The 259377-nt window shown below is 40.9% G+C and overlaps 8 protein-coding genes and 1 pseudogene across 9 annotated transcripts; 3 read left to right on the top strand and 6 right to left on the bottom strand.

The window, feature by feature from the left end:
- Window positions 1-1654: 1654 nt before the first annotated feature.
- syt11a (synaptotagmin XIa) lies at window positions 1655-31018 on the top strand. Its single transcript, XM_059509957.1, has 4 exons — window positions 1655-1888; window positions 18601-19490; window positions 29986-30106; window positions 30234-31018. The coding sequence occupies exons 1-4, from the start codon at window positions 1855-1857 to the stop codon at window positions 30542-30544; spliced, it is 1356 nt and encodes a 451-aa protein (XP_059365940.1). The 5' UTR covers window positions 1655-1854; the 3' UTR covers window positions 30545-31018.
- A 4355-nt stretch (window positions 31019-35373) lies between these two features.
- Window positions 35374-45502, top strand: rit1 (Ras-like without CAAX 1). The gene is made up of 6 exons (XM_059509956.1): window positions 35374-35551; window positions 37637-37726; window positions 39452-39508; window positions 40452-40525; window positions 43011-43202; window positions 44645-45502. Exons 2-6 carry the CDS (start codon window positions 37645-37647, stop codon window positions 44873-44875), a joined length of 636 nt encoding a protein of 211 aa, XP_059365939.1. The 5' UTR covers window positions 35374-35551; window positions 37637-37644; the 3' UTR covers window positions 44876-45502.
- A 1722-nt stretch (window positions 45503-47224) lies between these two features.
- pex11b (peroxisomal biogenesis factor 11 beta) lies at window positions 47225-49989 on the top strand. Its single transcript, XM_059509955.1, has 4 exons — window positions 47225-47504; window positions 48247-48362; window positions 48577-48778; window positions 48975-49989. The coding sequence occupies exons 1-4, from the start codon at window positions 47446-47448 to the stop codon at window positions 49393-49395; spliced, it is 798 nt and encodes a 265-aa protein (XP_059365938.1). The 5' UTR covers window positions 47225-47445; the 3' UTR covers window positions 49396-49989.
- Window positions 49990-85165: 35176 nt separating this feature from the next.
- Window positions 85166-87155, bottom strand: LOC132104772 (ras-related and estrogen-regulated growth inhibitor-like protein). The gene is made up of 4 exons (XM_059510318.1): window positions 86987-87155; window positions 86851-86904; window positions 86686-86762; window positions 85166-86381 (listed from the first exon to the last, which is right to left on the bottom strand). Exons 1-4 carry the CDS (start codon window positions 87153-87155, stop codon window positions 85965-85967), a joined length of 717 nt encoding a protein of 238 aa, XP_059366301.1. The 3' UTR covers window positions 85166-85964.
- Window positions 87156-89578: 2423 nt separating this feature from the next.
- thap7 (THAP domain containing 7) lies at window positions 89579-94459 on the bottom strand. The gene is made up of 5 exons (XM_059509953.1): window positions 94305-94459; window positions 93512-93591; window positions 92874-93029; window positions 92598-92726; window positions 89579-91283 (listed from the first exon to the last, which is right to left on the bottom strand). Exons 2-5 carry the CDS (start codon window positions 93589-93591, stop codon window positions 89762-89764), a joined length of 1887 nt encoding a protein of 628 aa, XP_059365936.1. The 5' UTR covers window positions 94305-94459; the 3' UTR covers window positions 89579-89761.
- A 26029-nt stretch (window positions 94460-120488) lies between these two features.
- On the bottom strand, window positions 120489-122215 carry LOC132104572 (perforin-1-like; annotated as a pseudogene).
- A 13420-nt stretch (window positions 122216-135635) lies between these two features.
- On the bottom strand, window positions 135636-137664 carry LOC132104466 (perforin-1-like). The gene is made up of 2 exons (XM_059509951.1): window positions 137111-137664; window positions 135636-136967 (listed from the first exon to the last, which is right to left on the bottom strand). Exons 1-2 carry the CDS (start codon window positions 137623-137625, stop codon window positions 135761-135763), a joined length of 1722 nt encoding a protein of 573 aa, XP_059365934.1. The 5' UTR covers window positions 137626-137664; the 3' UTR covers window positions 135636-135760.
- Window positions 135636-239252, bottom strand: LOC132104467 (perforin-1-like). 2 transcript variants are annotated; one of them, XR_009423539.1, is made up of 3 exons: window positions 238694-239252; window positions 237291-238555; window positions 135636-135681 (listed from the first exon to the last, which is right to left on the bottom strand). XR_009423539.1 is itself a non-coding variant. In XM_059509952.1 (2 exons), the coding sequence occupies exons 1-2, from the start codon at window positions 239206-239208 to the stop codon at window positions 237349-237351; spliced, it is 1722 nt and encodes a 573-aa protein (XP_059365935.1). In that variant the 5' UTR covers window positions 239209-239252; the 3' UTR covers window positions 237192-237348. The 2 variants fall into 2 exon arrangements, 1 of the variants encoding a protein (XP_059365935.1); XM_059509952.1 differs by lacking the exon at window positions 135636-135681 and having other exon boundaries at window positions 237192-238555.
- Window positions 239253-256573: 17321 nt separating this feature from the next.
- Window positions 256574-258566, bottom strand: LOC132104771 (perforin-1-like). The gene is made up of 2 exons (XM_059510317.1): window positions 258051-258566; window positions 256574-257912 (listed from the first exon to the last, which is right to left on the bottom strand). Exons 1-2 carry the CDS (start codon window positions 258563-258565, stop codon window positions 256715-256717), a joined length of 1713 nt encoding a protein of 570 aa, XP_059366300.1. The 5' UTR covers window position 258566; the 3' UTR covers window positions 256574-256714.
- Window positions 258567-259377: the final 811 nt, after the last annotated feature.

The raw sequence follows: 259377 nt of genomic DNA, 5'->3' as shown, positions 1-259377 counted from the left end.
TCTGTCAGAGAGGTAGGACTTCAACCACAGGAGTGCAGTTCCAGAGATGCCCATCTTTCTGAGGGTGGACAGGAGAATCTGGTGATTAACGGTGTCAAAAGCAGCAGACAAGTCCATTAAGATGAGTAGTGAGGATTTTGAATCTGCTCTTGCTAGTCGCAGGGCTTCAGTAACTGAGAGCAGAGCAGTCTCAGTTGAGTGGCCACTTTTGAAGCCAGATTGGTTGCTGTCCAGGAGGTTGTTCTGTACAAGGAACATAGAAAACTGGTTGAACACAGCTCGCTCAAGTGTCTTTGCAATGAATGGAAGAAGGGATACCGGTCTGTAGTTTTCAAGAAGCGCTGGATTTAGAGATGGTTTCTTGAGCAGTGGGCTTACCCGAGCCTGCTTAAATGCTGAGGGAAATGTTCCAGAGTGAAGAGAGGAGTTGATAACGTGAGTAAGCGAAGGTATGACTGAAGAAGAGATCGCTTGAAGGAGGTGAGTGGGGATCGGATCAAGTGGACCAGTAGTAGATGACTGGACAGGAGAAGTTTGGAGACGTCCATCTCTGAGAGTGGGGAGAAGGAGGAGAAAGAGTGTGCGTCGGTCATTGTGAAGTTGTCCTCAGTCTGCGGTGTGGAGAATTGGTCAGTGATGGTTCTTGTCTTATTTGTGAAGAAAACCGCAAAGGCGTCTGCTGTAAGAGTCGATGGAGGAGGTGGTGGTGGCAGATTAAGTAAAGAAGAGAAAGTTTTGAAGTGTCCGAGCATCACAACAGTTGTTAATTTTGTTGTGGTAGTAAGATGTTTTAGCCGTGAAGACATTTGCAGAGAAGGAAGAGAGGAGAGACTGATACACTGAGGTCGGTAGAGTTTCTTGATAATAATAATAATAATTCACTTCTAAATAAAAGTAATCAAACTGCTGGAGAAGACATGGAAATTAATAAGTTCATATTTATATATTTGTTTTCAATTTAATTATTATTAATAATTCACTTATAAATAAAAGTAATCAAAAATAGCTGGAAAAGATATGGAAATGCATTAATTAGTAAAAAAGTTCATATTTATATAAATAAAACATGATATATGAAAATAAAACAATTAGTATATAATTTATTTTTCAATTTAAATAATAATAATAATATTAATTCACTTATAAATAAAAGCAATCAAACAGCTGGAGAAGACATGTAAATTTATTAATTAAAAAAGTTATTTATATAAATAAAATGTGATATGTATAAAATTTTATTTTTCAATTTAATTACGAATCATTCACTTATAAATAAAAGCAATCAAAAGCAGCTGGAAAAGACCTGGAAATTTATTCATTAGTGAAAGTTCACATTTATATAAATTTATATTAGTGGAAAAAATTATAGCCTATAAATATCCAAGTAATATTTAGTTTTATACAGTGAAAAAATTAGTATGGTATATTCTAAACGTGCTTATTATTCTAAAATAAATAATTAAATTATTTACAAAAATATTATCAATTTTAAATAATGTACATTTAAATATGACATTAAGTTAGGCTATAATGTAAGAATAGAGTAGGACTGTAGGTGGAGCTGAAGGGTTTGTATATGATTTTAGGTTGAGTAGGCGCTGCATCCGCCCTGAGCATCTTCATCATCACACGCGCATCTGGAGCGGAAGAGGAGGAGGAGGAGGCGGGAGCGCGGGCGCGTCACCGAGCGCATCCTTAAGGAGCGCGCAGGCACAGAAGAAAACATCCACAGCTCGGCCACCCATTTCAGCTGGAGGATCGGTCTGGAGAAATTCATGGAAATAAAATAGAAATTCATTTCCTTGGCTTTTTATTTTTTGTTTTCTGATCACAGCCAAGCCACTGGACTTCAAAATGGCTGAGATGACTAATATTAAACCAAGCTATGGTGAGTGAACATCTTTGATCCTACATTAAGCGGGATCACTAGCCTAAATTATTCGATACTTGTTTATTTGGACTTTAATTCATATTGGAATCATATTTTAGATTAATGGGATTATTATTTATTTTTCACTTAACATTCCGAGCAATATTTTCTTCACATTATGTTTAACCATTTATATCAGTTTATTATATATTCTATTATAGTTAGAGCAGGACATGGCTTATTATAAAATAGATAAGCAGAACATCTTAATATTGACCAATGAAGTGTAAAAAGCGCAGATGAAGCCTACACGATTGACCTGACAGACCATGAAGTGTGTTCATCTACACACGAGCAGTGTCATCTGATGATTGGTCTCATTTAAAATAGATTCCCAAAGCAGGAATAAATGCATTTGTTATAGAAAAGGCATGTTTAGATCAACTAAACTCTAGCTTTGCTGTGGCACCGCGTGCATGACGTCATGTCTGTTGAGTGCACGAGCACCAGCTGCTGCTTTATTCAGTGTATTCCTCACCATTGGCACATAGATAACACTTTACATGAAACATCAATACATCATGCATTATAGCAAGCATTGCATTCTAATGCCATATAACATGCATTATTGTTATTAGTCCTATATCTTTCCAAAAATAAAGTCAAACTACAGTTAGGTCTATTCAATAGTAAACAGCATAATAAACAAATGCTCTGATCATATATTAGCTACTATATTCCGTATAATACTATATATGTAGCCTGTTACATGCTTATAATAAGTGTGGTGATAATTGGGTGTATTATAAGACATTATCTATGTATAATACACTTTATATGAATTTATGACCATCTGTCATATCACTGTTTTAGTATTGGTCCTATTTTTTTTACACCACAGAGAATAGATGATTTTTACAGGAATGAATGGGTATGATGTGATAGATCAAAAACACCACTCATTTTTCGATAGCAAAATTGTCAATGACTATTACTGAGTAGCCAACTCAATATAATATATGAATTATATATTTAAAAAAATACTGTAAATAGTGGAGTGGCTATCTGGGCTATCTCATTCATTTATAATCCAAGTTCCTAATTATAACCAATATAAATTGTTCATCAACGGTCGGATATATTCACTGTTTTCTGTTCGTCTTTATGGGGATTATGTCATGCGCAGGGGGAGGTGTGCGGTTTTGACGCGTTTCCTGGTGAATGCGTGTGATGTAGTTTGGGTCAGGTATTTTAGGAACACGTCTGAGGCATCTTGGATCACAATTCAGTGCGTAGGAGCAGAATCAGCAGCAAGATGTGCGCTCGAGAGGAAAATAACCAGGACCAGTCAGCCAGATAAATAGAGATTTGGGATTTCAGAAGCCATGAGGGAAGATAAAACCCTTTGCTTCTTCAGTAGCTATTACAAGTTTCCAGCGATTTGTTTGTCTACTCTTAAAGCGAAAATGCAGTTTGATGTGACAACAATAGAAAACCAGGACGATGTATGTGTATCATGTACAGTTATGTGAAGTGGGGTTTTGGCCAATGAGATTTGACTGTGGGTGGAGCTATCCAGCACAGAAATAGAATGGAAGCAACCAAAATGTCTTGTAGTGCACCTAATTGCATTAAATGTGCACTTGTAGTGTACTTCAAATGTCCTTTAAATATATATAAAACTGTAGTTGCAGATAATATAATATTAATCGATTAAAAGACAATTCAAGACTGTTTCTTGAGTACACACTTGAGTACACTTTAAAAAGTACAGTATGTCAAATGATCAAAATAATAGTTTCACATTAAAGTACATTTGAAACCATTATGTTTTAATGATCTCTTGTCATGCTTCAAAGAAGTGCCCTTATTTTGATGTGTTGACTGACTTACTACAGCACAAGTAAAGATTATAATTTTAACTGTAGTGTGTTTGTCAATATTACATTTAAATGTAATATATTTTAAATACACTGAATTGCAACTTTGTCATTACAAATGTCTAATTACAAATATATATATATATATATATATATATATATATAGACTGTAATAGACCTTATACTGTGGACGGGCAAAATAATCAAATGGACTATCAAAGCGTTTACTGTCTCTATCATCTTTCCTTTAATCCCCTCTCTCTCACTCTGCACATCAAGTTTCTCTGCAATGTGAAATAAGCACTTTCAATAATCTATATTAATTATGCAACCATCAATTGTGTGTCCCCATGACCACAGTCCTACTACTGATGATCTTATAAATCATAAAAGCACATATTTTCTTAGAGTATAGCCAGCATGTTTAGTTTTGCTTAGAGCTTAAACTTTACCTGAAGGTTCCTGCTCTGACTCAAAAGGTCTAGCATTAGTTTTTAATTACAGAAATTGAATAAAGTAATCAAAGGTAAACAGCGAAACAGCGAAATTGCTGTTCGATTAATATAAGACTGTCACTTTAAAAGAACGCACTGATCCAGTGTTCGTATTCGTATTGAACAAGAGTGAATGGTTTGTCCACAGATTGTTTTTTATTTATTTTTTCTCATCGCAGTTGTTGTAATGTCTGGGAACCCAAAATGCTAATCCATCAACAGAAACAAATATTAGCTGAACCCTGTTTGTTTTAGTGTTATTTATAGTAAACTATATTACAGATGCTTTGTCAGATTTAAGCTGAACAGCGGTCCCAGTGTGTTCCGAGCCGTGTGTGGAGAACCGAACGGTTCAGTAGTAAATATATTGTAATTGTAATTCTGACCGACCTGGGGTGCGTTCTCCGATAACGTTGTCTCTTAGCGCGCTACGAATACTCAAAAGGTACACCTTAACTACAGGTATACCTTTGCTACGTGTGTTCTCCGAACTATACCTTTGGATGTTGCTTAAGGTAAACCTTCTTAAGTTCGACCTTAGCAGTTGCTGTCCATGGTGGAGGCGCTGAATAGGTTGATATCGACGCCTCGATGATCGATTGTGCGCTCTTTCCTTCACAGTGGTATAGGTAAAGTATTGAGAAAACAATATTCTTTATAAAGAAGCATTTTAGAAATAGTACAAACTGCATTTATCGGGGCTTATTGAAATAAGTACATGCAGAAATAAATACGAGTATGTGTTTATAATTTAGCAAGTGTACAATCCCAAACCCTCACGGCCATAAGTGTGTTAATGTTCTCCACAACGTATGCTGATTATCCACCAGCCGTATCACATTATTGGCGTAAATCGCTCATTTGTGTAATTGGATGATTTCCTCAATAAAAGCGCAAGCATGAGAGACATACCGACATTCACTATGTGGGGGAAAAAAGTCCGCAAAAAGAGATCGCCCAGCCACACTGAGGTCTTACTCAGCCCATATCCATCCCCAACAACCTCCAGAAAACTCCACCACGGCATAAAAACGAAGAGCCGCCAGCAGCTGAATTTCGGGGCTGAGGGGGTAGCTCCGTCGAGCTCCGTGCTGCTTCTCTTATAAAGTAGTTGACAAACTCTAACTGGCTCCGCGGACGCCGCCGTCTTTGATTTAAAACAAGTAGCTACTCGCTGTCGCGCTGCCATAGCTATAAAGTTTGTGTAAACTCATCTTTCTTTATATAGACTCCTAAGCCTTTTCTGTCAAATGGTTCGCCAGCTGATGTGCCTTAGGATAGTAATTAAAAAAGCTAACAACCATTAGTGTATGGAAACTTTATTAATGAAAACACTTCCATACACTGGGTGTAGGCTATAACAACTTAAGTATTTTATGTGTATAATTTTAAAGTAAAGTAAAAATGTAATTTTAATACTAAATCAGATTTTATATTAAATGTTCATATAAAATTTTCTATGTGTAATTAAACTGCGATGTAAAAAATCTTTTTGCGTAGTGGTGGCCACTAGCGGTATGAACCGTCAGCAGCGATAAGGTATAGCTAAGAGCGCTCCAGACCAACCTTACGAACGCATGACTTACAGAAGGTATACTTAACTAAGAAGGTTTCGGAAACCACGTATTAACGATAAGGTACTTCTTAAGGTACAACTTAAGAACGACGTAGCGCTAAGGTAGTTTCGGAGAACGCACCCCTGCTCCCTTACTGGCGAGCATGGCTGGGATTTTGCAGCAATTTGCTGCGTACGTTTCGTCTCTGCTCCTCCTTTGCATTTAGGCTACGTTAAATTTTTTGTGCTTCGCTGATGTTTGGTCATGTGGTGGTGTCATTTTAAAAAAAAAAGACAGATATTAATGCCACACACTGCCTGATATGTTTCTCTTTACACGGTATAGCCACACCCACGCTGAAATATCACTTTATGATACTGTATGTTACACAGTTATTATGTTCTGATTTTGTAGCATTTTAGCTTTCAGTGTGCAAAGACCATTTACAGTTGGTTAAGGGTGTCAGTTATTGCAAATAGTGAACCTAGTAGCTGGTTTCTGAGTCTGTATCAATATTAATCCAATGTGAAGTCCTCTCAGATAACAGTGCCGTCATTGTTTGAGCAAAGAGTCGGCTGGGCTTACAGGACATCATTTTTATGAGCAAAATAGGACCAAGAAAATGCTTTCAGGAAGTGAGGTGACCAGGTCAAGTCTCAAATGTCAATAGCAGCTCTCTTGTGCTTGTTTAATGGAGATTCACCATCCGATTGGGATGACTAATGTTGGCAGCAGAAGAATATAGGGTTATGTCATGCTTCTTGAATGAGTCTGATTAAAAATGACCTTATTTTATTGGTAAAATTTGGTAATTATTATCTTAGAATTTCATTATACACTGTAAGGTACTGTAAAAAAAAATCTTTTTCTGAATTTGTAAATAAAACAACGAATATTGGAGCTTTTTTACACGAAAATAGCTTAGCATTTCTACTTAAAAATGTCATGTTTGATTCAATGTGTTTCACCAAAAACAGATTTGGTTAAAAAAGATTTGCACTCAGAAACTGCTAGTTCATTTCACAATTACAAATGAATGTTAAATGTGAAATTTTGAAGTAGAAACACTGAAATAGTATTTTCTGCATGTAGTGTTTTCTTTTACTGTACTCTGGTTTACTGCGGTTTTTATCTTAAAGGCATTATTGATATTGCTTTGTTTTATTTGTGTAAGTAAATTTTTTAGTTTGATTCTGTGTTGTTCTTCCCTTAAATATATAAATACTAATTTACACAAGAAGCACATTTTTATATTAACATTTTTAGATGGAGGTTTCATCGATTCACTGATCGCAACTGAATGTCTTGTGGACAGATTTAGTTGTGTGTGTGTGTGTAATGAAGAGCTTGTCCCTTTTATTATATCTTATTTTATTACATGAATGTTAGATAGTGATTAAAACTGATCCTTTTCCAACTCTTTTTACTGCAGAGTAAAAAATAATTAATAATTCAGTTCAAGAGATGGTTTTGAAGCCGAAGAGGCTTTGAAGTGAATTTCTAGCCTTGACTATATTATCACACATATCGGATACATGTATACATCTCGTTCTCTCTTTCTCTCTCTCTCGTGTGTGTGTGTGTGTGTGGGTGAAGCTGCAGTGACTGAACAATGGCCTGATTTATGCATGTGACTGGTGTCAGAGTGACACGTCTTCTCTGTCCCCCCTGAAATCCAGCACACACTGTCTCTCTACAACACGACTGCTGCTGATACTCATTCTCACTCAGCTGAAGCTGTCATATCACCACCGACAGCATGTCCTCACATGGCAGCTAACTAAACCTCTTTGTGATCCTGAACAGAGAACAAAACTGCGGGCGGCATATAAGCGAAATCAAAAGAACCAGTGAAAGCCGAGAGCATCGCAGTGCTGAGCGTCATTTTTCACACCTGTCCGCTCCGTGATCATCTTTTCTTAACTTCATGATTTTCCCATTCTGCTTTCTCTTCATTTGTAGTCACCACGAGCTCCACCCTGCTGTCCAGCTCAGCGGTGACTACAGACAATGGGATCGTTTCTCATTTGTGGGCCATTTAGTCCTGCTTATTGTTAATCATGTGTGCCCACATGCATACACACTCCTATTGGGCTCCCGGTTGTGTGTCTGGAGCACATTATGTGGTGTGTCATAATCAGAGGCGTGTGTTTGGCATAGATAATGTATTGGTATTTTGAGGAATGAGCTGTGCTGGCGTACATTAATATGTGTCGAGATGGCCGTTGCACATTCGTGAGCATTAAAAGACGGCTCATTTAAAATAGAAGAGATTTGCTCTCACTATGCTGTGCTGGTTGCTAAGAGTTATTTTAGTCTGTTGCTAAGTGGAATTTTTGACCAATCAGAGGCCATATATACTGGATTGTAGACCTTTGTGAAATACAGGTACACTTAAGTGTATTTTTTTAAAAAGAGTATTTAAAGAAATATACTTAAGTGCAAACTAAATGAAACATTCTGTGACACTTAAAGTTAATTGCAATTAAACGAAAATTTGTTGTTATTTTTTTTTCTTTTTTTATATATATAATTAGTGGAAATTAAGAGCAATTTTTGATGTACTTAAGTAACAATTACTTCTATTGTCTTTGAAAAATGGTTAAAGTGTAATGCTGAATGTACTGGCAAGAATTTATGATTTTAACTAAAATCTACTTTAATGGAATTTCTATTGAAACTTGTGTGTTATGTATTTGTAATTACACATTTATGAAGATGAAGTTACAACTTAGTTCATTTAAAATGTTAACTTGAAATGTAATAATAAATAACGCACTACAGTTAAAATTATAATCAATTAACTTTAAGCGCTTTAGTATATTAGCCAACACATCAATATAAATGCACTTCTTTAAAAACTACAAAAGATTCAAATATAATGATTTAAAATGGGCTTTAAAGTAATTTAAAGTAACATTTAATCTGACATTATGCACATTTTAAAAGTCCACTTAAGTGTGTTAAGAAACTGTCTCTATTCAAGTGTTCTTGATTAGCTTTTTATTGTATTAATATTATATATGGGGAATATATATAATATACTTTTATATACACTATATTTACATTTACATTTAATCATTTAGCAGACGCTTTTATCCAAAGCGACTTACAAATGAGAACAATAGAAGCAATCAGGTCAACAAGAGAACATCAACAGTATACAAGTGCCATGACAAGTCTCAGTTAGACTAGTATAGAACGCATAGGTAGGTTTTTTTTTTTTTTTTTTAATTAAAAAGACAAGAAAAGGAAAAGTGCTAGTGTTAGTTGGTTAAGTGCAGGCGAAAAAGATGAGTCTTTAGCTGTTTCTTGAAAATGAGTAAAGACTGCAGTAAAGCTGTACGAATTGAGATTGGGAGGTCATTCCACCAGCTGGGCACAGTCCAGGAAAAGGTCCGTGAGAGTGATTTTGAACTTCTTTGGGATGGCACCACAAGGCGTTGTTCACTTGCAGAGCGCAAACTTCTGGAGGGCACATAAGATTTAACCAATGAGTTTAGGTAAGTTGGTGCCGTGCCAGTGGTCGTCTTGTAGGCTAGCATCAGTACCTTGAATTTGATGCGAGCAGCTACTGGTAGCCAGTGTAACCTGATGAGGAGAGGAGTAACGTGAGCTTTTTTTGGCTCATTGAAGACAACCCTCGCTGCTGCATTCTGGATCAATTGCAGAGGCTTGACAGTACATGCAGGAAGGCCCGCCAGGAGAGCATTACAATAGTCCAGTCTGGAGAGAACAAGAGCTTGGACAAGAAGTTGGGTTGCTTGTTCTGACAGGAAGGGTCTAATCTTCCTAATGTTGTATAAGGCAAACTTGCAGGACCGGGTAGTTGTAGCAATGTGGTCTGTGAAGCTTAACTGATGATCCATCACAACTCCTAGGTTTCTAGCTGTCCTCGAAGGAGTAATGGTTGATGAGCCCAGCTGTATAGAGAAGTTGTGATGAAGCAATGGGTTAGCTGGAATCACCAGGAGTTCTGTCTTCGTAAGGTTAAGCTGAAGGTGATGGTCATTCATCCAGCTAGAGATGTCACTCAGACAGGCTGAAATGCGAGCAGCTACCATCGGGTCATCTGGCTGGAATGAGAGGTAGAGTTGGGTGTCATCAGCGTAGCAGTCATAAGAAAAGCCATGCTTCTGAATGACAGATCCTAATGATGTCATGTAGATTGAGAAGAGAAGTGGTCCAAGTACTGAGCCTTGAGGAACCCCAGTAGCAAGGTGTTGTGACTTTGAAACATCACCCCTCCAAGACACACTGAAGGATCTGTCAGAGAGGTAGGACTTAACCCACAGGAGTGCAGTTCCAGAGATGCCCATCTTTCTGAGGGTGGAGAGGAGAATCTGGTGATTAACGGTGTCAAAAGCAGCAGACAGGTCCATTAAGATGAGTACCGAGGATTTTGAAGCTGCTCTTGCTAGTCGCAGGGCTTCAGTAACCGAGAGCAGAGCAGTCTCAGTTGAGTGGCCACTTTTGAAGCCAGATTGGTTGCTGTCCAGGAGGTTGTTCTGTACAAGGAACATAGAAAACTGGTTGAACACAGCTCGCTCAAGTGTCTTTGCAATGAATGGAAGAAGGGATACCGGTCTGTAGTTTTCAAGAAGCGCTGGATTTAGAGATGGTTTCTTGAGCAGTGGGCTTACCCGAGCCTACTTGAATGCTGAGGGAAATGTTCCAGAGTGAAGAGAGGAGTTGATAACGTGAGTAAGCGAAGGTATGACTGAAGAAGAGATCGCTTGAAGGAGGTGAGTGGGGATCGGATCAAGTGGACAAGTAGTAGATGACTGGACAGGAGAAGTTTGGAGACGTCCATCTCTGAGAGTGGGGAGAAGGAGGAGAAAGAGTGTGCGTCGGTCATTGTGAAGTTGTCCTCAGTCTGCGGTGTGGAGAATTGGCTGCTGATGTATATACACTATTTACATGTAAAATGTACACTAAAAGTGCACGTTCAATGCAATTAAGTGCACTTATGTTTCACATAAGGTTATGGATTTTTATGTAAGTCTATAGGATTTTTGTACCAGTTTATTTTTTAATCCACACGACAAAAGTTAAATGACTTTAGTATTGCTGAAAAGTAACAGCACACTTGATTTGAGGCCTCATTCATGTTTGTAACAGAAACATGTATGAAAAATGTTTGTTCAATCCATAATAATCAATATAAGCAATAGTAAAAGCCCTAGCATCGACTGCTAATAGTTACAGTATTCAGAGTTGTTTCCTTGTAATTACCATGTCAGATTTCAGTTTGAATACTGACACTAATTTATCATTTTTTTAAACAATTACCAGAGCGAGAGCTGAGTGTATCGGCTGGACAAAATGATTTTTTCCCTGCTCTTTGTCTCTCAGAGGGATCGTTCCTAAGCAACCGAAGCAGCCGGCTTTTAAACATGTAGCCAAAAGAGACATCATGTGATTCTGAGTCCCTCGGGGGGTCGAGAGTGTCCAGTCGGGGACGGTCTGGCCTTTGTGTGGACTGAAGCAGGGTGGGGTCGTCCGAGGCTGGGGGGAAAAATAGATAAAAGAGGGAAAAACAGAAAGCCAGAATAATTTAGGTTAAATGACAGGAAATATAAAGCCAATGGGGTTGAACTTTCAAGTATAGTATTAAACAGCTGTGCTGGCAGATGTCAGAGTAATTCATTACTGAAAAATGATGGATTTATTTTGAGTTCTATATCAGAGATACTGCTTTCAATCCGGAGTTTCAAACGTCTTATGTCTCTCTGTTCTTTTTAATCTAGCATTCCTTCTTGCTCTTTTTTCTGTGTCATAAGCTATCTTTATATGATATATTTTTACACATTACTCCATTCCTTGTTTTTTCATCTTTTTGTCTCTTATTATCAAAGACTATTTGCTGATCATTCCACAAAATGTCTGTATATTTCTTACTACTCTCAGTGCAGAGCAGGTTTATGCTACCAGAAATGATAACGTTAATGTTAAATGCAAGCATAAATATTACTATTGCTCTTTCTTTAGGGATTTTAACTATACTGAAGATACAAAATTCTGTGACTTATTGAGAAGAGGTGTGAAATTGTTTTATGCCACTAATTTCCTATGCAATTTTTGATTAAATGCATTAAGAAACCAATAGACTTGCAGTCAAGTAGACACCCAAGTAATACACCTGTGAAAAATAAGTGCATCTAATTTTATTAAATGTGCACTTTAGTGTATTTATAATAAATAGTACTTGCAGATGATATATTAACGAAATAAAAGGCTATTTAAGTTCACTTCCATGACTATGTTTCTTAACACACTTAAATACACTTTTAAAAAGTGCATGTCATAATGTCAGATTAAAAGTGTTTCATGAACAACCCTCACTCATGAACTAACAACCTAGATTACATTATTTTAATTGAGGTCTCAGTAAACCTGTAGGGTCACTCTTGAGTGTTTGATGAGCTGCAGTAACAGACAGCAGAGCATTACTGATGTTTTACACTAAAGCAACTAAATTTGCTGTCAGAAATGTGGCTAATGCTGTGTGTCTCTGTGTGTGTACATGTTTTTCTATCTCAGTGGGGACTCATGGGAACTCGTGGGATCTAAATTGAGGTCACCAGGTGGAAACACGCTTATAAATCATACAGAATTAGTTTTTGAGAATGTAAAAATGTATACATTTTTGTGTCAGGGGTAGGTTTAGATGTAGGGTTGGTGTAGGGTCAATAGAATATATGGTTTTTACAATATAAAAACCATTAAACCTATAGAGTCCCCACAAGGATAGTAAACCAGATGTGTGTGTGTGTGACTGTACATGAGCCCTCCACTAATATTGGCACCCTTGGTAAATATGAGCAAAGGTGGCTGTGAAAAAATATCTGCATAATTTATCCTTTTGATCTTTCATTTGAAAAATTCACAAAATTCTAACGTTTCATTGAAGTAAAACAATTGAAAGTGGGGGAAACTCACGTTATGAAATAAATGTTTTTCTCCAATAAATGTTGGCCACAATTATTGGCACCCCTAGAAATTCTTATGAGTAAAATATCTTGAAATTATATTTTGAAAAAAATATTATCACACCAGGGTGACTAGGAGGATGAAATTGTCCAGCCTTGACTCCCTGTTCCACAGGATTATAAATATGAGGAACACAAAGTCTAAATTCCCTTAATCAGCCATCACAAAGAATAAAACCAAAGAATATAGTTCTGATGTACAGAACAAGATTGTTGATATTCACAAAAGAATAAGAAAAAAAATAATTCTACCATTGGAAAAGTCTGCTAAAGATGTTACAGATCTGCCAGGAAGAGCGTTATATCGTCCTAATGCATAGTGAGGAGGACAGTTTGAGTGGCCGAAGACTCTCCAAGGATCACAGCTGGAGAATTACAGAGATTCATTGAATCTTGAGGTCAGAAATCTTAAAAAAAAAATCGCATGTTGTTTGGGAAGGTTTCAACAAAAATCCTCCTCGTTCATCCAAACCTTCAAACAGGACTGGCTTCTAAGGTCAGATGAAACTAAAATAGAGCTTAGTGGAGGGCACTGTACATGACATACAAGTTCAATAGAAATGAAATGGAGTGTATTTTAGTTTACCATAAATGCTTGTCAGTATATTTGGCAGTTCCCTTTAATCATATTTCAAAGACAACAGACGTAATGAAGTAATTACATAAAATTATGTTCTGAAGTCCTGCTTAAGTGGGTCAAAAAAACTATTAACATGCATAAAACATGAATTTAAACTGAAATATATTTTCATTTTAAATAGAATATAACATTCAAATAAGTATCTGTAAACTTTACATTCAGTTATTTTGTAGTTTTATTTTAACATCATTCTAAATGACAAAGAACACATTTGGCTGTTATTTTGTGGCATACTGTTTCATTAAGGTTACACTTTCAGCTGGAAGTGTTTTTGGTGGCTTGTCTCCCAAGACGTTATTGTTGTATGTTGTTACTCGGGCATGTGGTTGGTTTCTGTGTTCTCATTGGCTGGCGTTTCCTTAAGGAGGCTGTTGTGCGGGGCAGGAGAGCACATCCTGTTCTCATCAGCTCACTGAAGCTGGGCCTGACTCATTATTCCAGTCAGCTCTGGCTGCCGTGAGCAAAGAGAGGGACCTGTTGTTGCCACCGCGACCCGAGGACTTCACCACCCCGGGCCCTGGAGTTTGGCGAGAGAAAAGAGGCGATGAGAGAAGTAGAGGGGAGGAGAGAGGGGCGAAGAAAGAAGGGTGTGAAATGAATTTAACAAAGAGAGAATAGGGAAGAGTGTCAAGTCAGTAAATGGAGAAATGAAAGGATGAGACAGAAAGGGAATGACAAAGAAAATGGAGCCAGTGGAAAGGACTTTTAAAACTGACTGTGCTCCACACAGAACCAATAAGAAGTTTCTTAAAGTCAACATGAAATGCTTCATCTTTAAAACAACTTCCATTTTCTGATGATGTCATCCAGGCTGTGCGAGCTAATTGGTTGATCGTTCCCACATAGCTGTTTGTTTTAGGCTGATGCCATATTTTCAATATTCTTTTCAATAGTTATTGCAGTCACTATTAGCTGCTACTATCACATTTACAGTATATTCTGTTATGTTCTGGTTTGGTTTTACTGATCTGTGTTCTGTTCCTGTCGTTCCTTAGTTTCCTTGGTTCCTAATTAGTTGACACTTGTTCTGTTTCAGTTAATAATTATCCGTTTATTTAAGCCCTGTGTTTCTTCCCGTTACTTGTATTGTAGTTGTGTTGTGTTTTATTACAGTTCCTGTCTCCTTGTACTGCTTTGGTGTTAAATAGTTATTTTGGATAATGTCGTGTCTTTCCTGAGAAGCGCATTACAGATACTTGGAATTGTTTAATTATCGTAGCAGCCGTTTACATTTGTATGAGTTTTTGTTTCGGAAGAGGGACTTTTATTTTGACAGACATCTTCTAGTGGGCATCTATATTACAGATTTGAATCAAATTCAAATATTTTTTAACATTGATTCACCTGCAGATTAAAAAAATATATATATATAAATATATAAAAAGAAAATATAGAAATAAATATGAATTTCATTGCAGACATTGACATGTATGTGTTAATTACAGAGTTTGTATGTATTTGCTTTTGGCCATCATAAAACTAATTAATGTAATAAATGCTAATTAATAAATACATGGCCAGGAAATATTTATAATTTTATAGTGTTTTCTGTATATAAGCTTACAGCTTGTTATTTAAAATAAAAACAACAACAACAACAACAACTGACCTACAAATACGATAAATACTGCAACAATCCTACAGTAATGGCTGAAGGTCATTTACTAGAATTTCCTCCTGGGAAGTTTATAATTATACATATATAATTATTATCGCAATTTACCTTTTCTACCTAAAATCTGACCATTTTTAAACTCTACAGTACATTTACAAAATTATTAATAAAGAATGTGCATTGGGTGAGATTTTGCTTGTTTTTATTCAAATGATGAAGATGTTGTAAATCAAATTGTTCTATATTCTACTGCACAAAAATTGAATTTACCATTAAAACACACACTGAATCTATTGAGTCTGACATGTTTTATCACTGACATGCCCCCAGCTCAGAAACTCTTGAGTTATGAGACTCCCACTCCCACCATGGGTTAATTGTGAATGTTTCAAGTTGTCCTAAAGCCATGTGTCATGTCCTCAAGACATTAGCTTGTTTCCATGTCTGTTATTAGAGGTTTTTGGGCAGAGGGCACCCACAGTGTGATGTTGCCTAATTGAATGCACTGCAGCTTTGGGCTAAAGCAGCACCTGCCAGCTCCGGTTACACTTGTTATGGTCTGTTGGTGACATTTGAACGTTTTGCGGGATTTGTTTTAATGAGCCAGTTATGACAGCAATATAAATGAGCAGATTCTGTCGGCACTGTCAGTTTTTAATGAAACAGAAGAGACGTCTGTGTGTTGAGATTGGGTCTGTGTGAATAGTAAATGCTTCAGTCAGGTGAATGTTGCTGGTGGATCTTCTCATGGACTGCAATGAAGAATCCATGATCATAAATATACCTGCTGTGCTCAGCAACTGCCCCATTAGCTAGCAAATGGCTGTGGAACAAGCAAGAAGAAAATAGTCATGAATTAAACAGGAAGGAGCAATACCCAATTGTTTTTCATTACCATAGATAATTTCAATACCTAGAAAGCCGTTTTTTTTGCTCTTTTTCTCACTCGCAAACACATTCTGTAATTATACTCCATAAATCTCTTTTTTTATATTCATGTTTTTGCCTTTGTCTGAACTGACCTGAAGTTTTTTTCTGCTCCTCTTATGTTTCTCTCTTTTCTGTTTCTAACTGGGTCAGTCTCTTACCTCAGTTTGATCCCATCGCTGGCCGTGTTTGTTCTGTTATATTCACTTTGAAACCAGATGTTTTTCTCTAGAAACATCATCCATCTCTTTATCACCCACAGCTCTGTGAATGTGGGTCGCCATCCAAATGAAACTATGAGTTATGAAGAAAATGACTTGTTCGCAGTATTTAGTATTTGTTCTGCAGCAGAATAGAATTTTTTTTAATGTAAAAATACTTTCTTTTTGATATGCAATGAATGTTGAAGATTTTCTGTTGTTCATAGTTTCTGTTGTTATTCATTCATGTTAAAATTGTTGATGTTCCCTGCATGTTTATTTTGTATATAAAAATGCATATATAGACAAAAAAGGCAAGACAACATGAAAATCCGTAATAAATTCAAATAATTTCTATAATTGCATGTCCAAAATACATTTTAAAAGTACAAACCACTCATTACTGTATGCAAACACAAAAATTAAAATGATGGCTTTAAACTGTTCCCAAGTTGAAGTATATTTACTTTGCAACTCAATCGCTTGCTGTGTGAATGATCCCTTTGCTCCATTTCTGTAATATTCTGGCAACTCAAACCTGCAGCCTGAGGGCAGAAACTGACGTTTTATATTGAGTGGGTGCCTGCAAACTGTAAAATGTTTCTGTGCTTTGCTGTGAGATCTAGTTTTATGTATTTGTTCAAGGTCAAACAAAGCAGTTTGCTGTGGTATGTTGCATATAGATGTTTCGTTACCTTAAATGAGGCTGTGTGCTTATTGTGTGCTATTTTTGTCTGGTCCTCTATGCTAAGGAATGTGGCATCAAGTGATCATGACAAAGAGTGTCGAGAGACTTTGTAATATTGGCAAAATCGTTTGTCATTCTTTTAAGCACACTTTCTAAAGCACATGTAAAGTACTTCATTATATTATTAACAGTTTTTTTTATTCAATATTATATACTATATAATATAATATTCAACGTACAGTATGGGATTTTATGGCCACCAGGGGTCACTCAATCAAAATAATAACAAAAGACGTACTTTGATGACGTCGGGAAAGAGCGTGGGCTCATGGGAGTTGTTGTCATTGTCCCGAACCCATAATACAGAGTAACCGAGCGAACCAGCAATACGATGTACATTGGAACACGCGCTCTGTCGCTCCCCACATTCCTCACTCATTCTAACTTAGTATTTTGACAATCACGTCTTTTCAAACGGAGAGATATATAAGAATTATCAGACCCCTATCAAATCAATATTCCATCTAGCTAGTAGTAATATATGTAAAAAAAAAAAACACGGTTGCCTTTGGTTAATATTTATAATTACGTTTATACTATGATATCGAACAAGATAGTGAACTGCATTTGAAGCTACTTTATCCAGCTAGATATAGAACACATGTAGATTTACATTATACTCTACATGAGAGCTAGTCCGTCTGCGTTTTACACAAGACATCATCGTTTCACAAAATATACGGATAGATACAGTTAGCTGAATGGATGCATACCTGTTTATTAGAATGCAAACATCTCTCTGTAGTTTCAGCTTGTCATGCAGCTCTTTCTATCTTGGAAATGCAACTCCAATATTTACCTGTGTCTTGTTTCTTCTCTTGTCCCAAAACCTTCTCAGGTCATTTATTTCACCTGTACGTTTGCGCTTCACAGAACGTGCAGGCAAAGCATAATCATGATCCATAACTAAGTTATTGATTGAAGTATAAATACTAATATAAACAATATAATATAATAGTCTCGATCAAGGCTAGCTACTACTTTTTCTTCTTCGTATCTTCTTTGCTTCTGTTCACCTTTGTATTTGGCGTTCCGCAGGAAGTTGTCAAGGTTACAGAGGGAGAGGACCCAGATGCAGAATGAACAAGGGACGTTTATTGACAAATTAGACAAAGCACGATAGGGGGGAGTGGCTTGAACAGTCCAGACAGTAGGATAGGGCATACAACAATGGAGCAGGCAGATGGGGGGGGGGGGGGGGGGTGACCGCTGAGGGGGGCCCTAGGTGACAACCGAGTGCAGGACCGTAGAGGAGGCTGTGCAAGGGACCAGACCACAGCACCAGGAATTTTTAACATGTTCAAACCTAAAATCAGAAAGCTTTCAATTTTGGCGTATTGCTGATATTGGTTATAGTAGAGCACATCATAAACAATATGTCTCGGTTTTGCATTTTGCTCTGAAACTGGCAGCGCATAGCCTAGATTTATGCTTTCGATTGGAATGGAAATCTTATACAGTATTACAGCTGGTTGATCTAAAACAGTGATTGTGCATTAAACCATGTCGGTACGCAAACTTGTTTACACTTATGTGCATCCCTGTATATACTTGACATACAAGTACCAGTATAATGACACTAATGTATATTTTAGTTGCTTGTCGGCATAAATGCTGATTGGTAAAGTGTACTTCTCCAATGGTAAGTGATCTAATGCTCTGCCTCTGTCTCTTTCAGATGTCTCCCCAGTACTTGCAGGTTTTCTGGGTGCAGGGGTCTTGGTTGTCTCTGTGACAGTGACTGTTTTTCTGTGGACGTGCTGTCAGCGGCGATATCGTCAAATGGCAGGTGCGTACAAACTGACCAGTGGCCCCTACGACCCACCCGTTGACCCTCCCTACAAGTTCATCCACATGCTCAAAGGCATCAACATCTACCCCGAGAGCCTCAGCAACAGCAAAAAGATTGTACAGGTGGGCCGGCGCACAGGATCGGGCTCCCTGTTGAGAGAATGGGGTCGTGGGTCCCGAAACGGCGATATGCTTCTTGTGGATGCAGATCTCGAAGGTGGTACCCCACACCTAGAGATGAACCACCTGGTACCGCCTGTGGGACCCCCCAGACTGGAGAGGGCGCTGCCCATCCGGGCTGACTACTGCTGTATGGAGAGCAGCTCAGGAAGCAGCAGCGAAGCTCCCAGTAAGACGGCGTCACCCCACAGTCTCGACTCCCCCTCTCTGGGAACGCTCAGTTTGGCCATCGACTACAACTTCCCCAAAAAGGCCCTCGTTGTGACCATCGTAGGAGCGCAGGGGCTCCCCGCAGTGGACGAGCAGGCGGGCAGCTCCGACCCCTACGTGAAGATGACCATCCTGCCCGAGAAGAAGCACCGGGTGAAGACGCGTGTCCTGAGGAAGACTCTGGAGCCCGTGTTCGACGAGACGTTCACCTTCTACGCCATCCCTTACAGCTCGCTGCCCGAGCTCTCTCTGCACTTCCTGGTGCTCAGCTTCGATCGCTTCGCGCGGGATGATGTCATCGGGGAGGCGGTGGTGCCATTGGTGGGTGTGGACCCCAGTACGGGACGGGCGCACATCACCCAGCAAATCAGCAAGAGGAACACGCAGGTGAGTGTTGTTTGACCTTACACAGGATCTTAGAGGTTTCTAATCATTAGTGATGCAGCGAAATGAAAATTCTTGACCGAAACCAGAAATTCAGTATGCACCTGGCTGAAATCCGAAATAAATTGCACATAAGGCAGTTTTTATGTCATTTGTTTTCTTTTTTGTCAATTATTTATAGTTATTATAATTAGCCGCTGCGTATGGAACTGTTTCTGCCACTAAATAAAAAATAAAACAAGGTAATTGCGACTTTTTATCTCACAATTCAGACTTTTTTTCTCAGAATTGCTAGTTAATATCTCGCAATTCGGACTTTCTTTTTTCTCACAATTGCGAGTCAGAATTGCGTGTTATAAACAGAATTGTGAGATAAAAAGTCGCAATTACCTTATCTTATTTTTTATTCAGTGGCGGAAATGGGCTTTCATAGCTACGACACATTACAGGGAGAGTCCAAAAATTGCTGCTCAAGGCAATCCAAGATGTAGGAGAAACAGTAAAGAAGATTTTTATCTAAAACCGTGGTCCTTGATTAATTAATAAAATGCACTTCAAAAGCTACCATCACTTTGAGAGTCAAAAAAGCATATCAGCAACACAAAATTAATATTTGTAGCTCCTGATGATATTAAGTCTCAAAAAAATAAATAAAACAATAAACACTTTTAATGTCACATCACCACAGCACATGTGCCTTGATGAGTAAAACTCTTGGGAGCTTGCTCCAGACAGTGCAGAAACAATTTGCGTACATATAGACATACAGTCATAAAGATGACAATGTGCAATATACACATACATATACTTTAATAAGACATACTTACAGTTAGCTATACACAATTATACACAGTATGTACACATTCTGCATTATGTAGACATAGATTCACATAATATATGCAAAGGTGCAAAGCCCTGTACGTGACATTATTGTGTGATTGTGTAAAAAAAAAAAAAAATTGTTAATCAGTTATTTGAACCTGTCTGAACCTTTAGAAGAATTAACTGAGGCTATGGAATACAGGTAATAATTTTGTAAATAATGTTCACTATATCTCACTATATCATCGGGAGCCACGGGTATTAATTTTGTTTTGCTTGTGTTGCTCTTTTTGACTCTTAAAGTGACGGTAGCCATTAACTTGCATTTTATGAACCACCAAGGACCTCGGTTTCAGCTTAAAACCTTCTTTACTGTTCAAATGAAGAAAAATAGTCACCTACATATTGGATGGCCTGAGGCACATATTTTTGGCTATCCCTAATTTTTTTATTGCCAGAATTTGAAAGGTGAGACTTCGCTACGAATGTTTTATGGATGTTTTAAGTTTTATTCATGCATCAGCTCAAAACAGATTGATCTTGAGATTTATCGAGATTAAGAATGAGAAATCAATATTGTTAATCAATATCGTTTATCCACATTGTGTGCACCAAGTAAACACTGACACAGTCAAAACGCGTCTTTGAAAAAAATGCTACTTACACGTCACAGTTTTGGTCAATGATTTCAGCCATCCAAAACTATTCCTACCAAATATTTCCAGTTGCCAAAATTTCGATGCATCACTACAATCTCTAGAAAACCAGCTTACATCATTAGTAAATGTTGAAAACATGGGCCTGTGAACAGCATCATATTCCTCAACTGTTATTCACCACAGTGATCGTTAAACATAATCATTCCCATGAGAGGCTGCTCGAACATTTATGGGTCTCCCAAGATGTTTTATGGTTAGCAGCAGCCGTTGTGGGTGAAAGGCTTCCTACGGCTTCTCTAGACACAAACCCGATCTAGGAAATGAGGTAAAAGAAATGATTTTGAGCTCTTTTGCCCCAGGTTAAGCGTTCCTGTGATTGATACAAGCCGTTTCAGAGCAGCGGCGCTGGCATCAGTTCCAGCTCAGTGAAGCTATTATCCCACAGCTTTTCTCCAGACCGAGGCACATTACTATTGACATTTTGAACCTTTTTTGGCATTTTACATGATATATGAGCTCTCGACTTGTGATTTTTAAGGCTTTAACTGCATATGTTTTTAGAGAAACATATAAAACTGTTTTATGTGTCATTCAAGTTCAGACAAGCAACACCCTAACCCTAAAACTCTAAGTTACTAAATAATGGCATGTTCTACAATGTTATAACATGATACCTCAAACTCTGTGGCTTCCCTTAATTGTTGAAAAGAAGCTTTAGCATACTTTTAAACAGTGAACTTATTGTGGAAATAATATGACTTAACCACATAGCATTGCTTGTGACCTGTAACTTCTAAGCACTGTGGCAGTGTGGATGTTTGCATAGACAAACATCAGTCATATTTTTTTCTGAAATCATTCTTTCTAATTATATAGATGTTATATTATGTGGCCGTGTACCATATTGTTCCACATTTATTTGCACGTCTGGGCTGTAAGAGCATCTATTGATCCACGAGCCATTAAAGCGGCATTATTGCAGACAGAGAGTGTAGCCATAAAGGCCACTGTCTGCAGACGGGACATCCATCAGTTCATCCATCTGAAAACTAGTGCTTATTCTCACATCATTAGCTGTGACACACACAAACCAAACGAGTAACATCTCTTCAGTTATTTAATCAATCAAAATGATTGATATTTGCTATGCTTCTGTAGTTTCTTACGCCTGTTTACACTTGATATTGATGAATCTTGTTGATGAGAAATGTGTCTCCTGTAACCACTTGAGGTTGTTTTTTAACAGGAGAATCTCTGGTTTTGTAACTATACTGCACTGTATCCGTTTTTTTTAAAGGGGTGGTTGATTGCGATTGAACTTTTTTGATGTAAGTGTGTAATGTTGCTGTTTGAGCATAAACAGTATCTGCAGAGTTACGAAGCTGAAAGTCCAAAGCAAACAGAGATATATTCTTTTAAAAATTCTGTCCGTTTAATGCCTACCAAAACGGTTGGTAGGGACTACAACAAGTTATTTCCCGGGTCATGACATAACGAACCCAGATAAACCCTGCTGCTGGGAAAAGGCATCAAAGAGGGTTAGGCCATGCTGAGCTGTTCATATGTGACCATGGACCATGAATTTAGATTTATACATCATCTGAAAGTTTTCCATAGATGTATGGTTTATTAGGATCAGACAATATTTGGCCGAGATACAACTATTTGAAAACCTGGAATCTGAGGGTGCAAAAAAATCTAAATACTGAGAAAATCACCTTTGAAGTTCTCCAAATGAAATACTTAGCAATGAATATTACTAATCAAAAATTAAGTTTTGATATATTTACATTAGGAAATTTACTAAATATCTTCATGGAACATGATCTTTACTTAATAATGGCTTCCCCCACCAGTTGAAAATAGAAAGTGCTGTGATAACAGAGCAGAGGGATATGCTAAATGCTTTTAATGAGCACTTTGGAAAGGCAGGTCATATATTTGAGAAAACATTGGGTGAAACCTCTATGGTTCAATATAATTCCCAGGTAGAAACAGATGAAATTCCCCATGGCGAAACCAACATGGAGGAATCTTGGAATAATATATCCCTGGCGGAACCTTTATTCCAGTCACTACCAGGGGAAGTGGTTGATGATATTGTTTCTTCTTCAATCCTTGAGTTTACGCCATTCTTGGAATCAAAAGTTTTACATGTTTTGCAGAACATTGATTCCAAGAAGGCAGCTGGGCCAGATGGACTTGATCCGGGTTTGTTAAAAATGGCAGCAGAAATTATAGTGAAACCACTCACTTATATCTTTAACCTGTCCATTTGCACAGATACAGTGCCTACTTCGTGGAAGCAGGCTTACGTCACACCATTATTAAAATCTGGGGATCCATCTGATGCAAATAATTACAGATCTATCTCAAATCTTTCGGGTTTAGCTAAGGTTTTGGAGATTTTAGTGTCTGATCAATTAAAAACTTTTTTGGTTTCACAAAATATTCTTAACAACATGCAATCTGGTTTTAGATCTGGCCACAGCGCAGTTTCTGCCTGCTTAAAAGTTATCGATGATATAAAAGTGGCAATTGATAAAAAGTTATTCTGTATGGCTTTGTTCATTGACCTTACTAAGGCATTTGACACAGTGGACCACTTCATGCTAATCAAAACCTTGTTGAATACTGGTGTTGGTCATAGAGCTGTAAATTGGTTTCACAGCTATCTCTCTAAACGGATGCAAATTGTAAGACATGGGAATGTAACATCTGACCCTGTTATTCTAAAAAAGGGTGTCCCACAAGGATCAGTTTTAGGTCCTTTGCTTTTTATTATCTATATAAATAATGTTTGTAGTGAATTTAAATTTTCACAGTATCATTTGTATGCCGATGACACAATTATGTATTCTTGTGCCTCTACACCTGAGGCTGCCTGTGCAAATTTGCAGTCAGATTTCACCTCATTACAATCCATTACAAAACTTTGATTTGAAGTTACTTTTAAATGCAAAAAAGACAAAGACAATGGTTTTTGCCCCCGTAGGTACTAAAGTCCCAGTTCTTGCTATTAAGACACTCCAAGATGAAGCTATTGAACTTGTTGAGCGCAGGATGCGACATTGGTACATTTTTATTTATAAAGCGATTTCAGGTATCTTGCCGTCTTATATTTGTTTAAAATTTGTTCGTATCCAAAGTACATATCGATTAAGATCTAGTGATGTACTACTTTTTAATCTATTTGGGTATCTGGCTTGATAAAGGTTTTACCTTTAAAAAACACATTGAAGCTCTAGCTATGAAACTTAAGTTCACTCTGGCATTCTTATATAGATTAAAATTTTGCTTTTTTAGGACTATAAGAAAAAGACTGGTTGCAGGATTATTCCTGTCTAAGATAGATTATGGGGACATCATCTATCAATTTGCTTGTCCATCTACTCTGTCAATACTAGACCCTCTTTATCATGCGGCTCTCAGGTTCATTAAAAATGCTGGCTATCAGACACATCATTGCATCTTATACAATATGGTAAATTGGCCGTCACTTAAATCGCGCAGGATGCGACATTGGTACATTTTTATTTATAAAGCGATTTCAGGTATCTTGCCGTCTTATATTTGTTTAAAATTTGTTCGTATCCAAAGTACATATCGATTAAGATCTAGTGATGTACTACTTTTTAATCTACCAAGAATGAGGACTGAAGCAGGAAAGAGGGGTCTGTCTTTCTATGGTCCTTCGTCCTGGAATGAACTACAGTCTAGACTAAAGATTGGTGCGCCAATTTCATTAGCTTTTAAAAAAAGAATATTGGATATGCGGACGGACATGTGTAATTGCTTTAATTAATGGTGGGTGGATATTGACTTCTAGCCACTATTTTGCTTGTTTATATATTTTAAACTCACTGCATCTTCACATGCAAATATTTTGTAAATTTTGTGCAAATCTGCATTGTATTTTATATTGTAATTTATTGTCTTGTAACCTATGATTGCACGTGCTATACAGGACTCACTTGTAAAAGAGACTGTGTCTCAGTGGGACTTTTCCTGTTAAAATAAAGGTTATATATAATATCCTAATTATTTTTGTCATAAAAAGAAAGATTTATAATTTTGACCCATACAATGTTTTTTTTTTTTTGGCTATTGCTAAAATATATCCCAGCAATTTAAAAAACCTTTAAAGCATTAACATGTTAGTCTGCACCCCATAAACACAATCAAGCCTAGAATAAAAATATACGGTGAACCACACATTTAACAACACTACTGTTCAAAATGTTTGGGGTTACTAAGATTTTTTTATGTTTTTAAAGTTTAAAATGTAAAATTTCTTAAAAAAACATTTTCCTTGAAATCACTCTAATATGCTGATTTTCTGCTCAATAAATATTTCTAATTATTATCAATGTTGAAAATGGTAGTTCTGCTTAATATTTTTTGTGGAAATGTAAATTTTTGTGGGGCCTTTTTTCAGGATTCTTGATAAATAGAAAGTTTAAAAATAACTTTTTTTTTCAAATAGAAACATTTGTTATATTTTTATAAAACTTTTAACCAGTTCAATGTATCCTTACAAAATAAAAAGTATTATAAACTTACTGACCCCAAACTTTTGGATGACAATGTACATTACTTAAAAAAAAGCTAAATACATACATTAATACATACATGCAAACATCAAAAATTTGGCAGACTACTGCTGTTATTTAAGTTATTAGTTATATTTTAGCTATATTAGCAGCCTGTGTTAATTGAAGTTCACTTAATGTAGCTCTGCCACTTTTTATTGCAGTGTTTGTTGTCTTCTGTATTCCGTTTGTGTAACCACAGCGTGAAGGTAAGGTTTCTCTGATCTCTATATCTCTATATTGTCCCGGAGACATCAGAACATCAGTATTTGCACTCTAATGTGATCATGTGCGTTTCCGACCACCTCAAAATTTACTAAAGTTTGTGATCACAAAATGTTTTTGACTTTTTGTTTTTTTTGTACCAGTATTTAGTGGATTGTACTGTTTACTTGTGATAGCACAAGAAAGGTATCAGGTGTAAAACAGCCCTCAGTAAACAACACCCAATGAAATAGAGAGTGTTATGAGGAAGGCATCCATTTGCTCTCAAACACAAGCTGAACACTGTTAAAAGTGGTTGCATAACAAGTAATCATAGCCTTATACGCTGCTATATTTCCATCGAAACAGGAACAATAGCATTATAAGCGATGTTCATGATCTTATTCTCTCTGGTGGCAGGAACTCTTTAGTGCTTGAAGGCAAATAAGTATTTGAGCTTGTTTTCCCTCTCGTGTATGGCTTTATAAATCAGTATACAAAATGTGCAGAGTAAGCTTGTTCAAATCAAAGAACTTCCTGTCTGCTTTATACTCTTCTACAGAGAGAGCATCTTAAATTGAATCAGTGTCTATGGCTCCACAAGACAGGAGCATTAGGGTGTTGGCTGGGAGTGGTGGACAATTGATTCAGCTAAGAGAAAGTCGGAGAGAGAGAGAGAGAGAGAGAGAGAGAGAGAGAGAGAGAGAATTATGGGAGAGAAGGAAACAGATGGGGTGCAGTCTGTGTGTCGAGAGAGATTGGGAGAGAGAGAGAAGGGTGATTATGAAGAGCGAGTGACATACTGCGGCAGCGCCATACTCGTTACGCTTGCTTATAGCTCTTCTTCAAGAACATTTTCATGGAAGATGAAGAAAATGAATGTATGTGGTATAAGAGTAGCCTTGTTAATGCAGAGGCGAATACAGAATGATCTCATTCATATAATGGTATCTGTATTAAAGTGTTCATGTACATTTTTTTACTTTTGAAAAGACACTTAAATGTAAAAGCTTGGCTGTATCTAAAGCATAATCCCTCGTGCATCTTTAGAGATGCACAACAAATCCTCAAATTTACTCAAGCAATACCTCCAAATCTCATAATTTATGGATAAATATTATTTAAAAAGATAATTTATTTACACATTTCATTCTGCCATGGGTAAATTGGATTATTACAAGTACGACATACAAGTGAAGCATGGTCGAACATTAACATGTGTATCTGTATAAATCTATATAAAGATGCACATGTGTTCAGTATTTGGTCACACTTTAGTTTGGGGAGGAAGTCCCACTATTAACTATGCCTAAATAACTCTTAAGTTGCTGCTTATTAATAGTTAGGAAGGTAGTTGTTAAGTGTAGGATTGGGGTAGCATTAAGGGATCACAAATATAATCACGCACAATAAGGCATTAATATGTGCTTTATTTGTACTAATAATCAGCCAATATTCTATTAATATCTAAAAGTAATATAAAATCTGTCCCTAAACTGAAGAGTTACCCAATATTTGATTAACTTGGTCCAATGTATCTATGGTAAAATTACACAAGTCAACAGGCATATGAGAAGCACAGTTACCTGCAGAGACTGTACCTCAATGTACAGCTAAAAAGAAAACCACAAACACTCAGACATTACGCATTAAGATGTGGGTTGTTTTAAGTCCATGTTTAGCTCCAGGATGCCTCCTAATGCAAGTTGTCATGGTGATAACCAGGAACAGGACTGGAATCTTTAGTCTCAAAGAAGAGGAAAACAACAGAGATGGCAAGAGAAAACAATTAAGAAGTAAAGTCTTTTCATGTGATGTGGAAGAAGCAGCAGAAAACCCCCCCACATTTATTCATTTAACTAGACACTTTTATAGAAAGTGACTGGAAGCCAGCAATATTAGCAGTCCCAAAAACATCTGCGTAAATCTGCATAGTTTTCCTTTTCAGTCTGTACTTTTGTCTTGTTGTACAGTTAAACATCTAAAAATTTACCTGAGAATCAAAACTGCATTAGACAATAAAAGTGTAAATAACATAACTTGAATTAAGTTTGTTTTCTTGTCCTATTTAAATTTAATGTTTTTTTACTTGTTTTGAGCTAACAGTAGAGAGGGTATAAGCTTACAATTTGCCAGCGGCGAGAAATACTCTGTATTAATAATAAAAACTTGCAATTTTGCAATGGTATTACAAAATTTTTACTGGAAAATGTTTTCCTTTTTTATTCTCATTTCAGTGTAAACCAGAAATGAAAGTGCAGAAACAGAAAAAGAAAATCTATTTTAAATGGTAATGAGTGCCTTTATTTATATATTAAGCTGTTTTTCTTTGGTCTAAGCAATCAGGTTGGGGCTGGATGCTTGTTCCACAGTTGAAGGACAGTAAAAGAACTAAAACTCAGAAACTGAATATTTAATGAGGACTGCATTAAGACAAGTCTATATTTGTTTGTTGCTAAACTTCTTGCCGTTACATTCTGGCACTATTTAACACTTGGCATTTGTTTACCATTGCAGTCCCAAATTAGCTGTTACTGCTTTTACTATTCTGGGGCTGGGCTTCATAACCCATGGTTAAAAACCTGTGAAGAGTCAGGTTAAATGTCACCTTATGTTGTATTAGGTAGTGGTTGTTGAAGGTTTCAGTGCTCATGTGTGTAAGGATACAAGAGACGGTTAGAAATAAATGTCCTTTGGGAGCTGAACCATAACTTGCAGAGATGCCAATGCTCCTTTTGTCCTCTTCTCTTGTGACAGTGGACAGGTGCCTTTGATTATTCCCCCCTGCTTACCCTCATGACCATATGATCACCATCGAACAGGGAGAACTGACAGGTGCACAGATGGCTCACCATTGCAGTTCTCCTTCATACTTGTCCATCTGGGGAATAAGTGGAGATTGAATGTCCCATGTGACCAGGACAGGCTGTGATGTAAATGGAGTGAATGCTCTCTCCTCCTCTATGGTCAATTTCACTGTCCATGACATAAAGTAGTTGTTCCTTTCAGTGCCTTGAGAAGATAATGACTTCATCCAGGTAGTCTGAGTTACATAAAATGGGACAAGGAAAGTTCTCCATGTGTACCGAAAGGAAAGGCCCTGCATTGCCAGTGCTTCTGGATTGTTGAAGGACCTTGACTTTGCTAATGCCAGAAGGTGCCTTGACAATATTTCGGAAGTCTTTACACCAGCAGTGTATCCTGCAGTCATTATGTTGTTCCTCTTGGCCAGTGGTGTTCAATCCAGGTCCTGGAGGGCCATCAGGTGTTGCAGAGTTTAGCTGCAATTTATCCCAACATACCTGCCAGGGCGTTTACCTTGGTTCAGGTGTGTTTAATTTATTGGAGCTAAACTCTGGAATTGGACCAGGGCATTGGCTCTCCACAAGAAGAATTGGACACCCCCGTTCTTGGCCAAAGGACATTCCAGAGATAATTTCCAAAAACAAGGTATACAACACACCACTATCTTACTTTTAGTCAGGCTTTGTCCCAGCAACCAGGAGCGCCAGGAGTTGTGTTGTAAGACTTGCTCAGCTCTTAATCTTATAATTTGCAAACCCTACCTTCCCAGAATCAGGGATACCATAAGGTCCCTCAATATTTTGAAACAGAGTTGGCTATAATGGCCATTGTAGACCCTTGGATAAGAGTGATAGCAGTACTCAGTAGTACTCACGACAAAATAATCTTGATCTTTAAATAACCTTGGGAGCATTTGGACAGTCCGGTCTTGAGTACTACAACAGTGTGGGTACTTTGTGGACTCATATTATCCCCTCTGTGCTATTTTGTCTTCAGACAGAAGCACGCTGTGTGTGTGCTGCAGAGGTTTGTGTGAAATTGAAGCAAAACCATACTTCATTCACCCTAAAAGGAAAGCTTATTTACACTTTGTGAATTGCTCACATGCTCTTCAGGTCTTTGACTTGACTCGGACCCTCTTGACCCTCTTCTGGTCTCAATTATTACCCTGACTCTACTCAGGTATCGACTCTAAATAGCTGGTCTCGACTAAGACACTAGGTGATGGGTATTGTTCCCCTTACCACCACTACTCTTGGAAGTGATGCATGGACTTCTTTATTTCTGAAGAGAGTCTGAAAGAAGATCACAGGGTGGCTCATCATCATGTCCTTAGTCATTTGCATAATAGACTTTTGTTAATGCATATAAACATCTGTGTGCCATTTCTTCAAATTCTGTTCTGTTTCTCCATAGTGTGAAAGTCGTGGGGAGTTGCTGGTCTCTCTGTCCTACCAGCCTGTTACTCACAGGCTTAATGCAGTAGTCCTTAAGGCCAAACACCTGCCAACCATGGACATCACAGGCCTGTCAGGCAGTAAGTACACAGCACACCTACAGTACACACAAATATATACATATATATTCAAATTATCCCGTTTATGATGCCAACAACTTGTCATTAACCAAATTCTCATGTCTTTATTTCCCTTCTCCACCTACAGACCCTTATGTTAAAGTAAACGTCTTCTACGGCCGCAAGCGCATTGCCAAGAAGAAGACGCACGTGAAGAAGTGCACACTCAATCCCGTTTTCAATGAATCATTTATCTATGATGTTCCCGCTGAGCTTATGGCAGACATTTCTGTGGAGTTTCTGGTCATCGATTTTGACCGCACCACGAAGAATGAGGTCGTGGGTCGCCTGGTTCTGGGTGGTCAGAGCCCAATTCCATCAGGGGTGACTCACTGGAGGGAAGTCTGTGACAACCCAAGGCGGCAGATTGCCAAGTGGCATAACCTTATAGAGTACTAGTGTCTGGCTAACACATGGGGAAAGCAAAATGTATTATACCACTTCCTTCCTGTCAGCCCCTCTATATAAAGAAGCCCATTTAACAGTCTCTCCTTTTCCCAGAACAGATTGAATGAATGAGTGGATGTGTCAGGACGTAGGTCCAGGAGCAGTCTAACAGAAAAGACACCTAGAAAGTTCTCTAACGAACTCATTGCAAAAAAGACTCGTACATCATAGCAAAGAGAAAAAAAAAATGAGAGTCAGTGTGGTTTTTGGCTCTGATTAGACATTGCAAAAGTCGATTATAAGCAAATTATACCTGGATGAGAGTTATACCACAGTATCCTCAAAGCCTTTCATCAGTATATCGCCATATTCACAATATACATACACTACATTAAATTAGCTGCATGCTAGAAATATTGAGACACTTTTATTTTTAGGATGAAGGAAGGTTATAAGAAAAAGTCAGTTTTAAGTCCACTTAAAAAAAAATAATGGAAATAATGGGGTGAATGTTTTGATAGTGGATGAAAGGGGACACCATCATGAGCATTTTTGCTAATATGCTAATACTTACCACAGAAGACAAGTTTGAAATAGGGCTATTATTCATATCCAGCTAAAATTGAGATTAGAATTCTGTTAAAAAGAATTCTGTTAAACAAACAGTTAAACAAAACCTGGTGTCAAGGCCAAGTTTTCAGCCAACCACCAACTGAAGATTACAGTCTGTCAGCTCAGGATTAAAAATGAATTTGATTTATGAAAATGCTCTGATGTTCCACATAATAAAGCCAGTCTACACTTTCCCCGTCTTTATGCTGTAGCTGTTTATTTATTTGTAGCTGTACTTATACATTATTGTTCATTTCTCCATGTTGTTGGCGCATCTCAACATATCTATTATTCATTGATTTAAATTCAATTTGGTTGTTCCTTTTTTTATGCATATCTATGCCCATTTCCATTTGTACCACAAAGAATGTTTTGACCCAGTTGCTGTGCTACCATAGCATATAGATCAGGGAAGGCTTGGTCAAAAAAGTTGGAGGGAAACATCAATTAAATAACAGTCAAAGCCAAATGTGACAGATATTAGCATATTTACGCATTGTCAAATTTGTAAATTTTACGTGTACTGTACCTAACATCACAGTTTCTTTTACCATCAAATGGGTTTTTAAAGGCCACACTTAATTCCTAAGGCCATTAAACTCAATCTTAACTTCTTTGGTCAAGATGTACTGTACATAATGTATCATTAGGTGTAACACTTGTACTTTTCAGTTTTTTTCGTAGTACAATTGAATATCGTCAGATATACATTTGAACTTTTGACACAAATGGTGTCATGGAAATAACTAAATTTAGCCACCCCGACTTAGAAATCATAATTACTTCAATAACCTCTTTGGCTTTAAGCATGTCTGTTCTTGGACTCATAGCTGAGACATATGCAGATTCAGACCAGTTTTTGCACTTTCTTAGAGTACTGTATTTATTTTTATGATTTGTGTTCAAAAGAAAATATATATATATATATATATATATATACATATGTATAAAAAACCTAATATCTATGATAGGACTAACAACTGACCAAATCAAAGTTAGGATTTTGGCATGAGCCAGTAGCCTTTAATCAGTGGCAGCTGTCGAAAACTAACCAAAGTAGATGGACCAACGTTTTCTTTTGTTGTGGATATCTCACCCCTGAGTGAAATGAGTTTTGGTGACCATGATGAAGCTGCTCACACTGCATCTTCAGACAGGCCTCTGAGTCCATGTTTGGAGGCATGCAAAATGCATGTGTTCCCATTGATGTCATTTGGTGCCCACAGCCCCTGAGACAGATTACATGCATTATTCACAGTGTGAATGGGCGCATATTTATTTGTTAAGGCAGAAAGTGGGAAGGGGAGAGGAGAAAAAGATACGACTCATTAGAGATATTTCATATTTAACATGTGAAAAATTAATATAGCAGCAAAATAAGCCCCTGCCTTCTCTCCACCATATCTGCAGTCAAGCTCATTGAGATTTACCATTGTTCATTAGGAAAAAATGAATCCCAATGATGTTTTGAAGAAAATTAAGAAACCATGTGCCCATCGTCTTGCTATTTCACTTACAAGCTATACATTTTCAACGGTGAACTCTTCCACCCTCTGTAATGTTTTTAACCCTGCATGCATTCACTATTCAAATTTCTGCGTCAAAACTGGTGTATATATTACAGATTTAGTGGTTTATATGACAGCAAAACCCACTTTTGTAAAAACGACAAACTACAAAATGCAACCTAAGTGAAATGATACATGCGTGTTTTTTTATTTTATTTTAACCCTCAGCTCCTTGTGTTACTTGGAACTTTTTTGATCTTTTGGGCATAAAAAGCTTGTCTTATATCGATAACAATAGAAATAAAGATGGATATAACCAATTGTAAATGAGTGTTTGTTCCACAATGCACTGGTGGGCAGTAGCACTTTCTGTTCTTCTTGTATCTAACTGTTTAACTTGGAATGGAAATGGTTTCTTTTTGTGTAAACCTCCTCTTTTGGAGCGCTATCTGCCCTGCCACTTGTCCCTAACAATCTCCCAGCTTTTTTGTGCTGTTGTATGTTGTACAGAAACATTGAAAGCTGAAAAAGACCAAAATGAGATGAGAAGAAAATCATTGTAATGAATATATTAATCCATTTGGATACCACAGTGTTGATATGGTTAAAGTGCAGTGATTCAGCTTTATTTTAGGTGTCCCTAAAACCGCTGTACCTAGATGACCTGGCCTTTTCAATATTTGTAAGTACAAGCAAGTTGTCTATGTATAATTTAAGTACAGTGAATAACATTTACTTTATATGCCCAGGTAAATACTGCTCATTTCACTACATGAACTTCAGGGACATCTAACATAAAGTGTGAGATGTAATCTTCTTGAGGGCAAGATATCTGCATACTGCTTTAAGATTATGCTAAATACAGTATGTTACACTAATGCTGACTTGTACTGTATGTTGAAGTTGTTAACACAATGGACGTGCAAATAAAATAATAACTGATACACTAGATCAGACCTTCCCCTCTTTCTCTGCTCAGAAGATGAATTAAAACCAAGTTATAACTTGAGCTTTAAGCTGTCGCCTACTCCCCCCTCATTTTGCTAAATTTTCCAACTGCAAATTTTCCATGATAATGTGACAGATCCAAAAATAGGAATAGTTTGTCAAGCAGAACTGTGGCTGGTTCCATAAACTGTTAAAACTAGTCTTGCAAGTTAGTCATTTATGGTCATAACTTTTTTTAGTTAGATACATAAAATGGTACCGCTTGGTACTGTTTACCCCTTAGTAGTTGGTAAGACAAATTCTTTTGACACAGTCTGAACACAGTAGCTGTCTGTGCAACTGGCAACTGTGGTTACATTACAAGAAAATTGCACAAACTAAAAAGTATTAGCATGTTTTTTTTTTTTGGATAAGCACTATGATAATGCATGGTATTTATTATGAAGTACATTTGAGCACCACTTAAAGCAACTACATTTTTACCTTGAATCATTCTGATGGTAATAAGGTAATAAGTAATAAGGCGAATGGCTTCTGTTTCTTTCCCACACTCCCCTCCAAACTTCTGCTTGTAAGCTTCACTTCTGAGATGCCTTCATCTGATTGATGTCTGAAGGCAGCATAGATGTATCCTTCACTGACTTTGATATCCCACAATATTTTGTGTTCAATTCCATGTGCTAAAAAATAAAAATGGCATCTGAAAGTTGTGGTTGCTGGTCAGTTTGTGTCCAAATGTAGGTTTTTGACCAACTTTTTCTGGCTAGAAATTCGTATTGTATTAACTAAATAGTCGCTTTACCACCAAAGCTCTCTCTATTTTCGGTCAATTTACACAAAAAATGTAAAAATAAAATAAAATCATGGACTTGATTTGAGAAAGCTAAAAGAAATAACCACATTTGTGTTGTTCGCTGTCAGAAATGGCACGTTCGGAAATGAATACGCAAATTTACAATATAAAAATACGCAAAAATACAGAGGATTTTTTTTGTTGTGTGTACAATCTGCAAAACGTTCGCGATGCAAAAAAATTGTACAGCAAAGACGGGGTGACACTAGAATATCAAGAGTGCAAAATAGACGTAAGTAGGTACGTGAAATCGTTAATTATATTAACCATGGTACCAACACAGTATTTTAGCCATTAAATCAGATTATACAACATAAAAAAGATTCATAAAGCTTCTTAATATGTATATTCTACAATATTCATGTATTTCTCAATATATTTCTTTTTTGCATTCTTACACATGCACTTTATTATAATTTTACAGTAATAACAATAACTGTGCTAACTATATAAGTGAACTATGTAAATTTATTTATTATATTTATATTTATATTTAATTCATATAAATAATATTTAAGTGTAATTGTTCGTCAATGGACCCTTTTCACAAGACTGTGATGACGTGTTTTACAGTCATCATCATCGTAAATCCTCGAAAGGATTTTTTAAAAATGTATGCACATTTAAACAGTATTCTTTGTATCATATCACTTTTGCATCAAATTACACACACACACACACACACACACACACACACACACAAAACAGTTACCGCTAATACAAGAGTGTTTCAAATGCAGTGTCTCTGTTTCAAATTTTTTTCCCCTTTTATTGAAAGTCATGAAACTATCGTGGAGTTTTTATTTTGCTATTGAAGCTAATTGGAATGCAAAAAAATATATATTCTACCATTCACTGCTCTTCAAGTTAACCCAACTGCAACTACGACGACTTCCGCTGCTGAAACCCGGAAAAGAGAGAAAGGTCCATGGGCTAAATGTAACCCCGCGGGCTTTAGGACCCGTGCTTCTCCAGTCCTCCATGGCTCTGTATGTTTACAGTGAGAATTGTATGGCAGGAATTTTCTAACATCAAATATTTAAACATCATTTGCATCGACACAAAAGTCCCAATGGAGATAGAGATCCTGTGACACAGGTAAGCCATCAGTCGGCTTCTAACCATAGCTTTATCACGTACAGAATCACACTCTTTGATATAATGACTGTAACGGCGGCGCTTAATATGTCTCTCCCGTTTATTTGATTTGATCGACTCGAGTGTTTGCTTTAATGCAACTCTGTCGCTTCACAAACAAGCCTAACAATACTCATTCACATCGATGAACGCTGTGCAGTTTCAAAAGAGTGTTAAAACTTTCGCAGGGTTTTTGGTGATCACTAAAAGTTTATAAAATATACTTTTATTATATAACTAATAAAGTTAGTCTTATACATCTTTTTTTTGTATGTATTCTCAGAAGTTAACTCAATGCATGGCGTCGACGCGTTCGGTATATTAAAAACATAAACTATAATTTAATTGCAGTTAATCTAGTTCTGTCAGTCTGTTCGTGTCAAACTCGCTCATGAAATAATAATGCACTTCTATTGCAATTTGGGTGATGTAAAATACTTTTTCTTGAGGTCATGCTAGTTTTCCTTCTCGACTTTTTTAAATCAGTGGTTTCTTGGTGCAGCTGCCACGCAATGACACAAGGCCTTAAGTTAATATTAAAAGAACTGGCTTTTAAACTTGTAACATAGTGACCTATTTATTACAGGTAATGTTGTTAAGTACATTAAGTGTGTGGTGACTTGGCCAAATAAAAGCCACCACTGTAATTTAATTATGTTTAAGCTAAACAATAAATTGTCACAAATATTATGAAAGCTTTAGACACTGTTTGAAAAAGATCCCTCATTAATTATAATTTTACAGTACTTTGAAATGCTTACTACAAATTGTTCGTCAAAGGGACACGCTGAGCGATAGGTAAAAGTTGATTTTATATTATCTGCTTTATTTTCTACAATTTTCTATGATATATATGGGCTATAACATTTTTGCAACCTTGTAGTTTTTGTGTTGGAAGATTTTGTGACGTCTAAATACTATTTAAAGCCCTTATTTTTCTAGCAATAAACATGAAGTAAATAAATACTGTGAATATTTATAATAAATAAATGATTGTGTCCGCTTGAATGATTTAAACCCTTTGCTATTTATTTGATAATAAATCCATTTATTGCAAACAAACAGTGATTTATTGCAAAAAAAAAAAACAATGGACTTTTTTTTTTTTTTTTTTTGTGTGTGTGAAGAACATTTTCTTCAAGTGTCCCATAAACAATAACAATGAATTATGAAAAAAAAATCAAAGGAAGTAAAATGATTTTACTATTATTTATAAAACACACACACACAAGATACATAATTAAAAAGAGCTGCTCATAACTGAAAACACCACTCAGCAGTGCTGTTTCATTGTCTGATATTGTTTCCATTGAAAATCCTGTAGATGTGCTGCTCTGAAGTAACTAATGCAGCATCACAGTCTGTGACAATGGAAAAATAAATCAGACAGGGGTGCACTGGCAGATAATCTAATATTGACCATGTTTAATGTAACCCACCCTGTGGATGCTTCGCTCGGTCACATGAATAGCTCGACAGAATGACTCACTTCCTCTTCTCCATCAAACTGAAGCTCTGGTGTCTAACACAGCCTCGACAAGTGCTGTGTTTCTGGGTGCAGTCAGTCTCTACTGCTGTGTTGAGCTGCAGTCCTGCGCTCATGCAGCGGTCAGCTGGAGTCAGACGCTCAGTGCTTCATTGTTTGTTATGATGGCTTGACAAAGAGTCCAACTCCTACTACAACTCTTATATATCTGTCTGTCTGTCTGTCGTTATGTTATCTATCTATTCCTTTAATGTCATTTTTTTTCAGTAGTTGCCCTGTAAGATATTTCAATGTTTTTTGAAAGAAGTGTCTAATGTTGACCAAGTAACATGATCCTTCAGAAATCAGTATAATATGATGATTTGCTGCCCAAGAAACATTTATTAATATTATCAATTTTGAAAAAAGTTGTGCTGCTTCATATTTTATCCATCCATCTGTCCACCCATCCATTCATCCATCAGTCTGTCAATCATTCTTGAAACTTAAACTAAAAACTTGAAGTTTTTAAAACTATTGTAAACAGGTTTTGCTTTTGTTTGTTGTGGTGTGTGTTTCAGTTCTTTGGATGGAGTCCTCGCGGAGCACAGGGGGTCACTCCCGCGAGTACAAATTGGTGATGTTAGGAGAGGGGGGTGTGGGCAAAAGTGGTGAGTGACGTACTTTACTCTCTCTCTTTCTCTCTCTCTCTGTCTGTCTCTCTCTCTCTCTCTCTCTCGGATGTTAATGTTACTTTATTGGTTTTATTGTTTTCCATTCCCAAGTCTGCATCTGTCATTGTCAACAGAAGATTGAATGATTTAATTTGGATTGATCATCCAAGGTTTTAACATAGACATGGATTAATCATTTATTAGATGTTATATTATGCATTTACTGAATGCATAGAGTAAATTTATATTTCATGCAACTATAAGAGCAGTTCTCAGAAAGTATTGAAGAAGATATTTTTGTTTCCCAAGTAAGTATAATCAGTTGGAAAGTCTTTATTTCGATTGGTTGGCAAATTTCAGAAATAATTACTATACATGATGTCCGTATTTATAAACCGGTTGAAAATGACTTATATTGTGGTAGAGTTTGATCATATTGTCCACCTCTAATCACTTCTGATCACCTTTGATTTGGCCTGCCATAACATATCGCATATAACATATTATATATCTTTTACTTTCAATAATGATTGTTTTTGTTTTGTGTTGAAATGCCCTAGTAAAAAAAACCTATGCCATAATTGATTTAAAATGCATTCATTTCATACTAAGTATGCTTCAAACATATCACGTAAGACTTACTGATATAAAATTTTAATTAAACTTTATTTGGAGTATTTCTTTATTGCACAGTGAATGTTTTTTAACATTATGCATAAAATGTGTTTTAATATCACTATTAATAAGGATTGTGTGATCTATCAGTCTTTAAGTGCAAGATATTGAAAGTGTACCTGAAGTATTCTTGCAGTAGTTCCACTTCAGCACAATCCGATATACTTCAGAATATCTTTCTGCACACAACTGAAGTGCAGCAAGTACAAAATAAGTTGTTCCAATTTGGCAGACTTTAAGTATAACAGTTTAGTATACTACAATTACAATTGCAGGGCATTTTTATTAAGCACATAAATATGTAAATATATTTGTAGTAAACTTAGCACAAAATTAATGCACAATTAAATAATAATTCACTAGGGTGTAGAAAATTAGAAAATACATTTGACAACATAGCTTTAAATAAGCAGATTAACAACAACTGACCTTATTTCAAACATATTTCAACGTTGAAGGTTGGTCATTTGCCGGCTGGGATGTCAAAAGCACTGCAAAACCACAGTTTTCACACTTTTTGAGGAATTCAACCTCTTATTGACTGATATTTATCCATGCATACTATAATGACAACATAACGTGAGTCATCTTTTAGAATAATGAAATAAAAAAGAAAATGCACTATCCATTTGCCCATGAAAATGTGGTGGTTATATACACCTTAATTTAAAACAATTTGAAAATAATGGCACCATGCAAAATGTCCTTAAAGGGATAGTTCACACAGAAATGCTCTTCGAGTGGTTTTCTTTCATCATAGCCCATTATTGTGGTCTGGTTTCACAGTTTTAGACGTACAGTCACAGGCAGGGCTGACAATAAAAGTGTGGGTGTTGGCTCAGTGCTCACTGCAGAAGGCTCTTTAAGGTGACTGATACTCTCTCTTTATATCGCTGTCTCCATGAGAACAGAGCACAGAGCACACACATGCTGACTGCAGGGTGTGTTTACTCCACATGAGGGAGAACGGGGAGATGTTTGCACTCTTCTCATTGAATTTCATGGTACCACAATTATGTAAGAACCCTTATTCTCTTTGTCTTGTAGCCATCATCATGCAGTTTATAAGTCACAGATTTCCAGAGGATCATGACCCCACTATCGGTAAGGAAATTATTAACATGCCCTCTTAACTCATCAGTCTAGTCTTTTACATTTCAGATTGATATTGCGTTACATTTATGTGATTTTGTGTCACAAGTATAGATGACCAAAGAATTTGTCAAAATGCGGCCCAGTTAATCTTTGTCTAATTTTTTTTCCTATCCAAGTTTAAAAGAACAGTTCATCCAAAAATGAAAATTTACTGAAATTTAGGCCATCTAAGATGTAGATGAGTTTATTTCTTCAGCTGAACAGATTTGTAGAAATGTAGAAATGTTCATCACTTGCTCACCACTGGATGCTCTGCAGTGAATGGGTGCCGTCAGAATGAGAGTCCAAACAGCTGATAAAAACATCAGAATAATCCACACCACTCCATTCTGACTCTCATTCTGACGGCACCCATTCACTCCAGAGCATCCTCTAGTGATGGAATGATACATTTCTCCAAATCTCCAAATCTGTTCAGATGAAGAAACAAACTCCTCTAAATCTTGGACGACCTGAGGGTGAGGACATTTACAGCTAATTTTAATGTGCAACCTGTTTGGAAACAAGTAATTTTTTCGGTAGTTGAACAGAAATTACACTTTAAGTTACTATACATATATATTTTACATGCCATGCTCTCTGTCTGTCTTTGTTTAACCTGTTTTCGTTGATTTTTCTTGAGACTGTCAGGTGTTTCGAGTCTATAAGACATTTCAACGTTTTTTGAAAGTTTTTGAAAGATCAGCATTTATTTGAAATAAAATTCATAAGAATATAAATGTCTTCACTTTTACTTTTGATTAATTTGTTTCCTTAAAAAGCCTTTGAATAGTACTGCATCTTCTGTGTCTTTACTAAATGTCCCTTCCCCATTTAAGGTTTTTTTATTGTCTGTTAAGCTTGTTGTTGCGATCTCTCATCAACCTCCATGCCTGTGTTTTTCTGTTCTTAGAGGATGCCTATAAAACACAGATCCGCATTGACGATGAGCCAGCAAACCTGGACATCTTGGACACAGCAGGACAGGTAGGCAGATTAACGAAGGACACATGGAAAACAAAACAAGAATCAGACAAACAGTAAAGTGCAAAAATCTGTCCGTGGTAAACTGTGGTGCACAACTTAACACTTTATTTTGCAGACTATAATAAGGTCCTTCTTCTTCAACCAAATGTGTCTCACTTCCCTTTTCCTGTCTCTGTCTTTGCGGTTGTCACTTCACAAGACACGCAACAGGCACAATGTTTCTCTCTCTTAATCAGCATCTTTTCCGTCACTGGATCACTCCGCAATGTTATAAAATGCATTAGTCATCTCATCACGAGTTTAATGAATAAATTTGCCTACAGTATAATAATGTAGTGTTTAAGGTTCATTTGGGAGCATTGCTGAACCATTCAAAGAGCGTTTCATAATTCATCTGTGGTATAATGTTGATTACGACATAAATAAAAATTGGACCAATCTAAACTGACCTCTTGTTTTTTTAGAACAAACAAAACCCTTGTTTACAGGAATGCATTGTGGTGCCAGAAATATAGCCACAAGACCTATATGTGAGATTGTATTTGAACAAGAGACTAAAGTGGTAAGATCGCTTATTAAAGGGATAGTTCACCCAAAAATGAAAATATGATGTTTATCTGCCTGCACTTTGTTTCTTCAGTGGAACACAAATCAAGATTTTTTTAGCTCAAACCTTTGCGGTTTATCAGTTTTATAATGTAAGTGGATAGGAATCACGGCTAAAACGTACAATAAATACAAATATACACAAACAAAACCATATTAAACCCTGTGGCTCGTGACGATACACTGATCTGTAAATATTAAATAATAAATTGATCTGCAATCCAGTGACAGGGACATATGTTTTAAAGGACAAGACAATAACCTATAGGTCTTATTAACGAAGACTCGTCATAAATTTCGTCATATTTTTTAATCATCATTAGTTTTAGCTTGTCATTTTAGATGACCTTTCGGATGTATTTAACCCTCATCCGTCCCTCCCGAACCTATAACAAAAGTGTCCCCTGTGGGTTAATACCAAAAGGCTAATTATGACACTAATATATGTTTTTTTTTTGGTCCAGAAATCTTATATTGATCCATTTTTATATATAATCTTTTTTCTAAATATTTATGTAGGTTTTTATATTATTCTATTCTATTTGTGTTATACTATGTGGGTGATTTTTATTATATTGACCTTTTATTCTGAATTTTGTTTAGAAAATATAAGCAAATGAGCAGTTTTTGTACATTTTCACCAAAAAAAAAAAACAAGACAAAAAAAGGAACTAAACAAATAAAGAGACAATTTCAGCAATTTTCATCAAAAACCAATAGACGGCAGTGAGTGTATCTGATGCCATCTGGTGGGAAAAAATGACATAAAATTGCGTTTTATGATTACAGCCACTAGAGGGGCCTATAGAACCCTATGGAGATTGAAACATGAGAAATTAGATCATTTTGAGGCTTCAGTTTGGTTGTTTATGGATTCAAATATATATTGAAACATTACAAAATCCATATTTTGTAAAAAAAAAAAAAAAAAAAAAAAAAGTAAAGAATTCAAACTGAATTATAACCTAAACATATGTATTTTCATACAATTTCATCGATATAAAAGAAAGATATAATATATTTTTTAAAAATATAGGTATGGTCTCCACCACATCACTCAAATTTAACTGTTGAGTCAGAAAAGAAGAAAAATGGCATGACCAGAACAAACATGAAACATATTATAATGTGTTCTATGGGAGTGTGTGTGTGTGTGCGTGTGCGTGTGTGTGTGAGTGAGTTTTTTCAGCATTGGGGATATTCTCTAGTCTCAGCCCTTTGTTGGGTGTAAATTTTTTACTGGATTGTCTAAGATTTCGTGTATATATATATATATATATATATATATATATATATATATATATATATATATATATATAAATATAAATAATCAAATGTAATAAAAATCCGTTTTCTCGTAAATTCCATTCATTCCTATGGGTGTCAAAATGACCTGCGAGGGACACATGTACGTGTATATGCATTGCTTTGATCGTTCTCTGTAGATCTCACCTTCTCACACGCCACGATTGGTTGATTATGTACCATACCTGCATGTTATTACTTTGGATGTTTTAGGCAATATAGAAATCCTGTCAAGGAAGCGTCCTGGGAAAATGGCTCATATGGTCACCCTACTTTTGTAGGCTATTTGAATGGATAATATAATGAAATCCCTTTCATTGCCCAAAAAACCCCTAAGCAGTTGGAAGTGGAAGGCAGACTTTGAAGCCTTTAAGCAACTCATGAGTTTGAGTTTGTGCATCAGACGAAACCAAGCCATTCATTCACACAGAAACACACACAACATGCAGACTTATTAGAGATATGCACTGACTGGCTGTTGTCACTAAATCTGATAAATCCTGTAATTTTGCATGATACACACAAGGATACAAGACAGCGAGTTAGTAAAGAAGATCTGTTTGTTTGACCCCAGGCGGAGTTCACAGCCATGCGTGATCAGTACATGCGAGCGGGTGAAGGCTTCATCATCTCATACTCCATCACGGACCGCCGCAGTTTCCAGGAGGCTCGCCACTTCAAGCAGCTGATCTACCGCGTGCGGCGCACCGTCGACACCCCCGTCGTGCTGGTGGGGAACAAGTCTGACCTGGTCCATCTCAGACAGGTGGGACGCTTTACCTCAAACCCCTGTAGCTCAGAAATATTCACACTGTATTGCATTATATTGCATAAACTTATTGAACCAAGATGAATCCCATTCAAAATACTACAGTCTATAATGTGACATTTAAGCAGTTATATAACACTATGATGATATATTTTTATAGGCCAACCTTTAGCATCAGCCTGATTCCCTCGACAAAAACCAAACTGGATTTTGGACTACTTGGGAAAATAAGCTCTGTGACCCACAAAAGTTTAAAGCCTGTTTTAAAGTCTAAACACAGTAAAAAGCTAAATGCAGGCTGTAAATGAACTACATCAAGAAACTCTATGCTCTACTCTAGCTTTATTCCAAAACCTTTTCCCTGAAGGTTTGAGTTAAAATAGTTAGCAATAGCAGGATTATAAACACAATGAGGCTGTGAAAGTGGCCACATTTAGACGCTTGTTATCGTCCGCCTTTTTCAAGACAAGTGAAAGCTATACTTCACTGATGTATTTTATGTTGTGGAATGAAACCTACATTTTACATTTCATGAAAGTCATTTTTCAAAGTCATTGCCCCTAAGGTCTTTTAAAGCTCCAATCATTTCCCCTCTCTCTCTCTTTCACATGCCTTTGGCTCATGCAAAGCTCCTCAATCTTAAGTAGCTGCCAGACAGTTTGTCTCATCTCTGTCATGGAGAGTCGCCGTAGGTGATCTTGCAAAGGTTATCATTGGCTGTACACATGATTTTGAAGGATGTCTCCCAATTTGTTCACATTCAAAGTTGTGCTTCATTTCTTTAGCCATAGGCTGCACTGTGTGTGCATTGGGAGATATAAAGTGTCTTGAAAATATTTTTTATGTACCTTGTTCTAGATCGCGGTTATGGAAATTAACATTAACGTAGATTGCATTAAAATCTGTTTTGGTTGTTAATTAACTCATAATAATTCATCTTAATGAATTAAACTTTACTGGAGTGTGTTACCGTGATGCGGTTTTATTTAGGTCCATCAAAAGGCTATAATTATTGTTATAATTTTACATATATTTCTTAATTGTATACATTTTGCTATAATTATTATGAATTAAATATGCATATATAATAAATTTGATATATAATGATAACCTATAAAAACATACATAAATTGAGAATTTCATTCTGTTTAAGAAATGTATTCAGCAACGATGCATTCGTCTGGTCAAAAGTTGATTATAAGGTTGCAGAATATTTCTTTCTACAATGGTTCTCTCGAAAACTATTGAGCGTTGCAGCTGTTTTCAGCATTATATATGATAATCTGAAAAAGATTATTATCAGAATATTAGAATGTGCAAATAAATGACCCACTATTTGTTCACGTCTAATCGTGATCTAATGTTGGAGGCTCACTAGGCACGAGCTAAATGAAGGCGTTTCGACTGAAGGGCTGTTTGTTTTGTCTTCACACGTCCAGGTGTCTGTAGAGGAGGGCAAACAGCTGGCGAGGGAGTTCCAGTGCCCCTTTTTCGAGACCTCAGCGGCGTTCCGCTATTACATCGACGAGGTGTTCGCTGCACTGGTGCGTCAGATCCGCCAGCGCGAGGCCGAGATGCTGAGAGGCAGCGAGAGGAAAACCAGACGCAGCCATTCCTTCTGGAGCCGCCTCAAAGCCCCCTTCCATAGGAAACAGCAGTCCGAGCACTGAGAGAGGGGCATGATGGGATACCACGCAGTTCTGTTAGGCCCATCTCCCTCAGATGGTGTGAGAACTGCATTTTTAGTTTCTGTCTGATTGTCTCCCAATCATTTGAGTTCGACTTAGCCCTCACTGTGCAGGACACGCTCGCTGTCGTCATTTGGGACGTGGGCTGATTTACTGATGTTAGGGATTAGGAAAGAACTAATAAACTTGACAGTAGTTATTGTTTCATTTTTGGACAGCGTTATACTCTGTGAATGTTGTACCGCGTGTTTTAAAGGAGGGGAATGTAAGAAACTGGTCGTGGAATGATTGGCTACATGTGTTTTTTGTGAAAAGGTCACGTCAGACTCTGGTTTAGAGATTTGCTTGTTGGAAAAAAATGAAGGTTGAATGAGTTTAAGAGAGCAGACAGCAAGAGAAAGAAAAGAAAGAAATGTGTCACAGGGTGGGGAAGTGGGCAAGGGTTTACAGTAGAAATATTGATCTGCTGGTATAATGACTACTGTAAACCAATTTGTTAGACAGGTTTTAAAAACCCTTGATGTAGATGCTTTAGCCTCTTCTCAAAAACTGAGTGAATAACATGTCCAGGTGACATTTCACCCCTCTTTTCATTATAAATAAATAAATGTTTTCATTATAACTGGAAGCACATTTCACCCTCAGATTCTCTTAAACATAATGGAATGTTTTACTTTTGAGTTTTCATCATTCACACATTTTCATTAGATAATCGTAACTGTAATACAGTAATATTTTTACTATTTAACTAACACATACTTTTTATTAAACAGTAATGGGAATTTTTTATGGTAATGCAGATTTAACAGTGGGGTTGATTTATTGTAATGAAAATGATGCAAAAAGAAAATGCTCCTAAAAAAAGGATTTATTATATTTTGAACTGAAATATGACTTGGAAAAGTGACATTAGGTGAACTAGGATGTGTTTGATGGACACTGAGCTGTATGAACTAGTTAAAATACACTGTATGAATGATTTTTATTTTTTTAAATCTTGCTGAGCAATATTCGGGTCCACCTTTAAGCACATTAACAGACTGACAAACTTGATTATGATGAAAACAAAAATAGTTTCCTTTTTTAAACAGGGCGATTTCTGTTCCAGTGCTTTCTGAAGTCAGTGTGTAGGAAGTGAAAGACCTTAATGTGTCCAATGATGTGGATTTCCTCTCTTACACATGCTGTGCACTCGCTATGAATCAACTTTGAATAGTATGTCTGTTCAGTTTGGCCTTTCATGCAACTTCATGGCATAGTTTTTCTTGTGATTATTATATATTTTTTTATTTTTAAGCAGAATGGGTTTACTATATTTTCCTTTATTTATTGTCATCAGAGATTCTCAAATAAAATTCACTTTACCAATCTATAACAGTCTGATTATTATTATTATGATTAGCCTGATAATTTATTGTAGCTGGAGTTATTATCAGTAATATTACATTTATAGTTTTTAGTTTATTGGCGACCCCTGGTGGTTGTTTTATTGCTAGTCTCGAGAAACCAACAGTTCACTGAATTTATGCAGGCGGCAAGGAAGTCAACCGGAAGTTGAAGTCGGCCGCGTGCCGCCATCTTGTAGCAGAACTTCACTTGCGTTAGCATCCCATTGACCTCCCATTCATTTTGGCGTCACTTTGACAGCGAATAACTTTACATCTGAGGCGTTTAAAGACTCCGTTTGTCCATTATTTATTTCTAAAGATACACGACAATGTATAAAGGGCTCCATTGCCTTCTATGTTACATTATGGCCCCGTAGAAACATTTTTTGTAAAAATAGTCTAACGATTGCGTCATAACCACTCGACTCTCTGTCGCATTACCGTACAGACAGGAGGAGAAGCTCGCAGGCAATTAACTTAATATGGCGTACTGGCGTTACATTTTAAAATACTATACAAAATAATTAATCAGAATACTTACTCCTGCTCACTCACGCCAAAGAACTCCCCGCTCAAGCTCGCCGTCTCTGCAAGATTAACGATGGCAGTTTGCACGCACAGCTACTAGAAGATTTACATCTGTCAGACAGGTTGCTGACGTCATCAAGCTTAGTTTGAGTCTGCGCGTCAGAAACGGAAGTGCTAAAAATAGCTAAAACTGGGCTTCACTTGTCTCAATTGAGTTTCAATGGGGTCGCTTTTTGATGAATTTATGATGTCGTCGTTACATATTAAAGTTATCTAGTCTCTTACCAAATAAACTGACAATATTCGCTTATTTTTATGTAATCTCATTACAAATGAAACACGTCAGTCAAACCGTGATTCGTTGGGAAAATTTTAAGACGCTATTCCAGTTTATTCAAACGCGAACACGCGGGCATGTCCCTCTTCGTCTGCCGTACGCGGATTCAAGCGTCATAGCGACAAAAACATCAATAAACAGAATACGTATGCCACATATTTCCAGCACCAGGCTACAGACAGAAGTGCGTTTTCTCTGAAAACATAAAGGACATTCACCGTGAGCTTGTTAAACGTGTGTCTGGCCGTGAATCTGAGGGAAGAAGCGCGTAAAGGAGGCGCAGGCCCAGCGAGTGTGTGATGATGGAGTCATGGGTGAGATTCAGCGCGCAGAGTCAAGCTAAAGAGCGCGTGTTCAGGTACACTACACACACACACTCGCTCACTGCACTCACACACTCGCTCACTGCACTCACACACTCGCTCACTGCACTCACACACTCGCTCACTAGTTAGTTTCCGTGACAACGTGAGTTCTGCATCCTGTGCTGTATTGGAAGTTGTGCTAATTGACACTGTTTTTGTTTTCAGCTACTTTACAATCAGTTAGTAATACAAAGTACAGTATCAGTCATGTTTCAGGTTTTATAGTATTTACTAAAGTGCCTCTTAGCAACTTACCATGTAAATATTGTTTATGGATATCAAACCCATTCAGTACCATGTCAAAATTAGCACCTTACATACTTTCAGTATGTGTAATCATATTTAAAGGGATTGTCTGGTTATTAAAGCAACATTTACTAGTATAGATCCAGCATTTGTTTCAGTAACCAGACCTTTGAGCGCTGATGTCTCTTGCTATGGTGTGTTTTCATGATTTGATGCGTCAATATCCATACATTTGTAAGGATTTCAAAGTTTAGAATCAGTGAGATTTGTAATGTTTTTAAAGAAGTCTCAGTTTTGCTCAAGTCTGCAATGATCAGAAATATAGAAAAAACAGTAATATTGTGAAATATTATTGCAATTTCAAGCGCAAGAGACTTCTTGTTAAAACGTTACAATTCAAACTGATCCCAAACCTTAGAATGTCAGTCTAAGTGTTCAGAGACGTGTGTAATGTGAATGTGTTTTCGTTGTCTGACTGTGTTTGGTCAGGGCGGCCCAGTACGCCTGCACACTGCTGGGCTACACGCTGCAGAGAGGAGGAGCGAGAGCAGAGCTGCTGAACACCATCAAACAGCTGGAAGCTCACATGAGCCTGACCAGAAAATGTACGTTTAAGATCTTCTGCTGAAGTCAGTGGTCAGAAGAATCAGTCTGAATTAACAGGATGATGAACTGAGAATGGCAGGAGAAGAATTTACTGAATTGTATTTTAAAGCAACACAATCGTACATTTTCATAAGAGAAAGTCCAGCGCAGGTTTTGCAGAGAGATATAGACCGTATAAACAGTAAGACAGTCTGACTGTGTGTTTTGTGTCAGTGATGCGGTTGGGGAACTCGGCTGAAGCTCTGGAAGCAGCCAAACGCAGCATGCATCTGTCAGACTGTGTGCTGCGGCTCTGCATCACAGTGGCCCATCTGAACAGAGCTATGTATTTTGCCTGTGATAACGTACTGTGGGCCGGCAAAACAGGACTGCTGCCCGAACTGGACCAGAACAAATGGAGCCAGAGGTCCTTTAGGTGAGAGCTAGATTGATTTGTTTTCCTCGCTGAAGTCAACAGGTTTTAGTAATACACTTACTAATCATTGTGTAAAAATATCATCATAATGCTGCCATCTTTCTGAAGTCATTTTTAGCCTCCTGTAATTAATATTTTGAGCACAGTATGAAATTCACAATTGAATAACCTGACTTCCCTCACTTCCTGTAAACAGATACTACTTGTTTGCACTCATCCTCAATCTGACCCGAGACGTGTATGAAATCCATCTGCTGATGGAGAGAGAGTCCCGCAGCAGTGCAGCTAAGAGCGTTAGCTCCAGTCCGTCTCCTCTCACGCCGAGCCCAGAGATGGGAGGAGAGTTCCCTCTGAACCCGTCGCCCTCCTCAGCGCTGTCTCCTCTCCCCATGATCTCAGCCGGACTCAACAAGCAGCTCCAGCTGCTGATCACGGTGCTGCGCAGCAACCCTCCGCTGCTCCTGGACCTGCTGAAGAACCTGTGTGACGTATTCATCCCGCTGGACCGGCTGGGCCTGTACCCCACCGGCTCGGGCTTTGTGGGGGCCTGCGGCCTCACCTCCTCCGTTCTGTCCATCCTCACTATAGTTCACCCCTGGCTCAAACTCAAGCCCTGAGTCCCAGGGTGAGAACCGCCTGTCCTGTGGCTGTATTTCTGAGGAGAATGTCTCCTGAGCTTGTGTAGAGAGTGGAACGGAGAATGTTTGCTCTTTATTCCAGTTTAATTGACCTGATCTGATTGAAAACAAACAAAAGCTCTGTTTAACAGTAATTTAAGTCTGTAAGCCAATCTCTTATTATTTTGCTTTCTAGGCTCATTTTGAGGTAAAAATATGTGCTTTCTGCAAATGTAATTGTCCAAGTCTGTTTGTTTAATTCATTGTTTTTTTAAAAGTCTGAAGTCTGAAAATGTCCTAGTCTGGCCACATTTTAAGATTGTCCTCTCATGTTACCCCATATAATGCTGTAGTTTTCAGAATGGGGGGAGTTCAAGTGCTTTTGCAGTTCAGCACAGGGCTACTGGTAAACTTACTTTATAATCATAGTTTTCTCCTGATGGTGAAAATGTCAGGGTTAAATTTCACCCTAAAAGCAATGGGAAAAACTACATAAATGAAATCTACAACAAATATGAGACATTTATAAATAATTGTATTTTAGTAATAATAATATAGCTTTACTAGATTCAAAATGTCAAAGCACACGCACATATATAATTTTTTTTCCATAAGCTGTATCTTAAACTATAGCATTTTATTGGACATAAAGCATTTTTGTGTGTGTGTCAGACTTGCTAATCAAACGTTATTGTACAGGGATACTGTTGAGTTCTGATTAATGTTCAATAGATATTTTTAAATCTAAAACTATGTTTGAAGCCGTTTCTTGTTTCTCAGTTACTTGAGATGTGAACTTCTGTAATTTGTTACCAAAATAATTTCAAAACTAGTACTTTACTTTTTATTTTTGCCGTGAATAATAAATGATCAACCAAAAAGGTTTTGAGAAACAATTAAGAAGTGATACCTTATCAACTGATATTTGCTTAATTGATCTCGTAACTGAATCAAAACTACATCATTAACAGTGCTAAAATGCAGTTTTTTAATAGATGTATACATGAGCTATAGAGTTTTATGTAACAACTTATTGAAATTTAATTTCATGCATCACTGGGGTTACTGAATGGTGACATGATGGGGCTGTGAATCTAACTTTTGAAATAAATAATGCCTTGGATTTGATTATCTATTCTGATTTTTCATCATATTCCATGTGCATTAATTAGGATCTCACTCATTTTATATAACGTTAGCAAATCAGAAACTTGTCAAACCCTCTGTGAAGAATCAAGACTGTTATTTGCAGTCTCTCAGTGATTCATCTGCTCTGTTCTGGTGTTGAATCACTCGTGCGCGCGCGGATGTTGTCTTGCTGTGCCGCATCTCACCACTAGAGGGAAACACTACTCTACATTTACTTGTCAGCATCTTTCTGACAAAAGAATATGTAAAGGTGACCAGATTTCTAAAATGAAATCCTAGCTGTGTGTGTGTGTGTATATATATATATATATATATATATATATTTATATATATATATATATAAAATAACATTTAAATCTCACTTGTGGTTATCTATGAATCAAAAAGGAGGGACAGTATGTTTGTGGATCGAATATAATATAATTAATAATTATAATGATATTTGCAATGATATTTGACCCTAGCTTTAGGCTAATACACTATAGGCTTTAGGCTAATACTAATATGTTATTGTGCATGTGTGATTGTTTAGTTTATTCTTTGTTTTCTTGTTATTATTAATCCATATCTGAGCTGTGACGGCATAACTTTCAGGAACATTTAAAACATTTTTTGCAAAACAATCACAAACACGTTCATGCCTTGTTAAATAGCACACACAAACAGTATTACTTTAATTTAACATGTAAAGTTAGTATGTGACCACCTTAAGATAATGATGGCTGCATTTGAATTTGCATACTTCTCCACTATATACAGGTGCTGGTCATATAATTAGAATATCATTAAAAATGTATTACACTAATTCCGTTCAAAAAGTGAAACTTGTATATTATATTCATTCATTACACACAGACCAATATATTTCAAATGTTTATTTCTTTTCATTTTTATGATTATAACAGAACTAAGGAAAATCCCAAATTCAGTATCTCAGAAAATTAGAATATAACTTAAGACCAATACATAGAAAGGATTTTTAGAAATCTTGGCCAACTGAAAAGTATGAACATTAAAAGTATGAGCATGTACAACACTCAATACTTAGTTGGGGCTCCTTTTGCCTGAATTACTGCAGCAATGCGGCGTGGCATGGAGTCGATCAGTCTGTGGCACTGCTCAGGTGTTATGAGAGCCCAGGTTGCTCTGATAGTGGCCTTCAGCTCTTCTGCATTGTTGGTTCTGGCATATCGCATCTTCCTCTTCCCAATACCCCATAGATTTTCTATGAGGTTAAGGTCAGGCGAGTTTGCTGGCCAATTAAGAACAGGGATACCATGGTCCTAAAACCAGGTACTGGTAGCTTTGGAACTTTGTGCAGGTGCCAAGTCCTGTTGGAAAATGAAATCTGCATCTCCATAAAGTTGGTCAGCAGCAGGAAGCATGAAGTGCTCTAAAACTTCCTGGTATACGGCTGTGTTGACCTTGGACCTCAGAAAACACAGTGGACCAACACCAGCAGATGACATTGCACCCCAAACCATCACTGACTGTGGAAACTTTACACTGGACCTCAATCAACGTGGATTGTGTGCCTCTCCTCTGTTCCTCCAGACTCTGGGACCCTGATATCCAAAGGAAATGCAAAATTTACTTTCTTCAGAGAACATAACTTTGGACCACTCAGCAGCAGTCCAGACCTTTTTAAAGCGAGACGCTTCTGACGCTGTCTGTTGTTCAAGAGTGGCTTGACACAAGGAATGCGACAGCTGAAACCCATGTCTTGTATACGTCTATGTGTAGTGGTTCTTGAAGCACTGACTCCAGCTGCAGTCCACTCTTTGTGAATCTCCCCAACATTTTTTAATGGGTTTTGTTTCACAATCCTCTCCAGAGTGCGGTTATCCCTTTTGCTTGTACACTTTTTTTCTACCACATCTTTTCCTTCCCTTCGCATCTCTATTAATGTGCTTGGACACAGAGCTGTGTGAACAGCCAGCCTCTTTTGCAATGACCTTTTGTGTCTTGCCCTCCTTATGCAAGGCATCAATGGTCGTCTTTTGGACAATTGTCAAGTCAGCAGTCTTCCCCATGATTGTGTAGCCTACAGAACTAGACCGAGAGACCATTTAAAGGCTTTGCAGGTGTTTTGAGTTAATTAGCTGATTAGATTGTGGCACCGGGTGTCTTCAGTATTGAACCTTTTCACAATATTCACATTTTCTGAGATACTGAATTTGGGATTTTCCTTAGTTGTCAGTTATAATAATCAAATTAAAAGAAATAAACTAATGAATGAATATAATATACAAGTTTCATTTTTTTGAATGGAATTAGTTAAATAAATCAACTTTTTGATGATATTCTAATTATATGACCAGCACCTGTTGAAGGTGAAAAACAGAACGTGACAAAAGAAGCATTTCCAGATTCACAGTACTCATAAAAGAGTAGGCAAAAAGTACTCGGATGACATGTGCATGCCATATAAAGCCACCGGAAGACAAGCCTGCATCCATAAATGGCAAACTAAATTATTTGTACTGTATGTGTTTAATGGCACAGATTGAGAGCACATAATCTCCTGCTGTGACTGAACAGTGCTGGGGGTCTGTGCTCCTCTTACTCTCTCATCACAGTTACATCACACTGATTCAGATGCTCGGTGTCACTCCCACACGGGAGCATTTGTTTGCATTACCCCCAACACTCTCTCTTCTTTCGGTCAGGATCAAAGTTACTTTTAATTATCCAGGACATGTTTGCTAGTAAAGTGTTTGCAATACTGGGCACCTGATTCTCAAGAGAGCTCATTGTTGGAGTTATAATAGGAAACGCTTTAGTTATACGTGCCTGTTGGGCTTTGTATTAATCTCAAGTGCATTCAGGAGGAAGTGAATTACATAAATGAAGAGCAGGATGGAAAAGTTTCACCCACAGCAGAGGCTTTATCAACTCCCTCTCGTTGTCTTTATATCATATTCGACATGCTTTCTTATCAAGCAACTCTCTTTTTACTGAAACAGAAACTTCTTCTTCTTTATAAGGCTCCCAAAATCTAGCAGTCATGGAGATACTGAATGGCTTTGTGACAGTGGGTCCAGGTCTGAGATACTTTTCAGTGTGGTCTCAGACGTTTGGACTCCACCAACAAAGATCTGGACACACACAGTGCTGCAGACAGTAACATTATACCAGGACCCACACTACTTCTGAAAGAGACACAGAGGATGAGTAATGTTTGGCGCGTCCCAACAGAGCATGTCTCTACATGAATCTGTGCCAAGCTGAGCTTAACACTGTGTTAACAGACAACTGATTGTCTCCGAACTCCTCTATCTATCTATCTATCTATCTATCTATCTATCTATCTATCTATCTATCTATCCATCCATCCATCCATCCATCCATCCATCCATCCATCCATCCATCCATCCATCCATCCATCCATCCATCGCTTTATTATTGATATCTTATTTTTATATTTAACTTTTTTATGGAAGTTATGGAAATTAATATTTCATCATCTATAAAATTGTGCTTTGTCAGTGCAAATTTTTATTTTTTTATTTAAAATAATTCGCCAGTAACCACAAATAACTAAAATCATATACAAGTCACAAAATTTCTTAATAAAAATGTTAATAATTTAATTTAATATATATGTGTGTGTGTGTGTGTATATATATATATATATATACATTTTTTACTCTTTGTGGTAAAAGGTGTGGGAACATTAAATATTGTTTAAATACTTTTTTTCCTATCCTTCCCATGAGTATAACATACTAGAGATCATTCTAGATGATGCACGTCCCCATCACACACTGTACATTGTACTATAAAGTCATATTATCTATCCCTTCTGAACAATAATCCACCCTGAGGTCTGTGGTTTATCTTTTGTGGACAGATGATTCATACAGAAAGTGTTACAGCGGATGGATCATGTCTCTTTATTATGCACACAATCCTATCAGATGTGTGCGGTGATTATTGGCCCTCATGTCCTGTGCTGCCATATGAACCGGATACGAGCTGCAGGGCTGATGGGATACGGGAGGAGCGGGGGCACAACTCACGGTTGACATTCTGTCATCTCAATGCAGAAGATAAAAAGGCTTTATCAGGACAGCATTGTACAAAACTCTGAATGACAAAGAGAGCGTGAGGTCAAGTGCATAGGCATGAATCCCTGCCACATTCAGCTCATCTAGATACAGATACAGTATCAACATCTTGGAAAGGTCAACATGTCATGTTTATGGTTTATATAATGTAGTTTGAGCAGTTAATATGTGACCCTGGACCACAAAACCATTCTTAAGTGTCAATTTTTCAAAACTGAGATTTATTCATAATCTGAAAGCTGAAAAAAATAAGCGCTCCATTGATGTATGGTTCATTAGGATCGGACAATATTGGAATATACTGGAATCTGGTTTTGTGCTCCAGCGTCACAAATGAGGTTGTGTATGAGATGCACTACCATTCAAAAGTTTGTTCAGCAAGATGTCTTTTTTTTTTTTTTTACAAAATTAAAATGTATATTCAGTGGCAATTTATTACAGTGACAGTAAATACATTTATAAAGTTTTAAAATAATTTCAAATAAATACTGTTCCCTGAACCATTTATTCATCACTTTTCCCACATAGTAAGCAGCACAACTGAATTCAACAATGATGGCAATAATAAATGTTTCTTAAGCAGCAAATCAGCATATTATACTGATTTCTGGAGGATCATGTGACCCTGAAGACTGGAGTAATGATGCTGGAAATTCAGCTTTGATACCAAAAATAAATTACTTAATAAAAAATATTACAATAGACAATTGTCATTTTAACATTTAAATAATATTTAACAATATTACTGTTTTTTGTTTGTTTGTTTATTTTTTGTTCAAATAAACGTAGCCTTGATGAGCATCTTTTGAACAGTAGCTTATATGAAAAAAGTAATATTATCCGAAACTATACATTGATGCACACAGCACAGTATTTTTATGATTATTATTATTATTATTTTTTTTTAAAGTAACTACTCCACATAGATTACAAGTGTTGTTCCAAAAGTGTTTCCACAATATGCAGTATGCATTTCACTGCATTACACTGGAAATAATAATAATAATTATAATAATAATAATAAAATTGCTGTGGAATTTACTTTGACTCAGAAATTGTTAGTAAATTACATAAATAATTACAAAGAAACAGCAAATAACACTTTAAAATAAAAGTGATATTTCGAAGTAGAAAGACTGAAACAGTAGTAAAACATAATCAGGCTTATTTACATCTGCAAACAAAACATGTTGAGTGGATTAACTGTGAACATCTTCTACAGACATTTTTGGGCCACTTTTGAATGGCATAACATGACATGTTTAGACTGAAACAAAAAAACCTTTCAAATTGTTTCCTATTGAATATATATATCACCATAACAAGCATTTCACTTCATTTCTTGGACTACATCAGAGTCACTATGCTGAATATTTTCAGGATATTATTTCCCACCCCGTGAAATGAGCTGCAACTGAAACATGAACAGCTCTGTTATGTGTGTTTTCGGTGTGTTACGAGTGCAGCAGTCTTCTGAAATGGCCTCGGGTGTCTGTGTGGGTCAGGGTCTGCAGTACAGATCCCTCTGGGACCGAAGAAAGGGAGTGAAGACCAAATATGCCCAGCCTTGTTTGTCCTCCTGTCAGTGAGGAGTAAAAATACTGCAGCTACGTGCTGCCCGCCAAGCCTCCTTCTCCAGTGCAGCATGTCCCACAATCCTCTGGGACACACTGTGTAGGGCTGGACATAGTGTCTGCACTTCATTTAATTTGTAAAAATAATTCTTAAAAATGTATTTATAATTTAATTCTTCTTTGTTTGACATGACAAGCATACCATAATATTATCTATAAATATCTTGTTTTTCATGTGCTTCACCGTCGATTTTAATATAGACTTTAAATACAGTCATATTTGCAGTGGATGCTTTGCTGTTCTGTGCATCCAGCCGGCCTTTGTCACTAATCTTGATAAACAGCGCAGGTCTGTGTGAGGGTGAAGAGTGATCCACTGCTCGATATGAAGCTCTGCTCTGCCTACGTGAGGTCTGAGGCTCAGCGCTGTCCAACAGAGACGCTGAGATAAAGCAGGAGAGGAGAGATGTGGAGATAACAGAGCACAGCCACTGACACGCTGAGCTGAACACAGACGCTAGATGCTCAATGACTGTTGATTTAACAAAACAGCAGCTTAGATCATTTGATAACCTTAATTTATAAAGACTGTGCAATAGAAAAGTGGCCAAATTAAATGCTAGGGGTCTGAAATATAATAAAACTAAATAACACTTTGCTTGATTTTGAGGCTACAAAACTGATTAACCCTTGTGAAAAAAAGAAGTACACTTTAGCATGCTTCTGAAAAAAAAGTGTACTTACTATGGAAGTAATATACTTTAAAAGAACATACTTAAAAGGTTACTCCACCCCGAAATGAAAAGTTTGTCGTTAATCACTCACCCCCATGTTGTTCCAAACCAGTAAAAGCTTTGACTTCGGAACACAATTTAAGATATTTTGGATGAAAACCGGGAGGCTTATGACTGTCCCATAGACTGACAAGTAAAATACACTGTCAAGGTCAAGAAAAGTATATGAAAAGCATCATCAGAATAGTCCGTCTGTTCAACAGTAACGTTATGAAGCGACGAGAATACTTTTTGTACACAAAGAAAACAAGATAATGACTTTATTCAACAATTCGTCTCCTCTGTGTCTCTCCACATCAGCTTGGCGCCATTTTGGAAAATATGAGCTGATTGCAAGCAGCTTACGCTCTTCTGTGTCACCTGCGCTGCACTGACGCGCTGGTTTCTTTCAAATCAAAGCGTAAATATACATAGAAAACATATCCTTGTGGCGCGGCTGACACAGAAGAGCATAATCTGCTTGCGTTCAGCTCATATTCTCCAAAATCCTTTAATTTTTATTATTTGGCATGTTTGCGTGCTACTGTGCGTCTCTTTGTGTAATATACGTGCACTGTGGACCCGCTTATACTAACTCTTTCTGTTAAAAAAACAACAATAAAAAAACTACTGTGCGAGTCCAGGTTTTAGTTGCTCAATGGCACAGTCTATTTCACTTGCCTCAAAATAGCAACACATCAACAATGTGCCTGAACACACCAAGTTATCAGGCCAGCACATCCATGGGCACACAAATGGGCGCAAATGCATTTGCTATACAATGTGGCACAGGACATGAAAATTATAACGACTTCAGGCTGAAATTAGCAAAAAACACTTGCATTGCGTCTGGCGCCGCATTGTGCCAGGTGTATGATAAGGCCCTATATGTCATTCTCTCTCATTTTCTCTTTCTCTCTTCCTTAGTTTCATAGCAGTTCAGCCTCACCACCACTGAATGCACAGATACTTTGGCAGAAAGCCCTAAAAGGACCAACAGCAAAGAGGTCTGGATCTCAGTAACACACACACACTCAGTATAGCACAAATCAAAAATCTCATGCAATATGAGAATGTGCTGTTGTCTGCTGTTCTCTGTGTTACACAGGGACACAGAAAAAGCCATTATTGTCTTGTTCTCCAGAGCTCAGTTTATAGAAAACAAGGCTGGCAGCCACTGGACACCTGGGAGCAGTAATGAAAATGATGAAAACCAGCCAAGAGATGCAGGTCAGGAGGCTGGTGGCTCTAATGAGTGTCAGTGATTACATTATACAGGACTGCTCAGATGAGGGTGGTCCAGCTAAGGAGGTCATTTAGACTCAGAACTCAAAATGTCTTACAGAAACAATTCATCCAACAATGAACATTTACTGAAAATGTACTCGCACTCAGGCCATCCAAGATGTAGATGAGTTATTATTGTCAATGCTTGATTATTCACACACAATCAATCTAACTCACTAATTTGTTTTTGTCTATACAATTAGACAACGAGTCTAAAACAACACTGGACCCCAATGAATTTTAAATGGACAAATATTTGTCCAGCGTTCTTTCTAACAAGTGCTCATTTCCGCTGGCAGCAGTGGCAGCACACATGTACTTCATAGTGCCCAAACATCACGCACGTCTCCATTATTTTTAGTTAGGATTTATTTCTGTTTCCTGGGAATTAAGTGCCTTTTTCCACTCTTCGAGACTCAGCGTCATTTACTTAGATCTAAACTGGTGTATATTTTAAGAGGCAGTGTAAACCTGTACTCTAATCACAACACAGGGTGACCTCACACAAACTGCTCCTTTCCCATGATCCAGGCTGCCCCCTCATTCAACCCAGATTCCCAGTGTTGCCCTACCAGACCCTGTTTCTATGTCATACAATGCCAGATTTTCCTGCAAGGTTTATTTGGGTGGTTCTACCCTGTGAGCGCTGTACCCTTTTTCTAGCTGTAGTGTGTATTTGAAGATATCCAACAATGGGATATACTGTATAAAATGGACTAAAGTGATTAGAATTCTTATACACATCTTTTTGATGTGTTTGTGAAACTATATCAAGAAGTTGGTGTTAATGGGGAGAGTTATGTCGCCCATTTGTGGAAATATTTTCTTTGTACTTATCACATAGCATTAGCATACCGGAGTAGAAATGACTCACTGTATGTTAAATTTCCATTTGTTTTTTAACTGAAACATTTTGTTTAAACAAAGCTGACATCTATTTAAATACAGGGACCATTTTCAAGAAACAGCAAGTGAACACTCATGTTTGAGGAATTTAATTTATTGAATTATAAAAAAAAGTCAACATTATGACATACTAGTAACAAACTGACAAAAAGTCTAAATTATCATTAGATATAAAGTTATAATTCTTAGATATAAAATCATAATATGACAAAAATATGACTGTCAAATTATGTCTTTTTGTCTCAGAATTTTAACTTATGTCATAATTTAGATTCCTAAGTTTGTCTTTTTATATCAAGAATTTGGGCTTTTTAAGTTTGACTTTTATCTAATAAATTTGATTTAACTTGTCTTATCTCATAATTATGAATAGATTCCTTATTGTTCATCAAGAGTCATGTACAATAGCTTTGCCTCAACTAAGCTTTAGCATAAAATGCAAGATACATCCTGTGTCAGTAAATGGAAGGTGGAGATTATGGTTTAAAGTCTTAAATATTGATATTTTTCTTACAAAAATAACATTGATTAGCTTCAGAATGTCTTTATTAAAGGGATCGTTCACTTTCAAATTAAATTTTGGTATGTTTTAGCTTACCTCAAGGACATCCAAGATGTAGGTTTCTTTGTTTCCGCAGTAGTTTCCATTTTGATATTTTTAGGTCCAACCGTTCTTGTATGTGACTCATATAATGGAGGTCTATGGTCACCACCTCAAAGAGCATGCACAGAGGAGTCCAAATTAAACAATTCCCCATTATAAGTTCACATTGATGACCTAAGACACGAAACGAGCGGTTTGTGTAAGAAAATGAACAGTATTTATATCGTTTTTACCTCTTGTACACAACCATGTCCAACTGATCTGAGATCGCGTGTTCTTCATGGTGTGTGACGTGTGCATGCGTTTTGTCTTGTTTACACAGATTTCGGAAGTGTACCTTTTACTGTGAAGATCTAAACATAGTTAGACGTACAGGAAATCGCAATGGAAGACAATTTCGATATATCAACAAACAACGTTGAATTTTTTTCTCAACAATATTTATTTGAATCTGAATACACAGATCAAGAACTCAGAGCGATGGAAGAAGCATCCGCTGCAGCAGCACGAGAAGAGATCTCAAGCCTCAGAGAGACAGAGATCTCTTCAAAATTGGTGGTGTTTTAGTAGCAAGTGTTGTGAGATGCCAACAGAAGTGGAGAGCATATGTTGTCACGAATGGAACATAGCAATGCCACATCTACAAGACGACTACGAGGACATTGACAGTATCGTACCACACACCTGCCTGACTGAAGATCCTGAGTTTTCTCCGCTGTTGAGACGCAGCGTTCTGCACGTTGTGTTTAGTTTGCCATGTATAAACTAGAGGCGACATCCAATGCCAGAGGGACCCAATTTAACCCCCAGAACCATACCTACATTTAGCAGACACTTTTGTCCAAAGCAACTTACAGTGCATTCAGGCTATATATTTATTTATTTATTTTTTAAGTGTGTATGTTCCCTGGGAATTGAACCCACAACCTTTTGTAATGCTAACGCACTGCTTTACCACTGAACCACAAAAACAACCACGTAGAGCCATGTGGAGCATTTTTTACAAGCGTTTAGCTTCACTTGTCTACCTCTCCAGAGAGCTGATATTGGCCTGTTGCTTATTAGTTACTACAGATTGAGCTGTTACAGGTCACTCTCTTTCAAATTAAAATCAGACAGCAGGAGGACATCTCGCACGTGAGTTTAATTTAGCCATCAGCGGCAGCAATCTGCAGCACAGGTGCATGGAGGAGTGTGCTGTCATGCTGAACAGGTGCAAGGGCCAGTGAGAGGCAGCTCTGTGCTGCTCTGCTTCTCCTTGTACTGCATTCGGACTAAAATGAGTGGAATTTAGGATTGGAGGGGGACGAGGTGCCCGGTGGAATGCCAGGAATGCCCTTCTCAAATACCATCTCAGCACACACCTGCCTACAGTGCCCCTGTGTGAGAACACCTACTGTAGGGTGTTTTAATCTGCAGTAAAATTACATCTCGGTCGGTGGACATTGAGGAGGTCACAGCCCAGAGGAGAATTTTTGTGTTCTTTCATTGCTCAAGAGACATAAAAGATTATTTCTCAATCCCAGCTATATATGAAATTTTTATTATGACACGCTAGCCCAAAACAGAACATAAGGGTTAATTAAAACATTTCAACTAGCCATCCATTTAGCCTTTGAGAACCAGTTATTGAACTTATTGCAGAAATAATTACTTTTAAAGAATATATTGGTGAACATATATGTAAATATACTGTATACATATATATATACAAGCCAGATTCCAAAAATGTTGGGACACTGTACAAATTGTGAATAAAAACAAAATGCAGTGATGTGGAAGTTTAACATTTCAATATTTTATTCAGAATACAACATAGATGACATATCAAATGTTTAAACTGAGAAAATGTATCATTTTAAGGGAAAAATAAGTTAATTTAAAATTTCATGGCATCTCAAAAAAGTTGGGACAAGGCCATGTTTACCACTGTGTGGCATCCCCTCTACTTTTTATAACAGTCTGCAAACGTCTGGAGACTGAGGAGACAAGTTGCTCAAGTTTAGAAATAGGAATGTTGTTCCATTCTTGTCTAATACAGGCTTCTAGTTGCTCAACTGTCTTAGGTCTTCTAATGCACAGACACTATAAATGCACAGACACTATTTAAACTGAACAGAGATGACATCACTGAATTCAATGATAAACTGCCTTTAACTATCATTTTGCATTATTGACACACTGTTTTCCTAATAAATGTTGTTCAGTTGCTTTGACGCAATGTATTTTGTTTAAAGCGCTATATAAATAAAGGTGACTTGACTTGACTTCTTTGTTGCATCTACCTATTTATGATGCACCAAATGTTTTCTATGGGTGAAAGATCTGGACTGCAGGCTGGCCATTTCAGTACCCGGATCCTTCTTCTACGCAGCCATGATGTTGTAATTGATGCAGTATGTGGTCTGGCATTGTCATGTTGGAAAATGCAAGGTCTTCCCTGATGAACAGCAGATGATGTTGTTCTAGAACTTGGATATACCTTTCAGCATTGATGGTGCCTTTCCAGATGTGTAAGCTGCCCATGCCAAACGCACTCATGAAACCCCATACAATCAGAGATGCAGGCTTCTGAACTGAGCGCTGATAACAACTTGGGTTGTCCTTGTCCTCTTTAGTTCGGATGACATGGCTTCCCAGTTTTCCAAAAAGAACTTCAAATTATGATTAGTCTGACCACAGAACAGTTTTCCACTTTGCCACAGTCCATTTTAAATGAGCCTTGCCCCAGACAAAATGCCTGCACTTCTAAATCATGTTTTTTGACCTATAGAGTTTTAGCCGACAACAGCCGTAAGAAATATTGCTTCTCCATGGCTAGATGCTGAACTTAAAGAATATATGAGGAAAAGAAATAAATTATGTTTGTTACAAAGTTAAACAAAAAAGAATAACTATTATGAACATAAATTTGAGGAACTAAAATCAAACAGGAATAAATTATGGAATACATGAAACCAATTAACAGGGCAGAGAGATAAATCTGTACCAACATTTTTAGACGTAGGTGATACTTTTTTGACTAAACCTGCTGATATAGCTAATTATTTAGGAGATTACAAAGAAAGTCCAGAATTTACAAAAAGATATGATTTCACAGGAATACCCTGTGTGGTAGGGGGGGCGTGGTTTAGCGAAGTCTGCAGCGGCAGAGAGAATCAGGAGACGAACGGTGAGTGAGTGGTTTGGACGGAAATGACCAACACTTGTCTCTTGTTTCAGTAATTGGTGTGGAGAGAGTATTTAACGCCAGGAGAAACAGGAGTAGTCGAGAGAGAGAAGTACTGTTGACGTATGTCTGACCCGGAAGAAGTAACCCGGAAGTGATTACGAGTGTGTTGATGTGTTTGGATAATATTATTATTTAACTAATAAAGTCATAAGCAGTCCAGCCGACCCCTTGTCCTCTTCTTTTCCACCCACGAACTTACTACACTGGTGTCAAAAGCCGGGAAAGGAAGAAGGAGTGCCGCCACCATGCAGTGCCCGTCCTCCACGCCATTTGCGGACGTCATTTCATCCCTCGCGGCCCTACATCAAGAACAACATCAGGCCCTGCTGGACTTAAGGTTCCAGAGGTGGATCGACCGGGAGGCTTGTACCAAGGCCACGGGACTGCGCGCGGTTCCCGCTCACTTGCCCCTACATAAGATGGGAAAGCAAGATGACCCTGAAGCATTCCTGGAGTTGTTTGAAAAATCGTCTGAAACTTGCGGCTGGCCCCACGACCAATAGCTAGTCCGTCTGATCCCCCTGCTCTCGGCGAGTCCCAAGTGGCTGCACAACAACTTCCGGTAGCAAACCTCCTGGTCTTCGACGACCTGAAGAGGGCCATCATTCAGCGGGACGGCCGGACCGCGGAGCAACACCGTCAGCGGTTCCGTTCCCTAGACCTGGGGGAACTCAGTCGGCCCTTCACGATGGCCCAACAGCTCCAGGACTCCTGCCGCAAATGGCTATTGGCCGAGGGAAGTGACGTGGAACACGTCATCAACCTTGTGGTGCAGGAGCCAGTGATGGAGTACTCGAGTCCTGGACTCGAGTCACTATTCTATTCTCTATTCTCCATTCTCTGGACTCGTGACTCGACTTGGACTCGCGGACTGATGACTCGTACTTGGACTCGGACTCGAGGAAATATAAAATCGGACTTGAGCATTCATCACGTTGTTTTTGACTAAATATGTAATTAAAAAAATTATATAAGGTATTACACTTTTCCTGTTTCGTGCCCAAGACTGGTTGGGATCTATTTTTTTCCCTCACAGACACTGCTACCGCTCGCTCTCTTTGCTTGACAACACATTCACTGACGTCACTCACTTTACGCTCGTGCATGATTCGCCAGCTAAATGTTCACATTTGGAAAATGCAGAAAGATGTGCCCCGGATCGTAAACTTCGCCTACACGAATTTTGCATCTAATGCTGGAAAGAGCAGCGCTAAATGTTGTGTGTGTAATCGCACAATCAAGGAAAAGACTGGGACAACTTCAATCTTTAACAGACACCTGTCACGGATGCACCCAGAAAAGTAAGTAAAATGCTTTCCATTGGCTAACGTTAGCTTTTTAAAAAAACTATTATTGACTAATGCATATATGATAATAAACATGTTGCTTTCTGACCAGTCACAGGCTGTCACACACACACACACATTCACTTGAACAAATAAAAACACACTCACGCTAAATCACTTGGTCAAGCACACACAAACGCGCTCTCTCTCTCTCTCTCTCTCTCACACACACACACACACTCACAGCGTCCTGTAAAATGCACATTTCTTTTTTTCGCTGAGTGTATTTCTGTAATACAGTGTTAAAGGATTAGTTCACACAAAAATTTAAATTTCCTAATCATTTACTCCTCCCAATGCCATCCAGGATATCCATGGCTTTTTTTCTTCAGTGGAAAATAAATTATGTTTTTTAAGGAAAACATTTCAGGATGTTTTCTTCATCCAATGGACTTCAATGCCTACCATCTAAGTTGGTTGCTATTGTTTCCTCAAAAAAGTAAAATCTTTTCCAATACGGGACTCGAGACTCGATTCGGACTCGAACTCTGATAAGGGTGACTCGACTTGGACTCGACTCGGACTCTTCTTTTGTGACTCGGACTGGGACTCGGACTCGAACACTGGGACTCGACTCGGACTCGACAGTTGGTGACTCGACTACAACACCGGCTGGAGCAATTCATCGCTTGGCTTGTGAAGAGGACCGCTGAGTGGGTCCATTGCCACCGTCCCACATTGCTGGACCCATCCATCTAGCAGAGGACCACATGGTGACGTGCCCAGGGTTCGGCGAACCCTTACCATCTGCCTCTCTCTCTTCCTTTATCCCCTCTCCTTCTTTCTCTCGACCTGTCCCTCTCCCTAGGTCCTGACCACCTGGCCCTCCTCGAGTGACCAAGGACACTACGTGAGTCCAAGAGCCCCACCCAGGGGGGCGAGACTGATGGCTGCCGGAGGAGACAGCGCTTCTGTTTCTCCGTTCTCTCCACGCCAATCGTCCAATCCACTTCCTGCCACTTGGGTGGCGGGGAGGTCTGGGCCGGCCTGTTGGTGTTGCGGGGACCCGGAACATTTTGTGGAAAGGTGTCCCGTGATGGAGGTGGGGACGATGATCCGGGTCCCGGATGTCCCACAGGCCGTCTCCAGTCAGGCAGGAGGATAACAAATACCTGTGAGTATAAAGGGGGGTACTTATCCGGCCATTGTGGATTCAAGATGTAACCAAACCTCAATCCATCAAAGCCTGATTCAACCGGGGGCATTGGATACAAGCCGCGTGGTTAAGGTGCGGTGCGTACACAGGGATGTGGTGGAGTATCCCGTTGTCCCGATCATTATCCAATTCTGGGGTCAAAAGCATAGTGTTGAGGTGGCGTTTAGTCCCCACCTCCGGCATCCGATAATACTGGGAAAGAATTGGCCCGCGTTTACTGTTTTATTGGGGTCTTTATGTGTGGATGCCTCTATGGGAAATAAGGCATGGAACAGGGTGAGTGCAAGTGGGAGAGATGGCGCCAGGAGAAACCAAATGAAATCGGGAGAAGCATGCTTTTCAACAGGTCCGTACCATCGATGGCCAGCCTCTCCATCCTGCCAACCCGCTCACCTATCCGTATTTTGCCATTTTAAAAGATCGGTTGTATCGGGTGACCCAAGACACTCGGACAAAAGTAAATACAACACAGTTGTTGATTCCGAAGAGCCGCAGGGAAATGCTTTTCCAAGCGGCTCATTCTAATCCAATGACAGGTCATTTGGGACAGGCAGCAACACTGAATCACCTTATGACCCGTTTCTTTTGGCCGGGCATTCACAACAATGTGCGCAGGTGGTGCGCGTCTTGTCCTGAATGTCAGTTGGTAAATCCACCGGCCGCCCCAAAAGCGCCATTGCACCCCCTTCCATTAATGCAGGTCCCCTTCGAGAGAATTGGTATGGACCTCATCGGGCCATTAGAGCAATCTGCACGGGGACATCACTTTGCTTTAGTCATAGTTGACTATGCAACATGATATCCTGAAGCAGTGGCCCTGCGCAACATTGATGCTAAGAGTGTTGCGGACGCACAGTTTTGTCTAATCTCCCGGGTGGGGGTTCCAAAAGAAATCCTCACCGATCAAGGCATGACGTTTATGTCACGTACGCTACGCGAACTGTAAGAATTATTGGGCATTAAATCGATTCTAACCAGCGTCTATCACCCACAGACTGACGGCCTGGTCGAACGATTTAATCGCACGCTTAAATCAATGATCCGTAAGTTGACAGGGATAAGTGGTTAGAGCCCTTGTTATTCACTGTGCAAGAGGTCCCACAAGCCTCCTCGAGGGTTTTCCCCCTTTGAGCTTCTCAACGGACGTCAGCCCCGGGGGTTCTGGATGTCCTGAGAGAAACTTGGGAGGAGGGGCCATCTCAAAGTAAAAACGAAATTCAGTATGTGCTGGACTTGAGAACAAAACTCCACTCTTTGGGGTGGCTATGAATGGAGAATTTGTTACAAGCCCGGGACTGACAGAGCCAGCTGTATAACAAGGGAACTAGATTACGCAAATTTGCAATGGGAGAGAAAGTACTTGTAATACTCCAAACGTCAAGCTCTAAGTTAATGGCTAAGTGGCAGGGAGCATTTGAGCTCGCACGACAAGTCGGAGAGCTCGATTATGAGGTAATATGGTCCGATAGGAACGGGGCATGTCAGATCTATCACCTCAATCTCCTAAAAAAGTGGAATGAGGCAGAATCAGTGATGTTGGTGAAGGTGATTAGTGGAGAGGACGATCTTGGACCGGAGGCGAACGTCAAACCACAATCCCTCGCCCTGGCCCCACGGGTGATCACCTCTCGCCGTACCAGCTCACTAATCTAATGAAGTTACAGGCAGTATTTGAGAATGTGTTTTGGCACATCCACTTGTCTCCATTATCCAAATAAAAGACAGCTTTCACAACGCCGTTTGGATTAAACCAATTTGTTACCCTTCCATTTGGGTATTTGGGGCACCGGCCACCTTTCAGCGGCACATGGATAAGATTCTGCCTAATTAGATGATATCATTATATTTAGTAATGATTGGCAGCGGCATATGCAGCATCTGAGGGCTGTCCTGAGATCGCTGAGGGGGGCTGGACTCACGGCCAAACGAAGAAGTGTGCGATTGGGTGTTTGGAAGTAAGATATCTGGGCTTCCACTTGGGGCATGGACAGGTGCGTCCCCAAATTGACAAGACAGCCACTGTTGCGACCTGCCCACGTCCCAAGACCAAAAAGGAGGTAAGACAGTTCTTGGGGCTGGTGGGATATTGTAGAAGGTTTGTTCCTAATTATTCGGACCTCACCAGCCCCTTGACTGATCTTACTAAAAAGGAAGCGCCAGATACAGTCCACTGGACAGGGGGGTGTGGTTTAGCGAAGTCTGCAGCGGGAGAGAGAATCAGGAGACGAACGGTGAGTGTGTGGTTTGGACGGAAATGATCAACACCTGTCTCTTGTTTCAGTAATTGGCGTGGAGAGAGTATATAATGCCAGGAGAAACAGGAGTAGTCGAGAGAGAGAAGGACTGCTGACGTATGCCTGACCCGGAAGAAGTAACCCGGTAGTAATTACGATAGTGTGTTGATGTCGGTGTAAGAGTCACCGTTGGTGTTTGGAAAATATTATTATTTAACTAATAAAGTCGTCAACAGTCCAGCCAACCCCTTGTCCTCTTGCTTTCCACCCAAAAACTTACTTCACCCTGATTTATCTTTTAAGATGATTAAAAATACAATCATGCTTAATAAATCATGTACATTTAAATTCGACAGAGTAAGTCTTACTAGTAGAAAACATATTAAAGTCAATGAAAGATAAACCTTTGATTTTATTGATTATGTCTATCTATTATTGAAAACATTATGTTGTCATGGATTTGAAAAGTGTGCAATCCAATGGATTTATAGTTATCTTACTAATAGGGAGTTTAATGTACTGTTTAACGGTAGTTATTCTGAGACAAAGTTTCTGCGTTGTGGGGTGCCTCAAGGGAGTTGCCTCGGACCACTGTTATTTTCTATTTTCATTAATGATTTGTCTTTTGTTTTGGGGTGTGCCACTATTGCCCTATATACAGATGACTTGACTATTTTTGTGTCTGATTATGACTCTACCAGACTTAATAATGTATTAAACAATGAACTAAAATTAATTGAAAATCGGAACATAGAAAATAAGTTAAATATTCATGTTGCGAAGAGAAAATGTATGATGTTGGGATTTAATCATCTTTTAAAAGATTCCGTTGCTTTGAACTTGTCAGTTGGTTGTTTGATCATTGAACAAGTGGTTGAGGCCAAATTGCTCAGCGTTATTATGGAAAGCAGGTTGACCTGGAACGCTCAGATAAAACTAATATTGAATAAAATGGTCAGGAGTATGGCTGTAGTTCGCCATTGCAGGAAATGCAAAACTTTGGTGGAATCAGTAGTTTTGTGTCATGTGTACTATTGTTCCATAATTTGGGCTGCAACTACAGAGAATAATTTAAACAGATTACACAAAATAAAGCTTCTAGGCTTGTGTGACGGTGGGGTGAATGAAGAACTGGAAACAATAGCGAGTTTAGACAATTTAATAAAGTAAATAAATAAACAAGAGTACAAGGACGATGCTGGGAAGACAACACTTCAAGATGGTGGTGAGGTGGTGAGGAATCCGGATGATGACGGTGAGAAGGCAGCAGGAGAGGATGGCACAGGAACTGCGGGGAATAGAGACGAAGGTAAGTCTTTGTGGCTGAGTGAAAGTGCGGAGAGTGGATGAGTTTTCCGGGGAAAACACGGACATCCAAGCGCAAACAACACTAAAGCCAACAAACAGGGGAAGCGACATTAAACAACGTTCTCACAAAAACAAGACGTGAGACAAACCAATATATATGGAATGAGTAATGAGTGACAGCTGCTGCTGATGACAATTAACGGAGATGCCCACAAACTAATCAGTGCAGACGCGAAACACACAGACTTCACCACAAAGTGCAAAACCCAGAGATCACGGTTTACCAACCATGACAGTACCCCCCCCTCTAAGAACTCCTCTTGGAGTTCCCAGAAGGGCCTACCTGTAGTCATCAACAAGGGAGTGATCCAGTATGTCCCTAGCAGGTACCCAACTCCTCTCCTCCGGACCGTAACCTTCCCAGTCCACCAGGTACTGGGATCCTCGTCCCCTCCATCTCGAGTCCAGAATACGATTTACCGAATAAGTCGGTTCCCCATCTACGAGACGCAGCGGCGGGGGAACCGGAGTAGGCGGATTAATATGTGCATAAAACACGGGTTTAATCTTGGACACATGAAAGGCAGGGTGTATCCTCCTGTACGCTGGAGGTAGTTTGAGGCAGACTGTCACCGGACTAATGATCTTGGTGATAGAAAACGGGCGAATAAATTTGGGAGCTAATTTATTAGAAACGGAACGCAGAGGAATGTTACTGGTAGACGGCCACACCCTTTGACCCACGACGTAAATGGGAGGCTTTGACCGGTGGCGATCCGCCTTAGCCTTAGTGCGCTCCCTCATCCGGAGCAGAGTCTCGCGGGCTCTGGTCCAGGTGCGGTGGAACCTCTGGACAAACGTGTGAGCGGAGGGGACCGCGACTTCAGATTCCAGACTGGGAAAGACTGGTAACCTAAACTACACTGAAACGGAGAAAGGCCTGTAGCTGACACCGGCAACGAATTGTGGGCGTACTCCACCATAGAGAGTTGGTTGACTCCAGGAAGAAGGATTCTTGGAGACCAAACATCGCAACGTCCTCTCTAAATCTTGGTTGGCTCGCTCAGATTGTCCATTACTTTGGGGATGATAACCCGAAGACAAGCTAACTGACGCTCCTAGCAATTTACAAAACTCTTTCCAAAATTTGGATATAAATTGAGATCCCCTGTCAGAAACCACGTCTACCGGGAGGCCATGAAGCCGAAAAACGTGATCTAGGACAGTGACCGCTGTCTCCTTGGCTGTTGGTAATTTGGGTAAGGGAATGAAATGTGCCGCCTTCGAGAATCGGTCCACTACGGTCCAAACGACCATCATGCCATTAGAGGGCGGGAGGGTGGTAACAAAATATAGAGCGATGTGGGACCAGGGTCTCGAAAGGACAGACAGCGGTTGAAGAAGCCCATCAGGAGGCCGGTTAGATGACTTACCACTGGCGCAAACTGAGCAAGCCAAAACAAAAATCGCGGACGTCACGAACCATACGTGGCCACCAGAATCGTTGTTGAACCAACCCATTAGTTCGACTTATACCTGGGTGACAAGCTACATTAGAACGACCCCACTGGACCTTAACTCCTTTGGCACAAATAAACGGTTCGGTGGACAACCGGACGGAGGCGTTACCCCTTGTAAGGCCGTCTTGACCTTAGACTCGACCTCCTATATGAGTGCTGAGACCACTAATTTCTCAGGTAAAATACACTCGGGAGTCACCGGGCGGGCGGAGGGATCAAAAAGACGTTATAAAGAATCGGGTTTGACATTTTTGGAACCCGGGCGGTACGATAAAGTAAACTCAAAGCGACAGAAAAAAAGTGCCCCTGAACCTTCCAGCCAGTGCCGCCACTCCTCTAACGCTAATTTGACGGCCAACAACTCTCTATTGCCAATGTCATAATTACGTTCAGCAGGAGATAATCAATGAGAAAAAAATGTGCAAGGATGTACCTTATCGTCCGAAACAGCACGTTGGGACAACACTGCTCCTACCCCCACCTCTGACGCATCGACCTCCACCACAAACTGCCGTGTGGGATCAGGGGCCACAAGGATGGGAGCCGAAACGAAGCGGCCTTTGACGTAAGTGAACGCAGCCTCAGCTACGTTCGACCACCTGAACGGAGTACTGGGAGAGGTCAAGGCTGTCAGAGGTGAGGCTAGTTGGCTGAAATTGCGAATGAAACGCCGATAGAAATTGGCGAACCCCAGAAACCGCTGTAGGGTCTTACGGGAATCTGGAGATTGCCAATCTATCACAGCCTTAATCTTGTCAGGGTCCATACGTATTCCCTCGGACGAGACGATATACCCAAGGAAGGGAACAGACTGTGCATGGAATACACATTTCTCCGCCTTGACAAAAAGCCCATTCTCAAGTAAACTCTGGAGCACTCGTCTGACGTGTTGAACGTGTTCCTGGAGAGATGAAGAAAAAATCAGTATGTCATCCAGGTAAACATATATAAACTGATCTACCATATCTCTCAACACGTCATTAACGAGTGCTTGGAAAACCCCGGGCAAGTTGGAGAGCCTGAACGGCATCACCAAGTATTCAAAGTGCCCTCTGGGGGTATTAAAGGTGGTTTTCCATTCATCCCCTTCCTGATGCGGACCAAATGATAGGCATTACGTAAATCCAAATTTGTGAATACAGATGCTCCCTGCAACCTCTCGAAAGCTGAAGACATGAGTGGTAATGGATAGGTGTTCTTTATCGTGATGTTGTTCAGGTCTCGGTAATCAATGCAAGGTCGCGGAGAACCATCCTTCTTACCCACAAAAAAGAATCCCGCCCCCGCTGGAGAAGAGGAAGGGCGGATGAACCCAGATGCTAAGGAATCAGAAATGTATTTCTCCATGGCCCCCCTTTTAGGAATAGAAACAGAGTATAACTTGCCTTTAGGCGGAGACTTACCTGGCACTAAATCTATGGCACAGTCGTAGGGACGATGCGGAGGAAGAGAAGCAGCACAGGACTTACTGAACACCTCCTTCAGGTCCAAATACTCTGCGGGCACGTTTGGCAATACCATGTTCTCCTTCTGAAAGACAGAAACAGGGACAACAGGACAAGCAGAAACCAGACAAGACTCATGACAACTTTCACTCCACAATGTGACTGTGTTGGAACCCCACTCCACTCTTGGATTATGTTTAGTTAACCAGGGGTGACCTAACACAATGGGAGCAACAGGGGAGTCCATGAGAAAAAAGGATATGGTTTCGCGATGATTGCCAGAAGTGAGTAGTGTGATGGGTTCTGTGTGGTGTGTGACGTGAGGCAGTTCCTGGCCGTTGAGTGCGGTGACATGGATGGGGAGAGACACAGGCAGGACAGGAATGTTCAGGTAATGTGCAAGGGAAGAATCGATGAAATTACCTTCGGTTCTGGAGTCCAGAAGGGTGTGACATTCGTGAGAGTGATTCTTCCACCGCAGTTTCACCGGAAGGAGGGTCGATGATGGTGTTGAGGACTTCCCAGCGGAGATCCCATCCAATAGTAGCCTCAAGTTTACTACCGGGCTGGCTCTTTTACCGGGCATGAGAAGATGTTGTGTTCCGAGCCTCCACAGTATAAACATACTCCTTGGGACCTCCTCCGTTCCCTCTCCTGCATGGGCTCGTGGTCGTCGATGGAACCAACCTCGTTCTCTCGACTCGAGCTCCCCCTAACAGGAGAGATGGTATGGCGCGTTGGACTGGGCTGGTAACCCAGGCGATTAATCCGTGCATCAACTCGTAGGGCCAATTCGATTAGTCAATTAAGTGTGGGGGGCAGCTCGAGGAGGTAGATCTCCTTCTGAACACGGTCGGATAACCCATGCAGGAATCGATCCCACTGCCAGGGTACGGAATTCGATGGAGTAGTCCGTGACTGAAGATGTGCCTTGATGCAGATCTGAGAGCTGGTGAGCGGTCTCCCTGCCGGCCGCGGCTCAATCAAATACCCTTCTCATCTCCTCCGAGAGGGTGTGGAACGAGGCGCAACACAGATGTTGATTTTCCCACACCGCCGTCCCCCATAGGGCGGCCTTGCCTGACAGTAGCGTGAGTGTAAATGCCACTTTGGTTTCTTCGGTGGCGAAGGTGCAGGGCTGCAAAGCGAAGTGCATAGAACATTTATTCAAAAAAGTTCTGCAAAAAGCTGGCTCACCGGAGTAGTTTTCTGGAGCCGGAAGTCCCGGCTCTGGCCGGAAGTGATCCTAGGGGGGTCTCCAGGGGGACGGGCGGTGCAGGCGGTGCGATGGGCGCAGTGGGAAAGGTGAGCTGATGGATCTGCTGGGTGAGCTCCGACACCTGTGCCACCAGCGCTTGGACAGCGCGTCCGGTGTTCGAGATACTCTCCTGCTGCTGATCCATACTTTTCACACTGTGGTGCATGAAGTCCGTGAGGGTGTTGGTGCTCGCTGCTTCCATGGTGGGTGAGAACGTTCTGTGACGGTGGGGTGAATGAAGGACTGGAAACAATAGCGAGTTTAGACAATTTAATAAAAGTAAATAAACAAACAAGAGTACAAGGATGATGCTGGGAAGACAACACTCCAAGATGGTGGTGAGGTGGTGAGGAATCCAGATGATGACGGTGAGAAGGCAGCAGGAGAGGATGGCACAGGAACTGCGGGGAATAGAGCCGAAGGTAAGTCTTTGTGGCTGAGTGAAAGTGCGGAGAGTGGATGAGGTTCTGGGGAAAACACGAACATCTAAACGCAAACAACACTAAAGCCAAAAAAACAGGGGAAGCGACATTAAACAACGCTCTCACAAACACAAGACGTGAGACAAACCAATATATATGGAATGAGTAATGAGTGACAGCTGTTGCTGATGACAATTAACGGAGACACCCACAAACTAATCAGTGCAGACGCGAAACACACAGACTTCACCACAAAGTGCAAAACCCAGAGATCACGGTTTACCAACCGTGACAGCTTGTCCTAAACTGTTCTTTTAGAACAAGTATTAGGGACATGCACAATAAGTTAGCATGGCTTCATGTAAGAAGCAGAATTAATTATGCACTTATTAAATTCTTAAAAAATATAATTATTACAAAAGCACCTGAAATTATTTATAATAGATTGACTTTCTTCAGTGATGTTCATACTCATTCCACTCGTCAATCAAGTGAAGGGCATTTCTTGTTATCTGTCTGTCGAACAAATCAACTACGAATAACATTGTGTTTTAGAGCAATGGTGGCATGGAACTCGCTCCCGTTGTTTTTGGTTTCAGAAAGTCACAATGTTAGTTTTTCCAAAAGACTGAGATTGTATTTATTTACTTTGGAGGCGGTGATGGGACCAGATGCTCCCCTACGTGGCTTTTCGGCATTCGGGAAATCCCTCAGGCCTCCACGGGCTTCACCCCCTTCGAACTACTCTTCGGCCGACAGCCCCGCGCTCTCGACGTGGCCCGAGAGGCCTGGGAACAACAACCGGCGGTACACCGAACCACCATCGAACATGTGCGTGAAATGAGGGAATGGATTGAACGGATTGCACAACAAGCACAGCAACGACATTACAACTGGGCGGCCCAACCACGGGAGCTCCAGCGGGGAAACCACGTCCTGGTCCTTGTGCCCACAGCTGCCTGCAAGTTCTTAGCTACCTGGCAAGGCCCTTATACAGTCACGGAAAAAGTTGGCCCCGTTACGTACCGTGTGCGGCAGCCCTGTAGGAGAAGAGAGGATCAGCTATATCACATTAATCTACTGAAGCACTGGGTTGGGACTGGGCCCCAGCTCTCCGCCTATGCCAGCTCCACTCCCGTGGTTGTCGATATGGATCCCCAACTTTCCGCCGCCCAGAAGTCGGAGCTGCAGCACCTGGTCAGTCAGTTTCCGGATGTGTTCTCCCCCCAGCCTGGGTGGACCCACGTACTGGAGCACGATGTCCGCACACCACCGGGAACCATCATCCGGCAGCGGCCCTAACGTGTCCCGGAGGCTCGGCGACACGCCATCGAGGAGGAGGTACAGGAGATGCTGAGGTTAGGGGTCATCGAACCATCGCGCAGCCCGTGGTCCAGCCGACGGCACCCTCCGCTTCTGTAACGACTTCTTCCGCCTGAACGAGGTCTCCGAGTTCGATTGCTATCCGATGCCCTGCGTCGACGAGCTGCTGGATCGGTTAGGAAGGGCCCGGGTCATATCCACTTTCAACCTCACCAAGGGCTACTGGCAAGTCCCCCTGACGGAACAGGCGAAACCTAAGATGGCCTTCTCCACCCCAAGCGGCCACTGGCAGTACCGGGTCCTTCCCTTCGGCCTACATGGGGCCCCAGCCACCTTCCAACGGCTCATGGACGTCCTCCTTCAGCCGCACCAGGCCTATGTGGCGGCCTACCTTGACGACGTCGTGATCCACTCTGAGACCTGGGAGGACCATGTGGAGTGGCTGCGGAGGGTGCTCACGGAGCTGCGCTGGGCCGGCCTGACCGCCAACCCCCGGAAGTGGCATCTGGCCCTAGCCGAAGCCAAGTATTTGGGATATCAGGTGGGTTGCGGCCTGATCCGACCTCAGGAGAAGAAGGTGGCAGCTATCCTCTCTGCGCCGCGGCCTACCTCTAAAACACAGGTACGGGCCTTTTTGGGGTTGGCGGGATATTATCGCTGCTTCATCCCTAACTTCTCCTCCTTAGCTTCTCCCCTGACAGACCAGACCAAGTCGTGTGGAACTCTGGAACAGAAGCGGCATTTCGCAAGATCAAGGCCGCCCTGACGGCGGAACCGGTCCTCCGTGCCCCCGACTTCAACCACCCCTTCCTGCTGCAAACCGGCGTGTCCGACACCGGGTTGGGAGCCGTCTTGTCACAGGGCCACGACGGTGAGGAACACCCGGTGATGTTCATCAGCCGAAAGCTGACCCCCGCAGAACAGCGGTACGCCACCGTAGAGAGGGCAGCGTTGGCCGTCAAGTGGGCAGTCCTGGAGCTACGTTATTACCTCCTCGGCCACCACTTATCCTTCCTCACGGACCACACTCCCCTGCAGTGGATGGCCCAGGCGAAGGAGACCAACGCCAGGGTGACGCGGTGGTTCCTGGTGCTCCAGGACTTTAAGTTCACCCTACAACATCGGGTGGGGACGGCCAACGCCAACGCCGATGGACTCTCCCGCCTGTGGTCAGCTTTCGCAGGTCTGTCAGGCTCCACTCCCCACCCTCCCCCAATCTCCCCACTGCTCCAGGGGTATAGGACGATGCTTGGGGGGGGGTGTGACATGTGTCCCGAGCGCTCACCAGCGTCACCCTGGCAACGGCGCAGAAACACCTGCGCCTACTCATCAGGGGCTGAGCGGCCACACCTGCGTGTCATCAGCCGAGGCACATATAAACCCCGCAAGCGGGCACAAAAGTGAGGAATGTCTCCACGAAAAAATGGCTAATATTGTCTTTTCCTTCTGCCCTAGACAGCAGCGTGTGACCGCCAGCCCCAACGCCACAAGAGAGCACGGACCAACACTGCACTAGAGCACCGAACACCCAAACCACCTCACAGCACCGCCAGTTCTCTCACCGATTCATTTAATAAATCCACCCTTCGGGGAATTTACCCTCCTTCTTGTGTCGTGTCCTACTTCACCTCGCCACAATATATATATATATATATATATATATTTATTTATTTGCAATTAATTGTATGTTAAATGCAATTAAAAGGAAATGTATAAAAATATACACAGGGTTGTCATTACTGTAAATAAAACTGAAATAAATTGAAATAAAAAACTTACATTAAATTTACTTGATTGCCGCTTGCAGCAAATTCAAGATACTGATGCTTGCCTACAAAACAACCACTGGCATGGCACCAACATACCTAAACTCACTAGTTCAATCTGTGTGCCCTCCAGAAGTTTGCGCTTTGCAAGTCAACGACGCCTTGTGGTGGTTCCATCCCAAAGAAGTCCAATTCGAACAACTGAGTCTTTACTCATGTTCAGAAAACATCTAAAGACTCATCTTTTTCGCCAGCACTTAACCAACTAATACTAGTACTTACTAGCACTTACGTTTTAATTTACTGTGTGTCTTACCCTGGTAAATACGTGCTGAAGTGGCATTTGGTTTTGTGTTTGCCTATCGTGGGACTACTTAAACTAATAACAAAAAATACTTACAATAACTTATTCAGAAGCGCCAGATAGTCATAGCAAAGTCCGAATTACCTACTTTCTTAGGTTCAAAATGCATTGCTGTTCTGTTGTCAGTGATCTTAATGATTCCTAAATGCATCTACTTTCTGAAGACCAAATAAAGTGCTAGATAGACACAGCATCTTCCTGACATGGCTGCTTCAACTGTGGTTATTGAAACCACACCTTCTTTCTTTGCGTGATCATTTGTGCGTCCACAAATGTCCACACAGCGACGTAGACATGTGGGACGTGTTTGTATGAGCCGTTTTAGGGGGCGTGGCAGAGTCTTAACTTTGATAAAGAATATCTCTTTGGATTTGAGAATTTAGTCTTTGCAACTTTACAGATCTTCTTCAAGCACCAAGACCTTGAAACACTCCAAAGAGAAAGGAAAATTTTAAATTACATCATATGACCCCTTTAAATACAATAAGCTGAAATGTAGATTGATTTTTTTGAACCACTCACGTAGGACTTAAGTTTATCATCATGTGTAATTTCATAATTACTTAAATTGTCTGTGGAATATGATTAAAGTGTACTGCTGAATGTACTGACAAGCATTTATGATAAACTAAATATATTTGTAATTGCACATTTAATGATTTGTAATGAGTTGTAGTTTATTACTTTTAAAATATATGAACTTTAGATGTAATATCGAATAACACACTTTAGTAAACTTATAATCAAGTATTTTACATGTTAATCAACACATCGAAGTTAGTGTAATTTAAAGCACCGCAAAAGATTTTAACATGTACCTTATTTATTACATCTGCAAATTTTAAGATTTTAAGTACAATACAGCCATCACAATGAGTCACAGTTTAGGACTTTAATATTTGTCATACTCTCATGATTTCAGAGTTTCTCAGCAAGGAAGTATAGTTGAGATTTGGTTTGCTGTGGACTTTGATTTCATTGTGCTGGTTTAAGCTAATAATATGGAGGGAACTGTAGTTTTAAGGGTGTTATTCCTTGTTAGGGAGCTGTTGAGTTAAACCTTGACTGAGAGTCTGTTTTCGGTTGGTTATTAATCTCTTGGTCAAACTGTAATCATTAAATGTTTGGATCCCCTGCGTAGTTTAAAGGGTGGCAAAATACAGCGGCCCTTAGCCAAAAGGAAGATGAAGGCTTTGACGTTTCATCAGAATTGCAGCAGAGAATGGAATGTTTTCTATTTTAAGTCAAATCATTATGACCTCTTTGAGGCCAAAAGAGTCACTCCTTTACACAACACTTAAACGGTTAGCTGGAGCTTATCTATATCATAGACAACAGGTTACATGTTTAGATTTTATAGGAAAGAAAATGGCACTGTTCAAACTAATAAGGGGACACCAAGGAATATGCTGAATTTAATTAAATGAACAACCCCTACTAAAATGAGTTCAACTCAAGTTGTCTTCTCATGCTGAGCCTTCGTTGAGAAGCCTCTCTTTCATGAAGTATGGAGGTTTTAATTGTGTTTATGTTACTACAGTATGCACGTCTTCTGTATGCATAGAAAACCTATATGACCTGCCTAATTTGACAAGTTGAACAAGAAAGGAAATTGCACACAATACTGTATGTCCGGATGCAATGCGCTTGATGCAATCTTCCTTTTACAGTGCAATAAATGACCAAGAAATAATATCAGCCATAGTAAATATCTCATGTTAAAAGAATAGTTCCCCCAAAAGTGAAAAATTTACCAGAACAGATTTATCAGCACAGATTTGTAGAAATGTAGCATTACATCACTTGCTCACCAGTGGATCCTCTGTAGTGAATGGGTGCCGTCAGAATGAGAGTCCAAACAGCTGATAAAAAACATCACAATAATCCTCAAGTAATTCATACCACTCCAGTCCATCAGTTAATGTCATGTGAGGAGAAAGAGAGTTTGTAAGAAACAAAATCAACATTAAGATGTTTTTAACTTAAAATTATCGCTTCTGGCTAAAATACAAGTTCATATCCAAAAACAACAACAATTTTCCTCTTGTAAAAAAAAAGTCCATCCTCGGTTGTCCTCTCACATCAAAATCGACCAATACATTTATTCAGAACTGATTTAGACTGTTTTGCTTGCAAACTGTGGGTTTTCTGTGTATATTTTTCTCCTGGTTCAGTTCAGATAAGACAACATTTTCACTGGAGAAATCAGTATTGTAGAGAAAGGACTCCTATTTTAGCAATAAGTAACAGTTTGAAGTTGTTTCTTACAAACATGCAGCTTGTAGATAACTGACATTACTTGAGGATTATTGTGATGTTTTTATCAGCTGTTTGGACTCTCATTCTGACGGCACCCATTCACTACAGAGGATCCAATGGTGAGCAAATAAATTTCAAAATTTGTTCAGATGCAGAAACAAACTCATCTTCATCTTGGATGGCATGACAAGCAGGTATATTTTCAAAAAATGTTTTTTTTTCTTTTTGGGTGAACTAATCCTTTAATATCTCATTCCTAACTGATAATTTGATCAGACTTCCAAAATAATACAACAATTTACACAAACTTAACTGAAAAAAAAAATGATGCAGTGCTACTCAGAATAAATTGCTGTGGCAGAGATCCCATTGTGAGGCTCCTGACAGTAGCTCACTGAGATGGTCACTGTTAATGCTGGTTACATTGTATGAGGGCAGATTTAGTATTAAAAGATAAAGAAACCAAATCCCTCTTTTCATTCAGACCTGTCTGATTTCCCAGTGGAATCCTGAAGAATGGACACCACATCGATGCAGAGGAAGGATAAAATAGAAAGCTTGAGACTTACGAGGACACTTGTATTTTCTTTTGTGACCCGTGACAAGGCCACTGTGGCTTTAGTAATTATGGTTTTTTTTCTTGCATACCCAGATTTGTTCAAATTTATATTTGCAAATAAATTTGTGTTTTAAAGTTTAATCAATTAAATTAATTAATTAATTAATTAATTCTGTAGAACTTAAAAGAATGTTCCAGTTTAAATACATCTTAAGTTGTGCCAACTGTACATGCAATTTTGTTTCTTATTATAAACAAAGGGATGAAAGGAATTTATGTAGCATTTAATAGTATGTTGATTGTTCTAAAACAGAATATTTCTTAATGCAAAATGTTCACTTAAAAATATATATTTTTTTTGACTGAATTGTTTCTTGCTATTGTGCCGTGTTTGCGTATTGACTGCTGCATTCCTCAGGATTTAGCATGGAGTTTAATCATTAGCTTACGCTCCTTGAGGTCCATCACACTCTCGGGAGGCCAAGATTTATAGCTGAATCATGCACAATGAACTTCAGTGATTTACCATGGCTTTGAGTAGATGACTTCCTATATTCAGAAACATTATTGTGGGACCTTAAATTTATTTTTATTTCCTGATTACCTCAGTCGTTTATGTTTTAATCGGGCTTCCAAAATCTTTGCAACAAAACTGGAATGAGGAAATGCAGCCATGATAACAGTTAATATTACTATAGAAAGACAGTCATAAAGCTGTGTATTCAAGTACCAATAATAAACTCAAATATAGCTTAACTTATAAATTAAAATAGTTTTTCTTTGCCTACAAAATCAGTTTAAGTTGTTTTCCCAAGCCACCCCAGTCCATTACACACCCCCCAGATGGATGTTAATGAGTTACACACAAGTTTTGAGTACTTTTTTCCACTACAAAGCAAAAACCCAAGCCCAAGTACATTTTACTAATGGCAATTCAATGATGTGACAACAATTGATTTGGTCAGCTTCTGTCAAAATTCCTGTCACATACCTGTGAGTCAACATGTATATGCCTCCCACTTGGGGTCAAAAGTCAGGGCTAAAGTCTTATAGCATCTTAGAGAACTAGGATCAGATTTCCACTCCACAAACAGTTATTTTGATCATATATAGGACTTCCAAATATCACTAATTCAGAAATGGTGAATTAGTATTTTAAATGTGATCTTCAGTTACCAGTTCTTTGAGTAAATATTAGGCTGCATTTACACTTGGCATTAACATTCGATCACTGTGATTCGATCAAGCAGACTGGCCCATCAGTCAATCAGGACATGGCACTGTCACACTTCCGACAGTTCGGGAGAGAGAGGGTTGGGGATTTGTGTGACGTCGACCTGCGAATGCAGACACACTGGATTGCGTTTACATTACACTGAGATCCGATCACAATGTGTCCTTGAGTACCTCTGGAGCAGGACACACTGATCGGATAACATTCTGATCAGAAGTGCGTAAAAACTTGTCTTTTCAATGTGTATGTGGACAACATCCAGATACAGGTCGCTTATTAATGCCAAGTGTAAACACAGTCTTGGTTGTGTCACAATTCAGAGACTGCATCCTTTGAAGTCTACTTCTGAAGCCTGAATACATCACAGCAGCACAACGAATACATCCCATTTCAAACTTACTTTACTTGTTACTGGTGCTTGTCAATGGCATCTGTCACAGTTGCTACCCACAAGAGCAATCCTCAGTAGACTAGACTGTCCCATTTAACAAAGCTCGGTACAATCTTTGTGGCTTTCTACGGATGCAACCCCTGAATCAGGACACAGCTATTGTTACATTGAATTTAGGTATGCCATCATTCATATATTGATGGCATTCATAAAGCCTAAAGCCTTGCAGCACAAGGTTAAACCCGGCATCACAAAGCCATTTGCCTGTCAAAGGTCATGGGTCTACCAGCAGGGCAATGACCCTAAACACTCTGGAGTGGTACAAAGCAAACACTTGACTATGATGAGCCAGCAATGAGCACAGGTCTAATTCACATTCAATACCAGGACATGGAGTTTGGGTATGGTTTACTACATTAGTTAAACCCTTCTTATAAAGAAAATTTTAGCATACTTTTAAAAAGATTACTTTTATGGAAATAATATACTATGGGTGCTTTTCAAATACATATTTAATTAAGCATTTACAATGTAGTTGCAATTAGTTTAACATTATTTCAAAGTGCACTTTTTAAAAGTGTATTTGAAAGTCATGAAAGTAAACTCTTTGAAGTGAAACTTTATTTTATAGTGTCCTTATTACAGTGTTATTGTATGTTTAAGTATTATTGATTAACAACATGTTCTAACTAATGGGTTAGGGTCAGATTAGGATTTGGTTTAGGGTCATTGCATGCAATTACGCATAATATACTGTAATTACTATATTAAGTACATGTAACTTAACAAGGACACTGTAAAATTAAATGTCCACTGAAGTGCCTTGAAACTCTCAGTGTTTTATGTGTTGATGTAATTTTAACAGAAACAGGAAGACAGGGACGGGACATATTGAGCAGCACCAACCATTTTTAAATAGCCAATAGCGTTTAATTTATATCACAACAAAGCTGCTTTTGACATTGTATGACAGCCACAATACCTGGACATGACACAACTGAACTGGACCTTGAGGACAGTGAGGTGTGTTTTGAGCATATTGATGCTTACATTTCTAGTCAAGAACTTGGCAGGAGAACATGTCATCTATGTCATGTCATTTCATCTAGTTCATGTGCATTTATTGGTACACAAAGCAGTGGAGAGTGAAACAGGTTATTTGTGAATCTATCTTTAGTCATTGGAACAATAGTTCTACCTGGAAAATAACAAGGAGCGATATGATTAAAGGTGCACTGAGAGATTTTTGAAAAAAAAAAAAAAAAAAAGAGTCCCAAAGCAAACTTGCAGCCATAAGGGTAAAGGGCGTGTCTAGTAATGAAAGGGAAAAGAGATCTCTAAGTGAGTGCAAAGGATGAATACTAGCTTATCGACTATAGATAGCGAGAGAAGGTAGATAAAAAAGTAGAACATTTTCACACATTTGCAAAAACCAGCTTACTTCCCCATTTAAAAATTAGGTGTATCTTCGAAATGTGAATTTTGTCATTGTTTTGGAGCACACTAGCTTAAAGATAACCATAAGGCTAACTAAAAGCCAAAAAAACAAAGAACTTCCATTTTGATTTCATGGGGACAAAAATCTTGCCTTCAGGCAAGCTGACATTTAAAACACATCCTAATTTTTTCTATTTATTAGCCTGTAAAGGAAATTATGCACACATAATTTCTTGATCTATTTAGACTGTTCTCTCTCTTTAGCATTAGGTAAGATATTTTATAGTGGAGCACAATATCCAGTAATCAGGCCTCATTGTAATCAGTGGCTGGTCAAGAGTGATCTCCCACTCTCTGATCTCATTAATCTTATTAAATCAAACAGTTCAAATCAAATATCTGCACTGCACACATCTTTTCTGCATCCTGTTGTGTTATATGAATATATAGTTATATATGATTATACAGTTATATGAACCCGTTTCTTCTGCCCCTCTTCCCCTAAAATCAGAGTTTTAATATTGGCTCATAGTATTCTTGGCCAGGTTTGTTGCAATTTACACAAACTATTGTACATTGTGCACTGCTTATTTATTTGGTTTTTGCTTGTTTATTGTTGATTTAGAATTTAAGATGTTCATGCAATCATGTTTCTTTCCGATAATTAATCTTGTGTGGTGAGATTATATTTTCGGGCTAATATCATAGTCTGCTATGATATTAGATTTTGCACTGACATTCAACCCTAAAACACTGAGATGATTGACACAAAATGTTACAAACCTTTTTTTCTCAGATAAAATGTGATTGAGTATAAAACTAATAGGCCAGCATTATTTTACATATTCACAATTCTAAGTATGCATATTCCAGACATTACAGGATGGGGAGTTAAAAGCTTTAAAATCACAACAAAGTGATTCTTTATCTATTTTCTTCCTGTTCTCTTGAGTATTGTGATATACAGCTAAGTGTTTATGCTGACCAAATGACTTACAAAGTCCTGCATATGCCACCAAGTCTTTGACATTTTGATTAAACATTACTTAAAATTTTAGGTCATTTTTAAAAAAAGAAACATATATATGGATAAACACATATGCACGGTTCACAATAAAATCTATAACACACATTTACAGGTGAATTTCCATTTTGTGCCTCCTGGGTTGAACTTCCAATGTCTATGGCATTTATAGCCCTGGTATTTTATGCTCGAGGAGTTGAAATATGATTTCCTGAAAACTCTGTTGTAACCTTTTCTGATGAGATCATTAAATATTAAAGATGGCATGGTTTCCTGAGAAAGACCCTTTTATTGTTGTCTCTGCTGTGAAATCATGATAATTATGCCAGAATATTCTGCCCCATGGCCCATCATGAATATTCATGCATGTGCTTGTGTGTAAACGTTAGCGTACACACGATTGTGGGAGGAATCCAGCCTGGTGTGTCACTGAGGCGATATGTGGACGGAGACACATCTGTGTGATTGATGTCATTACTCGCTGACGAGGGTCATTGTGGTGTGCATGGCAACCCCCGCAAAGCGCCCACTCGACTGGAGGACGAGCTGTCAGAAAGACCCATCTGCCCCTTTCACTTTCTCAGTCTGTTTCCTTTCTATTTCTTTTGTTTCCGTTTTAAAATACTGAGGAATGAGACTAGATAGATAGCCATAATCTCATTTATTCTTATGCAATTTAGTAAAAATTGCAAATAATCCAGCTAAATGGTCCTGTTTTGCCTCCTCAAATCACCTGAAATGAAGAAAATCTGCATAAGTACTTGCTTAAGGTTTCAGATATATGAGCCAATACACTGGCCACAGTCTGGTATATATGATACACATTTTCACTAGTTGCAGTCACAATGTACGTATGTGTAGATCAGTCATATTTCTTTTGGGAACAGTAAAGTAATTTACATAAATACCATAGTAAAAGATGCAATTGCCAATGGTCTGAACAGTGAACTATTAGTTGGGAGCAACGAGGCCAATACCAAAACTAAAACACAGGCAACCTGCAAATTCGAATGGCTGCATTTCTGCTATTAGTATTACTTTTTTTTAATGCATTTGACAAAATGTATTGTTTGTCACACACTAAAGTGGCTCACTGGACTTTTAGTACCTAAACAAGCAACAGAGAAAATAAAATCTCTCGTGTTTTATTATAAAACAATATAACCATATGATCTTACACTTACATTATATACAACAATCTGTGTTTGACAGTTTATATCACCAATGCATCAAATGAAACAGTAAGGACTTTAAAACCACATTGTCAGCAAAGTTAAGGATCAACCAAGGCAAAAGTGGGCATCATTATGAAATGCAACATTCTACCACATAAATTTATGACTGTCAAAAAAAGTCTTTAGCGAGGGCAAAACAAATTAAATATTAATATTTTCACAAGGAAATGCTACATTGTTACAATATTCATAAATCATCCGTGTTAGAGGCCATATTTTAAAATCAGTCTCATTTAATTGCATAGGGACTAAGAAGGATTGAGCCACCAACTGCACTTATTAGCTACAGTAAAACTGATGGTAGTACAAAGAGAGAACTGACAGTTTACAATATACTGAAAAACAGTGAGCAATGAGACACAATACTGTTTTATACTTAAATCTAATTTGAACATTCTTAGGACATTCAGGAATAATGGACTGTTCACAAAGAACACGTTGACTAGTGCCTTAGTAGCGTTACTCATGATGTCAGATGCCCCCCCCCCCCCCACAAAAAAAAAAACAGCGATGCCATGGCCAAAGATAAATACAATAAAATAAATACAGCACAGATGGTTGCTATGTGAACAGCCTGTAAGATTTTGAACTTGCAAAAATCCAGTTGAGATCAATAATCAGTCTTTGCTCCAATATGGATTTCATAAAGGGTTTATCCCTGATTCTTCCACCGCTTTGAGGGGAAATGTGAAACTATTCAGTCCGCTTCCTTCCAAATACTGCTGACATGCTCCTCACGATACCTTTGAATCCCACAGGGCCCTTCTTGAGCGCCCTCGCCTCTCTGATACGCTCAAACAGTTCGTGAAACACCATCAGCACACCGTGGTACGTCTCGGCAGCGGAGACCTCAAAAAACCCACAGTCTGCTGAGAGCGCCAGCAGCCGCCCCTCTTCACTGGACACTGTACGTCGGTGCTGGAGGTCTCTCTTATTCCCCACAATCATGATCTGAGCTGTGCTGACCAGTTTTTGCTTGGCTTGCCGTATGCACTGCACTTGTTGCCGCACCACATTGAAGCTGGCGCGGTCACAGATGCTGTAAACAAGGATAAAACCATCCGCCCACTGCAGCTGTCTGTCGCTGATGTATCTGGACTCCTCTTCATTCTGAAACAAGACATTTATTAGCCTACTTCTATTCACTTCTGACAAGCATGCATTTCATTTGTTGCTGGTGCTATACTAGCAATTATGCGTAAAGTACCAGTACTTACTAGTTGCTAGCAAAACCCCCCAAATGTTATTAGTATGAAGTTTTCATTTTTCTAAGTACTAATTACAATGGCTTTTTCTTTATAAAATGTATGTTCTCAATAGATAAAAGGTAATGTTAAAATAGCTTGCCATATTGTCATGCAAAACATGACTTTCAATCATTATTTTATCTCGAAACTTGCAAAAAGATGCTTACCTGCGGGCAAAGTGAGTCCCATATGTTGAAACAAATATCACGCCCGTCGATCTTGTCAGTATGGCTGTATATTGATTCTGTGAATGAAAATAAACCGTTAAGCAAAAAGAAGGCTATTTTACTGCAAATCAATGGAGATCAAGATCGGTAAGTGATGTCGTTTACCTATATCTCCATATTCTCCTATGAAGCGCCTGGTTAGAAAGCGCACGGTGAGAGCTGTGAAGAAGAACAGATTTTTAGTGCTCTAATTCAGACTAGATGCATAAAGACCACAAGCAACATTTGCTGAAGAACTTACCAGACTTTCCAACCTTGTCAGCTCCAAGTAACAAAATGTTAGCCTCTACTTTCTGCTGGTTGCCTTCCATGGTTTTGCTGCTGTAGCGAATGCGAGGTTTCAATTGAACAACCATTGGTGGGTAGTAAGCCGGCTGGTCAGAGTCCCACAGTGAGCAAGTGTTGGACATAGAGATGCGCAGACAGAGAGCTGTTTAAATAGGCTTGATATGTATGGGCGGGGCTTTCTTCAGTTGGACCAATCAGAGCGACGAGCGTCTGCTGGTAGAGCTTTAATTCACAGTGCATTTTTAAGGCACAGGAAAACATTTTTATAATTATTTATTTATTTAAGTTCAATATTTAAAATGATTAAATAGTAAAAAGAAAAAAAATAATAAAGTTTTTTCCCCCACTCTTCCACGGGGATATCAGTCTATGGGAAATATATGGAATTTGGATGAAGCGGTAGGCAAGTTCCTTAAAATGTCAAAAATTTAATGTAGGCTACATTATTTCACTAATAAAATTATTATTGTTGTTATTATTATTACTACTACAACTGCTCAGTGTTTATCACATTTTAGTAACGTTGTAACTCCCTGCTGTGGGTCTTGCCAAGGCATGACACCAATTAATTCAGCGAAGGGATATGCATTGCAAATTCCTCTAAATGACAGGATGTCTTTAGCAACTACTTACTACAACATTAAATTAGCAATTGAACACAGACACATATAGCCCTTCTTGAGCTGTCATGGCAAATGTTTTTTCATGACAATAGCCTACTGTAGTATTCCAGTAATTCTCGAGATGCAAAAGGCCATTGCCTTTCTGATTTAAATTTGCATTGATTTTTCCCTCTAAAATGTGCACCATGTTCTTCAGATCCTGCTGTAAACTTCACAGCTGTGTTCATATTATACATAATGATATCGTTCTGCTGTAATCCGAGTCCACTTCTGACATCAACATACTCTATTAATTAACAAAGAGCGACGCCTCGTGGCCGCGGGTAACATTTCTACCTCTTTTATTTATTTATTCTGGCCAAGACATTTGTCCCCTCTAAATTAAAAGATATCAACATTGCCTAATTGAAATGTGCTCAGGAAAATAATGGAAAATTAATCACGTACCATCAACCAAACCTTTTTTAATGGATTCCTGGATTTCTTTATAATGTCTTCTTTTTTTTTTAGGTTTTTAAAATGCATTTAAGTTTTACAATTTTTACAGACCAATCCAGCACAGTTTACAAATTACGTAAACAGAACATTTGCATAAATAAAAAAAAACTAGGCCAAATCTAGTCTAAAATACAGGGATGGTAAACACAGAAGGATAGTTTTTGAGATTTAAGTGGAGGAAATTCACATAATTGTAATACAGGTCGTTATGTCCATTGTAACATGTAAATCGGCTTCGGTCACTTCGCTGGGATCCATCACCCTGCTTTTTGCGCATTTTGACGCTTTAACAATCTATTTTCATCCAGCACAGGTGAACATTATAGAGATACGCATTCACAGAATCCTAAAGTAACAGAATCAAACTTCACATCCAGTTACTCAGCTAACCCCCCCCCCCCCCCCCAAAAAAAGTATCATGGTGTTGTTATTTGGAGCACTCAGTACTACATTTAATTGACATTTCCTGGAATGCCCATGGTTTCCCCCTGCATCAGCCTTCTTTAATTTAAAGAAGAACAAACTGAAGATCAATAAAGTCAACATATATCTTCAAAAGTCTTAAAACAGTCACCTGAAAATAAAGTCCCCTTAATCTATATTCACAAAACTGTCTTCGCCTTCAAAATTATTGCCCAAACACAATGTTTTAAATGTTTTGAAAGAAGTCTCTTATGTTCACCAAGCCAACTTTTATTTGATGATGTTACAATTTGAATGTATTTTATTCCTGATGCAAAGCTGAATTTTCAGCATCATTACTCAAGTCACATCATCCTTCAAGAATCATTCTAATATGCTGATTTGGTGAAACATTATATATCTCATTATTATTTTCAGTGCTGACAACAGCTGTACTGCCATTTTCTTTCGATCAATTTAATGCATCCTTGCTGAAAAAATAATTAATGCCTTAAAAAAATCTTTCTGATTCCAAACATCTGAAGGTAGTGTAGCTAGATGGTATAAAAAGGAATACATTTTTGGACATATTTTAAACTATGTCCATATGTAAAACATGAACTAGTTTTATAATATGTGCAAAAATAGTCATGTTTTTAATTTATAAACTTATGCAATGTTTGTTATTGCAATTCTTTTGGTAAGACAAAAAATTATAAAGATAATGATTAGAATCTTTGGAGTCCTTTCTAAAAAGACAAGGGAGATAATATTTGTCTGTTCTTTATAAAAGGAAAACTTAATCCTCATGGTTGAGGGAACAAACAGTTGCTTCAAAGCACTCCAGTAATTGTGGGTATATAGACAGGGAAGAATAATGGAGTAAGTTTCAAACTTATTAACATTAATAATTAAAAAATTATTAACAGTGTGCATTTGTGAACAGTCTAACTGTGATGTCAGATGATGCATTTATCTGTATTAGTGAATCCATTTAACTAAAAACTGCATATCCAAACACATTTTAGTAACTGAAGAGTTTTATTGAATTTCAATTTGCTTTTCAATTAAAATACCAACATAATACATTTTAACTATGATTGGCCTTAAAATGAAAATTATGCTGATGAAAAAATGCCAAGTGAAGTGTCTGTGCGTGAGTGGAGAATAAAAAAATCTAATTAAAATATGTAGTTTTGATCGGTTCAGTCAATAAACTCGCTGCTGAGCTGAAGCTGAAACCCCTCTAGATGTTCTTTCAGTCTCGCTCTGACGTCTGCCGTGGGCCTCAGGTCCGACTGGTGTGTGAGCGGACCGTTTTCCCACGCCATAGCCGTCAATACAGTGGAATCACACTTCACAGCCAGTCCATCCCTTTCTTCAGTGTCCTTTGACTGATATCTCTCCAGTATCACCTGAGGCTGCACGGTCTCAATCACAGTCTCAACATCGACCCCGTTGCTTTCCCTCGCTTCGGCAGGAACCGGCATCAGCAGGACATGATCATCAGTCCCTTCCTGAACCCAGAAGAACTGCTGTCCCTGCTCCATTTCCATGCCGCTCTTTTCCTTTGTGACGAGGTCAGAGAGCAGAAGTCCCTGTTGCGGCTCAAGCACTTGGAGTTGCTGCAGCTGGAATGGCGCAGACGTTTCCTGCAGTGTTGTGGAGTATTGAACAGGCCCGGGCCCGGGCGCAGTGTGCATGTCAGTCTGTGGATGCAGCAGAGCGAGTTGCTGGATTGCTTCAGCATTATTGTGGAGCATGAGAGATGTTTCCTGCTCGGTGCTCAGCTGGTGCGGTGGCAATTCCATGGTGACCACCTGCATCATGTCCTCGTTCTCTGCGCTCTCGCAGTAATATAAATAGTAGCTTTGTTGCTCCACAGGTGCCACATCAGTCATCGAGGTCTCTGACTTTTGTTCTTTGAGCACTTTGGCTTTCCTTTTGATTTCCTGGATTCTATTAGGCTTACGTCTTGTGTGGGATCCTAGAGCCTCATCAGGTCCTACAGTTGCTTCTTTGTATCCACTTACTTTGTTTCCTTCATTGTCTCTTCCGCAATAAAAGCAGCAGCCTTCTTCTTCTTCCCCAGTGACTTTTCCCTTTGTCTGCACCTGTCCGGTCCAGCCCTCAGCCAGAAGGTCTATTTCATCAGCTGCGCTCTCCTCCAAAGCCTCAAGATTGCGACCTCTCTCCACGGTCGCCCCCTGTCCCTTTTGAGCAGCCCAGCTTGAAAACCTGCCTCCTCGGGCCTCCTTCCCTTTGGCTCCTTCTCGTGTGCGAAACAGGGTACTTCTAAATCGGTTCTCTCTGAGGCGCAGTAACGCGTGACGTAGGCGGTTCTCTCGCCGTCGAGCGGCACTCAGAAGACGCAGAGCTTTTTCCAAGCTGTCGATGGCTTTGTCGTAGCGCCTGCGCCACACTAGAGGGCACAGCTGAGCGTAGTTGTGCTCTTTCGGCAAGTAAAAGCCAGGAGGTGGGGGGAGACGCCTCATGTAGCAGGATGGAGAAGGTGGACGAGGAGGAGGTTGAGGAGAAGAGGGGTCAGGCGGTTGGTCATCTACTGACGTCTCTTCAGAGGTCTGAGGAGCCTCAGATGAAGGCTGACCATGCTTGTCCTCCCCTTCGCCTTCTTTACACTCATTCTCTGCTACTTTTTGCACCACAGTCTCACTGTTGAAGATCTCCTGGTTTTCTGAGGCTTCATTATTGGTGGAGTTCTTGAGACTGGGGAGAATTGGTTTAAAATATAGACATTAATTATTTAAAACAAGTTAAAAACATACATACGCTAAAATAAAAACATAAAACACTATTTATCTAGAAATAAACTACTAAATAGAATACGGTTAGATGTTACGTTTAATTGCATGTTATTTGTAATGAAATGAAAATGTATCATAGTTTAAATACAATTAGATCACCTCAAGAATGCTTTTTTGACCCATTTAAGCAGGAGTTAAGTACATCTTTATAAGTCATTTTAATAACTTAGTCTTTGAAATATGGTTGAAGTGTACTGATGAATTTACTGACAAGTCCAACTTTTAACTATTAACTCCTTCCCTGCCAGCGTTTCTGAAAAATAAAATTGTCAGCCACCGTTGGCATTTTTGACAATTTCACAAAATTTTTATGACCCCCAGAATATTTAGTTGTATGAATATCTGAATATGCAATGCATAGAAATAAAAAAATCTGAGCTTTTACTTTAAATAATAATAATTCATGAATAAAAAAGTCAATTTTATTCTAGTTTCAAGCATTATTTTTTATAGTAAAAAAAAAAAAAAAACCTTGGGTCAAAAAGCTAATAAAAATCGTATTTTTATCAAAGACTACATCTGGATCATATTCAGTCATGTGATCAAAGCAAAGATGCTTATTAGTAGATCACGTCCATCAACACTCACAAAGCTTCACAATCCTTTACCACTTTCAGGATCAACATTTCACTCTGTAACATCAGGCAATTTTGATTTATATGCTGTTTGTTGTTGAAAATCGCATTATTTTTCATATGCATCTGCTTACATATGATATCGCTCATTTTTCGCCTGTGGATTTGATCAGGAGATTCTGGTCTCATTCAGAAGCACCCCGAACAGTGAAACACAGAAATCCTGTAAAATCTCGACTTTAGCGAGGAAAGAGTTCAAATATATTTGAATATATCTGTAATTACACATTGTAATGACAAAGTTCCAATTTAGTTCATTTAAAATATACTGAATGAACTTTAAATGTAATATCAAATAACATTACAGTCAAAATCCAGTACATGTGCTTTAGTATAATTGACAACACATAAAGATTAGTGTATGTCTTTAAAGTACAACAAAAGATTAACACACAATGATATAAAACGTACTTTAAAGTGAACTTTTTAATTTGACTTTGTTACAAAGTGCACTTTTTTGGAAGGTGTGCAAGTCATGTTTCAATTTGAAGTGCACACTGAATACAATAAAGCATACTTCTTTTATCACAAGAGAAAGCACACCAGAAAGAGGTGATTTTTTGCAGCTCTATGTGAAATACCTGATATCTTTGTCCACATTTCGAGGTCTGCCTCTCCGTTTTGTTGCACATTTCGCAGCAGTGCCTCTTTCGTGAGGCTGATTTTCAAATACAGTGGGAATCGCATCGTCCTTCAGTCTGCGATAGCCACTAAAAAAAGAAAAACACAAAAGATTGAATTTATATATTTATCTGCACCTTCTAATATACAGTACTGTGTTTCAAAAACACAACTGTTTTGGTCGTTGCTTTGGTGATTCTGAAGGAAATGTTAAGCGTGTGTAATAATCTGCAGACCTGACACCGGAGAGTTCAAAGCTATCAGGGGTGAAGTGTTTAGAGCAGAAATAGATGAAACCACTTTGGGGGTCCCACTGGCCTTTTCCCTCAGGGCCTCTGCGATGAGAGTTGATAATCCAAGCTGTGCGTCGAGGGTTTCCTTTCTTTGGCAATCTGGAAAACATAATACACAATATTAACAAGTTAAGATAATTTAATAACCCCCTCAGCAACTACTGCTGCGACACATTTTTAATTTACACTGCTTTTCATCACACAAAAAAGAATTATGTCAATGTGTTGAGACCAGCGCAAATTATTGTAAACAAGTAGTTCAGTGAATTGGTCACCAGGAGGCAGATATGAATCACCGCAGTCTTGAGCTGACCAAAATAATACATTTTGATTCAGAGGGCATGGTAGAATACAAACTACCAGACTACACTGAACGGTGAGTCATTAAATAAACTTTTATATTAGTATGAAAATGAGTTTCTTAATGCTTCATCTTAATGAAATGGTGGTTCATATCTGATGGGTCATGGGTCTATTCTGATACAGTCAGGAACAGCAGGAGAAATACAATTATAAATGCAAATAATAAAATGTTGGTAATTAGTAAATTTGACTGCTGATTTGGAAATATCTTTGTGCACCTGTGAAAAGTGATTCCAGATTTCCGAATGTCTTTTGTGTCACGTGACTTGCAACCTACAGCAGAGCAGTGTCTTGGCATCTAGGGAAAAACAAAAAACAATTTTTAATCCAATTTGTAAAAAATAACACCACATGCGCACTACAGGGGAGGCTGACTTTTATCACACCCCTCCATAGATGCTTTCTTTAATCACACAAATTCATCCCAGTACTTTTAATTAAATTTGTTTAAATAAAATCTTGTTATCACTCGTCAGTAAGATCCAGCTAAAAGAAAATAAAACAAACCAGAAAAATAAAATAACAAAATAAAAAATTATAGAAATTCTGTATAATATACTAACATTGTAATAATGTAAAAAAACAAAAAAAAACAAAACACCAACAGTAATACTAATAATTTAAATAAAGAACTTAAATAAAAAAATATATATGTTTATTTATTTATTTATTTTAGGTTTTGACGGACTGGTCCTCAAGACCGAACACGTTTTCGTGTGGATTTATTTAATATTGCATGCCAGTTATTTACTGACAGTTCATATGATGGTAAAAGGGCCATTTATGGTGATGTTAGTTTCCCAAACACCCGATCGCTCATATCGATATCATTTAACCTCAACTCAGCGTCGTTTTTAGGTGACTACACATCAGGCTACTAAAACAGACTATACCTAAGGCGGGAAATAACAAGCTGGGCATCTGAAACCAATATAAACCCAGGCTACTGAATACATTTCTGTAAAATAATATACAGCGATTTCTCTCTTCAAAATCACCCTTAAAACTCACCACAAAGGCCTGCGACCTCACGAAGATGGTCGTATGCTTCTTCCTAGGCGCTGTAGATTAGATCCGCCTTTCTGCAGCAGCCAATCACAACGGTGAATTAAAGTGACGTCGCGAGAGGACGCAAATTTATGTTTGGAAGGGTCAGACGACGCTGATATCTTCGTTTTATAACTTCTTTAGTCACTAACCTAACATAAACAAAACAAATAAATAAGTTAATTTTAAATGTTGTTTTAAAATGTGCACTTTTAGCAAGAGGATATAAGCATAGCCTATACCATCATAGCTTGCATTATGAATAAACCCGATTAAACAACAACAACAAAAACAATGACAAAACAAACAAACAATAAAATATTATATAGACGGTTTCATCGGGCGCACGTGCCTGGACTTAAGTTATCTTCCGGTCTGTGTTGTGTATATTGGTCTGGCTGCGGTGCCTTCTACAAACGCAGTTAAAGTCAAGTTGATGAGTAGACTGAAGTTGGGGTCAGGTGGTTGCGCTGCGGGATGTGTTTCCCATACATTTATTTATTTTTGGAGACTCGCCACAATTTTAAAACGGATCGATTTTCGAAAAGGCTTCGTTGAATAAACATGAGTAACGTTATGTACTGCACGTTTAATAATAATAATTCCTTACATTTATATGTTTAAATATCAAAACGAGGCACAGGTGTTTTTATATAACTGTATTTCTGAAGGAAGACTTGCATGTTGTATGCCTGATAAAGCAGCGTGTGAGCGTACCAGCTCTGCTTTGTTTACAGCTGTTACTGGGGAAACCTCTATTTCTTGCCCTTTATGTCTATGCTTTAAAACATCTCCTGCTGGCAAAGAATTAATTTGCATTTTCATTAAGTCCGCCTGATCCACACGGCAAACATATTTTGTTTGTTTATCAAAAAATATCTACTCTAGAGGGACTTGGCTGTTGTTATTGATTCTATTTGGAAGTCTACCGGAAGTTAAGTTAGGTCCACAAAAGCGCGCGTGCAAAGTAACGTTTGTTTATGTTGTTGCCGTTGAAACCGTCTATATAAAATAACAAATCCTAATAGCTAGGCTACTAATAGCAATATTAATGTCAAGTCAAGTCACCTTTATTTATATAGCGCTTTAAACAAAATACATTGCGTCAAAGCACCTGAACAACATTCATTAGGAAAACAGTGTGTCAATAATGCAAAATGACAGTTAAAGGCAGTTCATCATTGAATTCACACTGTTTTCATTCATTAGGAAAACAGTGTGCCAATAATGCAAAATGACAGTTCAGTGATGTCATCTCTGTTCAGTTTAAATAGTGTCTGTGCATTTATTTGCAATCAAAGTCAACGATATCGCTGTAGATGAAGTGACCCCAACTAAGCAAGCCAGAGGCGACAGTGGCAAGAAACCGAAACTCAATCGGTGACAAAATGGAGAAAAAAACTTTGGGAGAAACCAAGCTCAGTTGGGGGACAAGGTATCCTCTGACCAGATGAAACCAGCAGTTCAATTCCAGGCTGCAGCAAAGTCAGATTGTGCAGAGGAATCATCTGTTTCCTGTGGTCTTGTCCTGGTGCTCCTCTGAGACAAGGCCTTTACAGGGGATCTGTATCTGGGGCTCTAGTTGTCCTGGTCTCGCTGTCTTTCAGGGATGTAGAGGTCCTTTCTAGGTGCTGATCCACCATCTGGTCTGGATACATACTGGATCTGGTGGCTACGGTGACCTCGGAATAAGAGAGAAACAGACTAATATTAGCGTAGATGCCATTCTTCTAATGATGTAGCAAGTACATTGGGTGTTATGGGAAGTGTTCCCGGTTTCCGGTTTACCTAATTAATGCAGCCTAAAAATCCTTTAATGGATTTGGATATTAAAAGCATATTAGTATGTTATGTGTAAGCCAGGTTAAAGAGATGGGTCTTTAATCTAGATTTAAACTGCAGACATCCCAACCTGCAAAAGGTCATTTCAGGGAGGTACCCCCCCCCCCCAAAAAAAGGGAAGGAAATAGATCTCAGCTGTAGTCACCTTCTCAGTGAGACTTTGCCTATCTGAATGGGAGAACTGAGATATATTGGAGCAGCCTTCCCTGCGCTTAGCCGCCCTAACATGTTGTGGTCCCTAAAGGATATAAAAGCATAAAATATTATTTCTATAAGCTATAGGCCTATGTAATTATTCGTTAATTATGTTTAAATATGTAGATTACTTTTACTATTTATATAATCTGTTTATACAATTTATGTAAACTGCATTTATTTATTTTCCATTGCAACTTTAAACAGGTCTAAGGAGTTTGTTGTTTTCATGTAGCCTTGGCAACTAGCCTGAATAATATGCAGATGAAATGAAACTTGTCAACTCACCTCAACATGCCTTTTGCAATCATATAACGCCCCATGGGCAATGCTTGAGCAAAACTGTCATTATGTTTGACACCTATAAGACAGGGGTACACTTTCGTGTAGTCTGCCGTAAAATGTGTCTTATACTTTTTTTGTTTTGTGGCACTCTCCCTCTGCAATGGTGCTCCTGTTTCTAGATAAACATAACTAATTAATTTTGTTCGGGACTCGGGAGTAGAGATAAAAGCCCGCCCACACTGACAATTGATTGGTTGATTTGCAGAAACAGTCCAATCAGGATGCTCTCTGTCTTACATGCGCTTCGCACACACGCACATTAGCACACACACGCAAGGACTCTCGCTCCCTCTCCCTCTCTGCCGTGCGTGCGCTACACGGTTTGAAACACAGTATCTGTTTCGCATGCGCGCTTTTGCTCGCTCGGTCTAGATTCCGGGAGATTTTAACTAATTCGCGGGTCTCAGGGAGCCGCTTTCAATAAACGGGAGACTCCCGGAACCTCCGGGAGACTTGGGATGTCTGAAACTGCAAGAGTGTGTCTGCCTCCCGAACAATGTTACAGTGGTTATTCCAGATTGTAGGCGCCAATTAGGAAAAGATTCTGCCGCCTGAAGTTGATTTTGATATTCTTGGTATTATCAAATTGCCTGAGTTTTGAGAACGTAGCGGACGTAGAGGATTATAATGTAACAGGAGCTCATTCAAATACTGAGGTGCTAAACCATTCAGGGCTTTATATGTAATAAGCAATATTTTAAAATCTATATGATGTTTGATAGGGAGCCAGTGCACTGTTGACAGGACCGGGCTAATATGGTCATACTTCCTGTCTCTAGTAAGAACTCTTGCTGCTGCATTTTGGACTAGCTGTAGTTTGTTTACTAAGCGTGCAGAACAACCACCCAATATTGCATTTCATAACCTTGAGGTCATAAATGCATGGATTAACCTTTCTGCATTTGACATTGAGAGCATAGGCCGTAATTTAGATATATTTTTGAGATGGAAAAATGCATTTTTACAAATGCTAGAAACGTGGCTTTCTAAGGAAAGATTGCGATCAAATAGCACACCTAGGTTCCTAACCGATGATGAAGAATTGACAGAGCAGCCATCAAGTCTTATACAGTGTTCTAGTTTATTAAATGCAGAGTTTTTAGGTCCTATAATTAACACCTCTGTTTTTTCAGAATTTAGCAGTAAAAAATCATCAGCATTACAGTGAACGCTAACCCCATGTTTCCTGATGATATCTCCCAAGGGTAACATATAGAGCATGAAGAGTAGCGGCCCTAGTACTGAGCCTTGAGGTACTCCATTTTGCACTTGTGAACGATATGATACCTCTTCATTCACTGCTACGAATTGATGGCGGTCATATAAGTATGATTTAAACCATGCTAATGCACTTCCATTAATGCCAACAAAGTGTTCAAGTCTATGCAAAAGAATGTTGTGGTCAATTGTGTCAAACGCAGCACTAAGATCCAATAGAACTAATAGAGAGATACAACCACGATCAGATGATAAGAGCAGGTCATTTGTAACTCTAAGGAGAGCAGTCTCAGTACTATGATACGGTCTAAACCCTGACTGGAAATCCTCACATATACCATTTTTCTCTAAGAAAGAATATAAATGTGAGGATACCACCTTTTCTATTATCTTGGACAGAAAAGGGAGATTCGAGATTGGTCTATAATTAACTAGTTCTTTGGGGTCAAGTTGTGTTTTTTTGATGAGAGGCTTAATAACAGCCAGTTTGAAGGTTTTGGGGACATATCCTAATGACAATGAGGAATTAATAATAGTCAGAAGAGGATCTATGACTTCTGGAAGCACCTCTTTTAGGAGCTTAGATGGTATAGGGTCTAACATACATGTTGTTGGTTGTAATGTGTGCACACGGGTGTGGTTATTGCTAAAAAATGTTTGATTTTCTCATATGATAAGTCCCAAAATGGTGTGCATGGTAGATAAAAGTGCTAAATGCACTTCACTTCATCTTAACTGATGTGTGAAATGCTGAAGCTCAGAAACATACTTACAAACCACAGACACTTTTATTTATAACAACAATAGGCTAACTAAGAAATGCACATGAAATGTAGGCTATACTGTAGTTTCCTGGAGCTTTAATATAAGCAAACAGTAGCCTATCAATTGCATGACAGTTCAATTTTTCTTGCACTGATGATAAAACAAATTTAAAGTCATATGCTATGTATATTTAGTCTGAAGCCTTAAGCGTAATTATCAAACATAATTTACTAAATATATTAATGTGACTATTGATAAACAAATTAAAGATCATAAAGCAAACACATTTATTTGCTGGAATGGAATAAATAAAGCCCTTCTTGATAGCAAACCATGCTCATCCATTCAAATTCAGAAGCTTCAAAGAGAATGGTTCTTTAAGAACTGAATGGTGCTTCAGTTTCTATAAAGTCACATTACTGTCCTTGATTGATTTAAATACAATAATCTATATATTTGTGAAGATTATAATCATTTTTATACCACAGGGGCTGGTTTTGATTGGTTGAAGAACATTATAAGGTATGCAGTTTATAGTACAGGTATGAAGTAGTTCCAGGTCTGCCAGCCACACCAGAGCTCCAGATTACTGTACCAAAATATTTCAGTTATTTCAAAGGTCCTTACAGCCTACAGCAGCAAAATAACCAAAACCAACAAAGACAATGATTAACAATACAATAAAAAAACCCAACAAAATTACCTTTCCATATCTATGCAAAAGCTCTCTCTGTCTCTCTGTCTCTCTCACTTGGCTGTAATATTTGCAACGCCTCCGGGCAGTTATTTAGGGCCTACAAGACCAAGTCCTATCTGCTTGAATAGGCAAATACTGACATCTCAAAAACTGCTTGCCACACTCATGTTTAAATTACATATTTCAAATGAGAAACACAATCTGACATAAACTTTCCCACGAATGTTTTTTCTTATGCTCAAAGAGTGTTAAAAAAAAAGCTTAAGACAATGGCTGTGAAATGAAAGTGGATGTTAACGAGTGCACTCATTCAATCCCATAATGCAATAACGATTGTACTACCACATGTGCACTCAACAGTTAGAGAATAACCGTAACTACAGGGTTATTGATGTTCCATTATTCCAAATGAATAGATAATGATCCACAAATAAATGTAAAGAGATTCACAAAAATTAAACAAATTTACAAATATATAGAATGAGATCCACAAATATATGTTACACAAACATGAATGAAAGGGTTTATGAACTGAAAAAAATCAAATTTCCCTTGATCCTTTGACATTTAATAGGTCAATGTATAAACAGACTGTTCTGCAGAGAGGCCCAAATACAGGATATAAAAATAGCCTATGACTTCTAAATCATGATGTTGTTTATTTAAAATAACACTAACATTATAAGTAAACCTCAGAGAACATTATATAATAATAATAAAAAATGCAGTTTATGGCCCCTTTAGATTCACAAAGAAATACAATTAAATTGCAAATACAAAGAATGTCCTTCATGTCAAAGGTTTAACTGGCTTACTTACTTACTGGCTTACTTTATGTAAATCACTTCTTGCACATTTGTAGATGGCTTCCTGTCTATTAATGCAACACACATTTAGTAGTAGTAGTAGTAGTAGTAGCCCTTTATTGTCACTAGTCACAAGTACCAGCAAAATTAGCAATCAACCTGTCCATACATACACAACATACATACAATGGGGTAGACAGAACAGGAAGACAGGGAATTGAGGAAGAAATACAGCATAACATTAGGAAAGTGAGGAGAAAAAAAACAACACCCAGACTATGCTACTTTTGGGAGTACAGTATGGGAACCGATAAAACACCTCAGCAACAAAAGCACATACTGTACACAATAAACACAAGACTTTGCAACTGGGGATGGAAATTGGGGGGTTGAGGTAATCCAGAGCAGGCAGCAGCCATCCTACCCTGCAGCTATTAAAGCGCTGGTCACAGACCCGCTTGACAGACTGGCGGTACAAAACGGCAAAGGCGAGGGATGGGGGGAGGTTGGGGGTGAATGCATATCTGTATCTGTGTGTTAGAGTTCGTGTATTTGTAGGCCTGGAGAGTTGCGATTCAATCTAGGTGCCTCAGTCCGCAGATTGTGATAGCATCAGAGCAAGTTGCCATGGAGACAGCCTTGTTCAGGTCCCAGACAGAGTCAACATCAGCAGGTGGAAGACGGGGGTGGGGGGGGGGGGGGGGGGGGGACGCGAGAGCGTCTCACTGCAGAGCTCTTCCAGGGTTGTTGTTGTTCCAGCAGCGACCTTGGCCGAGACCAGTGCTGGTAGAGGGAAGCCGAAACAAGATAAGATTGCATTGCTTTATTTTGACAAGTTGCCATGAAGTTTTTGCATTTACAGTATGATGCTAGTTTTTTCAAATTAAACTGTAAAATTCTCACGAAGGTGCTTTCACAGCAGCTCAGTGCCCGGTTGCATGGAACTCCTTAAGCTAAGAAATCCCTTAGATATAAGGTTAAGGGTACCCTTAGTGAAAATTGGGTTGCAAGAAAAAACCCTAAGGGTTTCCTTAAGGAACTTAAGGCTGTTATTAATTTTTTCCCCGTAATTAACTAAGTGTTCCCTTAAGCGTTGCTACAAAGTCCTTAGTGACCATTTCACCTTAATAAATTTAAGGGACCAAAACAGCTCCCTTAAGTCAACTTAAACTCAAAATACGATGGCTGATTCAGTGTTAATTGAAGAGGAGGAAATACCAAGGCGTGTTTTTAATGATCGTAATAATCCCTTGGAGACGATGAATGGTTGATGAAAGGCTGAAAAGTATTATTATTATTATTATAACCACTTTCGAAAACAATAATTGCCTTTTCGTCCTCTGTCCAGTTTGGTTTACGTTTTTTTGTTTTCTGTTATGTTTGTACTCTCCATAGCAAAAATATAGTAATACAAATGTGTTTTTAGCAAGGGTTTGGCTTTGTGGTTTGTTATGTTCTGTTTACTGTTAGAGGTAGCAACTATAGCGATCTTTGCCATATGTTGTCAGAAACTACTGTGAAACGCTTAGTATAAACACTTAGGTAAGGGTGACAGTTAAGAGGTTTCTTGCAACGCTCTTAATGAAGTTGTTGTGTTCATGCCAATACATAGTGCCTAGATCTCGTCTGCGTTTTTGCAGAAACCATATGGCCCTAGAAATGTAACCACACTTTCGGCTCGTCCTGTGTGTTGTTAGACAGAGTTGCGGGGGTGACATCATGTCTCAGGGTCTCTCTTTCTCTCTCTGTAGCGTATGAGGCCAGATGCATTCTCAGATACAGAAATTGTCATAAAGTATGCAAATCGTTTGCATATAGTGATGAGCGCGATAGGCAGTATAAAAGCTGCTTGGTTGCTGGACGCACAGGCTAGTATTGGTTGGCAGCTCTGCACTGCTCTGAGGCAGGGCGAGTGGAGCCATATTGATTGAGTGAGGAGGTAAGACTTCATTTTGTGAGGATGTAAGAATTTCTATTGACTCGGTCACACATAAAAAACATTTTGAACACTGCACAGTTGAACTTGGGGCAGCATTCTGTGGTACATGGGAGCCTCTTCTCAACAGGAAAAGGAAGAGGAAGATGACTTGGGAGGCCAAGGGTGGCCTGGTGTCACTCAGAGTCAGACAGAGTCAGAGAGGCTTTATCATCATTTCAGCTCTATACAGCTTGTACACAGTGAAACCAAACAGCGTTTCTCCCGGACCATGGTGCTACACAAGACTACATTAACTACAAAAACTCACATTGTATTGAGCCAAAGAATATACATAATTAAATTATCTTAAATATAACATAATACTAAAACTGAAAAGAAAGAAAAAGTAAAAAATTAAAAAAAGTAAAAAGTTGAACATAAAACAATGGGGCATGATGTGGCTCATGGCTTTGGTGCGCTTTTGAGCCTCAAAGCATCTCTCAAAGACAGACTCCACAGCATCACCAAAGAGGCCGGAGGGAGTGATAAGTGCATTAAGGAGCACCTTACGGTCTGCGTCCTTCAGGTTAGCTAGGTTTAACCACAGGTGCCTCTGAAGGAATACCATAAAAGCCCATGGATCGCCTGAGCAGGGCACATCGTTGCCATCAATGCAAAGTTTGTCACCGCATGCAGTTTTTTGATAGTGTCCAGAGTGATGGCCGCGCCCTCCAGGGACTGCAGGAGTTTGGCCTGGAAAACCGGTAGCACCGCCTTGGCATGGAAGGCAAGGCAAGGCAAGTATTTTACATAACACATTTTGTACACAATGGTAATTCGAATTGCTTTACATAAAGTAAAATAATCATTAAAAAAATAAAACAAGGAATTTTAAAACTTTGAAAATTATTTAAAATCGATTTAAAATGAATATAAGGCCATGTGCAATAATTTCGGGTTGCATAAAATACAGTGCAATTAATCAAATACAGTGCAATCAGTTCAGATATTGCACAGTGCTCATTCAATAAATGCACACCTAAACAGATAAAAGTGGCTAATGTTTTGATTTGTTGATTCCAACTGCAGGCGGCATAATAACTAAAAGCAGATTCCCCTTGTTTTGTGTGACTCAATCCTAATGATCTGATCTGTTAGATTTAAATACTTTCAAATCAATCCTAAATGTTTGCTGGAAGCCATTGTAAAGACCTGAGGACTGGCTCAGATTTTCTGGTTCTAGCCAGAATTCTGGCAGCAGCGGTCTTGATAAGCTGCAGCTTTTTAATTGTATTCTTGGAAAGGTCAGTGAGAACACCATTAAAATAGTCCACCCTGCTGGTGATAAAGGCATGGACAGGAAACAAAACATCTAATTCTTGCAATGTTTTTTAGATGATAGTATGTTGATTTAGTTACTGCTTTGACATGACTACTGAAACTAAGGTCTGTCTTCAGAACATACCTGTCAACATTGAGATTTGAAAATAAGGGAAATTTTCAGGGCCGCCCCAAAGTCGATTCTAAAGATTTTATTGGTCATGTGAATCACAGTACTGATTGCCTACAACAAACACTGATCCCTAAACCTACCCGTCATTGTAAGCCTAACCAATGAAATTAGCTGCAGGGCGGGATTTCTGCTTAATTGTTTTGCACCCAGTTTTTTATTATTATTATTTATTATTATTTATTTATTTTTATTTGTAAATTATTTTTATTTTATAGAAATATAAAAAATATGGGAGAAATACAGGAAAATATTTAAACGGGATGATAGCGGGATAGCAAGCTAAAATACGGGAGAATCCCGGGAAAAACGAGAGGGTTGACAGGTATGCTTCAGAATCACAACAAGATTCCTGAATTGATTTTTAGTTATTAGACCCCTAGAGTCAAGGTATGCATTCACCTTGAGAAACTTTGTTTCCAAATGCAATGCAGTTTTTTCCTTGTTTAACTGAAGAAAGTTCTGGCTCATCCAACTGTTAATTTTATCAGTGCATTGGCAGAGGGAGTCAATGGGGCTGTAGTCATTTGGCGATAAGGCTGGGTAAATCTGGATATCATCAGCATAGCTGTGATAGGCAATTTTGGTTCTTTCTCATTATTTTAATTAGTGGGAGCATATACAGGCTAAACAAGAGCGGTGCAAGAATTGAGCCTTGTGGGACTCCACATGTCATGGACGTCCACTTAGACTCTCCTATACTCACATAATAGCCTCTCCCTTCTAAGTACTATATGACCTGAACCATTTTAGTACCATCCCAGAAAGCCTGACCCCAGTTTTCCAGTCTCTGTAGAAGTGCAGTATGTTATGATCGACAGTGTCGAATGCAGAGCTGAGATCTAGTGGTACCAGCACTGATATTTTGCCAGAATCAGAATTTAAGCAAATTTGTCCGGGATATTATATCCGGGATTACATCTTTTCTATAAGTTTGCCCAAAAAAGAAATATTTAATATTATTTGTCTATAATTGTTCAAAAAGGTGTTATCAAGAATGCTCTTTTTCAGAAGGGGTTTAACAACTGCAGTTTTCAGCGAGTTTGGAAAAGTCCCAGAAAGAAGTAAGATGTTTACCACTTCTGAGAGATGTGCTTCTATGCAGTTTAGCACATTTTTGAAAAAAAGATGTGGGAAGTGTGTTTAGGTGCTGCACTATTTCTTCAAATTTTTTTGCTATCAATTACTTCAAAAATAGACATAGTATCTTCTTTTTGATATTGCGGCCCAATCTGTCTGACCTTTGCATAATTTGAGGATATGCTAATCGCCTTCCTAATATCTTCTCAGAAAAGAAGGAAGCAAACTCATCGCATTTGCTGTCAGAGAGCATTTCACTGGGAATCTGACTTGGGGGGTTTGTTAGTCTCTCAACAGCAGCAGAAAGAGTGTGAGTGTTGTTTAAGTTACTTTTTAGTAAAGGTTTGAGAAGAAACTCTGTCTAACCATTGATAGTTCCACACTGAAGGCATGAAGGCTATATAGATGCTAAAGTGAATTTCAAGTTTCATCTTCCGCCACATCTGCTCAGCTTCTCTGCACTTTCTTATTTCATACTCTGAACTACTGTTGATTTTCTCCAATCTGATGTCTGTCTGCCAGTGTTAATACTATTACAGGAGTAATATCTTCAATAACATTTTTTACTTTTGAGTTAAAGGAATCAAGGAGAAGATCAACAGAGTCTGCAGAAATGCTTGGTGTTAAAGATATAGCGGTAACACTTTTTTATGAAGCCCGTATTTATAATACATTATAAGGGTATTCTTAAGGCATTATCATGAATGCATAATGCATTATAAAAAAAGAAACATTATAACATGTTGTATAATCTCATGAATATTCATAAGAACACTTTTAATATATTATAATATTGACTTATTTGTGGTTATAGCTTTTAAGAGTATGGTGATTTATAACGCACACGTTGCATCAACTTTTACAATAGATTATATTTCGCATAGTTATAAAGTATTATAAGTCTCATATCTTGCCATTTTTCTGAGGCTAAGACCACTTATAAGTATTAGTAATAATAATAATAACATTTTTTTTTTTAACTCAAACAGCCATAAGATCAGATATCAGATCAGATGAATGTGTAATATGACACACTTGCTTTAAACTATTTTTAATTGTAATATCAATTTGATTATTTTGATGGTACCCTTTAGACAGCTGTTAAGTAACTCTGCAAGTGCATATCAACTAGCGGTCATAAGAATATTAGTATGTCTACAATATGCTACTGTTTGCTACAATATGTTTTTTTTTACTATCATACTAGATTCTACCACTCTTGACCATACTAATAATCTAATGAGAGTTAGTTGGCATGTAGTTGGAAAGTTGCTTATTATTATGAATTATGATGTATTATAATTGTTGTTATGATGATTCATGAGTTGATATAACATATTCTAAGTTTTTTTTAAAAATGCATTATGCATTCATTATAATGCCTTAAGAATACCCTTATAATATATTATAAATACGGGCTTCATAGAAAGTGTTACCGATATAGCCTCTATAAATAGCACAGTAGTGTTCTCGTTAACGCATCTCCTTCTGACAGAGACAGTTCTAGATTCAGTCGCAGCAGAGATCAATATATCAAAGAAAATACAGAAGTGATCAGATAGTGCTACGTCCTTAATAACAATGGATGAAATGTTTAGACCCCTACTGATGATTAAATCTAGAGTATGTCCACGTTTGTGTGTGGGTCCATTCACATGCTAAATCAGGTCAAAAGTGTTTAAAACAGTTATATTTTCTTTTGTAGATTTGTTTTCTGCATTATCTATGTGAATATTAAAATCCCCTGCAATACAGTCAAACTCTGATTAAATCATTGATAATATTTCTGTGTGATCTTCAACAAAGGCCGGGGAGTATTTGGAGGCCTGTAAATAATAATAAACAGAATGTGTGGAGCACCTTTCAACACAATCCCTATATATTCAAAAGACAAGTACTGACCATATGACGCTTGCATTGATATTGCTAAACCTCCACCTCTCATAACAGTCATGCAGACACTAATAAAATTAGGAAGGGTTGCTTCATTAATGAGTGTTGCACTGCTTCTTGCCATGTTTCATTCAGAAACATAAAATCCAGATTGTTTGTGGTTATTAATTCATTGATTAAAAATAATTTATTCTTTAGTGAATAAATGTTTAAAAATGCTAACTTGATGGCAGTACTTTGTGTCTTTAGCAATCTTAGTTTGATGCATAATAGTAAATGAGTTATCCCTTCAACTTGAGAAGGCCTTAGACTTTCTATCACGTGATAAAACAAAAACAGAGAAAGCTACAGACACACTGGGTTCCAGCTGGGTTTCCGCTTGTTCTGTAAACATTTGTTAACACAAATGTTCTGTAAATATTTGTGCTGGACGCTCCTTCCCCAGAATTTGAAGTAGGCATTGCTGGCCAGATGGCCAGATGGCTTTAAAAAAAAAACAGAGAGGTGAACCATCCGAGAAGGTGACTGGGGATCAAGGTTTATATTAATCTTCACTATCCAAGATATAGAGAACAAGATGGGGGATTAGGTGAACACTGCTGAAGCACCTGCTCATCTGCAAACAAAACTGCGCTTTGAATGGTATTTATTGGCATTTACATGGGCAAGTTGAAATATAGCCTAAAGTAACAGTACAGCGTATGGACACTCCTAACATTACAAGAGGAGAGAAGAAAAAGTTGAAAGGAAAAGTTTCCGCGTCGCTTCAGGAACAAGTAGGCATGGGTAGCCGAGGGCTGACAACGCTGCCTTGATTGCTGAATTAACTGAAGTTATTTCTACACTAATGGACGATAAGCTAAAAAAAAATCACTGTTAAACTCACAATTGTAGTGGCACAAAATGAGCAGAGACTTCAATCGGCAGAAGAGCGGATATCAACTGTGGAAGATTCCGTTAAGATACTTCAAACTAAAGTGGCGGTAATGGAAACACAGCTGAAAACAGCTAACGACAAAGTGATCGATCTGGAAAGTCGAAGTCGTCGGGACAATCTCAAAATTCTGAATCTGAAAGAAGGAATTGAAGGGACTGACCCAAAAATATTCCTTGAATCTATGTTCCCGAAACTATTGGGCCTCAAGACTGGCAAGAGCAGGGTGAAGATTGATCGGACTCACCGCGTTGGACCCAAGCAGGATGACAGACCGTGAGCGATGATCATAAAATTACACAATCCCAGCGACAAAGACAGGATTATGCATGCTGTGAAAGCCAAGGGGTCATTGATGCTAGAGAATAAGAAGCTGTCCATCTATCAAGATTTATCCCCAGCTGTCCGTAAACAACGACAGGGTTTCAATGAGGTGTGCGAGGCGCTGATCAAAAAGAACATCAGATTCAACATGAAATTTCCCGCAATTCTGTGCCTGTCACACGAAGAAAATCGCCGCTCATTTAGAAGCCCATCTGATGCACGTGAATATTTGACCACACTCAAGGACTAGTTTATTTATTTATTTTTTTCTCTCCGCCGATGGGGCTGACTTTTACACTTCTTGGATTAGACCTACATCTCTTATTTATGGATCCAGCCGAATTGAAGGGGGGTGTCTTTGCTGGAGAGGTAGGACACCCTGTTTGGGTTATATAATTTTCTATGCGTGAACTTTGAAATAGGAGGACCATTTTATTTTAACATCATGGAATAACAGTATTGCTTCTTCCTCCTGCAAAGGATAATGCGAGTGGACTCATGAAAATACTCTTAGGCCTATTTCTTGCTAATCAAAGTAGCCTATTATGTAGTAATGTGACTGGAAAGCCTCTGATTGTTACTTGTTTTGTTTGGACATTGATTGAAATGTAGACGTTGATTTATTTCATCCAGCCAATTAATTATTTTAAGGATGTAATGACGGGCGGGTGCTTGGAACGCTCTTTTTTTCTTTTTTCTTTATTCTCTTTTTTTTTCGTTATTCTAATGCCTCTCGTAAAGAGGTCTTCTCCTTTTGTTCGTCTTGTATGCTTGTTTTGTTTGTGGCTGCGTTTGTGTGTGTGTGTGTGCGTGTGCGTGCTTGTCTTCTTTCATGTGATCCTGGGAAAATGTTTTTGTTTTATCTTTAATGGGATTTAAAGACTTGACATATGATGGAGATGATATACATCACTGTATTGATGTTGAAAACAACCTAACTTGTAAATATTATGATCCTGAGCATGTAAAATGTCTGAATATAGTAAATAACTTGTCATTTCTGCACTTAAACATAAGAAGTTTGAATAAACATCATGATGAGCTTGTCTCCCTACTCTCAAACACTAAATGCTGCTTTAACATAATTGTTTGTAGTGAGACGTGGCTAAATGACAAATCGTACATAGATGCCTTAAACCTCGAAGGCTATAAATTATATCATAAGGACAGATTTGGCAGATCTGGTGGTGGGGTATGCCTCTATGTACGTTCGAACATGCATGCCGATGTTTTCGATCTAGCTGTTAATGATAATCACACAGACTCTCTTTTTATTGAGATAAAAAATGACAAAGGTAAAAGCATTATTGTGGGCTTAATTTACCACCCCCCCAGATTCTGATTTAAACATTTTTAATAACAAATTTGAAGAAATTTTATTACACATAAATAAATTAAATAAAGACTGCGTCCTCCTTGGAGACTTTAATATTGATGTCTCCAAGGATGATACAGTCAAAAACGACTTCATTAACATACTACACTTCTCCTCTTTATTTCCAACTTTAAATATATTTACTAGAGTCACAAATACTTCTACAATTGTTATAGAGAATATTGTCACAAATATACGAAATGTTAAGCTTGAATCAGGAGTTTTACTTTCTTATGTAACTGATCATTATCCAACAATATTGTACTTTAATCTTGATTATAAATGTTTACCTTCATGTCAACCGGTAAAAATTAAAGTAGTAAACGGCAGAACAATGCATCAACTTAAGGCAAGTCTGCAAGCTAAAGCATGGAACACTGTTTATTGCTGCTGCGATCCTGACACTGCATATGATTCCCTGGTAAATGAAATAACAGATTCCATTCGCTGCTCCATTCCTATAAAAACTGTCACACGCAGTAGGGCAGAACACAAACCCTGGCTAAAAAGGGCAATCTCTAACTCCATCAAACAAAAAAATAAACTTTTCCAAATATATGTTAAAAAGCAAAATATAGAGAATAAAACTAAATACAATGTTTACAAGAATAAACTGGTATATATAATCAGGTAAAGCAAATATAGTCACTATTCTAAACTTATAAAAACCTCGCAGGGAGACTCCAAGAAATCATGGAAAGTGCTGAATAATGTTTTGAATAGGGGCCATAAAGACACTGTGCTCCCAGACACAATTAATAATACTGATCTTGCAAATGAATTTAATAATTACTTTGTATCAATAGGGGCTAATCTCTCAAAAAACATAACTCAACCACACAGTGTCTCTTACAAACAATATATGTCAAGCAACTATCCAAACTCCTTCTTCCTAAAGCCTACAGACGCCACTGAACTGCATAATATCATCATGGCTCTGAAGAGCTCAAATTCTGCTGGAGAAGATGAAATTAGCAGTAAAATATTAAAAAGTATTGCCAAAGAAATTATTGAACCACTTACACACTGTATTAATCTTTCACTGCTCACAGGAACTGTTCCCAAAATAACAAAAATATACTGAAAATACACTGAACATACTCAACCCATCCCAGTATGACTTTAGAAAAAAACACGCCACCTGTATGGCGATCCTTGATCTTACTGAAAAGATCAATGATGCCATTAAAAACGGGGAATATGGTATCGGTGTATTCTTAGACCTTTCAAAGGCCTTTGATACCATCGACTTCACCATACTACTGTACAAATTGCACCATTATGGAATTAGAGGCCAACCACTGAATTGGTTCAAGAGCTACTTACACCTGAGGCAACAATATGTAACTATTCACAAACAGACATCAGAAAACAAACACATTAAATATGGTGTTCCACAAGGATCCATATTAGGTCCTCTCCTCTTTATTATTTACATTAATGACTTGGAAAATTCCTCAAAGACCCTCCATAAAGTAATCTTTGCAGATGACACTAACTTGTTCCTATCACACAAAAATACATTTTAACTTCAACAACTACTCAACAAAGAGCATCAGAATGTGGATAACTGGTTAAAAGTAAATAAACTATCCATAAACACCAGTAAAACCAACTACATAATATTCTGTCCAAACAAAAAACAACCTAATTTTGAGGATTCAAATTTCCAGATCAAAATAAAGGGAGAGGAACTAAAGAGAGTGAAGACGACTAAATTCTTGGGTGTCTTTAGAGATGATCACCTAAACTTTAAACACCATATTGAATACCTTGTCAAAAAGCTATCAAAATATGTTGGTCTGTTCTTTAAGCTTAGACACCTGCTTCCCCACGCAATACTACTTACTCTTTACAAAACCCTCTTTGAACCCCATTTAAATTACAGCAATATTATATATGGTGCAATACTTATCCCACTCACCTAAAAAAAATTGAAATTCTACAAAAAAAAAAATCATTCGTGCAATATCATGGTCTGATTTCAATGCTCCAACTCGTTCTATTTTCTTTAGGTACGGTCTTTTAAGACTTACTGAATATAATATATTTCGCAATGCATGTACTATGTATCAGGTGGTCTTTGGTTTGAATAACAGTCTATGTGAGCTTGTTCCCATCCGCTATCCCCGGCACACTTACCTCACTAGAAACACGCACATTATTACTGGTAAAAAATGGAGATTAAAAAGCACTGATATGAGTGTAGTGTGCCGGGGACCGCGGATCTGGAACGAGCTGGATGAAAATTTTAAAAACTCAAGCTCTATTTTTTCTTTTAAACAAAACCTCAAGAAACAATTACTAAGCTTGTATACATCTTCCTGATGTACGTACTATTTCTCACTCTGTATGTCCGTATAAATTTTTCAACCTCAAGGTAAACTGTTAAACAAAATTGTATCTGTTAAATGGGATCTCCTACTTTTTGTTGTATGAATGTGATGTATGAAATGTATTATATGTAAGCCACACATTTTTAAATTTTTTCATTTTTCTTTTTTCCTGGTTTGTCATGGCCCCCTAGTATAAGCTTTAGATAGCTTCTTTGTGGACCAGTTCACATGCATGATTATTTCTTTGTTTTTTGTTTTATCTCAAGTGCATATGAATATATGTATGTGTATGTGAATAAAAAAAACTTTCTTCTTAAAAAAAAAAAAAAAAAAAAAAAGAAAAGTGATCATGGAGGATGGTGGCCTCACGCCAGGCCATTCCCTCTCACCTCTGGGAAAGGGGCGTAAATGCAATTTGTTTGCAATTTTTACCAGGGGGGCCCCCTCTAAACGTGGTCAATTTGGGCTAGTGTGAACACCTGACAACCCTGTCAAGCAGGTAACGCTATTATTACTAACATTGTGGACTCCGAAAAGGCCATTAGTCACATAATGATGAGTCCTAAGCATGGGCACTGGCAGGTTTGCGCAGTTGGACTTGATGCAGGCAATGCGGTGCTCATTTTTGTCAGAGACAATTTATAAGAGACATGCCACTTCCTCAATCCTCAATATAACTATATAAGGAAAACCCGTAACGGTAAAGATGGCGGTTGTGGGCACATGTCCCGCCCCTCCCGCTGGAAAGCCAATCATCTGCTTTTAAACAGTCAAGCCGGGAAACATTTAAGCCTATCGTCTGGTTCCACTGACGTATGCGCACAGTTAAGGGATGCTGTGGGGAAAAAGGCGTTTTAAACCTTATTTTGGGGCAAAGTCATCAAATTTTTTCAGCGATTTTTATCATATTTCACAGCTGTTTCTATACATGCTGTTTTATGTCCCGGTGACCAGTGAAAGTGCAGCTCTGACTCTCTGCCCATTCATTTAGATAGGAGCTGGTCTTGTTATTCTGAAATAGCTGCCCGGAGGCGTTGCCAAGATGGCGGCCGAGTGGCACGACTTGCCTGAAAGGACTTTGTTTTTGTCTGGCGGACTAGGGGGTCCCACGCAAATACTGCAGCAGGACGTAATCTTCATTCTCTATTGCAGAAGCCAACGTGAATTAAGATATTCTGGCGTAATCGTCACATGCATCGCATTTTATACTGCCTCTTGAGCTCATCAGTATTTGCATGCGATTTGCATAATTTGCAATAATTGGCTACTCAATTGAACGTGAGCCAATGGGACTTCAGGAAATGTGAAAAGGTAAGATTTCCCACAGCGGATGCTCCACAATGTCAAAAACAAAATCTAGAGAGGGAAAAGTGCTGTACATTTCTGTTATGGGTAAAATGCTATACATATTGATAAGTCAATATCCAGTGTATAGCACATCAGCCAACCATTTCCTAGAGAGTGGATATAAGGAGTGGATATCGGCAGATCTGTGGGTCTAACGATCTATAAAGCATTAAAATTAACATATTTTCATAACATTAATTAAATGTATTACAAAATGGGAGAGCGTGATTTCACCAAGTACAGCATGTTCCTGGATCAACATTCTCGTTGATCCTGGAACAAAATTCCAACCAACCAATCAGAATTCAGATATAACTTTTCAGGAAATATCTGTTTTAAATTTAAAATCAAGGTTAGGTGCTCAGCTATCATCACGCACTGATTTTAAGAATTAATTATAGGTAAGGTTTGGTTTAGGGGTAGGGATTGGGTTAAGTCTATATTTTTGGACAATAATGTTGATTAAGGATCATCAAAATATGTTGATCCAAGAATATGTCTTACTTGGAAAAATCATAGCGATGTTACAAAATGTTTCTAATTGTGTGTAGTGGAAAATTTACATTTATATAATGCAAATGAAAGTTAAATGTCCGTAAAACAAGAGATAAGTATATTATTGGTTAAAACACTTAATCAAAATGTTTCATATGAATCAGACTTAATAGTTTTTGATTGTAAAAGTTACTTAAAGGGTTAGTTCACCCAGATAGCAAAATTATGTAATTAATAACTTACCCTCATGTTGTTCCAAACCCGTAAGACCTCCGTTTATCTTTAGAACACAGTTTAAGATATTTTAGATTTAGTCCGAGAGCTCTTAGCCCCTCCAATGAAGCTATGTGTACGGTATACTGTCCATGTCCAGAAAGGTAAGAAAAACATCATCAAAGTAGTCCATGTAACATCAGAGGGTCAGTTAGAATTTTTTGAAGCATTGAAAATACATTTTGGTCCAAAAATAGCAAAAACTATGACTTTATTCAGCATTGTCTTCTCTTCCGTGTCTGTTGTGAGAGAGAGTTCAAAACAAAGCAGTCTGGATATCTGGTTCGCGAACGAATCATTCAGTTCACCAAATCGAACTGAATCGTTTTAAACGGTTCGGATCTCTAATACGCATTAATCCACAAATTACTTAAGCTGTTAACTTTTTTAATGTGGCTGACACTCCCTCTGAGTTCAAACAAACCAATATCCCGGAGTAATGCATGCACTCAAACAGTACACTGACTGAACTGCTGTGAAGAGAGAACTGAAGATGAACACCGAGCCGAGCCAGATAACGAACAAAAGACTGACTCGTTCACGAGTTGCATTGGTTTTCGGATCACCAGTAGTTCTTTCGGACAGTTCGATTCAATAAACCGGTTGAAGAAAACGGTTCACCGGTTCTTTTGCGCTCGACGTAATGGCATCATTTGCGATGATTGCCCTTGATTCAAGCCTTCGGTTTACCCGCCCTCATAACACTAGCAAAGAATCAGTTCAGAATCAATCACCAAAAGAATCAGTTCATTCATGGGCTCTGTGTGTCAGTCTGCTTCACGCTGAATCACACATGCGCAGTATCATCAGCTCCTCGATTCTTCTTATCTGGCTCGGCTCTGTGTTCATCTTCAGTTCTCTCTTCACAGCAGTTCAGTCAGTGTACTGTTTGAGTGCATGCAATACTCCGGGATATTGGTTTGTTTGAACTCAGATGGAGTGTCAGCCACATTAAAAAAGTTAACAGCTTAAGTCATTTGTGAATTAATGCGTATTAGAGATGCAAACTGTTTAAAACGATTCAGTTCGATTTGGTGAACTGAATGATTCGTTCGCGAACCGGATATCCAGACTGCTTTGTTTTGAACTCTCTCTCACAACAGACACGGAAGAGAAGACAATGCTGAATAAAGTTGTCGTTTTTGCTATTTTTGGACCAAAATGTATTTTCGATGCTTCAAAAAATTCTAACTGACCCTCTGATGTCACATGGACTACTTTGATGATGTTTTTCTTACCTTTCTGGACATGGACAGTATACCGTGCACACAGTTTCAATGGAGGGACTGAGAGCTCTCGGACTAAATCTAAAATATCTTAAAATGTGTTCCAAAGATAAACGGAGGTCTTACGGGTTTGAAACAACATGAAGGTCTTATTACATCTTGTCTCCTCTGTGCACTACTGTTGTGTTGCGCTGCCCCACGCCAGACAGCAACAGCAACTGGACACATCAAAGCAAATGTATGAATCAGCAGTCCTTCATTGTTTCCTGTTTTAACAGTATCACTAATTATAATGGGTCCTGTTTGCTTTGTGCCACTTGCAGCCAGTGTAGAGAGAATAATCATGAAGCTTGAGATCTGTGAATGATCATAATCTGTGAATGATTTGAGTTGATCCTGATTTACTTATTCTGGTAGAAATAAAAAAGAAACCTTACACTCCAAAAATCTTTTAGAAACAAGGTGTTTAACCACATAAACAGCACTTCAGCTCAATTTGAACAAAGTGTCCACTGAATGCCAATCCCAATGGTGATAAATTAATATGAAACACACTTGACTGCTTTATTGGAATGACATTTGATATTATTATTATCAGAGGCGGACAGAGTATACCGCTTCATTACTTGAGTAAAAGTACAGATACCCCTTGCTAAATTTTACTCAAGTACAAGTAAAAGTACTACAGTCAGACGTGTACTTAAGTAAAAGGTGCTAGCGCAGTGGATAAGACACATGTCTTTGGTGTGAGAGACCCGGGTTCGAATCCACTGTGAGACACCAATGTGTCCCTGAGCAAGACACTTAACCCCTAGTTGCTCCAGAGGTGTGCGACCTCTGACATATGTGGCAATTGTAAGTCGCTTTGGATAAAAGCGTCAGCTAAGTGAATAAATGTAATGTAAAAGTACTGAAGTACTTGTTTTTAAAACTACTTGAGTACAAGAGTACATTTTCTAAATATTGCATTACTACTGCCACAGTGCTTACATTTATGTACAGAATCGTCTTACATGGAGTTATGAAAAATGTTAATACCTTGGAGAATGTAAAAGGAATTGAAAGTAAAATCAAGTCATTTTCATCTTTTTACCACGTTGCTTTATTTAACATATCTCACTTGCCCACAAGGCAATAGCACAATGGCAACGCTCTGACAAACCTCTGCTAGAGCTTTAATGGATTTTTTGAACCCACATTTGAACCTGACTGTGTTAAACACACTGCATGCTCAAGAATATCAAAGCAAATGCTCAGCTTACATTAATGTGTAATATGAGAAAAGACAATTCAGCTAACAATTGTGTGTACATGTGAGTTTCTATGTTTTTTTCATCAATCAAATCAATAAACCTAAACCAGCAAAGAAGGCAATATAGCAATGTTCTGACACACCTCTGAAACCGACCGTGTTATACACGCAGCATAGAAGAGAAAATAATAATGTTTAAAGAAAATCAGCTAATCAGCTGTGTTTAGGTCAGCGTACAAAGAAGGAAAAATTAAATTTAGCTCATTTGAGTGACAGAATTAAGCCCCTTCCTCTCACACTGACATACAGGCAAAGGCAGGAGAAAATACATTCAGCTGAATAACATCATTCTCACACACACACAATCTATGTGTGACAACTCTGTGTGTGTGTGTGTGTGTACTGTACTTCAATTCAATCAAATGTCCTTTAGTCATCTTTTCTTTTTTCCTTTTTTTTTCCATCCACACAGAGACGCGTTTCTGTGAATACGCACACATTTTTTATCGGATAGGCGTTTCTTCCACACGGAATCCGGTGTTTTGGAAGAGTGAAACGGATGTTTTTTGAAACCGGGTCCCAGAGTGGATACATTTTAAAACGCCGCCTTTGCGTTTTTGTTTGAACGGCGAATATATTTTCGAATATATTTTCTGAAACGATGACATCATCAGCCCACATCCCACCCCTAGTCAGACACCGCTACGTCACGTAACAGTAACAAAAACATTAACAAACACTGAACGACTGGCTTTTTATTAACTAACATTAACACAGATTAATAAATGTATTGTTCCATGTTCGTTTGTGTATCACGCGCAAGGTTTATGAACAAGTCCATGTCTTCTCCGTTTTAAGTGCATCTGTGTGGCAGAATTACAGCGCCACATGCTGGTCTGGCATGTATACTTTGATACTAAGTTGTTTTGTGGTTTCATCTGGACACGGATATTCCTTGAGACGAGGAAAAAAAAGATTGGATTGGGGTAAACTCCGTGTGGACGGGGCCGAAGAAGTAACGATACTTATGGTTATGGATAGAAATGTAGCGGAGTAAAAAGTACAATACTTGCCTCTCAAATGTACTTGAGTAAAGTCATGAGTACTCCCCAAAAATGATACTCGAGTAAAGTACAGATCCCTCAAAATTGTACTTAAGTTCTGTACTCAAGTAAATGTACTCCGTTACTGTCCGGCTCTAATTATTATATATTATAATAATATTATATTATTATAATTAATATTAATAATAATCTTAAAATAATAATATTTCTTAACACATCTCTGTGTCTACTTAAGGACAAAACATTTTTGTGTTACTTTTAACTCAACCAGTGTGTTAATCCTGGTAACACAGAAAGTGTTTTGAAATTTTCCACACACTAATGTGTTACAATTTGTGTCAAGTATGTGATATTTTTCGTTATTTTTGAACAGGCCTTGTATGCAATAAAAACACTCAGTTTAATCATAGTTTATACCAGATTTATTAGACCTGCTACATTTACATAAAAAGTCAAAATTTAAAATCAATTCCATCATTAGTGGAGACTGCAAGACCTGAAGTGGGTGTGTCATATATAGAGAGACATACAAAATGTGCTTTGATTTAGGTAAACCCCTGATTTAGGAAAATTATTATATTCAGTAGCTTCTAGTGATGTATAGTGCCGGTTTATCAGGAAGTGACAATTTTGTTCTCTTTGAATCGTTAGATGAAAATGTTTTGTGCGATATTCCAATTTTGTGCATAAATTAAATTTGCAACTTTGGATGGAAACCCAGCTAATAACTGTCACAAGCTCTTTAGGGTCATCTTCCATTCAAAGTTTATTTTTACACAGAAGGAATATAGCAAGCTTATGTTGATGTAATGGGATGTGTGACAACGGAGTTGGGACTCCATGTGCAGGCTTTATTTACAAGAGTGGTCAAAACAGACAGGGTCAATCAACAGCAAACCGGTATAATCCAAGTTCAGACAAAAGAGTAATCCAAAAAACAGGTGAAGGTCAGAGACGGCAGCAAACAATCAGATCAAAGAAAACAGTCCAAGGTTGTGGCAAGGCAAAAGGGAACTAAGAAACTATGAAACACCACAGACAAACAATACCAAGGAATGGGTGTGTATGCTGAACCAGGATTAGATAGGGTGAGACTGATGAGGTAATGAGAATCAGGTGAAGGCAATCAGTGAGGATGATTCTGGCAAAGGATTATGGGAAATGTAGTCTGGGGTAGATTGGCAAGAGTCAGAGGTGGAGTACCTATGGTGTTGTTCATAGGCACCCCAGCTAGAGATCATTACAGTTGGTTAGAAAGCCAAATAAAATGTAAACGTCAGAGATAATGTTAATCTCTTAGGGCATTTTAGAAAATATGAGGCACTCAAATGAGAGAAAGGTTAATAGCATGAATTTCCTTATGTGAAACACTACAATGTGTCAATGATTAATTAAAAGCGATTCCACTCAATAATGTAACAAAATTAACCATAAAGCTTGCTAAAATAAATTCCCACTGCCAAAATTGTGTTGTTAACATGGGAGCAGCTCACACTGCAATTCATCAAGCAGTTTTCTGGCTACCTCGTATATGTGTAAAATGCCCCATGACCTCTACAAATGATCACAAAAGACAATTGTAATGTTTATAATGCCAAATACGAAGATTTTTCTTACCTCCACATATTGAAGATATTAACCAATGATGAAAAGTTGAAGAACGACGAAACTTGCTCTTGAGAAGAATAATTGCTCATGAAGTGACACAAGAAGCAATGTGATTGACTGATAATTAACACATTTTGTGTCGGACACACTGTGTTGCATTTTTTCTTTTTCGTTTTTAACACTCATTTATCACAAAATGTGTTAAGATAGTCAAAACTCAAAAAAAAAAAGGATGAATGTTAAAAATGACCATCCTTTTTGAAAGCAATTTAAAATTGTTGTCATGGTTATTTGGTTGATTAGTTATTTTGTTTAGGTGTGTACACTCGTCATCATTAGTACTGAAGTTCCTACTGTATATTAGCTCCTTCACTTTGTCAGGTATTGTTTGTGTCTATGCTTTGGTTGTCTCTCTCTATTTGGATTTACTTGTGGATTTATTTAAGATAGTTTTGGATTACCTTTATCTTCCTAGTCGTATGTGTGCTTTACAATCTGAGTTCTTACAGTATTATAGTATTGCCAAAACATTTTCAGTATATGTAAATTCAGAAAATAAATCTCTTTCTTTAATAACTGCATATGAATTGCTCAAGCCTGTTACTAGCTTTTAAATTATTTTTTGGAATGAGGCGTGAAATGAGATTTGTAAGAAATTAGTCCTACATGCAAGAGCATTTTGAGGACAAAACCTGACAAATGCCTTGAAATAAAATGTCAACAATGTCTTGAGTGTTTGTAACAATGGTATTGGCAGAATAATTGATTTCAGTCCAAATTATTATTGCTGTTGATATACGTCTGTTTTTGCATTATTTTTCGATAATTCAACAGCCGGTTGTCAATTATTCCTTACATTAACTTCTTGTATTTCACTTTGAAATTAAACATATTTGAATAGAGCCATATTTTAGCATTCCAATTGCATCTAAATAATAATTTCTTGTGTGATGAGGAGATGGCCAGTTCATCAGTTGGGGGAAGTCGTGGCCTAATGGTTAGAGAGTCGGACTCCCAATCGAAAGGTTGTGAGTTCGAGTCCCGGGCCGGCAGGAATTGTGGGTGGGGGGAGTGCATGTACAGTTCTCTCTCCACCTTCAATACCACGACTTAGGTGCCCTTGAGCAAGGCATCGAACCCCCAACTGCTCCCCGGGCGCCGCAGCATAAATGGCTGCCCACTGCTCCGGGTGTGTGCTCACAGTGTGTGTGTGTGTTCACTGCTCTGTCTGTGTGCATTTCGGATGGGTTAAATGCAGAGCACAAATTCTGAGTATGGGTCACCATACTTGGCTGAATGTCACTTCACTTCACATCAGTTAAACTTTGACTTACTGGTTAACTACTGCAAAGGACACAAATGAAGTTGTCGGTGGCAAATGTGGGTACAAAATGAAATCATTTGGGGCACTGCCTGTAGCATTTGCAATTTTGTAAGTTTTGCATTTAAAAACAAAAAACAAAAAACAAAAAAAAAACACACATATCTGTCTTTGTGAATGCTTTATTAATGCAAGAATGCAGAGAGGAAATAGGATTATAAGTAAGCAAAGGTTACAGATATACTTTTTTTCTAGCAGATGAAAGTGCTGTTGGGCTATATTAGGCCTATTTTTCAAGCATAAAGGATGAATTCAAGATGCAGGTCACAGCTTTCCATAAGTGCTCTTGAAACTGAACTTATCTGAGTTATTGAGAGCTAATTCAAGCCTCGGCAGGTCTTTAACCAGAACACCTTTTCTTGAGCTGAAAATATCAGCCATATGGGCAGCCATTGGAGAAGGTTTGTGATCTTTACACTGTATGAGGGCATTTTCAATGATGTATTCTTCAATAGCTTTCTTCAGTCCTTTTCTTGCAGGGTGTTTATTACTCAGTAAGAAATGAAGGGGTTTAAGAGAGTAATGCACAATGTCAGGGACACTCTTTAAAGACTCAAGCCATTTTTTTATGGAATCTGGGTGTGATGAACCAGAAAAAAGTAGATCTTCTCCATTGATGTTTCCTCCGATAATCTATGTGTGACGCTCACTGAACATGGAGCTGAACTTTTCATTTGTGTGCATCTTTTTTTTCTGTTCTCGACAAAAAATTTTCTTTTCGCTCACGGTCGATGTGCTCTGTGAACCAGAAGCTTCCACATCCAAACAATCTTTTATCGCAGTGTCTGTAAGTCTACTCACTGCAGCCTGACAGGATTTGATGGCGGTTATGGCTTTCATTTGCCCTCCTAACTTAACACTTGTGGTATAGTGAGTGCCATATGTGGTGATCAGGTTGCGGTAGGCGTCTGGATCGTAGGATGCGGGGAGTGATTTGATTGCTTGAAGAAACTCTTCATGAAGAGGAGGCTTTTCAGCTATACGATATCTTTAAAGAAACAATACATACATTTAAACTTAGTGGAATCAAAGAAGAAACAATTTGCAATTAAAGTTTTAATTTCATAGTCATTGTACTTTTTAACAGTATGAGTGAGGAAAAACAACCTGTAAATGTTTGGTGAAACTCTATTGATCTTCTTTTGATTTTTTCATTGCAAATTTTGCTTCCCTGGAATGAGTGCTTCCAACTACAGATCCACCTACATTGATATCTAAACCAACTTTCCAGCCATCCAAGAGAGCTAATGATGAATCATTGATCAGTGCTTCACATGATTCAAAGATCTGACTGGAGACTTTCATTGAATCCTTTGGCAAGGTTCCCCAATCTACAACTGCTACTGGTAGCTTCTGTTTCATTCCATTCATGTACTTGTTTTTGCAAATTTTACAAGTGCCTTTTCCTAAATCCCATATTTCTGTGTTGATCACATAAGAACCTTTTCGCTCCATGGTCACAACATCAAATCCTTCTCCAGCAAGATTGTATCCTGGAACAAAGGGAGCATCCTTACATTCTTTTGAGGCACTTAAGTCGTCCTCTCCAGAAATGGTCATGAGAAGTAAAGTCCAGAAAAAAGCAAGGTAAACCTGCATGATCTGTAGTGAAAGAAGAAAATGCAATATTTATGTTAAGTCATTAATGGTGTCAGATTTTACTTAACAATAAACATCTTCATACAATTTATCAAATCAAAAAAATTGTTTTTAAACACTAAAGGTTTCAATGAAATAATATGATTAATTTGATTCTTTTTTTAATAGTTCCTTACCATTTGAATTTACAGGTGAACAGATCAAAATAAAATATGTTTTCTCTCTAACTGCTCATTTCATATGATGGTTGTGTAGCTGTGGGTGTTAAAGACTTGTAGAAGCTACAAATGATATGCATTGTTATGAGTGTTAGGGTTCCACTCTAATCGGTTTTTCTAGATGTGTTCGCCCTTGTCTCAGCCTTAGACATCATGCCCATGGACCATTGGCAGAATGTCTGATGCATACGGCACACAAAATTCAGTATTCAGTAATAGTATTCACTCATTAAGCATTATTAAAGTGTTCAAATGGAAGAAATGTGTTGTTTAGTTCAGTTCTTAGCATGATAGCAGATGATGGTTGCTAAAAACTACAAGTTCCCACCACAGCTTGATGAAACCACATGCATAAAAGTCAAGTTAATGATGATTATGTATATTTTACTGTAGTTAGAAAGAGAACAAGTCATCCTTGACAAACAAACAAAGACTTGGCCAGGAATAAGATAAGGCAGACGATACAAATGTGTGTACTGGCAAAGCACGTCACTGGGTGAAGATTTCCGACTGAAGTAGTTGAATGTGAAGTGAATGTGAATGTGAAGTGACATTCAGCCAAGTATGGTGACCCATACTCAGAATTTTAGCTCTGCATTTAACCCATCCAAAGTGCACACACACAGAGCAGTGAATACACACACTGTGAACACACACCCAGAGCAGTGGGCAGCCATTTATGCTGCGGCGCCCGGGGAGCAGTTGGGGGATCGATGCCTTGCTCAAGGGCACCTAAGTTGTGGTATTGTAGGTGGAGAGAGCACTGTACATGCACTCCCCCCACATACAATCCCTGCCGGCCCAAGACTCGAACTCACAACCCTTCAATTGCGAGTCCGACTCTCTAACCATTAGGCCACGACTTCCCAAGTTCAAGCAGATATTCCATTGATTTTGAGTAAGACTTAAGAATGACAAAGCAACAATGTTCAAGCCCCCTGTCACCCTTGAGCTTACCGCATCAGGGCATTATTGTGTGAATCTAAGCTCTAAAGATCTGTCATGTGATGCTGAAGAAGTTCTTACTGTGACAGAGAACATAATGACATAAGTCCTGTTGACTTAGTAGATGTGACTGGAAAACTGCCCTAGATTGGGCTCGGGTCATGTCGGCTTGCTCGAGCCAGCAGCTCTGGAAGGTTATGGACGTAATGTTAACACGTGGGTAGAACAGCACCTTTCTTCCAGGCAGGCATAGAAGGCTTCTTTTTCTTCCATGTCGGAGTCTAGGGTAGGGGCATAGGCGCTCACTACTGTCGCTGTCTGGTTGTTGGCCAATATCAGACGGATTGTCATGAGCAGAGCAGAGCGTATCCTAAATAGGACTGCTTAGTCATGGGTGTAGCTGTCGAAGAGCTCTTCTGCCTCGTCCCAAGAGCCCAGCGACTGATTCTGACACCCATCGCCTGATGTGCCAGCTCATGACTAGGTACTTCCAGACTACACAAACCTGCCCCCGTCGCCACTTGCAGGTCTCCATAGGACTTTATCCGGGATGGTAGGGTGGATTCCCTTTGTGGAGGACGCCTGTGCGTGGCATTGTTTAACATGTAGAGGCTGTGATGTGTACATCACAAGGGCCATGATAGACTCTGATAACTGCTTGACAGACCACCGCCTTATCCGATCCACAATGTCTATCAAACTTAAGAAAAGGAGGTGGATTTAGAAGAAGGAGACACGGCGAAGACTGAACCTTGACAGCCTGAATGAAACTGCCATCCAGCAGCTACTTCAGGACTCTCTCAAGAAAAGTCTTCAGCAAGAATATCCTGATAACATTGAAGAGCACTGGGGCCTTCTCAAATCCACCATCCATGACTCATGCAAATCCACCCTTGGGTATCAGTCCAGAAAACATCAGGACTGGTTTGATGAAAATGACACAGAGATAGAACAACTTATCTATAGAAAACGAAAAGCCTTCCGAGAGTGCCAAAATGACATAACATGTGAGGCCAAAAGGGCAGCACACTCCAGAGCCAAGTCTGATGTTCAGAGATTGACGAGGGAGCTCAAGAACAAATGGTGGACAGAAAAGTCTCTAGAACTCCAGAGACTGGCAGATTTAGGTAACAGCAGAGGCTTTTTAAGTGCCACTAAGGCTGTCTATGGCCCTAGCCACCGCGGCTTAAATCCCCTGCGCCCAAAAGATGGACAAACTCTTTTAAAAGACAATGACTCCATCAATGCACGTTGGAAGGAGCACTTTCAAGAACTTCTAAACCGTGACAGCTCAGCCAAACCAGACATCGCCGACCATATCCCACAGAGTCCCATCAGAGAAGACATGGGGGAACCTCCTACCCTAACTGAGGTTCACAATGCCATCAGGAATCTCAGGAACAACAAGGCCACTGGCCCTGATGGGATCCCCGCGGAGATCTTAAAGGAAGGAGGATCAAGGCTCTGGCACCACATCCACCATCTACTTCTCAACTACCCTATTTGCCATCTTCATTGCAGCCATACTCCACCTTACTGGCCAAGAGTTGCCACAGGGGATCCCAATCCTTTACAGGACTGACGGCAGGCTCTTCAACCTTAACAGGTTCAAAGCCAAGAGCAAAGTCAGAAATGCCACCATCATAGAGCTGCAATACGCCGATTATAACGCCATTGCAGCATACTCTCCTGAAGACCTCCAGGGCATCCTAAATGCCTTTGCCAAGGCATACAGAGCCCTGGGTTTGGTCTTGAACATCAAGAAAACTCAGGTTCTGTATCAACCACCACCCAACCAGCCATAACTCCAGCCTATCATCAAAGTGGATAACACCACTCTGGAAAGCGTGGACCACTTCCCCTACCTTGGCAGCATTCTCTCTTCCAAAGCTGATATAGACTGTGAAGTTAACCATCGCCTAAGCTGTGCCAGCGGAGCCTATACCAAACTCAGGACAAGAGTCTTTGATGACCGAGACCTGAGGACTCAAACCAAGGTCCTGGTTTACAGAGCTGCGATTCTCCCAACTCTGCTGTACAGAGCGGAATCCTGGACCACCTACAGCAGACACCTGAGAGCACTGGAACGATTCCATCAAAGAGCCTTAAGAAAAATCCTGAGGATCAACTGGGAAGACAGATGTACAAACTCCAGTATTCTGGAGGAAACGAATATGCCCAGCGACTGGGAGAATCTCGTGTTTAACAGGGACTACTGGAGAAAAGCAGTGCAGGAAGGTGCAGCACACCACGAAACAGAACTCCGCTGTGCCGCAGATGCAAAGCGGCAACACCGCAAGGACAAACAGAGAAAGGCTACACCACCACACATCACCTCAACCGTCCAATGCCCACATTGCACCAGAATCTGTGGATCACAGATCGGCCTCTACAGCCACCTGAGGATCCACAAATAAGGCGACCCGCCTGAGAGGACAGTCATACTCATTTCGAGTGACTGCCGAAGAAGGAGTCCAAAATGCAGCAGCAAGAGTTCTTACTACAACCAGGAAGTATGACCATATTAGCCCGGTCCTGTCAACACTGCACTGGCTCCCTATCAAACATAGTGTAGATTTTAAAATATTGCTTATTACTTATAAAGCCCTGAATGGTTTAGCACCTCAGTATTTGAATGAGCTCCTTTTACATTATAATCCTCTACGTCCGCTACGTTCTCAAAACTCAGGCAATTTGATAATACCTAGAATATCAAAATCAACTGCAGGCGGCAGATCCTTTTCCTATTTGGTGCCTAAACTCTGGAATAACCTACCTAACATTGTTCGGGGAAAAAGACACAATCTTGCAGTTTAAATCTAGATTAAAGACCCATCTCTTTAACCTGGCTTACACATAACATACTAATATGCTTTTAATATCCAAATCCATTAAAGGATTTTTAGGCTGCATTAATTAGGTAAACCGGAACTGGGAACACTTCACATACCACCCAATGTACTTGCTACATCATTAGAAGAATGGCATCTACGCTAATATTAGTCTGTTTCTCTCTTATTCCGAGGTCACCGTAGCCACCAGATCCAGTCTGTATCCAGATCAGAGGGTCACTGCAGTCACCCGAAACCAGTACGTATCCAGACCAGATGGTGGATCAGCACCTAGAATGGACGTCTACATCCCTGAAAGACAGCGGAGACCAGGACAACTAGAGCTCCAGATACAGATCCCCTGTAAAGACCTTGTCTCAGACGACCACCAGGACAAGACCACAAGAAACAGATGATTCTTCTGCACAATCTGACTTTGCTGCAGCCTGGAAATGAACTGCTGGTCTTTTGTCTGGTCAGAGGAGAACTGGGCCCCCAACTGAGCCGGGTTTCTCCCAAGGTTTTTTTCTCCATTCTGTCACCGATGGAGTTTCGGTTGCTTGCCGCTGTCGCCTCTGGCTTGCTTAGTTGGGGTCAATTCATCTACAGCGATATCATTGACTTGATTGCAAATAAATGCACAGACACTATTTAAACTGAACAGAGATGACATCACTGAATTCAATGATGAACTGCCTTTAACTGTCATTTTGCATTATTGACACACTATTTTCCTAATGAATGTTGTTCAGTTGCTGTGACGCAATGTATTTTGTTTAAAGCGTTATATAAATAAAGGTGACTTGACTTGACTGGGCCCATCCCTTTACTCCCTTTACACCCACGACTGCAAGCCTGTGCATGGATCCAACTCCATCATTAAGTTTGCAGACGACACCACAGTGATTGGCCCCATCTGTGACAATGATGAGACTGCCTACAGGGAAGAGGTACAGCACCTGGCCACATGATGCGCTGACAATAACCTGATTCTTAACACCAGTAAGACAAAGGACTTTGTGACATTGTGACATTGTGGACTTCAGGAAGAAGAAAGGGAGCATGCATGAACCCATCCACATTAACGGGATGGTTGTTGAACGTGTCTCCAGCTTCAAGTTCCTGGGAACCACCATCTCGGAGGACCTGTCCTGGACCACAAACATCTCCAGCCTGGTCAAGAAGGCTCACCAGCGCATCTTCTTCCTCAGGACACTGAAGAACAACCAACTGTCTTCAGCCATAGTGGCGAACTTTTACCGGTGTGCGATCGAAAGCATCCTGACCAGTTGCATCACAGTCTGGTATGGGAACTGCTCAGTGGCTGACCGCAAAGCACTGCAGAGGGTGGTGAAAACTGCCCAACGCATCACAGGGACACCACTTCGTGCTATTGCGGACATCCAGAGGAAACGCTGTCTACGTCGAGCTCGCAGCATACTCAAGGTCTCCTCTCACCCTGACCACGAACTGGTTAACCTCCTGCCCTCCAGGAGGCACTTAAGGAGACTCTGGACAAGGACCACAAGATTCAGGAACAGCTTTTCCCCTGCAGCTGTCTGCTAGCTGAACTCTGCCCTCTGACCACCCCCCACACCACCCTACACACAGACTCCTCACCCATCTTCATGACTGCATCTGACTGAATTATTTATTTATTTACAACAAGCAAAAAACAGTAAACTTGTTATTACATGCACTACTGTCTGTTCATCCAGAAACACTGAATAATCAATTTGCACACTGAAATATTTTCTATGCACTTTACTGTCCATTGTAAATTATGTTCATATGTTTAAAGTTCTGCCCATAGTGTACATACACTTTTGCATAATCCATCTCTATAGTATGTTCATAGTACACCTATCTGTATATCATGCTGATAGTATTTAAAATCTGTAAAGTATGTCCATAATACTTATCTGTATAGTTATTGTACATATTGTAGACCTTGTATATTCTGTACTTACTGCTTATTGCACTTCTGGTTAGATGCTAACTGCACTTCGTTGCCTTGTACCTTACATGTGCAGTGACAAAGTTGAATCTAATCTAATCTAATCTAATCTAATCTAATCTAATCGTGCTCATTGGCAAAATGCTGGCCCTGCATGGGCAGCCCTCACTTAGCCCACACTATTAGAGGGCTTTTACACTGGGCTTGTTTGCTGCGGTCCGAGCCCGATTGTTTCTGGTGCCGCCCGCAGTGTTGGTCTGCTTTCACACTCAATAGTTGTATCAAAACCAGGTGCGTTTGCAGTGACCTCACGTCATCGCAAACATACACGAAAAACGCATTGGAGAACACAACATGACTGAGCATAGTTGTAATTTTTTTGTTATTTTGGTGGTATTATGCACAGCATAATAATTTTAATTATTTAATTCGAATTAATTTAAAGTTTACTTTTAGGAGTGTGTGGAATCAACCTTGGCTCTCTCGTGTGTTGAGGAGACAATGATATCGACAGTGTTACGCATGTGCAGGATACTTTACTTCCTGAACAAGTGTGCACCTGAATCCGTGTTGCTTGCACATTCACGCGAACCGCGTCACAGTTCGGGAGCAACCAGTGTCCAATGACAGCGTTCACATTAGTGATTTTTCATGTGAACCGTGCCCTGTTCCGCACTAAACTGCCAGTGTGAAAGCCCCCTCAATCTACAACAAGAGTGCCCAAGCTGGTCCTTATCAAACACAATTGAACTAACTAATTAGGATCTGAAGGAGCACTTGATAATTAGGGTGTACTCACACTAGCCAGTTTGAACCGTGCCCGAGTGCGTTTGACCACCAAAGCGCGGTTCGTTTGACTAGTGTGAGTGCTCCGAACCGTGCCCGGGCGTGGCTCGATTAGCCGGCCCTGGCCCGCTTGGAAGAGGTGGGCCAGAGCACGGTTCAGTTGGACTCGGGCGCGGTTCGCATGCAGTGTGAAGGCTAACCGTGCTGGAGCACGGAACAGGATGCATGGCGTCACGGTTTTGCCAAAAGTGCAGCTGCAAAGTCCTTGCTGCACTTCAGCTGGTACCTTGCAAACCTCCTCATACGAGCAGCACGATTACGTGAAAATTTTCGCGCCACTAAGGCGACACATCTGTTTAACAACAGGCTGTGAGAGGGCTGTGGACCAAACGACACAAAATTATCCACAAAGAAAACAGAGCGATGGACTCCATTGTGTTCAGAGAGCGCCGCTCTTCCTGTTTATCCCGAAACCGTCGCGCACCATAATGACGTAAGCGTGCTCCGGCACGAATGCTGAAACCCTCCTATGTGAGTGCAGGCCAGAGGGGGAGTGGGGAGGGGGGACAATCGTACTCGGGCCCGGTTCATGGCAACCGTGCCTAGTGTGAGTACACCCTTACAAACAAGTTTGTTTAATCAGGATTGGAACTGAATTCTGTAGAAAGGCAGATCTCTAGGAACAGGATGCACCCCTGATCTATAACAATTTCAATCTGCTTCACTTTGAATACTTTTCAGATACTTTAACTTAAGTCTTTGGGTAAAACAATTATTATACATCTGAAATGGATGCAGTCATCACATAACTAATGTCTATATTGTCAAAAGTATAGCAGTCAAAGGGATTTCAAATCAGTGTATTAATTAGATACAACATACAAAACATCCAGTTCAGGTTAATACAGCTACATATAGCCAAAAATGTAAATACAAAAGTAAAACAAAAAAAGCTAACAAAGTTATGTAAGACTGCAAGATATCGTCATGTGAAAGTTGATGTGTGAAAGTCTGTAGTGCATAAATTCCCAAACACTGTCCATAGCTGAAGTTGGCTGATAGCAAATTAATAATCCAACCTCTTCTAATGAAAACAAGCTCACAAACACCAGACTCTTCCTCACCAGTAACAATCCAAAATAGTCCAGACTATGTACACTTTTGAATAGAAAAAAAAGCCCTGTAAGACAGGGCTTGAAATTACATTTCCCAACCAAGAAACAGCACAATGCGTTCAGCAGGTGAGCCATGCTGGGTGCAGCTACTTGCTATTGCAAACTCTCTCTACCACATGGCTTTGCTTAAAGAAACCCAAAACACTCTAGCATCAATAGTAGTAAGGAAGTAAACTGCCATGATGCAGGCTGCTCACAAAGAGCTTGTGGTTAGCACAAAGCTGTGGGCCTCCCCTGGGCGAGCCCACACTAGGCCTGTTTAGGTTTGGTGTGGGCTGACCCTAGCCCACTGTGCCCACAAAAATCTAGCATTGACCCCACAAGGATATGTTTGCAGGGGAAGCATAGAAAGTTCACACACAACCACCTTAGTGGTTCACAAACTGCCTCCTTGGTCATGGCAGGACAAACAGAGTTCACAGACGGTCTTCTTGGCCATAACAGGAGAGGCAGAGATTTCATAATTGATAGCCACCAACATGAGAGGAGCTGGAGCAGACATTGTCACCTCGGGAGGTTCTGCAGCACAAGCCACCACCTCGGGAACTGAAGCGGGTTCTGGAGTGTATTTGATGATTGGTACAATCTTTGGAGTGGATTTACAGACTGAAGCAGGCTCTGGAATGGATTCATGGACAGGAGTGGACTCCTGGCTGAACTCTGAAGTGAAAGTGGGATCATGACTGAGCTCTGGAGTGAGGGTAGAGAGGGACTGTGCTTAGTGGCTGGAGCCTGCACTGGACTATGGTCAGCAGCTTTGAACCTGCCCTTGACTCTGGTCAGCGGCTGAGCCTGCACTGTATTATGATAGAGCAGATTGAATGAGTAAGAATGTAAATAGGCACATTGCTCCAATGAGCAGTTGTTAGTATTCCATGGTAACATGGAATATAATGGTCATCCAAACATATCCAAAAAGCCATTTTGTGTCCACAGGACGAAGGGGAAAGTTCACAGTGCTACTGTTATGATCCGGTCTTGTGTCACAATATGTAGACTCAGAGACAGTGAAATACAGAAATTGGTGTTTATTGACAGCACTGAGCAAATAAGCAGGAAGCTCATTAACATTATTATAGACTTAGAGAGCTGAATAATGTATAATACTTTCCTTACAGATGCAGAGAATTGTGGATGGCTTGAACGGAGCAGATAGATGGAGCACACACACCTCGCAAACAAGTAAGTATAGGGTACACACACAGGAAACTTGGAGGTATGAGAGAAACAGGAAGTGGTGATGATTGGTGGAGGATGTCCCAGGAGAATAGCATAGGGAAAGGTAAGTTGTCAAAAACTTTACACAAACAAGACCAAACAGAGGACTGATGTGAGGCTTTTGCCTGATTATGATAGTGATGATGTGCAGGTGTGTGTGATCAGTAAAGCATGGTGAGTTAAGGCAGAAGGTTATGGGTAATGGAGTTCAGGAAGTAGAAGTCAGTAAGATGATAAAGTTCTCTGGTGGTGATTGGGAAGAACAGCCTGAACTGGATTTTACAGCAATACCTTGGGCTAAAGGGTTTATTTATTTATTTTTGCTGTCTTTGGGCTGCATTGCAAGGCCAAATGTGACCAGTGTGAATCTGTGTGTTATAGAATAGTGTCTGAATTCTTAGCAATAGACACCAGATGGCGTGCCTCATATTCACTTGATTTGGTAAGTCACAGAAACACAGTGCATGTACTTTCAGCATTTGAAGGATTGGTAAAAACTCTGGAGTGGATTTATAGACTGGAGTAGGCTCTGGAATGGACTCTCGCCTGAACTCTGGGGTGAAAGTGGGATCCTGGCTGAGCTCTGGAATGAGAGTAGAGATGAACCTGGACTGTGCTCAGTGGCTGGAGCCTCAAATGGACTCTGGTCAGCAGCTGGAGCCTGAACTGTATTACGATAGAGCAGATTGACAGAGTAAGAATGTAAATAGGAAATGTTGCTCCAATAAGCAGTTGTTAGTATTCCATGGCAACATGGAATATAATGGTCATCCAAACATATCCAAAACTATAATTATGCGAAGAATTATCCAAAAGAAGTTTCTCCTCGAAATAGACCGCGGAAGCCAGCTCCAATAATTATTTTGCATAATAGGCAAGTGGACGGCCATTTTGTGATATAGATGTTCCACAGGACGAAGGGGAATGTTCACAGTGCTGTCTACTGTTATGGTCCGGTCTTGTGTCATAATATGTTGACTCAGACACAGTGAAATACAGAAATGGGTGTTTATTGACAGCACTGAGCAAACAAGCAGGTGGCTTGCGAGGCCAAATGTAAACTGTGAATTTGTGTGTTACAGAATGGTGTCTGAATTCTTGGCAATAGACACCCAATGGCGTGCCTTATATTCCCCTATTTTGGAAAGTCACAGAAACAAAGTGCATGTACTTTTTAGCATTTGAAGGGAAAAATTGTAGTGAAGTAAAATAAAATTGTTAACCTAGTTTTGAGGAATGTACAGTGATAAATTTGAGCTTTTGAGTGCCAATGCCAAGTAATTTATGAGCTTTGTGAACAGGGGCAGATTAAGGCATATACTTAGTTAGTGGCCTACATGATTAGGGGGCCTCTGTTTCGCAATTTCATAATCCCTGTGAATTAATGTTGACTAAAAGAAAGAGCACAACACACATGAGGATTATGTGCTTGAATATAATGCCATATAAAAAGCCCTTCCTGATAGCAACTATGCTCATCTATTCAAATAAACATAAGCCTAAAACTGAAGTCCACACGAATGTACATTACTAGAAATAAATATTATCTTCATATATTTGCAGAATATTAGAAGTTAAATGGGAAGTCATGAAGGGGAATACTTGGATTGAAACTGGACAGGAAACATTGGAGAATGCTAGGCGATATCACTTTGAAGATACCAGGAGATAAACTGGGATGCACACAGGAACCAAAGTTCAGGTGAGAATTACAGACACGAGTCCATGTTGTTGTTCGAGGCCAGACAACTAGTGAACTAAGATGTGTGCTTATATATGGTTGGTGATGAGTGGAGTAAAAGAGTGAGTTTGCAAGTGCTGGAAGTTGCTTGTGGCGGGAGGAGCAAACAACGGGGTGGCATCAGGCCTCAGAGAGGTTTTTAAAAAAATAGAACAACCAAAAAATAACCAAAACAGGGGATAAAAGTGTCCAAAGGGGAAAAGTGTCCAAAATAAATAGGGAATCTGGTGTCCTCATCATGTTGCAAAGGTTCATGTAGGTAGGGCAGTGTTCAGGAAGGAAGGGTCCAGGTAAGGAGAAAAGTCTGGCGGCTACACGCGCTCCCCTCTTCGGTCCAGGACGCGAGGAGTGGCGGCTTCTTTCAGCGGCTACATCCTTCTCGCTGCCGCGCCGCTTGCAAGGACTTGACGGCCCAGCATCCTGATAAATACAAGGATTCAATAGCAAATACAGTATATGGTGTCTTTATTGAGAGAAGATCAGAAGCAGGAAGCATAAACTCTGGCATCAGCCGTTGGTAGCACAGGATTGCTGAAGACAACACAACCCATCTGGAGGTGAGGAGAGGAAGATGATGCAGGAAGCAGAGATCCGGAAGACGGAGATGTGATAAATCAAGCATGCTGGAAAGGTGAAGATCACAGGAGACTGGAGACGAACACACGAGTGGGAACATCCACAACGATCTGACAAAGACAAGCAACAACAGAGAGACTAAAATAGGGACGCTGATCTGTAGCAGCTGGTATGTTGATTGAATCAGCTGATGCGCATATGAGAGTCAGCTGGCGAGTGGATCAGCAGCCGCGAACAGTGACCATGCCCACCAGACAGTGTCAACATGAAACGAGAAAAGAGATCTATGAACAGTGACAGTCACATGCCAAATTTGCTTCATATGTAGTTCCATCACCTGAGAAGTGTTATTTACATTTACATTTAGTCATTTAGCAGAAGCTTTTATCCAAAGCGACTTACAAATGAGGACAACTAAAGCAAGCAAAATCAACAAAAGAGCAATGATACACAAGTACTAAAAAAGTCTCAGTTAGCTTAACACAGTACACATAGCAAGGGCTTTTAAATAATATAATGAATAAAAAGATAACAGATAGAAAAAGAATAGAGCAAGGTAGTGTTTGAGGTAAAGGTCTTCACAGTGCACCCGAGACCCGTAGACCCCGGACCCGACCCGGGACCCGTACGGGTTCGGGTCTATATTTTAAATCATCAGCCGGGTCCGGGTCGGGTCCGAATCTATTACCTCGGGTCCCTGGTCTGTTTAAAATTGTGTGTATTACCCGTGCGATCGGAGTCATTGGACTCGGAGAACACCCGGCCATGATCAAAGACTGCTTGTGTTTTTTGTAACTTGCAACTTGTAAAATTATCTCTCTCTCTCTCTCTGCTTTTAGAAGCAGAGCGCGCAGACTCAGAGTTAATACAAGTGCACGCACGGTATTAATGCTTGCAGACTTGACACACTCATATTTAATATATTTCAAATCAGCAACACAGTCTGAGGTGAACTGTCACATGAATGTTTTCTATGACGCTCAAATTGCGTTAAAGCATTTTAGGTTGATACAGCTAGCACGCATGTGCAGTCTCGAGCGCATTTCATGTTTCTATGGCAACCAGTGAGGGACACTTCGACAGCCAAACCGCGTTTTACATTTTCTCCCATTTTTATAATATTATAAATGAAACATTTAATCTTAAAGTTTTAGTGGTTCAGATTCAGACTCGATGCAGAGCAGAGAGCACCAAGATCAGATGATAGCAAATAAATAACGTCAGCGGCCATGGCATTGCATGAGCGATCGTTATTATAGTTCAAAAGGGCAGACAGTTGAGGTTATTATGCGAGTTAACTCGAGTCAGAATGTACATGTGCACAGTAGCATTTGTCATCCGTCACCGTGACATCAAGTGGACTTTTGCAGCTGAAATAATGAGTGGATTTAGCTTGGACTTGGAATAACGAGAGGAATAACATGAATAACTTTCTTGTTGGAGGATTGTAATGCATCACAGGCAGTCAGGTACAAGGAAGAGAGACTACGGCTCTTTAAATTAGGTAAGACAAAAAGCAGTATTTTTCGCAACAGGTTTATTGACTTGTAATAGCAATTTAAGGTGGAATATGTGAACGTCGGGTCCAGTCGGGTCTGTGTCTTCCCGGCGGGTTCGGGTCCAGATTTCAAATAATATACGGGTCTGTGTCTGGTCCGGGTAGGCATTTCTCGGATCTACACGGGTTCGGGTCCAGCTTTTGAAATATTAGACAGGTCCGGGTCGGTTCGGTGTAGTACATTACGGGTCTCTTTCGGGTTCGGGCACGATTTTTTGGACCCGTGAAGACCTCTAGTTTTATGTGACTAAACACACTGTATTAGAATTAGAATAGTATTGTGAGTCTGGCCATGTTCACCCAGCAGCAGAATACAGTTGTCAGTCCTGCAACTGAATCATTAATAAAGATGCATTCACACACATTTCAGTTATTTATGGGTGAGACAACCACAATTTATATCCAAACTCACAAATGTAAATTTTCAGGACTCATAACTGTATTTTTGATGAAGCTCTGCTGTTTGAATGGAACCGTACTAAACAACTATGTCTGTGCTACTCATATGTGACTAACATATTCCAGTTTTCATTTAGGTAACTTACAGAGATGCAGATATGAGCTGTAAATTTTACCTTAAATGAAATATGACTGTTAAAAAAAAAAGAAAGAAAAAAAATTCCAATTAAAAGTGTGACAATTTGCTCAAGTGGTGATGATGGTGCCAAAACGGGACAGAAGCAGCACTGCCTGTAGTTAGAGCACTGTTAGTTGATTTAGAATTTTGTAAGTAAAAAGCAAAACGTAAACACATAGATGTCTTTAAAATGCTTTATTGATGCAATAACACAGAAAACTAATACAACATTCTTTTTTAAATATCAGTAATGGGAAAATAAGTAAGCAAAGGTTACAGATGTATTTTTTTCTAGCAGATGAAAGTAAAGTTTATGGCTACTTCTCAGGCATAAAGGATGAATTCAAGATGCAGGTCACAACATCATCAGCTTTCCATAAGTGCTCTTGAAATTGAACTTATCTGAGTTATTGAGAGCTAATTCAAGCCTCGGCAGGTCTTTAACCAGAACACCATTTCTTGAGCTGAAAATATCAGCCAGATGTGCAGCCATTGGAGAAGGTTTGTGAGCATTACACTGTGGGCCCTGCAGACTGGGTGCACATTTCACTTCATAGGTAAAAAAAAAGGTGCCATATGTAAAAACACAAGCATCAGTCACAACTCCTCTTCTAAGATCAAAAGAGCATGAACCAAGGAGATCGCTGTTCCAGTAGTTGTCTGCATCATATACTTCAAAAGTTAGTTTATTGGCCATTCTTATCTTAATAGGTCCATACTCAAATGTTTCTGACCAACGTGGATTATCATTATCATTAATGGTCTCAGTGCGCTTGGTTTGTTGGTCATATGTAACACTTACAGTGCCATCTGTTTCTGTAAATTTATCTCCATACAGACCTTTGGCACTGAGATTGTAGACTTTCAGGGTGGCAAGTCCTTTTGCAGGTGGACAACAGTTAGACGTTATAATTTGACTACTTTCACAAACACAAGCACATCGGTCTCTTGCACTGCACTTCCTGCCAATCTTGCAAGGCTCAGAGCAAACCTTCATGAGGGCATTTTGAACTATGTATTCTTCCACAGCTTTCTTCAGTCCTTTCCTTGCAGGATGTTTGTTACTCAGTAAGAAATGAAGGGGTTTAAGAGAGTAATGCACAATGTCAGGGACACTCTTCAAAGACTCAAGCCATTTTTTAAGGGAATCTGGATGTGATGAACCAGAAAAAAGCAAATCTTCTCCATTGATGTTTCCTCCAATAATATCTGTCTGACGCTCACTGAACATGGAGCTGAACTTTTCATTTGTGCCCATCTTCTTCTTCTTTTCCTTACAAAAATGTGATTCTACCTTCACAGTTACTACACTGTAGGACCCAGAGGCTTCCACATCCAAACAATCTTTTATCGCAGTGTCTGTAAGTCCACTCACTGCAGCCTGACAGGATTTGATGGCGGTTATGGCTTTCATTTGCCCTCCTAACTTAACACTTGTGGTATAGTGAGTGCCATATGTGGTGATCAGGTTGCGGTAGGCGTCTGGATCGTAGGATGCGGGGAGTGATTTGATTGCTTCAAGAAACTCTTCGTGAAGAGGAGGCTTTGCAGCTACACGATATCTTTAAAGAAACAGTAAACACATTTCAATTTAGTGTAATAAAATAAATAGTTTGCTAAAAATTCATAGTTTTATTTCTTTGCATAGTAATTATCTTTTTAACACCATGAGTGAAGGAATAAAAAAAGTCCCAAACGCTCTCACCTGTAAAAATTGCACCCAACTTCATGTTTGGTGAAACTGTATTTGTCTTCTTTTGATTTTGTCATTGCAAATTTTGCTTCCCTGGAATGAGTGCTTCCAACTGCAGCTCCAACAGCCTTGACGTCTATACCAACTTTCCAGCTGACTGAGAGTGCTGACGATGAATCATTGACCAGTGCTTCACTTGATTCAAAGATCTGACTGGAGACTTTCATTGAACACTTTGGCAAGGTCCTCCAGTGTACAACTGCTGCTGGTAGCTTCTGTTTAATTCCATTCATGTACCTGTTTTTGCGTAATTTACAAGTGCCATTCCCCAAATCCCATATTTCTGTGTTGATCACATAAGAACCTTTTCGCTCCATGGTCACAACATCAAATCCTTCTCCAGCAAGATTGTATCCGGGAACAAAGGGAGCGTCCTTACACTCTTTTGATGCACCTAAGTCATCCTCTCCAGAAATGGTCATAAGAAGCAATGCCCACAAAATTAGGTAAATCTGGAACTGCCCCATGATCTGTAGTGAGATAAAAAAGGTCAATATTTCTGTCAGTTCATTATTGGTGTAAAATTTAACATCATTCAGAAACTTCAGTTTTCTATAATTGAAACAATAATGTCTTTACAAATTACATAATTGTTATTTTAAACATTTAACAAATATTTTTAAAGCAAAAAATAGTATAAATATGTATAAATATGTAATAGTAGTAAATATGTTGTTTCTCTAACCTGTCTTTTTGTATGATGACTGTGGTGGTGGGTGTCAAAGGTTTGAAGTGCAAATTATATGCCATCACGTGACTATGATAAATCTTTTGGTGTTTAACACATTGAGTGGGCCAAAGATGAGCAATTCTATAAATAATGTTCTGTGAACAGCAAAGCATATGTCTTGAATGTTTCAATAAGCTCTCCAAAAGCATGGCACGGTTACAAAGCAGCAGAAAAGTTATAATAAGGAGTTGAAGACTCTAACATTTATAAAAAGATACTTTGGTTTCGGTTTGAAAGGTACACGTGAATGGGGGTAGATACAAAGTATGTGTATTTAATATTCCTTGACATAAGCAATAAATGAGTGATTAACATTTTCATCTTTGAAAGTACCAGGTATGACACTGGCTGTTGAAAACAGTAAATTAAACTACTGGCAGTAACCAAGAGTCTTGTACCTTGTCCACAATATTTCTTTCTTGGACAAAATTCTGCTGACCACCAGTCCACCAGTGAAAACTGGTGTCCTGAAGGTTTGACAGTACTGCACAAGCAGCTGGGTATCTGTGACGAGTGTGGCGGGGCCGAGGGATGTGGGAACACGAGCAAGGTCGGTGGAGTGATTGGGAAATCAGCGACACCTGCGACCCACCACCGGTCTCGAGTCCCACAGAGGAGATGGAAGGATATAAAACTGGAGCGACGACAGTGAAGGACGAGAGAGGACCAGGCCTCGGCTTTATTTTATGTTTTGCTTTTATTTTGTGCGCATCAGTCGTCCGTGAGGGGCTGATGCGCTGTTTTGTGTTTATTTTATTATTAAAGTTTCATTTGATTGTCTGCCGGTTCCCGCCTCCTTCTTCCCGATGATTACAAAGGTTTTAATTATCACAGTATCATACTAGTACAATCCTGAAAAGGTTGCCGCAGGCAGGGATGAAACTTCAAACACTGTCCAGTTTGTTACTTCAGTATAAAGAGCAGCATTCCTGACATTGCTTGATTTCTCCAGTGATGAGGAAGTTACCTGGAGCCATGGGGTTGTTATTTTCAGCCTCAGCTTGCTTACTGACTGCCTGATATATATATATATATATATACTAAAAGATATTCTATTTAAAAATTGAGAGATTGATTTCAGAAACAGCAGGACATGCTTGAACAGTTTCAGTATTAATTCTGTCACAAAGAAAATAATATATTTAAACACAAAAGCACACACACACACACACACACACACACACAAACACACACACACACACACACACACACACACATGTATATATATAATGGCAAGAGCATCTTGAAATGCTGGGTTCCAATAAACTGGTGTTTTCTTAATTTAAAAATATAGTGATTGATTTCAGAAACAGCAGGGCATGCTTGAACAGTTTCAGTATTAATTCTGTCACAAAGAAAATAATATATATAAACACACAAGCACACACTCACACACACACACACACACACACACACACACACACTTCAAACAAATTGTCAAGAGCATCTTGAAATGCTGGGTTCCAATAAACTGGTGCTTTCTTAATTTAAAAATAGAGTGATTGATTTCAGAAACAGCAGGGCATGCTTGAACAGTTTCAGTATTAATTCTGTCACAAATAATATTATATATATATAAAACACACACACACACACACACACACTTTAGTTATGTTTTATTTAAGAATAAAACTATACAACTAAACAATACAATTTACAGCATAGGTTTTTTATGTATGTCAATGGGGGATTGTTACACAGGACTAAAGAAGGCTCAAGACTGGATACAAAAATAAGAATTAAATTTATTAAACCAAAGGCAAACAGGCACAGCAGTGTGTGACAGACAAAAAAAACGAATAGTGAATTACAGCAATTTAAATACAGAGCAAGTGAGGAAACTAATGATTAATACCTGTGACAATCAAAAGAATAACCATGACGACTAAACAGTGGCTGGAAAACTTATGAAAACAAAAAACTAAACTAAAAGAACATAATGGTTACACGGATAGGTTTCAGTACACTGAATAAACTGCTTTTGTGGAAAATAAAATCATTCAATTTAATTAATTGGCAGCATAATGGCTAATCTTCAACATGTTTGCCATCAAACTTTTATTTTGGTTTACAAAATAATTTACAAAAAAAATTTTTTTTTTTAATGAAAGATAGGATTTAGTTTATGGTACTTCTCATTTATTTCAAAGGTATCCACAGACGGCACAATTCTGACAGAAACTTATGACGTCAAGGCTGTGATGTTATATGTTATAAAGGCACACTTGATCCAAGTTGACCAGACAACAAGATGGCGGTGCGTCCACATGCATCGGCTCCTCACTCTCCCGTCAGAATGGTGTTTTTGTGTTTTTTGTCTTGTGAGTCGCAGTGTTTTTGAACATCTTCATCGCGTCTACCTGTCTTTAAAGTCATGAGGTTTTGCTCGATGTCGGCAGAACCACTTTTTTAGAGTTAAAATCCGCGCACGCCAAAAAAGCTGAGGGATCTCGTTCTGCTACGGAGGCCTTCACTATCACCGACCCCCCACTGCTGCATCTCGCCCACTGTAGAGGCGCCACAAGCAGCATGAGAGGAAGAAGAAGAAAGGTAAGCGCGGAGGTATTTGGGCTAGGCTAATGGCTAACCCACACAACCCAGCTATACCCACCATCGTACAGGCTAACGTACTCTCTTTGGACAATAAACTGAACTACATCCGATTACTATGTTCAATTCAAAGGACTGTAAGAGACTGTTGTGTTTTTTTGTTCACGGAAACATGGCTCAGCAACAGCGTTCCAGAATGTGCCATTCAGCTCGATCAGCTGACATGCGATCTCGAAGACCGGAGGGGGAGAAGTCATCACCCGGGGCCTGGCTCGCGTCCTCCGCTTTGGATCAGTGATGCGCGGGTCAATATATAAACAACCTGCACCCGACCGATGTTTTCAACTAACCCGCCCGCAACTCGGACCGCAAAAAAAGAAAAAGATAATATTTTACCCGACTCCGCTTCCTGGCCCGCATTTTTTTAAAGTAGTAAATGCGTCGCCCCTTTATATTAATTTAATTACTTAAATAGGCTATAGCCTTCAGCGTTATGACCGCACACATAAGGCTTGCCACAAAGAACCGGTAAAGTAATGATTATGCATGTGTCTAAATTACCAAGGAGACATTTAGTTGTTTAGTAATAAGCTGGTTTTTTCTGTGTCGCAGCTAAGATGAAGTTGACGATGCGGACTCGGAATGGACGCCAGAGAGAAATGCACATTTCATATGGATTACATAATCACAGAGTAGCCTATTTATTTTGGTTTGAATATAGAAAGAATATAGCTTTCTGTAATATATTGTCTATATTTTAAACCCACCAACTAAAAGATTAAGACACTACCTCACCCAAAATATCTACCTTACCCTAAAGTTTCTACAGCTTTTTCCTAAGCTATTTCAGAATCTGGAAAAATGACTGGGGCTAACTTGTTACTGCAGTCGAGCGATATGAATGTATATAATGTACGGCATGATACATGCTCATCACTTCTGCTGCCGAAACTTTGTCAGCCTGTGGGTCATTTGGTTTATTGAAAAACGACTGCACTGATTTGAATGTTTCTTGATGATGTGCTTTTTTTCTGTGGTACTCACATGCACCATGTTGCTTCACGTCGTATTCTCAACCATGTCCCACAGAAAAACTGCTTTTGCATAAAATGCAAATCTGTTTTGCCATCTACAGGTCTTAACCAAGAGTATGTTGTGGTCCATTCGCTATTAAAAGTGCATCTTCTCGTTTCGTGGCCATGGCTGCTTAACCTGACCGAACAGCGCGCACACTCTCCAATTTGAGATTGTTGACAGTTGTTGAGGAGGCATTCTTGCACCAGTCAACGGTTTGATTGACGTACTACTTAGCCTATCGACTAACGCTTTTATTGCACTCCTCCGAACTATTGGACATGAGTTAACAGTACGCCTATGGACGTATCAGTGTATTTATAAGGCAGGGTCGAATGAAAAAGTGGGACAGATGCTCAGTTTGCGTGAGGCGGACACAGGGTAAAATTGCTGTACAGTACAACGTAAAGCGGGACAGGTGGTCACTCTATTCGCGCCTATTATTCAGCCAATAAAGTGTAGGCCTATGTATTTCAAAATTGTGTCTAGTACTATATAAATTACAAAGGTTTAATTGGCATCTTTATTTCAAACGACCTGACCGACTGCGACCCGAATATCATAAAAAATATTTTTGGATGACTCGGATGACCGCAGGCACCCGCTCATTTCGGATCAACTTCCCCACTAAACTACGCGCATCACTGCTGTGGATGCACCCAAGGTCAGTGGTGTCCTGGGTGCACCGGGCCTGTGCAGAGAAACACACGGAGTAGAGGTGGTGGGACTGTTAGCAGCGCACTGTATATTTACCCTGGAGTTAGGAGCATCAGCCTGGGAGGTTTCCAGTGCTGCTCTCCACTCTCTCAGCTGTAACAGTAACAGTGATTAAAGCAATGGTAATGTGTTAATAGAGTATTAGCAATGCAAGCAGGTTTAGTGGCTACCACGATGGCGATGCTAATGGGCTGTACACTAATACACATGGCAGCCCCGCAATAGCTTAGTGGGGAAGTTGTGACCTTAGTGGGGAAGTCATGGCCTTGTGGTTAGAAGGGACATCGTTAGGCCTATTTTAGGCGGCCTGAAGCCGACCCAAAATGATCCTAAGCCCCCCTTAATGATAATAAGATCAACAGTCAATAACAATTAGATTTATCAATAACCGTATCCTCATTCATATTTAGACACAACAAATGATATATATTCAGCTACAAAAAAATGTCAGAAAAGTCGGAAGTTGGACAGAAGTTCAAAGAGTGGTTGTGCTATCAAGATTATACATCGCACAGTCTCGTTGCATTGGTGTGAAATGGTAGCTTTCAGGAGATAGGTATAAACGGAGGTCGAAGCCAGCTCCAAATGGGTGGGACTTCAGCTCCAAGTGGGCTGTACAAACCTCCAGAGTCTTTTGATTGGCTTATTTAATGTCATGGGGTTAATGCACGCTGCGAAAAAAAAGACGACGTCAATTTCCCTAGGCTTTTCAGCATCAAGAAAGATGAGTTTGAAGGAGTAAGTTTGTTAAACAGTTTTTAGACTTGTACAACACATTACAAGTTGTGAAAAAAGTACAGTACCTTGGCGGTTGATGTTTTAGTCTTGACATAGTTAAATCATGATTACAAGCTCATTGCATTCAAGTTTGAAAATGGGAGGACATTCATGTGCAATTTTTACCTTCAAAACTCATATTTACGATTATTCCGAGAGCACGTGAAGACAGCATTAGCAGCACAGATAAATTACATCTTTATTAATTGTGTCTTTCCCCCTTGTGCTAAATATTTCTGCAATACATATCTAGGATCTACGCTGCAGATTATGGACACTGAAGACCATAAGCAGGTATTGTGACTAACGTTACGTAAAATATGTATGTATTATAACTGCACTTATATTTTAACGATAATTTCGAACTTTTAATATAATTGGTACCATGTTCCATAAGAATGAGTCTTAGTTAAAACTCTTAACTGATATGCTTGACTGTAACAAAGCTGGTCATTGTTTCAAAACCTGCTGTTATATTTTTAAAATGTTATCTATTTTTACGTGTAACGTTAATCCAAATAATGTAATGGAATTGAAACATTTGGTTTAATTACCAAATTCATTTTTCAATTTAATAATCATAACAGTGGATATATGAGGATAACTGCAGTGTCCACTACCATGCATTACATATCAACAGTATAAGGTGTAGAATTAATTTTGTCATTGTAGGAAACACCAACTAACAAAAACATTATGTGTAAACTTTGTGTTACAGAAAGTTCAAGTCTGGGTGGCCAGAAGTTAAATTTCAATGACCTGGTTACCGCCTCTCTCTGCAAACCCAAAGGATCACTTTCCTGTAAGCTTTTTTTTGTTTTTTATGCATCAAGATTTTTGACTAATGTGTGTGTGTGGGTGGGTCTTTGTGTGGATAAATTATGTTCATACTTTAAGGTGGATATTTGCAACAGCGCTTGTCCCTAAAATTGCTCCAGGAGTTCCCTTTCGAGAGTACTCTCGTACTGCGTAAGCTAGCTTACGCTATGGGAAAAGGTCCCCTTTTCTCGAGAATATGAAGCCAAAAATTATCCTTAATTTTTAAATAATGTAAAACGCAGTGCTGCAGCACAGCAGACCCAAGCGAAGTGGCTCGCGCGCTTATTGGCTGTGCTGCGGCAACTGCAGCAACCTATGGTGAGGCGGCGGAGAGGAACGAACCAATGGGGGCGCTTCGCGTCCATTGGACGTCAGAGCGCGCCAAAATAGGCGTGGCTGGAACTATATAAGCCACCGCTTCACCATAGGGATCAGATTTCATCTCCTTCAGCGATCTCACCTGCACTTCGCTGTCTTCTCTGGAGAAGCCTCTACACGCCGTCGAAAAGCCTCTCAGCGGGATAGCACTGCAACGCAGATCTGAGGACGCCGGCTCGTGCTTCATCTCGACGCCGCCTTCAGCACTCGCTTCCTGCTGCGCCATCCGGCGTGACTATATCCTTTACAAAGCTAGTGTTTGCCGCTGAATCACACTTTTTTCCTCCAGAATTCGAGGCGTTGTTTCAAATGCCTCGGGCCTGCGCTTCCTGCCGAGGCCCTCTGCCCAGCGAGGACCGCCACATCATCTGTGTCTCCTGCCTGGGCCGCGAGCATGCTGAGAGCGCACTCTCCAAGGGCGGCTGCCCTGAGTGCGACGACATGGCTATAATGACCCTGCGGGCTCGATTAGCTCGAACCAGCCACGATGCTCCACCCGCTCTGCCTCTTCTCTCTCAAGTGCCGCGTAAGAAACGCCGCGATCAGAGAATGCCTGAGCATACTGCTACACGCGAGCTCACGCCGGAACACTCCCCGCGTGCCTCGCCCGCTCTCTCTCCTTCGCCTGTCCTCTTCGTGGGCGAGCAGCGCCAGTCCCTGCTCACCAGCGCCCCCTTCTCCTTTGGAGCGCCTGAGGCGGAAGAGGACAGACACGACAGCCTTTCTCTCGCCGTGTCCAGTAGTGAGGAATGGTCGGGCTCCATTGCGGACCCCCCCCCCCCTCTACAGCACCCAGCTGCACCGGACAACGCGCTGATATCGACGCGGAGCTTACTCGCGTGCTTACAAGGGCTGTCAGCGACCTTCAGCTCGACTGGTCTCCTCCAGACGAGCCCGCTAAAAGCAGGCTGGATGAATGGTTCCTGCAGGGGCGCCCTTCGGCCCCTCCGCAAAGAAACGCCCCCTTCTTCCCGGAAGTTCACAATGAACTCACGAAGTCGTGGAAAGCCCCATTCTCCGCACGCTTGAAGACTTCTGTCTCGTCAGCGCTCTCCTCTGTCGACGGCGCCCGAGACCACGGTTACGAGAGCCTCCCCCCTCTCGAGGAGGCTATTGCTGCACACCTCTGCCCGCCCTCAGCCGCAGGATGGCGGTCGAAGCCTGTGCATCCATCCAAGCCGTGCCGCACCACCTCAGCTCTCGCTGGCCGAGCTTACACCTCCGCTGGTCAAGCTGCTTCGGCTCTACACACCATGGCTGTGCTGCAGGTTTTTCAGGCCAGACTTCTCCGTAACCTGGACGAGTCTGCCCCAGATACCTATGACTTTAAAGATCTCCGCAGCGCTACTGATCTAGCCCTGCGTGCGACAAAGACCACAGCACAAGCGATCGGCCGAAGCATGGCAAGCCTCGCTGTTTTAGAGCGACACCTCTGGCTCACGCTCACGGAGATGAAAGACGCCGACAAATCCGCCTTTCTTGACTCTCCTATCTCGCCTTCCGGCCTCTTTGGCCAGTCGGTTAAGGGTTTCGCTGAACGCTTCACTGAGGCTCAGAAAACGTCACAGGCAATGAGACACTTCCTGCCGAAACGCTCTAGCTCTGCTGCGGGACGCCGTAGAAATGCGCCGCCCCCTCAGACCTCGAAGCCATCGCAGCCAGACTTACAGTCTCGCCCAGCGACCAAAACCCAGCACCGCTCTTGCTCTACGAGCCGCAAACCGCCAGAGAGACGGGGACCTCGGCCCAGGATTGTGCTGAACCCCGAGCCTCCGAAGCCCTCCTGACCTTCGGGCTGAAAAGACCGTGGTTAAGTCCCGCTGCGGCCGGACCACCACACAAGAAACCTCACATGCTTCCTCCAATCCCCTCACTAAAGGCGGTTGGAGATGTCTATACTGCAGTAAACAAGCCTGTTACAATGCACGCACGCCTGCACACAAACGCCGTTTTCACGGCGACCTCAATAAAGCACAAAAAGAGCTTTTTCTATGTAGGCAGTGTGCCCACTACACAGTACGCACCCCTACATGTATACACACTCCCCCAAGTGTCACAAAGACACACTCGGGTCTCCTTTCATGCCCACCTTCCCGCTCGCGCCGGAGGTGCTCTAAATGTAGCGCGCGTGCCCACTTCTCAGTGCGCAACCCTACAAATAAGCGCTGTCACCACAGTGTCACAAGCACAGCATACTCGAGCTACTGGTCCCCTCATAACAGGCGGCCAGTGCCCGAAGCACATTCAACCCATAGACGCACGAGCCGCTGCATGGCAGGCCATCCCCGGCATATCAAATTGGGTTTTGAATATAATAAAACGAGGTTACTCGCTCCAGTTCGCTCGCAGACCGCCGCGCTTTCGCGCCGTGGTCGAAACGAAAGTGAAAAGCGAAATGACACACGTCCTTCGCGCCGAACTGATAAACCTTCTTGCAAAAGGGGCGATAGAAACTGTTCCCCCTGCGCAGCGCGAGTCAGGCTTTTACAGCCGCTACTTCCTCGTACCAAAAAAGGATGGCGGTCTCAGACCCATCCTAGATCTCAGACGTTTGAACAAAGCGCTTATGACGCGATCGTTCAAAATGTTAACTACCAAACAAATACTCGCGCAAATTCGCCCGAGGGATTGGTTTTTCTCAGTGGATCTGAAAGACGCTTACTTTCACATTCAAATAGCACCCCATCACAGGCCATTCTTGAGATTCGCCTTCGAGGGGCAGACTTATCAGTACATGGTTCTTCCATTCGGCCTCTCCGTAGCGCCCCGTACGTTTACACGGTGCATGGATGCCGCTCTCGCACACCTGAGAAAGCGGGGAGTGCGAGTATTGAACTACCTCGACGACTGGCTAGTTTTAGCCCATTCCGAGGAGCTACTGACGACACACAGATCCTGGATCCTCAGCCATTTAGAATGCCTGGGTCTCACGATCAACACTGTCAAGAGCGCTCTGTCTCCCAGCCAGAGGATTTCCTTTTTGGGGATAGACATAGACTCTGTGACATGTACAGCGCGTCTGACGTCACAGCGCGCTCTCACTATTCAGCATCTAGCCGTGTCGTTCAAAGCCGGGTCTCTTTACCCGCTCAAACGATTTCAGGAAATGCTAGGTCTGATGGCATCAGCCTCTGCGGTTCTCAAACTGGGCCTGCTGCGCATGCGCCCACTACAGCGCTGGCTGAGAGACCGTGTTCCAGCGCGCGCCTGGATTTCCGGCCGCGCGCGCATCAGGGTGACCCACGGCTGCATCACAGCTCTGGCCCCTTGGAAAATAGCCAACTGGTATCAGTTAGGCGTAAGCACGGGTGCTGTCTCGAAATGGAAAGTAGTCTCGACAGATGCATCCAACCTCGGTTGGGGCGCCCTGTACGAGGGCAGGTCTGCCTCCGGCCTCTGGTCGAGCCCGGAGCGACTGTTACACATAAACTGTCTGGAGATGATAGCGGTCGAACTATCCCTGAAAGCTTTCCTCCCATTTTTAAAGGGCCACCACGTTCTGGTCAGATCAGACAGCATGTCAGTGGTGGCCTACATAAATCGCCAGGGTGGTGTCAGGTCAGAAACCTTGCACACCCTGACCGAACGTCTTCTGACATGGGCACATTACAATCTGCGCTCGCTAAAGGCAGCGCATGTACCTGGCATCCTGAACCGGGGCCCGGACATGCTTTCCAGGGCGAATGTTCCCCCTGGGGAGTGGTCTCTTCACCCACAAACGGTTCAGTTGATGTGGAGCATCTTCGGCAGGGCAGAGGTCGACCTCTTCGCCTCAGAGGACAACGCTCATTGCCCAATATATTTTTCAAAGAGCAGGGACGAGCTGGCCCTCGATTGGCCCAGACGCCCGCTTTATGCCTTCCCACCGGTCGCGATGCTACCGCAGGTCATCGATCGGGTCAGGAAGAGCAGATGTGCTATGCTGCTAGTAGCCCCACTCTGGACGACCCAACCTTGGTTCTCCGAACTGATGCAGCTGTCCAGTACAGCCCCATGGCCAATACCGCTGCGGAAAGATCTCCTCACGCAGCTGAAGGGCGCGCTCTGGCATCCCCACCCCGAACTTTGGGCCCTTCATGTATGGCCCCTCAACGGGTACCCAGGAACCTCCCTGAGGGAGTGTTAAAGACCATTACGGAAGCCAGAGCGCCCTCAACCAGGCGCCTGTACGCGCAGAAATGGTCAGTGTTCTCCACCTGGTGCGGGACACGGAACCTAGACCCTCACTTATGTGACGTGACGGAGATACTCTCCTTCCTACAGGAGCGTTTAGATGCGGGCAGATCCCCGTCTACGCTCAAAGTGTATGTGGCAGCCATTGCAGCTTCTCATGCTCCGGTGGCCGGCCTATCACTGGGAAAAAACGAACTGGTCATTCGTTTCCTTAAGGGAGCTCGTCGGATGAACCCTCCCGACCCCCTTCAATCCCTTCCTGGGACCTGTCTACGGTCCTAGAGGCCTTAAAGGGCCCCCCTTTTGAGGGCTCAAACGATTTCAGGAAATGCTAGGTCTGATGGCATCAGCCTCTGCGGTTCTCAAACTGGGCCTGCTGCGCATTCGCCCACTACAGCGCTGGCTGAGAGACCGTGTTCCAGCGCGCGCCTGGATTTCCGGCCGCGCGCGCATCAGGGTGACCCACGGCTGCATCACAGCTCTGGCCCCTTGGAAAATAGCCAACTGGTATCAGTTAGGCGTAAGCACGGGTGCTGTCTCGAAATGGAAAGTAGTCTCGACAGATGCATCCAACCTCGGTTGGGGCGCCCTGTACGAGGGCAGGTCTGCCTCCGGCCTCTGGTCGAGCCCGGAGCGACTGTTACACATAAACTGTCTGGAGATGATAGCGGTCGAACTATCCCTGAAAGCTTTCCTCCCATTTTTAAAGGGCCACCACGTTCTGGTCAGATCAGACAGCATGTCAGTGGTGGCCTACATAAATCGCCAGGGTGGTGTCAGGTCAGAAACCTTGCACACCCTGACCGAACGTCTTCTGACATGGGCACATTACAATCTGCGCTCGCTAAAGGCAGCGCATGTACCTGGCATCCTGAACCGGGGCCCGGACATGCTTTCCAGGGCGAATGTTCCCCCTGGGGAGTGGTCTCTTCACCCACAAACGGTTCAGTTGATGTGGAGCATCTTCGGCAGGGCAGAGGTCGACCTCTTCGCCTCAGAGGACAACGCTCATTGCCCAATATATTTTTCAAAGAGCAGGGACGAGCTGGCCCTCGATTGGCCCAGACGCCCGCTTTATGCCTTCCCACCGGTCGCGATGCTACCGCAGGTCATCGATCGGGTCAGGAAGAGCAGATGTGCTATGCTGCTAGTAGCCCCACTCTGGACGACCCAACCTTGGTTCTCCGAACTGATGCAGCTGTCCAGTACAGCCCCATGGCCAATACCGCTGCGGAAAGATCTCCTCACGCAGCTGAAGGGCGCGCTCTGGCATCCCCACCCCGAACTTTGGGCCCTTCATGTATGGCCCCTCAACGGGTACCCAGGAACCTCCCTGAGGGAGTGTTAAAGACCATTACGGAAGCCAGAGCGCCCTCAACCAGGCGCCTGTACGCGCAGAAATGGTCAGTGTTCTCCACCTGGTGCGGGACACGGAACCTAGACCCTCACTTATGTGACGTGACGGAGATACTCTCCTTCCTACAGGAGCGTTTAGATGCGGGCAGATCCCCGTCTACGCTCAAAGTGTATGTGGCAGCCATTGCAGCTTCTCATGCTCCGGTGGCCGGCCTATCACTGGGAAAAAACGAACTGGTCATTCGTTTCCTTAAGGGAGCTCGTCGGATGAACCCTCCCCGACCCCCTTCAATCCCTTCCTGGGACCTGTCTACGGTCCTAGAGGCCTTAAAGGGCCCCCCTTTTGAGGGCTCAAACGATTTCAGGAAATGCTAGGTCTGATGGCATCAGCCTCTGCGGTTCTCAAACTGGGCCTGCTGCGCATGCGCCCACTACAGCGCTGGCTGAGAGACCGTGTTCCAGCGCGCGCCTGGATTTCCGGCCGCGCGCGCATCAGGGTGACCCACGGCTGCATCACAGCTCTGGCCCCTTGGAAAATAGCCAACTGGTATCAGTTAGGCGTAAGCACGGGTGCTGTCTCGAAATGGAAAGTAGTCTCGACAGATGCATCCAACCTCGGTTGGGGCGCCCTGTACGAGGGCAGGTCTGCCTCCGGCCTCTGGTCGAGCCCGGAGCGACTGTTACACATAAACTGTCTGGAGATGATAGCGGTCGAACTATCCCTGAAAGCTTTCCTCCCATTTTTAAAGGGCCACCACGTTCTGGTCAGATCAGACAGCATGTCAGTGGTGGCCTACATAAATCGCCAGGGTGGTGTCAGGTCAGAAACCTTGCACACCCTGACCGAACGTCTTCTGACATGGGCACATTACAATCTGCGCTCGCTAAAGGCAGCGCATGTACCTGGGATCCTGAACCGGGGCCCGGACATGCTTTCCAGGGCGAATGTTCCCCCTGGGGAGTGGTCTCTTCACCCACAAACGGTTCAGTTGATGTGGAGCATCTTCGGCAGGGCAGAGGTCGACCTCTTCGCCTCAGAGGACAACGCTCATTGCCCAATATATTTTTCAAAGAGCAGGGACGAGCTGGCCCTCGATTGGCCCAGACGCCCGCTTTATGCCTTCCCACCGGTCGCGATGCTACCGCAGGTCATCGATCGGGTCAGGAAGAGCAGATGTGCTATGCTGCTAGTAGCCCCACTCTGGACGACCCAACCTTGGTTCTCCGAACTGATGCAGCTGTCCAGTACAGCCCCATGGCCAATACCGCTGCGGAAAGATCTCCTCACGCAGCTGAAGGGCGCGCTCTGGCATCCCCACCCCGAACTTTGGGCCCTTCATGTATGGCCCCTCAACGGGTACCCAGGAACCTCCCTGAGGGAGTGTTAAAGACCATTACGGAAGCCAGAGCGCCCTCAACCAGGCGCCTGTACGCGCAGAAATGGTCAGTGTTCTCCACCTGGTGCGGGACACGGAACCTAGACCCTCACTTATGTGACGTGACGGAGATACTCTCCTTCCTACAGGAGCGTTTAGATGCGGGCAGATCCCCGTCTACGCTCAAAGTGTATGTGGCAGCCATTGCAGCTTCTCATGCTCCGGTGGCCGGCCTATCACTGGGAAAAAACGAACTGGTCATTCGTTTCCTTAAGGGAGCTCGTCGGATGAACCCTCCCCGACCCCCTTCAATCCCTTCCTGGGACCTGTCTACGGTCCTAGAGGCCTTAAAGGGCCCCCCTTTTGAACCGCTTCAGTCTGTCGATATGAAGCTTCTTTCGTTCAAAACCGCTTTTCTACTGGCTCTGGCCTCAGTCAAGCGAGTGGGGGATTTACATGCGCTATCTGTAAGCGCTGACTGTCTCGAGTTTAGGCCTAATGACTCCAGAGTCATTCTCAGACCAAGACACGGCTATGTCCCCAAGGTGCTCTCAACACCGTTCAGAGCGCAGGTCATCTCGCTGTCAGCCCTTTCCTCGCAAAGCGACGAAAGCAACGCGAGCTTCATCTGCCCCGTCAGGGCTCTCAAAACCTATATTGCGCGCTCCGCCTTATTCAGGAGGTCGGACCAGCTCTTCATATGCTTTGGTGGGCGCACCCGAGGTCTCGCCACCACGAAGCAAAGCCTATCGCGATGGATAGTAGACACTATCTCGCTGGCTTACAAATCTAAAGGCCTTCACTGCCCGTTCGGCATCAGAGCCCATTCCACCCGAGGTATGGCCTCGTCATGGGCGTGGTCCTGCGGGATACCACTGGATGATATCTGTGCGGCGGCAGGCTGGGCCTCTCCGTCCACATTTATTAGATTCTATAATCTGCAAGTCCCTGCCCTGCAGGCCAGGGTACTTTCTATATAGACGTGCTAAGCCTTATCACGTCCCCCTTTTTTCGTTCCCTATATAAAGCTCACTAAGGTTGGCTGTTGGGACTGGGATTTCTCCTGCTATAAAGCCCCGGGCTCTCGCCTCGGGCTGTGACAGGTCGAAGTTCCCGAGCACGCACGGCGTTTTACATTGTGTTCCCATAGCGTAAGCTAGCTTACGCAGTACGAGAGTACTCTCGAAAGGGAACGTACTCGGTTACTAACGTAACCTCGGTTCCCTGAGATGAGGGAACGAGTACGGCGTAACCTGCCGTGCTATGTGCTCGGACCGGGTGATCGCTTCAGTCGATTTAAAACCTGATCCCTATGGTGAAGCGGTGGCTTATATAGTTCCAGCCACGCCTATTTTGGCGCGCTCTGACGTCCAATGGGCGCGAAGCGCCCCCATTGGTTCGTTCCTCTCCGCCGCCTCACCATAGGTTGCTGCAGTTGCCGCAGCACAGCCAATAAGCGCGCGAGCCGCTTCGCTTAGGGTCTGCTGTGCTGCAGCACTGCGTTTTACATTATTTAAAAATTAAGGATAATTTTTGGCTTCATATTCTCGAGAAAAGGGGACCTTTTCCCATAGCGTAAGCTAGCTTACGCAGTACTCGTTCCCTCATCTCAGGGAACCGAGGTTACGTTAGTAACCGAGTACGTATTGTCAGAGACTGTCCTAAAGGACAAATGTTGGAATTGTACTTTAGTTAATGTTAACTTGTCAACAGTGAATTATTTTAGGATGTCACTGGACTAAATGTTTAGTGACTAATGACAAATCATTGCAGTTAAATTATAATCCATAGCCTTGGAGTGAAAGCAGCAGCAAAGTTTTTCCAATGCTGATAAAAATCAAGCAGGTTAAAACCTCAGGTACCTTAAATATCTGTTCGACCGGACAGTTTGGGGTTGGCCAGATTTTGTAATGGATTTGAAGTCTGATGCTCACCAAGCCTTCAATATTTGTTCAGAAATGCAGTAGAAACAGTCATATTGTAAATTGTAATAATATTTTACAATAACTCTTTTCTATTTGTATATTGGTAGATAAACTCTAGCTTATAGTCTAGTTGTGACATTTAAAAAGAACAAATCATTAAAAAAATATGGACCTACAGAGCTGAGAAATTGTTCTTGAAACTGGTATCTGTTTAACATGAGAAATAAAGTCATGTACATCTAGGATAGCATGAGGGAAGTAAATGAAAAGACATTTTAACCTTTGGGTCATCTATTACTTTAATGGCAGAAGTACAAATATACTTAATGTGCTTTTTGTTTATCTACCAGGTTATGCTGGGAAAGGCAGACAAGATGAGCTATGTGGATCTATTTAGAAGCCTTCCATCCATGATTTTGCAGTGTCTCATGCATGCAAACCAAAAATATTAATTAGTGGTTAAAATATACAATGAGAACACATTGTACCATTCATCAGTATGGACTACAGAAATGTTTAATTATTCTCTGAGTGACTTGTAAATGATTTAATTTGCAAGACAATTATTGTCGATAGTGGTGATGGGCCTCTTCTTCAACAACAATGAGGTTGCCTACTTTGATGAGGTAGAGAGTCTGACTTCATGGGTCCAAACAAACTGTCTCTTTCTGAATGTCAGGAAAACCAAGGAGCTGGTTGTGGACTTCAGGATGAGGCAGCAGCGGATCTACACCCCACTCATCATTAATGGTACCCCAGTGGAGAGAGAAAGCTGCTTCAAATACCTTCAAATGCCCTGCAAAGAGTAGCTGAGCGCATCTGCAGAACATCTCTCACCTCTCTGCAAGACATCCACACCAGGAGATGTAAATCTAAGGCTGTTTAGATTCTTAAAGACCCCACACACCCTGGAAATCAACTGTTTCATCTGCTACAGTCAGGCAGACGCTTCTGCAGTCTGATGGCAAAAACAGAGAGGCTCAGGAGGAATTTCTTCCCTCATGTTATCAGACTAATAAACATGGACATTAAACACACTGAACTTTATAGACTGGTTGTTTAGGGCTACCCAATAACTCTCTGCACACTGCGCTTTTTTGACAACCTAACTATGGAGCTCATCCTCACTGCACATTGTTTGCATTTCTGCACATCATCTGTGTAGCAGTTTCTGTTTAGTTTAATATATTGTGTATATTTCATTATTTGTATTTAATTATCTCCACAAAAATTTCCTTTTAATTTTTTTCTGTTGTTTCATTATTTGTATTTAATTTTCTCTTATTTTTTTGCACAGTCTAAAAAGAGTATGCCAGACCTACAGTTCACTGCTTTTTGTATGTCATATAACAAATAAAACTTGAATCTTGAATGGTGTGGAGTGTTACCTGTGACTGAGTTGGTGATAAAAAGGAGATGGAGAAAGGACTGTCTTAAATTGGACTTTGGTACCATTAATATTTTCCTCTTAAGTCTTGGAATGTTTTTTTTTTAATTAATTCTTGTATTACTATTTAGATTTTTTTTCTTTCTTTTTTATTAAATGTTTATTTGTAAAATTTACTTCCATGTGTGGCCTTTTGTAATGTTGCTTCACCTAGAGCCAGGTGGTTGTAACAATCTAAACAATATTATTCACCCTCATTTTTCAAACTTGCATTAAAGAAAAACATTAAAGACAAACAACATACAGTAAACATTTTATTGCTGTAAATTACTCATTCATTTTCTTGATACTGATATAATTATAAAATAATATCATTTAATATACTTGAATCTTTGCAGTTGTCACAAAATTATATAACAACCTCTTGGTAATAAAATTTGAACTACAATAAAAAAAACAATAAATCTGTTTTTCATTAGTATCGCTACCATCCTCATTCGCTTGCACCCCGGCAATGGCGCAATGTGAGATTTCCACTTAAACCCCGCCCAGTTGTAAAGTCCCGCCCACTAGCGGCAAAAGTTCCACCCACTTCGAGGTCTCCGTGAAGTCCAGCCCACTTGCGGCAAAAGCTCCTCCCACTTGGAGGTCTCCAAGATACCTACTTGGCTTTCAGAGCGTTGCAGACCGCAGCACTGCAAGTAACTGGAGGATTAATTTCGTCTCATCGTTACTTTAGTTTGGTCTGAACTCGCTATGCACTAGTAATGCGTAGGATGTCTCATAACCTGCGGACCCCGGGTTAGGGCGAGTAAATAAATTGTCACTTTATTTGCGGGGTGGGTTGGGGCGAGTCATTAAAAACAAAACAAAAGAAATCCATATATGTTGTAGTGTTGGGCAATATGCTCATTTTTCAAATCAGATCAGATCGACGATACACAATATTATCATGCATATGGTAAGAGAGAGACTCTTTGTTCTTGTCATAGCATAACTATTTGGTGTTTTAAATCGCGCAGGTGCCTCAGACAGAACCTATGAAATCACCAATAATCGAAAAAAATACTCAACTGTCATATCATGCATCCCGTGACAAATCTGCCTCATCTGCGCACGGTGTCACCGTCTTCAGCTGGTGTGCCCATCTTTTGTGAGTGTTGTGTTTATTTGGTGCCATCTGCTTTGTCCTGTCTCTTTTCTTACCTCCCCTATCTTGTTACCTCATCATTGTTTTAGTTGCTACACCTGTGTTTCTCCCTTGCTCCCGGACTCATTTACCTTCACTCTGTACACCTGGTCACTCAATCACACACACAGCTGTTGCTCATTGTCATGGACTATATATTCTCGTCTCACACACCACTCTGTCTGGCTGTATTACTTGTCATTTGTATGTCCTGGTTATTCATGTGTGCATTTCAGCTTGTTTCCTGTGATTCGTTTCTGTTTGTTATTGCCATGTTGGCATTTTGGTTTTGTTCTAATTAAAAGATTCTTCCCTGCTTTTGGACACAGACCCTGTTCTTTCCACAGCGCCATTCCTACCGCAACATGACGCACGGAAGTTATCGGTCTAAATGTTCAGCAAAATCAGTAAATGGAAAATCAATAGTAAAGCTCATTTGAAGAGTTTAACACTAATAATGGACATATACAAACACAATAAATATAAAGTAGGCTATTAAAAACAAGTAAATTCATATATGTGTAGTAAAGTTGAATTGAACTGATGCTTCAGTCATAGAGTGCTCCGGACCACGCACCTCATGACGACACTGACGCACCGCCACAGAAAAAAGAATGAGACGCATTCTAATATAACTGTGGAATTAAACTCAGCTAGTGAGGGCTTGTTTAAAATATTGCACATATATATGCCCTTCAGATTACTTATTAAAGTGCAATTAGACCTTATATCTGTAGACGATGTATGTCTGTTTGTGGATGGAGACATCACTGGCTACACGCACTAATCCTCATTTGCGTGTGTGTGAAATGCGGTACTGAAGTGCAATGGCTGGGCAGTTTGATAGCTGAATTATTATAGGACGCCACATAACCCGCTGGTCGGGTAAGGAAATTTTACTTTTTTGTGAGGAGGGCTGAGGTACCAAAAAATATCAAATAATTTCATAAAAGTGGGACCCGCGGGTTGGAAAAAACCCAGCAGGAACAGCCGCAGGAGATTGGCAGGTCAGTTGATTCTGAGGGAGCCGGTGTGATTGAGGTCAGTAATGGTCTATGTGTAAGGATTGTTTTGTTTTCGTCTAACAATAAGCAGTTGTTGGCAGGTCTAGGCACTGTGCATAGCCTAAACTTAATTATTTCAATATATTTATTATATATGTTAGCTATATTCTAACTAGAGCTGAGACGATTATCATGATTAATCGCATCCAAAATAAAAGTTTGTATTTACATAATAAATGTGTGTACTCTCATTGTGTATAATTATTTTATGTATATAAATACACACACATGCTTGTATATGAGTGCAAAGATTTTGCAAACGCAAGTTACAAATACCCTGGGGGCTAAGCCCCCACTGTCTTCCAATCCTAGTGACGTCCCTGGTGGTTAGAGACTCATAACCCTAAAGTTGTGGGTTTGAGTCTCAGGCTTGCAATACCATGACTGAGGTGCACCAAACCCCCAACTGCTCCTCGGGTGCCACAACATAAATGGCTGCCCACTGCTCCGGGTTTGTGTTCACAGTTTGTTCATGGGTTAAATGCAGAGCACGAATTCACCATATTTGGCTGTATGTCACTTTCATTTTATTTCACTGGTTTGCACTTTATATGCCATGTGCCTTGTGCTGCTTTACTTATCTTTCTTTTTACACAACCTATTTATATATTTGTATAGTTGTACTTTATATTTTCTGAATTTATCTGTTTTCTACAGTTAATGTTATCTAAATGAACCAAGGGTCTGAGAGTAACACAATTTTAATTCTCTGTATGTATGTACTGTACATGTGGAAGAATTGACAATAAAGCAGACTTGACTTGACCGTTACTCTTTCTCCAATTTTAGATTCAGAGACATTGTGCCCATTCCCCACATATTTCCATGGGGATTCTTTATCATGTCCTGTTTTAACAGGTATAACTGTGAAAATAACACATTAAAATGATTGAGTGAACAAACAACCGGCTAGATGCACATTATCCCTTATTTAAGGCCCCAGTTACTGTTATATGATGAGACATTAACCATGATACATGCATAATTCTGTCCAGCTGTTTTTTTCACTCTATTTTTATTACTATATAGTTATTGATTTTATTTATTGTATATTCTCCTTATTATGAGTGTCATATTTCATTTTATTACCTTAAATGACATGTTTGGCTGCATTATGTTTGTATTCTGTGTTATATTGTATTTTATTACCTTATATATTTTGTATGACTGCACTGGAAGCTCCTGTCACCAAGACACAGGGTTCGTACAGAAATGCTAAATGAAATTCCTGGACTTTCAAGGACTTTTTATGCACAACTTATTTGGCTTTCTACTACTAAAATAAGAGATCTTATCAAAATATTTTTGTCGTGGGAACGGAGCGAGGCCAGTGGAGTGATTGGAAATGAGCGACACCTGCTGTGCCACCATGGACACCTGAGTGTGCTACCATGGAAGCTCAAGGCGGTGGGCTGGAGTGAGTTGCCGGGTATGGACGATCTTGCTGGCGGCTGCCCGCAATGTGGAGGGCCGGCTGCCGTCTGTGAGGGCGCGGAGGAGTCAGCATCGTTAGCCAGGGAGCCAGAGCCTGCTGCCGTCCGTCTGAATGGGGAGGAGTAGGGAACAGGGGACTCCTGCTGGCTGCCCACAACCGGAGGAGCTGTCGGCGTCCAGTGCTACCACCAGGCACCGCGGAGGAGATCACCCAACTGGTGGAGGGCCGAGTGGCAGCATGTCTGGGAACCAGAAAATATTTTTTTTTCAGGTTACCGTAAGCGGTCCCCCCCTGCAGGGTGGGGGGTGGGGGGAGTAGAGCGCAGTCTCGTGAGTACCCCCCAGCCTGCAAGGGGAGATGGGGGTATGTGACGAGTGGGGCGGGGCTGAGAGCCGTGGGAATGGAGCGACGTCCCACGGAGGAGATCAGAAGGATACAAAAGAGGAGTGATGACAGTGAAGGATGAGAGAGGACCAGGCGTGGATTTTATTTTGTGTTTGGTTTTTGTTTGTGCACGGCAGTCGTACGCGAGGGGCTGTCGCGCTGTTTTGTGTTTATTTTTATTATTAAAGCCTTGTTTGATTGTCCACCGGTTCCCGCCTCCTTCTTCCCGAATATTATGAAGTTTGTTCCTTATTACAGGTGGAAACGTCATTAAACTTCCGGAAGTCATTGCAGAACTGGGTCGAACCATCAGGCTTTGGCACCATGACAATGGGGCTGGCCCAGGGGCTATGAGATGGCTTGATGATCCTAAATTTCAGCATCTTTTGGACTTCTTCCTCTATAGCCGGCCAGCGAGCCTCAGGGATCTGCCTTTTTAAGTATGTTGATTTTAAATTGGTTCCACCCTCCTCAGTCTCGGCTGTTTGACACCATGTGACCGGCCCCATCCATTCAACGACGGTGTAAGGTCCCTGCCAAGTGGATAGGAACTTGGAGTCAGCAGATGGGACCAGGACCATGACTGGGTTCTCTGGCTGGAATTCTCTTGCTTGAGCGGGCCGGTCATATAACCTCTTCTGGGCACGCTGTGCAGCCACTAGATGCTCTTGAAAAAAGTGGCATGACCTGGTAGATCCTCTCTAATCTTTCTAATGTTGTATAAAGCAAATCTGCAGAACCAGGTCATTGTAGCAGGATGGTCTGTGAAGCTTAACAGATGATCCATCACAACTCCTAGGTTTCTGGCTGTCCTTGAAGGAGTTATGGTTGATGAACCCAGCTGTATAGAGAAGTTGTGATGAAACGATGGGTAAGCTGGAACCACCAGCAGTTCTGTCTTAAGGTTGAGGTGAAAGTGATGGTCAGTCATCCAGCTAGAAATGTCACCCAGGCTGAAATGCGAGCAACTACCGTTGGGTCATCTGGTTGGAATGAGAAGTAGAGTTGAGTGTCATCAGTGTTGCAGTGATAAGAAAAGCCATGCTTCTGAATGACAGATCGTAATGACGTCTTGTAGATGGAGAAGTGGTCCAAGTACTGAGCCTTGAGGAAATCCAGTAGCAAGTTGTTATGACTTAGAAACATCACCCCTCCAAGACACCCTGAAGGAGCTATCGAAGAGGTAGGACTTAAACCACAGGAATACGGTTCCAGAGATGTCCATCTTTCTGAGGATGGACAGGAGGATCTGGTTATTAACAGTGTCAAAAGCAGTCTTGACAGTTAATTACATATTTTGTTCTGGCTACTGTGTATAGAACATAAGGGCCATATACAGAATTCCTAAAATAATTTGCAGATTTCCTCTCAGACCTTTTGGTTATAGTCTGAGATTTTAACATTCACATTGATAATACAAATGATCTATTAGGATTTGTATTTACTGACCTAATAAACTCTTTTGGAGTCAAGCAAAATATCTATGGGCCCACTCATCGTTCTAATCGTACACTTGATTTAATAATATCGCATGGAATCGATCTTACTGATATAGATATCGTACTTTGAAGTGATAATGTTATTGTACATTTTCTTGTATCGTGCATGCTGCGTATCACTGATATTAACTATGTGGCTCAGCGTTACCTTCTGGGCAGACCTATTGTTCCAGCCACCAAAGAAAGAACCTTAAATAACCTGCCTGATTTATCTCAACTGCTCTGTGTACCCAAAGATACACATAAACTAGATGAAATGACTTGCAACATGGGAACTATCTTCTCTAATACATTAGAAGATGTTGCCCCTATCAAATTGAAAAAGGTTAGAGAAAAACGTATTGTGTCATGGTATAATAGTAATACACACTCTCTCAAAAAAGAAACTCATAGTCTTGAATGCAAATGGAGAAAAACAAACTTGGAAGTTTTTTGAATTGCGTGGTAAAAGATTGGCCAGCTATAGACAGGCTCTATAAATGGCCAGGGCCTATCATATTCACAAACTCATAGAAAATAACCAAAATAATCCAAGGTTTTTATTTAGCACAGTGGTTAGATTAACAAATAACCAGACGCCACCCGGTTTAAATATTTCCTTAATGTTTAATAGTAATGACTTTATGAATTTTTTCACTGATAAATAGATAACATCAGAAATATAATAACAAATGTAGATTCTACAGTGTCTAATACTTCAGTTTCATCCATCGCACCCAAAGATAAACTTAAGTGCTTTACAACTATAGGACAGGAAGAGCTAAATAAACTTATCACTGCATCTAAACCAACAACATGTTTACTAAATCCTGTACCTACTAAATTAATGAAAGAGTTGTTATCTGCAGTAGAAGAACCGCTTCTCAGTATTATTAATTTTATCTTTAGTTATCTTTATCTTTAATTTTCCTGTGGCTCAAGTGGAAGAGCATTGCGATAACAGTTCAAGGTTATGGGTTCAATTCCCAGTGAATACGTTAGGTAAAAAATATTAGCCTGAATGCACTGTATGTCGCTTTGGATGAAAAGCATTTGCTAAATGCAAGTTAATATTATCTTTAGGTCACGTCCCAAAATGATTCAAGCTGGCAGTTATTAAGCCTCTTATTAAGAAACCACAACTAGATCCTAGTAAACTGGCAAATTATAGGCCATTTCAGATCTTCAATTTATGTATAAAATTTTAGAATTTTTTTTGCCTGCTAAATCGTGCTCCTTTCTGCAAAAAAAACAAAAACACATTTTGTATGAAGGATTTCAGTCAAGTTTCAGGCCCTACAATAGCACAGAATCTGCACTTGTTAAAATTGCAAATGACTTGCTTCTTGCATCAAATCAAGGCTGCATCTCATTGCTAGTTTTACTTGATCCTAGTGCTGTGTTTGACACCATAGATCATAACATACTCATAGATCGATTACGAAACTACACAGGTACTCAAGGACAGGCTTTAAGATGGTTAATTGCTACAAGACTATAAGACTGTCCAATTGCTACAACTTTGTTTATTCAGTCATTTTACTAATCACCAGTAAAATATGAAGTGCCACAAGAATATGTCCTAGGTCCTCTGCTATTTTCAATAATACATGTTGTCTCTTGATAATATTATTCGAAAATACGGTATTAGTTTCCATTGTTATGCTGATGAAACTCAATTATATATTTCAACGAGACTAGATGAAACTTCACAATTATGTAAGCTAACAGGGTGTTTGAAAAATTTAAAAGATTGGATGACCAATAATTTTCTCCTATTAAATTTGGATAAGACAAAGATATTACTTATTGAGCCAAAAAATCAGTACACAGAATCTTGTAGATTACAATTTGCAACTAGATGGATGTACTGTTACTTCCTCTACAGTCAAAAATCTGGGTGCTATATTAGACAGCAACTTGTCTTTTAAAAACCATATTTCCCATATTACAGAACAGCATTCTTCCATCTTAGAAAAATTGCCAATCTACGAAACATGTTACCTGTTTCTGATGCAGAAAAGCTAGTTCATGCATTCATGACCTGGGGTCTCATTTATAAAACTATGCGTAGGATCTTTACTAAAAGTTTACGTGCGCCCAAAAGCCAAAAATGGCGTACGCCAAAAAATATTCCGATTTATAAAACCGTGCGTACGCACACCTGTAAGCAATGTTCCCTTTATAAATCACAGATCACCCGCAGATGTGCGTACGTGAACCAGCCTCATATCCCGCCCTGTACACGCCCATTTTTAACCATAAATAGTCAATGCAAATCACCTCATGATTGCTGATCAGCATGTAAATGAGAGTGGAATCCCATATATACCTGGAAAACTGGCATGCGACCCGCCAATTAATTAATCCAAGAAAGTGAAAACGTGCATTTCTGTTAGCCTAATTTTAATAATGGCGACAGGTGAGAAAAGAGGAAAAAAACGTAATTTCTCAGATACTGAGATTGAAACACTTGTAGGGGAGGTGGAGGCTCGGAAAACTGTGTTATTTGATGGCCACAGCAGTGGGGTCACTAATAAAAAGAAGCAGTGCGAGTGGCAAAGTATTGCTTCTGCCGTCAATTGTGTCAGTGGGACAGAACGGACAGTTGCAGAATTAAAGAAAAAATGGTCCGACCTGAAGGTATACAAATTTTTTTTTTACCAACATATTACATTTGTGTTTTATTAGGCTATATACCTATATAAATAGCAATATTGATTTTCAAAAAGTTTTATTTACATGTGCTTACAGTATGCAAAATATGTGAAATAAAGATTCTCATTCATTCAAGGTGGAGGCAAAGAGAAAACTGTCCTCCCACCGCCAGAGCGTGGCTGCAACTGGTGGGGGCCCATGTACAGCTGATCTCACATCAGTGGACAGCAAAATCGCGGCTATAATTGGGGAGGTCAGCGTGTGTGGTATTGTGTCGGAAAAGGAGGGAGACACTGACGTGACTGAAACCACAGAGGAGCAAGGTTAAACCGATTTTTAATCATTAACGCTGTACATTTGAGTGTGTGGGGTGATAAATGGATAAATGTTGCCAATTGTTTGTCCTCCAGTCCTTCCGGAGTCTGAAGCTGTAAATGAACAGGAGGTTCAGGGTGAGGGGTTCTCAGATGCAGATGCACAGCGTCCGGCTCAAAGCACTGCCCCTTCTGCGTCTGGCACGTCCAAAAGTGGTCGGGTACTCACTGACGCAGTCCTGCAGTTACAGCGAGAGACAATAAACGCTGTCAACAGGGTTGCAGATGAGCTACGGCAGATGAGAGAAGTGATGCAAGAAATTGCACAATCATTAAAAGATGCAGTTAAAACATGAACCTTGAGTTTTGTCTTTCTTTACAAACGCCGCATGACATCCTCACGGATTCTTGCACCTCGTTGATATCCCTCTTGTCGGCCAGGGGGCTGTGGCTCGGGGTCGTAATGCTGGGGTAGAGGGAGATCAGGAGGGAGAGGAATACCGTTTCTCAGTGCTATATTGTGCAAAACACCACACGCCCTGACAATCTTGCACACTTTTGCTGGATGGTATAAAAGTCTGCCACCCGAGGCATCCAGAGCACGCCATCTGCATTTCAGGATGCCGATGGCACGCTCCACAACTGCGCGGGCACGAGAGTGGACCTCGTTATAATGAGTTTCCTCTGCGCTCTGCGGGTTTAAAAATGGGGTGAGGAGCCAGCGTCTCAGGGGGTAGCCACTGTCGCCTGCAGGTTATAATTATATTAAAAACAAAATTGTTACAGTTTCTACTTTTTAATATTGTTAAACTCACCAAGAAGCCAGCCATCACGTACTGCGCCTGCATTTAGTCTGTTCCCTACACTGCTATGTGTCAAGATAAAGGAATCATGTGTTGAACCAGGCCAGCGTGCCACAATGTTTGTGAGGGTCATGTTGGAGTCACATATGATTTGCACATTAATAGAATGCACATGCTTTCTATTAACATAAGCAAATTCATTTTCAGATGGTGCCCTTATAGCAACATGAGTGCAGTCAATTGCGCCGATTACATTTGGGAAACCAGACATTGCTGCAAATTGCGTTTTAATTTCGGCCTGTTCTCGCACAGTGTAGGGGAACCTGATGTATCGACTAACCATATTAAGTATACCATTTAAAACGACAGATATTATGGCACTCAGGGACGGCTGTGATATACCAGACCTATAGGGTGAGATGATAGATTCCAATAGAATTATTTCATATACAAAAAGGTCTTAGAGACAAATTTGAGGATTACTTATTGTTTTTTTATATTATTAATTTACCTGTCTGCCAATTCCCGCTGGAAACAGCCGGTTGCCAAGAACCCCAGAGTGGTGAGGACTTGTATTTGGACTGGGATGGCATGGTTCCGGCGTGTTGCCCTCTCTAATACTGGACCCAATTCAGCACATAGATCCAAGAGCACAGCTCTAGGGAATCTAAATCGGCTTATTAGCCAGTCATCATCATGGGCCAGGAAATCATCATGGTCCCTGAAAACTCGTTCTCTCCTTATTCTGCCATTAGCGTAATCCTCCAACAGTGCCAGGAGTGCCATCATGAAGCATTACATACCCGGGTCACCGGAGAATTTATATGTTTCTAGCAAATAGACTGATCGTTAACACCTTGACAAAATCACTTAATTAATTTGTGGGCGAAAATTTAAGACGAAAATGTTATAGTGAACACATGCTTCTTGACGGTTTTGTAATGAACACCGTAATAGTTAGGACCGATGATGAGTAGCGATTGTGCTTCATGACTGTATTTGCAGACTTTGACATTTTATGATATAGGCTATGTACATTAAGGAAAATATTTCCTTTTTACACTGTGTTCTGCAGTTCTCTAATAAAAGGGTATTTCATGCTATTCTGTAGGCTATCACATGTATCGCGCCATGTCCTCCTGTGCTCCCGTTGTGGACAATGTGACTGTAAGGCAGCGCTGATTATTATTTTATTTTACTTTTAATACATTTTGAATTACGTTTGGATTTTACTAGATGTATATAGCCTAAAACAATCGGCACAAATAACACTGTTGGATTTAATCTTCATGATAATGTGGATATAACGTATGAAATGGAGTGAAAATTAAATGTCATTCATTCTTATAATCGTTCTTCTCACATTTATTTTCTACAATCTAACTTCAGTTCACGACCTCACCATCGGTGTCGCCAATTCCCTTTGTCTCCAGAATGTGCGTACGCACGGCTCAAAGTTTGCTTAAAGGTGCGCACATTCTCCCGTCAAGTTTGTTTTTTATAGATCACAACCTTTGCGTGGGAACTGGCGTACGTACGTTTCCAGCCCCGTTTTGTGCGTACGCACGCTTTATAAATGAGGCCCCTGGTGGTTGTCCTGCATCTTCAATAAACAAGCTACAGACAGTCTAAAATACAGTGGCTAGAGTCCTTACCAGGTAAAGAACATATGATCATATTACCCCAATTCTACAGTCTCTGCACTGGCTACCTATTAAGTTCCGTATCCATAGTCCATAGTTTGATGTAGGACCAGGGCCATCGGTGGTGGGGTGAAAGGTGATGATGATTATAGGAGCCCATGGGTGAGGGGGGCCCCCAGTGATCTCAACCAACTGGCTGAAGCCAGCCTAAAAAGACAATCAGGACAGTTGATGGGCCACTGCTGCGCGTCGTCACGAAAGCTTATAATTTTTTCACGTGTTTTGAGCCTTAACAATTAAAGAATTCAAACACAAGACAGAGTAATCGCGCGCTGTGTTCGGTGCACAATCAGAGAGCCGCGTCTCACAGACAGCAACACAGAACTCGAGCTCTCCTTCATATCCTGCTGCACCTGAATGAACAAACACAAATCGAAGATTCACAAGTTCACGCTTACATATAATTAGCTGAGGTATGGTATGCATATTTGGCATGTTGTCCGGGGGAAGGGCTCCGAGCTCGGGAATGGCCCGAACCTAGAGTACCCCCCCTTCCACGTCTATTTATAAAGTGAACTCAAAGTGAGGAGATGGGGTGGAGGAGGGATGCTGATAAACCGTCAATGGATAGAGGTAAATCAGTGATATTTATACTATGGGATTGATTACTTGATTATGGTCCACCTGTGTTGATTAGGCTAAGTATCTGACGCGCTCCGAGCTCGGGATGGCCCGAACCTAGAGTACCCCCCAAAAAGCAAATGAACAAGAGGACAGCCGCCAGTTTAAAGAACGCCCCCCCAAAATAGCATAGAGTACTGGCGGGGGCTGATTTTGATTTTCTGAGAAGTCGTTTCGTTGGCAGGCCGGAAGGGCCTACATACTCCGGTGGGAGTGACATAGGCGTTGGAAGGGTAGGCCCTACCAGCTGCAGGTACTGAACTACGTGGTTGTGGGCGCCCGGTCGGTAGGGCTCAAGCCGATGCTCAACGGGAGCTTGTGGCGTTGGAACGGTGAGCCCTACTGGCCGATGAGGAGGAGTAGCGTGGTAGTGGTGCCCGACCGGGAGGACCCGAGTTGCCTCGACCATAATAGGTCACGGTGTCGGCGTACGGGCCCTACTGGCTGATAGCCCCTGCTATTCAGTGGGCGAAGGGCCTAAGGCTGACCGAGAGGGCCCATGAAGCCTCCGACTGGAAATTTGAGACTCAAGACGATGGACCTCTGGGTCCTCTCGGTTTGGCAGATAAAGAGCTTTGTCCTGGCCGACAAGGAGGACTCTGGCGACATCCGAAGGGAGATCCCGACTCACAACATCGGATGGATGAGACTCGCTTGTGGCCGGCAAGTATAGAAACTGACCGGGAGAACTCTCGCCAGACGTCTGAAGGGAGCGCACGCATCAGACGGGTAAGCCTCGCCGGACGGGGAGAGTGGAAAGAAAACCCGACTGGGAGGGCTCTCGCGGCATCCGATGGGGCATCATACTCAGAACATCGAACGGGTAAGCCTCACCAGGCAGGGTTAAAAGATGTGAGGATACCAGAGAGGGTTTATTTTTAATTTTTTGCAGGATTTGGCGAGAGGTCGAGACTCGTAGCGTCGGACGGTTAAGCCTCGCCTACCGTCAAATGGAAAGGTAAGTTGTGTGGCCGGGAGACTCTTACCGACGTCCGAAGGGAGCACACGCATCGAACTGGTTTAGTCTCGCCGACCGTGGAATGGAAAGGTAAGGTTGTCTAACCGGGAGGCTCTTGCCGGCGTCCGAAGGGAGCACACGCATCGAACGGGTAAGCCTCTCCGGATGTGAGATGGAAGAGGTAACATTAAGTGGTCAGGGGTCTCTTGCCAACATCCAATGGGGACTTCCTGTTCCCGGAATTGACTTGGTAAGCCTCGCAGGCCATAGAATGGAAAAGGTAAGTTTGTGTGGCCGTGAGGCTCTCGTCGATGTCTTATGGGAGTTCGCTACTCACGGCATGAGACGGGTGAGCCTCGACGACCGTAGGATGGAAGGAGGGTTTGTTTGTGTGTTTGATACTTGCGGCATCAGACGGCTTGCATATTGGTAGACAGTGTTAGGAGTAACGGCGTTTAAGTATAACGGCGTTACTAACGGAGTTTAATTTTCAGTAACGGAGTAATCTAATTAATTACTTTTCCCATCGTTGCAACGCCGTTAACTTTACTCACAATGTCAAGTGTCGCGTTACTACAATTTGGTTGAATAAAGTGCGAGGTGTCATGCTTTGGCTAGTGGCTACACATGAGCTTCCTGACACCGTTGGAAATCCGATGATGATTGGCTGGGTGGGCGGTGCCCTGCTCACGCTGTCTCACTCCACGCTCTGACAACCACTAAACACAAGATGGCGTCAGCGATAATGGCGTTCTCGAACTGGAAGTACCGGGAATTAAAGACGAGAATGTTTCTGTAACATGCATGGTATGCCCAGAAAAAAATACTTTATCCACGTCTGCCTCAAGCAACTCAAATCTTATGAACCACCTTACATCAACACATGCTAACATGTTACTGTACTGAATATTGCTGTGTTCAAACCAGATGCGACTTGCGCGAATAACTCGCGCTATTCGCGCATAGTTGGACGCTTGAACATTTTGAACTCATACGCTTCATTCGTGCGTGAAATTAACTTCACAACAGACGCGAATTTGCGGCATGTGGGGCTTCTGCCAGTTGAGTTCACGCAGCATTTTCAACCACCATTTTTATTCAGATAGTTTTTTTTAAATATTACTGTTATCGTGTCATGAAATGTAGTTTTAAAAGTATTTAATGCGAGAATGTAGTTGTTTTAAACTCAAATATGCGGTTTATTTAAAAATGTGTTTCGCCGATTTTCGGAGGTTGTCTATTCACGTCTTTGCATTGACTTAACATTGAAATCACAAGCGCCAGATGCTCTATTTGCTCAATCTATTGAGTTCAAATAAATACAACATTTTCTAAAATACTTATACTGTTTTTATTCTTCAATCAGTTAATATAAACATCTTATATTAAAGATGTTATAGGACGTAATAGCATTATAGAACATAAAAAAATAACGTCACAGTTACTTTGCTGAGTAACTAATTACTTTTACAATGTGGTAACTGAGTTACTAACTCAATTACATTTTGGGAGAAGTAATTTGTAAATGTAACTAATTACTTTTTCCAAGTAAGATGACCAACACTGTTGGTAGATCGGTTTTGTGACCTAAACCACATGGAATGGTAATGGTTGTCTGGCAAGGAGGCTCTCACCTACATCCATTGGGAACCCTGACTCCATACATTGAACAGGTAAACCTCTCCGTACGTAAGATGGAACGGCAAGAAAGGTAGCCGGGGGCTTTCACCTACGTCCGAAGGGAGTGTGGGCTCCTGGCGATGAACGGGTAAGCCTTGCTGGCCGCAGAATAGAAAAGGTCAGGTTGTCTGGCCGGGAGGCTCTCGTCCGCATCTAATGGGAGCTCGAGCTCCTGGCATCGAAAAGAGAAGCCTCGCCGACCATAGGATAGAAAAGGTAAGGTTATCTAGCCGGGAGGCTATGGCCGGCATCCGGTGGGAATGTTTTTTATTTTATTTATTTATTTATTTATTTTTTATTTGCGACACCGGATGGGTAGTCTCTCTGACCATCAGAGGGAAAATTAAGATCGTTTTATCTGCAAAGCACCCGTTGGTGTTCGGCGAAAGCTTAATTTGCAGTATTGGATGGGTACGTCTTGCCATCGAAGGCAAAATTTGTTTTAGCTGCGATGTACTCGTTGGTGTTCAATAGGTACATGTCGCTGACTGAAAGAATTTTTTTTTTAATTAATTTATTTAAAAAAAATATTTATTTATTTATTTTGGTGTCCGATGAGGGTTTGGTGGGCTTTCTTTATGTGAAACTGATTTGTTCTGATATAGCTTTGGTATGCTTCTGAAGACTATCTTCCAAGAGTTTGGATCTGCTACTTGGAGAGGCCTTTTTGGGCTTCTGAAGTTGCTGCCCCGATGCAAAAGGAATGGGTGGAGAAATTGTTTGCTGGGATACCCAATAATTGCAGGACGCATCTGAGGTGTTTTTGGAACCAGAAACGAGTGACTGTTTTTTTAGAGCCAATGAACAGTTGTTCGTGCGAGGATTTTCCCTGGGAATTCCTAAGGTGTAGAAATGCCAGGATGGATTAGTATGGCTGGATTGGGTGGGGGAGATTGAAAATATATATAAAATGACCTTTCTTGGCTTAGTCTGTTTTGCTTTGTTTGATTAAAAAAGCGATCGTGTCGTCATCGAGTACAGTTAGATCTGATACAGTAGGGTTGATTTTCGGATTGAAATTAGACGAGATCGTAAACTCAGAACACCTAAGAAAACCGAAAAAAGCTAGGATGAACATGGCGTCGAGCGTGTGGGCAATGCTGAGGGGTTGGTAATTTGTGCGGAGGGTGTGGATACATTTTGTGAAGATATCTAGCTTTATGGGTTTTCTAGTGTCTGGATGGGTGGGCTGGGATCACTGAATCCCTTTAATTAAGAGGGATGTTTGCAAATTGTTTATTTCGGGTGAGGGAGCGCCGGTCATCAGTTTGTGAAAAAACTGGACTCCGCTCAGGTAGCTTTCGATGGATCCGACGTGGAGACCCTTGACGCCGCTGAGAAACGAAATGAAAGAGGTGATGGAGAGTAGGGCAAAATCCGGAAAAGGGATGTTATAAGTGAGGTGAAATGTCTTAAAGCATCTCCAGTTACGTATGACTGGAGGGTTCTGGGAGAAACTGCCTGGAGAATAGAGTCGAGCGATGCTTCGAGAAGTGGTTTTAGAGGGTGAGTTATGGGAATATTAATTCCGAATAGTGAGGAACCGGAGTAGGGAATTGGTCCGCCTCTGGAGCCAGCGTCCTGAATTTCTGAAACAGAAAATGAGACAAGGAGTCAGAAATTTGGTTTTCTGTACCTGGAACGTACTTCGCGATAATTATAAATTGGTCGCATGCTGCGATCCATATTAGAGGTCTAAGGAGAGGCATGAGGGCTGGGGGAGTGAGAACGGCCTTTGTTTATGCACTGAACTACGGCTTCGTTGTCGCAGTGCACTAAAATGCTTTTAAATGCCCATTAATTTCCCCACAGGAAGGCTGCTACTACGATGGGGTAGAGCTCGAAAAGAGCTGAGGACTGGGTCGAGTCCTGCATCTGGGGGGGGCATGTGGATGCAAACCAACGACCTTGGTAGAAACCTCCGAAACCAATTGAGGGAGCTGCGTCTGTAAATAGCTGTAAGTCGATGGGAGACGAAACTAGATTATAATAAAAAAAAGAAAGCCTGTTCCACTGTCTAAGGAACAGGATCCATAAATTAAGTTTGTCGCAGCATGCGTGGGATAGGGGGATGAGGTCCTCGAGCGCGTGAACTGAAGATGCGAGTGTTAGGTGCGCGATGAAGGGGCGTCCTTGGGGAATAATGCGCATTGCAAAATTTAAGTGCCCGAGCAGAGAAAGAAGGCAGAAGTGATGTCTATTTTTGCAAGCCAGGCTCCTCGGCCCGCGATTTTAATTAGTTCGACTGCCTGATCTATGTCTTGGTATTTGAGCGAAAATTTGTAGAGAGGTATCAAACTATTGATGCTCGGGACTATGGATTTATGTGGGGATGACAGATCTACTATTAAGCATTTCTTACCTGAAACTTTTCTAGTAGCCACTCCGATTGGGCTGACTCTGAACGTTTTTAATGGGGGTTTATTGAAGGGCCCGATCATGAAGCCTGACTCGACTTCTTTTTTGATAAGGTTAACTACTATGTCTGGCTCTGCGAGGGCGGATTGGAGATTATGGCAGACCGTTTTTGGGAAAGCTCGCATACAACGCCGGGGTTAAAACCGTGTCTGAGGCCACACAGGAGATAATTTGTAAATTCTTTGTCGGGATGGTGTGCATGCGAAAGATATTCGTCGATAGGTAATTTTTAGATTTTTTGTTCACGGCTTTAGACACGGGGCAAACTAAGCGTGCGTATACGCCGCCACAAAATTTGCAGGTGTGTAGGTAGCGGCAGTGCTGTCTGGTGCATCTCCCGCTGTTGAAAGCGATGCATAGCTGCCTGTTTTCTGCTTCTGTTTGGGCTGGACGCGAGTTTGCGGAAGTCGCTGATCTTGGGATGTAGCTGGTGGATTTTGCTGGGGGAGTATCGGAGTATTGGGGTGCATCAGGATTTATTTGTGGGCAGGTTATGGTGGAGTGAGCCACTGACCCGCAGACTGCGCAAGAAATGCTCCTACAGCCTAGAAATACGCGGCTGTGCAAGTCTAAGTCGAGGACTCCCCAATAAGGGCACTGGTTCCACTGAGCGATTCGGATTGCACACTTAGCAGAAAAAAGTTTGTGGTATGTATAAAAGTGGCACCCTCCATAGGACAACGCGAGCTCGGCTATTATAGACAAATAGTCGTTGAGTTCGCGTCGCCTGTGGGGGAAGGCTGAACAGATTATCTCGGTGAAACGGTTAAATGCGATGGTGAATTCGGACAAGGAAAGTAATCGAGATGAAAGGGGATTTGGATTTTTTTACGTGACTGAGAAATCCCCGCAGTCTATTTGGTGGTTTGAATCGGGAGTGGGCAGGAGGGAAAGAAGAGACGAGAGATCTATGTCCGCACCTGCTAATATCTGTGCTCGGATGCTGTGAGTCACTTGGGGAGGTTCAGAGGCGACAGCGTTTGATGGGGCGGGCATTGGTGTAGCCGTGAAGAGTGAATAGGGGGATTTCGCTTGGAGGAGGGTGGTGATGGCGACTGTGTATGGGGCTGTGTTTGGCAGCGATTGTGCCCGAATTTGAAAGGAGCGAGCGACGGGGCTGTGTTTGGTGGCCAGTATGGCCAGGCGTTTGCTTGGGCCGTGGGCCCGAAGCTGGGATGAGCGAGAGGCGGGGCTGTGTTAGGCGGCCAGTTCGGCCAAATGTTAGCGTGAGCCACGGGCTCGGAGCTGGAAGGAGCGGGAGGCGGGGCAGTATGCGACAACCAGTTCTACCAAGCGCTAGCTTGAGCCTCGGGCCCGAAGCTGGAAGGAGCGGGAGGCGGCGTTGTATTTGCCGACCAGTTCGGCCAAGCGCTTGCCTGGGCTGCGTGGTCTGGATTAAAAGTTCCATGCGATGGGGCTGAGATGGGTGGAGGAGGCGGCCAGGAGCCTCCTTCAACTACAGCCCCCTGTGCTGTTGGGATGGAAGCCGCGGTGGGAGGCTGGGCTCCAGCCGACATCGCTGGCATCCCGGCGGTAGGATTCAGGGTATGGCCCAGGCTTGCTGATGGCCTGTTGCTGCGGCTTGATAGCCGCTGGGAGCTAGGCCTTGTGGTGGAGGATGGTGGAGTGCTGTGAGGCATATTTCGAGGTTCTTTCTTTTTCCTTTCTTTGGGATTGGGGTTGACTGGGGAGAAATGTTATTATTTTGAAAGTTTGAGTACAAGTCGTAAAGTTCGGACTTATTCAATTTGCTAGAATGTATGACATCGGTTTTGGACAGGGCCTGCCTCAGACTCGACAGCGTCGATTTTTCGATTGGCGGAATCGTAGGCCTGACCGAGCGGTAGGAGAACCCGAGGGAGTCGGCCGCAGTTCTCGCCGGAGGCGGCGAGGGTAGGCCTAGGCGTCTTGGGAGGTGAGTGGCTGCTTGCATCGTACCGCGTCCGCGGGTTGGAGCCTGGGGCTCGATTTGGTTGCCATGCTGGGTAGGGGTGGCCTTAGAGCCGGCTGGCTGCGGTGATGGGGCCGGAGAAGAACTGGATGGGTCTTTGGACGAGGAATCTCTGTTTTGGGACATGGTGCTATTCATGCGGACCAAAATGCTGATAATGCGTCAATGGATAGAGGTAAGTCAGCGATATTTATACTATGGGATTGATTACTTGATTATGGTCCAGCTGTGTTGATTAGGCTAAGTGTCTGAGGCGCTCCTCCCAAATCTTGTTAACATCATTTAAACATGCAAACAGAAAAAGATGTGAAAGAGCTCAATTCAGCACCGGCTCACGGTATTCTGTGTGCACAGGGCACATGCAGAGAGACATGTCTCAAAGCCACTGAACACTTAATTTGCCACTTCTTGCTCTTGTACCGAAAAATACACACAAAATGATACCTGTCTTGGAAAGTATGTTAGAAAAAACTGTCGGTTATGTCGTAAGTGAAAGTAAACATTGGAGAAAGAAATCTGATCTGTATCATTATAATGGATGCATTGTCTCTTAAAGTGACCCGGCCTAACTTTTAATTTAATGTTAATCCAATAAAATGAAAGACTGAAAATCACTTACTGCTCTTGACTGAATTACTTTGTAGTTTTAACAAGAATTAATCCACAACCAAACCAAAAATTATTCAGACCCCAGATATATATATAGCAAAATAAAGAGAACTGTGAAATATTATTCCCAAAAATTCTTCGTACTATGGACTACAAGTGAAATTGATAAAAACAATTTGGGAACAAAAATTATTCAGACATTTTGACCTGACCATGTTTTGCTTAAGTGTTTTTCTTTAATTGCTAATTAACCACAGACTGAACAAGATTAAACATTGCTTGGTAATTGGTCAACAAAGTATTGATAATTGTGTTAATATAGGCATACTAACAGTTGTCTGAAGTTTTGGTTGATTGTATCCATTACACACCTTTTAATCAAAGTTTTCTGACATTATTAAGATGAATTTGTCCTGATACAGTTTAACTCTGAGTTCTTGTTTTATTTTATTACCATGTTCTAAACTATAGCAAATAAACTATGATAATTTAAGAAATGTTGAAGGCAACTGAATACATTTTGGTTTGACTGTATATTTTATTTTACACTGAAGACTATGCAATGCTATTTTACATTTTATTATTCGGTTTCTGTACAAATAAATAAACAGAACAAACATATAAATTAAACAATTTCAAACAGGGCCCACTGGTACAACCTGCACCGGAGTCCCGCTAACCCCAGCTATGGCCCTGTGTAAGACTACTATCCACTTAAACAATATGTGATACAGTTTCAGAAACCTGCACCCTGAGGGAGAGCCCCAATTCGGAAATTTTTTTGAATAAACACCCATCTACTCCTATTAATATTCCCAACCTTTCAAACAACCTCTCTTCTCACCCCGATCCGGTATTTGTTTTAATCACTGGTTTGTCCAAAGGGTTTCGGGTGGGTATCCTTTCTCATCTTTCTGCCTCTTTTGTTGCAAAAATTTGCAATCTGCCAGACACGAACCTGATGTGGTTTCAGTTTTTCTAGACAAAGAGGTTAATAAAGGATATGTTATCAGGCCCTTCACTTCTCTTTCTTTTTTCTCCTTTTCGGATTAATTCCATCGGCATCACAACTCGCAAATATTCCGGTAAAAAACGTCTAATCTTTTGACATGTCTTCTCCACTTTCGCATTTACTAGACGATTTTTTGCTAGTCGACTTTCCATCTTCACAATCTCACATCCTTAGCATTCTTAAACAAATTTTTAGCGATGTCGCCATTCCCCTCTCTGCCGAAAAAGAGAGGGGAATTGGGCCCTTCTACTTCATTAGAATTCCAAGGCATTTCTCTTGACACAGTCAAAATGCAAGCTTCCCTTCCACAAGAGAAACTCCTAAGGATCAGGTAGTTTCTGGAATCTTTTTCCTCTCTACGCTGCATCACGAAACGAGATATGCTCTCTCTGCTCAGTCACCTCAATTTCGCTATGAGCATCATACCACAAAGCAGAGCATTTATTTCTCGGCTGTTAACTATGGCTCATTCCGTCCAAAAATTAAGCGATCCGATCCAGTTAGATGATGATGTTTCTCCGATATAAATTTTGGAATCAGTTGCTTAATGATTGGAACGGTATTTCTTTCTTTTACAATGACGCTTTGGAATCCTCCACAGACCTACATCTATTTGCTGATGCCGCCCCATCTATCGGCTTCAGTGGGTTTTTTCAAGGGCAATGGTTCGCAGAGAAATGGGCAAACGAATTTCCTAAGAAAAAATCAGGTTCCGTGTCTTCTGCGCTCTATGAGATTTATCCTTTAGTTGTAGTCAGCGTAATCTGGGGTTCAGTGTGGTCAAGGAAATGCATTTTGCTGTTTTGCGATAACGAAGCCACTGTTGCCATAATCAATAAAAGCAGGTCATCGTGCCAAATGATCATGCCTTTTTTGAGACGCTTAATCAGGCAATCAGTCACTTTCAATTTTATTATTAAAGCTGCTCATATACCCAGGCACTGCAACGTTATTGCTGATGCGCTTTCCTGCTTTCGTTTTCAGACGTTCAGACGGCTTTGCCCTTCAGCCAATATGGAACCAACACCCTGCCCTCGCCTATCAGCAACTATGTTAAATTAGACGATTTGCAAAGATCAGCTAGACATTACATGTCTAAAGCAGTTGCTCCTTCAACTTTCAAAGCTTACACTTCCGCTTGGTCTTCTTTACTAATGTTTTGCTTTTCCTTTCAGATTCCTTTATTTCATATTCTGGTTACCACTGTTTGCTCGTTTCTTGTTTTTAATTTAGAAAATCGCAATTTAAAAATCTCCTCAATTCGCAGATTGCTCGTTGGAATTCAATTTGATGCAAAATATTTTATTCCCGATTTTCCAAGTCTCTTCACTGATTCCTCTGTTCGATTACTGCTCAAAGGCTTCACTAAATCCTCTATGAATTCCCCCGACAAAAGGTTGCCTTTCTCTCTGCCTCTATTGCAAAGATTAATCCTTTCCCTACGCAATGGCCTTTTTTCCACATACTCTAATATTCTGCTAGAAGCAGCGTTCTTAGCTGGTTTCTATGGATTTATGCGCCCAGGCGAATTCACTTCAGCATCTAAACGTTTTGATCCTGTCCGCGGTCTTTCTATCTCCGACTCACACTTCTCTTCTAACTTCTTTACACTTTTTCTTAAACACTCTAAAAATGACTCTTCTGGTTCTGGTGCTTCCATAACAATATCCAAAATTAGCAATTCTGCCCCTTCTCATCTATGATTAGATTTCCTTAAAATTCGCCCCAGATCCTCAGATCACTCACCCCTATTCTCACTCTTTAATGGAGCTCCTCTTTCTAAAACCTGGTTCAGATCTCATCTAGTTTCTGTCCTAAAAAACTGTAGCCTATCCCCTTCCCTGTATACCGGACAATCATTTAGGATTGGAGCATCTACTACAGCAGCTGAACGCGGCATTCCTACAGCAGCTATCAATATCCTGGGAAGATGGTCTTCCTCTGCATTCGAGTCTTACATAAGACCTGACCTAAAGACCATCCTTGAAGCTCACCAAGCTCTACAGTAATAATTCAGGTAAATTCCTATGCAACTACTGGTGGTGGTGCCATGCTCTATCTATCTGTCGATAGTTCAGTTTACATAACTCGTGCTATGAATTAGTTACGTTGTTCTGTGTCACCTCATCTTCGCGTGGCTTTATCGGCCTCGTGTATATCGCTGCCTAGCTTTTCGCGCGTAGCAGCATGGCCCTTTGGGGCCAGGTTCATGTGGTCTCAACGGCTCATAGCATACTCTCGCATTGCCCTCACGTCTATCGAGGTGGTTTAATCCTTCGGTTTTTTTTTGTACAACCTAGTATTCTTGCTATGCGTGTTTTGTTACTTGTGGCAATAGCAGCCTCGTGGCTCAATGAGCCTCGTCCATGTGCGACTCAGCCAGCCTCGTCTATGTGTGGTTTAGCTTGGCCTACTCACGTGGCCTTGTCATGTGTTCTACCAAAAAAAAAATAAATAAATAAATTTGACGAGATAAATGAAACCCAATTATAAGCTGTCAAGCTACGAGTATTGAAGAGTTTTCACGTCTATCATGCTGTTTGTTAACTCTTCTATTTCTTCTTTCTATTTTAGGTACAACAAGATAGACGGCCGGCAAGTATATTCATTTTCCATTTCTGGGGGTGGGCTCCATTCCAATGGATTCATTCTTCCACTAATTTTGGGGGGTTCGGCTGTGTCCCTGCCTTAATCTTCAGGCAGGAAATGCTGAATCCGTACCCTCGGACTGCTAGTTATGGATGGGGCCTACGCCAAATACTATCATATATATAGCTTGCTGGGTCATCAATAAATGGATGATTTGTTACAATACCTTCTCCGAGTCTTTCTGGTAGAAATGAAAGCTTTAGCATAAGTTCTGCCGGGAAGACTCAATTGTTAGAGTCACTTCCCTTATGGAACAAAAATATATTGCAGTATATTGGAAAATATCATGTTATATATTAGGCATATATTCATATATATTTTAATTTTTTCCAATATATTGCAATATACTGAAAGCGGCAATCATTTGTATATTTTGCAATATATAATATAATATATGTATCATCAATATATTATTCAATGTATTCAAATATATAATATATTAGAAAATAATAATGGAAAATAATATATTACAATATATCACAATATATTTTAAGAAATATATTGGTAAATATATTTTCCTTTCGTAAGGGTTATTACCTTCTCAATTGTCCAATCACGCTCTAAGAATAGAAGTATAAAGGATCTGTGCTTACACTTGAGTTTGCAGATGATGAATGCTTCACTCAACACCATCCACCCCTCCACCACCAAGATGGTTTCCCCCTCACCAACAACAAAGCTTCTTCTCTCCATCTTCCTTACCACCGCAGGATGTTTCTTCCCCTCCAACCACCACACCACCATCACCACCAGGATGGTCCCTTCTAAAACCTCACAGGGGTTGGCTGCGTCCTGCCTTCATCTTCAGGCAAGAAATGCTGAATCCGTACCCTCGGACTGCTAGTTACGGATGGGGTCTACGCCAAATACTATCATATAGCTTGCTGGGTCATTAATACATGGATGATTTCTTACAATATCTTCTCCGAATCTTTCTGGTAGAACTGAGGCTTTTTACTCCCATACAGTGGACAATACCAGATCGTTTGAAAAGGGGCGTCCCGCAGAAGAACTGAAGCATGTAGCTGTTCTTTATTGGTTTCATAACCCACTCTGATACCGCTGGCCAGGGGCGTTGCTAGGCCCTTCTTAGGGGGGCTTCTGCCAAGGTGCTATGGACCATATTACTAGTAAGTAGTAACATTCAAAAGTTTATCTAATATTAAAAAAATAAATCAAATAATTATCAAATATTTACTGTATGTCCTACAAGGTCATCCTGTTTAACTCCTTATACACAACAACCTACAGGGGTCCAACATAATTTGAAATAAGACACAGATGAAAAAAATCCTTGAAATTGAAAATTAATAACAGTAAGAAAGAACCAGAGTACTGTGAACATGCCTCACTTCAAACTGTAATGTTTTTTTTTTGTATTTGTATTTTGTAATCCCAGTGTTTAATTTTATAATTCCCTGTAGTTAATTAGCACATGAATCAGTCTGGGTTAATGTAATGAACCAGAACTCGACATGGGATCCATAATGCAGGCTTTATTGTAAAGGCTCGTAGTCGTACAGGCAATGGTCAGAACCAGCAATATCAACAGCGTGGGAAGAACAGAAAATCAAAATCCAGTAACAAGCAAGGGGTCGGTAGGTAGGCAGCAAAAGGTACGTAGAGGATATCAAGCAGGATCAGTAACAGAAAATCAAACACGGGTAATAACGTTCAGAAATGACAGACACAGCAAATCAAGACTTCGTGTTTGAACTCTTGTGGAAGACCAGCTTATATGCACAGTCCTGATGAGTGGCACCTGTGCAGGTGATCAGAGTCCAAGGACGGGGCTTATGGGAAATGTAGTGTCGTCAGTGTAAGTGAATGAATGGATGCGTGTGTGTCAATATTCAGGTGAGGGGAATCACGGTGTTCGTCTCTGTGACAGAGCCCCCCCCCCCCCCCCCCCCCTGCGATCGACTCCTGGCGTGAGGAGGCACACGACGTCGGGGTCTACCACGGGGTCGAGGGGCCGGTCTTTCAGGGTGTGAGTGATGAAACTCATCGATAAGATTGGGGTCTAGAATGTCCTCAGAGTTTACCCAAGAGCGTTCCTCTGGACCGTACCCCTCCCAGTCGACCAGATATTGTAGAATTCTTCCCCGACGTCTGGAATCGCGTAATTACTGGACTTGGTAAGCCTCTTCGCCCTCTATGATGATGGGTTGAGGGGCCTGTGCACTGGGACCAGCAGCGGGCTTGAGCAGGGATACATGAAAGGTAGGAGAAATACGATATGTGTTAGGAAGTGCCAACCGGAAGGAAACTGGAGTTATTTGTCTAGTGATTTGGAATGGACCCACGTACCTTGGACTCAGTTTGCGGCAAGGAAGCCGGAGATGGAGATCCCGTGTTGATAGCCACACCCATTTACCTGGCTGGTAGTTGTGACCTGGGCGCATTCTGCAGTCCGCTTGCTCCTTCTGTCTCCTAACAGCGTGTTGCAGGTGAACATGGGCCCTATTCCACACCTCCACACTGCGTGCCATCCATTCGTTTACAGCTGGTATGTCCGTTGGATCCCCTGACCATGGGAACATTGGTGGTTGGAACCCCAGTACACATTTAAAGGGAGTCAGACCGGTAGATGGTTTAATAAGCGAGTTCTGTGCATATTCCGCCCAGAGTAAGTATCAAGCCCAATCATCCTGATTCTGGTTGCAATAAGCTCTGAGGAAGCGGTTCAGCTCTTGATTGAGTCTCTCTACCTGTCCGTTTGCTTGGGGATGATACCCAGAGGTGAGGCTGACATTAACATTCAGGGCTTTGAAGAAGGCTGACCATAATTGAGAGGTGAATTGAGGTCCTCGGTCTGACACAATGTCCTCGGGTAGGCCATACAATTGGAAGACCCAGTTGCATAGGTGTTCTGCCGTCTGGAGAGTGGTAGGTAGTTTGGGTAATGGAATGAGTCTACAAGCCTTGGAGAATCGGTCTATGATGGTGAGTATGGTAGTATAATCCTGTGAACTGGGAAGATCCGTAATAAAGTCAATAGCAATGTGAGACCAGGGACGTTGAGGAATGGGTAGTGGTTTCAGGAGACCGGCGGGAGATTGCTTGGATGCCTTGATCATACTACAGTTAATGCATTGTTGTACGTAATTAGCTGTGTCCTTGTGCAGTGATTCCCACCAGAAGCGGTTCTCCAGTTGATTGATGGTGGCGGTGATACCTGGGTGACCGGATGATGAATGGCAGTGAACTTGACTGATGACCTGGTTACGAAGAGGTTCAGGGACGAAGATTCTGTCGGCTGGGCAAGCCACTGGGTTCTCGTTTTGCTCCCTGTGTTGTTGGAGCAGGGTCATGATATCCCATTGAATGGGAGCAACCACTACATGAAACGGTAGGATGGGTTCTGTATCAGGTGGAATGTTCTCCTCCTCGAACTGACGTGAAAGAGCATCCGCCTTAGTGTTCTTGGAGCCGGGTCGGTAAGTTACGGAGAAGTCGAATCTAGTGAAGAATAGGGACCATCTAGCTTGACGGGGATTAAGGCGTTTGGTGGTGCGTAAGTACTCCAGGTTCTTGTGATCCCGAGGAGTTCCCGATCCCCGACACTGTAGTTACGCTCTGCCGAGTTGAGTTTCCTGGAATAGAAGGCACAGGGATGGAGTTTAGCGGCAGGATCTGGGCGTTGTGACAGGATAGCGCCGATACCTGTGTTAGATGCGTCCACCTCGACAATGAAAGGTAATGAGGGGTCAGGGTGACAGAGGATGGGCGCGTTACTGAATCGTTGTTTCAGGGTTAGGAAAGCTTTGTTGGTGGATTCTGACCATTGTAATCGGTGAGTTCCTTTTTTGAACAGTGAGGTAAGCGGAGCGAACACAGTACTGAAGTTCCTAATGAATCTCCTATAGAAATTAGCGAATCCCAGAAATCGTTGCAATTCCTTGAGGGTTGTGGGTTCAGGCCAGTTAAGCACGGCGTTGACCTTCCTCTCGTCCATGGCTACCCCTCCGGGACTGATTATGTATCCTAGGAATGTGGTGGAGGTGGTATGGAATTCGCACTTCTCAGCCTTGGCGTATAACTGGTATTGGATCAGGCGTTGAAGAACTGCTCGGACATGTCGTATATGTTCAGGAAGTGTGTTGGAGTAGATCAGGATATCATCAATGTATACGATCACAGATATGTTCAGCATGTCTCTGAAGACCTCGTTAATGAATGACTGAAACACAGATGGACTATTGACCAGTCCGAACGGCATCACAAGATACTCATAGTGACCAGTGCTGGTGGAGAAGGCGGTCTTCCATTCATCCCCCTCTCTAATGCGGATGAGATTGTAGGCGCACCTCAGGTCCAGTTTGGTGTAGTATTGGGCGGTGCGGAGTTGTTCGAGGGCTGACAGAACCAACGGAAGTGGGTATCTGAATTTCACCGTCATCTCGTTTAGTCCACGATAATCGATGCAGGGGCGGAGACCACCATCCTTCTTTTTCACGAAGAAGAACCCGGATGAAGCAGGAGATGTGGATGGTCTGATGAACCCCTTCTGGAGCTCCTCCTTGATATAATCTTTCATAGCGTCGGACTCAGGTTGAGACAATGGGAAGATGCGACCCTTTGGAGGAGAATGCAGAGGCAGAAGATCGATGGCACAGTCATATTTAAGGTAAGGTGCTAGCTTGTTCCTTACTGAAGGCCTCCATAAGATCAGCATATTCCTCTGGCAGATCGGGAATGGATTCTTGAGCGGGGGTAAGTGACACGGAACAGACAGGACTAGGTTTGACCAGAGAAAGACAGTTCTGTTGACAATACTTGCTCCACTTCACCACTTGACCCTCTCTCCAGGAAATCTGGGGGTTATGCAGACGTAGCCAGGGTAATCCCAGAATCACGGGTGTGTGAGATGTGGGGAGAATGTAGAATTGAATCCTCTCCTTGTGAAGTAAGCCAGCCGCCATAAGGATTTTGCGGGTGAGGTGAGTAATTGATCCAGACCCCAGTGGTCGACCATCTATTGTCTCCACTGAGAGAGAAGTAGAGCATGGAATCAGTTGAACGTTACACCTCTTAGCGAATTCCTCAGAAATGAAATTGCCAGCAGCCCCGGAATCTAGTAAAGCTGAGGTGCTAACTTGTCTGTCGTTTATCCAAAACTCAACAGGAATGCTTACACACTGGGTATGACACATGGAAGTGAGAGGAGTACTCACCGAGCGTTGTGAGAAGGTAGAGGTACGTGTGGGGCAGTTGCTGCGTTGATGGCCAGGTAATCCACAATACATGCATAATCTGTTGGAAATACGTCGATCTCTCTCCTCCGTAGACAGGTGGTACGTGTTAACTTGCATGGGTTCAATAGGTTCATGAAATGGCATGAATGCTGGGTGATCAGTGCGGCGAGAGTTGGATCGCCGGGCACGTTGCAGATTATCAATGGAAATGGTCAATTCGATGAAGCTGTTGAGATCTCTGCCCTCATCTCTGCATGCTAGTTCAGTTTGCAGATCATAATTCAGTCCCTTGCGGAAAAGTACTTTTAATGTGTCGCTCACCCAGTTAGTTTGTGCTGCCAGAGTGCGAAATCGTAGCGCGTAATCCGCCACCGTCATTCTGCCTTGTGATAACTCCAATAAGCGATCTCCAGCTCCCTTTCCCTCCTTAGGATGATCAAATACAGCCCGGAGCTGTTGTAGGAAATCCTGAAAGGAGGTAAATGCAGATCCATCGGAACCCCATACGGCAGTAATCCATTCTAGTGCTTTCTCAGTCACTAATGAGCAGACAAAGGCGATCCTCCCAGTATCCGTACTATACAGCGTGGGCTGTTGTTCCACAAACAGGGAGCATTGCAATAGAAATCCCTTACACTTGCTGGCGTCACCGTTGTATTTATCCGGAAAAGCAAAACGGGGATTAGCCTGAGATGGCGTCCCTGCCGCGTGGACAATGGCGGATGCCTCCGGCGTTAGTGTGGCCGCAGGAGTGGTATGGAGATTCTGGACGGCCTTGACGAGTTATTCCGTGACAGATGTTAGTCGATTCAGCTGGAACTGATTGGCCGCAATCTGACTGGCCTGAGCCGCCATGGTGTTATGAAGACCTTCAAAAGCCGCTGCATCTCGTGTAGGCGAAGTCTTCTGTAATAAACCAGAACTCGACATGGGATCCATAATGCAGGCTTTATTGTAAAGGCTTGTAGTCGTACAAGCAATGGTCAGAACCAGCAATATCAACAGCGTGGGAAGAACAGAGAATCAAAATCCAGTAACAAGCAAGGGGTCGGTAGGTAGGCAGCAAAAGGTACATAGAGGATATCAAGCAGGATCGGTAACAGGAAATCAAACACGGGTAATAACGCTCAGAAATGATAGACACAGCAAATCAAGACTTCGCATTTGAACTCTTGTGGAAGACCAGCTTATATGCACAGTCCTGATGAGTGGCACCTGTGCAGGTAATCAGAGTCCAAGGACGGGGCTTTTGGGAAATGTAGTGTCGTCAGTGTAAGTGAATGAATGGATGCGTGTGTGTCAATATTCAGGTGAGGGTGCTCTCTGCTGGCCAGCAGAGGGAATCACGGGGTTCGCCTCCGTGACAGTTACAGTCTGACTTAAAATTATATATCCATTTAGTTGTTTAAATATTATTTTCCAAATTTTAAACACAGTGAAATGTTTGTTTGTGTAGACTTTGTTGCATATAGAAACCTCACGTGAGTCTGATAGGTGCTTAAAACTTAAGAGTTTTATTTGCACTCTTCATGACGGTTTAGATTACATTTCAGTCTGGCAGAATTTTCTGCACACTTCCCTACCAAAATGTATAGTGCTTTAAACAAAAAGGATTGCGTCAAAGCAACTGAACAACATTAATTAGGAAAACAGTATGTCAATAATGGAAAAATTATGTTTATAGGCAGTTCATCATCATCTCAGTTCAGTTTAAGTAGTATCTGTGCAATCATTTGCAATCAAGTCAATGATATTGCTGTAAATGAAGTGACCCCAACTAAGCAAGCCAGAGGCGACAGCAGCAAGGAACTAAAACTCCATCGGTGACAGAATGGAGGAAAAACCTTGGGAGAAACCAGGCTCAGTTGGGGGGGCAGTTCCAAAGTCAGATTGAGCAGAATAATCATCTGTTTCTTGTGGTCTTGTCCTGGTGGTCGTTTGAGACAAGGTCTTTACAGGGGATCTGTATCTAGGGCTCTAGTTGTCCTGGTCTTCGCTGTCTTTCAGGGCTGTAGAGTTACTTTCTAGGTGCCGATCCACCATCTGCTCTGGATACGTAGTGTAAAACACTAATCCAGGAAACGTAATCCAGCACAGGCAAGCAGCCGTCCGGTCCATCAGCCCTACAGCGCTGATCACAGACCCGCTTGTCAGACTGGCGGTACAAAGCGGCTAAGGCGAGGGATGAAGGATAGGGGGGTGAATGCATATCTGTATATATGTACATTTGTGTGTGTGTGTGTGTGTGTTTGTGTATAAGTATGTAAGAGTTTGTGTATTTGTATGCCTGGAGAGCTGGCATTCAAATCTAGTGCCTCAGTCAGCAGATTGTGATAGCCTCACAGCAAGTTGCCTTGGAGACAGCCTTGGTCAGGTCCTAGACAGAGTCTACAATCAGCAGGTGTCTGTGGAATAGGGGGAAAGAATGCAAAAGCATCTCGCTGCAGTGCTCCTCTGAGGGAGTTGATGTTTTTGTTCCAGCAGCGGCCTTGGCTGAGGCCAGTGCTGGTAGAGGGGAGCCGAAAGAAGATAAGATTGCGATTGTTTGGTCTTGGGGAGAGTAGCCGCATTCCAAATTACATGGTTACTCTTTTTGTCCATTCTGATCTCCAAATCCATCCATTTTCCTTTCCAAAGCCGTGAGCTTCTTCGTGATGTTATCCATATTGCGGTTAATAGTCTCAGTCTCAGTGACATCTCTGCCCACTGCTTCAATCATGATGGGCAGCCTTGTGAGGCTTTGAACTGCTGTTCCCGTTTTCAGAATTTTTCGATAACCCAGGGCAAAGCCTAATCCAATCAACAGAAGACCTGTTATCATGGTTTCGAATAGGTAAATATCTTCAATGTCCTCCACGGAAAGAGCCCCCCGATTCACGACCCGCCATCTCTCCCACGCGTCCATCGTGTAGCCAGCTGCGAACGTTGCAGCGGGGCAGTCAGGTTCCCCTGAAACCAAGCTTCTCGTTAAGAAGATGGTGTCAACTGCGTTAAGAGACCAGTTGATCAAATCCATGATTTCAGTTTGGATAGCAGTGCAGAGAGAGTCTCTCAGAAGTATTAGAAAATAGACGAGATGAGAGAGCAAGCAGGAAAGGCAAGAGGAGGAGAGGGAGAGGGAGGATGCGTCCGCCTTCGTTGAGAGCCAAGAAGAGAAATATGAGAGATTATCTCAACGTTGACAGACGGGATTAAAGTGAATAAACTATAAGGTATCACTTACTCACAAACAATGCAGAGTAAAGTAAAAACAAACTATTTATACATATTAATCTTTAACATTTTCAAAACTTCACAGAAGACCGATTAACAACACACGATCCGAAAATAAATCAAAAACACATGCAGAAATAAGTTCTATACATTATATTACACAACAAATTGAAGTTACAAATAAAGATAACTGTAGCTGCAGTTCTGTAACTGCTGCTGGTTCTCGGGGGCTGCAGCTGGATATATCTCACCACAGACTCTGTATATTTTTTTCTGATTTGTTATTCTTGGGACACTGTACAAATTGATTTTAAATTTCATGGCATCAACACATCTCAAAAAAGTTGGGACAAGGCCATGTTTACCACTGTGTGGCATCCCCTCTTCTTTTTATAACAGACTGCAAACGTCTGGGGACTGAGGAGACAAGTTGCTCAAGTTTAGGACTACAGTAGGAATGCTGTCCCATTCTTGTCTAATACAGGCTTCTAGTTGCTCAACTGTCTTAGGTCTTCTTTGTCACAACTTCCTCTTTATGATGCGCCAAATGTTTTCTATGGGTGAAAGATCTGGACTGCAGGCTGGCCATTTCAGTACCCAGATCCTTCTTCTACGCAGCCATGGTGTTGTAATTGATGCAGTATGTGGTCTGGTATTGTTAAGTTGTAAAATGCAACGTCTTCCCTGAAAGAGACGACATCTGGATGGGAGCATATGTTGTTCTAGAAATTGGATATAACTTTCAGCATTGATGGTGCCTTTCCAGATGTGTAAGCTGCCCATGCCAGACGCACTCATGCAACCCCATACCATCAGAGATGCAGGCTTCTGAACTGAGCGCTGATAACAACTTAGGTTGTCCTTGTCTTTTTTAGTCTGGATGACATGGCATCCCAGTCAACTTCAAATTTTGATTCGTCTGACCACAGAACAGTTTTCCACTTTGCCACAGTCCATTTTAAATGAGCCTTGGCCCAGAGAAAACGCCTGGGCTTCTTTTTATACTTATAGATTTTTAGTCGGCAACGGCGAATGGCACAGTGGATTGTGTTCACCAACAATGTTTTCCTGAGCCTATGTTGTGATTTCCATTTCCGCACAAAGATCACAGCATCCAGTATGGTTTTCCGGCCTTGACCTTTACTCACAGAGATTGTTCCAGATTCTCTGAATCTTTGGATGATATTATGCACTGTAGATTATGATAACTTCAAACTCTTTGTAATTTTTCTCTGAGAAATTCCTTTCTGACATTGCTCCCCTATTTTTGCTGGAGCATTGGGGGAATTGGTGATCCTCTGCCCATCTTGACTTCTGAGAGATACTCTCAGAAGTCAAGAGAAGCTCTTTTTATACCCAATCATGTTGCCAATTGACCTAATAAGTTGTAAATTGGTCCTCCAACAGTTCCCTATGAGTGCATTTAACTTTTCTGGCCTCTTATTTCTACCTGTCCCAACTTTTTTGAAATGTGTAGCTCAAAATGAGACAATATTTGGCATGACATATCAAAATGTCTCACTTTCAACATTTGATATGTTATCTATATTATATTGTAAATGACATATAAGTTTATGAGATTTGTAAATTATTCCATTCCTTTTTAACTTACAATTTGTACAGTGTCCCAACTTTTTTGGAATTGGGCTTGTATATATATGTCATTGGAACGCACGTCGGTGAGTATTTGTTTATTTTTCTCTGTTTGTTTACAGCTATTTATTTTGGTTCTCAGATCAGCTGTTGGCAGCAGACAAAAGTTTTCTTTTCCATTTACTGCGGGTGCGCACGTAGAACGATGGATATATAATTTTCTAATATGGTTTTCAAGGAGTTCTGTTCGCAGACTTATTCTGAATGAGTATGAAGAGTGATTCGTCACAATCTTTATATTAAATTGTACCTGGTTAATTGTGTTTAACTAATACCAGGCAGATATTTTTTTGTGGATTAAGGAAGTGTTCAATTTGATTAAAGATCTAGTGATACGTCACAATCTATTTGTTAATGGCATTCTTTGCTTGTTTTTTCAACTAAATGCTGAGTTATTTTGGAATCTTGCAGTTGAACATCCAGAATTAATTAAAATACTGTGATTTATTTTCCTTTTCATAGACTATAATTATATGAGTGACCTGACCTCTGGCTTATTGTCATGAGTCACTCAAAATGTCGTTTTTTCCAAACTGGCATATACCCAAGAGATGGGCATCGCGAATGTCCCTCCTGTTTGGGTATGCAACATGTACTAGATGATATCGAAAATCCCTGTGCAGTTGCATTGTATCTATCTTTACAGGAAAGAGTGCAAAGAGCTAAACTTTTAACTGGTGGTATTAAAAAAATTATTCCCAGTAGTTCCTCTCATAAACGCAAGAGGCCTGATGGTTTCATCAGGTCTTCAGGTTCTGACATGCCTCCAGATAAATGGAAGAAAGCTACAGTAGTCCAAGAGCCCAAGGATGACACTCAGTTGCAAATCTTGGCAGCATTGCGTGACTTAGCTAGTAAGCTTGAAACACGTAATTCTTCAGTAAGCACACAGCCATCTGCACGCCGGGCTGCACCCTCTCTTGGAGATGAGTTAACATATCGTCAGGAAGAGAGGGATGATTATACGGATGCCGTGTCACTGCATGCAAATAACTCCGTTTTTGGTAGTGAGGAGAATGCAGACGAAAATGAGGGAGATGAATCCAGGTCTGAGGTTTCAGAAGGAAGCCTACATTCTGATGTTCTTTCACGCATTTTAAGTGCGGCAAGGATCCTGGGCCTTAATGCTCCGGAAGAAGCTACAGCTCCAGCCCCCACACAAGGTGTATGGGTGAGTATTTCCCCTGCAAAGCCTACAGTGTCAATTGGCTATGTGCACAAGCGTTGTGACGAACTTCCGCTATTGTCAGAAGTTGGCATATCGGTTTCCGGTTTACTTCACCCGCATCCGCTATAAACAAACGAGATGAGTGCTGCTGCTGTTGTACGAAAAAACAGATATAATGTGCGTGACACATCTAAGTTTATAAAAACTGTAGGTGGATCTAAGGAGCACTGCTGTGTGCAACTTGGCTCTGCTTCAAGTCGATATAACACCCATTTAAGCTTCCAGTGCTTCCCGAAGGACACCAACCTTCGTGCGCAGTGGCTGCACAAAATAAGGAGGGCACGATTTTCGGTGACCACCCATACTAAGGTATGCAGCCAACATTTCCACGAGAATGAAATTCACACTACTGCTAAGGGTAGACGGGTTTTAGCAGTAGGTTCAGTTCCATCGTTATTCGAGTGGAATAACTACACTACGGTGTCACGGGCCGGTGTTTGGGAGCGCCGATCTCAATCACCAAGTCCAGAACCTGACCCGCCGGGGCCTGATGAAGACATCGAGCAACCAGTCATGGTCCCAATGGTCGTGGACCACGACTACGGGGCCAGTCGTACTGTATGTGTGGACCAGGAGTGGTATGAAGATGCGTTGATGGAAATCGAGGCGCTGAGAGAGCAGCTCCAAACATTTCATCTTCATCACTCCGTTGGACGTAAATGGTTTGCCTCGTCGCCTGAAGACATCAGATTTTACACCAGGTGAGATAGTTCAACATCTAATCATAATTATTTACTGAATGACTGACCAAGTAATTATTTTTTCTCTGTCTTAATCATTCTTGAGCACTTATGGCAAGTAAACTAATTTTAATTGTAATACTGTCTTTTAGATTCCCCTCATACGAGCATCTGATGGGGTTCTGGAACCTGATCGAGGCACCAACAGCAAAAATAGTTGGGGTCACCAGGGCAAAGAAAACCTATGCTACTACCACAACAATTGAAAGCCCTTTAACCAGACCAACTGTAAGTTTTCTTTACTCTCTCTCACACACGTACAGATATACCGAAGCATGAAAAGGATGGTTTTGAACTGACACTCATTAATAAGGGTGTAATGACACCCTCATTTCATGATTCAATACATATAGATTTATGTTATAAGAATATGCTTGCACTCTGTTACATGGCAAAAATGGAAAAAAAATTACACACACACAAACACACACACACACACACACACACACATATATATATATATATATAAGTTTAATGTACTGACACTAAAACTCCGTAAACTGGATTTTTTTTAACAGTAATTCTCATTTTGGGTGAACTATAGACAAAACAGGTATTCATGATCCACGTTACATGTTGCATTATTGCATTGCGATATATTGGTACACCCCTACTCATTAAACTCATTGGTACACCCCTACTCATTAAAATCTTACCCCCAGAAACTGCTGCCGATCGATGAGTTCTTCCTCTTCCTCACATACCTGTCCACTGGCTGTACCCAGAGAGAGTTGGGCCTTGTGACCTGGGCCAACTTCCTCTACAGCTTACTGGGCTCGGTCTGTATATGGATGTCCCCTGCAGCTGTGAAGGCCAGTCTTCCACCCGACTTCAATAGCAGCTACAGCGACACACAAGTAGTTCTTGATTGTACAGAGCTACGGTGTCAAACACCTTCTTCCCTTCTCCTTCAGAGTGAAGTTTTTTCAAACTACAAGTCCCACTGCACCTTTAAGCCTATGGTGGGCATGTCCCCTCATGGAGCACTGACTTTTGTGTCAGCACTCTTTGAGGGTTCCATGAGCGACAGAGAGGTGTTTCGTCTGTCAGGGATTACATCACTCTTAACACCTGACATGGCCATAATGGTGGACAAGGGATTCTTGGTGGATGACCTTGTACCTGGGCCTGTTCATCGTCCTGCCTTCCTTTCTAAGAGGGCCCAAATGTCAGAGGCGGATGTTCTGAAGACGCAGTCCATTGCCCGTTTGAGGGTGCACATTGAAAGGTTAATCAGAAGAGTAAAAGAGAATAAACTGTTTGATACCACTATCCCTCTATCCATTGCAGGGAGCATAAACCAAATCTTCACAGTCAATTGTCTCCTCTCAAACGACCAGAATGGACCTCTGGTCAAGAAATGGAGATTATGAAATGAGATACTGTAACTGTAGCCATATCTTCTCCCAAAGAGATCGATATTAACTATTTTTGTCTTCAATATACAACCCGAATTCCGGAAAAGTTGGGACGTTTTATAAATTTTAATAAAATGAAAACTAAAAGACTTTCAAATCACATGAGCCAATATTTTATTCACAATAGAACATAGATAACATAGCAAATGTTTAAACTGAGAAAGTTTACAATTTTATGCACAAAATGAGCTCATTTCTATTTTGATTTCTGCTACAGGTCTCAAAATAGTTGGGACGGGGCATGTTTACCATGGTGTAGCATCTCCTTTTCTTTTCAAAACAGTTTGAAGACGTCTGGGCATTGATGCTATGAGTTGCTGGAGTTTTGCTGTTGGAATTTGGTCCCATTCTTGCCTTATATAGATTTCCAGCTGCTGAAGAGTTCGTGGTCGTCTTTGACGTATTTTTCGTTTAATGATGCGCCAAATGTTCTCTATAGGTGAAAGATCTGGACTGCAGGCAGGCCAGGTTAGCACCCGGACTCTTCTACGACGAAGCCATGCTGTTGTTATAGCTGCAGTATGTGGTTTTGCATTGTCCTGCTGAAATAAACAAGGCCTTCCCTGAAATAGACGTTGTTTGGAGGGAAGTATATGTTGCTCTAAAACCTTTATATACCTTTCAGCATTCACAGAGCCTTCCAAAACATGCAAGCTGCCCATACCGTATGTACTTATGCACCCCCATACCATCAGAGATGCTGGCTTTTGAAATGAACGCTGATAACATGCTGCAAGGTCTCCCTCCTCTTTAGCCCGGAGGACACGGCGTCCGTGATTTCCAACAAGAATGTCAAATTTGGACTCGTCTGACCATAAAACACTATTCCACTTTGAAATAGTCCATTTTAAATGAGCCTTGGCCCACAGGACACGACGGCGCTTCTGGGCCATGTTCACATATGGCTTCCTTTTTGCATGATAGAGCTTTAGTTGGCATCTGCTGATGGCACGGCGGATTGTGTTTACCGACAGTGGTTTCTGAAAGTATTCCTGGGCCCATTTAGTAATGTCATTGACACAATCATGCCGATGAGTGATGCAGTGTCGTCTGAGAGCCCGAAGACCACGGGCATCCAATAAAGGTCTCCGGCCTTGTCCCTTACGCACAGAGATTTCTCCAGTTTCTGTGAATCTTTTGATGATGTTATGCACTGTAGATGATGAGATTTGCAAAGCCTTTGCAATTTGACGTTGAGGAACATTGTTTTTAAAGTTTTCCACAATTTTTTTACGCAGTCTTTCACAGATTGGAGAGCCTCTGCCCATCTTTACTTCTGAGAGACTCTGCTTCTCTAAGACAAACCTTTTATAGCTAATCATGTTAAAGACCTGATATCAATTAACTTAATTAATCACTAGATGTTCTCCCTGCTGAATCTTTTCAAAATTGCTTGCTTTTTTAGCCATTTGTTGCCCCCGTGCCAACTTTTTTGAGACCTGTAGCAGGCATTAAATTTTAAATGAGCTAATTAAGTGGATAAAAGTGTAAAATTTCTCAGTTTAAACATTTGATACATTATCTATGTTCTATTGTGAATAAAATATTGGCTCATGTGATTTGAAATTCCTTTAGTTTTCATTTTATTAAAATTTTAAAAACGTCCCAACTTTTCCGGAAATCGGGTTGTACAATATTCATAAAAATAACATTATCTCTTTGTAAATTGTCTCCGATATAATTTGTAAACATTTTTATAAATTGTGAGAACTGGAAGGTGCAACAATCACAGGCATGGTCATGTAATAATTTGCACTTTACAGTTGTTAAAGAGGCAGTTGTAGTGCCAGAGATGTCTACCTTCTCTTGAGTACAATGGTAAGAAATGACTGGTCTTTTTCTTGGGGTGGAGTGTCAAAATACATTTATTGTGCTTAATCATAAAAATTATGTTTAATTTTCACATTTAATGGTAACACAGAAGAACATACAAAATTTAACTGGAAACACTATTAACACCTACTTCTGAAGCATTAGACATTTCTATATGTAGACAGAGAAATAAAACCTGTCTACTTTTTCTTTGATTGTATCCAAAACATCACTGTCTCTGTAAACTCTTTGGATGAGCATGTCTTCCTCGGCTGAAACTACAAAATCACACCAATCCATTCCCGTAATTAGCATCTGCCCCTGTATTTGCCAGTAGTAAGCATGTTTTTTTTTTAGCTCTAATTTGCCTGACTCCATTTTCAGATAAGGGCAGTCAACGTAGCTTTTAACATTTGGGCATTTCATCTCAATCAGCCCAAATTGACATGTCTCTGAAGGGTCAAAGATTATCCCGTCTGTAGATGCCCCCAGCCAAGGAGTGTCAGGTTGAATGACCAAACCACAGGGGAAGTGGTTTACCCTTTTTATTCGATAATAATCACAGATAGCATCTGCCTCTAATTCGAGCCCCCTCTTCATAGCCGCTGTCTGATGGGTCCCTTGCAGTATCCGGTTAGCTAGACCTTCTTCTGTCTTCTCTTTAACCTGGCAAATCTCTCTGAATTGTGAGGCAGTCAGTCTATGCCTCCTTAGCTGATCCAGTACACGAACTTTGGTCTCTAGTAGCACGTTTCTAAGGCGGTAATTACGCAGGCGGTAATTCTGAAGAGGCACAGATGGTTGTGGTGGGGCAGCAAGGAAGGACAGGTTTCGCTTTGCTATTGCAGGTTGCTGGTAGGACAAGGGACTACCAGCTTGAACCTTGCCCAGGGCAGAATCGACCAGGGGAATTTCACAGCTGATGCCCATGCTGCAGATCATCAGTGCCTCAGCTTTAGAGAAATATTTATAAACCTCTGTCACCTGGAAAGTAACAATACATTGATTTGCAATACACTAAATATTATAATAATATAACCACAATTAGCATACCAGTAACTTTCCCTGTAATTTCTATCCACAATATGTTATGCATGGCATACAATTTCATAATTAAGGACCCTTATGAGAACATTATCCTATTGATTTCAATTCAATTTCAGTTTTTTTTTCTTTGAAGCAGAATATTTTTGAATATTTATGTTTATATAATTGATGTAGACTTAATTAAAAATAATAAATTATTAATTAAAATAAATAATTAAAAGGAACGGAATTCATGAATTATTGGTATATAGATTTTGGTTGATACATCGTACTGTACAGTGAAATTTGCTATTGTTATATCCCTACTGACCTGAAGAACAGACAGATCAGGCAAATCTCCAGTCAGGCCTTTGTAGAGTGTGCTCCTGTGTAGAACACAAAACTTTCATGAGTGGGAAGTGGTATAACCACAGGTATTTTAATTCAAACATGCAACATATTGTAATAAACCTACAATTTTGAGCCTTTACCTTACACCCTCGGTTGATGCTCTACACTTTGGTTTAGCAGACAGCACAGCCATCTTTTCCACAGGACCTGGCTTTATACCCTATCAAGTTATTCAGGATACAGTTAGAAAATATAGGCAACCGGTCTATAATTATAGTGCAAACTTACCAAAGTTCTGGGCTTGTGCCACTGCTGTTCCCCTTCAGTACAACTTAGCACAGGAGGCACAACTGGCATATTCAGTTCAGAGTAATGTGCTGACTGGAACAGCAAAGCAACGCAGTGGTTGAATAATGCTGTTCCAGCAACACATGTGCAGCTGTGTTGCATAAGCTCCACAGGAATCGAATCTTTCAGTACCACCTGCATAAGTAAAATGTCATATTAAATACTTACTTATCATAGCTTGTTCACTGTTTAATCATTTGTTTAGGACATAATCTTGTTTTTTATATATATATATATATATATATATATATATATATATATATATATATATATATATATACATATATATATATATATATATATATATATATAAAAACAGTCCAAGTTAGATTGGATTAGATTGTTGTATAATATGCCAACTGCATTAGATCAAAATATCCAAATTGTATATTTAAAACATGATAGCCTAATACCTATAACACAGGATTTTATCTTAAACGAATGACATGAGTTGAAAACTTGAATAAGAACGCATTTTACCCAGAGGGGACCAGCTAGGGAAACTTACCTGCCTACAATAACTGTTTTCATTAGATTTGAGTTATATTAAACATGAATAACCTTAGCCAAGTCCCCAGGAACATCAGGAACACCGGGTTATAATAAGTAACAAGCTTATAACATGAACAAGCATACAGTAACTCGAATGGGGACCAGCAAAGTCAACTCACCTGCCAATTTTAGCCTCTCTTTTCATTACCTACTCATTTAAGAGTTATAAAGTAATAAACATGAATTACCTTTGCTAAATCCCCAGGAACATCAGTAACACCGGGCTATTAAAGTAACAAGCCTATAACTGCTGTTTTATCAATTCTAACTTCACCATACACTCAAACTGTGAGGTTTCTCTGCTTTTCTCATGGACCTGTAGCACAACGCCCTGACAGTGACTTCACCTGTGCCCTGAACTTTATTAGAAACTGAGAGGAGAGCAAGTTAATACAACTGATATTACAATTATCACAAAAAATTACGAACAGTCTGCATTTTAAACTAAGAAATACAAACTTCTATACTACTAACGTTACATTAAAAACTAGATTTGCCGCTAAGGCGCTATCTGCCGGCACACCACATTAGACTAAAATAACGTACTTACCTTCGTAGTTGTGCAGATAACTCGATATGAAGAGTTTAAAGCCCTTGTCCCTCTTGCTTGTCAAGGGAAGGGGACCAGGCATCAACAATGCGATGAACATCGCTGACGCTTATTCTCGGAAGATCCTGGAGACATAGAGTAAAAAATGACATTTTCGGCGACTCGCAAGTAAACCGGAAACAGATATGCCGACTTCTGGCGACAGCGGAAGTTCGTCACAACGTTTTTGCACAGAGGCTATTCCAGTAGCTGAGGATTGTTCCCAGATGTTGAGGAAAACCTGGAATAATCCAAAAGTGGCACACCAGTTTAATGCAGGATGTAGACGTTTGTTAAATTAGATTCCCCACTGTGAGTGGTATGGGGAACATGCCATCAGTGGAGCGAGAGATCGCAGCTTTAACTGCTTTGGGACCTGATAAGGTTACTGACAATCCTCGTTGTCCCGGTAAGGAGTGCCAAAAGACAGACCGGTTAATGAGCCAAGCATATACCGCAGCTACTCGGGCAGCCCGTTCAGGAAATGCTCTAGCAATAGTTGTGGCTGCGTTAAGAAAAGTTGTTAATAAAGAAGAGCATGAGGTGATGAGCTTGATTGACACAGCACTCATCACACACTCACAGCTTACCAGGGTCATAGGGGCATCTATGTCTTCTGCAATTTTAGCCGGAAGACAAATCTGGTTGGCTCAAACATCTTTACCTGACGCAATCAGGAAGGATCTGACTAATATGCCAGTGGTTCCAGGTTGGATATTTCCGGAGTCGCCGGAGAATGCTCCCAACTGTGCCTGGACAGTTGGGAGAAGGTAACATCAGATCCTTGGATTCTAGATACCATCAAGACAGGATACAGGATACAGTTCCGGCAGCACTCCTACTTTTTCAGGGGTTCATATGACCATAGTCAGAGACCCAGTCAAGGCACAAATTTTGGCCAAAGAGATCACCGTCTTACTTCAGAAAAAAGCGATTGTACAGAAAAAAACCTGCAGACAGCTCACTGGGTTCTATTCAAAGTATTTCCTAGTGCCAAAGAAAGACGGGGGACTTTGACCCATTCTAGACTTACAAAAGCTGAACGAATTCATAAAGGTATTGCCCTTCAAAATGCTGACTACAGCACAAATTCTGGAATCCATAGAATTGGGAGAATGGTTCACTTCCATAGACTTGAAGGATGCCTATTTCCACATACCCATCTGTCAGGATCACTGCCCGTTTCTTCGCTTTGCCTTTCAAGATCGGGTTTATCAGTTCAGGGTCCTTCCATTTGGCCTGTCTCTGTCTCCAAGGGTCTTCACCAGGGTGGTTTCAGCAGCCCTTCGTCCTCTTCAATGTGCAGGTTTGGAAATTCTGTCATACCTGGACGACTGGCTAATTTGTGCTCCTTCTCGCAGCAAAGTCATGAAGGACACAGAAATGGTGCTCCAACATGTCCAGTCTCTTGGGTTCAAAGTGAACTGGGAAAAGAGCAATCTAAGTCCCAGACAACAGACCGTGTTTGAGATTTCGCTAGATTCCCAACTGATGACTGCAACTTTGTTGGTCAGTCTAACGCAATCATTCCATCTGAACGAGAGTGAAGTTAATTCAGTTTCAGCGATTGTTTGGCATGATTGCTGCAGCAGCAGCTGTGGTCCCACTCGGCCTTCTCAAAGCCCGTCCACTACAACATTGGTTGAACAACTTTCACTTGCATCCCAAATAAAACAGACATGTTAGGATAAAGGTTACACGAAAGTGTGTCCAAATGTTACACCCTTGGAAGTCGTTACAATCACAAGGGGTTCCTCTAGGCAACATCCCAGCGAGACGGTCTGTGATAACGACAGATGCCTCTCTAACCGGGTGGGGAGCAGTCTGGGAAGGCAGGTCCATCAGGGGACACTGGAAATTCCCCTGGACCACAGAGCACATCAACGTGCTGGAACTCAGGGCAGTCCATCTCTCCCTGAGGGTTTTTCTCCCGTTGTTGCAGAACAAACATGTTTTGGTGAGAACAGACAACATGTCTGCAGTGTACCACTTCAATCACCACGGCAGCACCAGATCAGCACGGTGTCTCCAGGTGACAAAGGAACTACTCTCTTGGGTATTTCCAAAACTCTCATCACTCACAGCAGTATACATACCGGGAGTAGCAAACAGAGCAGCAGACCTGCTGTCTCGAACTGGACCTCTCCCAGGAGAGTGGCGTCTCCATCCCGAAGTGGTGAGCTTAATATGGAGGCATTTCGGTATGGCAAAGGTCGATTTGTTTGCGACCACAGAGACAACTCATTGCGATCTATGGTATTCCCTGAACAGCCAGAGAGGCCCTTTAGGAATCTCAAGAATGACCGGAAGAATTGTTATATGCTTTTCCTCCCCTACCTTTGATCCATCTTGTGCTCAACAGGGTAGCTTTGGGCCATCACAAGGTTTTACTTGTGGCCCCAAGTTGGCCAAAGAGACATTGGTTTCCGACTCTTGTACGTTTGGTCCAAGGTTACCCTTGGCAGTTACCAAGGAGAGCAGATCTCCTCTCTCAAGTGGGGGGCCAAATCTGGCACCCGAGTCCAGAGACACTTCAACTATGGGTATGGCCCTTGCTCAGTCCCTCTCTGAAAACTTAGATGAAGCTGTGTTAAGGACAATAGATAGCTAAAAGGCCCCGTCTACGTGGAGTAACTATTTTAGCAAGTGGCGAATATTCTCAACATGGTGTCAAGACCAACAACTAGATCCGGCCAGATGTGACACCAGTTTGGTTCTTCGTTTTCTTCAAACATTGATTGATTCTGGGAAATCAGTCAATACCATAAAAGTCTACATTGCAGCCATCTCACACTTCCATGTGTCAGTAGATGGTGTAAATATCTGCAAACACCCTTTGGTGTCTCAATTTCTCAAGGGTGCAAAACACCTGCGACCAGGGAAAATTGAGATCACCTGCTAGGGACCTTTCTATTGTCTTACACTCACTGGCCAAAGCACCTTTTGAACCTTTGGAGCAAGCAGATCTCAAGTTTTTGACATGGAAAACAGTGTTCCTACTGGCGATATGTTCAGCCAAGAAAGTTGATGAATTGCTTGTTTTATCAGTCAGTGAAGACTGCTTGAGATGAAAGGCAGAATGATGGCCAAACCCATCATTCCTACCCAAGGTCCTTAAGCCTAGCACAATAAATCAGGTAATTGAGCTTGATGCTTTCCGTCCAGATCCCCTTTGTTCAGGTGAAGAGCTGGATCATTGTTCTCTATGTCCTATTAGAGCATTGCACACATATATAGAGCAAACTCATCAATTACGACAGTCACACACACAACTATTTGTATGTTTTGACAAGAAGTGTGCAGCCATCATTCCTACCCAAGGTCCTTAAGCCTAGCACAATAAATCAGGTAATTGAGCTTGATGCTTTCCGTCCAGATCCCCTTTGTTCAGGTGAAGAGCTGGATCATTGTTCTCTATGTCCTATTAGAACATTGCACACATATATAGAGCAAACTCATCAATTACGACAGTCACACACACAACTATTTGTAAGTTTTGACAAGAAGTGTGCAGGCAAACCTGTGTCTAAGCAACGGTTATCTCATTGGATAGTGGATACCATTTCACAAGCTTATGTCAACCAAAATCTACCTATCCCTGGTGATCTGGTTGCTCACTCTACCAGGAGCATGGCCACTTCCTGGAAGGCACTGAAGGGGGTAGCACTCTCAGACATCTGTGCCGCAGGCTCTTGGAGCAGCTCATGCACGTTTACGAGATTTTATATGATTAATGTGGCAAATCCAAATCCTTTTGGGTCTGCGGTTTTATCTGCCGCTAAATAAACAGGGGAGGGAAAATATACTAGTCCCTCGTGACCCTGGTGGTATAAGTCATCCAAGGTAAGACCGTGGTGACGGTCTGAGTGAGGTCTAAATAGATCGTAAGTTATGACTATAACTATGGATCTATGAGACCGAACGATGACCGTCACCATCCTTTGTCACTCGGGACGAACTGGGGCGTTCCAGGCAAGAGGAAGTGGTTGGTTCACCTGGATGTTATATAGCCAACCCCTAAGGTCAGTCACCTGACATTGTTGATATTAGGTCTCGAGGATAGGCGGAGGAATGGCGTCATTCAAGGTAAGACCGTGGTGACAGTCATCGTTCGGTCTCATAGATCCATAGTTATAGTCATAACTTACGTTATATCAGCTGAAGGGTAACTTACCATGGAGCATTGCATTATTCTGTGAGCTCTAGACGATGATATTTTCTCTCGATCATCGTGGTTCACCCACAACTTCACTGTAATGTGTCAGTAACAACAACATAACTTTGCCTAAAGTTACTGCACATGAAGTTTCCTTTAAATCTGGCATGAGGAGACACATTACATGCCTTTTAACTGTCATTAAGTTAATTGGAAAATCTTTCATCTTTATTAATTTACCCTGAAGTATTTAAAAGAAAATGGGAATCTCTCACTATGGGGTACCCTTTTTAAACCTTAACATAACTACTCTGCACTACATTAACATTTTTTGTTCTCCCTTGCAGATCCTGTCAAACGAGTCACCTGTCCGAATAGATACACCTGATTTACCAAACCCAAAGGCACTTTTAAAAGCCAATATCTATCTATCTATCTATCTATCTATCTATCTATCTATCTATCTATCTATCTATCTATCTATAATTTTCTGTCTCTACCTTTCACAAAGCCAGGGAGGGCCTACAAAAAAGATTTGTCTAAAGCAGCGGCTCAAGAAGAAGCTTCAGAGGTTTGATGAGAAGCGAGAGGAATGGGTTGTTGGTTGTAAGAAAAACCACAACATTGCATCCATCAAGGATGAAGCAATTGTCATGTTATGTACGATTTCTTGCATGAAATTAAACTGTCAGGATAAATTCAGTGGTATCATTTGTGATTAAGTGATTGTGCCAATGCAAGTTCTTAAAGGCATTATTATTATTATTTTATATATATTTTTTTTATGTCAGAACAAGTTTAAAAGTACAATTTAACTATCAGCTTTGAAGGCAGATGTAAATGTGATTTTGCAAGAATGACATTTATTGTACTGTCTTTATTTACAGTATGTGGAGCATTCACCCATTTTGTCATATACTGTAATCACAAAGGTTCTTATTTTGTATAAATCTGTAGATTGTCACTGTCCAGTTGTACAGTGTTTACACAATCTTGACAATGTAGGTGCTTAACCTGAGCTACTAATGTTGCAAACATTTCTATAATACCCTCATGGTTTCAGTTTCATCTCTTTGCTTTTTTCCCCTATTGTACATAGAGGAGTTTTCCTTCTTTACTTCTACTGTATGAGCCTTTCTTGGTTGCATGTACTTGGTAATACAAAAGCTAAACTCACCATAAAGTACAAAATCCTGAATTGCATTCACATGTATGCATTCATCAATAATGTAATATATTCTCAGTAACTAATAAGCTTAGGCTTGTTTTTATATCCCTTTAAACATCAAATAAACAATGTTGTCATTGCAGCTTGAGAAACTCCATGCCATTGGACGCAAGCCAGTTCTTCTGCTTGGCAAGGAGAACAGAAAGAAAGAAAACACGTGTGAAATATTAACCCCTCGATGCACACTTTCCACCTATGCCCAGGACTACCTTTAGAAGATTGTTATTTTATGAGTACAGTAGGCATACCTTTGTGAAGGTAAGATGCATGTGTGATATATGGAATACAAGTTATATTAGTAAATTTCCCTTGAATCCATTTTATAAAAAATATTTTGCTAAATGGTTTTGTGCTTAAAAAAATGCTATGTACTTTTATTGAATTATTGAAAACCTGTGACATGACGTCATCGCACGCTTCAGTAGGTGGAGGGCCTGTGATTTGCTTCATTCAGAGTAAATACGCCATCGCTGAAGTCATCACTGCTGCGCTCTCTTTTTCATTTTTTTTATTCATGTTTATCATACTTCTTTTCAGGTAATCACAAAATAAGATGCACAAAATAGACTTCTGTTTAAACATAAACACTAAAGCTATACTGATGATTTATGTATGTTGAAAGCAGCTCGGTTTACTATACTGATAGTATGTCATGAGTTTAGAAGGCCTGAGCACATGCTTAGCATGGGTGCCTCGCGATTAGCGATCTTTCATGTGTCTTTATTGTATGAAGTACATCAGATACGAGTAATTTAACAGCATTTTGCAATGAACGTGGTTAATATTCCAGCTGTATTTGTATATCATCAATTTATTTTCTGTAATTTCATCGTTAAGTGTAAATATTAATTAAGATGTTATATATCATTTGGTGCTTATGTGGACATTCTGAATACTGTTTCCTGTTTCCAGAAAAATAATGTGATTTGAGTGTCACTGTGTCAGTTGTAAATGACATGCCTTTTTTTCTGAGACTACAACGTGAACTGTATAGAGAGTTTGTTAACCAGTTGATTGCATTTTCTTATTTCTTCTATTGTAATGTAATTTTTTTACATTCAGTCATTACTGGGAAAGAGCTTTTGTTATATTCATATGCTTTTATTGTTCATTCAGAGTAAATATGCCATCATTAAAGTCATCACTGCTGAGCTCTCTTTTTCATTTTTCTTTATTCATGTTTATCATACTTCTTTTTAGGAGTACTATATGCACTATATTTTTTTAAGTCACAGTTTACAACTTGTGTTGAGTATGCAGAAGTATGCAGAGTATGCAGTATCAATGTTTAGGCCAAAATCTTAAAGAGATATCCCCCCTCAGTCTAAAACATAAAATCAGTCGTCAACTTCTGATCTCCTTGACAGTAGAAACTTGGGGGAGGTTTCCATTTTTATATAACCAATACAGTGTTTATATACACAGTATTGGGTCTTTTCATACAATTAAAGTTTTTAAAGATTAATTTATCCTTGGACACAGCCAAACAGCTCTCCCTCAAACCATTTTGTAAGATTTGTCAAAATAGCCTACAACTTGTAAGACAACTGTATCAAAAAACTTTTCTACCTGTTCACTGGCAGAGTTTTTCTCTGCGTAGTATTGTGAAGTTTGAAAGCAATTACACAAAATTTGGGAATGAGGAACTATGTTTATTTTTGATGACTGAAATTTAGTTAAGCATGAACCATCCCTTAAACAATTGTCTTATTAACTCCCCAAAAGAGAAAAAGCTTAAAGGCCGTGTTGCAGGGTAATTTTTTTTACGAATTTGTGCAATTTGCTTGTTGGTAATAAACATTTAAACTGTTATCCATTGTATTTTATGTTGTTGGGTATCACAAAACGGAATATAATACGAAAAAGTAGGTACTATCTTACAGCGGTCTCCTTTCCCCCACAATGCATTGCATCACGTCACGTTGGGGAGAGAATTTACCAAAGCCCGCCTTGAGAGCATTGAGTGACTAGAGAGAGACGAGTAGTAGACGAGAGTATTCAGATAGGGCAGATTATAGATAAATACATAGATATAGATAGATAGATAGACTACATATATAGATAGATAGACAGACAGACAGATAGATAGATATCGACCAACAGCGACCCAAACGCACTCACTTCCCTACAGCACAAGCTTTTCAGCGCAGTTTTTCATGGGACAGCACCGCCCACACAAGCACCTACCAAACACAGCGACACACACACGGCTACGTTTGCAACAACATTTTCACCGGAGGAAGAGATAAACGCTTAGAAACGTCCATATAGCTAGCATGATGCCTTCTATTTCAAGATGACAAAGACAACGTTTACCAGTTCTACGACACTATGACAAAGGTTACCGGTACTTATCTGAACTAACGTCATGATCACTGCCACTAGATATAAAGAAAAAGTTGATTTTTCACTCGGTGCTACTCAGTAACAGTAAAATAAATAAATAATATATATATATATATATATATATATATATATATATATATATATATATGTGTGTGTGTGTGTGTCGTTATTGTCCACTGCTGCTCGTAGACTAGCTCCAGTGCTCATTGCTGAGATGCTAAACGATAGCAACTCACCAGGACACTTCACCAACTCCCCACTCATTCTCTTCGGACCATGCGTTTAATAAGCTTTGACGGACATCAGTTCTTGGCAACTCCTCATTTGCTCTCTCAGGTCTGGCAGGTTCGAAATTACACAGCTGCAGGTCATCATACATGTTTGCTCTTGCCACCTCTTCCTCATCCCAGTCAGTCGCTATAACGTTAGTTCTGATACTGCGTTCCAGGCAGGTTTTTGAGCTCGTAATCACTATTTCATACCACAACTAACGACTTTGTACCATTCCAGGCAAGTTACGCCAAACTTTCTGAGTGCAAGGAATTGTAACTAGATTATTTTTTTTAATGCAACTGTACATTGACCTAAAATCATTTTTTCAACGTGTGCCACTTGCATAAACTGCATCCGTAGGCAGTATTATCCGTAGGGGCTGTCATTGTTGTTTCGCGTGCTGTGTGACCTCGGAACTCGGAGTACATCGATCTAGTACGAGACACGAGTTCACGGGTGGGAAGTCACGAGTTTAATTGCCGTTCCTGTGCACTTTCACGGGGTTAAGGTTGGAAAAACACGGGTTACGGGTTGCCTGGAACGCGGCATCATACTAGACTTAGGCTACCTTTCCTCGACTTCTCCCCAACGTGACGTCATCGCCGAGTTGCATAAAAAAACGTTAATACCAAAAACTTAAAAAATAGGTCTTTAAGACTATTTTTGAGACATTTTAAAAATGATATACATATCTTGAGTGATTTATGTACCCATTAATCGAAAGTGGTGGTTAACCTGCAACATGGCCTTTAAGGGAATGATGGGAAGAGCACAACAAATGCATGTCAAATTCCAGTTTACCACATTTGCAGTTTGGCACCCACACCCCTCAAAATTGGATTGTAGGATTCAAACAGATTAATACTTCAAATATAGAGATTAACCATGAGTTTGAACTGCACCGGTTTTAAATAAGCACTTGTTTAACTTGCACAGGTTGGAACCAGGATTCCAGTGGCAATGATGATCAGCTGATTACACTGCAACTCACACCCAGTGACCTATTGGAGAACACAAGCAGCCAGGAGGAGGCCCCTGATTGAAATTTTTTTCAGGAGTACAAGCAGAAAATTTAGGGGCAAACCTTAAATCAGCCTTCAATCCTTCATATATTTTCCCCATTTTAACTGTATTACTGATAAATGCTTTGATAATAGATTTTACTCATAGAAATGTGCAGTATTCTTTTAATTTCAGAGGAATATGAAAACATTTACATTTACTCATTTAGCAGACGCTTTTATCCAAAGCGACTTACAAATGAGAACAATAGAAGCAGTCAGGTCAACAAGAGAACAACAACAGTATACAAGTGCCATGACAAGTCTCAGTTAGTCTAGTATAGAACGCATAGGTAGGTTTTTTTTTTATTTTTTTTATTATTTATAAAATTAAAAGACAAGAAAAGGAAAAGTGCTAGTGTTAGTTGGTTAAGTGCAGGCGAAAAAGATGAGTCTTTAGCTGTTTCTTGAAAATGAGTAAAGACTCAGCTGTATGAATTGAGATTGGGAGGTCATTCCACCAGCTGGGCACAGTCCAAGAAAAGGTCCGTGAGAGTGATTTTGAACTTCTTTGGGATGGTACCACAAGGCGTCGATCACTTGCAGAGCGCAAACTTCTGGAGGGCACATAAGATTTAACCAATGAGTTTAGGTAAGTTGGTGCCATGCCAGTGGTCGTCTTGTAGGCTAGCATCAGTACCTTGAATTTGATGCGAGCAGCTACTGGTAGCCAGTGTAACCTGATGAGGAGAGGAGTAACGCGAGCTTTTTTTGGCTCATTGAAGACAACCCTCGCTGCTGCATTCTGGATCAATTGCAGAGGCTTGACAGTACATGCAGGAAGGCCCGCCAGGAGAGCATTACAATAGTACAGTCTGGAGAGAACAAGAGCTTGGACAAGAAGTTGGGTTGCTTGCTCCGACAGGAAGGGTCTAATCTTCCTAATGTTGTATAAGGCAAACCTGCAGGACCGGGTAGTTGTAGCAATGTGGTCTGTGAAGCTTAACTGATGATCCATCACAACTCCTAGGTTTCTAGCTGTCCTCGAAGGAGTAATGGTTGATGAGCCCAGCTGTATAGAGAAGTTGTGATGAAGCAATGGGTTAGCTGGAATCACCAGGAGTTCTGTCTTCGTAAGGTTAAGCTGAAGGTGATGGTCATTCATCCAGCTAGAGATGTCACTCAGACAGGCTGAAATGCGAGCAGCTACCGTCGGGTCATCTGGTTGGAATGAGAGGTAGAGTTGGGTGTCATCAGCGTAGCTGTGATAAGAAAAGACATGCTTCTGAATGACAGATCCTAATGATGTCATGTAGATGGAGAAGAGAAGTGGTCCAAGTACTGAGCCTTGAGGAACCCCAGTAGCAAGGTGGTGTGACTTTGAGACATCACCCCTCCAAGACACACTGAAGGATCTGTCAGAGCGGTAGGACTTAACCCACAGTAGTGCTGTTCCAGAGATGCCCATCTTTCTGAGGGTGGACAGGAGAATCTGGTGATTAACAGTGTCAAGGCAGCAGAAAGGTCCAGTAAGATGAGTACCGAGGATTTTGAAGCTGCTCTTGCTAGTCGTAGGGCTTCAGTAACCGAGAGCAGAGCAGTCTCAGTTGAGTGGCCACTTTTGAAGCCAGATTGGTTGCTGTCCAGGAGGTTGTTCTGTACAAGGAACATAGAAAACTGGTTGAACACCGCTCGCTCAAGTGTCTTTGCAATGAATGGAAGAAGGGATACCGGTCTGTAGTTTTCAAGAAGCGCTGGATTTAGAGATGGTTTCTTGAGCAGTGGGCTTACCCGAGCCTGCTTGAATGCTGAGGGAAATGTTCCAGAGTGAAGAGAGGAGTTGATAACGTGAGTAAGCGAAGGTATGACTGAAGAAGAGATCGCTTGAAGGAGGTGAGTGGGGATCGGATCAAGTGGACAAGTAGTAGGATGATTGGACAGGAGAAGTTCGGAGACGTCCATCTCTGAGAGTGGGGAGAAGGAGGAGAAAGAGTGTGCGTCAGTCATTGTGAAGTTGTCCTCAGTCTGCGGTGTGGAGAATTGGCCGCTGATGGATCTTGTCTTATTTGTGAAGAAAACTGCAAAGTCGTCTGCTGTAAGAGTCGATGGAGGAGGTGGTGGCGGCGGATTAAGAAGAGAAGAGAAAGTCTTGAAGAGTGTCCGAGCGTCACAACAGCTGTTAATTTTGTTGTGGTAGTAGGATGTTTTAGCTGTGAAGACATTTGCAGAGAAGGAAGAGAGGAGAGACTGATACACACTGAGGTCTGTAGAGTTTCTTGATTTCTGCCATTTCCTCTCTGCAGCCCTGAGTTTAGAGCGATGTTCACGGAGAACCTCAGACAGCCAGGGGGCAGATGGGGCAGTGCGTGCTGGTCTAGACAACAGTGGGCAAAAGTTGTCCAAGCAAGATGTTAAAGTGGAGCAAAGAGTGTCCGTAGCGCTGTTCGTGTCCAGAGCAGAGAACTGAGCGAGTGCAGGAAGCGAGGATGAAACCACAGAAGATAGGCGAGATGGAGAGGGTGAGCGTAGGTTCCGTCGAAAGGTGACCTGCGTTGGAGTGTGAGGCACTTCAGGAGTAAGTGCTAGGTTAGCAGTAATGAGGAAGTGGTCTGAGGTGTGCAGTGGAGCAACTGAATAATTGTCCACAGAGCAACAGCGCGTGTAGATGAGGTCCAGTTGGTTGCCTGATTTGTGAGTCGCTGTAGTGGACACTAGCTTGAGATCAAATGAGGCGAGCAGAGTTTTGAAGTCAGCAGCCTGGGGTTTATCTAGGTCGATGTTGAAGTCACCAAGCAGTACCAGAGGAGTACCATCTTCAGGAAAGTTTGATAGCAGCACATCCAACTCCTCCAAGAAGTTTCCCAATTGACCTGGGGCGACGATAAATGACCACAAAGTGGATTTTAACAGGGTGGGTTACAGTAATGGCATGTGATTCAAATGAACCAGTACCTGTAGGTAAGGATGGCTGAAGCGAAACAGTCGTTCCGAAGCTTTGCGAGATCCCGAAGCGCAGATGTGTCGAAACACTGATCCGAAGTGTGATTCGAAACACCCATGTCACGTGACTATGACCAAACGAAGCCTCGAAGTGTTTCACTAATTGTTTCATCAGGTGTGGTCCGCCGAATCAGCATTTGATTGGAACGGTCGGGAACAGACCACACAATCGCACATCTGTATAAAAGTGAAATAAACGCATTTTGACCTCGTGGGTTTTTGTGAGAGGAGTTTGACTTTGAGATAGCGGATTTTTGGTGATATAGTGACATAGTGCGATTTGATTAGTTATAGGCAATTTAGACTTACATTTAAATTTACACAACACATTGACTGAGAGGCTAGAGACAGACAGAGTATACATATAGTGACACATTAATAGATACATAGATATAAATATATATAGACAGCTAGATTAATAGATAGATACATATATAGATAGATTACAGATACATATATAAATGCATATATTATAGATAGATACATATATAGATAGGTTATAGATACATATATAAATACATATATTATAGATAGATACATATATAGATACATAGATTATAGATACATATCTAGATACATAGATCGATTCATATATAGATAGATAGATAGATTTGGATTGATAGATAAAATGGAAGCTCCCCAGAAGAGATGCCGTATGGTGTGGGAGCATTTCCATTTAGAAACCCCAAATAAAGTGAGATGTGTGTATTGTGATCGGCAGCTAGCCTACTGCAACAATACATCATCCATGATGCGCCATTTGAGGAGCACTCATCCTGCCATTTTGCAGGGTGCAGAGGATGGCATTCCCCCTGTACCTAGGCCTGCTACTGACACTGCTGGGTCATCTAAGCAAGGTATGCATTGTTTGGGATATAATTATAATTTAAATATAATTACAACCTTTTGGGACACTGTTTATAAAGTTTATAACTTATATAAAGCACTGATTATAAACACTGGAAGGTTTCCAAATAATGAACCAGTAGGCTATACTTTTAATAGATGTGCACTAATTGAAGCTGTATTTTTCCAATGCATTTGTCTGAAAGTATGTTTTGTCTTCTCTTTTAAAAGTCAGACAGAGGGAATTGGATGAGGCTCTTATAAACATGGTGGTGAAGGATCTGCAGCCCTTCACCATCGTGGACGATGAGGGATTCAGGGCATTTGTGAACAAGCTTGATCCAAGCTATGTCCTCCCATCCCGGAAGGTGCTTAAAATAATGGTCAGCGAAAAGTACAACAAAGCCAAGGAGAAGACAATGGAGGACCTACAAAAGGCCGAATTTGTTAGCCTTACAGCTGACATGTGGTCCTCCATTAATATGGATGGATATCTTGGTGTGACTTGCCATTACATAACACCAGAGGCAAAAATGGCAACTGTTGTACTGGGTGTAAGGAGGTTTTACCAAACCCACACAGCCCAGCATCTCATGGAGGCTAAAGCCTTGCTAATGGCTGAGTGGGGAATAACCTCCAAAGTTCAGTGCATGGTGACTGACAATGCATCTAACATGATCCTAAGTGCCCAGCTACTCCACCTTCGCCATGTCCCATGTTTTGCTCATACTTTAAATTTGATTGTGAAAAAGGCACTAGATCAAACCCCAGTCATCAATGAAATACGCCAGAAGGCCAGAAAGATAGTGGGGTTGTTCAGATCCAGCTGCAAAGCAAAGGACAAGCTTGTGGAGATGCAGAGCTTGATGGGAAGACCAACTCTGAAACTGATACAGGAGGTTGACACGAGATGGAACAGCACATTTGACATGCTACAGCGCTTGTATGACCAACGTGAACCAGTGGCTGCTGCACTTTCCAACTTAAACAATGATACTGCTCTCCTGACAAGTATTGATTATGACATTATTGAACAATCATTGTCAATACTGCAACCATTCAAACTCGCAACAACAGAGATGTCAGAGGAAAAGAGAGTGTCTGCTTCAAAGCTTATACCACTGTACAGGATGTTGCAGCACAAGCTTGCACAGAAAAAAGGAAATGCAACGCAGGAATCAACTGTTCAATTAGGTAGGCCACAATGACCATACTACCCATGTGATTGGCCATAACTGTCATATTATTGTCATTATTATAAATATGTGTTTCTCCTGTTTTGGCTCATAGGCTCACATCTGCAAGAAGGTCTGCACTCCAGATGTGGAGGTTATGAGAGTTTTAGAGCCTTGGCACTGGCTACACTTATGCTTATGTAATCTGAATCATGTAATATAATATATCCTTCATATATGCCGTCAGTTTAGGATTTGTTACTAATTGCTGTTTTCATTTTTATTCAGACCCAGAAATGTCAACATCACACCCATCATCATCATCATCACCACCATCACCATCAACATCAATACCAGTAGAAACACAGGACAGTTTATGGGAACTTTTTGATACTCGCATCCATCAAACCAAGATGATACACAATGCTACAGCTGATGCCACAGTGGAAGTGAAAAAATACATCAACGATGCGTATTTGCCCAGAACTCATGATCCACTAACTTACTGGAAAGAGAGAGCAGTAATCTTTCCTCATTTGTATGTCCTTGCAAAAAAATATCTTTGTATGCCAGCAACAAGTGTCCCTTGTGAGAGGATTTTTTCAAAGGCTGGAGAAATTATCTGTAAAAAAAGAAATAGGCTAAGTCCTTCCACAGCAGATAAATTAATATTTTTGAATAAAAATCTCTAAAAAGGTGAGACATTGTGGCTTGATTTCTTTTATTAATATTCATTTTTCATGACCAAAATAACATTATGCACAGTGAGGAGCCTATAGGTTACAAGCTTCACATATTAGAACATTATAATAATAAAAAAACAACACAATTTTTTAATGGCTCGTCAAGGTTGTTTCAGATCAACACCTGCAAGTGACCACTAGGTGTCACCGTTGAGACGGGTGTCGGATTGATTCGAAGCCTCGAAACAATATGGCACATTTGGTTCAACTGTTTCATTGGTTCACGAGGTCTCGATTTTGCCATCACTACTATTTAGCAGATCGAAACCAGGCAGTCCCGCGTTAGGCAAACGCAAAACCAAGCGCCACTTTCAGCACGTATTAACCAGGGTAAGACACACACAATTTAAACCAAAGACTTTCCTAGCAATGACGATCACACACTAGTCTGATGAGAAAACAAGGCAAAACACTCACAAGCTGCTGTCCTTCTCTGTAGCTCGACTGTTTCTTCTGACAAGTGCTTTCTAAACAGCTAATTAAGTACTTTCACTGGCTTTGGCCACGCCTCACTATTTAGCAGATCGAAACCAGGCAGTCCCGCGTTAGGCAAACGCAAAACCAAGCGCCACTTTCAGCACGTATTAACCAGGGTAAGACACACACAATTTAAACCAAAAACTTTCCTAGCAATGACGATCACACACTAGTCTGATGAGAAAACAAGGCAAAACACTCACAAGCTGCTGTCCTTCTCTGTAGCTCGACTGTTTCGACAGACATGTAAGTGCGACTGACTGGCTCATCATCTTTAAGTGATATACTTAACTGCAAATTCCTGATACACCCAATGTCGTTGTCTGATTTAGAGAATGTTTGACACTCTTCTCTTAACATTTGTTGTACTATCTGTCTCTGATGTTCACTCAGGTGGCTAACATCGACAGGCGGGTCCCAAGAATCAGTATTGGTGTTGTCATGACAGTTCTCCACAGCCTGGATGGGACATACCCCAACAGCGATAGGATTTTCTGGCACTTCAAACACACTAGCAGGGAAGACATTCTTGAATAGCTGTACAGTACTGTACCAATCGGAGTCTGGCCCATCAGAGTGATATTGTGATCAGAGTCATTGTATACCTCAATTGTGATTTTTGTTGGAGCCTCTTTTGTTGGAGCCTCTTTTTTCAGCCTTACTAAACTTTCTTTGAATTCAAGCCCTTCTGCCCAGCAAGGATTCACATCAGGCTCAAAAATGAGTGTGCTATCCTCCTTAAATGGCAGCATGTACACTCGGCATGAGACCTGTACCGTACTCCATTTGGGAATGACAGCATGCCCTTTCATGGTCTTTACTGTGTATTCACATGAGCTCTCTGCACTCACAAGTTTGATTAATGTCTGGACTTTGCTCCTCTTTAGGCTGGGGAATGCTCAAGCATGTTGTTGCTCCGAGTACTTGGCTAGACTTGTTCAATGGAGCTCACAATTTGATCTATCACATTGAAACCTATGATAGGGTGTGAGAGGTTCTGACCCCTCGCTACGAGTATGGGAATGACAAGCTCGGTATGATGAGATGTCTGTGATGCTAGTTTGAAAGTCACTTCAACATATCCAATGTAGGGGATATCAATTCCGTTGGCAGCCATAAGGTTCAACATATTTGGAGACTCGAGAATATCTGAAACATCTCTCAGTGGGACTTCCGGTAAGTATTCCTGTTTCCACAATTCATCAATAACACACACCTGAGAGCCTGTGTCCCACAGTGCTTGAATTTGATGGCCATGCAGGTAACATTCAACAAGACATTGCCTTCCAACTAGTGGTGTCACAGAGGAATACTGGTTAACTCGAGTACTACAGGAGGCATGGACACTCATTGTCAGGTCGGAATTTGAAACTGGTCTTGGTGGGTTGATACAAGTTCGCTTATGTTCAGTCCAATGGTAAGTTTGACAGATCTTAGAACAATACAGTATCTTTTTACATCGTGAACACTGCTTCATTTGCTTCTCTGTTGTTCCACAGGCTGCACATCTTTGGGACTGGTTAGTGGGTCTGGTTACTCCCTGTCCCGCGGAAGTAACCGCTCTCCATTTAAAGGACTCTCTCTTGAAGACTTAATGCCACGGATTCAGCATCCTGCTTGGAAGTGCTCGCCACTGCCACATCTAAAACAATGCATACAATGGTCCTCTGTTCTTTGTTGTTGACAATTAAAGCACTTTCTTGCTTGGGAACGAGTAGGGGGTGCATAATATTGTCGGGGTATATACTGGGGTGGAAACTGAGTATTCACTCTCATTTGGTTGGTGCCCGGTGATGCCCAATATGGCTGCAATTGACACTGAATGACTCCTCTTTCAGGAACTCCCTTTGCAGGAACAAGACACTGTCGTGAGGCAAAAGCTGGTTGCTGCAATGTTTCTCTGATTTGAGATATTTCAGCACTGAGTGATTTGAGTGAAGCTACATCAGTTCTCAGTTCTTTCAGTTCTGACAGCACATGGGAAGATGAATTTGGTGCACTTTGAGTTGCACTGGATTTCTTATCAATGGTTACATCACTAGACTGAACTGCATGGACAACAGTCGTTGAGTGCTGCACATTGGTTTTCTTTTTCTTTTGTCTTTCCGTCTCATTAGCACAAGCAATGTTAAATTTCTCCAACAGAGCCTCATCTGTGGTTTTTGTGTCAAGAAGGAGGGGTTGCATATCTACTTTAACACTGTCATTTTGGAGACCGGCGAGTACTGTATGCAAAAACATGCTTTGAACTAATGCTGGGTCATACTTGAGGCGTGATTCTGCTTCTTGAGACGCAAGCAAGATTTTCTGGCACAGGTCAAGAACACGCATAAGGAAATTCTGTGGTGTCTCTTTGTTACCTTGGCATTCAGAGGTAAGTTGCTTATACAGTTCAGTTGCACTCTTTTCTTGGAAATGAGAGCGCAGAATTCGTCTGAGTGTAGGAAGAGTCAGATTTGGCTTTCCTTCTAAGTAGCTTCGTAACTGTAAGCCTGGAGAGATGGCATGAATAACTGCATCCACAATCTCACACTCTGGGTAGCCTCTGCTCAGACCGTTCTCAATTTCATGTGCCAAACTTGAAAAACTTAATTTCTCTCTTTGGCCTGGGTCTCCGAATTGTCCAGAAATTTTAAAATCTTTGCACCAAGGTGGGCTTGAGTGTTGGGCATTGACTGACTGTTGGGGCTGGGCAGCAATTTGTAATTGAGGCTGAATGATGCTTTGTTTTGTGCTTACCTCTTCTAATTGTTGGATTAAACTTAGTTTTTGTTTCATTGCACTTTTTAGCTCATCTAACTCCTTTTGTAACTTATCTCTTTCAGTGATTTCACTCTGGCCTGCTGTCTCACTCTCAGTGACTGTATTCAATTCTATAATTTGATCTCTCATATTAAAAGTTCAGACATGCCACCATCTTCTAGCTCAGTGATGTCTTCGAGATGTTGGAGAATGTAGGAGGTCAGAGACATACGAGATTTAGATACAATCTCCTCTGGATCTGCCACATGAAGGAATTCACAAACACTTAGAAGCTTGTCTTTTGATAGGGAATTTAGCATGGTGATAACCTCATCTTGCATTTTCTCAAGCACTGTTGTCTCCATTGTGACACTAGAGTGGACTTTTTCGCTGAGTAGTGGGCTTATTTGAGACTAACGGAACTTGTCTGTTTCACCTGATGATCTCTGTGGCCTCAGGGCTACGGTTCTTTTGTCTCTTTCTTGCCTTTACTGCAGGAACTCTTTCCACCTCACTGTTGGCCTAGGTTGTTTTAGGGGGGGAGGATGTACTGCATCAGAAGCTGTACAACTCCGAAGAGTAGATCCCAGCGGTGCCTCCAAATGTTGTACCCCTGAAAAAGGGGAGAAGAATTAATCAGTCACACTCCACGATGCTTCTCCACTGATAACTTTATGTGTAATGGAGAAACACCGCGAGTTCTCCCCCTACTGGTTGACAAGGCAGCAGCAATCGATCGCAGAATTGTTGGACTAAACTAATTGATCATTGATTAACACAAAACTACTTAAATAACATATTTACACTCTATTAACCTTTTTAAATGGATTCAAATATAATTACACAGACATATATATATTTCACTCCGTCACATATGCGTGTTAACACAATTCAGCAGCAAATGAAGACTGACGCCAGGATGTGGTTTTCCAAAAAACCTTTGATTTCAGTTTAATCAGAAATAATTGAAGTCACATAAATCACTGTTTACACACAACTCACTTATATTACACTGCTCATTTATATCACATTCCTCACTTACATTACACTGCTTACTTAAATTACTCACTTATATTACACTGCTCCCCAGGGCCGTATTAAGACCGTGTGGTGCCTCTGGGCACTATACCTCAAAAGCCCAACCCAACCCCCCTCCCCAATCAGACATAATTAATAGGGGTGTCACGATTCTCCAAATCCTCGATTCGATTGCATTTTCGATTCTAAGGTCACGGTTCGATTCGATTCTCGATTTTTACATTTATTCATTTTAAAGCACAGATTGTCATTTTTCAAACTAGACTTTTATGCAATATAATATCTGACCTTTGTTTGCAATGAACCACACTACATTGTCAAATTTAAAACTTTTATTAACAACATAATGTAACAATAACTTATATATTTAGTCAATTGAAAACTTAAAATAAACTGCCATCCAGTTTCTCTTTTGTAAGTGCAGTCTTCTTCACAAAAGATGACATTCAAGTTCACAACAAAACAAACAAAAACAATAAAACAGACATGTCCATAGTCTCAGAACAATTAAGTGTCTTATTTCCGAACAGATGAACATATACCACACTGATAACTACTTTTTATCCCCTGAGAATGATGACTGTATTTTTTCATTCTTTCATGTCCTTCCTAAAGATGGATATGTTGTTTAGAGCTGCTCTTTGAGTTGTCAAAAACATTAACATTTTTTATAATAGAACAACACAAGACAACTGTAACAATTTTGCAGTTTTAAGTTCTTCTTAAAGAGGAATATGGAAAGAGAACTGCTAAAATATTACTAAAATATTGCTAAAATATTAACTATTTACATTTCTATGGGCAGACGACAACTGTGATTTTTTTTATATTTTCATGTTCTTCCTTAAGAAAATGAGAATGTCCACATTCTCTGGAGAGAGGGCTGCTCTTTGAGCTGTCACAATGTCCCCTGCTGTTGAGAACACTCTCTCACTTGCCACACTTGTTGCTTGTACAGCAAGATAACGTTTGGCAAGCTTGGACAAATGTGGGTACTGGTGCTCATTATCTTTCCACCATTTCAGTGGATTTGAATCCACAGAAATTACTTTAGCCATTTTGTATAGCTGAATCTCGTCTTTCACAACATCAGGCCATGGTTTGGTTGCTGATGATGATGCAGTGGAGGCTGTGCTGAAAAAATCACCAAACAGTTCACTGAGTGCTGTTCTCTTTGCTGGGGGGCTGCATCTGCTGGTTGCTACAGTTTCTTGATCCTCTGCAGGGTTTTGGCTGGACCCTTCTCCCGAGGCATGAGACTGAAATAGTCACAAAAAACACAGTTGTTTAAGGTAATGAACAGGCAGAAATTATATTTAAGTGTGACAACAAGAAACAGAAAGCATATTGTGATTAGTCCTATTCCTGAAATATTATGAATGTGAAGGGAAAAAAAAACTACTTTACAGAATAAGATGGTTATTTCATCACATTAGACTTAATGCATCACATACCTGTGTGGGGTGCTCTTGCAAAATTTTCTCCTCCAGACAATTAAAGATCTCATTCCGAGATTTGTCATCCAGGTGGGGTAAAGTCTTAAACCTAGGATCCAAGGCAGTGCTCTCATTCAGGAACTGTTGAAGTCTTGGGTCTGAATACCTCTCTTCAAAGTTTGCCTCTATAGCAGATTTAACATCCTTTACAATTGTTGAATCTGTGTCACTGTGTTTCATTGATGTCAGGATGGTGTGTTGTAGGGGCATGATCATAGACACAGTAGGCTGCTGTTCGGAACTCATTAAGGTTGTGACTGTTTTCAGGGGCTTCAGTACCTGACATACATCTTCCAGAACAGTCACATCTTGATCAGAGAGGGTGATAAGGTCTTTGGCATTTTTTTTAATGTCTTTTTCTGCAAGTGCAGAATAGACAGCAGCTTGTTGCTCTAAATAGCGTCTGATCATGTCATAGCTGGAGTTCCACCTTGTGATGACATCTTGAACCAGCTTGTGACCACCCTCCTGACTCTGCCCAAAAGACGGGAAATCTGGTTTACTCCCAACCCCTTCTGGGAGGCCAGATTCACAGTGTGGGCTAAACATCCAATGTGTGGTGACAATCCTGCTGCATTTGAGGCATTGACAATGTTCTTAGCATTATCAGTTGTCACAGGGATGGTTGAATTTTGTCTGTCCAACTTCCATTCCACTACCACCTCCCTCAGCACTTCTGCTAAATGTTCACTTGTGTGTGCTTCATATATGGGGCGAGTTTGAAGGACTGGATTTTGAATTTCCCAGTCATCATTAATGTAATGTGCTGTGACAGTCATGAAGCTCTGTGTTGCTCTGGATGTCCAGCAATCTGTAGTCAAGGCAACTAAATGTGCGCTGCTCAGACCTTCAATAACTTTCTCTTTTACATTATTGTACATGGAGGGAATCACCGTAGCTGTGAGATGCGTTCTACTTGGGATTTCGTAGCGTGGCTCTAGCACGCTAATTAAATGCCTAAAACCGGAGTTTTCCACCACCGAATAAGGTCGCATGTCCGCGGCTATGAATACTCCTACCGCACGCGTAATTGCATTTGCACGAGTTGAGTTGCTTGGAAGTTTAATTCCAAATGAAGACGGAAGAGTAGTTTGTGTAGTTGTTGGTTTAACAGATAAATCTATGTTTTTGTGGTGCCTGCGGAGATGCCCTGCCATGTTAGTCGTGCTGCCAGTGAGAGAATATGGTACACGCACATAGCACAGCTTGCAAACTGTTGTTTTTTTGTTGACAACGCGAACGTTGTCAACATAACTCACTGGAAATCCAAAATACTTCCACACCAGCGACTTCAGTGAAAGAGGAGGGGATTCGAGTTCTGTCGATGGTTCTCCTGCATCTGCAGTTGCCATGCTATCTTTTTGAGTGGCTGTTAGGAGGTTGACTCGCAGCACTTCAACACATGTGTTTTTTTCCGCTTGGCAAGTAACCAGACGCAACATGGGGGCGTGGCAGCATCGACGATTCCATTTTTTAATTCGAAGTTTGAGATTGTGACTTAATTTCGATCGATTTTGATTTAAAATCGAAATCGTGACACCCCTAATAATTAAGGTGATTTCTCAAATGAAATTTATTAACTTGTCCAACTACCATATTTTTCAGACTATAAGTCGCACTTTAGTATAAGTCGCATCAGTCCAAAAATGCGTCATGACAAGGAAAAAAACATAAGTCGCACTGGACTTAAAGTCGCATTTATTTAGAACCAAGAACCAAGAGAAAACACCGTCTACAGCCACGAGAGGCTTTTCAGCCACTCTGTTTTCAGTGGTAGACTATAGGAGCACTGAGAAGTATAGAGCACCCACTCGCGGCTGTAGACGGTAATGTTTTAACTTTAACTTCAATGATAAAGAGGGAGAGTACAGTCAATCGCTTCTGTGTCATTGTCGTCCTGAGCTCATTCTTAACTCGTTTTAAAAAACTATCGATCCCTGGAACATTTTGAATTGTAGCTAAATGCCTAGCGTCCTTGTCTTTCTTTAACTTTCGTTTTGCAAAACCCCTCAACTGATGTCTGTCCATTTTGATTCATTTTCTGTAGCTGTAAAAAAAAATGACACATTTGCGCGTACTTGTTGTGGACCAACTCAACTCTTGACAGATTGGGGATGGAAGGGGGGGGTCTGACAGTGGTCATGTAATCTTTATTTATTTATAATTTATTAATATTATTATTGTTGTTGTTGTTAAGTTGGTGTTCATAAACGAGTTATGTATGGTCTTTCAAGAATTTTAAGTTAATAAAATAATTTACGAAAAATATTTTTAAAGCTTGTCATGTGGTGCTACAACTAGGGGGAGTTGTTGTGAATGGTTGGTGCCCCTGGGCACTGGCCCAAGTGCCCTTATGGATAATCCGGCTCTGCTGCTCCCTACTATCCATATGCACTTTGACTCTCTCATGTTTTTTCACCATCTCTGAGAGATGATGCATGTCAGTGACACCTGTAGTTGTCCATGCAATGTCCGTCACGCTCTCGCGATGGAACAGTGTGGCCTCGAGTTTTGCACTATGTGGGTGGAGTGAGTGTGTGTCTTGCGTCAGCACTGATTGTTTCATGTGGGCGTCTCCATTAATTGTTCATTATCACCAGCTGCTACTCATTAACCATTCCCTACTTATTGCCTAGTGATGGGAAGTTCGATTCTTTTTCGCAAACCGGTTCTTTCGGATGGTTCGATTCAATGAACCGGTTTGCGGTTCTTTTACGCTCGACGTAATGACGTCATTGGCGATGACGTAATGGCGTCACGTCTATCAAATATATATATATATATATATATATATATTAGTGCTGTCAACGTTAACGCGTTAACACATGCGATTAATTTTTGTCTGGTTTAACATGTCAAAATATTTAACGCAATTAACGCAGCATCCGTATTTTCTGCCATCCGTTGGCTAGCTCTACATTATATGATCACGCTCTTATTCATTTAAATGCTTTTAAACATTTCAAGCGCGGCAAGGCAAAAGAGAATGCGCTGTCTGTGAATGCCCTTATGTGACACATACACACGTACACACACACACACACACACACACACACACACACAATGCATAGACAGGGCGCCAGAATCCAGTTCTCTTAAGCGCTTGAACTAACAATAAACATCCCAAAGTGCCAGTTTTGTCGATTATCCTCATAAGAGCAATCTTAAATGATTTATATAAAGTCTAAAATGAACAAAAAGAGTTGTGAGATTACTTTTCTTCTCTTTTAGAAGAAAACAAACATAACCCCAGGTATTTATTCAATAAAGTGGCTAAATTAACGAAAAATAAAGCCTCAACAAGTGTTGACATTTCCCAACATCACAGCAGTAATGACTTTATGAACTACTTTACTTCTAAAATCGATACTATTAGAGATAAAATTGCAACCATTCAGCCGTCAGCTACAGTATCACATCAGACAGTGCACTATAGACCCCCTGAGGAACAGTTCCACTCATTCTCTACTATAGGCGAGGAAGAATTGTATAAACTTGTTAAATCATCTAAACCAACAACATGTATGTTAGACCCTATACCATCTAAGCTCCTAAAAGAGGTGCTTCCAGAAGTCATAGATCCTCTTCTGACTATTATTAATTCCTCATTGTCATTAGGATATGTCCCCAAAACCTTCAAACTGGCTGTTATTAAGCCTCTCATCAAAAAACCACAGCTTGACCCCAAAGAACTAGTTAATTATAGACCAATCTCGAATCTCCCTTTTCTGTCCAAGATACTAGAAAAGGTGGTATCCTCACAATTATATTCCTTCTTAGATAAAAATGGTATATGTGAGGATTTCCAGTCAGGATTTAGACCGTATCATAGTACTGAGACTGCTCTCCTTAGAGTTACAAATGATCTGCTCTTATCATCTGATCGTGGGTGTATTTCTCTATTAGTTTTATTGGATCTTAGTGCGGCGTTTGACATAATTGACCACAACATTCTTTTGCATAGACTTGAACACTTTGTTGGCATTAATGGAAGTGCATTAGCATGGTTTAAATCGTACTTATATGACCGCCATCAGTTCGTAGCAGTGAATGAAGATGTATCCTATCGATCACAAGTGCAGTATGGAGTACCTCAAGGCTCAGTACTAGGGCCGCTACTCTTCACGCTTTATATGTTACCCTTGGGAGATATCATCGGGAAACATGGTGTTAGCTTTCACTGTTATGCTGATGATACTCAACTCTATATTTCTTTGCAGCCCGGTGAAACACACCAATTTGAAAAACTAATGGATTGCATAGTCGATATAAAAAACTGGATGACGAGTAATTTCTTACTGCTAAATTCTGAAAAAAGAGAGGTGTTAATTATAGGACCTAAAAACTCCGCTTGTAATAACCTAGAACACTGTCTAAGACTTGATGGTTGCTCTGTCAATTCTTCATCATCAGTTAGGAACCTAGGTGTGCTTTTTGATTGCAATCTTTCCTTAGAAAGCCACGTTTCTAGCATTTGTAAAACTGCATTTTTCCATCTCAAAAATATATCTAAATTAAGGCCTATGCTCTCAATGTCAAATGCAGAAATGTTAATCCATGCTTTTATGACCTCAAGGTTAGATTATTGTAATGCTTTATTGGGTGGTTGTTCTGCACGCTTAGTAAACAAATTACAGCTAGTCCAAAATGCAGCAGCAAGAGTTCTTACTAGAACCAGGAAGTATGACCATATTAGCCCGGTCCTGGCTCCCTATCAAGCATCGTATAGATTTTAAAATATTGCTTATTACCTATAAAGCCCTGAATGGTTTAGCACCTCAGTATTTGAATGAGCTCCTTTGACATTATAATCCTCTACGTCCGCTACGTTCTCAAAACTCAGGCAATTTGATAATACCTAGAATATCAAAATCAACTGCGGGTGGCAGATCCTTTTTCTATTTGGCGCCTAAACTCTGGAATAACCTACCTAACATTGTTCGGGAGGCAGACACACTCTTGCAGTTTAAATCTAGATTAAAGACCCATCTCTTTAACCTGGCATACACATAACATACTAATATGCTTTTATTATCCAAATCCGTTAAAGGATTTTTAGGCTGCATTAATTAGGTAAACCGGAACCGGAAATACTTCCCATAACACCCTATGTACTTGCTACATCATTAGAAGAATGGCATCTACGCTAATATTTGTCTGTTTCTCTCTTGTTCCGAGGTCAACGTGGCCACCAGATCCAGTCTGTGTCCAGATCAGAGGGTCACTGCAGTCACCCGGATCCAGTACGTATCCAGACCAGATGCTGGATCAGCACCTAGAAAGGACCTCTACATCCCTGAAAGACAATGGAGACCAGGACAACTAGAGCCCCAGATACAGATCCCCTGTAAAGACCTTGTCTCAGAGGAGCACCAGGACAAGACCACAGGAAACAGATGATTCTTCTGCACAATCTGACTTTGCTGCAGCCTGGAATTGAACTACTGGTTTCGTCTGGTCAGAGGAGAACTGGCCCCCCAACTGAGCCTGGTTTCTCCCAAGGTTTTTTTCTCCATTCTGTCACCGATGGAGTTTCGGTTCCTTGCCGCTGTCGCCTCTGGCTTGCTTAGTTGGGGACACTTCATCTACAGCGATATCGTTGACTTGATTGCAAATAAATGCACAGACACTATTTAATTGAACAGAGATGACATAACTGAATTCAATGATGAACTGCCTTTAACTATCATTTTTTTCATTATTGACACTGTTTTCCTAATGAATGTTGTTCAGTTGCTTTGACGCAATGTATTTTGTTTAAAGCGCTATATAAATAAAGGTGACTTTGACTTTGACTTTGAGAGAATGAGGCGAGATCCATAGACAGTATATAAACGGTAAGATCCGCGTGTCTGTCTGCTCTTAAAGGGACAGCAGCCAATAAAGCTTCCTGTCAGTAAAGTTAAAGAACAAAGGGAACAGAGAAAATGACTCACTGCTCTTGACTAAATAACTTTTGTAGCTTTAATAAGGATTAACTATTTAATTTATAGTTTATGCAGTGCAGACTGCATATAACTTTGATAACTTTATTAAATTTCTGTATTTTTCCTAACTGTTAAGACAGGAAGGGCAGGAGTAAACATGACATTTATTATGGGTTTATGTTAGCATTGTTTTAAGTTTACTTAAATTAAAAACTGTTATATTTTTGAAGCCTAATAATAAATATATATATAAAAAAAAAATCAGTAGCTGTATTAATATCAGTAATACTGGCCTTCATTCATAAAAAGATGCCATTTAAACAAGTATTTAAATTTAACTGTGAAATTATTACATTAAAAAATATATTAAAAACGTACAAAAACATTTCTTTTTTATTGCGATTTAATTGCGATTAATCACAGAAAAAAATGTGTGATTAATCTAGTTAAAGTTTTTAATCGATTGACAGCACTAATATATATATATATATATATATATATATATATATATATATATATATGTGTCATTAATCATAACTTTAGTCAGTTAAAAACCTCAGAATCATGAAAAGTTTACATTTGAGTTCTGCAACAACGCACCCAAATACAGTAACAGCAATACTGTGCATACGAGGATTTAAGTCTTGAAGATATAAAGTAAATAAATTAGGTGTCATCAGCGCAGAAACCATGATCCACTTACTATACATAATCCATTGCGATGTATTTTTTATTAAATGAACTTACGTTTCGCCAGATTGCCCCTTCATCCAAGCCCTCGGTTTACCCTCGCTCATAATATTAGCACAGAATCAGTTCAGAATCAAGCACCAAAAGAATCAGTTCGGTTCAGACGCTCTGTGTGTCAGTCTGCTTCACGCTGAATCACTCATGCGCAGTATCATCAGCTCCTCGGTTCTCGAATTGGACGTGTCCGAAAGAAACAGTTTTCGGTTCAAGTGTACTGATGATCCGAAAACCGATGCAACCAGTTCTTGACTCGAGAACGAGAATCGCTCTAACCGGCACGTGCTGCAGTTCAGTTTCATCAGCTGCTCTACTCGTGTTCATGTTCTGTTTACTACAAACTCAATTTGTGAATGTGTCATCATTAACTATATACAGTACAGATATTTCATAAATCATCCCTTATTCCTATTAAACATAGAGTCTTAATTATTGTCCAACTTCCCTGAAAACCCCTTTGGCCTATACATTATCTACAATATACAGATTAGAAACATTCATCTAAAAAAAAAAAAAAAAAAAAAAAAAAAAAAAGCAAAATAAAATATAGTTATTTATCACAGTTTCCGATGTTTAACAAAATACTTAAAAAATTACACGCATGCGCAGTATCATCAGTTCATTGGTTCTCAAATCGGACGCGTCCGAAAGAAACGTTTTTCGGTTCAGTGTACTGGTGATCCGAAAACCGATGCAACCGGTTCTTGACTCGAGAACGAGAATCAGCTCATCGGGTCTCAAATCGGACGCGTCCGACAGAAACGATTCTCGGTTCAGTGTACTGGTGATCCAAAAACCGATGCAACTGATTCTTGACTCGAGAACGAGAACTGCTCCAGCAGTGGGCGTGCTCATTCGTCAACTTGCTCTGCTCAGTGTTCATCTTCAGTTCGGTCTTCACAGCAGTTCAGTCAGTGTACTGTTTGAATACATGAATTACTCCGGGATATTGGTTTATTCTGACTCAGAGGGAGTGTCAGTCACGTTAAAAAAGTTAACAGTTTAAGTAATTTGTGGATTAATGCTTATTGGAGACGTTAACCGTTTCAAACGATTCAGTTCGATTTGGTGAACTGGTTCAACCGGTTTACTAAGAAGAACAGGTTAAATTGAACAATTCGTTCATGAATCGGACATCACTAGTATTGCCCTGTCTTTCATCTTGTGTTTGTCAGATAGTGGTGGAAATTATGATTCTTTCAAGAGCTTCGTTCATTTTCAGTTCGTTCACCAAAATGATTCGTTCAGATTCGTTCACTGAATCGTTCAGTGACCATTTCATCGTAATACACAAAATATGCCAGCAGGTGGTGGAAAAAAAAGAGTGTCTGATGTGTTATGTCTTAAGTCAACGAACGTATTCACTTGTTACAAAAACTGATCTGGCTGTATTAAAATGTTTGCATAATCGCATTCAATATATAAAGTCTAAGTTGTTCAGATGAACAAAGCACAAGGTTTTCTTGCATAATTAGCATTTTAATTGTTTGGTCAGACAGTTCGTACTATATTATATATTCACATTCATAAATCGGGGATTAAATGTCTAGTTATGTTCTGTATGCTAAATATGAAAACAAGCGTATGTGCACAGTACCTATAACTGCGCTTTGCATTTTGAGAGATTGACATGCTAAAATGCCAACTGACCCGGTTTACTCTCATTAATTTCCCTCTCAGAGCATTGTCAGAGCATTGTATGCAGTCCCAAGTGTTACTTCCTGATCCTCTCGTTCCTGTTTCATGTTTATTCTCATCGCTGGATTGTCTTGTCTCGGAACCCCATCCACTCCTCTACTTCTATGGACTTCACCACTCACCTTCACTGCTCTCCCACCGCAGTTCCTGTGTCACGCTCTCCTGCTGCCTACTCACCACCCTGCCCTGGATCACCCATGAACACTGTCACTTCCCGGATCGCTACCAGACTTGCAAAATTCACCCAGCCTCCTGTCTTCATGTTATTTTTTTGTCTGACTGTTTAATAAATTCTTCTTACTTGCACTTGCTTCCTCACCTCCTTCCATACGTTACAAACAGCTACTTCGCAGCCTTTTTTCTCTGCTCATACCAGGTCCTCGAAAATCCTCGTTTATATGTGTGACGCTAACAATGGAGGACAGGAGGCAGATGCAAGTAAAGGTAGTTTATTGACAGGAGTTGTGATGGATGAATGCTGGTGAGTGACGCAGGAACCACGATGGCAGCACAGACAGGTGGGTAGGTGAGTTGAGTGCGTTGGTAGAGATGACGGTGGTGGTAGATCGGTGATCCGTGGTGATAATCCGTGAGTGACTGTGATAATCCAAAGTAGACCGAACAGGAAACAGGGCAAGGACAGGAACACAGGAGCACGAACAGACATCAACACATGGACCTCAAACAACGATCTGACAAACAGCAGACGAAATACAGGGCGTTATATAGGCGGTTGGAATGAGATGCACCTGCCGCTGATCAGGCGATCAGTGGCCACACCCACATGAACCAATCAACATGACATAACATGACTACAGCTGGAGACGGTGCGTTCACGAACCGTGACAGTACCCCTCCTCCTAAGGACGCCTCCTGGCGTCCCCAGAATCTCTTACCTGTCGATTGTAATCATCGATAAGGGAGTGATCCAGGATGTCCCTGGCAGGTACCCAACTTCTCTCCTCCGGACCGTAACCCTCCCAGTCCACCAAGTACTGAAATCCGCGTCCCCTCCTTCTAGAGTCCAGAATACGATTTACCAAATAGGTGGTCTCCCCATCTACGAGACGCGGCGGGGGAGGGACCGGGGTAGGCGGATTAATGGGAGAATGAAATACGGGCTTAATTTTGGACACATGAAAGGCGGGATGAATTCTCCTGTACGTAGGAGGGAGTTTAAGGCGGACTGCCACCGGACTAATGATTTTGGTGACAGTAAACGGGCCAATAAATTTGGGAGCCAATTTATTAGATACGGACCGGAGAGGAATATTCTTGGTTGAAAGCCACACCTTTTGACCCACGACGTATACGGGAGGCCTAGACCGGTGGCGATCGGCCTTGGCCTTGGTGCGCGCCCCTGCTTGGAGTAGAGTCTCACGGGCTCTGGTCCAAGTGCGGTGGCACCTCTGGACGAAGGCGTGAGCGGAGGGGACCGCAACTTCGGATTCCATACTGGGAAAAATAGGTGGCTGGTAACCTACACTACACTCAAAAGGAGATAGGCCCGTAGCTGATACTGGTAAGGTATTGTGGGCGTACTCCACCATAGACAATTGTTGGCTCCAGGAGGAAGGATTCTTGGAGACCAAACATCGCAACACCCTTTCCAAATCTTGGTTGGCTCTCTCGGTTTGACCATTGCTCTGGGGGTGAAACCCTGAGGACAGACTTACAGTCGCTCCCAGTAGTCTACAGAATTCTTGCCAAAATTTAGCCACAAATTGGGGTCCCCTGTCGGAAACCACGTCTATCGGGAGGCCATGTAAACGAAAGACGTGGTTTACGACGGTCAACGCTGTCTCCTTGGCTGAGGGTAATTTGGGCAAGGGAATAAAGTGGGCCGCCTTCGAGAACCGGTCCACCACGGTTAAAACTACCGTGTTTCCCTGGGACGGTGGGAGGGCGGTAATAAAATCTAGAGCGATGTGGGACCAGGGTCTCGAAGGAACCGGCAGCGGTTGGAGTAACCCATCAGGGGGCCGATTGGAAGTCTTACCAGTGGCACAAACCGAGCAAGCCAAAACAAAACTGTGAATGTCGCGAGCCATAAGTGGCCACCAGAATCGTTGCTTGACTAAAAATCTAGTACGGTTAACCCCTGGATGGCAAGCTACATTCGAGCAATGTCCCCACTGGATAACGTTGGACCTTAATCCCTCCGGCACAAATAAACGGTTCGGTGGGCACCCGGGCGGAGGCGTTACCCCTTCTAAGGCCGTTCTGACCTTCGATTCGATCTCCCATGTGAGAGTGGAGACCACTAATGTCTCAGGAAAAATACACTCGGGAGTGGACGGGCGTTCGGAATGGTCAAAAATACGCGACAAAGAATCGGGTTTGATATTTTTGGAACCCGGGCGGTACGAGATAGTAAAGTCAAAACGTCCGAAAAAAAGTGCCCACCGAGCCTGCCTGGAGTTCAACCTCTTGGCGGTGCTAATGTACTCTAAATTCTTGTGGTCAGTCCATACTATAAAAGGAACCCCCGATCCCTCTAACCAGTGTCGCCATTCCTCTAATGCCATCTTAACTGCCAACAATTCTCGGTTACCAATATCATAATTTCGTTCTGCCGGAGATAAACGATATGAAAAATACGCGCAAGGGTGGACCTTGTCGTCTAAGGGAGAACGTTGAGATAACACCGCTCCTACCCCCACCTCTGATGCGTCGACCTCCACCACGAACTGACGTGTAGGGTCAGGGGTAATCAGAATAGGGGCTGAAATGAAACGGCTCTTCAGTTTGGCAAACACAGCCTCAGCTGTGTCCGACCACCTGAACGCAGTCTTGGCGGAGGTCAAGGCGGTCAGAGGTGTGGCTAGTTGGCTGAAGTTGCGAATAAAACGCCGGTAGAAGTTAGCGAACCACAGAAACCTCTGTAGGGCCTTACGGGAATCTGGGCTTGGCCATTCTACCACAGCCTTAACCTTCTCGGGATCCATGCGTATTCCCTCAGTCGACACGATATACCCCAAAAATGGAATTGACTGTGCATTAAATTCGCATTTCTCCGCCTTGACAAAAAGCCCATTCTCTAGCAACCTCTGAAGCACTCGTTGGACGTGCTGCACATGTTCCTGGAGAGAAGAAGAAAAAATCAATATGTCGTCCAGGTAGACATAAATGAACTGATCGATCATATCTCGCAGCACGTCGTTGACAAGTGCCTGGAAGACCGCTGGGGAGTTGGAGAGCCCAAAGGGCATAACCAAGTATTCAAAGTGCCCTCTGGGGGTGTTAAAAGCGGTCTTCCATTCATCCCCCTCCCTGATCCGAACCAAATGATACGCATTGCGTAAGTCCAGTTTTGTGAAAATTGACGCTCCCTGCAACCTCTCGAAGGCCGAAGACATCAACGGCAAAGGATAAGTATTCTTTACCGTGATGTTGTTCAGTCCCCGGTAATCAATACAAGGTCGCAGAGATCCGTCCTTCTTTCCCACAAAAAAGAACCCCGCCCCCGCAGGAGAAGAGGAAGGGCGGATGAATTTAGAAGCTAGAGAATCAGAAATATATTTCTCCATAGCCTCCCTCTCTGGAACAGAAAGTGAATAGAGTTTGCCCTTAGGCGGAGACTTACCTGATAGTAAATCTATGGCACAGTCGTAAGGACGATGCGGAGGAAGAGAAGCAGCCCGAGACTTACTGAACACTTCCTTCAGATGGAGGTACTCAGCGGGCACGTTAGACAAATCCACCGCCTCCTCCTGCAACACAGACACAGACGGACAGGCAGACACTAGACAAGACTCATGACATCTTTTACACCAAGACAAAACGGAGTTAGAGAGCCAGTCAATGCTAGGGTTGTGGAGGAGGAGCCAAGGGTGTCCGAGGACAATGGGTGCCAGGGGAGAGTCAAGGATGTGAAAAGAGATGGTTTCGGAGTGATTGCCAGAGGTGATGAGTGTAATGTCTTCAGTGATGTATGATATGGTGGGAAGTTGCTGACCCGTGAGGGCGTGAACCGTGATGTGGTGCGGAAGAGGTCTGAGGGGGATGTGGAGCTTGTGGGCTAATGTGCTGTCCATGAAGTTACCCTCTGCCCCGGAATCCAGTAGTGCCTGACAGTGATGTGTCTGTGCTGACCACCGCAGCCATACCGGGAGGAGCGTAGAAGATGATGGTGATGATGATGATGATGATGATGAGGTCTTCTCGGCGGAGATCCCACCCGATAGTAGCCTCATACGTACTACCGGGCCTGGCCTTTTACCGGACAGGCGTGGGCTTGATGTCCGGCTCCCCCGCAGTAAAGGCAAAGGCCCAGGGACCTCCGCCTCTCCTTCTCCTCCCGGGAAAGTCAAGCTCGCCCTACCTGCATGGGCTCGTGATCGTAGACGGGGCTGGCCACGTCCCCGCCGCTGAACCGCACGTCTGCCGGTCCCCTGGATGGGGTGTTGAGTAGCCCCCTCCTCTCCATCCGTGCCAGACGTGCGTCGACCCGAAGGGCCAGCTCAATGAGTCCATTGAACGACGGGGGAAGGTCCAGGGCGTAGATCTCCCTCTGGACGCGGTCAGCCAGCCCATGCAGGAACATGTCCCACTGCGCCTCCTCGTTCCAATGGCACTCCGCCGCCAGGGTCCGGAACTCGATGGAGTAGTCCGAGACGGATCTCTCGTGCTGGCGCAACTCCGCCAGCCTCCTGGCCGCCTCCCGTCCTGCGGCGGCCCGATCAAAGACCCGTCTCATCTCGGCGGAGAGGGCCTGGAACGAGGCGCAGCATGGGTCCTGGTTCTCCCACACCGCTGTTCCCCACAATGCCGCCCTCCCAGAGAGCAGGGTCAGGACGAACGCCACCTTGGCCCTCTCAGTGGCGAACGTTCTAGGCTGGATGCATATCACAACGGTTAAGGAAAGCTCTACAATAATCGGGTTCACCTGAGTAAGCCTCCGGAATCGGGAGGCGTGGTTCCGGCTGGGAGGGGGCCTCCGATGGTGCTGGTGGAACAGGCGGTGTGAGTGGCGCAGTGGGAGCTCGTAATAGCTGGAACTGTTGGGTGAGCTCGGACACCTGCGTCACTAAAGCCTGAACCGCGCGACCAGTGTCGTTAAGAGTCCGCTCCTGGGAGTCCATCCTCCGAACACTGGCGCTGAGGAAAGCTTCGAGAGAGGAGGGTTGATTACTCGCTGCCTCCATGTTGGTCAGATCGTTCTGTGACGCTAACAATGGAGGACGGGAGGCAGATGCAAGTAAAGGTAGTTTATTGACAGGAGTTGTGATGGATGAATGCTGGTGAGTGACGCAGGAACCACGATGGCAGCACAGACAGGTGGGTAGGTGAGTTGAGTGCGTTGGTAGAGATGACGGTGGTGGTAGATCGGTGATCCGTGGTGATAATCCGTGAGTGACTGTGATAATCCAAAGTAGACCGAACAGGAAACAGGGCAAGGACAGGAACACAGGAGCACGAACAGACATCAACACATGGACCTCAAACAACGATCTGACAAACAGGAGACGAAAGACAGGGCGTTATATAGGCGGTTGGAATGAGATGCACCTGCCGCTGATCAGGCGATCAGTGGCCACACCCACATGAACCAATCAACATGACATAACATGACTACAGCTTGAGACGGTGCGTTCACGAACCGTGACAATATGACTTCCCGCCCTTTGTAGATATTTGTTTGTTTAAATTTGGCCTTGGTTGTCGTAATTCTTTGATTGCCAATTTATCCTTGCTGCGATGAATGAATGGTATTTATTTCAATGACCAGTGGGGGGAAGTAATGAATTGTAATATTAATTAATATTATTTGTTATTAATTGTAATATTATAGTTATTAATATTATAATACTACTCACGTTACTGTAAGTAGTTTTTTTTCGGGTACTTGTACTTTTTTGAGTATATTTTTAAAGCTGTACTTTTACTTGTACTTAAGTACAAATTAAGCAAGATAATCTACTTCATTACTTTTAAATCATAGTTCGTTACTGAGTAGGCTATGCACACAATTTGAATTGATATTAAAATTTTTGAAGGTACTTCAGCAGCCAATAAAGATATCAGATCGTAAACGGACCAATAAAAGCGCTGATCAGACGAGGAGCGTCTCGCTGCAGCCTGCGGTGGACATCCAACCCGGCCCACATCCAAGTGTGACGTCACAGACCATGTCAAAATATATCACATTCTCATTCATTTTGAAACAAGAAGAAGCTGTTTGCCGTGTCGGTAAGTACAAAAAACGATCTTTGGTCTTTAAGAATGTGTACGTCGTTTGTGTGCATGTGCATAAACAACTAAGTATTTTTTAATTTCAACTTCACACAGGCACGTCATTGCTTAGATAGCAACAAATATACTTTTGTTGTGGGGGGGTGAGATGAGTGCTTTTATGTTGGGGGGGGGGGTTCTATCTATCCACACATGTATGTATGTATGTATGTATGTATGTATTTGTGGCATGCATGCATGCATACATATGCGTACACACACACGCACACACACATGCACACACACACACACGCACACAAATTCATACATATATATATATACATACATACATGTGTAGACAGATAGATACATAGATGGCACAAGTCTTACAACATATAATCAATTATGAATCAATGTGCAATATTTTTTTATACCCTGCCCCCCACACATAACACTCATCTCACCCACTCAGACACACACACTTCATCCCTCTCACACATATGTACTTACCTGCCCCACCCACCACCACACACAACGCACACACACAAAACACTCACATACATATGACATCTTTAATGACATACCCTGATCACAGTACCCATGCATAGTAACTTGGTTGGGCAACCGCATCATTTCACTATGTCTTGCTGGATAACTCTGTGTATGTCACAAATGATCTTTGTATTCTTCTATATTAACGGAAAGATTACATAATGTTTGTTTGTCATGTTTTACAGCATTTAACACATTTTCAGTCCAAGCCTGATGCAGGGCAGTTCTCCCATGTTAAGGGGTCCCTAATGCAGTTTCACCAGTAAAGAAAATTACTTGTTACAATTCACTTGAAGGACCACATAAGCCATGCAGTGGTGAGAGCATTTCTTTAGATATTGATTGATTTTTGTGGTTTCAAATCATAAATATGTTTATGTAGAATGATGAGGTAAATATTTTTTTTGTGGACACATAACCCCAACATGTATGTAGTCTCTATTTTTAACCAGGAGCACCAAGAGGACATAAAGTGGAAGTTTGTAAGGGACATTGGTCCAGCGTGGTACAGAGTCATCGTGGGTTATTCGGTGGGGAGGTGACAGGGCCTGCCTTTCTCCAGATGGACAGTAAAAATTAACAGAATGCCATCAAAAACTACCTCAAGGGAGGATATATTAAAGCGAGGAATCTCTCTGTGTAGTCTATCTATGTGTGTGTACTGCATGTCAAGAACTGTTTATCTGATCATTCAGCTGCTCAGACTTTATAATATTTGGAGCATACCTTTGGTTAAACACAACCAATCAAAAGTTTTTGAACATCAAGATTTTTTGTTTTTAAAGAAATCTCTTTTGCTCATCAAGCCTGCATTTATTTAATCCGAAGTACAGCAAAAACAGTCCAATTTAAAAATATTTGTATAATATTTTTGCTATTTAAAATAAAAATTTTCTATATTTCTATTCAAATTAAATTTACTCCTGTGATTTCAAAGGTGACTTACTCCAGTCACATGATCCTTCAGAAATCATTCTAATATGCTGATTTGATGCTCAAAAAACATTTTATTATTATTATGTTAATACACTGAAGACTGGAGTAATGATGCAGAATTGCAAATGCAAATTCAGCTTTGATCACTGAATATCATGGAATAAACTGCATTTTAAAATACATTCAAATAGAAAGCAGTTCTTTTAAGTTGTAAAATATTTCACATTACTGTTTTTGCTGTATTTTGGATCAAATAAATGCTAGCTTGGTGAGCAGAAGAGACTTAAAAAATAATAAAAATCTTACTGTTCAAAAACTTATGACTGGTGGTGTATATATATATATATATATATATATATTTATATATATATATATATATACATATATATATATATACTGTTTTTTTTTTTTTTTTGTAAAAGTGTACATGTAATTATTTTTGTTAAATAGTAAATATAAAAATACCCATTGAAACAATGGATGCCTTTTTCATTCATCTTGAAGTATGTGGAGCACCTGGACACGTTTCATATCAAGTTGTGATGAACAAGGCCTGAAGGTCAATGTCATGTTACTTATATAATCTATCAATGCAATCTTTATTCAGCATAAGTATTTGTAGCCTCCAGCATATGGGAACTGTTGATTCTGTCATTCAAATGTTAACACTTTATGATAAGTGGAATACATTTTTAGAAAATTAAATGACAGTTATACAATACCAAATTTTACAATACTTTACAATACCAAAATCTAATTGCCCCTTTTAAATTAGATGCATTTACATTTTTGGTAAGTCGAAATCGATCTTAATAAATGTGAATTTATCTCATTAAATTAACAAGGTAAGGTCTAAAAGTTTTAATTAACAATTAGCCTACTTTAATCAACACAAGCATTTGAGGGCTGTTATGATGACGAAATCGGCTCCGTATATTAGACATATTAAATATATATTAGAGTGCCATTTTAGCCTAGACATCTTTTACAAAAATAAGAAAACGTGTATTAGTAAAACGAAGAACAATATCATTTTATTTAGATCCCTTAAACTTCCATAAATTGCTTCAACATACTTCCGGGTTTCCCCGCTACGGGAATGGGGAAATCAAATGAGGTGACGTATTTGATATGGGCGTGGCTTTCGTTTACGTCACACTCGGACATGGGAGGGGTTGCGTCAGGGATGGGCATGACTTCTGACGTCACACTTGGATATGAGCGGGGTTGGATGTCCACCGCAGGCTGCAGTGAGCCCTACTTGGATCAGACAGAGATGGAGCTCAGCATCATTTATAGACTCAGAGCTTGGAGAAACAAACTACATGGTAGTGTTCATAAGTATCATAAATATCTATATTTTGATACCGATACTGAAATATCTGACACGGTTCCATTACTCATTTTCCACCGTATCTGAATATACACCGATACAATCTCCGTGTCTCCTTCCTCTCCGACAGTGTGTTTGACACGCATGCATCTCCAGTCAATTACAGTCCTAATGTCTGCACGGGATTGCAGGTATTCCGCATAATTTTAATAATTCCTGCACAAATGTGGTGAGCGCTTTATTGTAACATGAGAATACTATCAATTAATCGCAGAAAACTGGATGCGAGCTCTCAAATAGGCCTAACCTATACAAATGAACTGCTTGTGCGCAGACTGTGTGCAGTCGCGATCTCTCCGTGCTTTTAAAGTAGAAATTATTTCTCTTTGCTTCTGGATTCAATTTTGTCAAAAGTTATCAACCATTCAGAACAGATACACACCTGACTGATAAAAAATAATTCTAGAATTGGTTGTAAGTGAAATGCACCAGAAAGTTTTTAAACAAAGAGGTAGCTAAATTTTTTACCATGTAAATTTATGCTAGAAATGTTTTGGAATTGGATATTTGTCTGATTTGTACATGGAAATATCCTAGTCTGTCTACTGAATCACTACATTTTACAGTCATTACAGGTCAAAGACATCTGATGTTTCATTTATCTACATAAATAGGCCTAACATACTGTATATGGCTCTTAAATCTTTACTTGTAAAAATTCAGTGTGGTCATATTTCGAATACCTCAAACTGAATTGAGGTCATTTGTTTTATAATTTTATTACTGTGTCCTTTTCTTTTTTTCTTTTTGTAAATTCAGTTCAGTTTGAAATCAATCCTTGTGCTGTAAGTTACCCTATTTTAACAACACAAATACACAGAATGAACAAATGTTTAAGATTGAGATTTTTGTAATGGTAATTGGGGGCATAATATTTATGTGTGTAAATAAAAGCCTATGTAAAATATATTAATCATAAAAGGTGAATGTTTCTTTTTAGAAGACTTGGATTAAATCAATTTCAAAGCTTCAAATAATAAGTGCCTTGAAAAACTGGGTCTAAAGTGATCCAGCCATGGATGCCCAGATGGGCTTTAAAAGGGATCTATAAGGGTGTTATGTGGGATCTTAACCGGGATATTCATGACAGACCTATTTGGGCCCCACCTGCTTAAAGGGCGTTTAAAATGGGCTTGCACCCGGGGATGCCAAGATGGGTTTTAAGTGGGACCTGTAAGGGTCTTAACTGGGTAATTCATGTCAGACCCATTTGGGCCCCACCTGCCTAAAGAGGTTTACATTTACATTACATTTATTCATTTAGCTGAAGCCTTTATCTAAAGCGACTTACAATTGCTATTTATGTCAGAGGTCACACGCCTCTGGAGTGTCTTGCTCAGGGGCACATTGGTGTCTCACAGTGGATTCGAACCCGGGTCTCTCACACCAAAGGCATGTGTCTTATCCACTGCGCCTGCCCCTATGGGCTTAAAAGTGGCCTCTGTAAGGATCTTTAAACTGATACCAATATTTACCGATATTGAATTTTAAAGCCAATATTGGCCGATAATATGGAGCATCCCTAGTTGTCTAAATATGTGTTTCTGCCCCAAGGGACAGGCGTCTGGGACTGGACTATTATTTGAAGTGTTACGTTAGGCCTGCAACGTTTCTGAGAGTCCACTAATCAGCATAATTCAACACAGCGTAGTCTTTGACCTATTTTGATTTTTTTTTACATTTTTGGGAAGTTAAATTTTTCATTTTCTGCACGACTAACAAAAATGACTGATGGATTGTTTTGGCAAAAGATCTACATGCAATGTTTGTTCTTTGGTGACTAGCATGACATCTACATGCAATGTTTGTTCTTCAGTGACTAGCATGACTTGAAATCTATTGAATTACAATTACTCAATCTCAACATGCTTGATTAGCCTACATGTAGAGTTACTACAAGTTACTAAAAATTGTACAGTAAGTAATTACATAACTCTATAAGCCTACATAGTTACTTTGCGCCTCTGCCATGCAGGACCCATGTGTTCCCAGTTCAAACCCAACTTAGAACTTAAATATGCCGTGCAGGATCCATATATGTGTTCCCAGTTCAAACCCATGGCCACTTGGCCCATAAAAATTCTATGCAGGACCCATATTTGCATTCCCAGTTCAAACCCATGCCCACTTGGACCATAAATATGCCATTCAAGACCCATATATGTGTTCCCAGATCAAACTCATGCCCACTTGGCCCATAAATATGCTATGCAGGACCCATATATGTGTTCCCAGTTCAAACCCATGCCCAGTTGGCTCATGCCTGTCCCTTATGGGGCCCATGTAATCAGCTCATTAGGGCTTCCTATGTGGGACTCATACTACAAAACCTACATGGGACCTGCTGATTTCACCCAGCCAAAGCCCATGCCCACACAGTAACCATGGAACCCGTACTTAACCAATCTGGGCCCCACATGTCATTACTGGCTGGGTACTTTCGACCCCATCGGTCGGGACGAAAGTAACACAACAATATGAGCTAGATTGTTTCTTATTTTTCTTAAGTATACCGGATTGTGACCCTGTTAATATGTAACTGCAAACATATTTTGTCCTTTATCTTTGCAAAAAAAAAATTAAATTACATCTTCATATTTTCATTTTAAATTTAAGTTTCATCAGATGTTTCTTTATTGTCAATTTCATTTCAATGTATTTTTATATAAAATAAATTTCAACAGAATGTACAATATAAAAATGTAATTACATTAGCATAATAAAAAAAACTCTAAACCTAATGTAACAGTAGGCCTATTTATGTTTCCATGCCAGTTGTTTTTATGCATAAATTTAAAATGTGCATTAAAACATCTGGAAACACTGCAAATTCATAGGTGGAGGTGTAAAGGCTAAGATATGGCTAAAATCTAAATATAAATGCGATGTAGCAGCTGCCCAGAGAGTGATGTTCCTCTATGTCCAGAAACGCCCTCTCATAAACATCTGGATGAAACCAGACCGTTGTCTGTATTTCTGACCCTTACTCAGACATATTCTTTTGGTATAATATGACATAAACATTTGTAAGTAATGATGCAAGACACAGAAAGTCACAATATAGCATGCACTGGAACAAAATAAATACTTTTTGTCACTGTAGCGGGACAAAAGTAACAATTGTTACTTTCGTCCCAACAGGAACTTCTGCCATTTAAACTCGATTTAATTTTATACTGAAAATATCTGAAAATGCAAACTTTAGGATGTGTTAAAGCACTAAATAACCTGTAGATTGATCATTACTGTGACACATGAAACAAGAAAAACAACGCGACTAGTTAAAAAAAAATTACCGCTTCAATAATTTACTTTTTGTACTCGAAAACAGTTTTACGGACCTATCTTCGGGAAACGATGAGGAAATCACGTGATATTTCTCAGCTCCGTCAAGGATTGCAAGCTGAATATGCTGTCATAGCTGGGTATGCAAATGCAGAAAGAGGCTCGGAGAAAATTGCTTTGTTACTTTCGTCCCACGTTACTTTCGATCCCGCTCTCCCCTATGCAATCCAGACAGGTGGTTTGTAATTTCCCCCTTTACTAAGTATTTAAATAATTCAAGGGAAGAATTTAAATAGTCCTGTGAATGCACTTAAAAATGCAGAATCAAATGATTAATCAATCAAATCTAATTTAATTGTGAATTGAATTGAATCATTCTTTATTTGCAAAAATCGTTCTTGAATTGAATAGAAAACTTATGAATCATGAATCAGATCGATTCGCTGTCTACAAAATATTCACAGCCCTACATAGATGCCTTTAAAATGCTTTATTGATGAAAAAAAGCAGAGAATAATATGAAATATTTGTCAAATATCAGTAATGGGAAAATAAGTAAGCAGAGGTTACAGATGTATTTTTTTCTAGCAGATGATAGTACTGTGTCTTCGCAGGCATAAAGGATGGATTCAAGATGCAGGTCACAGCATCATTAGCTTTCCATAAGTGCTCTTGAAATTGAACTTATCTGAGTTATTGAGAGCTAATTCAAGCCTCGGCAGGTCTTTAACCAGAACACCATTTCTTGAGCTGAAAATATCAGCCAGATGGGCAGCCATTGGAGAAGGTTTGTGAGCATTACACTGTGGGCCCTGCAGACTGGGTGCACATTTCACTTCATAGGTAAAAAAGAAGGTGCCATATGTAAAAACACAAGTATCAGTCACAAGCCCACTTCTAAGATCAAAAGAGCATGAACCAAGGAGATCGCTGTTCCAGTAGTTGTCTGCATCATATACTTCAAAAGTTAGTTTATTGGCCATTCTGATCTTAATAGGTCCAAACTCAAATGTTTCTGACCAACGTGGATTATCATTATCATTAATGGTCTCAGTGCGCTTGGTTTGTTGGTCATATGTAACACTTACAGTGCCATCTGTTTCTGTAAATTTATCTCCATACAGACCTTTGGCACTGAGATTGTAGACTTTCAGGGTGGCAAGTCCTTTTGCAGGTGGACAACAGTTAGACGTTATAATTTGACTACTTTCACAAACACAAGCACATCGGTCTCTTGCACTGCACTTCCTGCCAATCTTGCAAGGACCAGAGCAAACCTTCATGAGGGCATTTTGAACGATGTATTCTTCAACAGCTTTCTTCAGTCCTTTCCTTGCAGGATGTTTGTTACTCAGTAAGAAATGAAGGGGTTTAAGAGAGTAATGCACAATGTCAGGGACACTCTTCAAAGACTCAAGCCATTTTTTAAGGGAATCTGGATGTGATGAACCAGAAAAAAGCAAATCTTCTCCATTGATGTTTCCTCCAATAATATCTGTCTGACGCTCATTGAACATGGAGCTGAACTTTTCATTTGTGCCCATCTTCTTCTTCTTTTCCTTACAAAAATGTGATTCTACCTTCACAGTTACTACACTGTAGGAACCAGAGGCTTCCACATCCAAACAGTCTTTTATCGCAGTGTCTGTAAGTCCACTCACTGCAGCCTGACAGGATTTGATGGCGGTTATGGCTTTCATTTGCCCTCCTAACTCAACTCTTGTGGTATAGTGAGTGCCATATGTGCTGATCAGGTTGCGGTAGGCATCTGATTCGTAGGATGCAGGGAGTGATTTGATTGCTTCAAGAAACTCTTCGTGAAGAGGAGGCTTTGCAGCTACACGATATCTGCAAAGAAACAGTAAACACAATTAAATTTAATTTAATAAAATAAATAGTTTGCAATTAATAGTTTTATTTCTTTGCATAGTCATTATATTTTTTACAGTATGAGTGAAGGACTAAAAGAGTCTCCAGCTCTCTCACCTGTAAAAATTGCACCCAACTTCATGTTTGGTGAAACTGTATTTGTCTTCTTTTGATTTTGTCATTGCAAATTTTGCTTCCCTTGAATGAGTGCTCCCAACTGCAGCTCCAACAGCCTTAACGTCTATACCAACTTTCCAGCTGACTGAGAGTGCTGACGATGAATCATTGACCAGTGCTTCACTTGATTCAAAGATCTGACTGGAGACTTTCATTGAACACTTTGGCAAGGTCCTCCAGTGTACAACTGCTGCTGGTAGCTTCTGTTTCATTCCATTCATGTAGCTGTTTTTTTGTAATTTACAAGTGCCATTCCCCAAATCCCATATTTCTGTGTTGATCACATAAGACCCTTTTCGCTCCATGGTCACAACATCAAATCCTTCTCCAGCAAGATTGTATCCTGGAACAAAGGGAGCATCCTTACACTCTTTTGATGCACCTAAGTCATCCTCTCCAGAAATGGTCATAAGAAGCAATGCCCACAAAATTAGGTAAATCTGGAACTGCCCCATGATCTGTAATGAGATAAGAAAAAGTCAGTATTTCTGTCAGTTCATTATTGGTGTAAAATTTAACATCATTCACAAAGATCAGTTTTCAATAATGTCTTAAAAAAGGAAAGCATTGTTATTTTAAACATTTAACTAATATTTTTAAAAGCAAAACATATGAATACAGTATGTTGTTTCTCTAACCTGTCTTTTCGTTTGATGATTGTGGTTGTGGGTGTCTAAGATTTGTAGTGCAAATGATATGTCATCACATGGCTATGACAAATCTTTAACACATTGAGTGGTGCAAAGATGGACAATTCTATAAATAATGTTTTGTGAAAAGCGAAGAACATGTCTTGAATGTGTCAGTTAGCTCTCTAAAAGCACGATACTGTTACAGAGCAGCAGAACAGTTATACTAAAGAGTTGAAGATTCTAGCATTTATAAAAAGTTACTCTGGTTTCAGTTTGAAAGCTACCTGTGAATGGAAGTAGATACAAAGTATCTGTGTATTTACTAATCTTTTAGATAAGCAATAAATATATGATTAACATTTTTATCTTTGAAAGTACCAGGTATGACACTGACTGAGATTGCTTGAAAGCATTAAATGAAACTACTGGTAGTAACAAAGAGTCCCTTGTCAACAGTATTTCTTTCTTGGCCAACATTTTGCTGACCACCAGTCCATCAGTGAAAACAGGGGTCCTGAAGGATTGTACAAGCAGCTGGGCAACATACTAGTACAATTCTGAGAAGGCTGCAGCAGGCAGGGATGAAACTTGTGGGTGTCAAAGATTTGTAGTGCAAATGATATGTCATCAGTGGCTATGACATATTTTTAACACACTGAGTGGTCCAAAGATATATAGCATTGATTTAGGATCATGTACGATCGTTTGGGCTTTATGTTGTAGGGATTCCTTTTGAAATTTGCATATTAATTAGACTATAATTACTCAGTTACAAATGTATCTAGTATATGCATGTATTGTTTGTATGTTTGACTATTGTAGTAGACTAGTTACAATTCTTTATTTGTATTAGTTAGACTCTCAATGCTCATATTCAGGTATATCAGTGTATCTCTGCTTTAAGATCTTCTACATGTTATATCCTCGGTATCAAAATGATCTGCTTTTTATTCCTCAAACAATTATGTACGCTATGTGATCCTAAAATGCATCATACTATTTGTATCATAGTTTGGGTTACCAGATAACCAGTTAATCACAGCATTCATAAAATATGCAAATGAGGTGTCACTGGAACAAAGAAACACTTTACCGCTGAAACTATATGCCTTGTTACTGGTCAATCCAACCAAAAGGGTTGTCACTGGGAAACCAGATAAAACCTCTCCCACACCCGAAAAGGTGCTTTTCTTAACTTGCCATTCCGTTAACACACCCATTCACCTTGGAAACCTTGTGACTCCCCTTCCGGGGGAGTCCGATCTTTTGGCAGTTTTCAGCAACTTTGTTGATTCACTTCGGAGCAGTCAATCCATGGATGAAATGACCAAGGTTTCACTCCTAACAGGATTCAACAGGAATCTACGCATTGTACATGCACCGGGACACTTTACTCATCAACTACAGAACCAATTCAAGTAACTGATTGTTAACTATTTAGATGCACTTCTAGGCTTTGACCCCTTTTAGTTAAGGTGATGAGATTCTTTGATGGTTCTTAACAGGTTGTGATTTAGTTTATGAGTAAATACTGCCATGACTCTCCACTGTCTTGCGCGTGTGCGCTTTCGCTCTGTCTCTCTCTCTCTGTCTCTCTCTCTCTCTCTCTCTCTCTCGCTCTCAATGTGCCAGCAATGCGCCTGAACACACCTCTGTTTTAGACCAACACACATTTTCCCACTGGATGGGAAAATGCGAATGGCGCCAGACTGAAACTAGCAAAAATACTTGCGTTGCGCCTTGCTTAAAGTGTACTGTAGTTTTTCCCTTTTTCAAATAGCATAAAAACAACTAAATAGCAAAAATAAATAAATAAACATTTACGGTAAACTGTAAACTGTTTACTCCAAACAGTGTCAAGTATGTCAAAGGATATCCATAATCAGAAACAATAGCAGGCAGAGGTCGGGGCAGGCAACAGAGAATAACAGGCGGTATAAACAATCCAAGATAAGACATGGCAGGAACAAACACAAGGAAAATGCTCGGAAATGTCAGACTGGGCTAAACAAGACTTCGCAATAATTTAGAGTCCAAACACAGTATATATAGGGGAGTGGTAATGAGTGATTAGCCCTAGGCACGGGATTATGGGAAATGGACTTCAGACTAGGGCTGCACGATGTGTCGTTTAAAGGCCATGTTGCAGGTTAACCACCACTTTCGATTAATGGGTACATAAATCACTCAAGATATGTATATAATTTTTTAAATGTCTCAAAAATGGTCTTATAGACCAGTTTTTTACGTTTTTGCTATTAACATAACTCGGTGATGACGTCACGTTGGGGACGTCAACCTTTTTCCAACCTTAGACCCCTGAAAGTGCACTGGAACGGCAGTCAAACCCGTGACTTCCCACCCGTGAACTCGTACTAGATCGATGTACTCAGAGTTCCGACGTCACACAGCACGCAAAACAACAATGACAGCCCCTACGGATAATACTGCCTACGGACGCAGTGTTTATGCAAGTGGTACACGTTGAAAAAACGATTTTAGGTCAGTGTAACGTTGCAATAAAAGAAATAATCTAGCTACAATTCCTTGCGCTCAGAAAGTTTGGCGTAACTTGCCTGGAACGGTACAAAGTCATTAGTCATGGTATGAAATAGTGATTACGACCTCAAAAACCTGCCTGGAACGCAGCATCAGAACTATATCGACTGACTAGTATGAGGAAGAGGTGGCAAGAGCCAACATGTATGATGGCCCGCAGCCGTATAATTTCGAACCTGTCAGACGTGAGAGGGCAAATGAGGAATTGCCAAGCACTGATTAATTAAATGCATGGTCCGAGGAGAATGAGTGGAGAGTTGGTGAAGTGTCCTGGTGAGTTGCTATCATTTAGCAATGCAGCAATGAGCACTGGAGCTAGTCTACGAGCAGCAGTGCACAATAACGACACATATATATTTTTTTTACTGTCACTGAATAGCACCGAGTGAAAAATCAACATTTTCTTTATATCTAGTGGCAGTGATCATGACGTTAGTTCAGATAAGTACCGATTACCTTTCTCATAGTGTCGTAGAACTGGTAAACTATGTCTTTGTCATCTAGAAATAGAAGGCATCATGCTAGCTATATGGGCGTTTCTAAGCGTTTATCTCTTCCTCAGGTGAAAATGTTGTTGCAAACGTAGCCGCGTGTCTGTTGCTGTGTTTGGCAGGTGCCGTCCCATGGAAACTGCGTTGGAAAGCTTGTGCTGTAGGGAAGTGAGTGCGTTTTGGTCGCTGTTGGTCGATATCTATCTGTCTGTCTGTCTATCTATCTATATATCTAATCTATCTATCTATATCTGTGTATTTATCTATAATCTGCGCTATCTGAATACTCTCGTCTGCTACTCGTCTCTCTCTAGTCACTCTCAATGCTCTCAAGACGGGCTTTGGTAAATTCTCTCCCCAAGGTGACGTAATGCAATACATTGTTGGGGAAAGGAGACCGCTGTAAGATAGTACCTACTTTTTCGTATTATATTCCGTTTTGTGATAACCAACAACATAAAATAATAATAATAATAATGCATTTTATTTAAGGCGCCTTTCAAACCACTCAAGGTCACCGTACAACAAGTAACAACAGTAACAATATTAAAACAGAAAATAACAGCAAATAACAATGTCAATAAAAAACAGCAATAATAATAAATAAATAAGAAAGAATAAAAATACTGGACTTGAGTGTACAAAGTAATCATAGAAGATAAGCAGTTCTGAATAAATGAGTTTTAAGTTTGACTTTAAATTGAGCTAAAGAGTCTGAATTACGGATGTTGACTGGGAGAAAATTCCAAAGACGAGGAGAAACACGACTAAAGGCCCTATGGCCGATGGTGGTTAGGCGAGCTGAAGGTGTATGGAGGAGACCCAGTGAAGAGGAACGGAGAGTATGAGAAGGGGTGTAGGGATGTAAGAGGTCTGAAAGGTAAGGTGGAGCAAGGTTTTGAAGAGATTTGTATGTGAGGAGGAGAATTTTAAATTCAATCCGAAAGTTGATAGGAAGCCAATGTAGTTGTTGAAGTGATGGGGTGATGTGTTCAATAGGTGAAGTCCGGGTTATGATACAAGCTGCAGAATTCTGAATCAGCTGGAGTTTATGAAGAGGTTTGTGTGGTAGACCAGATAATAGAGAGTTACAATAATCGATGCGGGAGGTGACAAGCGAATGAACAAAAATAAAGGAACTATGCGGAGTGAGAGATGGACGGAGGCAAGGAATATTGCGGAGATGAAAATAACAAGACCTAGTTATGTTATTAATGTGAGCATCAAATGATAGGGTACTGTCAAAGATGACTCCCAAGTTCCTAGCCTGGCGGGAGGGAGAAATGGAAGAATCATCAATGGATAATGAAAAATGTCTCAAGGTTACGTATATAACCCTGGTTCCTTGAAGGAACGAGACGCTGCGTCGAGCGCTTTTGGGGAACGTCCCTGACGAGACCGACTCTGAATATCGTGTGCAATCTGTCCATCGGAATGGCATGACGTCCAGGCGGGGTGACGTAGTGACCAGGAAGCTATAAAAGCACGTGCGTGCAGCTGGCTTCCGCTTCGAGTAGGGAAACAAGCGCCGGCAGGGGTGCCGGGAGTCTGGCTCTGCGACGCAGCATCTCGTTCCTTCAAGGAACCAGGGTAACATACGTAACCTTGAGATGTTCCTTTTCAGGAACTTGAGCTGCGTCGAGCGCTTTTGGGGAACGATGTGCCCACGCTGCCAGACTTCCAAATCCCTGCCTAGTGTGTATCCGAAGAGCACAGCTAAGGCGAGAGAACAGAAGAACCCGGAGTGGCTCCCATATCAAGGTTGTAGAATCTGACAAATGTAGAGGGCGTGGACCACCCCGCAGCGTTGCAGATGTCCAAGAGGGACACACCTGCTGAGAAGGCCTTAGAGGCCGCCATACCCTGATTAGAGTGAGCCTTGGCCCCCAAAGGAGGGGGAAGACCAGAGGTCTCATAGGAGACGTTGATAGCCTCGACTATGCAACGACTAAGGGTCTGCTTAGAGGCAGGAAAACCATTTTTAGGAAGACCGCAGCAAACAAGCAATTGGTCAGATTTTCTCCACAGGGCAGCTCTGTAGACGTATGCGTCCAAGGCTCGAACTGGACACATAGTTTAGCTTCTCCTGGTCTGGCTCCCTGAAAGGGAGGAGGGAAGAAGGTCTGCAGTACCATGGGTTGTGGAGTAACAGAGGGAACTTTAGGAACATAACCCGCTCGAGGGTATAAGAAGGCTTTGGCCTCAGTGCACCATGAAGGAAACGTGTAACTAGGGGGTGTCTACCCACTGACTGACCATTGAAAGGGACATGGTAAGCAGCTATGGCCGCCACGTACACGTTTAAGGTGGAGTGAGTTAACCCCGCAGAGAGCCTAGCTTGTAGAAACTCCAGAACTGTACCAACTGGGCAGTTAACAGGGTCAAGCTGGCGGTCTCTGCACCATGAGGAGAAGAGTTTCAACCTCAGGGCGTACAGTTTCCTCGTAGAGGGAGCTCTGAAATGGAGGAGGGTCTCAACAACCTCGGTTGAGAGACCGGAAGCTATGAGCTGTGCCCCCTCAGGGGCCACACCCACAAATTCCACCACTCCGGGTGAGGGTTATTTATTTTGCCCTGTGCCTGAGAGAGCAGATCTGTCCTGGTTGGAATCTCCTATGGAGAGCCGTTGAAGAGAGAGATCAGATCTGCGAGCCATAACGGGTCCGACCAGAACGGGGCTACTAATAACAGACGGACCCCGTCCCGGCTTACTTTTGCCAGAACTCCCGGGAGTAGAACAATAGGGGGAAATGCTACAGACGAAGCCTCTGCCAAGTCCGTACCATAGCGTCCAGTCCCAAAGGAGCTGGATGAACTAGAGAGAAACAGAGGGGACATTGCGATATCTCTTGAGTCGCAAAGAGGTCCAAAAAAACTCTCCATATCTACTTCACTACCTCGGGGTGAATCACCCCGGGCCTCGGCCCCTGTCTCAACAGTATGTCTGCTCCCACAGTCAATCTCCATGGAATATACACTGCTCCGAACAAGAGGAGTTTGTCCTGGGACCACAGAAGGATCTGGTGTGCCAGCTTGTACAAGGGGCGCGAATGCAGATCTCTCTGCATTCTCACAGATCTCACAGACCGCGGGCAGGGTGGCCACTCATGACCGCACCCCAACTGGTGAGGGACGCGTCTGTCGCTAGCGTTACACGGCGACAAGGAGCTCCCAGCACCGGGCCCTGATTCAAGAACCAAGGTTTCTTCCATATGTCTAAGACACGAAGGCATCGCCGCATGACCTTGATACTTCGTAATGGATTCCCCCTTGGGGAAAAACCCTTGGTCTTGAGCCACCACTATAGGGGTGTCATGTGCAGGAGGCAAAAATGGACGCAGCTGCCATAAGCCCTAACAGTCTCTGAAACTGACAGTGAGTGACTGGCCTTCTTTGACTCTCTCGATTGATGTTGAGGATCGACTCAATCCGAGCAGGAGACAGACGTGCCTGCATCGTGTTCGAATTCCACACTACGCCTAGATAGGTGGTTCTCTGAACTGGAGAAAGTACACTCTTCTTGGCGTTTAGTCTCAAACCCAGCTCCCCCATATGTGCGAGAACGACATCTCGATGTCGAACTGCCATTTGCTCTGATTGAGCTAAAAAAATAAACCAATTGTCGATATAGTTCAGAATGCGGATGCCCTGCATACGGAGGGATACCAGAGCCGCATCTACACATTTCATTAACGTGCGGGGTGAGAGTGCAAGGCCGAAGGGAAGTACTCAATATTGGTAGGATTTGCCCCCAAAAGCGAACCTCAGAAACTTCCTGTGTTGTGGAAGGATGGATATGGAAGTATGCGTCTTTGAGATCTATTGTGACAAACCAGTCCTCAGATCTGATTTGAGCTACAACCTGTTAGACAGTGAGCATTTTGAACTTCAGTGACATTACTGAGAGGTTTAGATGACATAAGTCTAAGATCGGACGCAACTCCCCATCCTTCTTTGGAACTATGAAATACCGGCTATAAAACCCGGACTCCCTGTCTAGAGGAGGGACCACCTCGATGGCCTCCTTCCTTAAAAGGGTATTCACTTTTTGTTCCATAACCAGAGCCTGCAGGGGGCCGACTATTGTCGGTGTAACCCCGTTGAATGTCAGCGGTGGATGGCCTAACTGAATGCGATAGCCTCTTTCTACTATGTGCAGGACCCATTGAGATACATTGGCAGTAGTTTCCACGTCATATTCCAAGTCATATTCCTCAGAATTTAAAATAATAAAACAATCAGACAAGTAAACACGGTCTAGATTGCAATAAAGTACACATTGAAGTGATAGAACTAACTCCTGCATATTTAATGGAGTTTAAATAACCGGACACGCGGTCGGGTAAGGAAAAATTCACATCAAAAAGTGAAAATGATGTAATACACGCGTTGCCTCGACAGTGCGCGAATAGCTTAGTCACACAAACAATATTAATCCCCTCGGAGATTAAATAGCTGCTCATTAACGCTGCCCGTATAATGTTAGGCATAACACTGTTGTTTTATACTGTGCTTATGCAACTTTATGTTTGTGCAACTACAAGCTTGCCGACGCCCTCCGTTTCAATCTCCTCGGAGTAAGAAAAGCAGAGCGTCAAGCCCGATGCTCGTGGGGGAAGAACTGAAGCTCAGGCTTCCGAACCCCGGAATCAGGCAGATCTGGTGGGTAAGGTAGGAGATAAGGACGTGCCCGTCTCCATTCCTTCCAGCAGATTGATCTGCGAACCCAACGAATCCCGGCGCGGCTCCGCCTCGGCGAAAGCGGAACCAGCATAGCGAGGAACGCTGGCGAAGGCTCACTTCTCGAAGAAAGCCCTCCGGGAATCGCCCTTAATATGTTGGTCTTTGCTTTTACTTTAGGCATATTGAGCTATTTTAGCGATCTTTTAATGGCTAAGGGACAGACAACAATAAATAGGACCAACGGGACAGACTTTAACATGCACATACAGAGCGCTTGCTGACAGACGCGAAGCTGAAGCCAGCTGCACGGCACGTGCTTTTATAACTTCCTGGTCGCTACGTCACCCCGCCCGTGACGTCATGCCTTTCCAATGGACAGATTGCACATGATATTCAGAGTCGGTCTCGTCAGGGACGTTCCCCAAAAGCGTTCGATGCAGCTCGAGTTCCTGAAAAGGAACTGCATGACTTAGAGAGAGTAGAATTAGTACCAATGAGGAGTACTTCAGTCTTGCTGGCATTATGTTTGAGGAAATTGGCAGAAAACCAAACATTTATTTCATGAAGGCAGTTGGTAAGACAGGCGGGAGGGAGAATGGAATCAGGGTTTGTAGAAATGTAAAGCTGAGTATCATCGGTGTAACAGTGAAATTTAATACCGAATTTTGAAAAGATATTGCTGAGTGGGAGAAGGTAAATTAGGAACAATAGGGGGCCTAGGACAGAGCCTTGGGGGACACCACAGCTAACAGGAGAAGGTTGGGAATGAAATTTCTTTAGTTGTACAAACTGTGCAGTTTGAAAGGTATGAAGTGAACCAGGCATAAGGAATACCAGTGATACCAATGCCAGATAGTCGATGCAAGAGAATACTGTGTGAAATTGTGTCAAAAGCTGCACTCAAGCCAAGTAGAACAAGAATAGATAACCCGCCATCAGCAGCCATTAACAGGTCATTCGTTACTCTAACTAGTGCAGTTTCAGTGCTATGCTTAGGACAAAACCCTGACTGAAAACACTCATACAAGTTATTATTACTAAGATGAGCATGAACCTGTGCTGCCACTGATTTTTCAAGAATTTTTGAAATAAATGGAAGATTTGAGATAGGACGGTAATTATCTAAATTGTTTGGGTCTGCGCCAAGTTTCTTAAGAACAGGGGTTATGGCAGCTATTTTAAAAGATGATGGAACAATGCCAGAGCTAAGAGAAATGTGAATAATATGAGTTATAAGAGAAGATAAAGAGGAAAAACAGGCCTTTACCAAATGAGTTGGTATAGGATCAAGTAGACATGTGGAAGAATTAGATTTATAAATTAATTGAGAAATTTATTCTTCAGATGGCAAGTTAAAAGAAGAAAGGAAGAGGAGGGGCAAATTAATTGAGACACTGTGTGACGAACTACAGTAAGGGGTAGCCAAAGAGGCCAATTGTTGGTGGATGGTAGTTATTTTGTCACTGAAGAAAGACATAAATTTATCACATTGGGCAGTGCAGTACAGGTGTGCAGGAAGTGTGTCAGGAGGTTTCAGAATAAAATTAACAGTTGAATACAGTGCTTTAGTATTACCATCTCCAGACTCAATTACATGTGAATAGAAAACATTTTTGGCAGCATAAAGAGCATCTTTGTAAGGATGAACATGTTCACTATACAGCTCTCTATGTATCAAAAGACCAGAATGGGTGAATGATACAGTCCAAGTTTTAAGAGGTGCAAGAGTATCAAGGAGCTGCTGTAGTTCAAAGCTGTAAAAGGAGACCAAATTGTCAGGAGAAGTGAGCTGGTCACTGACTGGAAAATCAGCAATTGCGGCAGTCAGAACAGAACGGTCGATCTTTTTTATATTCCAAAATGACATCAAACGTTGTTGTTTGGATTTAGAGAGTGTAACATCAGCATTAAAGGTAAGCAATTTATGATCAGATATGGGTATTACATCTGCAGTACAGTCCCGGGGTGTGACACCTGAACAGCAGATGAGGTCCAGAGTGTGGCCTTTAGAGTGAGTTGGAAAGTTCACATATTGTTGGAGACCAAAACTGTCTAAGCAAGAATTGAAATCCCTTGTGAGTGGGTTACTGATGCATTACATCGCAGAAACGGCATTCTTTCAAACTTATACTTTGAAACATAAATAAAACACACAACATTAAATAAAGCAGCACACTTACATGCTGTGATGCAGATACAGCACATTTTCCTGACAAAGGGGAAACTGCTCCATCTTTCAGCAAAAGCCTTTTTGGCAAAACCATCACCATAATGCCTTATGACCACTGTTGGGAACGTTACTTTAAAAAAGTAATTAGTTATAGTTACTCACTACTTGTTCCAAAAAGTAACTGAGTTGTAAAATGTAAATGAATTACTCTATAATAAAAGTAACTCATTACCAGGTGTAGCAGGCATAGCTGCATAGTTAATGTTGGTAACAACTTGATTACTTACTGCATGGTAATCACCTAATTAGATCCAGGTGCGCTATAAGGTGCATGAGTGAATAAGGAGGGTTTCTGAGTTGTTGGGAAGCGTGTTGACTGCTGCAGACTTGGACGCTGTCTTTCAGAGCTGTTCCCGCATGGGGATCTTTGAGCCACACATAATTTGGTATGCATCCTATGCTGTGTTTATCCATTTGTGGTATGCCGTTGGAAGGGCTGACTTACTAATATTCAGTTGAAGGGGTCAAGAGCTGGTAATATGTCCGCATGATTACAACGAGCTGAGTGGGACCGTGAATGGGCTTCCCCTTCCTGTGTGGTCTTTGTCTTCCTGTTTCGAGTACCTTCGCACTGTTGCACGTGGCCGCGACGTTTCCGCCTTGCCTCATTCGCGCCTGCTTGACCAGTCTACACTCAGTGAATTTGACGTCTGGAGATTGTGAGAAATAAGTATTAATGGTTGTGAGTTTGCGCGATCCTATGGAGTGGTGTGTGTGTGTAATGTTTATGGGCAGGTGATTGAATTGGTGGTTTTGTTTATTTGTATTTCTTTGATCAACTTTGTATTTTTTTGTGTATTGATTTGTGATATTTGACTGTATTTCCTTTCTTTCTTTTTGTGTTTTATTGATTTGATTTGTGACAATTTGATTGTATTCTTTTTATCTTGTGTTTATTTATTTGTGTCAATTTGATGTTAATTTGTGTATTTTTTTTGTTGGATTGGCTAGGAAGGAGTGCTGACCACTCTAGGTCCAAGTTAATGGGTACCCTTGTTCACTGAGTGATTTAATTCTTCTTAATTTTCAGTCACCTGAATGCACGTGTGCTTGTGGTGCAGTGAGTAGTACATCAGTGTACGTTTGAAGTGTGTAGTGAAGTAGAGTTGGGTAGGTTTGTTATTTCTCCTCGCCATCTGACAAGTTACTTTTTGGATTGTATGATTTTTAGTTTTGATTTGAGCCATATTAACCCCTTGTGTACTGAAGTGTGTGTGTGGAGTTTTAGTTAGCCATAATAAAGTGTTATTATTTTCTATATTTACGTCTCTGCTCTATCTTTGTGGGAACGAACCTGTGTCCTTACTGGACCATTATTTTCCTGGGTGAAATTCCCAGGGTGGCATAGTCGGTGTTGTAATTAATTGAGTCTTGAACAACGAAACCCACCACTTGGGTGCCACACAGGGAAGGTAACTATTTGCGTTACTGTAAAAAAAAAAGTTGCTATATGTCAAAGAATTTGTATTTTTTGAGCAGTTTTCACAAGTCAGTTGAAATGAGTAGAACAGACAGGTGTTCGTACATAACTTTCGATATTTATTGCACATCAACAGACAGCAAGAGTTTTATCCTGTACTTCAAGTATTATCTTTGAAAGAGAATTTTTTTGGCCACTAGCTTTGTAGATGCGTGTCTCACATTACATGTACACATTGCATGCATGTTCTTGCCTTTGACCACAGTGAATTTGAAGTAGTGCTTATATCTCCACCTTGAAAATACCAACTTTTCATCGGATTGCTCCTGACTCGCCATCTCTGCTGCTGCTGCGAATCTCTGTTTAACTGTTGCGTGTGTGTGTGTGTGGTGCCACTGGCGCGTGTGCTGGCATGTGTGTAAAAACACTGGCATAATCGCTTATCTCGTTATTAACCCACCTCCTCACTAGCTGTGTGAGCCAGGGGTGCGTTCGGATTACATAGTTTATTAAATCAATGCATAGTAACGCACCGCATTTAATGTCCAGTAATGTTAACGGCGCTGTAATGACGGGAAAAGTAATTAGTTAGATTATCCCTTTACTAAAAAAAATAACGTCATCTGATCCACTCAGCCAAGCGTTCGAACCATGACCTCACCACTCCCCACCAACCAACCATTTCCATAGGCGGGATTTATTTTAATGGTATTCTAATGGGCCACTTTGTGAAATCACAAAACCCAGAAAACAATGCTGTAGTTCAAACTTGCCGTTTTTTGTATTTCTTGTAAAGGGATTTTTTTTATGAAATATCTCCCTTTGGAGTTAACTTTGAGATTTATAACTTTGTAGATCTTTTTTATGCCCAAACATACACACTACACACTGACTAAAATTCAAAAAGTAAAAAAGGATATTAGGAGCCCTTTAAGAATATCTGCTGGTTACATCTGAAATCATGCTTAACTGCTTCTGGATCCTAACGCTCTGCTAGACGCACCCTCAGAAAACAACAACATGTGTGCATTTACACACTCATGATGTCATGTAATACTGAAAAATGTGATTCAGCTAAAATATTAGTGTCTAAGACAGTGTGAGTACGGAGACTGTAGTGCACAGCGAAGTTTTAAACGCTTAGCTTAAATTTGTAATATTAATTAAAAAGTGCTCATAAATGCTGCTGACATAGTATTCTCAAGTGAAATGAGTAGATGGAGAAGAGGATTGGTCCAAGTACTGAGCCTTGAGGAACCCCAGTAGCAAGTTGTTGTGACTTAGAAACATCACCCCTCCAAGACACGCTGAAGGATCTATCGGAGAGGTAGGACTTCAACCACAGGAGTGCGGTTCCAGAGATGCCCATCTTTCTGAGGGTGGACAGGAGAATCTGGTGATTAACGGTGTCAAAAGCAGCAGACAAGTCCATTAAGATGAGTACTGAGGATTTTGATGCTGCTCTTGCCAGTCGCAGGGCTTCAGTAACCGAGAGCAGAGCAGTCTCAGTTGAGTGTACACTTTTGAAGCCAGATTGGTTGCGGTCCAGGAGGTTGTTCTGTACAAGGAACATAGAGAGCTGGTTGAACACAGCTCGCTCAAGTGTCTTTGCAATGAATGGAACAAGGGATGAGGGTCTGTAGTTTTCTAGAAGCGCTGGATTTAGAGATGGTTTCTTAAGCAGTGGGCTTACCCAAGCCTGCTTAGATGTTTGGGGGAAATGTTCCATAGTGAAGAGAGGAGTTGATAATGTGAGTAAGTGAAGGTATGACTGAAGAAGAGATCGCTTGAAGGAGGTGAGTGGGGATCAGATAAAGTGGACAAGTAGTAGATGACTGGACAGGATATGTTTGGAAACATCAATCTCTGAGAGTAGAGAGAAGGAGGAGAGAGAGAGTGTGTGTCCCCGTCATTGTGAAGTTGTCCTCAGTCTGCGGTGTGGAGGATTGGTCACTGATGGTTCTTGTCTTATTAGTGAAGAAAACCATCAGTGACTAATCCTTCACACTTTCTTCCACGCTTTTCCCGGTTCAGATATCAGTGCTTTTATTGATCCTTTCACAATCTGATATCTTTATTGGTATCTAAAAGATATTGATATCTTTTATCAATGTCAAATGCAGAAATGTTAATCCATGCATTTATGACCTCAAGGTTAGACTATTGTAATGCTTTATTGGGTGGTTGTTCTGCACGCTTAGTAAACAAACTACAGGTAGTCCAAAATGCAGCAGCAAGAGTTCTTAATAGAACCAGGAAGTATGACCATATTAGCCCGGTCCTGTCAACACTGCACTGGCTCCCTATCAAGCATCGCATAGATTTTAAAATATTGCTTATTACTTATAAAGCCCTGAATGGTTTAGCACCTCAGAATTTGAATGAGCTCCTTTTACATTATAATCCTCTACGTCCGCTACGTTCTCAAAACTCAGGCAATTTGATAATACCTAGAATATCAAAATCAACTGCAGGTGGCAGATCCTTTTCCTATTTGGCGCCCAAACTCTGGAATAATCTACCTAACATTGTTCGGGAGGGAGACACACTCTTGCAGTTTAAATCTAGATTAAAGACCCATCTCTTTAACCTGGCATACACATAACATACTAATATGCTTTTATTATCCAAATCCGTTAAATGATTTTTAGGCTGCATTAATTAGGTAAACCGGAACCGGAAACACTTCCCATAACACCCTATGTACTTGCTACATCATTAGAAGAATGGCATCTACGCTAATATTTGTCTGTTTCTTTCTTGTTCCGAGGTCACCGTGGCCACCAGATCCAGTCTGTGTCCAGATCAGAGGGTCACTGCAGTCACCCGGATCCAGTACGTATCCAGACCAGATGCTGGATCAGCACCTAGAAAGGACCTCTACATCCCTGAAAGACAGTGGAGACCAGGACAACTAGAGCCCCAGATACAGATACCTTGTCTCAGAGGAGCACCAGGACAAGACCACAGGAAACGGATGATTCTTCTGCACAATCTGACTTTGCTGCAGCCTGGAATTGTACTACTGGTTTCGTCTGGTCAGAGGAGAACTGGCCCCCCAACTGAGCCTGGTTTCTCCCAAGGTTTTTTTCTCCATTCTGTCACCGATGGAGTTTCGGTTCCTTGCCGCTGTCGCCTCTGGCTTACTTAGTTGGGGACACTTCATCTACAGCGATATAGTTGACTTGATTGCAAATAAATGCACAGACACTATTTAACTGAACAGAGATGACATAACTGAATCCAATGATGAACTGCCTTTAACTATCATTTTTGCATTATTGACACTGTTTTCCTAATGAATGTTGTTCAGTTGCTTTGACGCAATGTATTTTGTTTAAAGCGCTATATAAATAAAGGTGACATTGACATTGGCTGGTGAAGTGCCTTAATTTTTTTATATTAATTAATATTGTGGAAGTACTCCTTAACGAACTGTGATTTAAAAGGAAGTAGATTATTTTGCTTAATTTGTGCTTTAAGTACAAGTAAAAGTACAGCTTTAAAAAAAATACTCAAAAAAAGAGTTACAATTACCCGAAAAAACTACTTACAGTAACAGGAGTAGTTGTAATTCGTTACCCCCACCACAGAGTAATGTTAGAAAAATTTGTTGAAAAGGGTGAAAATTTTTTTTTAAGGAAGTGAGCTATTGTGAGGATTGCAATCTCTGTCTTACAAATAAAACAGAAAGAAAGAGTCTTTTTTTTCTAGGTTTATTAAAGTCTAGAACAGTCTCTGGTATAACTGCAGTAACAAAGTCAAATAGGCCGGGAGGTTTGGAAGAATACCCTTGGGACTGTGACTTGAGGTTCTGACAAGGCCACCGAACTAGACACCTCTAAACCAGGTTCCAAAATTGACGAAGGACGACCCTTGGGGGCTATTGAAATACCCTCCCTCCGTAAGAAACTCAAGAACTGACTCATGAACAGATTTTTGATAGCCCTTGGTGCTGATGAATTGCCCTCTGGGGCTGGATCCGACACTGGAGCAAGCTCTGGGGCTGGATTTGCTTTGATAACTTTAACCCTCTCAGGAATGTTTTGAACAGACTTGAAGCAAAGATGACTGCAGCAATCTCAGTGGAGTTTGAACCGGACTTGACAGATTCAAAAATGTTCTCCATAGTTCAGGAGAATTTGGTATGAACTTGACTAGATCAGGTATAGCTGCAGCAAATTTGGTCGGTCAAATCAAAGGTGCCTGGGACTGGTTTGACTAACCCAGGAGTGCTGGCAGCAATCACAGTAAATTCAGGGGTATCTGAAATTGACAAGACATGATTAATAAGTCAGGGCAAAAATTCACTAGACCAAAAAAAAAAAAAAAACTCATCTGCTGGGTCCCGAATTTGGCTGGTCCATAATGTCAGTGATTTGGGAAGGAGGACCCAATTGCAGTGAGATAACAAGGCTTTGTTGACAAGACAGACTGATACAAGAGGTAGTGAAGTGCACAACAGATACCACAACAGGAACACAATAAACAGGACAGCTAGGGAAGGCCACTGGGAAGGCTTCAGGAAACAACTGGCAGAATACTTGGGCAACAGAGGGGGCAGCAAGACCAGGCTGATAGAGAAGGCCACACAAGGCACCATAGAGCGGAGCTCAGAAACTTGACCACTGAATCTGGAGACAGACCAGATGCCAGGCTGGTAGAACCAGGGCAGGACACATGGGGACAGGTCAGGGACTCGAACACAAGACTAGACAGGACAAAGCTCCACAAAAACAAGTTAAATCCAAGACAAAGAATATAAACAAAATAACTAATAAAAGCAAAGTAACAAAATAAATTACCAATTTAATCAATATAAGAGAATGATCGAACAAAACCAAGAATCAAGACTAGAAAACTAAATAAATATTACAAATGAAAGCAAAGGGCAAGAACAAACAAATTACTAAAACAAGGGCACAAGACCAACCAGACAAGGAGACATATTCATCCACATCCACAGACAGAGACAGAGACAGAGACAGAGACAGAGGGGGTGAGAATGACAATGGACCAGCAAACGCAAAAGGCTAAGCTGCACTATAAATAGGGATGAAAATACATGAGGGACAGGTGAGCACAATTAGACCAACTAGGGTAACAAGAGGGTGTGGTAAAGAGGAAACGAGGAGAAGGGGCTAAAGGAGCACATGGCCGAGAAAACGACTAACAAGGCCATGTGCTGACACTGGAGACACAGGAAACAAACATAAAACAAAGTCACAGTGCAAAACCCTGACAGTTACAGGCTTATGTTATTTTTTTCTTATGTGCATTGGTAAAATGCAAGGCTTGGTAAAACTGCAGAGCATTTTTAGCTTTTTAAACAACAAACTCCATCCTACACAAACTACACACACATTTCCTATCATGTACAGTATGTCTATGGAAGATGATCAAACCAATCAGAGTAAGTATGGGACAGGGCGACACGTTCAGCCCCGCCCCAGGTGCATCCCCACCTCATTCTGCAGGCTGCTGGCTGCTTTATTTGATATATTTATACACTGTATGTTGGTTATGTTGGGGAATATTATATGCAATCCAGACAGGTGGTTTGTAATTTTTCCCCCTTACTAAACATTTAAAGAATTTAAATAATCCTGTGAATGCACTTAAAAAAATGCAGAATCGAATCGTTAATCAATCGAATCGAATTTAATTGTGAACTGAATTGAATTGAATCATTCTTAGTTTGCAAAAATCATTCTTGAATTGAATAGAAACTGTATGAATGGTGAATCAAAACGATTCGCTGGCTACCAAAGATCCACAGCCCTACATAGATGTCTTTAAAAAATGCTTTATTGATGCAAAAACACAGAGAATAATAGGAAATATTTTAAAAATATCAGTAATGGGAAAATAAGTAAGCAAAGGTTACAAAGATGAAAGTACTGTATGGCTACTTCTCAAGCATAAAGGAGGGATTCAAGATGCAAGTCACAGCATCATTAGCTTTCCATAAGTGCTCTTGAAATCGATGTTGTTGAGAGCTAATTCAAGCCTCGGCAGGTCTTTAACCAGAACACCATTTCTTGAGCTGAAAATATCAGCCAGATGTGCAGCCATTGGAGAAGGTTTGTGAACATTACACTGTGGGCCCTGCAGACTGGGTGCACATTTCACTTCATAGGTAAAAAAGAAGGTGCCATATTTAAAAGCACAAGCATCCGTCACAACTCCACTTCTAAGATCAAAAGAGCATGAACCAAGGAGATCGCTGTTCCAGTAGTTGTCTGCATCAAATACTTTAAATTTTAGTTTATTGACCATTCTGATCTTAATAGGACTAAAGTCAAATGTTTCTGACCAACGTGGATTATTATTATTATCAATGGTCTTAGTGCGCTTCGTTTGTTTGTCATATGTAACAGTTACAGTGCCATCTGTTTGTGTAAATGTATCTCCATACAGACCTTTGGCACTGAGATTGTAGACTTTCAGGGTGGCAAGTCCTTTTGCAGGTGGACAACAGTTAGACGTTATAATTTGACTACTTTCACAAACACAAGCACATCGGTCACTTGCACTGCACTTCCTGCCCATCTTGCAAGGCTCAGAGCAAACCTTCATGAGGGCATTTTGAACGATGTATTCTTCAACAGCTTTCTTCAGTCCTTTTCTTGCAGGATGTTTGTTACTCAGTAAGAAATGAAGGGGTTTCAGAGAGTAATGCACAATGTCAGGGACACTCTTCAAAGACTCAAGCCATTTTTTAAGGGAATCTGGATGTGATGAACCAGAAAAAAGTAGATCTTCTCCATTGATGTTTCCTCCAATAATCTCTGTCTGACGCTCACTGAACATGGAGCTGAAGTTTTCATTTGTGCCCATTTTCTTCTTCTTTTCTTTACAAAAATGTGCTTCTGCCTTCACAGTTGCTACACTGTAGGAACCAGAGGCTTCCACATCCAAACAGTCTTTTATCGCAGTGTCTGTAAGTCCACTCACTGCAGCCTGACAGGATTTGATGGCTGTTATGGCTTTCATTTGCCCTCCTAACTTAACACTTGTGGTATAGTGAGTGCCATATGTGGCGATCAGGTTGCGGTAGGCGTCTGGATCGTAGGATGCAGGGAGTGATCTGATTGCTTGAAGAAACTCTTTGTGAAGAGGTGGCTTTGCAGCTACACGATATCTGTAAAGAAACAGTAAACTCATTTCAATTTAGTGTAATAAAAGAAATAGTTTGCAATTAATAGCTTTATTTCTTTGCATAGTCATTATCTTTTTAACATCATGAATGAAGGAATAAAAGAGTCTCCAGCTCTCTCACCTGTAAAAATTGCACCCAACTTCATGTTTGGTGAAACTGTATTTGTCTTCTTTTGATTTTGTCATTGCAAATTTTGCTTCCCTGGAATGAGTGCTTCCAACTGCAGCTCCAACAGCCTTGATGTCTATACCAACTTTCCAGCTGACTGAGAGTGCTGACGATGAATCATTGACCAGTGCTTCACTTGATTCAAAGATCTGACTGGAGACTTTCATTGAACACTTTGGCAAGGTCCTCCAGTCTACAACTGCTGCTGGTAGCTTCTGTTTCATTCCATTCATGTACCTGTTTTTGCGTAATTTACAAGTGCCATTCCCCAAATCCCATATTTCTGTGTTGATCACATAAGAACCTTTTCGCTCCATGGTCACAACATCAAATCCTTCTCCAGCAAGATTGTATCCTGGAGCAAAGGGAGCATCCTTACACTCTTTTGATGCACCTAAGTCATCCTCTCCAAAAATGGTCATAAGAAGCAATGCCAAGAAAACTAGATAAATCTGGAACTTCCCCATGATCTGTAGCGAGATAAGAAAACGTAAATATTTCTGTCAGTTCATTATTGGTGTAAATTTAACATCATTCAAAAAGTTTTCTAGATTTGAAACAATAAAGTCATTCAAACAATTACAGCATTGTTATGTTAAACATTTAACAAAAAGTTTTAAAAGCAAAACATTGAATAAATATGTTGTTACTCTAACCTGTCTTTTCATATGATGACTGTGGTTGTGGGTGTCAAAGGTTTATAAAGCAAATTATATGTCATCACGTGGCTATGACAAATCTTTAACACATTGAGTGGTCCAAAGATGGGCAATTCTATAAATAATGTTTTGCATAGTACTGTTACAAAGCAGCAGAACCGTTAAACTAAAGAGTTGAAGATTCTAGCATTTATAAAAAGATACTCTGGTTTCAGTTTGAAAGGTACCTGTGAATGGGGGTATGTACAAAGTATCTGTGTATTTACTATTCTTTTACATAAGCAATAAATAAATGATTAACATTTTTATGTTTGAAAGTACCAGGTATGACACTGACTGAGATTGCTTGAAAACATTAAATTAAACTACTGGCAGTAACAAAGAGTCCTGCTCCTTGTCCACAATATATCTTTTTAGGCCAACATTTTGCTGACCACCAGTCCATCAGTGAAAACTGGTGTCCTGAAGGTTTGACAGTATTGCACAAGGAGCTGGGTATCATACAATCCTGAGAAGGTTTCAGCAGGCAGGGATGAAACTTCAAACACTGTCCAGTTTGTTACTTCAGTGTAAAGAGCAGCATTCCTGACATTGCTCGATTTCTCCAGTGATGAAGAAGT

The sequence above is a fragment of the Carassius carassius genome, chromosome 25 (assembly GCF_963082965.1).
Source record: "Carassius carassius chromosome 25, fCarCar2.1, whole genome shotgun sequence".
NCBI lineage: Eukaryota > Metazoa > Chordata > Actinopteri > Cypriniformes > Cyprinidae > Carassius > Carassius carassius.
This window is presented reverse-complemented; position numbering and strand designations above follow the sequence as displayed.

Excerpts from the sequence above, each read along its gene's own strand:
- syt11a (XM_059509957.1), top strand. The coding sequence starts at position 1,855 with ATGGCTGAGATGACTAATATTAAACCAAGCTATG. Across the intron at positions 1,889-18,600 it reads TAATATTAAACCAAGCTATG|ATGTCTCCCCAGTACTTGCA; the intron begins GTGAGTGAACAT and ends TGTCTCTTTCAG. Across the intron at positions 19,491-29,985 it reads TCAGCAAGAGGAACACGCAG|TGTGAAAGTCGTGGGGAGTT; the intron begins GTGAGTGTTGTT and ends GTTTCTCCATAG.
- rit1 (XM_059509956.1), top strand. The coding sequence starts at position 37,645 with ATGGAGTCCTCGCGGAGCACAGGGGGTCACTCCCGCGAGTACAAATTG. Across the intron at positions 37,727-39,451 it reads GGGGGGTGTGGGCAAAAGTG|CCATCATCATGCAGTTTATA; the intron begins GTGAGTGACGTA and ends TTTGTCTTGTAG. Across the intron at positions 40,526-43,010 it reads TCTTGGACACAGCAGGACAG|GCGGAGTTCACAGCCATGCG; the intron begins GTAGGCAGATTA and ends GTTTGACCCCAG.
- pex11b (XM_059509955.1), top strand. The coding sequence starts at position 47,446 with ATGATGGAGTCATGGGTGAGATTCAGCGCGCAGAGTCAAGCTAAAGAG. Across the intron at positions 47,505-48,246 it reads GCTAAAGAGCGCGTGTTCAG|GGCGGCCCAGTACGCCTGCA; the intron begins GTACACTACACA and ends GTGTTTGGTCAG. Across the intron at positions 48,363-48,576 it reads CATGAGCCTGACCAGAAAAT|TGATGCGGTTGGGGAACTCG; the intron begins GTACGTTTAAGA and ends GTTTTGTGTCAG.
- LOC132104772 (XM_059510318.1), bottom strand. The coding sequence starts at position 87,155 with ATGTCCAACACTTGCTCACTGTGGGACTCTGACCAGCCGGCTTACTAC. Across the intron at positions 86,905-86,986 it reads TGACAAGGTTGGAAAGTCTG|CTCTCACCGTGCGCTTTCTA; the intron begins GTAAGTTCTTCA and ends TCTTCTTCACAG. Across the intron at positions 86,763-86,850 it reads AGGAGAATATGGAGATATAG|AATCAATATACAGCCATACT; the intron begins GTAAACGACATC and ends TTTCATTCACAG.
- thap7 (XM_059509953.1), bottom strand. The coding sequence starts at position 93,591 with ATGCCAAGACACTGCTCTGCTGTAGGTTGCAAGTCACGTGACACAAAA. Across the intron at positions 92,727-92,873 it reads TTTGAACTCTCCGGTGTCAG|TGGCTATCGCAGACTGAAGG; the intron begins GTCTGCAGATTA and ends TTCTTTTTTTAG. Across the intron at positions 91,284-92,597 it reads AATGTGGACAAAGATATCAG|TCTCAAGAACTCCACCAATA; the intron begins GTATTTCACATA and ends AATTCTCCCCAG.
- LOC132104466 (XM_059509951.1), bottom strand. The coding sequence starts at position 137,625 with ATGGGGCAGTTCCAGATTTACCTAATTTTGTGGGCATTGCTTCTTATG. Across the intron at positions 136,968-137,110 it reads GTTGGGTGCAATTTTTACAG|ATATCGTGTAGCTGCAAAGC; the intron begins GTGAGAGCGTTT and ends GTTTCTTTAAAG.
- LOC132104467 (XM_059509952.1), bottom strand. The coding sequence starts at position 239,208 with ATGGGGCAGTTCCAGATTTACCTAATTTTGTGGGCATTGCTTCTTATG. Across the intron at positions 238,556-238,693 it reads GTTGGGTGCAATTTTTACAG|ATATCGTGTAGCTGCAAAGC; the intron begins GTGAGAGAGCTG and ends GTTTCTTTGCAG.
- LOC132104771 (XM_059510317.1), bottom strand. The coding sequence starts at position 258,565 with ATGGGGAAGTTCCAGATTTATCTAGTTTTCTTGGCATTGCTTCTTATG. Across the intron at positions 257,913-258,050 it reads GTTGGGTGCAATTTTTACAG|ATATCGTGTAGCTGCAAAGC; the intron begins GTGAGAGAGCTG and ends GTTTCTTTACAG.